This window comes from Triturus cristatus, chromosome 7, assembly GCF_964204655.1.
Source record: "Triturus cristatus chromosome 7, aTriCri1.1, whole genome shotgun sequence".
Taxonomy (NCBI): domain Eukaryota; kingdom Metazoa; phylum Chordata; class Amphibia; order Caudata; family Salamandridae; genus Triturus; species Triturus cristatus.
The window spans coordinates 1,643,247,911-1,643,536,268 of record NC_140590.1 but is presented as its reverse complement, the minus strand read 5'-3'; the positions used below and the strand labels follow the sequence as shown (position 1 = coordinate 1,643,536,268).

At 47.2% G+C, this 288,358-nt stretch overlaps 1 protein-coding gene across 1 annotated transcript; it reads right to left on the bottom strand.

The window, feature by feature from the left end:
• Window positions 1-78,309: 78,309 nt before the first annotated feature.
• On the bottom strand, window positions 78,310-266,845 carry PTK6 (protein tyrosine kinase 6). Its single transcript, XM_085619682.1, has 8 exons — window positions 266,193-266,845; window positions 210,507-210,628; window positions 209,718-209,881; window positions 152,635-152,809; window positions 147,730-147,888; window positions 101,795-101,976; window positions 93,456-93,609; window positions 78,310-80,586 (listed from the first exon to the last, which is right to left on the bottom strand). Exons 1-8 carry the CDS (start codon window positions 266,606-266,608, stop codon window positions 80,390-80,392), a joined length of 1,569 nt encoding a protein of 522 aa, XP_085475808.1. The 5' UTR covers window positions 266,609-266,845; the 3' UTR covers window positions 78,310-80,389.
• Window positions 266,846-288,358: the final 21,513 nt, after the last annotated feature.

Here is a 288,358-nt window from a genome sequence, read left to right as displayed (position 1 = left end):
ACTTTATTCATCTTTGCTTCCTCCGCCATGTCGACTATTCTTGCAACAGGCCCCAAAATATCTAGTAGCCTGTCTTGGCATTGTTTTAATGCCTTTTCAATCCCTTTCCGTGGGTCTCTACCCATCTTAAACAAAAAACTAATTAAGTCTGGATCCAATTCCGGTGTCAAACAACACTTCCCCTCAATCACTGGGCGAGAGCACTCAGCCTTCAGCACTGCTCTTGTTTCTTTCTCTAGGGGTCTCCTTACCCAAAACGTTATGAACTCAGCAACATGTGGCAAAGGCCACCAATCTGCGCTCCTCGGATGTCTTATAAGGTCGGGACTAAACATATCCTCCCCCTGAGGATCCTTCACCAAATCTTTCTCTTTCCTCTCCTTCTCTATCTTGTCTCTATCCATGTCCCAACCATTGTCATAATAATCATCCAGGACAAACTCGTCCTCTTCATCTTCACTATCTCTGTCCGTGCTCTCATCAAATGTTAAATTTATTTCTTTTGTGCCGCCATGGACACCCTCTTTTGTGCCGCGGTGGACACCTTCATCCTTTGTGGCGCTTGGCTCACCATCTCCTTTTTTTATCATTCTAATGCCCACTTCTACATTCTTTACCTTCTTCGTTCTCTTTTTACCTTTCTTTTTTTCACCTTCCTCTTCTTCCTCCATGCTCCAAAATTCCTCCCCTGAATTTTCCTCTGCTCTTCTCTTTCTTTTCAACACTTCCTTTAAAACATCCTTCATTGAGCTCTTAATCTCCTCCTGTACCATCTTTCTTAGATTCACTTCACCTGCTACATTCTTTTCCACTACCTCTGGATCCATTATCCCTTTATTTTTTCTCTCCTTTCCTTTTTAATTCTACTTTCCTCCTTAATTATGCCTCTTGAGCTAAGTACCTCGCTCCTATCCCCAAAGAAACTCAACCGCCTGCAGCGCGAGCGCTAACTTGATCTTCCGTCAGCGCTCGCGAGCGCTAATTTAAAAACACCTTCTTCGCTCTAGACTTCTCCTAAGATGGCCGCTCTGCGTCCCCACGCTTTATGCGTGATGACGCAAACGCAGCCACTCGACTCCTCACCTTACCGGAGCCCCGCTCCTTCCTCCTCGCGCGCCGCGAATCCCGCGAGTGCCTCTTTCAAATCAAACTACCGGTAAATCTTTAAAACTTACCTTTTTTAAACATCGACTCGATTCTTTTTTTTTTTTTTTTAAATGCTCCCAAAATATACATCTTTCTTCTACCCCCTGTTTACCAAACCCATAAATTGGGTTTACAATTAAAATCAAACGAATCTCTTATTCAACACGCACACTCTCATACGAATTTACATAACATAAAACACATTTCCTTCTCTTTAAACCTCCTTTCAATCCATTTCTCACTAGCAAATTCACCAACTGTCACTCCGATCATAAACAGCATACTTATCTGCAAGGAGCAGCGAATAAAAGAGGAAGATGGCTGCTGTGTGTTAGAATATATGTTATTGGATGTTCTAAGTTCTAGAGTTTTGAGTTCTGAGATGTACTACTTTGAAGTGCTGCAAGGAGTAGTGCAATAAAAGTATTTATGCATAATGCTAGCCTCCGGTCTTGCCATGAAATCAAAGGTTGTGGGTTGTGCCAGCACCCACCCTAAGCAGCTTTATATAGTACCCCTATTGAGTACATCATAATGGCCCTTGGATACGCAGTAAACTGTGGGGAAATTGCATATGTGGGCTGCATTCTGTGCCACTCCTTCTTGGGGCGCGATATCACTAGATCGCGGAATTGATGAAGTTGTTACAGTCCGCAAAGAGGGAGAATATTTGATAGTGGTAACCCCTTGAAGATCTGAACAAAAGTGTTCTAAGCAAGATTGTCAAAAATCAGGAACAGGAAAGGAGGGCCGGCTCACGGGATCAGGCACTGCCAGTAAAATAGTTGCGGACTCTGCTAGTAATCCAGGCCGAGCAGATTTCATACCTTCCCTCCTTATGAGCTATGTAATAAGGCTGGCAGTGGGAGGGCTGGAATTGATAGTATAAAGAATGCCTGTGGGTGAAACAGGTGCGCCTAGAAGAGGCGCCGACACTGCAGCCATGTGAGTCTGGGGGGAAGCTGAGACTCCCCCCGCCTCAGCAGTACCCTCTTGCTGACCTGTCTCCATTACGCACCAGCTCAACCATAGGGTGCAACGATGGAGCTGCCACCACACCTCACCATGCTCACCTTGTCTTGCCATCTGCATGATAATAAGGCTCCTAACCAGTGTGCTGAGGGGGTATATGCTCATAGGCCCTAAGTTTTCTGTGTGTAGCTGCTGTCAAGCCTCACTACCTCACTGTCTCACAGCCTCACTGCTGGGACTGTCTCACTGTGGGTAGATGCAAAAAAGGGGGACCTCGTCTAGAGAATATAATTTTAGGTCAGGGAGAAGAGGGGAAAACCAAGACGAACATTCAATAAAGAGCTCCCTCGTGACCTATATTTCTTTCATCAAATGAAATTAAATTCAGTATGGGCTAAACAATGATATCATCATACCAACACGAATATTAGAATGGAATTAATTTTAACATGATTATTTATTAAGCTTCTTTTTATCATTGAAAGCATGTATATCAAAATTCACATTAATTTGTCTCATGTTTTGTATAAAACCAAATACATATGTGTAATAGATTGATTTTTTCTCCTTTTAAAAAAATTTTTTTTTAGACATCAATATATACAAAATTACTACATAAAACTATAGAATATGTAAAGTGCACTATAGACTCACTGTGGGTAGAGTCAGCAGCCAACCTCCCAGATAACAATGTGCTCCCCCTTAGCCCCACTCCTTGGCCTCGCTTCTTGCTGCTACTGGCCTACCTGCACAGAGGCCTACACAGGGGCCAAGGGGCCATGTGGGGCCAAGGAGAAGATACGTGGGGCACCAAGCAGCAACATACAGGTGGAGCGGGAGCAGTAGGTCTGCTATAAGGCCGTCTCACTGGGCTCACACTAGAAGACTACCAACTGGCAACAAACAAGGAAACAGGAGCGGGAGTTATAGGCCGCCTCACGGGACTCGCTGGACCCAAAGCAGGCTGAGCCACACTGGACGCGGGCAGCCTAGGACAACAGATGGCACAGGTGCGAGGAACTTCCAGGGGTCCAGGAGCGACCGGGTACGTCTGAAACGCCAAGCTGATGTGCAGCAAATACGTGGCTCCTCCTTCTCCAAATGTACAATGCACTGCATCTGCACCTAAATAATCTGTGCATGGCTCTTTGGCAGCAGAAAACCAAAACCAAATTGGAGGGCATATGCTTGTATGCTCCCTCTTGTGTGAGAAATTACGTAAGGAACTTTGAATTGCCATGCAATTCTATTTGATGATATGCTGATGACAAATCAAGTGTAGATTACAATTGCACTCTTGCATGTTATCAGAATGTTACCAATGTTTTGTGCAGGTAACAAACCACCCAAAGGTTGTCATTTAAATATCTTGAATCAACACAAAACCTGGTACATGCATCAGACCTGTGAGCTAAAACCATAGGCGCAAGCCATTCTCAGGCTATCAGTGCACAACCTGCCCAGTCCTTTTCTGAGATCCTGCCTTACAGAAACCATTACAATGCAGGCATAATGCACCCTTTGTACTCCAGCACCTATTGTAGGCTAAAATCATACCTCATTGTCACTCCTTATCTCTCTTCATGTTTTGCATCTCATTTCACATCCTACACTTCTCCTCACCCCTCATCCATCATTCCTCATCCATCATTCTTCCTTGATCATTCATCATCTTTTATGCTTCAGACGTCATCTCTAATCCTTCATTTCTCATCTATCATCAATCAATTCTCATTCCTCAACCATCATCACTCGTCCATCATTCATCTTCCCTCAAACCTCACCCAACTTTTTTTGTCCTTCACTCCTCATCAATCACTCCACATCCCTCCTTTCTCACCCACTACTGATCAGCCATCCTCCTCAATTTAAGAGTGAAAATTGAAATGGACAAATGAGGATGTCCTAAAATGGACACATTGATGCCTATTTTGGGACATCGTCTTCTTAATTTTATCATCCCACACTCCTCATCCATCACTACCAATCCACATACCTCCTCTTCATTCCTAACTTCATTAGGGTTGCATGTGTAGAGGTAGGAATTGCAGTCTTGTTTTAAAAAAAAAAAATGTTTATTAGGTTTTTCCATCACACACAGCGCACATAACAGAACAGATTGTTGCAGTACAAAATGGAAGTGAAGCGATATACCAGAAAGGAATATAATATTATAATCAAGAATACAAATTAAGTCTTATGTAGTCGTTAGTTAATCTATTGGTGGGAGGAACCGAGTGGAAGTTAGTGAAGGAGACAGGATGCTGCTGCGTGTATTCCATCGTATAATTAACAGAGGCAGCGAGAATTGCCGTATTACACTGCAAACCAGGGTACCTGGGGGGCATATCATCAAGGACCGGCGATAATTATCGCTAAGCGCACTTAGCGCTAGGATAATTATCGCCGGGTAACGTGGAATTTTATTGCTGAGATAGCATGCTATTAGCAACGCTTATCTCAAAAGTGATAAAATTCCAAGCGCTAACTGCCAAATGTGAGATTATCGCTGGAATTCCAACGATAATCTCACAAAGTTTGGCGATAGCTTGCTGATAGGGCAAGGCATACTTAGCCATGATATCCACCTTACATAGGATATCATGGCTAAGTCAGTCTTGAAGCAGGCGTAAGGAAAGTAGCGATAACAGAGGTTATCGCTACTTTACTTGTCACTCTGCAGGTTAGCGTGCCCATTGATAATTGGAGAAATGTCGCTTAGCGACATTTCTCCAGTTATGTCAGGGCAGGAACGCCTCTTTTGCATCTCATTAGAGATGCCAAGCTGGGCGTTCAGAAAACAGGCGCTAATGCAAGGTTTTCACGCGATAGTGTGACCTTGCTGTTTAGGCGATAAAATGATTGCCGCTTTTCATCCGAAAACGGACGCAAAAGCGGCGATAATTTTTTATCGCCTCGTTGATGATATGCCCCTTGGTTCGCAAAGTGACACTAAAGAGACATAGCAGCAGTGGAATGACGCATGATGAAAATGACAGGCAAAAACGCACTAAGGTAACATTGCATGGATGGTACAACGTACTATCACAATAAAATGATGCCGCGAGCAGGCCCAGAGGCTGTGGTGTGCCGGACCCCACACCGTAGTACTGCTAATACTGAGTGCCACTCTCCATACTGTGATGTAGGGTCCGAGATCTATACTTGTTTCTCTGTATGCCTCTCCCTGACGGTCATTAATGATCCTTCCCTTCCAAGTTTTGAGTTATTTGCCCCTGTGTCTTGTGGTCCCAACCGAGAAGCAGGAGTCATGGCACCGGTAAAGCTCATCTATCATTTCATTTTGGACCGAACTGTGAAATGCTCGGCTCTCCCAACAAACTGGTAAAATAGATGAAGTTACAGCTCTACTATAGAAAGGAAAAGAGGCACAGCTCATGACGGCATGAACTTCAGATCTTTATTCTACTTACCCTTCCTGACAAAAGCCTGTGTAAGTTGCGGAGAGAGCCAATTGAACCAATACATTAATGAGAATATTCGCCCTACCCTAAGCATCTTAGATAACGTGGCCTCCTGCCTTCTTATCCCACTAGATATGTCTGATGCATATGGCACGGTAATCTGTTAAATTGTTTTTTAAACGCTCAATTAAAGAATGGGCATGAATGATGCGATCTTACAGTGGTTCCCATCAGACCTGGACAACCAACGTCAAGCAAGTTTAAAAATAAAAAATAGGATGCGTCATGCGTGGCCTGGCACTGGTGCGGCTAAAAGGGTTTACATATTAACCGGAGTTAGTTTAAAATGGAAACGTCCAGGCCTGGGCAAACATGGAAAAATAAATGTCTTAAATGAAGAGTCAACACTGGCCAGGTGCTCGGCGCGGAGGGGGGGGGGGGGGGGAGTAAAACCCTGACACAAGCGGAAAGAAAGGGGAGGCTGCTTATGTAAGCACCGGCTCTGAGAGCTGTTACATAAGCCCGCAGCCCCGGCTGCCCCCTCCGGCGTCTGCCTGCTTCTGCTGAGCTGGCCTTTCTAGGGTAGCCGCTGGCTCCCTCGGCTCTCACAGAGAGTTCATTGTCGGCGGAACCCGGGCGGGGCCTGCGCTTTGTTCACTAACGTGTGAGCTTGGGCAGGGATCACGTGAGGGGCAGAGGAGGAAAGAGCGCGGGGAGGGCGCGCGTGCCCGCAGCTGAGTGTAGGCGCGTGGAGGGGCGCGGACATACCTCACACCGTTACTAGATGGCGAAAAGGACCTTTGGGCCAGACATTAGCGCGCCATGCAGTCTCCCAGTACCCTACTGAAATGTAGTATTAAGAACGTGGGCAAAATGCAAGGAAGTTTATTTGAGTGTTTTTCTATTCACTGGTTCACTTCAATCAGCAGAACACATTATTTCGCTGTCTCCAAATATAGCTTTGGAAAACGATGCCCGGCGCATGCTGAGATACTGGAGACAGGAGGAGATAGGCCTGCATCACGGCTGTGCAACCAGAAAACGAAGCGTAAAACCCAGCTTTCTCACTTGGGCATACTGTGTGATCCTGGGCAAACCCTTTTACCTCACTGTTTTAATTAACCTCAGATTTTGGGATCCGTTAGAATGCATTCAGTTCCGAGTATACAGCATGGGTACTCACAAACATTTTTCCAGGGGCCAGAAAGTTCGGTTTGTGGTGTTAATGAGAGCAGAGGCGCAACTAGAGCCACATTTCGGAGGAAGGGGGAGGGGGGCTACTTAAAAATTTGCGCGCCTGACTGAGAGCCCTACTGATGCTTGCAGGGTGACGGTAGGGGCTGGGTAGGTGGTCGTAAAGGTAGCAACACATGTACATATAGTGGCTGATTTGCACCTGGTATCAATGTCAGCATTCACACTTGACCAAATTGTGTGATCCTAGGCAATTGTTTTATTTCACTTTGCTTCCTTTTTTTGGTCTCGCCTGACCCAGCGCATGCGCTGGCCTGGCGAGACATTTAGTGGGTGCGTTTGGAAAGTGCTACCCACATTTTTGTGCTGGCTACAAGCGTCAGTGCACCATGGCCATGCACGCGCACAGCTGCTCCCCGCATTTCCACCTCCCTTCTCGCCCAGCCATCCTGCGCCAGCCTGCAGCACCATACCCTTCCCCCCACTGCTGCGCGCGCATCCCATCGCGATCACTTTCGCTTTCCGAGTGTTCTCGATCGCAATGACTTTCGCTTTTACGGCCGCGCGGCGTTACTATTACTGCCGCGCGGCCAATGCTGTTTAATAGCGTATTTATTTTCTGAACACTCCGGATAGCATTTTATTTGACACACGCCAGCTCTTTTCCTAAAACAATGCATCTCCTTTCAGAATACACTATCTTTATGTCTGCTGTAGCCACGGTTCCCCCATGCAAAGTCTAAATGTTTTAATTAAATGTTAAAAAATCGGTGAAACTTGACTCTGTGCCTTGCTGTGTCGGTGTAATGTGTCCACTCCAGGGCTAATTTCTATTTATTGCTTCAAAACGTCCCTTTCAAGGCTCCGAGCAGAGTCTCCCTCCCTGGGCTCCGCCGCGGGCTTGTAATGCCCGTGCCTGTACTGAGTGATGGCTCTTGGTACCACTCTGTTGACATTCAGGTTAACTATTGCCCTGCTTGTGGGGTGGGGGTCTGTGCTACCCTCCCTTCCCCCCGCTCCCCATTTCTTTAAGTACATTTTTATGGTTTTCCACAGCATGCGCGGGGCCTCAAAGGCATCAGAGCACTGTACAACAATTAGCATTTTTTTTTTACCGAAACAGTTCATTGTTAAAGGGAGCAAGATCACAGTAATCTATATATATGCAGTGTTTCTTTATGGCAAAACGCATATAGCAGTCTTTTGGCCAACATACCTCCAGCAAAGAACTGTGCAGTGTGCACATTAGTGCACAGGCCAGGACTGTTTCTTATGTATAGTCCTATGCTGTAAAGTGTGCCTGTAAGACACCCACAAGCAGGTGGGTTGGTAACCTGGACAGTATATGTGCGAGTGCACCGTGTAGTAATATCACATTTATTTCGGCAGTGGCGCGTCAGTGAGTCACGCAGCTCCTTCTTTACACCAAGAAGTGAAATGAGTGCAATATCGTGATTCCCGCACGTGCTCATCTTTTTAAATAGATCTATGTCACTGTTAGGTTTGTCTGACCCATGGATATTTGGGGTCCTTGTTGTAGCGCTGCATTCCACAATGAGGTTGCTTCAGAGCGCTGTGGGGTGCATGCTTACAGTGCAGGGTTACAGTCTTACGGCTATTGCCTACAGATGAACCATGAGATAAAACACAGTACAACGGGCTACGCTCAAACGTTCTTTGTATTAACTGTGGTATCGGGTCCCTCACTCAGGGTCATTGCTTTTAAAGTAAATATAATATAAGACGCACATTATTTAATGTTAAGGATCTTCCATTCTTTGTGGAATTCTTTTATTCCATGTTGGTATATTTAATGTGATAGACCTATACATGGATGTGCATGACCTCACATGCCTTGGAATATGTAATGTTTTGGGGTATATTAAATATGACGTACTTAACAATTACAGTGCCTGACGTCATATACTTTAAAAGATTGTATTTAAGTTGTCCAGCTGTGGAAAAGCAAACGTTAATGGTCTGTGTCAAACATTTTATCGTTCCTTTCAGATTTGTTGGAAGTGATGCATCTCCTTGGCCTTACTTTGACTAGGGTCCCTGGCTCTATATGTGCCACTCAGCACTTGTTTTCTCCTGTCCCCTTCGCTGCCCCCACGATTCTGTGCCTGTTTCTCCTTCTGTCCCCTTCGCTGCCCGCGTGATTCTGTGCCTTTCTCCTTCTGTCCCCTTCGCTGCCCGGTGACACAACCACACACACAAGCACACACACAAGCACACACAACCACACACACACACAACCACACCCAATCACACAAAAACAACGACAAGCACACACACAAGCACACACACACAACCACACACACAACCACAACACACACAACCACAACCACAACCACACACACAACCACACACACAACCACAACACACACAACCACACACACAACCACACACACAACCACAACCACACACACAACCACACACACACCCACAACCACACACACACACAACCACACACACAACAACCACACACACAACCACAACTACATACACACAACCACATACACACAACCACACATACAACCACACGCACAACCACACACACAACCACACACACAACCACACCGTCAGTGCACACTTTCACCAGGCACAGACACCATCAGTCGTCAGTGCACGCTTTCACCAGGCACACACACCACCAGCCATCAGTGCACAATTTCTACAGGCACAAACACCACCAGCCGTCAGTGCACGCTTCCACCAGGCACACTCCACCGGACGTCAGTGCACGCTTTTACCAGGCACACATACACCACCAGCTGTCCGTGCACGCTTTCACCAGGCACACACACACCACCAGCCGTCAGTGCACGCTTTCACCAGGCACACACCACCAGCCATCAGTGCACGCTTTCACCAGGCACACACACCACCAGCCGTCAGTGCACGCTTCCACCAGGCACACACACCACCAGCCACCAGTGCACACTTCCACCAGACACACACACCACCAGCCATGAGTGCACAATTTCTACAGGCACACACACCACCAGCCATCAGTGCACACATCAATTGTTAACGCATCCACAATTAACTATTGTAGCAATCGCAATATGGCGCACTTTACTTTTACACATATTCATCTAAAGCGCAGCATGCCACCATTGCTACAAAAATAAATACACATTTTTTTGATCTACAATTTATAGACTTTTGTTGCAATTGGTGTTGCAATATTTAGCAATGCCAATGGCTCAAACGTAATTAATGCGAGACCTATTGCATTGCAAATGCTTGTCTTCATTAACACATATAGGAAGGAGGACCTCGAAATACATGACTTCAGGATGTGCCTAATCCAAATCCTTCTCTTGTGATTGATTTAAAAAACTATAATGTTGCCCATGTATAATAGCAACCCCGGGCTGACCAGAGGGTGCACATAACAACTGACTTGCTTCATAGTTCACCATTGGCATCGTAGTCAGGTTGGGAGGAGGCAGGGATGTTTCTAAATTCATGTTTGAACACTGTCACTTAAAAAAAAAACTCCTTAATGCACTGATTTTCATCTGATGTACGAAGGTGAAACGCTCTTGCATATTAATGAAAAACACTTTTTTTGAAATTTGAAGGGACTTAACATATTTTTATAGGTTTGTAGCATGTTATCTTTAAAAATGAAGGTGTTCTTAAAGTTGAGTGGTACAGGACACCTTCTGTACTTTTTTTTTAACATCAGTTCACCTCTAAATAAATGCTTGACATGTATTTAATATCTTTATGAATGTTAGTGCTTTGCAAAGTAAACAGCAGCCTAGTGTTGCTATTCAACCGGGGGCCGTATGCGGGCCACGGTCCGTACTTTGAGTGTCACTGGTAAACTCTGTGCAAAAAAAATAATAAACAAATGGTCTCATAGACTATGGTGGACAATTTATATACAGCACATCACAAATGCAATCATAGATTGGCTCGCTCAGTGCAACAGAGAACTCTCAAGTTTCTCAGAGCCATGCCAGTAGCTCGTCCAGTCCAGTTTTTGCTCTGCTTTTTAGGATTTGCGGTCCTGACTTTGTAATGGATAAAAGGGGACTAGAAGTCCCAGAATATAAACTAAAAAACTTGAGCTAGTCACACATGGATCTGGGAACCATGAGAGCTCAGGGCAGGCCCACCAGGGCATTGTTTAATAAATCTTTCCAAGATAATGCATAGAAAATATCATCTTAAAGAATTACGGATACCTGGTAGACTCCATTTCACCAAGAATGCAGGGCCCTAGTCCTAGATTATTTTAACAACCCAAATCATTCTGAGGGTCACACTGCAGGGTGGCTTATTTCAGTAGATCCAGTTGCACCAACACACCTGAAAACAATGATTTGTTAAAAAAAAAAAAAATTTTACGTTCAGGATTGGAGCATTGTGATTTTTCTAACATGGTGTCTTCTGGTAGCTTAAGTAAATATGCCTTGCTAGAAAGAGAGTGGAACACATCCACTTCCAGCGGGGCCGCTGCAAGGCAGTGTTGAAAAGTAGGCAGACCCTGCCGAACCCCAGTTTTGGCAGTTATTTCTGGGCTGGATCTGGCGTCTGTCAGACCCAGGGAAACCGGTTTATGTTTTGTCCTGGTATCATTTTCCGGCACCTTTCAGCAGCACCTGCATGTTATCTGCATTCCATTCGGAGCAGCAACCTGTAGGCGGGGAGGGGAATTGCTTGAAGAGTGTGGCTCACTGAGGAGCTAAGACATTATTGTAGTGATCTTGGCTCAATACTAGCACTATGCACTTCTAAGAAGTTTCCTTGGCTTGTCTATATCAAGGAAATGTGCTTTAAGATTGGCTTGTCTGAACTTTGGACTAATCCTGGTGTATTTTCTTCGACCCTTCCTCGTGTAAAACTGGTCCAGGCATATAGACAGTATAGGCTAAGTGTACTACAGGGAAGTAAAACACTCGGTAGTCTTTCAAGGCAATTTTTATCTATTAAAGACCAGTATATCTTTGAGCCTTTCCTGAATGAATTGTGTCCACCTTTGGCGAGGAAATTATACATTCAATTCAGGTTGGGCACCTTACCACTCAGGGATTTTACCAAGAACTGGTCAAAAACGCAGAAACAACTTGCCCAGCCTGTGGAAGGTCGACTGAGTCCTTAATACATGTATTATTTCTCTGTGTCGCATATAGAGCTCCTAGGAAATACTGGCTTATTCCTTTATGTAAAAGTCTAGGATTCACAAGATGTATTGAAGCCCATCGCATCTTAGCTAGTGATACAAGAACTGTTGTAGTTTTTGCTGTTTCACGTTTTTTACAAGCAATGTGGATCAAGCGTCTTAGTTTCAAATAATGTCTTGCTCTTATTTATACTCTGTCTTGGTCCATTTTAAATTATTTTTTTTTAAATGTTTTTATTACCTGTCTAAATGTATTTTATGCGACTTTTATGATCTTTTGATCGAAATAAAGTTTACAAATGGAATGGAATGGCTTATGTTAACATCCAGTTGGACCCAAAACAAAGGCCTGAATCAAAGGGCCGTCAGCCCTTCCCTTGTTCAAGTATCATCATGGCTGGGAGCCATCTGGAGCCTAATACCTAGGTGCCAATGCAATCGAAGGCAGCAAAGGCGCATAGCTTGTTATCACTTCACTTTTAAGTTTGTTCAACTCCCTATTTAAGAGATGTGCTTGCTCTGTGAGAATGCAAGATTTATCTGTCTGTATCAGTAAATAAACAAATATTGGATTAAATGGCACCTTTTTAATAATGTATTTAACTATATTATAGCGATTCTCATCCGAGTGTGGGGTAGGGTGTCAGAGCTCTTTAGATCACACACAGCAGCACAATAAATCATTCACATGTATAAATAAATGTACAGAAAATGTTCCATAAGACAATGAGGGTTATAAGGTGTAGGAATCACATTTTATCCATACTTGAGCAAATTATATGTTGAGAATGAATGGTTTGGAGAAACACAAAGTCAGGATATAAAATGTAACAAAACGAATGTGGTTGTCTGTACTAACACGTCTTTAGTACTTTCCCAAAGGAACCTTTCTTTGCAATATTAAGAGTAAAAAAGAGATTGAGAAGAAAACAATAAGGATATAAACCCATGACTTACAGCTTGAATGCAGCTCCTTGATGCTGGTAAATAGATTACTGTACTATAATAAAAAGCTTGCAATTTATGAATTGGAAGTAAAAATCTGATTTCATTGTCAAAAGCAGTAGCCCACTTACCGATCTAAATAAAATCCAAATATGTGAGTTGCATGGTACACAACGTGCTCTGCAGCAGGCTCTGTACCCCTCTATGCTACTTTGAGTCAAAACTGTGATTGGACAAAACAAAGAACTTTCCCAGATCTATGTTAACTAATGGAGTTAGCTCACCTCTTTTATAATCCCCTCAAATTTACTGGGCACACAATGATCTTTGCAGTCTCTTTGTGACCAATTGAGTAATCTAGAATAGTTTTACTTTCAGACATGTCCTTGGTCCATACTGAGGTGGTATGGTGTGCAAAATAACGAAGGATTTGGATGCGACCAGGGTAATTACTAGTGGGTGAGATTAATTCAAGCATTCCAACCATCCCTTTTTTGTATACTTCACATTTCTTTGCAGCAGATTTTTATAAAAATGAATGTATAAGTTGGCTGTGAGACTATGCTTTTATAAACTCTGCCTTTCGTGACTCAATCCCTTTTCCTCTGCCACACCTTGACCCACAATTTATGGGTTCCAACAGTATTTTTTTCCTAATTCCGGCACTGTTGAGAAGAGTGCCCTGTTAAAGAGGGGTACACAGGTGAAGAGTAATGCCACCCCAAGACGGGCATTAGGAAGGTAAGCCCTTACAGAGATGCCTCAGATTTACCTCCCTAAATGCAGGGGGCGCGGTTTTGAGCTGTGCACCCGTGCAGTGAGACAGCCGACCAAAAGCTGTGCCCTCATAAAAAAAAATAATAATAATTGGTAGGTCACTTGAGGGGTTGTTAATGTTTTCCTTAAAAGGGTGGTGGGGGGGGGGGGCTCATAATGGTAAAGAATCTGTTTACTTATCATTTCTGCAGCCAAAACTCCAAACATTAAGCATAAGGGTGCAAGCACTGCTTTTATGTGCACAGTTTGTCAGCGTGACCTTCAGCCACATACTTCTGTTAGGTAAAACAGGATTAATTAGGGTGGTGCTACCTCCTAACAACATGAAATACAATCTACAAACGCGAACGATTCTGTTCTGTTAGAGTATAATAGGTCCAATGCGCCATCTAGTGGTAAATTGTGAAAACACTCTCAGGAGAGAGGTAACATTTCCAAGCACACTTTAACAAGCAATGGCAAAGCCAATAGGTCTCTCCTATGCAAGAGCTATGGCTTTGTTATATGTGTTAGCCATGTTGTACACCATCTGCTGTTCAGCATGGCTAAAAGTTAGTAGGGTAAAGGAGAATCACGTTGAGTGGAGTGTTGTAAAGTGAGGTACACTGAAGTGTTATGGAGTGGCATAGGCTAGAGTTGAGTAGAGTGAATTGGAGTAGCGTGGTGTAGAGTGGTGTGGAGTGTCATGGAGGGAGTAGAGTGTCAGAGTGGAAGCCGCAGGGTGGAGTAGAATGTTAGAATGGAGTAGTGTTGTAGAGTGGAGTGGCATTGAGTGTTGTGGAGTGGCGTAGAACAGAGTGGAGTTGCATAGAGGGTGAGATTCATTTTTATCTTATCATGGTCCTGAGGAAGGTGGTCTAATTGCAGATCCACCGAACGCGCGTAGAACAGTAATTATTTGAGGAGAGGTCCTTGGGAATCAGAAACACCAGAGGCATCTGATGGGTGTGATTAACATCACCAAACAACTACAGAACCTGTCCTTATATGATTGACTATGGACCTCCCCTATGTTTGAATCTCTCTTTTTTTAATGTGTGTGTGTAGGCTCGTATGAATAGGTTTGAATGGTGAGAGTGAATTGTTGATGGCTTATGTGGGGTTATGTATTTATCTATTCATTGATTTGTACTGCATTGCATCTAATATATGGCTACATGTATAAGTAAACAATGATGAGTATGTTTCTTAAATTGTGTGTATAATGAAAATATAAACATATATAAAAAAAAATGTTTTGTACAAAGGAATTTAAATTAAAATATATATATATCTGTGACTATTTATCCTGTACAACAGCGATGTTGGGTTTGTGACTACTTTGAGGCAAATTTGGCCGTGCCAAAAGAGATATAGGTCAGTTTAGAGTTTTATTTTTTGCTACATGATGCAGTGTTGCAAAACAGAGTAGCAAAGAGTGGAGTGGTGAAGAGTGCATTGGTGCATAGTAGAGTAGTGTGGGGTAGAGTGCATTGGCATGGAGTAGATTGGTGTAGCGAAGAGAGGCATACAGTGAAGTGGCGTATAGTGTAGTGGTGCAGAGCAGAGTGCAGTGACTCAGTGTGGAGTGGAGTGGCGTAGTGCTGAGTGATGCAGAGTAGAGTGGAGTGGTTTAGAGTGGAATATGCATGGCGTGGTAGCACACATCCACTACAGAAAACGCATCTTCACTTGAAAGCACCATTACATTTGCACAGACATACAGTTTTACTGCTAAAAGTATATAGCGTACAAACAATAATATGTGCAAATGTCATCACCTAATGTATTGATTTGTTTTGATCATTTTAAAATATTTGTTTCAACCACATTTCAGAGTTACAAAAATGTTCTTTATTTGGGTTTTCTAATTCTGAAATATCTGCACAGTTTATTTACAGTCATTTAAATTCTGTTGTGTGCTAGAAAAAAAAGAACATTGTGCAGCCTTCCTCACGCACTTATATGGTCGCCAGCATGATTGTCATGTAAATCCTCTCACTTTGAAGTCAGAGGAATAAAAATAAACACCAAGCTCCCTGGAAGACTGAGCCTGACATTTGACCCCCGTCTTTAAAATGCACAGCAAAGGTGACAAGATAAGAACAAGATTTAAAGGCCTGTTTATAGAAATCAAGCACTGGTGAACAAATACAGTAAATAGGGCTTGGACAAGGGAAGGGACGAACTCGAGCTGGATAGCCTAAAACAAATAGAGCCAGCAAATAAAAAGCAAGACATTTGTAAGTTACAATGGGCGGCTTGCATTCTCAGGGAAACGTTCCGAATGTCCCCAAGATGTCATTAGCAAACCATACAGCTGTGCAGTCTGGTAGGCTTGGACCTAAAAATGAAATTGTGTCTGCCTCATACAGCGTGTCAGGGAACTTTAGTTAGAGTCATTGGGTGGAACAATAAGCAAGAAGGTTCACCTCATAAAACACCATCTTGAGGACAGATTAACCTCTTCAGTGTAAAGCCCTTTCCCCGCCCTGTGCCGGGCGTTGCATTAGCGGGCGGGGTTCATGACGAGATAGTCTCGTCAAGTCAAGTCAAGTCACAAAACTTATATAGCGCACTACATACCCATAGGGTTTCAAGGCGCTTAGGAAGGGGAGGAGGATTACCTTTCAAATATCCAGGTTTTAAGTTGCTTTCTGAATGCTAGGTGGTTCTGGGTGAGGCGAAGGTATGCGGGGAGAGAGTTCCATGTTTTAGCAGCCAGGTAAGAAAAGGATCTGCCTCCCATGGTGGTCTTGTTGATGCGAGGGATAGTGGCGAGGGCTTGGCTGGAAGAGCGTAGTTGGCGGGAGGGGGTGTAAAAGGACAGACGTGAGTTGAGGCATTCTGGTCCGATGTCGTAGAGTGATTTGTGTGCGTGGGTAAGCAGTCTGAAAGTGATCCTCTTATTGACGGGTAGCCAGTGGAGGTCTTTGAGGTGACCAGAGATGTGTTCGTTGCGTGGGATGTCTAATATGATTCTGGCTGAGGCGTTTTGGATTCGTTGGAGTTTCTTCTGGAGTTTTGCGGTAGTACCTGCGTAGAGGGTGTTTCCGTAGTCCAGTCGGCTCGTGACCAGAGCGTGGGTGACAGTTTTCCTTGTTTCGGTGGGGATCCAGCGAAATGTTTTTCTGAGCATGCGAAGAATGTTGAAGCAGGAAGAGGATACGGCGCTGACTTGTCTGTTCATTGAGAGTGAGGAATCCAGGATGACGCCTAGGTTCCGTGCGTGGTCCGTCGGGATGGGTGCTTTTCCGAGGGCTTCCGGCCACCAGGAGTCGTCCCATGAAGAGGGGGACGTACCTAGAATGAGTACTTCAGTTTTGTCTGAGTTCAGTTTCAGACGGCTGTGTTTCATCCATTCGGCAACTTCTTTCATTCCTTCGTGTAGGTTAGTTTTGGCGGTGCTGGGGTCATTGGTGAGAGAAAGGATAAGTTGGGTGTCATCCGCGTAAGAGATGATGTTGAGGTTGTGATGGCGTGCGATGGCCGCGAGGGGGCTCATGTATACGTTGAAGAGGGTGGGACTGAGTGAGGATCCTTGTGGTACGCCGCAGATGACTTCATAGGCCTCGGACTTGAATGGTGGAAGGCGGACTCTCTGGGTTCTTCCGGTGAGGAACGAGGTGATCCAATCAAGTGCTTTTCCTTGGATCCCGATGTTTCTGAGGCGCTGTAAAAGGGTGCTGTGGCAGACTGTGTCGAATGCTGCAGAGAGGTCAAGGAGGATGAGGGCGACTGTGTCTCCATTGTCCAGTAGAGTTCGAATGTCGTCTGTTGCTGCGATGAGGGCGGTCTCAGTGCTGTGTTTTGCTCGGAAGCCAGATTGTGAGGGGTCGAGGGATTTGTTGGCTTCGAGGAAGGCGGCGAGCTGGTTGTTGACAGCTTTCTCGATGACTTTGGCCGGAAATGGAAGAAGCGAGATGGGGCGGTAATTTTTGAGTTCGGTGGGGTCTGCTGTGGGTTTTTTCAGGAGGGCAGTGAGTTCAGCGTGTTTCCAGTCTTCTGGGAAGGTAGCGGAGTTGAAGGAGCAGTTGATGACGTCTCGGAGGTGCGGTGCTATGACGGAGACTGCTTTGTTGAAGACGTGGTGAGGGCATGGGTCTGTGGGGGATCCTGAGTGGATGGAATTCATCAGGCGGATGGTGTCCTCAGTGGAGATTGGGTTCCAGGCGTTAAGGGTGTTCACGGGGGGAAGGTGTACAGCAGATGGTGGGGTGGGTTGGTTTCCGGGTTGGTTGTCAAAGCTGTTGTGGATGTCTGCAATCTTGTTGTGGAAAAATGAGGCTAGGGAGTCGCAGAGGGTTTGAGAGGGGGTGATGTCGTTGGAGTTGGCCGAGGGATTGGAGAATTCCTTGACGATGTTGAAAAGTTCCTTGCTGTTGTGGGCGTTGTTGTCAAGTCGATCCTTGAATGCTGTTTTCTTGGCTTTTCGGATTAGTTGGTGGTGAGTACGGGTGGCGTTTTTGAAGGCGTCCTTGGTGCTGGTGGTAGGGTCTTTTTTCCAGGCCTTTTCGAGGGAGCGGCAGAGTTTCTTGGATTTCTTAAGCTCATCGTTGAACCATGAGGCCTTCTTGTTGCCGGGTTTGTTTTGACGTTTTTTCAGTGGAGCTAAGGTATCAGCGGTGTTGGATAGCCATAGGGTGAGGTTGGCGGCGGCTTCGTTAACGTTAGAAGAGAGGGCTGGGGTGTTTTGAAGGAGTAATGCGGAGATTTGGTCCGTGGTGATTTTGTTCCAGTTTCTTTGCAGAATTGGTTGGAGGTGGTTGGTGGGTTTGGGCTTGTTGTAGGTGAAGTGGACGCAGCTGTGGTCAGTCCAGATGAGATCCGTAGTGTGGCTGAAGGAGACATGATTGCTGGAGGTGAAGATGGGGTCGAGTGTGTGACCTGCGATGTGGGTGGGGGAAGTGACCAGTTGTTTAAGTCCGAGGTTGGCGAGGTTGTCCACGAGGGTGGCGGTGTTGTGGTCGTTGATCTTTTCGAGGTGAAAGTTTAGGTCTCCCAGAAGGATGTATTCTTTGGAGGGGAGCGCGTGTGGGGTGATGAAGTCCGTGATGTCTTCACTGAATTTTGCGCGGGGTCCTGGTGGCCTGTAGAGGAGTGTGCCTCTGAGTGTGGTCTTGGGGTCGGTGTGGATCTGGAAGTGAAGGTGTTCGGAGTTGGCGAGGTTGGCGTCGGAGCTGGTTGAGATGCGGATGGATTTCTTATGGACGATGGCGATTCCTCCTCCTGTGTGGCTGGTACGGTCTTTGCGAGTGATCTTATAGTCTTCAGGGATGGCAATGGTGATGTCTGGTGCGGAGGAAGCGTTCATCCATGTTTCCGTAAGGAAGGCGATGTCCGGAGAAGTGGTGTCTAGTAGATTCCATAGGTCGATGGCGTGCCTGTGGACCGATCGGGTGTTGAGCAAGATGCATTGTAGGTGGTTGGGGTCGGGTATCTGTGGTGTGGTCGTAGTGGAGATGTTGTTGGTGCCGCTGAATTTGCAGGAGAAGCAGGAGAAAGGACCGTGAGTTTGTCCAGGGGCGGCTTGGACGCAGTTGGGGGCGCGACCGGGGTTAAGGGCTAGGAGGGAGGCGGCATCGTAGGTAATGCGGGGGGGCTGGGCAGCGCGAGGGGCAGGGGGTCTGGCGCTGGGCACCTTCGGCGCGGGTTGGGCGCGGGCGCTGCGCGTGAACGCTGCGCGCGGGAACAACTGTCATATATGGATAGTGGAGGGGGAGGGGCGAGGGCGGCTCAGCTGGGAGGCGTGGCGGGCTCAAGGGAACAACAACAACAGTAACAGAGCCAAAATGGAGGGGAGGGCAGAGCAGGGCGCCGATAGCACACGATGTCAATTACACAATGCAGGAAAGTAATGGAGCGACCAAGCAAGCATCCGGTGAAGCAGTGACCAGGCGGTGGGAAATGATAATGATTCCTGGCGCTGTTTAAATAAATAATTAAATGCTCACACGCTCTAAAATCTTTTCGCTATGCAAATATAAAGTACCGCAACTCTGAAACGCTGAAACGCTATGGCGCTATTACAATCAATGAATCACTCAGCTTTGTAGCACAATACCGCCTTTCAGCAGCAAGCAGGCAGGGGAGCGACCACTCGAGGCAGGAGCAAGGAGTGGATCACGGAGCACAAAGGTCAGAGGGCGCTCTATATTGTTAGTGGGAGGGCGGCTCAGCTGGGAGGCGTGGCGGGCTCAAGGGAACAACAACAACAGTAACAGAGCCAAAATGGAGGGGAGGGCAGAGCAGGGCGCCGATAGCACACGATGTCAATTACACAATGCAGGAAAGTAATGGAGCGACCAAGCAAGCATCCGGTGAAGCAGTGACCAGGCGGTGGGAAATGATAATGATTCCTGGCGCTGTTTAAATAAATAATTAAATGCTCACACGCTCTAAAATCTTTTCGCTATGCAAATATAAAGTACCGCAACTCTGAAACGCTGAAACGCTATGGCGCTATTACAATCAATGAATCACTCAGCTTTGTAGCACAATACCGCCTTTCAGCAGCAAGCAGGCAGGGGAGCGACCACTCGAGGCAGGAGCAAGGAGTGGATCACGGAGCACAAAGGTCAGAGGGCGCTCTATATTGTTAGTGGGAGGGCGGCTCAGCTGGGAGGCGTGGCGGGCTCAAGGGAACAACAACAACAGTAACAGAGCCAAAATGGAGGGGAGGGCAGAGCAGGGCGCCGATAGCACACGATGTCAATTACACAATGCAGGAAAGTAATGGAGCGACCAAGCAAGCATCCGGTGAAGCAGTGACCAGGCGGTGGGAAATGATAATGATTCCTGGCGCTGTTTAAATAAATAATTAAATGCTCACACGCTCTAAAATCTTTTCGCTATGCAAATATAAAGTACCGCAACTCTGAAACGCTGAAACGCTATGGCGCTATTACAATCAATGAATCACTCAGCTTTGTAGCACAATACCGCCTTTCAGCAGCAAGCAGGCAGGGGAGCGACCACTCGAGGCAGGAGCAAGGAGTGGATCACGGAGCACAAAGGTCAGAGGGCGCTCTATATTGTTAGTGGGAGGGCGGCTCAGCTGGGAGGCGTGGCGGGCTCAAGGGAACAACAACAACAGTAACAGAGCCAAAATGGAGGGGAGGGCAGAGCAGGGCGCCGATAGCACACGATGTCAATTACACAATGCAGGAAAGTAATGGAGCGACCAAGCAAGCATCCGGTGAAGCAGTGACCAGGCGGTGGGAAATGATAATGATTCCTGGCGCTGTTTAAATAAATAATTAAATGCTCACACGCTCTAAAATCTTTTCGCTATGCAAATATAAAGTACCGCAACTCTGAAACGCTGAAACGCTATGGCGCTATTACAATCAATGAATCACTCAGCTTTGTAGCACAATACCGCCTTTCAGCAGCAAGCAGGCAGGGGAGCGACCACTCGAGGCAGGAGCAAGGAGTGGATCACGGAGCACAAAGGTCAGAGGGCGCTCTATATTGTTAGTGGGAGGGCGGCTCAGCTGGGAGGCGTGGCGGGCTCAAGGGAACAACAACAACAGTAACAGAGCCAAAATGGAGGGGAGGGCAGAGCAGGGCGCCGATAGCACACGATGTCAATTACACAATGCAGGAAAGTAATGGAGCGACCAAGCAAGCATCCGGTGAAGCAGTGACCAGGCGGTGGGAAATGATAATGATTCCTGGCGCTGTTTAAATAAATAATTAAATGCTCACACGCTCTAAAATCTTTTCGCTATGCAAATATAAAGTACCGCAACTCTGAAACGCTGAAACGCTATGGCGCTATTACAATCAATGAATCACTCAGCTTTGTAGCACAATACCGCCTTTCAGCAGCAAGCAGGCAGGGGAGCGACCACTCGAGGCAGGAGCAAGGAGTGTCATGGGCACAGCGCAACCGCGCTCCATGACAAGACTATCTCGTCATGGGCACTGAAGGGGTTAACATTCACTGGCACCCTACAGAAGCTTGAGCCAAGGCTTCTGGGCACATGAGATTGTTTCTTTTAGTTTGCTTTACAAGTCAAAGGAATGAACCTAAATAAAATGCACCATGTCTTATGTCTTGCCTTTCTTTGTCTTTTGCCTATGCCTGAGTTGGCGATGTCAGTGTTGAAATGTGCAACACTTGTGGAATGTTTGATGTGACGGTGTCCCACATAGGTCATTTGGGAAAGCTCATTACAGGATGGGTTGAGCAAGAGTCATCATGCTCCTGGTGGGGTGAAACCTGGACCCTACTCGAAGGTTCGGCCTGTACCTACCAGTTGGCATTAGCTGTGACATGTAACCATATCTTGAACTAATGTTAATAAATGTACATGTTACCTGCAACTGTGTAGATCAGAACCTAAATATATAGCTAAATAACACAGCACATTAAGCAGTACCCATGCAGCCCTGCCACATTTCCTAGATCCATGGGAGACTAGCTGCTCTAGTCCATGTTTTGTCTTTGTATTCTGAGATCTCTAGTCTTGTTTATCAAATCGTAAAATTAGGACTGGAGGCTCACAAATGAGGTCTTGGTATGCCTTTTAGAAAGAAAGGATGTGTGCATTCATCAAACTGTACAGAGGAAGGACATAAGCCCTTGAGGGTAAGCAGTACTGCACACACGAGGTAGTAGCTAGAGCTGCTGAAAGGCAGTCAAATAGCACTCAAGCCGTCCCAGGTCACACAGGAGAAGGCCACTCACTTTAGGTTTTTAGATCTCGCCTAGGTAGCGCTTGCGGTGTCTCTTCGTGACATGCTGTATTCAGGGAATGGGCATAAAGCTCCGCCCACTTTCCACCCATTTTTTTTAATTGGCTCCTGTCACTGTCCTTTGTAAATGGTGACTTTTCATTTGTCAATAGTCTTAGTAGTACCTCCTTAGTACCGCCTTGTCTCTTCTTGTAACCTCCCATGAGGACACCCCCTGTTACATGTGTTGTTACTCTGCACGTTTTAATTACAGCTTCGGAGCACTATTTTCTTATACAGCTTTCTAAGGCAGGACATGCTTTCCTGTGAGGCTTTTTTTTGCGCGTCGAATCCGATGGCCTGTTCCATGCACTTACCCATACCATCTGCATGTTTTTTGTAAAGCCGGAATTCACCCGATCCTGGCATTTGCATGTCTTTGATTTTTGCTCATCAGGTGCCGATGGTGCCTGCTCCATGCTTTTACCCCTTCCATCCGTATGCTTTTTGTATAGCCGTAATTCAACGATCCTGTAACTATATTTATATTTTTATTATATTTATTATGCTTTTAAATTTAATTGATACCGCCTCCATGTGTTTTGTAGAGCCGACGCTGAGCCTCGAACCCGTTTGACCAGGCACAAAGTCTGCAGCTCTCCTTGTTAGGTCAAATAGCTAACGTGTTTACATGCTAGGGGGCTAAGGTAAAATGGAAGCACTGTTTTTTTTCTAATTGAAAGGCTCGTTTTATGTGTCGCCAAGCACTACCAGCACGTCAAACCGCACTTTGGAGGCTCCATTTTGCCACCCACTTTCATATTTATAATGCAGGCGCCACACTTTATTTTTGAGCACTGCACCCGCTTTGGCGGCTGCCATGTGCATAAGCTGTATGTGCCTAGGTGCCATGCTTTATTTGGGCATGGCACCTGTTTTTATATGTATAAAAGTGTAGTGTTCCGAACTTGTTTCCACGTGAAGTAATTGCTCTAAGTTTGGTTTTCCCCTGTCAGCAGGTTGGGGAGTGGCTGAGTAGCATGCAGGCAGGGGGTTACAGCTTGTGGCTAAGGGAGTGGGATGTGGTCCGTCGGCTACGCTGCCGCCTCTGGTGCAGAAAACCAGGGTTCGAGCCTCGAGGTCGCGTCCACATCCTGTGATGATTCTGGGCAAATCACTTAATCTCCCCGTGCCTGAATGTGTAATGCGCCTGCCCTGGTGCCCGCAGGGTGCCCTAGAGTGGTGGGCCTCTAGTGCCAGCAAAGCACCAGCCCACCCCCCTTCCTCTGATTATGGGGACCCCTCGAGGAGGAGTCCCCCTACTCAGGCAACCTGTGTCGGCGGCACGCAGGGCGTGTCATTTCCGGGGTGCGAGGAATGGGGGGGAGGTATATAGGCCTCCCCCACCCTCTGTCCTTCCTCTTTTGCGCCCCGGACACGCCGTCTCCCACCCTACCGCTTACCCGGCGTGGAAGCAGCGGGGGAGGCATAGAATGTTGTAATGTTGTTCTTTTTCATTGCAGGCGGAGTTACAGGGCGATCTGGAAGCAAATGGGGACCAAAGGATACCTCTGCGCGGCACCATAGGGAGTGCCAGAGCCCAGGAGCCTCATGGGAGGTTCCTGGAAAACCGTGTCGGCGCCCCGTTAGTCCTTCGGGCGGTTGTGGGCCTGAACAACCGGGGGCTTGCCTTGCTACGCTCCGCCCTGAAAGGGGCGTGAGTAATAAGGGACCGTGATCCGGGAAGAGGATCACCGAAGGGGCAGCACAGTTGGGGTTCGCCCCAGTGCTGCTTGGCTCCTCAGGCAGGCAGGCGGCCCTGTTGGTTGCCTGCCCTTGGATCGCCCGTAAGATAACCCACCATATTACATAACGGTGTATGTAATAACCCTGCAGCAGTTTCTTACCCAAACAAAATTTGTGTGGTGTGTTTTATTTATGCGTAGACATGCATGCTACCTTGGGGGGGTGGGGAGTGTTGCCTGCTGCTGGCGCAATGCGCCTGCCCTGGCGCCCGCACGGTGCCCTAGAAGGGCGAGCCTCTAGTGCCAGCAAGGCACCAGCCCACCCCCTACTCAGGCAACCTGTGGCGGCGGCGCGCAGGGCGCGTCATTTCCGGGGCGCGAGGAATGGGGGGAGGTATATAGGCCTCCCCCACCCTCTGTCCTTCCTCTTTTGCGCCCCGGACACGCCGTCTCCCATCCTACCACTTACCCGGCGTGGAAGCAGAGGGGGAGGCATAGAATGTTGTAATGTTGTTCTTTTTCATTGCAGGCGGAGTTACAGGGCGATTTGGAAGCAAATGGGTACCAAAGGGTACCTCTGCGCGGCACCATAGGGGGTGCCAGAGCCCAGGAGCCTCATGGGAGGGTCCTGGAAAACCGTGTCGGCGCCCCGTTAGTCCTTTGGGCGGTTGTGGGCCTGAACAACCGGGGGCTTGCCTTGCTACGCTCCGCCCTGAAAGGGGCGTGAGTAATAAGGGACCGTGATCCGGGAAGAGGATCACCGAAGGGGCAGCACAGATGGGGTTCGCCCCAGTGCTGCTTGGCTCATCAGGCGGACAGGCGGCCCAGTTGGTTGCCTGCCCTTGGATCGGCCGTAAGATAACCCACCATATTACATAACGGTGTATGTAATAAACCTGCAGCCGTTTCTTACCCAAACAAAATTTGTGTGGTGTGTTTTATTTATGCGTAGACATGCATGCTACTGTGGGGGGTGGGGAGTGTTGCCTCCTGCTGGCGCTATGTAAATACGGTGCTGTGTAAAGCGCTCCAATACCTTTGGGTCGAGTTCGCGCTATGTAAATATGCAGCAAAAAAAAGGTAGGTGTGGGCTGTCAGCCCACCATAATCACAGAGTTAAGGCTTCCTCCCGTCGCCGCGCAACTCTCGTCACGGACACTTCACGTACTCGCTATTACAGGGGACGTCAGGTATATTGAATGTAGTAGCTTTCGGTGTGCTGATTCATTAAACGGTAGCCTTACGCCACATGAGGGCACACCAAAGTGCATGCTTTAAAATCAGTGCACTGTTGAGGGCGTAAAAATGGAAAGAATATAACTCTTCCCATACTTGGGATGTTATATCTGTCCATTGCGCCCTCTCTGTTATGCCCCCTCTCTGTTAGTTCACTGCTCTCTGCTGCTAGTCGTCTTTCACCTTACACTCGTGTCTAACGTCTGCAGCACCTCAATCGCATTCGTTGTAATCATGTGCTCTCTCCAATTTCCTCATCTCCCCCGAAGCTATTTATCCTCCCTCTGACGTCTTTTCCGTCGCTAGCCTCTTCTGAGTTTCTCTCTCTTTTACTCTCCATGTAGGGTTTGCAGCAGGGCGATACCACAGGGAGCCTTTTCCTCACACCTCCACTTTGCTGTTTTTTTGCTTACCATATGCATGTGTCACAAAGTGCCGACTGAAGCCAGGCAGCTGCTCCTGTTCTTCATCATGATCTGACTCTGTCATGGGGCACATTGCCCCGCTTCCTCGTTCCACATCTGTGTCGCCAGACTCTCTTTCTCTGATTCCAGGGTGTGTAAATGACCTGGGGCCTCCATGTTTTGTGAAACCTTCCCAAAGGTCCTGCCTCACAGCAATATTCTCTCTCCAATGGAAACTAAAATAATATTTTCTCTTTCCCCACACCGCAGCAGGCACTATTAACGGGTGTTTTTGTTAGTCAAATCGGAAGGATGAAAGACAGCTACGGCCCCATGGGCATCTAGTTATGCACATGCATCCTCAAATTTACTTCTTACATTAAATGTTCTCAAGCAGAGGTCTTCTAACGTTTTTTTTTGGATGAGCCCCCATCTAAACCTTTTTACACGTTGAGTACCACCCCCCCCACCCCCCCACCACCACCTGACATAAAAGTCCTGGAAGCTGGTACTCTGCATCATTGATGGCCATTCCCTCCTACAGAGCCCAGGTCGAATAGGGAAAATAATATTAAATAAAGTAAAAGTGTTTAGTAAACTGAAGTTTTTGTAGTGCTTGTGCTTATTATAAAGTTCAAATGAAATGTCTCCAAGAAAAAAATAGAGCAAAAAAATACATTAGTGTTTTTTTTCACATAAAATACAAAATTTAGGATAGATTAGTAAAAACACTCCCAAAACACAGGTGTGGGGTGTGCCTGTTTTTCTCTACAGAGACAGTCAATGTGTGGATGGATTCTTCCTTCTGCCATCCTTAGGTTTTCCTCCACTTCCAGTCTTGAGCAGTACCTGGAAACTGCAGTGCTCACAAAATTTAGTAATATATGTTTTGCAGTTTTATATAGCACGAACATGACCCAAAGGTATTGGAGCGCTTTACAGGAGCATCTTTTACATTACACAAGCACACATTCAGTATAGAGAGACTAAGTGATTTGCTCAGAATCACAGGATGTTGAGCAGGCACCAACAATTGAACATGGTTCACCAGTTCCACAGTCATCAGCTCTGGCTGTTGCGCCACATCCTTGTCCCTAGACAAGATATCAGAAAAAGGGGTTCCACAAACATGCCTTCTGACACAATTGAAAAATTCGTGATTATGTGGAGTATGTCCAGTTGTTGCCATGCCAGTAGGAGGCCAGCCACAGTTTTGCAAGAAGGCCGAGGGGACATTTACATCATACACATGTGATATAAGTGATTCAACAGGATATATACATCTTTATTCTCAAGCAGCATCAAGAGTCAATTTGTTAGCATAGTTGGCTTATAAAGAAGATGCCTTCCAAAGCTTTAGAAATAGCTGCACAAGAAAGCATTCAAATTTGGTCTACGAAAGTAGGGAGGACATATGGTAGGCATACTTCACAATATCTGTTATATTAGGCTTGTGGGATTGGAAAACCAGCGACTTTAATCAAGGTCAAATTCATTTTTCGTAAGTCACTGGTAAATTAAGTGATTATGCCCAGAATTACAAGATGTTGAGCTGATGCCAGGACTCGAACCCAGGTTCCCACATCCAAAGTCAGCACCTATGGCATTAATGTCAAATCCCCTCCTCCTTGAAACATCCAATGTTCCCACTAGTAGTGGGACGAAGGGGAAAGGAGCAAGGCTTTAAAAAAATAAAGCAAAAAGCTCTTCACTCTTACCTGCCAGAGAATGGAATCTTCAGGAGGGATACAACCGTTGTAAATTCCTTGCAGTGAAATGCAGTAGCTGCGAGGGTACAACCAGGATAACCTTAAGGGGGAAGGGTTCAAGAGCGAGGCTAACGGCAGCAACCAGATGTTAAATTCAGCAACCACAAGGCAAAAGGCAACAGTGAAAAAGTGCTGTTTCATCAGCAAAGTTGAAGTATTTTGCAGCTTAATGTATACAAAATTCGCGGCACTCCCTGGCATCTCTCCTGCTGTCCTGTTCATTGGAGCAACGTCAGTGCTGACGTCAAAGCAGTGCTCTGCTACAGGAATTACATGCTGATACGCGGTTCTGTATGACTACTCCAATCGGAGAGCCCTAACTCAAGATGGGGGTATGAAAAACAGGCAGCAAACGTACTTCTGACGTGGGAAGCAACCAGAGGCGCAAGTAGACCCGAAGTTTGTGATCCCTGTGAGTGCAGGATGAGTGTGAAAGTGAAGGGCAAGAATGAGGAGTGAGTTGTCTGAAGGCAGGGTGCATTCCCAGACACAGTTGAAGTTACTCAGCATGTTATTAACGGCTGGCATAGGGTTTCAGATACAAGTTTAATTATTGCTTTTATGGCATTATTCAGGGTCCAGGGATCGAGGGTGGAGGAAATAAATGTTGTGCTCATCCTGCAACAAACTTCCACTCTTGTGATTAGGGTTGCCAACTCATAATATTGATGTCCCAGACGGTACAAAAATAAGCAGTCCCCTAAAGCCTATTTTCAGCTCTTATCTGTGCATACTTGGAACAGCAAAAATAAATAGAAAGCCTTTTTAAGTGTGTTCTAGGGCTGCCTGAATGATCCATGACTGATAGTTAAAGGGAACAAAGATTGAAAAGTCACATTACAAATGAATACATACTATTTTATTTATAACCTTATTTAATGTCAAGACAAGGCCTTTGCAGTCTCTTTAAACAACACATGGCTGGCATTTTTCTTTTGGTAACCATACTTTATATTCCTTTTCATAAAATGCATTCTCACACTAAGGCAGTAAAAAGTAAAATCCAAATGTAAGGCATAGGCAGAGTGGGGGCCCGGGGGGTACTGGAACCAGAAAACAAAGATCCTCTGTAACCAGTTTGCAAAGGTATGTAAATATGCACATGGTCTTCAAAGACCTGTGAAAAACTCGGGCTTGCCAGAGATAAGACTCCAGACACTGCCCAGCCGAGCCCACAGCAGCTCGCGCTGCAGCTGCAGCAGCCCGGGCTGACACACACGATGGCGGGGGCTGAAGCCCTTTCAGCCTAATGGGCGTTGCGTGCCTGGAAGCAACAATGGAAGGTGAAGTGGGTGGAGTGCGCCCCCCCAGGGGATGCTGCGCCCCCCGCAGGGGGTGCGCCCCACAGTTTGAAGACCTATGTTCTAAAGAATACCTGTTAGTATTTTGTTGATTTAGGGACCCTTGTTCCTTTCCTAAGCTTTATATCCCTAGGTCCATGGTTATTTCAGGATAAACCCTTGTTAACTACTAAACTCTCACTTTCTATTTTGTTCACTGAAACCTGATGGCTAGGGTGGGATTTAAGGTGGACGTGGTGGTGGACATGGTGGACGTGGATGTGGTGGTGGTGGACATGGACATGGTGGTGGACATGGTGGTGGTGGTGGATGTGGTGGTGGTGATGGACATGGTGGTGGTGGACGTGGTGGTGGTGGACATGGTGGTGCTGGATGTGGAGGACATGGTGGATGTGGTGGTGGACGTGGAGGTGGATGTGGTGGTGGTGGATGTGGTGGTGGACAGAGTGGTGGTGGTGAACGTCATGGTGGTGGATGTGGTGGTGGGTGTGGTGGTGGTGGAATTGGTGGTGGTGGATATGGTGGTGGCCTTGTTGGTGGTGGATGTGGTGGTGGTGGATGTGGTGGTGGTGGAGGACATGGTGGTGGTGGTGGACGTGGTGGTGTTGGAAATGGTGGTGGTGGATGTGGTGGTGGTGGTGGACACGGTGGTGATGGACGTGGTGGTGGTAGTGGTAGACCTGGTGGTGGACCTGGTGGTGGTGATGGTGGACGTGATGGTGGACTTGGTGGATGTGGTGGTGGTGGTGGATGTGGTGGTGGATGTGGTGGATGTGCTGGTGGTTGTGGATGTGCTGGTGGTGGTGGACATGGTGGTGTTGGACCTGGTGGAGGTGGACCTGGTGGTGAAGGACAATGTGGTGGTGGACATGGTGGTGGTGTTGCACGTGGTGGTGGTGGACATGGTGGTGGGTGTGGTGGATGTGGTGGTGGTGGACGTGGTGGTCGTGGATGTGGTGGTGGTGGATGTGGAGGTGGTGGACATGGCAGTGGTGGATGACATGGTGGTGGAGGAGGATGTGGTGGTAGATGTGGTGGTGGATGTGGTGGTGGTGGATATGGTGGTGGATGTTATAGTGGTGGTGGACGTGGTGGTGATGGACGTGGTGGTGGATGTGGTGATGGACGTGGTGGTGGACATGGTGGTGGATGTGGTGGTAGAAGTGGTGGTGGTGGTGGATGTGGTGGTGGGTGTGGTGGTGGTGGATGTGGTAGTGGACATGGTGGTGGACATGGTGGTGGAGGAGGATGTGGTGGTGGATGTGGTGGTGGATGTGGTGGTGGTGGACATGGTGGTGGATGTTGTAGTGGTGGTGGACGTGGTGGTGATGGACGTGGTTGTGGATGTGGTGATGGACATGGTGGTGGTGGTGGACGTGGTGGTGGTGGATGTGGTGGTGGTGGTGGATGTGGTGGTGGGTGTGGTGGTGGTGGACGTGGTAGTGGACGTGGTGGTGGACATGGTGGTGGTTGTGGATGTGGTGGTGGTGGATGTGGTGGTGGTGCGCATGGTGGTGGACATGATGGTGGACCTGGTGGTGGATGTGGTGGTGGTGATGGATGTGGTGGTGGTGGATGCGGTAGTGATGGACGTGGTGGTGAATGTGGTGGTGGTGGACATGGTGGTGGTGGATATGGTGGTGGCCTTGTTGGTGGTGGACGTGGTGGTGGTGGGTGTGGTGGTAGACGTGGTGGTTGTGGATGTGGTGGTGGGTGTGGTGGTGGGGGATGTGGTGGTTGTGGATATGGTGGTGGTGGAGGACGTGGTGGTGGTGGTGGCCGTGGTGGTGGACAGTGTGGTGGTGGTGGATCTTGTGGTGGACGTGGTGGTGGTCGACATGGTGGATGTGGTGGTGGTGGACTTGATGGTGGTGATGGATGTAGGGGTGGTGGATGTGGTGGATGTTGATGTGGTGGATGTGGTGGTGGTGGACATGGTGGTGGTGGTGGACATGGTGGTGGTGGATGTGGTGGATGTGGTCAACATGGATGTGGTGGTGGTGGACATGGACAGGGTGGTGGTGGACATGGTGGTGGTGGTGGATGTGGTGGTGGTGGTGGACATGGTGGTGGTGGTGCTGGATGTGGTGGTGGTGGACATGGTGGTGGTGGAGGTGGTAGAGGATGTGGTGGTGGTGGACATGGTGGACATGGTGGTAGACGTGGTGGTGGGCATTTTGTTGATTTAGGGACCCTTGTTCCTTTCCTAAGCTTTATATCCCTAGGTCCATGGTTATTTCAGGATAAACCCTTGTTAACTACTACACTCTCACTTTCTATTTTGTTCACTGAAACCTGATGGCTAGGGTGGGATTTAAGGTGGACGTGGTGGTGGACATGGTGGACGTGGATGTGGTGGTGGTGGACATGGACATGGTGGTGGACATGGTGGTGGTGGTGGATGTGGTGGTGGTGATGGACATGGTGGTGGTGGACGTGGTGGTGGTGGACATGGTGGTGCTGGATGTGGTGGACGTGGTGGACATGGTGGTGGACGTGGAGGTGGATTTGGTGGTGGTGGATGTGGTGGTGGTAAACGTCATGGTGGTGGATGTGGTGGTGGGTGTGGTGGTGGTGGAATTGGTGGTGGTGGATATGGTGGTGGCCTTGTTGGTGGTGGATGTGGTGGTGGTGGTGGAGGATGTGGTGGAGGACATGGTGGATGTGGTGGTGGAGGTGGTGGTGGACATGGTGATGGTGGTGGACGTGGTGGTGGTGGACATGGTAGTGGTGGTGGACGTGGTGGTGGTGGATGTGGCGATGGTGAATGTGGTGGACGTGGAGTTGGACGTGGTGGTGGACATGGTGGTGGATGTGGTGGTGGTGGATGTGGTGGTGGTGGATGTGGTGGTGGTGGTGGACGTGGTGGTGGTGGAAATGGTGGTGGTGGATGTGGTGGTGGTGGTGGACATGGTGGTGATGGACGTGGTGGTGGTAGTGGTAGACCTGGTGGTGGACCTGGTGGTGGTGATGGTGGACGTGATGGTGGACTTGGTGGATGTGGTGGTGGACGTGGTGGTTGATGTGGTGGATGTGCTGGTGGTTGTGGATGTGCTGGTGGTGTTGGACCTGGTGGTGTTGGACCTGGTGGACGTGGACCTGGTGGTGGAGGACAATGTGGTGGTGGACATGGTGGTGGTGTTGCACGTGGTGGTGGTGGACATGGTGGTGGGTGTGGTGGATGTGGTGGTGGTGGACGTGGTGGTCGTGGATGTGGTGGTGGTGGATGTGGTGGTGGTGGACATGGCAGTGGTGGAGGACATGGTGGTGGAGGAGGATGTGGTGGTGGATGTGGTGGTGGATGTGGTGGTGGTGGATATGGTGGTGGATGTTGTGGTGGTGGTGGATGTGGTGGTGATGGACGTGGTGGTGGATGTGGTGATGGACATGGTGGTGGTGGTGGACATGGTGGTGGATGTGGTGGTGGTGGTGGTGGTGGAAGTGGTGGTGGATGTGGTGGTGGGTGTGGTGGTGGTGGATGTGGTAGTGGACGTGGTGGTGGACATGGTAGTGGAGGAGGATGTGGTGGTGGATGTGGTGGTGGATGTGGTGGTGGATGTGGTGGTGGTGGACATGGTGATGGATGTTGTAGTGGTGGTGGACGTGGTGGTGATGGACATGGTGGTGGATGTGGTGATGGACATGGTGGTGGTGGTGGATGTGGTGGTGGTGGATGTGGTGGTGGTGGTGGATGTGGTGGTGGGTGTGGTGGTGGTGGACGTGGTAGTGGACGTGGTGGTGGACATGGTGGTGGTTGTGGATGTGGTGGTGGTGGATGTGGTGGTGGTGCGCATGGTGGTGGACATGATGGTGGACCTGGTGGTGGATGTGATGGTGGTGATGGATGTGGTGGTGGTAGATGCGGTGGTGATGTATATGGTGGTGAATGTGGTGGTGGTGGACATGGTGGTGGTGGATATGGTGGTGGTGGTGGCCTCGTTGGTGGTGGACGTGGTGGTGGTGGATGTGGTGGTGGTGGTAGACGTGGTGGTTGTGGATGTGGTGGTGGGTGTGGTGGTGGGGGATGTGGTGGTTGTGGATATGGTTGTGGTGGAGGACGTGGTGCTGGTGGTGGCCGTGGTGGTGGACAGTGTGGTGGTGGTGGATGTTGTGGTGGACGTTGTGGTGGTGGACATGGTGGAAGTGGTGGTGGTGGACCTGATGGTGGTGATGGATGTAGGGGTGGTGGATGTGGTGGATGTTGATGTGGTGGATGTGGTGGTGGTGGACATGGTGGTGGTGATGGACATGGTGGTGGACATGGTGGTGGTGGATGTGGTCAACATGGATGTGGTGGTGGTGGACATGGTGGTGGTGGTGGATGTGGTGGTGGTGGTGGACATGGTGGTGGTGGTGCTGGATGTGGTGGTGGTGGACATGGTGGACATGGTGGTAGATGTGGTGGTGGGCATGGTGTTGGGCATAGTGGTGGACAGTGTGGTGGTGGATGTGGTGGTGGATGTGGTGGTGGTGGACATGGTGGACGTGGTGGTGGACGTGGTGGTGGGCATGGTGTTGGGCATAGTGGTGGACAGTGTGGTGGTGGATGTGGTGGTGGTGGACATGGTGGTGGTGGACATGGTGGTGGACAGTATGGTGGTGGACATGGTGGTGGATGTGGTGGTGGTGGATGTGGTGATGGATGTGGCAGTGGTGGACGTGGTGGATGTGGTGGTGGTGGACTTGGTGGTGGTGGGAGTGGTGGTGATGGATGTGGTGGATGTGGTGGTGGTGGATGTGGTGGTGGTGGTGGATGTCGTGGTGGTGGATGTGGTGGACATGGTGGTGGATGTGGTAGACATGGACTTGGTGGTGGTGGACATGGTGGTGGTGGATGTGGTGGTGGTGATGGACATGGTGGTGCTGGACGTGGTGGTGGTAGTGGTAGACCTGGTGGTGGACCTGGTGGCGGTGATGGTGGACATGGTGGTGGAGATGGTGGTGGTGGACGTGGTGGTGGTGGATGTGGTGGTGGACATGGTGGTGGTGGACGTGGGGGTGGACATGGTGGTGGACGTGGTGGTGGTGGATGTGGTGTTGGTGGATGTGGTGGTGGACATGGTGGTGGTAGACGTGGTGGTGGACATGGTGGTGGTGGACGTGGTGGTGGTGGATGTGGTGTTGGTGGATGTGGTGTTGGTGGATGTGGTGGTGAATCTGGTGGAGGTGGTGTTGGTGGTGGAGGTGGTGTTGGTGGTGGATGTGGTGGTGGGCATGGTGGACGTGATGGTGGACGTGGTGGATGTGGTTGTGGTGGTGGATGTGGTGGACGTGCTGGTGGTTGTGGATGTGTTGGTGGTGGTGGACATAGTGGTGTTGGACCTGGTGGAGGTGGACCTGGTGGTGGAGGACAATGTGGCGGTGGACATGGTGGTGGTGGTGGACGTGGTGGTGGTGGACATGGTGTTGGGCGTGGTGGATGTTGTGGTGGTGGACATGGTGGTGGTGTATGTGGTGGTGGTGGACGTGGCTGTGGTGGAGGACATGGTGGTTGAGGAGGACGTGGTGGTGGATGTAGTGGTGGATGTGGTGGTGGTGGACATGGTGGTGGATGTTGTAGTGGTGGTGGATGTGGTGGTGGATGTGGTGGTGGGTATGGTGGTGGTGGACATGATGGTGGACATGGTGGTGGTTGTGGATGTGGTGGTGGTGGATGTGGTGGTGGTTCGGATGGTGGTGGACATGATGGTGGACCTGGTGGTGGATGTGGTGGTGGTGGGGGATGTGGTGGATGTGGTCAACATGGATGTGGTGGTGGTGGACATGAACAGGGTGGTGGTGGACATGGTGGTGGTGGTGGATGTGGTGGTGGTGTTGGACATGGTGGTGGTGGTGCTGGATGTGGTGGTGGTGGACATGGTGGTGGTGGATGTGGTAGAGGATGTGGTGGTGGTGGACATGGTGGACCTGGTGGTAGACGTGGTGGTGGGCATGGTGTTGGGCATAGTGGTGGACAGTGTGGTGGTGGATGTGGTGGTGGATGTGGTGGTGGTGGACATGGTGGACGTGGTGGTGGACGTGGTGGTGGGCATGGTGTTGGGCATAGTGGTGGACAGTGTGGTGGTGGATGTGGTGGTGGTGGACATGGTGGTGGTGGACATGGTGGTGGACAGTATGGTGGTTGACATGGTGGTGGATGTGGTGGTGGTGGATGTGGTGGTGGATGTGGCGGTGGTGGACGTGGTGGATGTGGTGGTGGTGGACTTGGTGGTGGTGGAAGTGGTGGTGATGGATGTGGTGGATGTGGATGTGGTAGTGGTGGATGTGGTGGTGGTGGTGGACGTGGTGGTGGATGTGGTAGTGGTGGATGTGGTGGACATGGTGGTGGACGTGGTGAACAAGGACTTGGTGATGGTGGACATGGTGGTGGTGGTGGTGGATGTGGTGGACATGGTGGTGGACGTGGTGGACATGGACTTGGTGGTGGTGGACATGGTGGTGGTGGATGTGGTGGTGGTGATGGACATGGTGGTGCTGGACGTGGTGGTGGTAGTGGTAGACCTGGTGGTGGACCTGGTGGCGGTGATGGTGGACATGGTGGTGGAGATGGTGGTGGTGGACGTGGTGGTGGTGGATGTGGTGGTGGACATGGTGGTGGTGGACGTGGGGGTGGACATGGTGGTGGTGGACGTGGTGGTGGTGGATGTGGTGTTGGTGGATGTGGTGGTGGACATGGTGGTGGTGGATGTGGTGGTGGACATGGTGGTGGTGGACGTGGTGGATGTGGTGTTGGTGGATGTGGTGGTGGTGGATGTGGTGGTGGATCTGGTGAAGGTGGTGTTGGTGGTGGAGGTGGTGTTGGTGGTGGATGTGGTGGTGGGCATGGTGGACGTGATGGTGGACGTGGTGGATGTGGTTGTGGTGGTGGATGTGGTGGACGTGCTGGTGGTTGTGGATGTGTTGGTGGTGGTGGACATAGTGGTGTTGGACCTGGTGGAGGTGGACCTGGTGGTGGAGGACAATGTGGCGGTGGACATGGTGGTGGTGGTGGACGTGGTGGTGGTGGACATGGTGTTGGGCGTGGTGGATGTTGTGGTGGTGGACATGGTGGTGGTGGATGTGGTGGTGGTGGACGTGGCAGTGGTAGAGGACATGGTGGTCGAGGAGGACGTGGTGGTGGATGTAGTGGTGGATGTGGTGGTGGTGGACATGGTGGTGGATGTTGTAGTGGTGGTGGATGTGGTGGTGGATGTGGTGATGGACGTGGTGGTGGTGGACATGGTGGTGGACGTGGTGGTGGTGGTGGATGTAGACGTGGTGGTGGTGGTGGTGGATGTGGTGGTGGGTATGGTGGTGGACATGATGGTGGACATGGTGGTGGTTGTGGATGTGGTGGTGGTGGATGTGGTGGTGGTTCGGATGGTGGTGGACATGATGGTGGACCTGGTGGTGGATGTGGTGGTGGTGGGGGATGTGGTGGATGTGGTCAACATGGATGTGGTGGTGGTGGACATGAACAGGGTGGTGGTGGACATGGTGGTGGTGGTGGATGTGGTGGTGGTGGTGGACGTGGTGGTGGTGGTGCTGGATGTGGTGGTGGTGGACATGGTGGTGGTGGATGTGATAGAGGATGTGGTGGTGGTGGACATGGTGGACATGGTGGTAGACGTGGTGGTGGGCATGGTGTTGGGCATAGTGGTGGACAGTGTGGTGGTGGATGTAGTGGTGGATGTGGTGGTGGTGGACAAGGTGGACGTGGTGGTGGACGTGGTGGTAGACGTGGTGGTGGGCATGGTGTTGGGCATAGTGGTGGACAGTGTGGTGGTGGATGTGGTGGTGGTGGACATGGTGGTGGTGGACATGGTGGTGGACAGTATGGTGGTGGACATGGTGGTGGATGTGGTGGTGGTGGATGTGGTGGTGGATGTGGCGGGGGTGGACGTGGTGGATGTGGTGGTGGTGGACTTGGTGGTCTTGGAAGTGGTGGTGATGGATGTGGTGGATGTGGATGTGGTGGTGGTGGATGTGGTGGTGGTGGTGGACGTGGTGGTGGATGTGGTGGTCGTGGATGTGGTGGACCTGGTGGTGGACGTGGTGAACAAGGACTTGGTGATGGTGGACATGGTGGTGGTGGATGTGGTGGTGGTGATGGACATGGTGGTGGTAGACCTGGTGGTGGACCTGGTGGCGGTGATGGTGGACATGGTGGTGGAGATGGTGGTGGTGGATGTGGTGGTGGTGGATGTGGTGGTGGACATGGTGGTGGTGGATGTGGTGGTGGACATGGTGGTGGTGGACGTGGTGGTGGTGGATGTGGTGTTGGTGGATGTGGTGGTGGACATGGTGGTGGTGGACGTGGTGGTGGACATGGTGGTGGTGGATGTGGTGTTGGTGGATGTGGTGGTGGTGGATGTGGTGGTGGATCTGGTGGAGGTGGTGTTGGTGGTGGAGGTGGTGTTGGTGGTGGATGTGGTGGTGGGCATGGTGGACGTGATGGTGGACGTGGTGGATGTGGTTGTGGTGGTGGATGTGGTGGACGTGCTTGTGGTTGTGGATGTGTTGGTGGTGGTGGACATAGTGGTGTTGGACCTGGTGGAGGTGGACCTGGTGGTGGAGGACAATGTGGCGGTGGACATGGTGGTGGTGGTGGATGTGGTGATGGTGGACATGGTGGTGGGCGTGGTGGATGTTGTGGTGGTGGACATGGTGGTGGTGGATGTGGTGGTGGTGGACGTGGCAGTGGTGGAGGACATGGTGGTCAAGGAGGACGTGGTGGATGTAGTGGTGGATGTGGTGGTGGTGGACATGGTGGTGGATGTTGTAGTGGTGGTGGACGTGGTGGTGGATGTGGTGATGGACGTGGTGGTGGTGGTGGACATGGTGGTGGACGTGGTGGTGGTGGTGGATGTGGACGTGGTGGTAGTGGTGGATGTGGTGGTGGGTATGGTGGTGGTGGACGTGGTGGTGGACATAGTGGTGGTTGTGGATGTGGTGGTGGTGGATGTGGTGGTGGTTCGGATGGTGGTGGACATGATGGTGGACCTGGTGGTGGATGTGGTGGTGGTGGTGGATGTGGACGTGGTGGTGCTGATGGATGTGGACATGGTGGTGGTGGTGGATGTGGTGGTGGTGGATGCGGTGGTGGTGGACATGGTGGTGAGTGTGGTGGTGGTGGACATGGTGGTGGTGGATGTGGTGGTGGTGGAAATGGTGGTGGTGGATGTGGTGGTGGTGGTGGACATGGTGGTGATGGACATGGTGGTGGTAGTGGTAGACCTGGTGGTGGACCTGGTGGTGATGATGGTGGACGTGATGGTGGACTTGGTGGATGTGGTGGTGGACGTGGTGGTAGATGTGGTGGATGTGCTGGTGGTTGTGGATGTGCTGGTGGTGGTGGACATGGTGGTGTTGGACCTGGTGGACGTGGACCTGGTGGTGGAGGACAATATGGTGGTGGACATGGTGGTGGTGTTGCACGTGGTGGTGGTGGACATGGTGGTGGGTGTGGTGGATGTGGTGGTGGTGGACGTGGTGGTCGTGGATGTGGTGGTGGTGGATGTGGTGGTGGTGGACATTGCAGTGGTGGAGGACATGGTGGTGGAGGAGGATGTGGTGGTAGATGTGGTGGTGGATGTGGTGGTGGTGGATGTGGTGGTGGTGGATATGGTGGTGGATGTTGTAGTGGTGGTGGACGTGGTGGTGATGGACGTGGTGGTGGATGTGGTGATGGACGTGGTGGTGGTGGTGGACATGGTGGTGGATGTGGTGGTGGTGGTGGTGGTGGAAATGGTGGTGGATGTGGTGGTGGGTGTGGTGGTGGTGGATGTGGTAGTGGACGTGGTGGTGGACATGGTGGTGGAGGAGGATGTGGTGGTGGATGTGGTGGTGGATGTGGTGGTGGATGTGGTGGTGGATGTGGTGGTGGTGGACATGGTGATGGATGTTGTAGTGGTGGTGGACGTGGTGGTGATGGACATGGTGGTGGATGTGGTGATGGACATGGTGGTGGTGGTGGATGTGGTGGTGGTGGATGTGGTGGTGGTGGTGGATGTGGTGGTGGGTGTGGTGGTGGTGGATGTGGTAGTGGACGTGGTGGTGGACATGGTGGTGGTTGTGGATGTGGTGGTGGTGGATGTGGTGGTGGTGCGCATGGTGGTGGACATGATGGTGGACCTGGTGGTGGATGTGGTGGTGGTGATGGATGTGGTGGTGGTGGATGCGGTGGTGATGGATATGGTGGTGAATGTGGTGGTGGTGGACATGGTGGTGGTGGATATGGTGGTGGTGGTGGCCTCGTTGGTGGTGGACGTGGTGGTGGTGGATGTGGTGGTGGTGGTAGACGTGGTGGTTGTGGATGTGGTAGTGGGTGTGGTGGTGGGGGATGTGGTGGTTGTGGATATGGTGGTGGTGGAGGACGTGGTGGTGGTGGTGGCTGTGGTGGTGGACAGTGTGGTGGTGGTGGATGTTGTGGTGGACGTTGTGGTGGTGGACATGGTGGAAGTGGTGGTGGTGGACTTGATGGTGGTGATGGATGTAGGGGTGGTGGATGTGGTGGATGTTGATGTGGTGGATGTGGTGGTGGTGGTGGACATGGTGGTGGTGGTGGACATGGTGGTGGTGGATGTGGTCAACATGGATGTGGTGGTGGTGGACATGGACAGGGTGGTGGTGGACATGGTGGTGGTGGTGGATGTGGTGGTGGTGGTGGACATGGTGGTGGTGGTGCTGGATGTGGTGGTGGTGGACATGGTGGTAGATGTGGTGGTGGGCATGGTGTTGGGCATAGTGGTGGACAGTGTGGTGGTGGATGTGGTGGTGGATGTGGTGGTGGTGGACATGGTGGACGTGGTGGTGGACGTGGTGGTGGGCATGGTGTTGGGCATAGTGGTGGAGAGTGTGGTGGTGGATGTGGTGGTGGTGGACATGGTGGTGGTGGACATGGTGGTGGACAGTATGGTGGTGGACATGGTGGTGGATGTGGTGGTGGTGGATGTGGTGGTGGATGTGGCAGTGGTGGACGTGGTGGATGTGGTGGTGGTGGACTTGGTGGTGGTGGGAGTGGTGGTGATGGATGTGGTGGATGTGGATGTGGTGGTGGTGGATGTGGTGGTGGTGGTGGATGTGGTGGTGGTGGGTGATGTGGTGGACATGGTGGTGGACGTGGTGGACATGGACTTGGTGGTGGTGGACATGGTGGTGGTGGATGTGGTGGTGGTGATGGACATGGTGGTGCTGGACGTGGTGGTGGTAGTGGTAGACCTGGTGGTGGACCTGGTGGCGGTGATGGTGGACATGGTGGTGGAGATGGTGGTGGTGGACGTGGTGGTGGTGGATGTGGTGGTGGACATGGTGGTGGTGGACGTGGAGGTGGACATGGTGGTGGACGTGGTGGTGGTGGATGTGGTGTTGGTGGATGTGGTGGTGGACATGGTGGTGGTGGACGTGGTGGTAGACATGGTGGTGGTGGACGTGGTGGTGGTGGATGTGGTGTTGGTGGATGTGGTGGTGGTGGATGTGGTGGTGGATCTGGTGGAGGTGGTGTTGGTGGTGGAGGTGGTGTTGGTGGTGGATGTGGTGGTGGGCATGGTGGACGTGATGGTGGACATGGTGGATGTGGTTGTGGTGGTGGATGTGGTGGACGTGCTGGTGGTTGTGGATGTGTTAGTGGTGGTGGACATAGTGGTGTTGGACCTGGTGGAGGTGGACCTGGTGGTGGAGGACAATGTGGCGGTGGACATGGTGGTGGTGGTGGACGTGGTGGTGGTGGACATGGTGTTGGGCGTGGTGGATGTTGTGGTGGTGGACATGGTGGTGGTGGATGTGGTGGTGGACGTGGCTGTGGTGGAGGACATGGTGGTAGAGGAGGACGTGGTGGTGGATGTAGTGGTGGATGTGGTGGTGGTGGACATGGTGGTGGATGTTGTAGTGGTGGTGGATGTGGTGGTGGATGTGGTGATGGACGTGGTGGTGGTGGTGGACATGGTGGTGGACGTGGTGGTGGTGGTGGATGTAGACGTGGTGGTGGTGGTGGATGTGGTGGTGGGTATGGTGGTGGTGGACATGATGGTGGACATGGTGGTGGTTGTGGATGTGGTGGTGGTGGATGTGGTGGTGGTTTGGATGGTGGTGGACATGATGGTGGACCTGGTGGTGGATGTGGTGGTGGTGGGGGATGTGGTGGATGTGGTCAACATGGATGTGGTGGTGGTGGACATGAACAGGGTGGTGGTGGACATGGTGGTGGTGGTGGATGTGGTGGTGGTGTTGGACATGGTGGTGGTGGTGCTGGATGTGGTGGTGGTGGACATGGTGGTGGTGGATGTGGTAGAGGATGTGGTGGTGGTGGACATGGTGGACATGGTGGTAGACGTGGTGGTGGGCATGGTGTTGGGCATAGTGGTGGACAGTGTGGTGGTGGATGTGGTGGTGGATGTGGTGGTGGTGGACATGGTGGACGTGGTGGTGGACGTGGTGGTGGGCATGGTGATGGGCATAGTGGTGGACAGTGTGGTGGTGGATGTGGTGGTGGTGGACATGGTGGTGGTGGACATGGTGGTGGACAGTATGGTGGTGGACATGGTGGTGGATGTGGTGGTGGTGGATGTGGTGGTGGATGTGGCGGTGGTGGACGTGGTGGATGTGGTGGTGGTGGACTTGGTGGTGGTGGAAGTGGTGGTGATGGATGTGGTGGATGTGGATATGGTGGTGGTGGATATGGTGGTGGTGGTGGACGTGGTGGTGGATGTGGTGGTGGTGGATGTGGTGGATATGGTGGTGGACGTGGTGAACAAGGACTTGGTGATGGTGGACATGGTGGTGGTGGTGGTGGATGTGGTGGACATGGTGGTGGACGTGGTGGACATGGACTTGGTGGTGGTGGACATGGTGGTGGTGGATGTGGTGGTGGTGATGGACATGGTGGTGCTGGATGTGGTGGTGGTAGTGGTATACCTGGTGGTGGACCTGGTGGCGGTGATGGTGGACATGGTGGTGGAGATGGTGGTGGTGGACGTGGTGGTGGTGGATGTGGTGGTGGACATGGTGGTGGTGGACGTGGGGGTGGACATGGTGGTGGTGGACGTGGTGGTGGTGGATGTGGTGTTGGTGGATGTCGTGGTGGACATGGTGGTGGTGGACGTGGTGGTGGACATGGTGGTGGTGGACGTGGTGGTGGTGGATGTGGTGTTGGTGGATGTGGTGGTGGTGGATGTGGTGGTGGATCTGGTGGAGGTGGTGTTGGTGGTGGAGGTGGTGTTGGTGGTGGATGTGGTGGTGGGCATGGTGGACGTGGTGGATGTGGTTGTGGTGGTGGATGTGGTGGACGTGCTGGTGGTTGTGGATGTGTTGGTGGTGGTGGACATAGTGGTGTTGGACCTGGTGGAGGTGGACCTGGTGGTGGAGGACAATGTGGCGGTGGACATGGTGGTGGTGGTGGACGTGGTGGTGGTGGACATGGTGTTGGGCGTGGTGGATGTTGTGGTGGTGGACATGGTGGTGGTGGATGTGGTGGTGGTGGACGTGGCAGTGGTAGAGGACATGGTGGTCGAGGAGGACGTGGTGGTGGATGTAGTGGTGGATGTGGTGGTGGTGGACATGGTGGTGGATGTTGTAGTGGTGGTGGATGTGGTGGTGGATGTGGTGATGGACGTGGTGGTGGTGGACATGGTGGTGGACGTGGTGGTGGTGGTGGATGTAGACGTGGTGGTGGTGGTGGTGGATGTGGTGGTGGGTATGGTGGTGGACATGATGGTGGACATGGTGGTGGTTGTGGATGTGGTGGTGGTGGATGTGGTGGTGGTTCGGATGGTGGTGGACATGATGGTGGACCTGGTGGTGGATGTGGTGGTGGTGGGGGATGTGGTGGATGTGGTCAACATGGATGTGGTGGTGGTGGACATGAACAGGGTGGTGGTGGACATGGTGGTGGTGGTGGATGTGGTGGTGGTGGTGGACATGGTGGTGGTGGTGCTGGATGTGGTGGTGGTGGACATGGTGGTGGTGGATGTGGTAGAGGATGTGGTGGTGGTGGACATGGTGGACATGGTGGTAGATGTGGTGGTGGGCATGGTGTTGGGCATAGTGGTGGACAGTGTGGGGGTGGATGTGGTGGTGGATGTGGTGGTGGTGGACATGGTGGACGTGGTGGTGGACGTGGTGGTGGGCATGGTGTTGGGCATAGTGGTGGACAGTGTGGTGGTGGATGTGGTGGTGGTGGACATGGTGGTGGTGGACATGGTGGTGGACAGTATGGTGGTGGACATGGTGGTGGATGTCAGTGGTGGTGGATGTGGTGGTGGATGTGGTGGTGGTGGACGTGGTGGATGTGGTGGTGGTGGACTTGGTGGTGGTGGAAGTGGTAGTGATGGATGTGGTGGATGTGGATGTGGTGGACATGGTGGTGGACGTGGTGAACAAGGACTTGGTGATGGTGGACATGGTGGTGGTGGTGGTGGATGTGGTGGACATGGTGGTGGACGTGGTGGACATGGACTTGGTGGTGGTGGACATGGTGGTGGTGGATGTGGTGGTGGTGATGGACATGGTGGTGCTGGATGTGGTGGTGGTAGTGGTAGACCTGGTGGTGGACCTGGTGGCAGTGATGGTGGACATGGTGGTGGAGATGGTGGTGGTGGACGTGGTGGTGGTGGATGTGGTGGTGGACATGGTGGTGGTGGACGTGGGGGTGGACATGGTGGTGGTGGACATGGTGGTGGTGGATGTGGTGTTGGTGGATGTCGTGGTGGACATGGTGGTGGTGGACGTGGTGGTGGACATGGTGGTGGTGGACGTGGTGGTGGTGGATGTGGTGTTGGTGGATGTGGTGGTGGTGGATGTGGTGGTGGATCTGGTGGAGGTGGTGTTGGTGGTGGAGGTGGTGTTGGTGGTGGATGTGGTGGTGGGCATGGTGGACGTGGTGGATGTGGTTGTGGTGGTGGATGTGGTGGACGTGCTGGTGGTTGTGGATGTGTTGGTGGTGGTGGACATAGTGGTGTTGGACCTGGTGGAGGTGGACCTGGTGGTGGAGGACAATGTGGCGGTGGACATGGTGGTGGTGGTGGACGTGGTGGTGGTGGACATGGTGTTGGGCGTGGTGGATGTTGTGGTGGTGGACATGGTGGTGGTGGATGTGGTGGTGGTGGACGTGGCAGTGGTAGAGGACATGGTGGTCGAGGAGGACGTGGTGGTGGATGTAGTGGTGGATGTGGTGGTGGTGGACATGGTGGTGGATGTTGTAGTGGTGGTGGATGTGGTGGTGGATGTGGTGATGGACCTGGTGGTGGTGGACATGGTGGTGGACGTGGTGGTGGTGGTGGATGTAGACGTGGTGGTGGTGGTGGTGGATGTGGTGGTGGGTATGGTGGTGGACATGATGGTGGACATGGTGGTGGTTGTGGATGTGGTGGTGGTGGATGTGGTGGTGGTTCGGATGGTGGTGGACATGATGGTGGACCTGGTGGTGGATGTGGTGGTGGTGGGGGATGTGGTGGATGTGGTCAACATGGATGTGGTGGTGGTGGACATGAACAGGGTGGTGGTGGACATGGTGGTGGTGGTGGATGTGGTGGTGGTGGTGGACATGGTGGTGGTGGTGCTGGATGTGGTGGTGGTGGACATGGTGGTGGTGGATGTGGTAGAGGATGTGGTGGTGGTGGACATGGTGGACATGGTGGTAGACGTGGTGGTGGGCATGGTGTTGGGCATAGTGGTGGACAGTGTGGGGGTGGATGTGGTGGTGGATGTGGTGGTGGTGGACATGGTGGACGTGGTGGTGGACGTGGTGGTGGGCATGGTGTTGGGCATAGTGGTGGACAGTGTGGTGGTGGATGTGGTGGTGGTGGACATGGTGGTGGTGGACATGGTGGTGGACAGTATGGTGGTGGACATGGTGGTGGATGTCAGTGGTGGTGGATGTGGTGGTGGATGTGGTGGTGGTGGACGTGGTGGATGTGGTGGTGGTGGACTTGGTGGTGGTGGAAGTGGTAGTGATGGATGTGGTGGATGTGGATGTGGTGGTGGTGGATGTGGTGGTGGTGGTTGACGTGGTGGTGGATGTGGTGGTGGTGGATGTGGTGGACATGGTGGTGGACGTGGTGAACAAGGACTTGGTGATGGTGGACATGGTGGTGGTGGATGTGGTGGTGGTGATGGACATGGTGGTGGTAGACCTGGTGGTGGACCTGGTGGCGGTGATGGTGGACATGGTGGTGGAGATGGTGGTGGTGGATGTGGTGGTGGTGGATGTGGTGGTGGACATGGTGGTGGTAGACGTGGTGGTGGTGGATGTGGTGTTGGTGGATGTGGTGGTGGACATGGTGGTGGTGGACGTGGTGGTGGACATGGTGGTGGTGGACGTGGTGGTGGTGGATGTGGTGTTGGTGGATGTGGTGGTGGTGGATGTGGTGGTGGATCTGGTGGAGGTGGTGTTGGTGGTGGAGGTGGTGTTGGTGGTGGATGTGGTGGTGGGCATGGTGGACGTGATGGTGGACGTGGTGGATGTGGTTGTGGTGGTGGATGTGGTGGACGTGCTGGTGGTTGTGGATGTGTTGGTGGTGGTGGACATAGTGGTGTTGGACCTGGTGGAGGTGGACCTGGTGGTGGAGGACAATGTGGCGGTGGACATGGTGGTGGTGGTGGACGTGGTGATGGTGGACATGGTGGTGGGCGTGGTGGATGTTGTGGTGTTGGACATGGTGGTGGTGGATGTGGTGGTGGTGGACGTGGCAGTGGTGGAGGACATGGTGGTCGAGGAGGACGTGGTGGATGTAGTGGTGGATGTGGTGGTGGTGGACATGGTGGTGGATGTTGTAGTGGTGGTGGACGTGGTGGTGGATGTGGTGATGGACGTGGTGGTGGTGGTGGACATGGTGGTGGACGTGGTGGTGGTGATGGATGTGGACGTGGTGGTAGTGGTGGATGTGGTGGTGGGTATGGTGGTGGTGGACTTGGTGGTGGACATGGTGGTGGTTGTGGATGTGGTGGTGGTGGATGTGGTGGTGGTTCGGATGGTGGTGGACATGATGGTGGACCTGGTGGTGGATGTGGTGGTGGTGGTGGATGTGGACGTGGTGGTGCTGATGGATGTGGACATGGTGGTGGTGGTGGATGTGGTGGTGGTGGATGCGGTGGTGGTGGACATGGTGGTGAGTGTGGTGGTGGTGGACATGGTGGTGGTGGATATGGTGGTGGTGGTGGTGGCCTTGGTGGTGGACGTGGTGGTGGTGGATGTGGTGGTAGACGTGGTGGTTGTAGATGTGGTGGTGGTGGGTTTGTAATATCTTCATGTAATGTTATCACTGTTCTCCTTTATCTTGTAACTAGCTGCTCAGCCAGTGTGAGAGTTCCGTGTGGAATGTTGACTTGACTGGAATGCTTGGGTGCTGGGGTGGTGTGAGACAGTTGGGAAAATGGGCTGAGCAGCTAGCAGGCTGCTCCTGGTGGGGCTGTTCTATGGATCTTAATAACTTAATAAATATCATAAAGACATATCTCGGCTACGTCTGCTGTGTCACCTCTACTTCATGGAACCAGCCTACTACATTTGGTGACGATTTGTAGACTTATCCACGTTTACAAGGTACCTCAAGGAAGTTTTAATATGTCAAACCTTAAAGGAAGTTAGAAAATGATTAGCCATGGGCTTAGTCAAGTTGGAAGGATGTTACTGAAACTTGAAGCGCTGATTTCACATGGAGAGCTTCATGATTCACTAATGAGCTCACGGACAGCACATGTTTATTTCCAGGAGGAAATGGTACACATGAAACATTGGAGGAAGTGTGGACAGAGAAGGCTAGAGTTCCACAAGAAACTATTGAAATGGAGCATGAAGAAACAAGAGAAACTGAAACAAACAAGAGAAACTGGAGTATCACGCCCTGCAGCCCCACCAGTGTCCCTCACACCGGACAGCCCCAGCCAAGGCGTGCTATGCTCTACTTCTCCACTACTGATGAACTGTAAGGTAACGAAAAATGTGTTTGTGTTCTGGCTCCACAGAAACTACAAGTGTGGACTAGTTTGTTCAGATAATCAATGACTCTGACACTAGTGAACTCAAGAGCATCTATCTGCAGCTGTTGGATTTAAATCTGTGAAAGTATGCCTATTTCAACACACGCAGAGTTGTTTGGTGTTTTATGATTTGTTCTGGCAACACGTGCAGGACAATTGTGTTGTGAATTTCTATATGACAGCTGTTTCTGCAAGTCCTTTTGGTCATTGGAGTACAGTAAAATTGACTGCCACACTAGGGGTATTAATTTTCCTGCACTGTGTTATGGATTAATAATTATGTATACCCAGCATCAGTTGGCCTTTTCCTGCAAAAGTGTATTTTAATTGTGTGAAGTCAGTCTTCACATTGGTGCTGCAACGAGTCATTTGCGGTGAGGTAATTTAGTTTTTTTGTAAAAATATATTTTTGTCAATTGTTGCCCCCACTTTTCAGTAATAGCAGTTTAACGGTTCATGTGCAGTTTAAAACGGTTGCGCGTTTCGAGAGTAGCGTGCACACCCACCTGTTCATTTCTGTTGCGCGGAGACATGTTTCGTTGTCTTCGTTGCTAGGCAGTCTTTAATGCTGTTGCTGAACGCTTTGAAGCATGGACGTGCCTGCAGCCACCCGGCTCTACGTCGATCTGCGTATCGCCATATTGGCAATGGATGCTTCTCTCTTCAAGCTCGGCAGCACTCATCTGTATGCCTACAGTGTGCCTGGCGGGAGCCGAGATGTGCCCCTGCGTGTGAGGGTGCCCGAACCCAAATTTGGAGGAACTGTGTTGAGGGCACTATCGGAGCGGCAGTGTCTTTTTGCCAGCAGTTCTGTCCCAAAGCTGAACGTTTACCGGAGAACTTGCACAGATATATCAGAGGTATTTGGTGCTGTCTAAACATCAAGCTAGGATGGAAAATTTCAACTAGAGCTGTTTACTTTGGCCAACAATTTTCACTCTTCTGAAAAGTTAAAAAATTAAACAAGAAACTCAAAGTGGGTACTTATGGTGTTATTTTCGATGTCCTTATTGACGTTTTTTACAGCTATCTACTGTGGTACTAAGATCTTTACATCAATCTTGGTACATTGTTCAAGCATATACGGTTAGTTCTCTACAATGATTTCATCTATGTGACTGTCTAGGGGACCCAGTATCCTGTGCAGCATTGGACTTTTCTTTCTTAGGTTTTGAGGAGCGGCAGTTTCCCAACGTAGTGCTGTCTGTTTGTTTTATAAAGCTAACAGTAATTATATTTTCAGGTGCATATTTATACAATATGCTTAATATGTTTTTCTGAAAAGTGATATTTTTCCTGACCAAATTGTTATAGTTGTATGCAGGAGCACGTATGACGATGATTACTGAAGAGTTGTTTGGATCTGTGTGGGGTGATAAGCACCTTGAACCTCCTGATAGAAGTACATACAGGGGTGAGGTCCACCCATAGTGTATTTGTTCTGGGAGTGCTTCTCCCCGTATGACTCATCAATCTGTAGAGTACCTGTAGTCCTTTTCTACTATGATTCTCTGCGTTTTGTTTCACATGTACCTCATGTGGTGTTTTCTCACTTTCTGTTAGTGAGTTAAACGTTCTTTTTGTGTCTTATTAAAAAGAGGAGGTTGGTAATAGTTTGTTTTTATCTTTTCATCCTTCTTCTTCCTTTTTATAGTCTGGTTCCCTCTCGTCGTATGGTTTATTCATCTTACACTTGGGTTTTAGACTATTTATTTCTTGTGTACATTTTGTGTATAGTTGTTTTGAATTTTTAGTATTGTTTGTTTTATTTTCAATTGTGAAGAAGGAAGATATTGTAGTATCTTCATGTAATGTTATCACTGTTCCCCTTTATCTTGTAACTAGCTGCTCAGCCAGTGTGAGAGTTCCGTGTGGAATGTTGACTTGACTGGAATGCTTGGGTGCTGGGGTGGTGTGAGACATTTGGGAAGATGGGCTGAGCAGCTAGCAGGCTGCTCCTGGTGGGGCTGTTCTATGGATCTTAATAACTTAATAAATATCATAAAGACATATCTCGGCTACGTCTGCTGTGTCACCTCTACGTCATGGAACCAGCCTACTACAGTGTGGTGGTGGGGGATGTGGTGGTGGTGGATATGGTGGTGGTGGAGGACGTGGTGGTGGTGGTGGACGTGGTTGTGGTGATGGACGTGGTGGTGGTGGACGTGGTTGTGGTGGGCATGGTGGTGGACAGTGTGGTGGTGGATGTTGTGGTGGACGTGGTGGTGGTGGAAGTGGTGGATGTGGTGGTGATGGATGTGGGGGTGGTGGATGTTGATGTGGTGGACATAGTGGTGGTGGACATGGTGGTGGTGTGGACGTGGTGGTGGTGGATGTGGTCGACGTGGTCGACGTGGATGTGGTGGTGGTGGACATGGTGGTGGTGGTGGATGTGGTGGTGGTGGTGGACATGGTGGTGGTGGTGCTGGACGTGGTGGTGGTGGACATGGTGTTGGTGGATGTGGTGGAGGATGTGGTGGTGGTGGACATGGTGGACATGGTGGTGGACGTGGTGGTAGACGTGGTGGTGGATGTGGTGGACATGGTGGTGGTGGTGGACATGGTGGTGGTGAACATGGTGGTGGTGGACGTGGTGGTGGGTGGGGTGGTGGTGGCCCTGGTGGTGCTGGATATGTTGGTGGTGGTGGCCTTGTTGGTGGTGGACGTGGTGGTGGTGGATGTGGTGGTGGATGTGGTGATGGTGGTGGACATGGTAGTGGTGGACGTGGTGGACATGGTGGTGGTGGACATGGTGGTGGTGGACGTGGTGGTGGTGAATGTGGTGGACGTGGAGTTGGACGTGGTGGTGGACATGGTGGTGGATGTGGTGGTGGATGTGGTGGTGGTGGATGTGGTGGTGGTGGAGGACATGGTGGTGGTGGACATGGTGGTGGTGGATGTGGTGGTGGTGGACATGGTGGTGGACATGGTGGTGGTGGACATGGTGGTGGAAGTGGTGGTGGTGGACGTGGTGGTGGTGGATGTGGTGGTGGAGGTCATGTTGGTGGTGTATGTGGTGATGGTGGATGTGGTGGTGGTGGATGTGGTGGTGGTGGTGGAGGTGGTGGTGGATGTGCTGGTGGTGGTGGACATGGTGGTGGTGGACTTGGTGGTGGAGGACATAGTGGTGGTGGTGGATATGGTGGTGCTGGTGGACATGGAGGTGGTGGTGAATGTGGTGGTGGACATGGTGGTGGGCATGGTGGTGGAGGGCGTGGTGGTGGTGGACGTGGTGGTGGTGGATGTGGTGGTGGTGGGCGTGGTGGTGGACAGTGTGGTGGTGGACATGGTGGTGGACATGGTGGTGGTGGACGTGGTGGTGGATGTGGTGGTGGATGTGGTGGTGGACATGGTGGTAGACTTGGTGGTGGTGGACATGGTGATGGTGGATGTGGTGGACGTGGTGGTGGTGGACCTGATGGTGGATGCGGTGGTGGTAGTGGATGAGGTGGTGGTGGACGTGGTGGTGGTGGACATGGTAGTGGTGGATGTGGCAGTGGTAGTGGTGGACCTGCTGGTGGTGGACGTGGTGGTGGTGGTGGAGGACATGGTGGTGGTGGACATGGTGGTGGTGGACGTGGTTGGTGGTGGATGTGGTGGTGGTGAGTGTGGTGGATGTGGTGGTGGTGGAGGTGGTGTTGGTGGTAGACGTGATGGTGGACGTGGTGGTGGACATGGTGGATGTGGTGGTGGATGTGGTGGATGTGATGGTGGACGTGGTGGTGATGGACGGGGAGGTGGATGTGGTGGTGGATGTGGTGCACGTGCTGGTGGTTGTGGATGTGCTGGTGGTGGTGGGCGTGGTGGTGGACATGGTGGTGGTGGACCTGGTGGTGGTGGATGTGGTGGTGGAGGACATGGTGGTGGTGGTGGATGTTGTGGTGGTGGACATGGTGGTGGTGGACGTGGTGCTGGTTGTGGTGGTGGTGGACATGGTGGTGGAGGACACGGTTGTGGTGGATATGGTGGTGGACATGGTGGTGAACGTGGTGGTGGACGTGGTGGTGGTGGTTGTGGTGGTGGGCATGGTGTTGGGCATATTGTTGGACAGTGTAGTGGTGGACATGGTGGTGGACGTGGTGGTGGTGGACGTGGTGGTGGTGGATGTGGAGGTGGTGGATGTGGTGATGGGGGATGTGGTGGACATGGTGGTGGTGCACCTGGTGGTGGATGTGGTGGTATTAGTGAACGTGGTGGTCGTGGATGTGGTGGTGGTGGTGGACGTGGTGGTGGTGGATGTGGTAGTGGTGGACCAGGTGGTGGAACTGGTGGTGGACCTGGTGGTGGTGAACATGGTGGTTGACATTGTGGTGGTGGACGTGGTGGTGGTGGATGTGGTGGTGGACATGGTGGTGGTGGACGTGGTGGTGGTGGTGGTGGTGGACGTGGTGGTGTGGTGGTCGATGTGGTGGAGGTTGTGGTGGTGGTGGAGGTGGTGTTGGTGGTGGACGTGGTGGTGGGTGTGGTGGACGTGATGGTGGATGTGGTGGTGGTGGTGGATGTGGTGGTGGTGGAGGACGTGGTGGTGGAGGTGGTGGATGTGCTGGTGGTTGTGGATGTGCTGGTGGTGGTGGACATGGCGGAGGTGGACCAGGTGGTGGAGGACATGGTGGTGGTGGACATGGTGGTGGGGGTGGACATGGTGGTGGTTGTGGTGGTGGTGAACATGGTAGTGGGTGTGGTGGATGTGGTGGTGGTGGACGTGGTGGTGGTGGACGTGGTGGTGGTGGATGTGGTGGTGGTGGACGTGGCGGTGGTGGAGGACATGGTGGTGGAGGATGTGGTGGTGGTGGTGGGCATGGTGGTGGGCATGGTGGTGGACAGTGTGGTGGTGGACATGGTGGTGGACGTGGTGGTCATGGTGGACATGGTGTATGTGGTGGTGGTGGATGTGGTGGTGGTGGACGTAGTGGTGGTGGATGTGGTGGTGGTGGATGTGGTGGACATGGTGGTGGTGGACATGATGGTGGTGGAGGACATGGTGGTGGTGAAGGACATGGTGGTGGTGGATGTGCTGGTGGTGGTGGACGTGGTGGTGGTGGACATGGTAGTGGTGGACATGGTGGTGGAGGACGTGGTGTTGGTGTATATGGTGGTGGTGGTGGTGGACATGGTGGTGGATGTGGTGGTGGATGTGGTGGTGGATGTCGTGGTGGTGGACGATGTGGTGGTGGAGGACATGGTGGTGGTGGTGGACATAGTGGTGGTGGTGGACATGGTGGTGGTGGACGTAGTGGTGGACATGGTAGTAGACGTGGTGGTGGACATGGTGATGGTGGATGTGGTGGTGGATGTGGTGGTGGGCGTGGTGGTGGACATGGTGGTGGACATGGTGGTGGTGGTGGACGTGGTGGTGGACATGGTGGTGGGTGACATGGTGGTGGTGGACTTGGTGGTGGTGGACGTGGTGGTGAACGTGGTGATGGTTGACATGGTGGTGGTTGACGTGGTTGACGTGGTGGAGGACATGGTGATGGTAGAGGATGTGGTGTTGATGAATGTGGTGGATGTGGTGGTGGATGTGGTGGTGGACATGGTGGTGGTGGACATGGTGGTGGTGGTGGACTTGGTGGTGGTGGTGGACATGGTGGTGGTGGACTTGGTGGTGGACGCATGGATGTGGTGGAAGTGGTGGTGGTGGATGTGGTGGTGGTGGACATGGTGGTGGTGGACATGGTGGTGGTGGATGTGGTGGTGGTGGTGGACGTGGTGGTGGTGGTGGATGTGGTGGTGGTGGATGTGATTGTGGTGGACGTGGTGATGGTGGTGGTGGACATGGTGGTAGTGGACCTGGTGGTGGTGGTGGTAGACCTGGTGGTGGTGGTGGACATGGTGGTGGTGGACGTGGTGGTGAACATGGTGGTGGACGTGGTGGTGGACGTGGTGGTGGATGTGGTGGTGGTGGACGTGGTGGGGGGGACATGGTGGTGGACATGGTGGTGGTGGTGGACGTGGTGGTGGTATTGGTGGGCGTGGTGGTGGTGGACGTGGCGGTGGTGGACGTGGCGGTGGTGGAGGTGGTGAACATGGTGGTGGTGGTAGGTGTGGTGGTGGTAGGCATGGTGGACATGGTGGACATGGTGGTGGACATGGGGGTGGACGTGGTGGTGGTTGTGGACGTGGTGGTGGTGGTGAATGTGGTGGTGGTGGACGTGGTAACAAATAGTGAGAAAAGGTAACAGCAAAACACAGAGTGAATGATAAAAAAAGAAAGCAAGATAGAGCACGAGGGAAGAAGTGATGAGAAAGCTGTCACAGTAAAAGCAAAACACAAAGTAAATGATAGCCGTGCACGAGTGAATAACTAATGCTGCTATTTTGAAGCACACGCGTGCTTGTCACAGTAAAAGCAAAACACAGAGTAAATGATAGCCGTGCACGAGTGAATAACTAATGCTGCTATTTTAAAGCACACGCGTGCTTGTCACAGTAAAAGCAAAACACACTGCTGGCACTGCAATCGTGTGTTTGCTGGCCCGGGAATGGTGCAAGCGTGCGCGCGCAGTCGGCTCTTTTTGGAAACACATACTCGTGCTTGTGGGCGCGCCCCTGCTCGCTCCCGCAAGGTGGATGCCGCCACAAGCACGAGTATGTGCTTCCAAAAAGAGCAGAGCGACGGCTACAGGTCCTCCTATGCAGGGCATGCGCGCTGCGTAGGCGAGACCTAAAAACCTCTAGACTGACCTATATCTCTTTTGGCATGGCCAAAATTGGCTCAAAATAGTCACGAACCCAACATCGCTGTTGTACAGGACAAATAGTCACAGAGATATATATATATAATTATTTTAATTACTTTACTATTCCATTGTACAATAATGTTTTTGTATATATGTTTATATTTTCATTATACACACAGTTTAAGAAACATACTCATCATTATTTACATATACATGTGGCCATAAATTAGATGCAATGCAGTACAAATCAATTAATAGATAAATACATGACCCCACATAAGCCATCAACAATTCACTCTCACCATTCGAACCTACTCATACGAGCCTACGCACACACACAAAAAAGAGAGATTCCAAGATAGGGGAGGTCCATAGTCAATCATAGAGGGACAGATTCTGTAGTTGTTTGGGGATGTTAATCACACCCATCTGATGCCTCTGGTGTTTCTGACTCCCAAGGACCTCTCCCCAAATAATTACTGGTCTACGCGCGTTTCGGTGGACCTGCAATTAGACCACATTCCTCGGGACCATGATGAGATAAGAATGAATCTCAATTGGAATGGCCGGGGGTTATCTGTGAAAAAATGATGATCCAAGTCAGCAACAGCTTTTCCCCCTCCCATCCGTATGCTTTTTGTATAGCCGTAATTCAACGATCCTGTAACTATATTTATATTTTTATTATGCTTTTAAATTTAATTGATACTGTCCCCATGTGTTTTGTAGAGCCGGCGCGGAGACTCGAACCCGTTTGCCCAGGCACAAAGTCTGCGGCTCTCCTTGTTAGGTCATATAGCTAACGTGTTTACATCCCAGGAGGCTAAGGTAAAATGGAAGCACTGTTTTTTTTCTAATTGAAAGGCTTGTTTTATGTGCCGCCAAGCACTACCTGCACGTCAAACCGCACTTTGGAGGCTCCATTTTGCTGCCCACTTCCATATTTATAATACAGGCGCCACGCTTTATTTTTGAGCACTGCACCCGCTTTGGCGGCTGCCATGTGCATAAACTGTATGTGCCCAGGTGCCATGCTTTATTTGGGCATGGCACCTGCTTTTATATGTATAAAAGTGTGGTATTCCAAACTCGTTTCCACGTGAAGTAATTGCTCGAAGTTTCGTTTTCCCCTGTCAGCAAGTTGGGCAGTGGCTGAGTAGCGTGCAGGCAGGGGGTTACAGCTCGTGGCTAAGGGTAGGTGTGGGCTCTCAGCCCACCGAAATCACAGAGTTAAGGCTTCCTCCCATCGCCGCGCAGCTCTCTTCACGGACAATTCACGTACTCGGCGCTATTACAGGGGACGTCAGGTATATTTAATGTAGCTGTGTGTAGCTTTCGGTGTGCTGATTCATTAAACGGTAGTCTCACGCCACAAGAGGGCTCACCAAAGGGCATGCTTTAAAATCAGTGCACTGTTGAGGGCGTAAAAATGGAAAGAATTTGACTCTTCCAATACTTGGGACGTTATATCTCCCCTCGCTTGTCTCTGTCCATTGCCCTCTCTGTTAGTTCACTGCTCTCTGCTGCTAGTCGTCTTTCACCTTACACTCGTGTCTAACGTCTGCAGCACCTCAATTGCATTCGTTGTAATCATGTGCTCTCTCTGGTGTCTCTCCAATTTCCTCATCTCCCCCGAAGCTATTTACATACGTGCCAACATTTCAGAAGCGCAAAGTGGGAGATTTTATCAAAAAAATCGGGAGAATGGGTCCTTGAATCGGGTTACTGTCATGTATGGGCTTTGGAAGTGTGCTGCTGCAGGATCCGACATTTGAAACGCAAATGCACGTTCGTTTTTTTTTCTTACCTTTTAGAAGCATGTAGGGCAATGGCAGGCAGAGAGAGGGTGATGCAAGTGCTGTACACTGGCCTGGCAGTGCATACACCCCCGTGTGTGGCAGCCCAGGCTGAAACAGCTTCCTCGGCACCCACACAGCCGCACCCCAGTACTTCGCAGGACTTTAAAAGACCATTTGCATGTGAATGATGCTTTGTTGGTTTTTCACCCCTTCTAGAGCCCCTGCATCGCCACTCTGACTATTGCTGGAAGAATTAGCACGTTACACATTACCAAGCCCTGTCAGCTGAAACCCCGAGGAATCGGGTTATTGCTTGCAGGAATCGGGAGGCGGGAGACTAGCCTTGAAATCGGTAGTCTCCCGCCTGAATCGGGAGGGTTGGCATGTCTGTATTTATCCTCCCTCTGACGTCTTTACCGTCGCTAGCCTCTTCTGCGTTTCTCTCTCTTTTACTCTCCATGTAGGGTTTGCAGCAGGGCGATACAACAGGGAGCCTTTTCCTCACACCTCCACTTTGCTGTTTTTTTGCTTACCATATGCATGTGCCACAAAGTGCCGACTGAAGCCAGGCAGCTGCTCCTGTTCTTCATCATGATCTAACTGACAATGCCTGACTCTGTCATGGGGCACATTGCCCAGCTTCCTCGTTCCATATCTGTGTCGCCAGACTCTCTTTCTCTGATTCCAGGGTGAGTAAATGACCTGGGGCCTCCATGTTTTGTGAAACCTTCCTAAAGGTCCTGCCTCACAGCAATATTTTCTCTCCAATGGAAACCAAAACAATATTTTTGATTTCCCCACACCGCAGCAGGCATTTTTAATAACAGGTGTTTTGGTTAGTCAAATCGGAAGTATGAAAGACAGCTACGGCCCCATGGGCATCTAGTTATGCATATTGTTAGAATTGGGAATCTCTGGTTGGCACAGGTATGCACTTGTGACAAGCAGGGACTCTTACTTCTAAGTCAGAGTAAGGGGATCACCCTTTCAAATAACCCCTGCTCACCCTTTAGGTAGTGTGGCGCAAGCAGTCAAGACTATTCTCAGGGCGTCATAGGTTAAGCATTTGTGAACGCATACAGTAATACAATGACACACCACAAATGGACACCAGTCAAGGTTGTATCAAAAATAGTTTTCTTTATATAAGGCTTAGCACAAGACCAGAATAACGAATAAAATGACCACAGTATTATTTTAAAGTTCAATGTTCTTGTAAAAAGGCTTAAAATACAAAAATAGGCTTCTTTTAGGTAATTACGCTTCGTTCAAGGTTCTGTACGATTCGTACCTGGATGTGCGACTCGTTGGCATTAAAAACAAAGAAAGTACGAGTCTAACAATCGTTGCGGACTCCGGGCTCCGTGGCGTGCACGCTGCGGTGCGAACAGAACAAAGTACCTTAGTTTTTGTAGGGTCCTTGACGGACAGTGCGGGACAAGTCGATGGGTCCGGGTCGTAGCTCGGCAGTGTATTCGGATGCTAGTCGGGTCGCGGCGTCGGTACGCGGCGTTGGTACGGCACCTTCAGGGATACGTGCGGATGGCCCGGATCGGCTTGCAGAGTCCGTGGCGTTTGGCGTTCGAGCCGTACCTTCGGTGCGGATAGGCGGCGACACTTCTCGGCGAGCCGTACCGCGTAAGGGGAGGATCAGTGTGATGCGGCTTCTCGGCTCTGAGTTCGGCACGGTGCAGTACGTTAGCAGCGTACGGACCGTACCTGCGGGACAATGAAGCTTGGGTCCGGCGTACAGGATTAGGCAGCCAGGGGTGTACGACTCGAATCGGCGGGGAAGGTTAGGTGCGATGCGGCTGGGAGGGATACGGTGCGTACTAACGCTCTTAAATTAGCGTAGACACACGGTGCTGGGCGGCAAAGACACGGCTTTGCGGCGGATGGGGTACGAGTCGTACTGGGGCCAAATCCAGCGGGAAACAAGCAAGAACTGTCCAGGCAACTCAATTTTGGAAGGCAGATGAGTCCAATGGTCCTGGGACTCAGTTCAGGGGGCAAGCTCTTCTTCCAAGCCCTTGGAGATTGTTGAAAAAAAGTGCAAAGTCTCTTTTAGTCCTTTCCTCTCCTTTCTCAGCAAGGCACCCACTGCAGGCCAATCCCCCAGGTTAGGGAAAGTTACTCCTCCTTCAGCTTCTTCCAGGTCCTTCCAGTCAGGCAGAGTTTCTTCGTGGTTCAAGCAGGATCTGATTTCTTAGGAGCAGGGCTCCTACATTTATACCAAGTTTCTTTTGTCTTTACAGACCAGGGGGGCCTTTGCCTAATCCCAGTCCAGTTCTTTTCAGTGAGGAGAACTTTGTTGTTGGGACTCTGGCTTCTTCTTTCAGCAGGCAGGGCAGAGACATCAGACGCTCCCCAGGGGGTGGAGCCAGAATTGTGGTGGCAGAGCACAGCCCTATTCAGAGTCAAGGTGCACTCCTCCCACCCATAATCTCTCTATTCACCACCTGGCAGCCCCAGCCTGTCTCCTGGAACTTCCCAGCCCTGTCACCCAAGATACACACAAAGAAGACAGCTCCTCCCAGCAGAGGCGGACTGAAATGGTTAGGCACGCAAAGGCTAACCTTCTAAAAGTAGCATTTGCAAACCCAGGATATTAAAATAACCTTTGCTAAAAGATGTATTTTATTATTCTGAGTTCAGGCATACTAAACATGAATTTCTACCATGCTTCCTGAGCCTGCTAGGATTATAGAGTGTTATAATCTAGCAGCCCATTCTGGCCTATGGAGAGCAGGTAGCCTTACAATAGTGAAAAACGAAAATGGCTGTAATTCACTATTAGGACATGCCACACACTTCAGGGCATGTCCTACCTTATCCTTACAATGCACCCTGCCCTAGGGCCTACCTTAGGGGTGACTAACATGAAGGTAAGGGAAGGTTTAGGGACTGGCAAGTGGGGACACTTGCTCAGTCAGCATGACAGTACCAGACTGCATGCAGGTTCTGCAATGGCAGACCTTAGACACATTTCACCAGGCTGCTTCTGTGGGTGGCACAACCAGTGCTGCAAGCCCACTAGTAGCATTTGGATATACAAGCCCTTGGCACCCCTGGTGCACTCTACTAGGGACTGATAGTAAACCAAATAAGCCAAACATGGAAGTCAATTCACATAATACATTTTCCATAGGGAGCACTTGCCCTGTGGCACTGGATGGCAGTGGAACAGGGCCCTGAGCAGCTAACACCAGCACAAAAATACATTGAGGCACAGACAAAAATGGAAGGGTGACCTACGCCAATGGTGCCAGGTCTAACACGTGTCCCCTCCAGCTGAAATGTGGGGAGAACTACCCTACCCCAGGGAGTTCTCATCACTAAGGCGGAAAAATCTGGAAGGACCATCAGCGTTGGCGTGGTCTATACCGGGGCGATGTTCCACCGTGAAATCCATCCCCTGTAGGGAAATGGACCACCTCAACAACTTAGGATTCTCACCCCTCATCTGTATCAACCACCTGAGGGGCCTGTGGTCTGTTTGAACCCGGAAGTGAGACCCAAACAAGTAGGGTCTTAGCTTCTTCAATGCCCAGACCACAGCGAATGCTTCTCGCTCAATCGCACTCCACGTTTGTTCCCGGGGAAGTAACCTCCTACTTATGAAGGCTACAGGTTGGTCCCAGCCCTCCTCAGTCATCTGTGAGAGAACAGCCCCTACACCATGCTCTGATGCATCTGTCTGCACAGGGAATTCTTTGGAGAAGTCGGAAGCCAAGAGCACGGGCGCCGTGCACATGGCAGTTTTCAGGGTGTCAAAAGCCTTCTGACAGGTGTCAGTCCATATCACTTTTCTGGGCTGCTTCTTCGAAGTCAGCTCTGTCAAGGGGGCAACAATGCTGCCATACCCCTTGACCAACCTCCTGTAGTACCCTGTGAGTCCTAGAAAGGCCCTCACCTCTGTCTGGGTCTTTGGGGGCTCCCAAGCCAGGATGGTTTCAATCTTGGGTTGGAGGGGCGCCACCTGGCCGCTCCCCACTTGGTGTCCCAAGTACACCACTGATCCCTGCCCGATCTGACAGTTGCTTACCTTGATCGTGAGGCCTGCCTTGCGCAGTGCCATCAACACTTCCCAGAGATGTTGCAGGTGTTCTTTCCATGTGCCACTGAACACTGCGATGTCATCCAGGTAGGTGGCGCTGAACTCGGTCAGCCCAGCCAACACCTGGTTGACCAACCTCTGGAAGGTGGCAGGGGCATTCTTCATCCCAAATGGCATAACCCGGAACTGGAAATGCCCATTTGGTGTGGAGAATGCGGACCTCTCTTTGGCCCCATCAGTCAAGGCGATCTGCCAGTACCCAGACGTTAAATCAAACGTGCTGAGGTACCGTGCAGCCCCTAACCGATCGATGATCTCGTCAGCTCTGGGGATGGGGTGCGCGTCAGTCTTCGTGACTGAGTTGAGTCCTCTGTAGTCCACACAGAACCGGAGTACGGGTGTGGCACCCGGCGCGGCAGCCTTTGGGACCAAGACCACTGGGCTGGCCCAAGGACTGCTGGAGGACTCAACCACCCCTAGAGCAAGCATCTTTGAGACCTCCTCTTTGATGCAGGCTCTGACCCTGTCAGTTACCCTGTAAGCTTTGTGCTTCAGAGGTAAGCTGTCTCCTGTATCCACATCATGGACGCACCAATCTGTGATACCAGGAACCAGGGAGAACAGGTCAGGAAACTGCCCCAGCAGCTGGCGGCAGTCATCCTGTTGCTCAGGGGTCAGGGTGGGTGAGAGGTTAACTCCATCCACTGACCCATCTTGCTCTGAGGCTACCAGGAGGTCAGGAAGAGGCTCAGACTCCTCCTCCGTCCCATCATCTGTAGCCAAGAGCATGCCCACTTTGGACATCTCCAAGTGGGGCTTTAGTCGATTGACATGTAGGACCCTTAAGGGGTTCCTAGGAGACTGCAAGTCCACCAAGTAGGTGACAGAACTCTTGCGCTCCACAATCTCAAATGGTCCTGTCCACTTGTCTTGGAGTGCACAGGGCTCCACCGGGGCCAGGACCCATACCTTTTGACCAGGTTGAAGCTCAACCAGAGTGGCATTCTGGTCGTACCACCGCTTCATTTCCTCCTGGCTGGCTTCCAGATTTGCCTCACCAAGTTGCCTGAAACGCCTAGTCTGGTTCCGAAAGGCCAGCATGTAACTATATACATTCTGGGGAGGTTTCCTGGGAGATTGCTCCCAGCCTTTCTTGACCAGACTAAGAGGTCCTCGTACTGGGTGGCCATACAGAAGCTCAAAGGGACTGAACCCCAGAGACTTCTGTGGCACCTCACGGTACGCGAAGAGAAGGCATGGTAAGAGGACGTCCCACTTACGCTTCATGGGCTCCTCAAGGCCCATAATCATGCCCTTTAGGGTTCGGTTGAATCTCTCAACCAACCTGTTTCCTTGGGGATGGTAAGGGGTGGTGAACTTGTAGGTCACACCACACTCTTGCCAAAGAGATTTCATATATTTCGATATGAAATTGGTCCCCCTGTCAGACACCACCTCTAGAGGGAATCCCACTCGTGAGAAAATTCCCATCAGTGCCCGTCCCACCACGGGGGCCGTCACTGTCCTTAGAGGGATGGCTTCAGGGTACCGGGTGGCATGGTCCACCAAGACCAAGATAAACCTGTTGCCCATGGCTGTCTTGGGGTCTAGTGGCCCCACAATGTCAATCCCCACTCGCTGGAATGGGGTACTGACCACAGGGAAAGGTTGGAGTGGAGCCCTCAGCTTCCTTCCACTCTTACCACTTGCCTGGCAAGTCTGGCATGTCCTGCAGTGAGTGTCAGAACTCCTGCGCATTTGAGGCCAATAAAAGTGGGTGACAAGCCTTTCGAAGGTCTTGTCCTGCCCCAAATGCCCTGCTAACGGAACGTCATGAGCCAGCCCCATTAGGAAGGCTCTGAACTTCTGGGGTACCACCAGCGCACGGGCTGACCCAGGTTCAGCAACCTTAGGCTCTGAGTACAGGAGGTCGTTCTCCCAGTAGATTAAGTGAGTACCGGACTGATCACCATTGGCCTGGGCTGCAGCCTGCTGCCGCATACCCACTAGAGAGGGGCACTCTTTCTGCTCCCTGCAGAATTCCTCCCTGGTGGGGCCTCCTTCTTGCTGCCAATGGGTCAGCTCAGGCAGGTCCCCCAGTTCGGCTATCTATTCCCCGGTAGGCTCCAGGGCATCCCCCTCAAGGTCTGCTTCCTCCTGGGCCGTGGGAACGTTAGGAGCCGGTTTCCCGTGCCTCCTGCGCCCTCTCCCTAAGGCCGGTTCCTGGGCCTCTCCCTCAGGCTCCAGGGTCCCTTCAACACCCCTACTGGCTGCCATCGACCGGGTGGTCACGCACGCCCAATCAGGTAAACCCACCATCCGCAGGTGAGTTGTCTTCTCCACCTTTTCCCAAGGGGAGCGCTCCAAATCATTCCCTAGGAGACAGTCTACAGGCATGGCAGTTCTCACAGCGACTTGCAGAGTACCAGAGACCCCCCCCACTCAAAGGGAACTTGAGGCATTGGACAATGACTCTCTGTGTTGTCAGCGTTGACAACACGGCAGAATGCGTGTGGAACCACCTGCTCTTGAGACACCAGGTGTTGCTTGACAGCAGTCACACTGTCTCCTGTATCTCTAAGAGCCCCCACCCTTTTGCCATTTATGGTCACCCACTGCCCATACTTTTGAGTATTGGGGAGCAGTTGGGCCTCAGCGACCATCTCACCGTCTCCTAATGAGACTAGGGTCATCTGTACGGGATCCCCCTCCCCTTGGACATCTACCTCCCTCCCAAAGGCTACACTAGCCACCTGCTTGGGGGGTGGAGCACCAGGGGGAGCTGGTTTACCAAACATGGGGCACTTGGGATCCATGGAATAGTGCCCCAGGTTGTTACACTTGTAACATCTGGGGGGCCCTCTTTGAACAGGGTTACCTGTCGGGGCCCCAGTCTGCTTCGGGGTGGGGGTGGCTGAGAAACTTTCCCTTGGTTCCCCTGGGAATTACTTTGGGGCCCTCTGTAGAACTCAGTCTGTTTACCCTTGTCCCCCCCACTCTTCTGCTGGGGACCCTGACCACCTTTGGCGGGGCCTCCCACGGGACCCTTGTGGACCCTGGTGCTGATCCAGCGGTCCGCCTCCTCAGGAAGCTTCATAGGGTTAGTTAGCTTGCTATCGATCAGGTGCTGGCGTAGCTCAGGAAAACAATTATCAGACAAGTGCTCCCATGCAATTAGATCAAACAGCCCTTGGTAATCATTTACTTTGCTACCCTTCACCCAACCATCTAGCGCTCTGGGAAAAAAAGTCACATATTCTACATAAGTGGTACCAGGCTTCTTGGTGCATTCCCTAAATCTCTGCCTGTACAATTCAGGAGTTAACCCATACCTTGTCATCAGAGCTTCCTTCATGTGTGGATAGGATGTGGTAACATCAGAGGGGAGATCTAGCAGTGTGTCCCGCCCCTCACTCAGGAACCTTCCCCACAACCCCGCTCCCCAATCTCTCTCAGGGACCCGGTGGGAGGACATGGCTACTTCATAGGCCCTGAACCACTGCCCAATATCATCCTGCTTGTAATACTGTTTCACCACATCTTTAGGAATGTGCACCCTTGACTCTGTTAAATTGCTGCCACCAGAGGGAGAGTGGTCTAAACTCTTGGCCTTGAGATCCAACTCCCTCATTTTTCCCTCATGCTCCATGGCCAGCCTTTGTCTTTTCATTTCCATTTGAAGTTTTGCCATCTCCACTTCATGTGCTCTTGCGGCCATCTCCTCTGGCGACAGGCCTCTGCCAGGCTTAGAAGCACCTTCTGGGGGTATCACCTCCAGCACATTCTCTGGGAACTTGGATTCGTACCAGGCCCTCAGCGCCTTTGTGTACTGCTCCTTGTTTTTCAATCCAGTTTGGTTAATTCTGTACTTGGAGAGGTATCCTTTCAAGACTTCACTTGTGCACCTCATCAGTGCCTTCTCCTCCCAATCTATGTCATCAACCCCAGAGAATATAGAGGACGCCCTGCCTCCATTGACTGAGCTAGGCATGGTTTCTTAAAGTGGAGATTCTTCAGCAAAAACAAAAATCAATACTGTGTGGCTGCGTTATCGGTCTGAACTCAGTACGTGGTGTTCACTCAATTACTGTACATGAATCACAAATGCAAATTCAAATCCTCACCGCTGACCACCAATGTTAGAATTGGGAATCTCTGGTTGGCACAGGTATGCACTTGTGACAAGCAGGGACTCTTACTTCTAAGTCAAAGTAAGGGGATCACCCTTTCAAATAACCCCTGCTCACCCTTTAGGTAGTGTGGCGCAAGCAGTCAAGACTATTCTCAGGGCGTCATAGGTTAAGCATTTGTGAACGCATACAGTAATACGATGACACACCACATATGGACACCAGTCAAGGTTGTATCAAAAATAGTTTTCTTTATATAAGGCTTAGCACAAGACCAGAATAACGAATAAAATGACCACAGTATTATTTTAAAGTTCAATGTTCTTGTAAAAAGGCTTAAAATACAAAAATAGGCTTCTTTTAGGTAATTACGCTTCGTTCAAGGTTCTGTACGGTTCGTACCTGGATGTGCGACTCGTTGGCATTAAAAACAAAGAAAGTACGAGTCTAACAATCGTTGCGGACTCCGGGGTCCGTGGCGTGCACGCTGCGGTGCGAACAGAACAAAGTACCTTAGTTTTTGTAGGGTCCGCGACGGACAGTACGGGACAAGTCGATGGGTCCGGGTCGTAGCTCGGCAGCGTATTCGGATGCTGGTCGGGTCGCAGCGTCGGTACGCGGCGTTGGTACGGGACCTTCAGGGATACGTGCGAATGGCCCGGATCGGCTTGCAGAGTCCGTGGCGTTCGGCATTCGAGCCGTACCTTCGGTGCGGATAGGCGGCGACACTTCTCGGCGAGCCGTACAGCGTACGGGGAGGATCAGTGTGATGCGGCTTCTCGGCTCTGAGTACGGCACGGTGCAGTACATTAGCAGCGTACGGACCGTACCTGCGGGACAATGAAGCTTGGGTCCGGCGTACAGGATTAGGCAGCCAGGGGTGTACGACTCGAATCGGCGGGGAAGGTTAGGTGCGATGCGGCTGGGAGGGATACGGTGCGTACTAACGCTCTTAAATCAGCGTAGACACACGGTGCCGGGCGGCAAAGACACGGCTTCGCGGTGGATGGGGTACGAGTCGTACTGGGGCCAAATCCAGCGGGAAACAAGCAAGAATTGTCCAGGCAACTCAATTTTGGAAGGCAGATGAGTCCAATGGTCCTGAGACTCAGTTCAGGGGGCAAGCTCTTCTTCCAAGCCCTTGGAGATTGTTGAAACAAAGTGCAAAGTCTCTTTTAGTCCTTTCCTCTCCTTTCTCAGCAAGGCACCCACTGCAGGCCAATCCCCCAGGTTAGGGAAAGTTACTCCTCCTTCAGCTTCTTCCAGGTCCTTCCAGTCAGGCAGAGTTTCTTCGTGGTTCAAGTAGGATCTGATTTTTTAGGAGCAGGGCTCCTACATTTATACCAAGTTTCTTTTGTCTTTACAGACCAGGGGGGCCTTTGCCTAATCCCAGTCCAGTTCTTTTCAGTGAGGAGCACTTTGTTGTTGGGACTCTGGCTTCTTCTTTCAGCAGGCAGGGCAGAGACATCAGACGCTCCCCAGGGGGTGGAGCCAGAATTGTGGTGGCCGAGCACAGCCCTATTCAGAGTCAAGGTGCACTCCTCCCACCCATAATCTCTCTATTCATCCTGGTATAATCTCTCTATTCATCCTGGTGTAATCTCTCTATTCACCACCTGGCAGCCCCAGCCTGTCTCCTGGAACTTCCCAGCCCTGTCACTCAAGATACACACAAAGAAGACAGCTCCTCCAAGCAGAGGCGGACTGAAATGGTTAGGCACGCAAAGGCTAACCTTCTAAAAGTAGCATTTGCAAACCCAGGATATTAAAATAACCTTTGCTAAAAGATGTATTTTATTATTCTGAGTTCAGGCATACTAAACATGAATTTCTACCATGCTTCCTGAGCCTGCTAGGATTATAGAGTGTTATAATCTAGCAGCCCATTCTGGCCTATGGAGAGCAGGTAGCTTTACAATAGTGAAAAACGAAAATGGCTGTAATTCACTATTAGGACATGTCACACACTTCAGGGCATGTCCTACCTTATCCTTACAATGCACCCTGCCCTAGGGCCTACCTTAGGGGTGACTAACATGAAGGTAAGGGAAGGTTTAGGGACTGGCAAGTGGGGACACTTGCCCAGTCAGCATGACAGTACTAGACTGCATGCAGGTTCTGCAATGGCAGACCTTAGACACATTTTACCAGGCTGCTTCTCTGGGTGGCACAACCAGTGCTGCAAGCCCACTAGCAGCATTTGGATATACAAGCCCTTGGCACCCCTGGTGCACTCTACTAGGGACTGATAGTAAACCAAATAAGCCAAACATGGAAGTCAATTCACATAATACATTTTCCATAGGGAGCACTTGCCCTGTGGCACTGGATGGCAGTGGCACAGGGCCCTGAGCAGCTAACACCAGCACAAAAATACATTGAGGCACAGACAAAAATGGAAGGGTGACCCACGCCAATGGTGCCAGGTCTAACACATATGCATCCTCAAATTTACTTCTTACATTAAATGTTTTAAAGCAGAGGTCTTCAAACGTTTTTGTTGGATGAGCCCCCATCTAAACCTTTTTACACGTTGAGTACCCCCCCCCCCCCCCCCACCACCACCTGACAAAAAAGTTCTGGAAGCTGGTACTCTGCATCATTGATGACCATTCCCTCCTGCAGAGCCCAGGTCATATAGGGCAAATATTATTAAAAAAGTAAGAGCGTTTAGTAAACTGAAGTTTTTGTAGTGCTTGAACTTATTATAAAGTTCAAATAAAAAGTCTCCAAGAAAAAACTAGAACAAAAAAATACATTGGTGTTTCTTTTTCACATAAAATACAAAATTTAGGATAGATTAGTAAAAACACTCCCAAAACACAGGTGTGGGGTGTGCCTGTTTTTCTCTACAGAGACAGCCAATGTGTGGATGGATTCTTGCTACTGCCATCCTTAGGTTGTGCTACTCTTTCAGTCTTGAGCAGTACCTGAAAACGGGAGTGCTCACAAAATTGTGTAATATGTTTACAGTTTTATATAGCACGAACATGACCCAAAGGTATTGGAGCGCTTTACAGGAGCATCTTTTACATTACACAAGCACACATTCATGTTTTGTAAGTATAGGGAGACTAAGTAATTTGCCCAGAATCATAGGATGTTGAGCAGACACCAATAATTGAACATGGTTCCCCAGCTCCACAGTCATCAGCTCTGGCTGTTGCGCCACATGCTTGTCCCTAGACAAGATATCAGAAAAAAGGGTTCCACAAAACATGCTTTCTGACACAATTGAAAAATCCGTGATTATCTGGAGTATGGCCAGTTGTTGCCATGCCAGTAGGAGGCCAGCCACAGTTTTGCAAGAAGGCCGAGGGGACATTTACATCATACACATGTGATATAAGTGATTCAACAGGATATATACATCTTTATTCTCTAGCAGCATCAAGAGTTAATTAGTTAGCATAGTTGGCTTATAAAGAAGATGCCTTCCAAAGCTTCAGAAATAGCTGCACAAGAAAGCATTCAAATTTGGTCTACGAAAGTAGGGAGGACATATGGTAGGCATACTTCACAATATCTGTTATATTAGGTTTGTGGGATTGGAAAACCAGCGACTTTAATCAAGGTCAAATTCATTTTTCTTAAGTCACTGGTAAATTAAGTGATTATGCCCAGGATGACAAGATGTTGAGCTGATGCCAGGACTCGAACCCAGGTTCCCACATCCAAAGTCAGCACCTATGGCATTAATGCCAAATCCCCTCCTCCTTGAAACATCCAACGTTCCCACTAGTAGTGAGACGAAGGGGAAAGGAGCAAGGCTTTAAAAAATAAAGCAAAAAGCTCTTCACTCTTACCTGCCAGAGAATGGAATCTTCAGGAAGGACACAACCGTTGTAAACGCCTTGCAGTGAAATGCAGTAGCTGCGAGGGTACAACCAGGATAACCTTAAGGGGGAAGGGTTCAAGAGCGAGGCTAACGGCAGCAACCAGATGTTAAATTCAGCAACCACAAGGCAAAAGGCAACAGTGAAAAAGTGCTGTTTCATCAGCAAAGTTGAAGTATTTTGCAGCTTAATGTATACAAAATTCGCGGCACTCCCTGGCATCTCTCCTGCTGTCCTGTTCATTGGAGCAACGTCAGTGCTGACGTCAAAGCAGTGCTCTGCTGCAGGAACTACATGCTGAAACGCGGTTCTGAATGACTACTCCAATCAGAGAGCCCTAACTCAAGATGGGGGTATGAAAAACAGGCAGCAAGCGTACTTCTGGCGTGGGAAGCAACCAGGGGCGCAAGTAGACCCGAAGTTTGTGATCCCTGTGAGTGCAGGATGAGTGTGAAAGTGAAGGGCAAGAATGAGGAGTGAGTTGTCTGAAGGCAGGGTGCATTCCCAGACACAGTTGAAGTTACTCAGCATGTTATTAACGGCTGGCATAGGGTTTCAGATAGAAGTTTAATTATTGCTTTTATGGCATTATTCAGGGTCCAGGGATCGAGGGTGGAGGAAATAAATATTGTGCTCATCCGGCAACAAACTTCCACTCTTGTGATTAGGGTTGCCAGCTCATAATATTGATGTCCCAGACGGTACAAAAATAAGCAGTCCCCTAAAGCCTGTTTTCAGCTCTTATCTGTGCATACTTGGAACAGCAAAAATAAATAGAAAGCCTTTTTAACCCCTTCACTGCGGCGCAAATTCCGCCGCGGTGCTGGGGGGGGTGCAGGGTGAGCGCAGCGTCGCCATGCTCGTGACGGAACCACGCCGTCATGAGTCACGGGCGAGCTGTACTCATGACGGCGTGGTTCCGTCACGACTCCGCCCACTCTTTATTTCGCCCGCACAGGCGGGGAATCAGTGCCGCGTGGGAGGAGCGGCCGCAGCATGACGGAACCACGCCGTCATGAGCACACGCCACCCGTGGCTCATGACGGCGTGGTTCCGTCATGCGCACGCAAGGGGTTAAGTGTGTTCTAGGGCTGCCTGAATGATCCATGACTGATAGTTAAAGGGAACAAAGATTGAAAAGTCACATTACAAATAAATACATACTATTTTATTTATAACCTTATTTAATGTCAAGACAAGGCCTTTGCAGTCTCTTTAAACAACACATGGCTGGCATTTGTCTTTTGGTAACCATACTTTATATTCCTTTTCATAAAATGCATTCTCACACTAAGGCAGTAAAAAGTAAAATCCAAATGAAAGGACTAGGCAGAGTGGGGGCCCAGGGGGTACTGGAACAAGAAAACAAACAGCCTCTGTAACCAGTTTACAAAGGTATGTAAATATGCACATGGTCTTCAAAGACCTGTAAAAAACTCGGGCTTGCCGGAGATAAGACTCCAGACACTGCCCAGCCGAGCCCACACCAGCTCGAGCTGCAGCAGCAGCAGCCCGGGCTGACACACACGATGGCGGGGGCTGAAGCCCTTTCAGCCTAATGTAAATGTAAATGTGCAGGAATTTATATAGCGCAAATCACCAAGCGCTTGCTTAGGGAACCCGTCCTGGTATTCCCCTGTGAGATAACCCGGCAGGGCATCCGCAAAGTGAAAGCCAGGCATCCCGCCGCGAGGGGCCCATGTGGAGATTAAGCAAGCTATTGCCCAGAGTCACAGAGTGTGAACCCATGAATCAAGTATGCACTGGAGCGAGAATTATCGAGTCCATGGACATTTATGGACTCAAGACCCAGCCGAGCCGGGAATTGAACCCTGGTCCCGGGCTGACCTCTGCTTCCAGGTCTGCCACCTCTAACCAGTGAGCCACACTTCTCCACATGGGCCTAATGGGCGTTGCGTGCCTGGAAGCAACAATGGAAGGTGAAGTGGGTGGAGTGCGCCCCCCCCCCCCAGGGGATGCTGCGGCCCCCCGCAGGGGGTGCGCCCCACAGTTTGAAGACCTATGTTCTAAAGAATACCTGTTAGTATTTTGTTGATTTATGGACCCTTGTTCCTTTCCTAAGCTTTAAATCCCTAGGTCCATGCTTATTTCAGGATAAACCCTTGTTAACTACTACACTCTCACTTTCTATTTTGTTCACTCAAACCTGATGGCTGGGGTGGGATTTAAGGCTGTGTTGACACCTGAACTGGACAACTTCTAATCTGTTTTTTAAAGTTTTGGGTCATGGATTTTATATCCCTGTAATTAGGATGCTTTAATTACCTCCCGCCAACCTAAACTAAAGTTTAACTAAATTATTTTCACTAATTAACCATTCATTTTAAAACAAAACTATGGTTCAGTCACACACTTACCGTTTCACAAGAACCACGGGTAAATCTATCCCCCGGTGGTAGTAGTAGTTCATTACCGGGTCCATTTTATATCGCGACTGAAATCATTTTCACATGGTAAAAATCTGTGTGAAATAATAACTCTGTATCCGAAGAATTCCTTCACTAGATACAAGTGCAAGCAAACTGTTGGCTTTGCAAACTGTGCGGATATCAAATCAGGGCGTTGATTTTCTTTATCAGGCTTAAGTGCAGCCTAAAAATGAAGTGCTTTCAATTTCACATGAGTAGGCAGTCCGCCACTTGAAGTTAAATTGATGGATTAATACTGTTAAAGTATGCTCAGGAAAGCGAGTATTAGTGTACTAATCGTTCATTTTTAGTTGCACTGTGTTATCTTTTTCCAATTCTTTGTTAGGAAGCTCGCTTTCAGTAATTAACAAATGCATGAGGATCCCAAAATATTTAAGTTTTAAGTCCAGAGCTGATGAAATACAGACATTGTTTTGGTGAACATTACATGTTCTTTGAAAGCATTCTATGTGATTGACCATGTGGCTGTCTCTAATTTCCATTGGTGTACATGTGGTGAAGCACAATTCTTAAATTATGGGTGCATTGTCTGTAGGTTTTTGGGTCTAATGATAAGGAGTATATTGCCCGTGATTGTGTGTTAGAAAATCTTCAGGTGCACTAATTAGGTAGGGCTGATTTTTGTTAAAAATGTGTTTAATCCTTTATGTAAACATGTACATGTCTAGGATGGAGGTGCTTGTCTTCAGAGCATTCCTTAATCTTAGGAACTATAGTTCACAGCTGAATAGAAATGTGGGTTTCCATTCTAGACCTTTATATTTTGATTGTGCAGTCACCTCATTGAGCTGGTTATCCCTAATCTGTTGAAAACAGGATTTTGTGCACACATTGGGGTCCCAACATGTCCTCCATTACCACTCTGTATCTCACCATTTTTGCTAGGTAAAACATGGTGAAATTAGTTCTGGTAAAAAACTGCATATTTCGATTTTTGAAACCCTGAAGGTAGAAAACATTTACATTATCCCTGATTGTTTGCACGGAAATTAAAAATTTGGAGGTGATAATGTACCTTGGAACGAATGCACTTGATGGTATAACTGCTTACCAGGTGCAGTGTTGCCTCCTATTCAACTAGTAGCCAAATCTTAAGTGTGTCAGAAGATGGAGACTAGAATTCAGAGAACAATAATTACTACGCTGTATGACCCAAGTGTGCAGGGGTAGTCCCCCGTGCTGACTTTGCATGGACAGAAATCTTGACAATAAGTACAGAAACCATGTCTGTGCTTGAAATCCTGTTGATGGCCAGTAATCTCACAAAACTGTCTCTCTTAGAAAATGGAAGGCCCTTCAGTAGATGGGAGACTCAGGGAGAGGTGGGAAACGTATCTGGACCAGTAAATACCCGTCAAAGCCTAGTGATATTGTTGTGAGCAGACCGACCCAGTCGCACTCCTTTAAAAGCATAGGTTCGCTCTTTATAAGTTTCTCACCAGGGCCTATTATACCCCAAGCAATCCCAGCTGATAGACAGCGGTCAACCCTCAGGATGCCCCTGTTGCATAATGAATCCAAAATAATTTCCAGACCTGGTCTGGCACTGTCCACCCATACAGGCATTTTGGTCTGATTTGGTCTCTGTAATCAATGACATATCCAGCGTATTTTTGCAATACGAACCCTTGCGCCTACTAAGATTCAGAGCGGACGTCCACAGGAGCCGGCTCGAGCTGGTAGACGTTGCTATTTACAAAACCAATAGCTCTAACTCAAAAAAATGGTAGACCTATTCCATTTCTAATGCTTGTTTCTAAGTACGGTGGAACTTGTAGTCCTGCAAGTGCATTGTTGGACTATCATGAGGAGGACTTTCAGCCAGCCCAATTTCCTTAGCTAATAGCATGCTGGGAATTGTAGTTTCACTTTACCATTATAAAGCGAGGTTACACGTTACTTCATGCTAGGTCCTGTCAACAGAAAACAAGGACTGGCTGAAATGTATCCCCACGAGTTGGCTACAAGTTGGTAAAATATTTCTTCAAGAACCACCATTGAAAGAAACTAGGAGCAGATAAACTAATCGCTCATACTGTTTGATTTTGAGCGGAGAAAGCGTTTTTTCAGTTCAGTATCCCCTCATGCCTCTGTACACACAATAGGTTCTGCATTATTCCACTCAACATGGCGGTGCCTCTGTCCCCTCACTGTAGAATGAGCGCGCAGCAGCTGAGCCAATGCTCTATCCATGCTGCTGCAACTGCTACAACTCGCCTTTATCCTCGTGTCTGTTCTATTAATACGTAAATCATCTATGCACGGTGCACACGGTATGTATAAACCGCTTTCTCTCCCCGTCTTCTCAACAGAGAAGTCTCCCGTGCAACATTTTAAAGTTTGTCTACAATAAGTACTCTGCTAGCTGCAATGAAATTGCAAATTTAGAAACAAACACATGTAAGTGAACAAAGCCATTATGTTGTCCATAAGCCATGGGGTATTTGTGAGTTTAAAGTAACAAGTTGACACTAATGAATGCACCCAGCTCCAGAAACATTGTTTTTAAACTTTGGACGTGTTTTAAGCACCATGTGCCCTTGTGGTCATTCATTCAATATTGATCAATAGGACTAACTACCTTGTCAATAAATAAAGTAACATGCAATTAAGTTCTAATAATTCTCTGAGCTGCACCTTCCCTTTCATGGCATCAGACTTAGTACAATGTATCCCAGCGAGCCAAGGTAGTTCCTTTTCCTGCATCTCGAGACAGCCAGAGGTATGACCAAAGCAATGGAGCCCCCGCCTCCTTTTCCGAACCACCAATACCAGGAGCGGGGATGTGTAAAGAATGTCAAAAGTAGGGAGTCTACGTGCCATTCAACTTTCCATTTGTTTAGTCCATAGGATGGCTCACAGAGTAAGTTACATGCTCCTAACAAAATGCAGTGCATGCGGTGAAGAGTTCACATCTCAAAACGCCTGGTAGGGTATACAAAAAGCTATATGGGGGTAGGGAAAGCAACGGATCAGATGGGGGATGGTGGAGCAATACAGAGAGAATGTTAGGAGTAGGGATGGCAAGGTGGCAGTAGCACAGGGGAGGAGGAGAAATCAAAAAACACATGCACTCCCATGGAGTGCTGAAAGTAAATCAGAGAGTAGTTCCCTGGATGTAAGCAGTGGACGGATTCTAGTCATCCAGTCAAAAGGATGGGAGCAAAGATATAGTCCCAGGATAGTGACAAACACAAGAAGAGGAAGGAAATCTATTGAATAAGAAGCTAGCAAAGGAGATTGGCAAGAGAGGCAACACACCTGCTTTTTGAAAGTGAAGTGTAACTACTGGTACACAATAGGTCTAACAACAGATGGCAAAAATGTTCTGTAGGCAAGACCTAAAGATTTATAAAGAAGCTCGGAGATACAAATCATACGGACAAAGGGTCTTAACATGTAATGTATGCAAAATGGGGGGGAAATGATATGTTGTAGGCTGCAAGTTAAATCAGACACTAGCTTGACTTCCTGAGAGAGATTCCGTTTTTGGATCAGATGATGAAGCCGACTACTGTTATACAAGAGTTGGAGAGCCATTGTATTTAGGCACAACACGGAGTACAAGAAGGTCTGGAAAAATTGATGAGTGATCAAGCTACATTGGAGAGTTGTTCCAAGGCATTTGTATGGAACGGTTAAGGGACCCCTAAAATAAATGAACATTCCTACTGAGAACGCAAAATAAACCATTCTGGTATAGGAGATGGGAACTGGATTCCCTAGGGCAACGTGATATGGCAGCTTTATTTAACAATAATAAATGATGAGCTGATAAATGTGTCATCAGGAACTGGATGTTGCGTAGAAACTGCGGTGGGGCTTTCTGGGTGCAGAGTGAAAAGCACAGATAACGCTCTCAGGTTTTTCAGGTCCACGCACGAGTATCTCATCCAGTCCAGTTTTTTCTCTACATTTTAGCACTTGAAGTCCTGTTTCTCCCATTATAAAATGAGAGCCACAAGTGCCACCATGCAAGGACAATAAATGGAGCACGTGAGCTTTTTATTGCATGGACCTGGAAACCTCGATGGCTCTGACCTGATCCAAAAGAAAATGCAAGACGTAAATATAAAAATGATAGTGATATAAGAACTGGAGAGTTACAGCCTTGAGAACAAAAACCTGCGTGCGCCATTCTTAGCGCCACTCAGAATGACAAATTGAAACCCAACCATGGGAGATGCAGTGGGACAAAATGTCTGAGTTTAGGTACCCAGGGATGATGCTGGCCTGGATCAATAGTGGATCAGAGCAAGAGGAGGCTGCACAGGCCGGAGCAGCGCCTGGTGATGGATGGGGCAGGAGAGCATGGTATAAATGAGTGAGATGGAGTGGGTTTGAGTTTGGGTGTCAAGCAGCAGTGGGATTCTCCAAAACACAAAGACATATGTTAGAAGTATTTGTTTAATAGTTTTTAGTCTAGTGCTAGTAACTCCCAAGGAGTGGCAGGGGGATTTACAGCAGAGGTACCTTACTAGGAGATTTAGAGAAATAACATAGAAGAAGAAACTGTAGTTATCATCAATATTCAAAGGTCCATATAAATAATCAGGTGTGTGCATGGATGCCAGAGGGATGGGGGAATACAACCAGGGAGTATATGCCTAGCCACTATTCACAAGGTTGGTGAGGAGAAGAGCAATGAAAGGGGATAGTGTATGATATTGAATATCCTTAAGAGCATTTACTGCCATATGGTAAATTTCTAGAGAAAGTTACCTCAGAAGGGTATGCAAGATGTTAATTCAAGCTTTAGTTTAGATTAAAGCTTTTCAGTTGGGGTGGGTCATATGGGGGGTCTTGAGTAGGTAAGACATTTCAAATTAATGTCAAATACATTTCAGATTGATGGAGGGGCCAGGCGGTCCAACATGGCGGACGCGTCCTAGCCTGGCTCCCGTAGCCTTGTTGTAATCCTACACAATCCTGCCGGTAAATCCTGAGTCCGCGACATCATATCTGCTGTCCCGATCACCGCATACCCTGGGCTGCATTTTGAGACCCCTGGGGCTGCAGTGGACTGAGGAGAAGTGGTGCTCCAGGCACTCAGTTCCAGAGTGGCGTGTGTGGCCTGACTCGTGACAGGCCGTGGTGAGCCAATGCTGGAGTGTGCCGTTGTCTCGGAGTCGTGAAGGGATCCGGCCCCCCCGGCCATGACCTGACAACACCCGCAATCCTGTTGGGCGAGGGGGGGCACCCTGTGCCTGTGCGAGCCGTGGCCCAGCCTCTTTGGTTTTTAATGTACTACGCTGGGACCGCAGTAGAGGGCGGACGCGACGCGTGGACGTGGGTTCTGCTGGGCGTCCGCGGGCCACTCGCGGCCTGTGAGCTGTGTTAGACATCGTGCACCACACGGTGGCAATTACTATCCTCCTTTCGTCCACGGATTGGGACACGATCCGGAGAGCAGACGAAGCAGGTGAGGAGCGGTGGGGACCCAATGCCCAGAGCGGTACATTAAACTGGTGTCTGGTGCAAGCCATCGGGGTACGGGCTGACACCGATCCACCTCAACAGGCCATATCCTGAAGTCCTACTCAGCGGCAGCATAATAAACAGCAGGTATTGGCTACAAAGGGCCCGGATCACTAAACGGATCATAGAGATTCCCTGCTCACTGCCTTGTTCCCATAGGGCCATGCTCAGCTGCTGAATCACGGTGACCAATCAGACTCAACTTGCCTGACTTTAAGATGGCTGCCAAGCTTCAAACCCATTTCTATCCTACCATCCTCACCATCTCCTCCCGCCCGTCTCTGGACTCAAAACCTTTGGTCACTTCCTGATCTTCACTCATCCGGCGGAGCCCAAACCACATGGCCGATTCCCGGTGGAGCTGCAGCGACAGCTATAGGGGAGATTGGCTCTGGCACATCGCTATGGCCGTCACCTACCCAGCCGGATTTCGGACATATGTTCTTGTCGCTTCCTCCGCTGTTGTTTTCTTCCTATTGACCCTTTGGCCCTGGACAAGTATCTCAGTTTTGACACCTATTTGCAGGGAACAAACCGTTCCACCGGCTTTGGAGATCTAGCTTTTTGACCTTTGCCCGGTGGAGCTACCTTGTTAGCTATAGAGGAGATGGGCTGTGGACTTCCCCTCTGCCGTCACCTACCCAGCCGGACATTGGGCAGACTTTCCTTTGTCTCTCCACCGTATCCCCTCCCTGTTACCCTTTTACTTTATCCCTCTCACTCTTCTACGCACCACTAATCAACAGATGTAACTTGTAATCTTATGTATTTTTTTGTAACAATATTTGTTGTTACCGATGTAACTTTTCTCATGGAAAGCACTCTGATACCTCTGGGTCTAGCCAGCGCATATAAAACTCAAGTAAATAAATTCTAGGTGCCGTCCCTGACAGTGTTACAAAAAGTCACATTGAAGGATACCGGCCAGGCTTGTTAGGATTCTGGTTTTCCTGGACAGTTCATGTTTTTATGTGAGATACCTGTGAGTGCGTTAAAGATATTGTAAGCGGCAAGCGCTTTGGGTAGCATCGGGGCTGCACCATTAGATTTCACAGATGCTCTAATAAAACCGCAGAAAATGAATGAAATGAACGCCACATGCAGTGGCGTAACGATAATTGAGGGGGCCCCCCTGCAAGGTACGTGGAGGGGCCCCCTCTGGACTTTATCAGGAGCTCCCCGGCCGAAGTGCAGTGCTGAGGGGGCCCCCTGGAGCTTGGGGGCCCCCCCGCACTGCGGGGGATGCGGGGTCCTGTGTTACGCCCCTGGCCACATGCGATGGATTACCAGGTAAGCAAATATCTGAAGGAGAACTGGACATAATATGTGGAGGAAAAAAGGAGGAACAGATTCTATATGGGCACAGAACTCACTTGTGACTTCCAATCAGTGGTGGTGTGGGGGGGGTGGAGTTAATAATAACATTTAAAAAACAGACTTAGCTGAAGCTGCCGGCCGCCTTGCGCCTCGGTGTTCCTCTGCTTCCTGGTCCCAGCAGACACTGGGACAGCATCAGAGACTCCCTGTGCAATCCCTGAGCTACCCTCATGCTATGAGAGCAGCGGGGGCATTGGCCAGTGCGGTCTGGTTTAACACTTGCTCAGGCACATGGAGTCTGTGCTGTTTCTCCAATGCAATACAGTTGGGTTGGAGAAACCTAACTGCGCATGTCTGGCCTGCCTAAGACGGATGGGCCCACCTCTCAATACACACGCTGGCTCAGCCAGCAGCTGAAAAATAAAACTATAATAGAATATAATTTTATTTTTCAGCTGCTGGCTCTGAGCCAGTGAGGCGACGCTCCTCCGCCTTTGCTGAGGAGCTGCGTCTGCTTGCAATATACTCATATGTACAGCAGGGGACAATTTATCCCACATATAATGTTTACTGATTTGAGGGACATGGATATCAAAGGTTTTTGCGTAGCTACGCGTAACGCTACTACGCGAACTACGCCCAGGGTTAATGTACATGTATGGAAGTGACAGACTACGTTGGGTGCATATTATCCAACCCATGGGGCCTCAACCTTAATAATTGAGGAAGGCAAACAGAAGGTAAATTCGATGTCACCAGAAATAAAACGAGGTCGAAAAGTGCAGAGGAAATGCAAGTGAGAAATAGCAGGCAGCTGCTGAGCAAATTAAGCCATCGTAATAGTAATGAGGAGGGCCCCTCCAGGGATTTCCTATTGTAATATTATGAGAGGAGTGCAATATTTGCATACTTTGTGCAAAATAATGTTAAATTTCACGTAAATAATGTGAAATGATGTGCAATTAAACATCATGCATAAATCATTTACTGTTATATTTCTGTGCAAAATTCATCCTTACATCAATGTTTGATGTGGATGCATATTGCACTATAAAAATTGCGTAAATAACACAATTGCTGCGAGCAACAGCCACTCAGGTTTTGGTTGTATGTGTGGTTCCTGCATCCTGTGCTATAATTTGGAATCAGTTTTGCCATACCTACATAACTTGGTGGAATGGCATCATTTTGGGAATCTCACATTTTAGCCTGGCTTCTTTTCCGCATTTCATTCTTTTATTGCATTTCCCCTCTCATCCCTTGGGTCTATCCCCCTGAGGAGAGGCGAATGTTAGGGAATGTTGATAGTTGGTGATGTGCGCACCGTTCCTGTGGGACACTCTGAGCCCTGTGTTTCTGAGGTACATCAAAGGTGAAATAAAAAAGATTGTGTCACTTCACTTACGATTGCAGTTTGACTGCAGCATTTCCTGCAGCAAGGAACTGGAGATAGATTCCAGTTAGGTTTGTGCTTTATAAATACCACATGCATGCATACATACACTGTTGCTTCTGAAGGGGGTTACCGAAAGGTACTGTCACAGGGAGATCCAAGAACAGCTGTGCAGATACCACACAGCCATTTCATCAGAGTACCAAAATCTTGATTTTGTTTTTTGCTTTGGTCGTTCAGGGGGGTGCGTGACTCTGATTGGAGAGCTGGAACCTTGTCTGATATTCGTCTGTCGTCACCCCTCTTCTGTGTGCAGATGTAAGCATGTTGGAAAAGTTTTGTTTTTAATTGTTGTGTGAGTTGCAACTTACAGGTTTAGATGCAGCAGAGCAGTCTAGGACCGGGGGCCTGGTACCCCCAAGAATCTCTTCCAATCTTTCTGCTGCTTGAAGCTTCCTTGTGTGACTGGGTGTGCAGTCGTGAGCAAAAAAGAATACTGTTTTATGATCGTTCTTACATCATAATTTATTTTTAAATAAAATATATATTTATAATCTCTGTGCAGTTCAATTATTAAAATTCCGCCAAAAGCATGTGGCGCAGAGAGATAGACAAAGAAGGAAAAGAGACAAATCCGGAAGGTCCATACCCTCGCCCAGCTGAAAGCTGCAGTGTGAATAATGCACATAGTATGAAGATGAGGATAGATACAGTACTTCATTTCATCGAACCATTTTTATCAGAATTTCTTCGCACCTAAATATTTCGATTTTCACATTATTTCAGCGTTTTCTCTTTAGCACATCAATGTCCATGTTGCTAGTTGGTGGTGTGGACGTGAACACACACAGACCTTTCCTTTACTGATTTAAATCCAAAATGCTCGCACCCTTCTCGCATGTATCCCTCCATCCTTCCTAGAAGTTCAGCTTCTAGCCGCCATCTTGCCCACCTTCCCCCCCATATGTTGGCATTCCCGATGTTACACCAATGCCAATGATACTGCTTTCTAGTGGCCCAACTCAAGTGCACTGTGTCTTGGAGGATGTTTCCGTGTTCTGCTATTTGCCACAATGTGGCTGAGGGTGCATCTGTGGCCTACTACTGCCGCAATATGGCCGAGGATGCATCGTGTTCTGCTACATGCCGCAGTATGACTGATGATGTATCGGTGTTCCAGTTCTGCTACATGCAGCAGAATGGCTGAGGATGCATCAGTGTTCTGCTGCATGCTCCTGAATGGCTGAGGATGCATCAGTGTTCTGCTATATGCCGCAATATGGATGTGGATGCATCGTGTTCTGCTACATGCCGCAGTATGACTGATGATGTATCGGTGTTCCAGTTCTGCTACATGCAGCAGAATGGCTGAGGATGCATCAGTGTTCTTCTACATGCAGCAGAATGGCTGAGGATGCATCAGTGTTCTGCTACATGCCGCAGAATGGCTGAGAGTGCATCATTGTTCTGCTATATGCCGCAATATGGATGTGGATGCTTCAGTGTTCTGCTACATGCCGCAATCCGGCTGAGAGTGCATCAGTGTTCTGCTACCTGCCGCAGTATGGCTGAGGATGCATCGGTGTCCTGCTACATGGAGCAGAATGGCTGAGGATGTACTGTGTTTTGCTACACGTCGCTTTATGACTGAGGCTGTTTCAGTGTTCTGCTACATGCCGCAGAACGGCTGAGAGTGCATCAGTGTTTTGCTGTAATATGGCTCAGGACGCATCAGTTTTCTCCTACCTGCCACAATGTGGTTGAGCACGCATTAGCGTTGCGCTCCATCTAATGCATCAGTTTTCTTCTTCATTTAGCGGGGTGCATCATATATCCCAAAGTCTACCAATCCTGCGGTGAGTTAAAAACTGTCATTTTTATCCCGCCCCCCCTCCCTCAAGCACATAGAATGAGCAAAGATTATTGAGCAATTCTCTAATACTTTGTTAAAAGTACCGACTCTGGTGCATCCATGTGATTCTACGAACCTATGGTTCCAAAAGTGCAGAGTGCTTGCGTTTGCCTTGTTGGTACCGAGCTGGCATTTACCTGTTTATCGATCCACCATTAGCTGTTCATGGGTATCAGTAGTAAAAGCATCACATGGGGGTACCGGTCTCTGACCAATTTCTAAATTACAGATATTCTAGAGTTTACTTGGGAGTAAAATCACATACACTATTGCAGACAAGACTTCCCCATGACCCAACATGAGTTTTCCTAAGTCAGTATTCTGGTGGTATCTTGATAAAACATTCAAAAGTATGAATATGCCTTTTATGGGGGTCTGAGTTTAAAGACCTGAATGCACACAGAGTTTTATCAAAGTTTCCAAACTGCATCCAAGCGCTAGGAGCTTTGCACCTATGGGAAGATAGGACGAGGCATGGTTTAAAGACCCTTCAACCTTATGGTGTGCAAGCCTCTAGAATCCTTCAAGTGGTATACAACATTCTGTGAAGATGTCCACTGACCCATACCCCAGGAATGACCCAATATCCATATGTAGAAGCACTTGGTCTAGGAGGCAAGACGCGGACCCTTCTCAGAGAAGGCTGTGCAGACCAGAGGCTAGCACCTTACGGGTAGTTTTCTGTTTCCTCGTAGTAAATCAGGTTTTCAAGATTCCCTTTCAGAGATGCGAAATTTGGTCGGTTCAGTGGCTCATATTCCCAGCAGCTGAGCATCACTTTGTAAATCTTGTCAGGGCAATCTTTAGGCTGTGGCATTCGATACCCTCTCTGGATTTCAGTCATGACTTCGGCGTTAGAGATTCCTGAAAACAGAATAAAGCGAGGAAGTGAGAGAAAACCATGCATGCTGATCATCAGTAGCTGCTTTTCTGGGCTGTGTAAACACTAAAATTGATGGAAAAAGGAAAAGTTACTTACATATAATCCAATTTCTCTGTGATTATTCATAAATTTACAGTATCCGCGTACATGCGTGGGACCCCTAGAACACTTTGATAGGATATTTTTTCATATAAAAAACAAAACATGCCTTTAAAAGGCAATATTTTCTAACTTTCATTACAAAAAAAACCCACCTAAATAGCCACATTAATGAAACTGCAGAAAACATCACCTCTAGTGAATGCAATTTGAACAGGCTGTAAATCCGACATTGTTCATGTGGGGAAGAGCAGAAACTAGCATACCTATAGGGCCGGCCAGTGGCAGCTATCTCAATTCTTTTTGTATGAAGTCTTAAGATCCTGCCTAAAATACAGTAAATCCTTCATACTTTCCACCCAGGAGGAGGGGAGGTTGCTTATTACTTCAAATAAGATTCCCTGAATGAGAAACAGGATTACTGTTAAGTCACATTTCCTTCTCCCTAAAAGGTTTCTCTATTGCATTGCAGTGCAAAGATACCCTCGCGAGTGATCGTGCCCTTAACATATACACATACAATTGATGGTCATAAATACTGAACAGAGTAGCTATTCCATCCCTTAAAGAGATGGAATGAAAGAGGAAATATGCTTTACTCAAAAACATTCATGAAATTGGCTTGATCAACATCGTGGGTTGGGTCTGGACTCTGAGCCAGTCAGGCTTGCGAAAGTGTGGACGGATCGCGAGGTGTCTGCTTTGCAGAATCATGCAATAAGGATGTTGCTTCAAGCTTTGCCTCTAATCTAGTAGTTTTTTGATGTACCAGCAAAGTCTTGTTCGCTTTTCTGATGGTGTAGAATAACGCAAAGAGTACTATGTCAAGAGATTGTTTTCATGTTGCTTAACATTTTCGAAATAATGGATCACACATTTTTATTGTTTCTAAGTTTTTTGGTTTTGTCTAGATAAAATGTCAAAAGTCTCCCAAAGTCTGGCATATTAAATCTACTGGAGGATGCTTCTGGAAAAATGCTTGAAATGCAATGGACTGGGTGACATGGAAGCCAGAGATACTATGGGAAGGAACCTTGAATGCATCAACATGGCTACCTTTCTCCAATGGAATACCAGTAGGGTTTGGAGGACGTGAGGCTTGAATTTTGATAACATTGCATGGGTAAGCAACAGCTGAAAGGAAAGCAGCTTTCCACAACAGATGTTAAAAAGAAGTCTTGGGTATCGCTGAAGCAGCCTTGGATTTCAGCTTTCAGGAGACTATTTTTAGTTCCCATGGAGGACAAGGTCTCTTGACCAGGGTAAGTATCCTTTATTCCTTCAACGTTCATGATCACTGGAAAAAAGAGGTTTGTTAAAGGACATTTCTATAAGCAGTAATGGCTAGAAGCGGTACCTAATTAGAAAAGAACTGCAGCCCTGATCAGGCCACGCAGAGAAAATATTGGAATAGCGCTTCTTCTTGACACGTTGGCGAGATTGAAATCTTTCTGCATGAACCAGATGTAGACTCTCTTCCACCGAAAGGTGTAAGTTTCCCGTTGAAAGGGTGCTTGTCTTCTTCAGAATATCCACATGGGAGATTCAGATGCCCATGTTGTTTGAGTTCAGGAGCCCAGTCATCAATTGATGGTTGGGGTGCAGGTTCTGGCCTTCTCACCTCATCCGATAAGCATAGCAGCCTCCAGTTCCTGTGTGACTGTTCTGACTAGAGAAGTAGATCAGGGAACCACCATTGCTGGGGCCAGTCAGGAGCTATGGCGATCACCCTGGCTTTGACGTAGGTCGGTTTAATAGACATAGCTATTTTATTATTCTTTTGATATGCTAACTTGTATCCTTTCAGTGCTCACATTTAGGGAACTAAGCTTTACTTTTCGTTGGGCACTCCATGAGAGTGCATGGGTTTTCCAGATCTCACCCTCGTGTGCTTCTCTTCCCCATACAAACCCTGATGCATGTTCCTCTCTCCTCCCCGCAATTGCTTTATTTTTGGTGCTGCTGATCCAGTTGATAACATGAACTCTTTCCTCTCTTCTCCTCATGTGACTCTATTTTTATTTCTATTTAATCCCCCCTGTCCTCCCACTCGCTTCCCCAAACTGTCCCACCCCCATCTACTTCCCTTTTGTTCCTCCACCCCTCGTAGGTTAAATATTTTTCAAAATAATTTTTTACACTTTTTTGGAGGCCACGGTGACTTTGATTCGCTGTGGGGGCACTTGCAGAAATGGCATTTGCGCATTTGATTTTTTAAATTTATTGATCCAAGGGGCACCCGATATCTTGGGGCAGGATAAATAAAATGGCAACCAGGTCATTGAGTAGTCATGCGCATGTACGTGCATACCTGATTGTACATGAACACATCTACTGAATGGCACACGTGTCAGCAGTGTCATGGCGCATATGCATTCAAGCCTGCATGGTGCCACAACATCTTTCTTTTCTATTTTGTTTTTTTTGCAGATGCTGTGCACCATTAGCAAAAAAAGATGTAGCTTTTTGCAAATTTAGTACCACATCGGCAAAAAGCTCTGGCACAGCCAGTAGGTCACAAAAGTGTGTCCTATTGGCTTTGCTATTGCTTGTTTGAACCAGCGTGTAAAAGGAATATGTTTCCTTTCCTATTGGGAACTTGAGACACAACCCATGGTTGCTTTTATAGCAAGATATTGAACTTCTAGAACCGAGATTCTATCAATTTCCAACAACATTCAATACCCATCTGTCATTTGTGATCTTTCACTGCTCTTTCAGATGTTTAATGTTGATTATCCCTATTGGCGTGGTGCACAGAAGAGGGTAAAATAGAAGTCACTGCATTCCAGCATGAGACTCCCAGCAACAGCAGAGGATAGCTGGCCTCCTCTTCCTAGCGTGTGCTGTTGGTAATGTAGTCTTGGTTGATGCGGATGCCCACGAGGGGACTGAATTATCCATTAGTAGAAGAGTTGGTGGGATTTAGAATGGTGTTTTAGATATTTCTTCTTTCTCTCTAGACCACCAACCTTTAGGTTCTTCATTTTAGGTTTGCCTCTATGCATATCTTTACCTGCGTATGAGACAACACGTTTGTTCCAAGACAAAGGGAGATTTAACATTCTTTGCAAGACCTTTGTTTTTAAACTAATGAGAAGCAGACTCGATTAGCCCCTCATCGGTGGATCTTGGAAACAATCATGGCCCCCCAGATTGGAAGAAAATACTGGGGCAATAACTTGGTTGGACACCATAATCCACACTTTCTGATATGATTTATTTGAAATATTCCCTCACTTATATTTGTAGAGGGTCCTATAGGAATATATTTGATCTCTCTTATAAAGCAGGGGCACTAGATAGGTGTTGTCGATATACCACATCCTTTTCGATAAACCAAGTTTAAACACTTACTCTCTTTGTCTGCAGGAATTGTAAAGATGGGAGCAGTAGCTTGACTCTTCCTTGCAGCTAAAACAATGACAGAATGAGGAGGATCTGATTTGAGAAATAGAGGGTCCTGTTTAGGAAACCTACAGTTTTTTGAAGACGAGACACTACAGTTTTTGCAGAAACTGGATCAAGAAACTGAACAATGACTGGATCAAGGAGGCCTGGAACCAAATGGAGCATAGGATGTGATGAACCCTTTTGAAAGAGGCTTTAATGTATGACAATTGTCAGCCAACAGTATTGGAGTTGGTATATTCATCGTTACTGCCCCCTCGATTAGTGTCTTGTGAAAGGTGTTAATGTCCTTGAAAGTTGGGATTCCTGACGGAGGTTAATCCCCATTCACCTCTTGATAGAAGATGAAGAAGAATGATGAGGAAGTGTTTACTGTTGTTAGGGTATGAATTTCTGGTGGCAGTGCAACCCTGAGGAGATCCGCTTGCTCTGTGTGGAATGCAGTTTCTTCGACAAAAGCAGAATCTTGACTGAAGATAGGATCTTTTATGTGACTGCCATGGCCTAAGGGAACTCGAATGAATAGAACAGTACCAGAGAGGAGTGCAGGCCCCTCTAGGAGCAGACAGAGGCTTTTTGGGATAGCGGTCAAGGTTGTATCTACTGAAGCTATAGCAGCAACTGACACAACTGGAGGTGAGGTAGTGAGAGACACAGGTTTGAGAGACGTTGTAGGAACCAACGTCTGAGGATGCGTAGTGTGTCTTGCAGGAGAGTGATTAGGAGCAATAGGTCGAGATGGTGATGGAGAATCAGAGAGTCTGATCACTGGATGACCTCTCTGGTTTGAGAGCATGCTCTTAAGTATTAAGAGACTGAAGTTTCCTGGAAAAGACTAACTTTTGATAGGTGTGCAGATTCACTCAATGTCAAATGTTTAACAAAGTGTTGAAGGCCTAGCTGTCATTGACATCCCAGATCTTAAGGTCGACTGGGAGCAACAACATTCACAATGTCTCAACCTTTTTTAGGATCATGTTCTGGTGAACAGTCGGACGGAAATGCGATAGAAGAACGTTAGTTGGTATCACACATCTCAAGGACATGGCCTACACACTGATCTGAAATCTTTTTCTATACGGGGTCCAATTTTTATGGGTATTCAAGTACTTTAGTATTAGTATTAATGCCATTTAACTGTTCTGATGACATAATGAATTTCAAGACCAAAACTTTCTATTTGCACGGAGGTACTGCAGGAATTTGTGCATCATTTCTCCTCGCTGTACACCCGGAGGGAACAGGTCTCGGGAGATATCATCGCGGAGTTCCTACGAGAATTTCTCCCTCAGCGGTTGCTTGCCCAGATGAGAGATCATTAGACACCCCCATTACATTGGACGAATTGACTGCCGCAGTCAAAGTGTTGCACCCTGGTCGAGCCACAGGCCTCAATGGGTTCCCTATGGAATTCCTTCGCTCTCAAATGGCCACGCTGGGCCCGCACCTATTGGGTGCGATCCACGAGGCCCTGGAACAGGGACTACTGCCTCAGGACTGGCGTCAGGCCGAAATTGTTCTCTTCTTAAAGCCCGGCCGCACACCAGAGGATCCGTCTTTGTACCGCCCTATCTCCTTAATCAACTTCGAATCTAAATTGTTGGGGAAGGTCCTGGCGTACCACCTGCGGTCGTTCATTCAGGACTTGGTCCACATGGACCAATCCAGATTAATGCCGCGCCGGGCCACCCAACATAACATTCGGTGGGTCCACAACGCTATGGCCTTGGCGCCTAAGTTGGGACGCCCTGCGGCCCTACTCCTGGCCGATATTGACAAGGCCTTTGACTCCCTTAGCTGGGATTACCTCTTCCAACTCCTAGAAGCAATTAACTTCGGTCCACGTTTCCTAGCCTATATGCGCCTACTATAGACTGATCCTATGGCCTCGGTGCGAATAGCCGGCCATCGTTCCCCCTTCTTTCCGATTGGTCGAGGCACACGTCAGGGCTGCCCTTTATCCCCTCTCCTCTTTGCCTTGGCAGTGGAGCTCCTGGTGGCGTGGGTCCGAGGGCTCAGAAGCTTTGACTGGCCGCGATCGCAGTTGGACCGCATTGCACTCTATGCGGATGATGTCCTGTTTTTTATGACCGACCCCTGGATCTCGGGTCCACACATTCTGCAGATCCTACGTGTCTTTGGCCAGAACTCTGGGCGCCACACTAACCCTGCTAAATCGGTGCTGTTCCCTGTATGCGGACATCAGGGCATGGGCACTTGGGCATCCCAGTTAAAGCATGCTACGGACGGATTTCAATACCTGGGAGTATATATGTCCCCCTGTCTGCAGACTTCATGGACGCGCAATATAATACCGCTCCTTGCTGGCCTTCGCGACGACACAGCTGTTTGGTCTTCTTTACCTCTTTTGTTATATGGGCAGCTGCCATCTTTAAAATGCTCTCTGTCCCCAGGGTTCTTTATCGTCTCCAGAACTACCCCGACTACATACTGCGGGTGTGGTTTGCACAGATTAATGCCCTACTCAATAAATTCTTAAGGGGGGGACGAGCAATTAATGTTGCACTTCAGACATGCACACAATCCACATACTGCGGGGGCATTGCTGCTGCAGATGTTTACTCCTATTATGTGGCGGCACATTTGTTAATTATCAATGACTGGTGGTACAACTCACCCGGCGTTCGATCTTGAGCATATGGCCATGGGAAAGACTCCCCTTCTGCATTTACTTTACAGCGCACAGAGTCTTGATTCTTTTCCACACGCCAGTCGAACAACGATCAGGTTGTGGCGGTATACTGTTTGGCGAATGGGATGGCACAGGCGGTTGACACAGGCAACGCCCTTATGGCATGGCACCTATCTGCGTCAGCTGGTCGCTCGGAAGGGGTTCCGCCAATGGGACCTGATTGGTATTTCCACCTTCGGGGAAGTTATGCGGGGTTCTGTTCTTCAATCATTTCAGCGACTCCAGTATGAGTTCCAGTTACACAAAACTCAGTTCTATAGATACCTCTAACTGCGGCATGCCTTGACTCCCTCGCTGGCGAACATGCCCAATCTCCCCGAATTTCATCCGTTAGAAGGTCGATTTCTTATGGGGAACCTGGGAGCACACAAAATAGGACAAATGTATCAGACTCTGACAACGCACTCCCATACGACCTTGCACAAGAAGAGGAGGGCATGGCAGGACGACATTCCAGACCGGACGGACGATGATTGGGCTGAGGCGATAGCTAGTCCCCGTGGTGCTGCGGTAACTTCCAGATGCTGTCTTATACAGTTTAAGTACGTGCACCGCGTGTACTACACCCGGTCACGCCTTTGGAGGATGGGAGTTGTTCCATCACCCCAGTGCTTACGTTGCGACAGGGAGGAGGGGACATTTTTCCATACATTGTGGAGCTATACAGCTCTACAGCCTTTCTGGCATAGGGTTCTGACCTGTCTTAATCAATCAATCAATCAATCATGGAATTTATATCGCGCACTACTCACCCGGAAGGGTCTCAAGGCGCCTGGGGGAGGGGGTCTGCTACTGCTCGAACAGCCAGGTCTTGAGCTGTTTCCTGAAGGCGAGGTGGTCCTGGGTCAGCCGCAGGTGGACGGGCAGGGAGTTCCATGTCTTAGCCGCCAGGTAGGAGAAGGATCTTCCTCTGGCGGTGGCTCTTTGGATGCGAGGGACGACGGCGAGGGCGAGGTTCGCGGATCGTAGCTGGCGGGTGGGCGTGTAGAAGGTCAGGCGGTCGTTGAGGTACCTTGGGCCCAGGTCGTGGAGGGATTTGTGTGCGTGGGTGAGGAGTCTGAACGTGATCCTCTTGTTGACAGGGAGCCAGTGCAGGTCTCTCAGGTGGCTCGAGATGTGGCTGCGTCGGGGGACGTCCAGGATGAGTCGGGCGGAGGCGTTCTGGATGCGCTGAAGTCTTTTCTGAAGCTTGGCTGTTGTACCGGCGTAGAGGGTGTTTCCGTAGTCTAGTCTGCTGGTGACGAGGGCCTGGGTGACCGTCTTCCTGGTCTCGGTCGGGATCCAACGGAAGATCTTGCGGAGCATGCGGAGGTTGTGGAAGCAAGATAAGGAGACGGCGTTGACTTGTCTGGTCATCGATAGGGAGGAGTCCAGGATGACGCCCAAGTTGCGTGCGTGGTCCGTTGGCTTGGTTGCGGTGCCTAGGGCTGGGGGCCACCAGGAGTCGTCCCATGCGGAGGGCGACGGTCCCAGGATGAGGACTTCTGTCTTGTCCGTGTTCAATTTCAGGCGGCTGGTGTTCATCCATTCGGCGACGTCTTTCATCCCTTCATGTAGGCTGGCTTTGGCGGTGTCGGGGTCTCTGGTGAGGGAGAGAATCAACTGGGTGTCATCGACGTAGGAAATGATGTTGAGGTTGTGTTGGCGTGCGATGGCAGCGAGGGGTTTCATGTAGATGTTGAAGAGAGTGGGGCTGAGCGACGATCCTTGCGGGACGCCGCAGATGACTTCGGTGGCCTCAGAGCAGAACGGAGGGAGGTGTACTCTCTGTGTTCTGCCGGAGAGGTATGAGATGATCCATTCCAGAGCCTTCCCTTGGATGCCGGTGTCGTTGAGGCGTTGGACTAGGGTGCGGGGGCAGACAGTGTCAAATGCTGCGGAGAGGTCTAGGAGGATGAGTGCTGTTGTTTCACCGATGTCGAGCAGGGCTCAGATGTCGTCGGTGGCTGCGATGAGGGCGGTCTCAGTGCTGTAGTTGGCTCTGAACCCGGACTGCGATGGGTCGAGGGATCCGTTCGTCTCGAGGAAGGCGGCCAGTTGCTTGTTGACTACCTTCTCGATGACTTTGGCAGGGAAGGGAAGGAGCGAGATGGGGCGGAAGTTCTTGAGGTCGGTCGGGTCTGCTGTTGGTTTCTTCAGCAGAGCACTGAGCTCGGCGTGCTTCCAGCTCTCCGGGAAGGTGGCTGTGTCGAAGGAGGTGTTGATGATGTCTCGGAGGTGGGGTGCGATGGTAGCGGCGGCCTTGTTGAAGACATGGTGGGGGCACGGGTCGGTCGGAGATCCGGAGTGGATGGTGTTCATCATGCGTGTCGTGTCTTCGGGGGTCACCTCGGTCCATGTCTGGAGGATGGTGGCGGGGTGCGTAGGTTCGACCGATGGGTGCGGGGGTGGGACGCCGAAGCTGTTGTGGATGTCGGCGATCTTAAAGAGGTGTTATCCTGGGACCTCCCGCAAGATCCCCGTTTGGTCCTACTCCATAGTACAGAAGATATAGGTGGTAACCAGTATAAGCAGCATTTACTCTTTCTTACCCTTACCATCGCCAAACGGCATATTGCTCAATTATAGAAGGGCACCTCCTCCGACAATAGAAAAGTGGCGAGGAGAACTGGATAAGTGCATGGGTGCTGAAATGGCCGTATTTTAGGCACGGCGTTGCCCCCAAAAGCATAGAAAAATATGATCTCGATGGGCCGCATACAGGGGTATCAATTTTCCTACCCTTCCATCACAATCCCCGTAATGATGACCCAATGGGTGGTCCGCAGATTGCTATATACAATGTGTTATCTTGTCTTTCTGGGTGTATAAAGGTGTTGATATCCGCTTGCCAGTGTGGGTGGGGTGGGGAAGTCTGCGTAAAGTTCTCAGTGTGTCTTTTTTTGTTATCTATAGAAAGTGTGATAACTCCACATTTGGTAATCCTTTAATAATTTGTCAGTATGCGGATTTTGTCGGGCTTTCGCCTATGTGGTACTCTCAAAACTTAATAAAATATGTTATTTTTTTAAAAACTTTGTATTTGTCACCAGAACCGTGAGACAACATTTTAACACTAAGAATATCAGTTACCATTTATGTTTTTTTTTTTAAAGTCAAGGTTTTGCTTCCTAATAGTTTTATGGCCTACAGTTAACGGGACCTGGGGGAAGATCAAATAGTACAATGTGCATTTTATTGTGATAGGGAACAAAATAGCTACACTGGTTTATGTAGGAAAGGGGACACATGGTTCGCACACCAATGGCATGATGAAAACAGGCAGCTGACTGTTGACCACTAAGTGAGAGTTGAGTTCTGGTAACACATAGGACTTCACTCCCTTAAAAGACTTAAATTAACTTATATATCATTAACTTAGATTGGAGGAATATGCCAAAAGTGGGCACACAAATAAACAAGCATTGAAAATGCAATAGGTCTCGCCTTTAATTAAGTTAAAGCCATTTGCTTTGCTAATGGTATTGTATAGCAAAGCAAATGGCCTTAACTTAATGAAAGGCGAGACCTATTGCATTTTTTATGTTTTACCCCACAGACCCGTTCTACTTGCTTGGCACATAGATTTTGTTTGGAAAAAAAAATAAAAGTAGTATATTGGATAAACGTCTGTTGTGAAGTAATTTAAGCCATGTTTTTCAACCAAGATATACCATCAGTTTACACCCAAACGCTAATTGAAGACAATGCTACCAAGCAAAGAGCGGCGGTGCTGTTACCATGAAAAGAGCTGCGGTGCTGTTACTTAAATAAACAAGAAAGTAGTCATGTGAACCCTGTATGAGGTCTAGTATGTTACAGACAAAGCAACTTTATAGCCTATTAAATCTAACAATAGTTTCTTGTACAGTTGGAATTCTGAACTCAAGTGCTTGAAGGTGCTTTCATATGCGATAGTGAAGAAAAAGGAGGATCAGTAAAATATATTTGTCTACGATCACACAATTTGGTTAAGCGGGGAAGCCGCAAATAATCCATGATTTCTGGTTTCACTTTGCACAAATCATCCATTTACGCAGGTATCTAGTTCTCTCTTTTTCACCTCAACTGTTGATGCTTTGCTTTTATCTCTTTTGTGCATGAGGGCAGAAGGTGGCACGCGGAAAGCACGTGAAAGCTTGGCTCGTTATGGGCTCAAGGCTCCAACGGGACCTCGAGCTGAGCCACAGTCAGGATTCAGCCTGGCTCGAGCTTTCAGCGGCTCGACCACCTCTAGTATGCATGAGTGACTGCAATTCCGTATAATGTATATTGGCGATATGGTCTGCTTTACAGGTGTTACTTCTTGAACAGGGGAAATATTATAAGAATAAAAGACAGTCCTCTAAAAGCGGGACTATCCGGGGCAATCCTGGACGTCTGGTCAGTGGTCACCCTGTGTGCTCTCTGTGCCTCAGTCCCCCGGACCTCCACAAACACCTTCTGGGGCCTCCGCGCACACACGCTCATGTGTATTAATTATTATATCTGAGGCCGCTGGCAGCACAGCGCCGTCCTCCATCCCTTGTGCTGGTGCACTATAGCGCTGGCCTCGTGCCTCGCAGCACCTTTGCACCATGGACACTGGTGTGCATCCTGACCTGCATAGGATCTATTCTGGAAACATCCCTTATGTTACAAAACCATTTGTCTAGACCACTCTTGAAACTTCACACGTATTTGCACTGTGCAGGGCAGCGAGTGCGCACCGCGTGGAAGGTTTGCAGAAATAAAATGCCCCTCCTTGTTAGCGCCTGCATCAGGAAGGCGCTAGCTTTTGTACCAAAGTCTGGTCTGGGGTCTTTGCCTCATAAACCATGGGTGTCTGCGGAGCTGCGCCCAAGACTCAACTGGCGTCCCTCTGTGTGTAAAGCGCCGCAGCGCAGCACAAGGTGCTATATGCCCATGGAAAGGGTATTCATTGTGCTGGATTATAACCGCACTTGCAAGAGTTGGCAAAATGAAGATGTGAAGCGCCAAGAGGCCGCTCCCTCCCTGTGCGCAGCAAGTCCAGCGGCATCAGCTCATCCCGCGGGAAGCTCCTGAAAGTGTAGCGCTCGTACTGAGCACCGCTCTCGCCGGCCAGCAGCAAGAAAAGGAGCAGGGGGCCCATGACGGACAGCAGCGTCCGAAGCCTGGTGTGAAGAGAAATGGTGGGTGCACTGAGCTTGCCGGTGCGCTGGGACGACCCGTCCACGTACCCACAATTATGGATACGGAGGAGGCGGGGACTCTCAAAGGTTTCTACCCCACTCCAGTCAGGTTCCCCACAGCTCAGGCGAGAGGAGTGGCAGCCTTAGTCCCGGGCTTTCCCGCACTCATAGGATCAGGGGAGGAGAGAGGGGCGCGACAACTCCTGAAGACAGCTTTCGTGGCTTGGATACAGACAGCATTAATTAAACAAGCAGGACAACATGCGCAGCCGGGACAGGGGCTTTGGCAATGGCGGCACGGTGCGATAAAAAAAAAAAAGGCTGATGGAGCCCCTCCAAAATAACACACCATCTACACCCTCCTCCCCCCACACTGAACACACAGAGCAACGCGGTCCCGAAAGTGAAAGAGGACCGCACTGCAGCCGATCTCTTGTCTTTATGGGGCCATATGTTTGAAACACATGGCCCCATAAAGATAAGAAAAGCCTTTACTACAAACGTAAAGCAACCGAGCCAGTCCAACTGGGACGGCTCTAAAAGAGAAAAGTGTATGTCACTAGACGCTCTTTTCCAATGGCTGGCCACCGTTTAGCATAAACGGTGACGCCGGCCAATGGAAAAGAGGGGCGGTGCTTAAAGCCCACTACAGAAATCTACCCTAATTCATTAAATCTCGCCAGCAAGACTGCGCATGTCAGCGCAGTCTACGCCAGGCGAGACCTAAAAATGGAATACCCTCCCCTAGCTATTCCCTTCTGATTTTTGACACTTTGACCTTGAAAGCATGGGTCTAGTAAACTAAAATGGAAATTATGGGTCAAGTGCTCTGAGAGGGGAAAGAATGGGTCACGCGCAACACAAGCGAGGGAATACGTTTCTGAAATTTTTATATGGTGAAAGATAAGTCTAGAATACAACAGCCCCCTTGGCTAGTAAACGGCATCTTGAATTTCACCTAGGCAACTACCTGGCAGTAGCGAGGGCCCCACTGGCAGCTCCACCAGTCAGCTAGAACACAGCCCCTTATATACTGAACTTAGTGAAGGGGTACATCAGGAGACCTATGTGAAATCCTTCAGCACAGTGCCGTCGTGATATGATGGGTTCAATACTAGTGAAATACAGAGTTGAAACTCTAGGTATTTAAAGATGTGACAAAGAATACTTTCAATAGAACCAGAAAATTGATAGAATTTTCATGAAGGGAGGGAGGAACAGCAAAAGCATATTCAAAAATGCTTTTAGTTGTTAGCTGCAGTAACCTTTGTTCAGTAGGAACATAAAATAGTGGACCATCTTTTTGCTAGCTACAAATTCTTACCATGCAAGGGCTCCTTTGTTGAATTGTTCTCTACAGACAGGTTTTGCATGTTTATTTCATTCAGTACTTCCTAAAGTGAACAATAAAGCCCAGTACTGATTTATTCCGCGATATAATCTAGCCCTCATACCAACCTGTGCGAGCAAGGCAAGGTGTAATGCTAGGACTCACCTGTATAGGGAATCTGACCACGGGTAATAATTTCAAACAGGAGAACCCCAAAAGACCACACATCTGCTTTGGTTGAGAAACGACCATATAAAAGCGCCTCAGGGGCTGTCCATTTATAAGGGATACTCTTCACTTGAGACAAGTAGAATTCATCCTGCAAAGAAGACGGACAAAAGTATGAGAAGGTTATTGGAGAGAGCACCATCACACATCAGCCAGACACAAATACATAAAACCTGACAAGGTTTATACCTTCTTTAACTGAAGAAAAAAAAAAATAGGAAAAGGAAAGACGCTGCTCAGAAGGTGTCTGACAAGGAGTACCTTTGATTAGTCAATATTTGAAGTAGGGCCTTCTATCCATGAAGTGATGTTTTTGAAAATATGTCCCCATTTCATGGAAGGTTTATAAACTATACTATGGCATTGTGCAGCGACCCTGCCCCAAGGTTGGTATACTCCAGACTATATTTAAAAGGGCTGTCCTAGGGTTGGGACATAGCAGGCTAGACTCTTAATGTTTAAGTGATGTATACACTCAAACTTGCATGTTTTAAGCTGTCTACCCCGGGTATGGAGCACTATGCATAATGTTTTCTTTGACCAGCTTACATCCTCAGATGGCTTTCTACAGCTTACATCATTGACTTGCTTGCTATCTCAGAAAGTCACTTTCCACTATACTCCTAAAACCCTGTGTGAAAAAACTGAACAACTTAATTCCACTGGATTCCACAGGCTTGATTCCTCTCCTTTCTTTTTCAAAGTGACCCCCTTTCTGCCTTCCATCCTTTGCATGCTTTCTATTGCTGAGTATAGCCTCCTCTCAGGCTCACGCCTGTCTGTCTGCAAAAGGCTGACACCTCATTTCATAGATCACAACCTCTCCTGCGTTACCACCCTATCCTTGCAACCTAACATTACCTAATCTCCCCCAGCCTATCTAGCTCACCAACCATTCCCCTGAAACTACACAGGCCCCATTAACAATCACCCCTAACTGGTATTAACATATCTTAAAGTAACTGGAATAAATGCATGCAATCTTTTCTCTTTAGTGCCATGACTAATCGCAATGACCAACTTTTAACCACTAGATTGACAAGTAACCTTGGGTTCTGGAGCAGAGTGCGTCAATGCCTCATCAGTTACCAGGGTAGTAAGTGCTGAGTAAATGCAAGTACAATTACAAAGGCGGAGACAGGGGCCTCGCAACAACTGATCTAGTTTGAAGAGGGGTTTAAAGAGATCTGACCTCATGGAAAAGGGGAACATTTTACATAAATGAAGGTTGCTTAGTGGAGAGCTCCCCATCACATTCAATAGGAATTTAAGGTTGTTCGAGAATGTTGGCAGACTTTATAGGTGCTTAGGTCCAGAGTTAAATCTGGCTCAACAAGAAAGCACAAGAGTTTTCAATACATAAATGTGCAGCAATGGAAAAACAACTGAATATTGGTTTTCACTTGGGTTCCAAGATCTCCCATTTTTACCAATCTAAAAACACGGTCACAGGGCAATCAAATGCTTTGCCCAGGATCTTACAATTTAACCAATTGGCAAGCAGATTAAAGACTCTGATCTCCTGGTTTCAAAGCCTTTATCCAGCGAAGAAAAGTACAGTTCTCTTTAACCAGTCCTGAACAACTTGCAAGTGAGCAAAAGCTCATTCCTGGTGATCAGTTCACACATTGCACATTACATTTGCCTAGGACTGGAAGTCAAGACCTGGATTTGGTCTGCTGTGATAATGCGGGGCATGGATGGACACTTTTCAGGAAGCAAAGCTGTTCTGAAACACATCTGCACCCATCAAATTTATTGTTGTGGACCTACCCAAGGTCTTAGCCTGCATCAAGAAAATCTAGGGACACTAAGGCAAAACTAAAACGGATTTTGATTTCTAATTGGGTTACTTTAAGTATAGTCACTTGGGTCCATCAAGAGAACTTCACATGCCCAGTGAGAACACCATCTCTTTCGTCCATCACAAATCTCACAAAGTAACTTTACATTGTTCAATTTAACACTCGTTCCATTGAGTAAAATGCAATCTTCATTAACCCGCTTGACGACGTGTGCCTTGGTTATGACAGTATTACGAAAGAGTTTCCGGGACTTTATGACAATCTTAATATTATCATTGTCGGTCCTGATTTAGAACGATTTTCCTTCGCATTAAAAATTCTTACAAATGTGTTTCCAGACTTCTTACCACAGGCCCTTGTTTCCTGGGTTAAGACAGTGTTCAGACGATCTTTAGCTAAGTGTAATATCACGCCTTATGTCATGTATGTAATATCACAGGCAGCTATGCGCACAGTCTGTTAGCAGAGTGTTTCATGCAGAGGGTGCCGAAGGTAAAAAAAATGTGGCTGTTCTAAAACCGCATAACATTAAAAAAAAAAAGTACATTGCAAACTGCATAGCTCATTGTGCATTTCATATACAGTCCAGAAATTTCAAAATGTATATCCCCTCCCTATAAACGTCATACGGCATAAATATTATCAAGCACGGACTAGATGCAGACACCAACTAGCATTTGCAATGCAATAGGTCTCGCATTAGTGAATGTTTGAGCTATTGATGTTGCAAATGTTAAGGTTTTTTAGGTTTTGTTTTGTCCAAAAAATATACTACCAGTAGCATAAGTAATACATAAAAAGGCATGAAGCAACGAAAGTGTGCAGTACCATAGGCTGTTACTAGGTGTCCCTGTGGAGTTGTAAAGACACCTCTATTAGCCTTATAATGTACTGCACCCTTAATGCTATTATAAAGAGAAAGATTGCATAAAGGCTGCTTTACCTTATATGGCTAATGGAGAAAGTTACATTCCTCTCCTTCAGTTAGATTTATCCCGAAGAACTAATCAACCTTCCCAGACACTTCTAGCAGGCAACGGATATCAACATCTACAACACCACATCAAAAGAACGTAATTATCCTCTGAAAACTTGGGCCTCCAAGCCTGAGCCATCAGCACATTGGTACAACTGAGAACTTACAGAAAACAAGCACACCTTAGGAAGACAGGAAAAAAAGATGGGCAAGATCAAAATGCCAGGAGGAACTTCCCCTTCTGAAAGCATCCAGCTCCATCATTTCAGCACCACCAAAACCAAATCCACTTACTGCAGGACAAATATCAACAGAGCTAGCAACTGAAGAAAATCCCTTTTTAAGGATGTTAAAGAGTGTGCCAACCCCAATCCAGAAACCGCTATCACACCATCAGCTGACAGATGCAATGCTATCAAACTCTTCTTCACAGAGAAAAACAACAAAATCAGATTGAACACCTCTAATTCGTTATCATCAATCACCCCATCACCTTAATCTAGCTGCTATGGTCATCCCTCAACATAATCTTCCACACATACTTCTCAAGCCTTCTGAACTCCTTCAAAGTCAACTCCCACAAAGATAGCGCGCCTCCCTCCTCATCATCAAGTGTCTGCTAGAAGTAGAAGTCCTCATGCCCCATTGTCTCATCAACAGAGGGAACCTTTCTGGACTGCCTCAAGACCAGATAGATGCTTCCCATGTTGAAAAAAACTACACTAGATCCAAGGGAACATGCCATTTTCTGTACCATAAACCAACTTGCATTAGTTGGAAACATTATTTAGAAGGCAATCACCACTCAGCTACAAGATCACATCCACAAAAATATCTTGCCTCCTAACTAACAATAGGGGTTCAAACCACACTGCAGTATTTAAATATCTGCACCCCAAGTAGAGCAGAATGCCCTCTTCCTCAATGACAAAAACAAGCCTTGCCTTCTGGTCCTGCTCAACCTCTCTGCAGCTTTTGACTCAGCCAGCAATCCAGCATTGATCCACACCCTGAAAACCTGCCTGTATGTCCCTGGCAAATCCTAAAGTCGTGCACATCCTACCTCACCAACTGACAGTAACTCGCTCAGATACGAACTACCAGATCCAGATCCTCGTCCTTTGTCACTTAATTGCACCATTTATTCGGAAGCTTTTGTAGCCATCCTTGCACAGAGCAGTATCAAGATCCACCAGTATGAGGACAGCACAAAAACATCTCAAAAACCTCTTTAACCGAGACTCGAAGATTTCTTCAAATGCATCCAGACTTGGATGCCAATGCCCTACCTCATGCTAAACACCACAATGACTGAATTCCTCCTCCTGCTCGTTAGCAATGCCCAAAATTCTGTCATTCAGTAATGGCTCTCCAACAAACCTACTGGGCTTCAGACCCCATCTGACAGAACAGGTCAAAGCAAGACCCCTGTCTACCTAGGTACCAAACAAGCAACATCTGCAGGTCAGGGCCGGACGAGGAGCTCCTATATCGCCAGATTTAAGATTAAAGTATAAGTATAAGTATAACGAAGCTTATTAAGCGCTCGAATGCCAAAGGCGTCTTGGCACTGGAATGTGTAAGCGTCGGCAGAGTGGAGGGCTGATAACTAATAAAGATTAAACAACCGGAATTTCAGGGCTTTCCTAAAAGAGGAAAGATTCTGCTGAAGTCGCAAGGCCACTGGTAGTTTGTTCCATAATTGGATTGCACAGCTGGCAAATGAGCAAACACTACAGAAAAGAGAAAGGAAGCCTATGCCCCCAGGATCTGCTACAACATACCGCCAGTGTTTGCTCTGGGATTAACATCAAGAAGACAGTCACTACATTGAACATTTTCAGCTGATTCCGCCCCTAGAATATTTGACAGAAATGTGGTTGCTTCAGATGTACCTTTGGCATAGGGCGCTGTCACACCTTGTTAATTAGCTGTTAATTTTAAGGTAAACAAATATGATGCAATCTACAAGCCATCTGGTTGTATTAGCTTTTACCAATGAATGTCCCTTCTTGGATGCACCTGCTATTCCAAACAACGTCATAGCCACTAAATAGTCTTTCATTATTTAAACATTGTATCAAAGAGACATTTTGATGTTTATTGCGACAAGGGCCCCTCTCTGGGCCCTTGGAAAAAAATGGCAACAATTTGACTAACATTACATTTGCAAACTATTTTTGGACCGGACATTGGGTGAGTGCTGAGGATTACTGGGTAACTGTGAAACTTAAAGTGGAATTTATCATTTGAGAACAGTTGAATATCATTCACTGTCCCGGCTGAGGGGATTAGCCCACAGGGATCAATGTTACACATAAAGTATTTCTGTTCACACAAATGCATAAGGAGGAGTGTTTAGCAAACGCAAAAGTAGTGCATCAGTATCCCAAACTTGAGGAGGGCTGATGGGAGGAAATTTCCTCAAAAACTCACCCTTGAAGAATTTCGCAATAGAATCAGTTCATGAAACTTCATTCTCAAACGTCTTTCTGTATCTCAAACCTGCTGGTAGATGCACTATATCAACAGTTTGCAGAGCCCAGAAGGCCAGATGTTGAAGGTATGAGATGACTTTACAGTATATGTTTGTGACTGTATTTAAATTATTATCAGATACTTCTGCCTCCTGTATTAGGTCTCCCTTGACAAATCTCTAGAATGAGCCACTAAATCAGTCCCCTCCTGAGGCAGGAGGCATCAACCAATTCCAGGATATAAGAAGCTGTATGATCAGATTCAAAGGCTAAGCGGTCCATTACGATGGCGGGCAGACAAAGGCCGCACGCCACGGCAATGGAGTATCGGACCAACTGCCGAAGTTGCGGCGGTCCCGCAATAAAAATTAGGATGCGCCCATCACACTGGCAGACGCATCCTGGGCATTTGACATTGTGGGTGGATCTGCTGGCTGCAGACCTGCCCGCAATGGAAATGCAGTGCCTACATCATTGCCATGCACTATATGGCAGGTACCACATGGTGCCTGCCACGTAGTGAATGGCAATGTGGGAGGGTACCATGGGTACCACCCATGTGCACCCCCCAACACCTTGGGGGCCCGCAATGGGTCTCCAATGTCAGCCACTGCATGCCTTTTCATGGCAGCGTTGTGACCGCATGCATCCTGATATGGATGGCGGTGTCTTGCAGACACCGCCACCATATCATGTCCCTTTTCCACCCGGTCGACGAGTCGACCGGCGGAAATGCGGCGGACGGTCTTCCCTTCTGCCGCAGTGCCCCCGCCATACTAATATAAACATTCAGTGGGCGGATCGGGGGTGGCGATCCGCCCAACATGCTAATGGGGCCCTAAGGCTCATAGTGGAGAAGTCTGAATGTGTTTCTAGACAACAATTTGCAATGAGGTTTGAGAGATTGATGGCTGCTGTGAACCTCAGTGGCAGACCTATTTGGCATTTCAATCTGGTCCACAAAGAGACTACCAAAATAATCTGGAGACTGGCAAAATAATCTGGCATCATGCCATCTCTATCTGTCTATCAGAGGGGGAATCAGGTCGAATGCTGGGAAAATTCTGGGCAACCATTTTTAATAAATGATTGAAAATGCGTCTATCATTTCTTCCTATGGATATCTGAAGGTGATGTAAATGTGTTCCGTATTTGTCTTTCTTGTAAAGAGATCCAGGGATGACGTGACACAGAGAAGGACTAGAGGTCATTGTTTTGACTTTGTATAATTTTGAGGTTCTGCTTAAGTAAATCATATTGGGGCCGATTCATAGAACTAATTTACAACAAAATCCTAAACTTACTACTTTTGGTATTCACAGAAGGAATTTAGTAGTCTTAAATTAGGATTTTGTCTTAAATTAGGATTTTTTTGTCTTAAGTTAGGATTTTGTCTTAAATTAAACTTAAGACAAACTTAAGTTAAACTTAAGTTTACCTTAAAACAAAATCCTAATTTAAGACAAAATCCTAATTTAAAACAAAATCCTAATTTAAGACAAAATCCTAATTTAAGACAAAATCCTACTTTAGGACAAAATCCTAATTTAAGACAAAATCCTAATTTAAGACAAAATCCTAACGTAAGACTACTAAATGCCTTCTGTGAATATCAAAAGTAGTAAGTTTAGGATTTTGTCGTAAATTAGTTCTGTAAATCGGGCCCCTTGTTTATTTTTAAGGCCTGTAAGGGGTTACACAAATAGGTTGATGTCCTGTTTGGTATTGAGCATCCAGTTTCTGAGCTTCCATGGATAGGGAGGTAGATATTGTTCCACCTTTGCTTCCCGATTCTTAGCTTCATGGTGATATGATCTGTCTTCATCAGGATTGTATTGTAGGCATTTTGTTGGACAACCCCTTCAAGCGCTAACCGGTCTGCTATCAGTTCTAGCAGCTTGATATAAAATCAAAATCCAGGAGTAAGGTCCCCGATTTAGAAAATATCACTATGATGATATTACTCAACAAAATATCTACCAGATAGGTCTGTAGTGATGAATCTGGTGTAAGTGCCAGTCGGAAATTCTGGTAAGAACAACCAGTGAGACTATGCACAAAAATCAACAAACTAAAATAATAATATATAAAAAACTAAAAAAACACACACACAAAAGCCTAAGCAGGAGCCTGTTAAGGGAACTGAATTTCCAACACGGCCAAAAGCCTATTTAGCATTGTAACAGAAAGAGTCACCAGGTATCACAGGGCAGGACTGTACTAGAGTTAAAGGAATAGGTATGCACATATGGCTGCTTCGAGAGAGATGAGAGAGGCAGGAATACGAAAGGTGACAGCCATGCAAGTGTCACGAGCGTTCCAAGATTTTGGTCCCATCGCTCATTGTGCATAGTGAATCAAGCTACAAATCACTGTTGAGATCTTATAAGGCTGAATACACCTGTGAGAAGCAGCCTAGCAGTTTAGGCAGCACTGCTCCTTTTTGTACAGGGCTAAGTCTAATTCCATGCTCCGTCCTTTATTATAATAGCACAGATAAGCAAAAAAAGTTGGAATTGAATGCTATCCAAAATAACAACCACTGAATTTCCTATGCATTGAAGCATTCTTTTTCAAGGTTGTGTACAAGAGAGAACAACTTTGGAACTGTGAGACAGCAAAAGTGCCGGAGCTGAAAATGTTTACAATTTTTGCACTGGGTAAAACTGATCTCCATGGTATGACCTAGAGGTCTTCACATCCCACAAGTCCGGAAAAAGATCAACTGGATGCACCACTACATTGGTTCAATATCACATGATGTGTTAGACAAGTGAACGGAAATAGGTGGCAAGACTCCCAAGCCTGTGTCTTGCTCTTTAGAGGACATGTTTTCTCAGTGGAGTAAACGACAAACATGTCTGAAACAGGTCTTCATCTGGATACTTCTTACCATAAAAGGTTAGACATTTCCCCCACACTTGATAGACGTATGGACATTATGTATTGTTGCAACATTAACTCCAGGGCCACCAGAGTAATCTACACATATGATCCCACCCACTCCACTTCCCGTACCTTGATGATGCGAGCCATTCCAAAGTCAGCCACTTTGCAGAGGTTGTCCTTTCCGACAAGAATATTTCTTGCAGCCAGATCCCGGTGAATGTAATTCCTGGACTCCAGGTACTGCATGCCGTCCACCACCTGATATGCCATGTCCAAGAGATCACTCGGTTGCAGCCACTGGCCCTGGGGACCTGGCAAGGGAAAGCATATCATGGAATGTTTTCATCGTGCAGCTATTTCAAAGATCTGGTATCATTTATGGGAACATATCCAAGATCATAATTTCTTACATATACACCTTAACTTCCTAGACTATCAATATCATTTTAGTTGAATCAGTAAAATTGAACGTAAAACACCCCAGCACAAATCTCATTTGTGTTAGCTGCTCCTTATGCTTCTGTGTCAGATACAGAAATCACTGCTAATAATGGGGAATAGGTTGTAGAAATAGTGTACATTTGCACTTAATATTACCTCTACCTAACTGTTTTGCAGATGCTATTACTTCACGTTGTACCTTTTGGATTACGCTGGGTTTGTCTTAAATAGTGCTCATGCTAAGATGGGAGGGAATTGCATTAGATTTTAGAACTTGGATCCAAGTGCACCTATACACTCTAGATCAGGTTTTGAGTGTGTATATAATTACAGCGAAGACAAATATCTGTTTGCACTTCCTACAAAGTAGAAAGGGAAGCATGCATTGGTTAACGTTGTCTTAGCGGGAATGTTCAGCACCACCAGTGCTTGATTTGTTTTAAATAAAGGTGAGGAGGTCCATAGTTCGACTGAGGAGCCCTCTGCCAGTGCTGCAATACTGCCAGGGTTACCCAATTCCAAGTCTTCCTTTCACCACCCTACAGTTCCTGTTTCTTTGTCCCAGTCTTGAAAATTCTTTTTCATACCTTATTTTTCAACCTTTGCAACAGTTTTGCAAACTGTCTCTTCCTCCTCCTTCTTTCTGCCTTACTCTCTCTAGGCCAAGCTTGGATGATGAACATTAAGTCCCACCAGCAGCAAGGCAGTTATCAGCACAAATCAAGCACTGAGCACCATCAAAAGCAATTAAATAATGCTGCAGACAAAGCCAGCAATGGAAAGTTGAAGAAGATGCTTGTGATGGACGGTGTTGAAGGCTACAGAGAGATACTGCAATATAAAGGAGACACGTGTCTTCGTTATCTGTGATTTGTAGTGTGGTTTCTTTTGACTATGTGGGTGGTGGCAGTCTTGGGGCTGTATTGGGGTCTGAAACCAGAGAGGGTAATTTTAGAGAGGAATGGCCCTACTGGTTTTTCTTTAGGGGTGAGTGGCATTTTGATCATGTTTGGAACAATAGATGTGTGATTGATCAAAAGCTGGCCAGGTTGTCTGTATCCATGTTTGGTGTCTTCTGGAGAAGCAGAATTTGCCCACTTTACAGGAGTTGGAGAGATACACCCTGGCGATGTTACAGAGTGGGTTGAGGGTATCACCAAAGAAAGCTTTCAACTTAAACAATATGCCCACTTGTGGCATGCACAGTGATGAGCTTCCCAGAAAAAAGGGAGCAATAAGTGAATCAAATATTACTGGTACCCAGTTAATTTACTGGGACCCAGAAGGTCCTGAGATTCTTCTGTATTTGTGGGCACATGTTGTCATGCAGGCACGGGAGGAAGGAGTACCCAAAAATGAGAAGACTAAAGCAGCACAACCAGCAGAAGAATACTAAAGTAGGCTGTGATATGAGCCACAGCCCAAGGGAGGCAGCTATGCTCACACCTCTAGGGGCAGAAATGTTTGCTTTTGGCTGGGCATATGCAGATAAGAAGTCCATGTTTCTCACAACAGTGACTCGTCTATGTGTATCGCTGGAGTCTGTCTTCTACCCATAAGATATCCTGAGCAGATGGCAAGGTGCTTGAATGTGTTATGCAGTGCAAGGGTTGACTTTTTTGGCATCAATATGTTCCCTATGTTCTCAACATGTGGCTAGAGGCCCCCACGCATCACCTACTTCCCTGTTTACACGTAAAGCATGCAGTGCAGACAGATAGTGGGATAATGGGTGTGTTTGTCTGGACCCAGGCCTTAGCTGGGATTATCAGTACTAATCTAGTACTGAAATTCCCAGAGAAGGTCCAGTCCTGTTTATTCTAACCAATGGGAAGATTGAACAGTATCCTTGTTAGCATCTACGGTTTAGCCAAACGTCGTCTATTGCAGAATCTGACCAGAGTGCGCATGAGCTTGTGAGCAGGCATTTATGGCATAGTTCAGTAGAATGGATGCGGAGAAGATGACCCGCCAGCCATACAGATGGCACATGAAGTGGCCTGATGTTGGAACCAAGAGATGTGCCTTGGCTCGAACCAACGGGGAGTGAAACCAGCTACTCAGCACCAATCAGATGACAAGGAGTAGAAATTTATATTTTGGGAGGCACAACTGATGAGAAATAATATGATGAGGACCTAGAGATCTTGGTCTTATCCTGGTAAAGTTTCAGAGCCATTGTGAAAGCTATGTAGGCTGAAACCTCTGCATCAGATGATGGGCAGAAGAGGGAAGAGACCATAAACATCTGTTTAAGGAAGAATTCCTAAATTGCCTCCAGAAAGACAAAGGCTGGGTACTAAGATATCTTTATCTCAGTGGAGATAGTATCATGCTTGGAATAAAGGTGGGTAAGCCACTAAAAACTCACTCCAGGCTCGAGCCACAAACTTGTCTCTGGCTCAGCCCAAGGTTCTCTTGGACCCTCAAGCCTAAAATGAGCCAAGCTTTAATTTGGCTTCAGCCTGCCATAATGTTCGAACCTAATGTGCCAAGAATTAAAGAAAAAAACATTAAGCTTTAATTTAAAATAGGAGAGGGAAATATATACCCATCTAGTGCCTGATTTAAATAGACTGTAATGCAGTTCCAAGTAACAATCTACACTGGATACAGGGTGCATACCACAAAGGATTCACCTTTTAATTCACTAATGGAATGGCGGGGGGTTTGAATACATTTAAGTTCACATTTAATAGCTGTCACTTTTAATAAACACCTCTAAATGCAGTGCAATAATCTGATGTACTAAGCTGAAACATTTATGCATGTTAATGAAATGCACATTTTTAATTTTGAAAAGCCTTCATCGTATTTTTAATTGTTGTTTGTTGCACAATTTACATGCTAGATATTATGAGGGCTCGCCTCATGCACGGTCTCTTAGAGCCCACCCCAGTCCTCGACTCGGATTGGTCCTGCTCTCCCTGTTAATTTGTTGGCCCACCCACAATTGGCTGGAAATAAAACAGAGTGAAACTCACTAACTTGGTAAGCGAAAATAACTCAGATTTTAAGAATATCTTTTTAAACTGTAGTTGGCACTGTTGCATCATCTACAGAATTGTGTATTTTTCTATATTTAGATCTAGCGTTAATCATGAAGTTTTGATTTTACTAAACCTATATGTATACTATGCTTACTTTTAGGGACTTTCAATAAGCCCTATTCATCCATTGGTCTGTTGCTGTGTAATTCACACGTTCCTTCCATTCACAATAATACACAGCATAGTGCAAAGGGCAGTGCTTAATTTGTAAAATAATAAGTGCCAGGGCCCTGACCAGAAGGCCACCGCAGCTTGCACCACCCATTGCCCTGTCATTGCTGCCAATGACGGTACCAAAACACCTACTAACCTTCCTCTGCAAGTGCAACAGTTAAGAATATTCCAGTTTTCCAGAGTTAAAGGAATGGCTGGGGAGGCAGGTATTAGTATTTTTTTAATGTATATTGTATTCATAAACAACTGTTGTTCTGCTCTCCTCTAAATTAGATGAGAAGCGCCACCATGTGGCAGACTGCCATAAGTGTGGTGTTGACAATTAAGTGAAGGTGCTGAGCACCGGAAAACAATTATGTGCAGGTGCTGAGCACCGGAAACCACCGGCTCAAATTAAGCCCTGGCAAAGGGTCAGCCTACTTCAGCCATCCGCTAACTTCAGTGTGATTGAAGCGATTCTGCCCTTTCACAAAGAGTGCTTCAAAACAAAGTAGTTCCCTTGACTACCATAATTTAACATAATTTATCACAGCAAAATGTGCCACATGAGGCAAAAAATTATTTTGGCTTTCAGCCCATGTTTATCTTTTATATTGGCAAGGTCCTCACAAAATCCATGCCATACAAAACCACCACTGACAATGGTAAAAGGCTGGCAGTCAACGCCAGACCTGTTGGCTGAGCCAAGTCTTGTTATGCCATGTGGTTCAATCAGTCTATTGAGTTTTATTTAAAACCTGTTTAAAATAAGTTTCATTTGACCTTTTTGCCATATTCTTTTCAGAATTAGCTATGAGCCAATTGTACTACAAACAATTTTGTAATCACCAAGCCTACGATTCACAAACTTACAGGATTTGCAACAGCAAAAAACAGGAAGTCACAATGCAGCAAAGATATTTTGCGACCTAAATATGCCTTGCTACCCTCAAAATACAAACCCTCAAATCGGGAGAGGGTACTAAAGAGACACCCCCTCCTCTTTACTATCGGCAATGCAATGTATCAATGCTTTTGCAACTGTAGTTACAGACAGAAACAATTGACTTGTTATCGACCTCTCAAAGCAGATTATACTGATAGGCGAAGTGGAACCTGTCCACGATGGACCTCATCTACTCTGTGAATCACAGCTGGAGCCACCAAGCAGGGCAGGCACTGACCCAGAAGACGACTACCTTCTCCCAGATACTATCCTTATTATTGTCCTTTCCAAAAATATTTCCTTTGGGATTAACTCGTGGAAAACTATTTAGCCTTTTACAGAAATATAGTAAAAAACATCTAGCAGCGAACGCACATAAGTCAGCTTTTGTATTTAAACTACTACTTTGCGTGCAGATGTGCTCCTTGTGAAAGAGCAGAATGACATCAATCTCAGTGAAGTTAGACAATGACTGGGCAGACCCACTGTACTATGCTGTAGGGGCGGAATAAAATATGAATGACATAACAAGAGACCAATCGATGAAGAGGGCTGGCTGAAATCCCCTATAACTGTATATTATGTATGTATAATTATAGTAAACCCAAAAGTTCTTGACTGACCTCAGACCTGAAAATAACTTCACACATTCAGACATCCGGTCTGCAGGAGGATTCCTGTTCTCCCCTATTTTATAGGGCTGGAATAATAACAGCTACACCCCACTCCCCTGTTATCTCCAGAAAGAGGTGACTGCCCATGACCTCATGCTTTACCTCCTTCCCTTCAGCAGCTCTGTCAGCGACACATACCTCTCAGGAGCTTTAGCAGCTCTGCCAGCGACACATACCTCTCAGCACCTTCAGCAGCTCTATCAGCAAACTTACCTCTCAGCAGCTCTATCAGTGACACATACCACTCATCAGCTTCAGTAGCTCTAACAGCAACACATACCTCTCAGCAGTTTCAGCAGCTCTGTCAGCAAACTTACCTCTCAGCAGCTCTATCAGTGACACATACCACTCATCAGCTTCAGTAGCTCTAACAGCAACACATACCTCTCAGCAGTTTCAGCAGCTCTGTCAGGGACAAATACCTCTCAGATGCTTCAGCACGTTTATCAGCGACACATACCTCTCAGCAGCTTCAGCAGCTCTAGCAGCGAGACATACCTCTCAGCAGCTTCAGCAGCTCTAGCAACGAGACATACCTCTCAGCCGCTTCAGCAGCTATGTCAGGGACATATACATATAAGCAGCTTCAGCAGCTCTATCAGTGACACATACTACTCAGCAGCTTCAGCAGCTCTTTCAGCGACACATACCCCTCAGCAGCTTCGGAACCTCTATCAGTGACACATACATCTCAGCAGCTTCAGCACATCTATCAGTGACATATGCCTCTCAGCCACTTCAGCAGCTCTGTCACAGACAGATGCCTCTCAGCCACCAGCAGCTCTATCAATGAAACATACCTCTCAGCACCTTCAGCAGCTCTTTCAGCGACACATACCTCTCAGCAGCTTCGGAACCTCTACCAGCGACACATACCTGTCAACCACTCTATCAGCAATATATACCTCTAAGACACTTCAGCACATCTATCAGCGACACATACCTCTCAGATGCTTCAGCACATTTATCAGCAGCACATACCTCTCAGAAGCTCCAGCACATGTATCAGCGACACATACCTCTCAGCCGCTTCAGCAGCTCTAACAGCAACACAAACGTCTCAGCAGCTTCAGCAGTTCAAACAGCGACACATACGTCTCAGCAGCTTCAGCAACTCTATGAGCGGCACATACCTCTCTGCAGCTCCAGCAGCTCTATCAGAGCACGTACCTCTCAGCAGGCTTCAGCCGGTCTAGCAGCGGCACATACCTCTCAGCAGCTGACGCAGCTATATCAGTGGCACATATCTCTCAGCTGCTTCAGCAGCTCTGTCAAGGACACATACCTCTCAACAGCTTCAGTAGCTCTATCAGCGGCAAATACCTCTCAGCAGCTTCAGCAGCTCTGCCAGGGACACATACCTCTCAGCAGCTTCAGCATCTCTATCAGCGGTACATACCTTTCAGCAGCTTTAGCAGCTCTATCAGCAGCACATACCTCTCAGCTGCTTAAGTCAGCAGCTCTGTCAGGGACACATACCTCTCAGCAGCTTCAGTAGCTCTATCAGCGACACACACGTCTCAGCTGCTTCAGCAGCTCTATCAGCGGCACATACCTCTCAGCCGCTTCAGCAGCTCTTTCAGCGACACATACCCTTCAGCAGCTTTGGAACTCCTATCAGAGACACATGCCTCTCAGCAGCTTCAGTAGCTCTGTCAGCGTCACATACCTCTCAGCAGCTTCAGCATCTCTGTCAAGGACACGTACCTATCAGCAGCTTCAGCACCTCTATCAGCGATACATATCTCTAAGCAGCTTCAGTATTTCTATCAGCGGCACATACCTCTCAACTGCTTCAGCAGCTCTAACAGCAACACATACCTCTCAGCAGTTTCAGCAGCTCTCTCAGGGACACTTACCTCTCAGATGCTTCAGCACATCTATCAGCGACACAGATGTCTCAGCAGCTCTAGCAGCAAGACATACCTCTCAGCAGCTTCAGCAGCTCTGTCAGGGACACATACCTCTCAGCAGCTTCAGCAGCCCTTTTAGAGACACATACCTCTCAGCAGCTTCAGCAGCTCTATCAGCGGCACATACCTCTCAGCTGCTCCAGCAGCTGTGTCAGGGACACATACCTCTCAGCAGCTTCAGCAGCTCTGTCAGGGACACATACCTCTCAGCAGCTTCAGTAGCTCCATCAGCGGCCCATACCTCTCAGCTGCTTCAACAACTCTGTCAGTGACATATACCTCCCAAATGCTTCAGCAGCTATATCAGCGGCACATACCTCTCAGCTACTTCAGCAGCTGTGTCAGGGACACATACCTCTCAGATGCCTCAGCACGTCTCTCAGCAACACATACATCTCAGCAGCTTCAGCTGCTCTAGCAGCGAGACATACCTATTAGCAGCTTCAGCAGCTCTGTCAACGAGATATACCTCTCAGCAGCTTCAGCACCTCTATCAGCGATACATATCTCGCAACAGCTTCAGTAGTTCTATCAGCGGCACATACCTCCCAACTGCTTCAGCAGCTCTAACAGCAACACATACCTCACAGCAGTTTCAGCAGCTCTGTCAGTGACACATACCTCTCAGCAGCTTCAGCACCTCTTTCAGCGACACATACCCCTCAGCAGCTTCGGAACTCCTATCAGAGACACATGGTTCTCAGCAGCTTCAGTAGCTCTATCAGCGACACATACCTCTCAGCAGCTTCAGCATCTCTGTCAAAGACACATACCTCTTAGCAGCTTCAGCAGCTCTATCAGCGATACATATCTCTCAGCAACTTTAGTAGCTCTATCAGCGGCACATACCTCTCAGCTGCTTCAGCAGGTCTATCAGTGTCACATACCTCTCAGCAGCATCAGCATGTCTGTCAAGGACACCTACCTATCAGCAGCTTCAGCACCTCTATCAGCGATACATATCTCGCAGCAGCTTCAGAAGTTCTATCAGCGGCACATACCTCCCAACTGCTTCAGCAGCTCTAACAGCAACACATACCTCTCAGCAGTTTCAGCAGCTCTGTCAGGGACACTTACCTCTCAGATGCTTCAGCTTGTCTATCAGTGACACAGATGTCTCAGCAGCTTCAGCAGCTCTAGCAGCAAGACATACCTCTCAGCAGCTTCAGCAGCTCTAGCAGCGAGACATACCTCTCAGCAGCTTCGGAACCTCTACCCGCGACACATGCCTCTCAGCAGCTTCAGCACAACTATCAGCGACATATACCTCTCAGCAGCTTCAGCATCTCTTTCAGCAACACATACCTCTCAGCAGCTTCGGAATTTCTACCAGCGACACATGCCTCTCAGCAGCTTCAGCACAACTATCAGCGACATATACCTCTCAGCCACTTCAGCAGCTCTGTCAGAGACACATGCCTCTCATCAGCTTTAGCAGCTCTATCAGAGACACATACCTATCAGAAGCTTCAGAAGCTCTGTCAAAGACACATACCTCTCAACCACTCTATCAGCAAAACATACCTCTAAGACGCTTCAGCACATCTATCAGCGACACATACCTCTCAGATGCTTCAGCACATCTATCAGCAGCACATACCTCTCAGATGCTTCAGCACATCTATCAGCGACACATACCTCTCAGCCGCTTCAGCAGCTCTAACAGCAACACAAACAACTCAGCAGCTTCAGTAGTTCTAACAGCGACACATACGTGTCAGCAGCTTCAGCAGCTCTATCAGTGGAACATACTTCTCAGCTGCTTCAGCAGCTCTGTCAGGGACATATACCTCTCAGCAGCTTCAGTAGCTGTATCAGCGGCACATACCTCTCTGCAGCTCCAGCAGCTCTGTCAGGGACACATACCTCTCAACAGCTTCAGTAGTACTATCTGCAGCACATACCTCTCAGCAGCTTCAGCAGCTCTGTCAGGGACACATCCCTCTCAGCAGCTTCAGTAGCGGTATCAGCGGCACATACCTCTATGCAGCTCCAGCAGCTCTATCAGAGAACATACCTCTCAGCATCCGCAGCAGCTCTGTCAGGGACACTTACCTCTCAGATGCTTCAGCAGCTCTGTCAGGGACACATACCTCTCAGCAGCTTCAGTAGCTCTATCAGCAACACACACGTCTCAGCTGTTTCAGCAGCTCTATCAGTGGCACATACCTCTCAGCCGCTTCAGCAGCTATAGCAGCGAGACATACCTCTCAGCAGCTTCAGTAGCCCTTTTAGGGACACATACCTCTCAGCAGCTTCAGCAGCTCTATCAGTGACACATACCTCTCAGCTGCTTCAGCAGCTGTGTCAGAGACACATACCTCTCAGCAGCTTCAGCAGCTCTGTCAGGGACACATACCTCTCAGCAGCTACAGTAGCTCTATCAGCGGCACATACCTCTCAGCTGCTTCAGCAACTTTGTCAGTGACACATACCTCCCAACTGCTTCAGCAGCCATATCAGCGGCACATACCTCTTAGGTGCTTCAGCACGTCTATCAGCGACACAGATGTCTCAGCAGCTTCAGCAGCTCTAGCAGCAAGACATACCTCTCAGCAGCTTCAGCAGCTCTAGCAGCGAGACATACCTCACAGCCGCTTCAGCAGCTCTGTCAGGGACATACACCTATAAGCAACTTCAGCCGCTCTATCAGTGACACATACCTCTCAGCAGCTTCAGCAGCTCTTTCAGCGACACATACCTCTCAGCAGCTTCGGAACCTCTACCAGCGACACATGCCTCTCAGCAGCTTCAGCACAACTATCAGCGACATATACCTGTCAGCAATTTCAGCAGCTCTGTCAGAGACACATACCTCTCAGCCACCAACAGCTCTATCAGTGAAACATACCTCTCAGCAGCTTCAGCATCTCTTTCAGCGACACATACCTCTCAGCAGCTTCGGAACCTCTACCAGCGACACATGCCTCTCAGCAGCTTCAGCACAACTATCAGCGACATATACCTCTCAGCCACTTCAGCAGCTCTGTCAGAGACACATGCCTCTCATCAGCTTTAGCAGCTCTATCAGAGACACATACCTATCATCAGCTTCAGAAGCTCTGTCAGAGACACATACCTCTCAACCACTCTATCAGCAAAACATACCTCTAAGACGCTTCAGCACATCTATCAGCGACACATACCTCTCAGATGCTTCAGCACATCTATCAGCAGCACATACCTCTCAGATGCTTCAGCACATCTATCAGCGACACATACCTCTCAGCCACTTCAGCAGCTCTAACAGCAACACAAACAACTCAGCAGCTTCAGCAGTTCTAACAGCGACACATACGTGTCAGCAGCTTCAGCAGCTCTATCAGTGGAACATACCTCTCAGCTGCTTCAGCAGCTCTGTCAGGGACATATACCTCTCAGCAGCTTCAGTAGCTGTATCAGCGGCACATACCTCTCTGCAGCTCTATCAGCGGCACATACCTCTCAGCCGCTTCAGCAGCTATAGCAGCGAGACATACCTCTCAACAGCTTCAGCAGCCCTTTTAGGGACACATACCTCTCAGCAGCTTCAGCAGCTCTATCAGTGACACATACCTCTCAGCTGCTTCAGCAGCTGTGTCAGAGAAACATACCTCTCAGCAGCTTCAGCAGCTCTGTCAGGGACACATACCTTACAACAGTTTCAGCAGCTCTGTCAGGGACATATACCTATAAGCAACTTCAACAGCTCTATCAGTGAGACATACCTCTCAGCAGCTCTTTCAGTGACACATACCCTTCAGCAGCTTCGGAACCTCTATCAGAGACACATGCCTCTCAGCAGCTTCATTAGCTCTATCAGTGATACATATCTCTCAGCAGCTTCAGTAGTTCTATCAGCGGCACATACCTCTCACCTGCTTCAGCAGCTCTAGCAGCGAGACATACCTCACAGCAGCTTCAGCAGCTCTGTCTGGGACACATACCTCTCAGCAGCTCCAGACGCTCTATCAGCGACACATACCTCTCAGCAGTTTTAGCAGCTCTAACAGTGACACATACCTCTCAGCAGCTTCAGCAACTCTTTCAGCGACACATACCCCTCAGCAGCTTCGGCACCTCTATCAGAGACACATGCCTCTCAGCAGCTTCAGTAGCTCTATAAGCGACACATACCTCTCAGCAGCTTCAGCATCTCTGTCAAAGACACATACCTCTCAGCAGCTTCAGCAGCTCTATCAGAGATACATATATCTCAGCAGCTTCAGTAGCTCTATCAGCGGCACATACCTCTCAGCAGCTTCAGCATCTCTGTCAAGGACACATACCTCTCAGCAGCTTCAGCACCTCTATCAGCTATACATATCTCTCAGCAGCTTCAGCATCTCTGTCAAGGACACATACCTCTCAGCTGCTTCAGCACATCTCTCAGCGACACATACCTCTCAGCCGCTTCAACAACTCTAACAGCAACACAAACCTCTCAGCAGCTTCAGCAGTTCTAACAGCGGCACATACCTCTCAGCTGCTTCAGCAGCTCTAACAGCAACACATACCTCTCAGCAGTTTCAGCAGCTCTGTCAGCGACATTTACCTCTCAAATGCTTCAGCAGCTCTTTCAGCGACAAATACCTCTCAGCAGCTCTTTCAGCGACACATACCCCTCAGCAGCTTCAGAACCTCTGTCAGCGACACATACATCTCAGCAGCTTCAGCACATCTATCAGCGACATATGCCTCTCAGCCACTTCAGCAGCTCTGTCAGAGACACATGCCTCTCAGCCACCAGCAGCTCTATCAATGAAACATACCTCTCAGCAGCTTCAGCAGCTCTTTCAGCGACACATACCTCTCAGCAGTTTCGGAACCTCTACCAGCGACACATGCCTCTCAGCAGCTTCAGCACAACTATCAGCGACATATACCTCTCAGCCACTTCAGCAGCTCTGTCAGAGACACATGCCTCTCATCAGCTTTAGCAGCTCTATCAGAGACACATACCTCTCATCAGCTTCAGAAGCTCTGTCAAAGACACATACCTCTCAACCACTCTATCAGCAACAAATACCTCTAAGACGCTTCAGCACATCTATCAGCGACACATACCTCTCAGATGCTTCAGAACATCTATCAGCAGCACATACCTCTCAGATGCTTCAGCACATCTATCAGCGACACATACCTCTCAGCCGCTTCAACAGCTCTAACAGCAACACAAACCTCTCAGCAGCTTCAGCAGTTCTAACAGCGACACATACGTCTTAGCAGCTTCAGCAGCTCTATCAGCAGCACATACCTCTCTGCAGCTCCAGCAGCTCTATCAGAGCACATACCTCTCAGCAGGCTTCAGCCGCTCTAGCAGCGGCACATACCTCTCAGCAGCTGAAGCAGCTACATCAGTGGCACATATCTCTCAGCTGCTTCAGCAGCTATATCAGTGGCACATACCTCTCAACAGCTTCAGTAGCTCTATCAGCGGCAAATACCTCTCAGCAGCTTCAGCAACTCTGTTAGGGACACATACCTCTCAGCAGCTTCAGCATCTCTAGCAGCGGCACATACCTTTCATCAGCTTTAGCAGCTCTATCAGCAGCACATACCTCTCAGCTGCTTCAGCAGCTCTGTCAGGGACACATACCTCTCAGCAGCTTCAGTAGCTCTATCAGCGACACACACGTCTCAGGTGCTTCAGCAGCTCTATCAGCGGCACATACCTCTCAGCCGCTTCAGCAGCTATAGGAGCAAGACATACCTCTCAGCAGCTTCAGCAGCTCTGTCAGGGACACATACCTCTCAGCAGCTTCAGAAGCCCTTTTAGAGACACATACCCCTCAGCAGCTTCAGCAGCTCTATCAGCAGCTGTGTCAGGGACACATACCTCTCAGCAGCTTCAGCAGCTCTGTCAGGGACACATACCTCTCAGCAGCGTCAGTAGCTCCATCAGCGGCACATACCTCTCAGCTGCTTCAGCAACTCTGTCAGTGATGCATACCTCCCAACTGCTTTAGCAGCTATATCAGCGGCACATACCTCTCAGCTGCTTCAGCAGCTTTGCCAGGGACACATACCTCACAGCAGTTTCAGCAGCTCTGTCAGAGACACATACCTCTCAGATGCCTCAGCACGTCTATCAGCAACACGTACATCTCAGCAGCTTCAGCTGCTCTAGCAGCGAGACATACCTCTCAGCAGCTCTATCAGCGAGACATACCTCTCAGCCGCTTCAGCAGCTCTGTCAGGGACATATATCTATAAGCAGCTTCAGCAGCTCTATCAGTGACACATACCTCTCAGCGGCTTCAGCAACTCTTTCAGCGACACATACCCCTCAGCAGCTTCGGAACCTCTATCAGAGACACATGCCTCTCAGCAACTTCAGTAGATCAATCAGCAACACATACCTCTCAGCAGCTTCAGCATCTCTGTCAAGGACACATACCTCTCAGCAGCTCTATCAGCGATACATATCTCTCAACAGCTTCAGTAGCTCAATCAGCGGCACATACCTCTCAGCTGCTTCAGCAGCTCTATCAGAGTCACATACCGCTCAGCAGCTTCAGCATCTCTGTCAAGGATACATACCTCTCAGCAGATTCAGCACCTCTATGAGCGATACATATCTCTCAGCAGCTTCAGTAGTTCTATCAGCGGCACATACCTCTCAGCTGCTTCAGCAGCTCTAACAGCAAAACATACCTCTCAGCAGTTTCAGCAGCTCTGTCAGGGACACTTACCTGTCAGATACTTCAGCACATCTATCTGCGACACGTACCTCTCAGCAGCTTCAGCAGCTCTAGCAGCGAGACATACCTCTCAGCAGCTTCAGCTGCTCTAGCAGCAAGACATATCTCACAGCCCCTTCAGCAGCTCTGTCAGGGACATATACCTATAAGCAGCTTTAGCAGCTCTATCAGTGACACATACCTCTCAGCAGCTTCAGCAGCTCTTTCAGCGACACATACCCCTCAGCAGCTTCGGAACTTCTATCAGCGGCACATACCTCTCAGCAGCTTCAGCATCTCTGTCAAGGACACATACCTCTCAGCAGCTTCAGCACCTCTATCAGCTATACATATCTCTCAGCAGCTTCAGCATCTCTGTCAAGGACACATACCTCTCAGCTGCTTCAGCACATCTCTCAGCGACACATACCTCTCAGCCGCTTCAACAACTCTAACAGCAACACAAACCTCTCAGCAGCTTCAGCAGTTCTAACAGCGGCACATACCTCTCAGCTGCTTCAGCAGCTCTAACAGCAACACATACCTCTCAGCAGTTTCAGCAGCTCTGTCAGCGACATTTACCTCTCAAATGCTTCAGCAGCTCTTTCAGCGACAAATACCTCTCAGCAGCTCTTTCAGCGACACATACCCCTCAGCAGCTTCAGAACCTCTGTCAGCGACACATACATCTCAGCAGCTTCAGCACATCTATCAGCGACATATGCCTCTCAGCCACTTCAGCAGCTCTGTCAGAGACACATGCCTCTCAGCCACCAGCAGCTCTATCAATGAAACATACCTCTCAGCAGCTTCAGCAGCTCTTTCAGCGACACATACCTCTCAGCAGTTTCGGAACCTCTACCAGCGACACATGCCTCTCAGCAGCTTCAGCACAACTATCAGCGACATATACCTCTCAGCCACTTCAGCAGCTCTGTCAGAGACACATGCCTCTCATCAGCTTTAGCAGCTCTATCAGAGACACATACCTCTCATCAGCTTCAGAAGCTCTGTCAAAGACACATACCTCTCAACCACTCTATCAGCAACAAATACCTCTAAGACGCTTCAGCACATCTATCAGCGACACATACCTCTCAGATGCTTCAGAACATCTATCAGCAGCACATACCTCTCAGATGCTTCAGCACATCTATCAGCGACACATACCTCTCAGCCGCTTCAACAGCTCTAACAGCAACACAAACCTCTCAGCAGCTTCAGCAGTTCTAACAGCGACACATACGTCTTAGCAGCTTCAGCAGCTCTATCAGCAGCACATACCTCTCTGCAGCTCCAGCAGCTCTATCAGAGCACATACCTCTCAGCAGGCTTCAGCCGCTCTAGCAGCGGCACATACCTCTCAGCAGCTGAAGCAGCTACATCAGTGGCACATATCTCTCAGCTGCTTCAGCAGCTATATCAGTGGCACATACCTCTCAACAGCTTCAGTAGCTCTATCAGCGGCAAATACCTCTCAGCAGCTTCAGCAACTCTGTTAGGGACACATACCTCTCAGCAGCTTCAGCATCTCTAGCAGCGGCACATACCTTTCATCAGCTTTAGCAGCTCTATCAGCAGCACATACCTCTCAGCTGCTTCAGCAGCTCTGTCAGGGACACATACCTCTCAGCAGCTTCAGTAGCTCTATCAGCGACACACACGTCTCAGGTGCTTCAGCAGCTCTATCAGCGGCACATACCTCTCAGCCGCTTCAGCAGCTATAGGAGCAAGACATACCTCTCAGCAGCTTCAGCAGCTCTGTCAGGGACACATACCTCTCAGCAGCTTCAGAAGCCCTTTTAGGGACACATACCCCTCAGCAGCTTCAGCAGCTCTATCAGCAGCTGTGTCAGGGACACATACCTCTCAGCAGCTTCAGCAGCTCTGTCAGGGACACATACCTCTCAGCAGCGTCAGTAGCTCCATCAGCGGCACATACCTCTCAGCTGCTTCAGCAACTCTGTCAGTGATGCATACCTCCCAACTGCTTTAGCAGCTATATCAGCGGCACATACCTCTCAGCTGCTTCAGCAGCTTTGCCAGGGACACATACCTCACAACAGTTTCAGCAGCTCTGTCAGAGACACATACCTCTCAGATGCCTCAGCACGTCTATCAGCAACACGTACATCTCAGCAGCTTCAGCTGCTCTAGCAGCGAGACATACCTCTCAGCAGCTCTATCAGCGAGACATACCTCTCAGCCGCTTCAGCAGCTCTGTCAGGGACATATATCTATAAGCAGCTTCAGCAGCTCTATCAGTGACACATACCTCTCAGCGGCTTCAGCAACTCTTTCAGCGACACATACCCCTCAGCAGCTTCGGAACCTCTATCAGAGACACATGCCTCTCAGCAACTTCAGTAGATCAATCAGCAACACATACCTCTCAGCAGCTTCAGCATCTCTGTCAAGGACACATACCTCTCAGCAGCTCTATCAGCGATACATATCTCTCAACAGCTTCAGTAGCTCAATCAGCGGCACATACCTCTCAGCTGCTTCAGCAGCTCTATCAGAGTCACATACCGCTCAGCAGCTTCAGCATCTCTGTCAAGGACACATACCTCTCAGCAGATTCAGCACCTCTATGAGCGATACATATCTCTCAGCAGCTTCAGTAGTTCTATCAGCGGCACATACCTCTCAGCTGCTTCAGCAGCTCTAACAGCAAAACATACCTCTCAGCAGTTTCAGCAGCTCTGTCAGGGACACTTACCTGTCAGATACTTCAGCACATCTATCTGCGACACGTACCTCTCAGCAGCTTCAGCAGCTCTAGCAGCGAGACATACCTCTCAGCAGCTTCAGCTGCTCTAGCAGCAAGACATATCTCACAGCCCCTTCAGCAGCTCTGTCAGGGACATATACCTATAAGCAGCTTTAGCAGCTCTATCAGTGACACATACCTCTCAGCAGCTTCAGCAGCTCTTTCAGCGACACATACCCCTCAGCAGCTTCGGAACTTCTATCAGCGACACATACATCTCAGCAGCTTTAGCACATCTATCAGCGACATATGCCTCTCAGCCACTTCAGCTGTTCTGTCAGAGACACATGCCTCTCAGCCACCAACAGCTCTATCAGTGAAATATACCTTTCAGCAGCTTCAGCAGCTCTTTCAGCGACACATACCTCTCAGCAGCTTCGGAACCTCTACCAGCGACACATGCCTCTCAGCAGCTTCAGCACAACTATCAGCGACATATACCTCTCAGCCACTTCAGCAGCTCTGTCAGAGACACATGCCTCTCATAGCTTTAGCAGCTCTATCAGAGACACATACCTCTCATCAGCTTCAGAAGCTCTGTCAAAGACACATACCTCTCAACCACTCTATCAGCAACACATACCTCTAAGACGCTTCAGCACATCTATCAGCGACACATACCTCTCAGATGCTTCAGAACATCTATCAGCAGCACATACCTCTCAGATGCTTCAGCACATCTATCAGCGACACATACCTCTCAGCCGCTTCAACAGCTCTAACAGCAACACAAACCTCTCAGCAGCTTCAGCAGTTCTAACAGCGACACATACGTCTTAGCAGCTTCAGCAGCTCTATCAGCAGCACATACCTCTCTGCAGCTCCAGCAGCTCTATCAGAGCACATACCTCTCAGCAGGCTTCAGCCGCTCTAGCAGCGGCACATACCTCTCAGCAGCTGAAGCAGCTACATCAGTGGCACATATCTCTCAGCTGCTTCAGCAGCTATATCAGTTGCACATACCTCTCAACAGCTTCAGTAGCTCTATCAGCGGCAAATACCTCTCAGCAGCTTCAGCAACTCTGTTAGGGACACATACCTCTCAGCAGCTTCAGCATCTCTAGCAGCGGCACATACCCCTCAGCAGCTTCGGAACTTCTATCAACGACACATACATCTCAGCAGCTTTAGCACATCTATCAGCGACATATGCCTCTCAGCCACTTAAGCTGTTCTGTCAGAGACACATGCCTCTCAGCCACCAACAGCTCTATCAGTGATACATATCTCTCAGCAGCTTCAGTAGTTCTATCAGTGGCACATACCTCTCAACTGCTTCAGCAGCTCTATCAGCAGCACATACCTCTCAGCCGCTTCAGCAGCTCTAGCAGCGGTACATACCTCTCAGCAGCTTCAGCAGCTCTGTCTGGGACACATACCTCTCAGCAGCTCCAGCAGCTCTATCAGCGACACATACCTCTCAGCAGTTTTAGCAGCTCTATCAGTGACACATACCTCTCAGCAGCTTCAGCAACTCTTTCAGCGACACATACCCCTCAGCAGCTTCGGAACCTCTATCAGAGACACATGCCTCTCAGCAGCTTCAGTAGCTCTATCAGCGACACATACCTCTCAGCAGTTTCAGCATCTCTGTCAAGGACACATACCTCTCAGCAGCTTCAGCACCTCTATCAGCGATTCATATCTCTCAGCAGCTTCAGCATCTCTGTCAAGGACAAATACCTCTCAGCAGCTTCAGCACATCTATCAGCGACACATACCTCTCAGCCTCTTCAACAGCTCTAACAGCAACACAAACCTCTCAGCAGCTTCAGCAGTTCTAACAGCAGCACATACCTCTCAGCTGCTTCAGCAGCTCTAACAGCAACACATACCTCTCAGTAGTTTCAGCAGCTCTGTCAGGGACATTTACCTCTCAGATGCTTCAGCAGCTCTTTCAGCGACACATACCTCTCAGCAGCTTCACCAGCCCTTTCAGCGACACATACCCCTCAGCAGCTTCAGAACCTCTGTCAGCGACACATACATCTCAGCAGCTTCAGCACATCTATCAGCGACATATGCCTCTCAGCCACTTCAGCAGCTCTGTCAGAGACACATGCCTGTCAGCCACCAGCAGCTCTATCAATAAAACATACCTCTCAGCAGCTTCAGCAGCTCTTTCAGCGACACATACCTCTCAGCAGCTTCGGAACCTCTACCAGCGACACATGCCTCTCAGCAGCTTCAGCACAACTATCAGCGACATATATCTCTCAGCCACTTCAGCAGCTCTGTCAGAGACACATGCCTCTCATCAGCTTTAGCAGCTCTATCAGAGACACATACCTCTCATCAGCTTCAGAAGCTCTGTCAAAGACACATACCTCTCAACCACTCTATCAGCAACACATACCTCTAAGACGCTTCAGCACATCTATCAGTGACACATATCTCTCAGCCACTTCAACAGCTCTAACAGCAACACAAACCTCTCAGCAGCTTCAGCAGTTCTAACAGCGACACATACGTCTTAGCAGCTTCAGCAGCTCTATCAGCAGCACATACCTCGCTGCAGCTCCAGCAGCTCTATCAGAGCACATACCTCTCAGCAGGCTTCAGCCTCTCTAGCAGCAGCACATACCACTCAGCAGCTGAAGCAGCTATATCAGTGGCACATATCTCTCAGCTGCTTCAGCAGCTCTGTCAGGGACACATACCTCTCAACAGCTTCAGTAGCTCTATCAGCAGCAAATACCTCTCAGCAGCTTCAGCAACTCTGTAAGGGACACATACATCTCAGCAGCTTCAGCATCTCTATCAGCGGCACATACCTTTCAGCAGCTTTAGCAGCTCTATCAGCAGCACATACCTCTCAGCTGCTTCAGCAGCTCTGTCAGGGACACATACCTCTCAGCAGCTTCAGTAGCTCTATCAGCGACACACACATCTCAGCTGCTTCAGCAGCTCTATCAGCAGCACATACCTCTGAGCCGCTTCAGCAGCTATAGGAGCAAGACATACCTCTCAGCAGCTTCAGCAGCTCTGTCAGGGACACATACGTCTCAGCAGCTTCAGCAGCCCTTTTAGGGACACATACCTCTCAGCAGCTTCAGCAGCTCTATCAGCGGCACATACCTCTCAGCTGCTTCAGCAGCTGAATCAGGGACACATACCTCTCAGCAGCTTCAGCAGCTCTGTCAGGGACACATACCTCTCAGCAACTTCAGTAGCTCCATCAGCGGCACATACCTCTCAGCTGCTTCAGCAACTCTGTCAGTGATGCATATCTCCCAACTGCTTCAGCAGCTATATCAGTGGCACATACCTCTCAGCTGCTTCAGCATCTTTGTCAGGGACACATACCTTACAGCAGTTTCAGCAGCTCTGTCAGGGACACATACCTCTCAGATGCCTCAGCACGTCTATCAGCAACACATACATCTCAGCAGCTTCAGCTGCTCTAGCAGTGACACATACCTCTCAGCAGCTGCAGCAGCTCTAGCAGTGACACATACCTCTCAGCAGCTGAAGCAGCTATATCAGTGGCACATACCTCTCAGCGGCTTCCACAGCTCTTTCAGCGACACATACCCCTCAGCAGCTTCGGACACTCTATCAGAGACACATGCCTCTCAGCAACTTCAGCAGCTCTATCAGCGACACATACCTCTCAGCAGTTTTAGCAGCTCTATCAGTGACACATACCTCTGAGCAGCTTCAGCAACTCTTTCAGCGACACATACCCCTCAGCAGCTTCGGAACCTCTATCAGAGACACATGCCTCTCAGCAGCTTCAGTAGCTCTATCAGCGACACATACCTCTCAGCAGCTTCAGCATCTCTGTCAAAGACACATACCTCTCAGCAGCTTCAGCAGCTCTATCAGCGAGACATATCTCTCAGCAGCTTCAGTAGCTCTATCAGCGGCACATACCTCTCAGCAGTTTCAGCATCTCTGTCAAGGACACATACCTCTCAGCAGCTTCAGCACCTCTATCAGCGTTTCATATCTCTCAGCAGCTTCAGCATCTCTGTCAAGGACAAATACCTCTCAGCAGCTTCAGCACATCTATCAGCGACACATACCTCTCAGCCTCTTCAACAGCTCTGACAGCAACACAAACCTCTCAGCAGCTTCAGCAGTTCTAACAGCGGCACATACCTCTCAGCTGCTTCAGCAGCTCTAACAGCAACACATACCTCTCAGTAGTTTCAGCAGCTCTGTCAGGGACATTTACCTCTCAGATGCTTCAGCAGCTCTTTTAGCGACACATACCTCTCAGCAGCTTCACCAGCCCTTTCAGCGACACATACCCCTCAGCAGCTTCAGAACCTCTGTCAGCGACACATACATCTCAGCAGCTTCAGCACATCTACCAGCGACATATGCCTCTCAGCCACTTCAGCAGCTCTGTCAGAGACACATGCCTCTCAGCCACCAGCAGCTCTATCAATGAAACATACCTCTCAGCAGCTTCAGCAGCTCTTTCAGCGACACATACCTCTCAGCAGCTTCGGAACCTCTACCAGCGACACATGCCTCTCAGCAGCTTCAGCACAACTATCAGCGACATATATCTCTCAGCCACTTCAGCAGCTCTGTCAGAGACACATGCCTCTGATCAGCTTTAGCAGCTCTATCAGAGATACATACCTCTCATCAGCTTCAGAAGCTCTGTCAAAGACACATGCCTCTCAACCACTCTATCAGCAACACATACCTCTAAGACGCTTCAGCACATCTATCAGTGACACATATCTCTCAGCCACTTCAACAGCTCTAACAGCAACACAAACCTCTCAGCAGCTTCAGCAGTTCTAACAGCGACACATACGTCTTAGCAGCTTCAGCAGCTCTATCAGCAGCACATACCTCTCTGCAGCTCCAGAAGCTCTATCAGAGCACATACCTCTCAGCAGGCTTCAGCCTCTCTAGCAGCAGCACATACCTCTCAGCAGCTGAAGCAGCTATATCAGTGGCACATATCTCTCAGCTGCTTCAGCAGCTCTGTCAGGGACACATACCTCTCAACAGCTTCAGTAGCTCTATCAGCAGCAAATACCTCTCAGCAGCTTCAGCAACTCTGTAAGGGACACATGCATCTCAGCAGCTTCAGCATCTCTATCAGCGGCACATACCTTTCAGCAGCTTTAGCAGCTCTATCAGCAACACATACCTCTCAGCAGCTTCAGTAGCTCTATCAGCGACACACACATCTCAGCTACTTCAGCAGCTCTATCAGCAGCACATACCTCTCAGCCGCTTCAGCAGCTATAGGAGCGAGACATACCTCTCAGCAGCTTCAGCAGCTCTGTCAGGGACACATACCTCTCAGCAGCTTCAGCAGCCCTTTTAGGGACACATACCTCTCAGCAGCTTCAGCAGCCCTATCTGCAGCACATACCTCTCAGCTGCTTCAGTAGCTGAATCAGGGACACATACCTCTCAGCAGCTTCAGCAGCTCTGTCAGGGACACATACCTCTCAGCAACTTCAGTAGCTCCATCAGCGGCACATACCTCTCAGCTGCTTCAGCAACTCTGTCAGTGACGCATACCTCCCAACTGCTTCAGCAGCTATATCAGTGGCACATACCTCTCAGCTGCTTCAGCATCTTTGTCAGGGACACATACCTTACAGCAGTTTCAGCAGCTCTGTCAGGAACACATATCTCTCAGATGCCTCAGCACCTCTATCAGCAACACATACATCTCAGCAGCTTCAGCTGCTCTAGCAGCGAGACATACCTCTCAGCAGCTTCAGCAGCTCTATCAGCGAGACATACCTCTCAACCGCTTCAGCAGCTCTGTCAGGGACATATTTTTTTAAGCAGCTGCAGCAGCTGCAGCAGCTCTATCAGTGACACATACCTCTCAGCGGCTTAGGAACCTCTATCAGAGACACATGCCTCTCAGCAACTTCAGTAGCTCTATCAGTGACACATACCTCTCAGCAGCTTCAGCATCTCTGTCAAGGACACATACCTCTCAGCAGCTCTATCAGCGATACATATCTCTCAGCAGCTTCAGTAGATCTATCAGCGGCACATACCTCTCAGCTGCTTCAGCAGCTCTATCAGCGTCACATACCTCTCAGCAGCTTCAGCACCTCTATCAGCGATGCATATCTCTCAGAAGCTTCAGTAGATCTGTCAGCGGCACATACCTCTCAGCTGCTTCAGCAGCACTAACACCAAAACATACCTCTCAGGAGTTTCAGCAGCTCTGTCAGGGACACTTACCTCTCAGATGCTTCAGCACGTCTATCAGAGACACATACCTCTCAGCAGCTTCAGCAGCTTCAGCAGCTCTAGCAGCGAGACATACCTCTCAGCAGCTTCAGCAGCTCTAGCAGCAAGTCATACCCCACAGCCGCTTCAGCAGCTCTGTCAGGGACATATACCTATAAGCAGCTTCAGCAGCTCTTTTGGCGACACATAACCCTCAGCATCTTCGGAACCTCTATCAGCGACACATACATCTGAGCAGCTTTAGCACATCTATCAGCGACATATGCCTCTCAGCCACTTCAGAAGCTCTGTCAGAGACACATGCCTCTCAGCCACCAACAGCTCTATCAGTGAAACATACCTCTCAGCAGCTTCAGCATCTTTTTCAGTGACACATACCTCTCAGCAGCTTCGGAACCTCTACCAGTGACACATGTCTCTCAGCAGCTTCAGTAGTTCTGTCAGCGGCACATACCTCTCAGCTGCTTCAGCAGCACTAACAGCAAAACATACCTCTCAGCAGTTTCAGCAGCTCTGTCAGGGACACTTACCTCTCAGATGCTTCAGCACGTCTATCAGCGACACGTACCTCTCAGCAGCTTCAGCAGCATCAGCAGCTCAAGCAGCGAGACATACCTCTCAGCAGCTTCAGCAGCTCTAGCAGCAAGTCATACCTCACAGCCGCTTCAGCAGCTCTGTCAGGGACATATACCTATAAGCAGCTTCAGCAGCTCTATCAGTGACACATACCTCTCAGCAGCTTCAGCAGCTCTTTCAGCAACACATACCCCTCAGCATCTTCGGAACCTCTATCAGTGACACATACATCTGAGCAGCTTTAGAACATCTATCAGCGACATATGCCTCTCAGCCTCTTCAGAAGCTCTGACAGAGACACATGCCTCTCAGCCACCAACAGCTCTATCAGTGAAACATACCTCTCAGCAGCTTCAGCATCTCTTTCAGTGACACATACCTCTCAGCAGCTTCAGAACCTCTACCAGTGACACATGTCTCTCAGTAGCTTCAGCACAACTAACAGCAACATATACCTCTCAGCCACTTCAGCAGCTCTGTCAGAGACACATGCCTCTCATTAGCTTTAGCAGCTCTATCAGAGACACATACCTCTCATCAGCTTCAGAAGCTCTGTCAAAGACACATACCTCTCAACCACTCTATCAGCAACACATACCTCTAAGACACTTCAGGACATCTATCAGCGCCACATACCTCTCAGATGCTTCAGCACATCTATCAGCAGCACATACCTCTCAGATGCTTCAGCACATCTATCAGCGACACATAACTTTCAGCCGCTTCAGCAGCTCTAACAGCAACACAAACAACTCAGCAACTTCAGCAATTCAAACAGCGACACATACGTCTCAGCAGCTTCAGCAGCTCTATCAGTGGCACATACCTCTCAGTTGCTTCAGCAGCTCATCAGGGACATATACCTCTCAGCAGCTTCAGTAGCTGTATCAGTGGCACATACCTCTCTGCAGCTCCAGCAGCTCATTCAGAGAACATACCTCTCAGCAGCTGCAGCAGCTCTAGCAGTGACACATACCTCTCAGCAGCTGAAGCAGCTATATCAGTGGCACATACCTCTCAGCGGCTTCAGCAGCACTTTCAGCGACACATACCCCTCAGCAGCTTCGGACCCTCTATCAGAGATACATGCCTCTCAGCAACTTCAGTAGCTCTATCAGTGACACATACCTCTCAGCAGCTTCAGCATCTCTCTCAAGGACACATACCTCTCAGCAGCTCTATCAGAGATACATATCTCTCAGCAGCTTCAGTAGCTCTATCAGCGGCACATACCTCTCAGCTGCTTCAGCAGCTCTGTCAGGGACACTTACTTTTCAGATGCTTCAGCACGTCTATCAGCGACACATACCTCTCAGCAGCTTCAGCAGCTCTAGCAGCGAGACATACCTCTCAGCAGCTTCAGCAGCTCTAGCAGCAAGACATACCTCACAGCTGCTTCAGCAGCTCTGTCAGGGACATATACCTATAAGCAGCTTCAGCAGCTCTATCAGTGACACATACCTCTGAGCAGCTTCAGCAGCTCTTTCAGCGACACATACCCCTCAGCATCTTCGGAACCTCTATCAGCGACACATACATCTCAGCAGCTTTAGCACATCTATCAGCGACATATGCTTCTCAGCCACTTCAGCAGCTCTGTCAGAGACACATGCCTCTCAGCCACCAACAGCTCTATCAGTGAAACATACCTCTCAGCAGCTTCAGCATCTCTTTCAGTGACACATACCTCTCAGCAGCTTCGGAACCTCTACCAGTGACACATGTCTCTCAGCAGCTTCAGTAGTTCTGTCAGCGGCACATACCTCTCAGCTGCTTCAGCAGCACTAACAGCAAAACATACCTCTCAGTAGTTTCAGCAGCTCTGTCAGGGACACTTACCTCTCAGATGCTTCAGCACGTCTATCAGCGACACGTACCTCTCAGCAGCTTCAGCAGCTCTAGCAGCGAGACATACCTCTCAGCAGCTTCAGCAGCTCTAGCAGCAAGTCATACCTCACAGCCGCTTCAGCAGCTCTGTCAGGGACATATACCTATAAGCAGCTTCAGCAGCTCTATCAGTGACACATACCTCTCAGCAGCTTCAGCAGCTCTTTCAGCAACACATACCCCTCAGCATCTTCGGAACCTCTATCAGCGACACATACATCTGAGCACCTTTAGAACATCTATCAGCGACATATGCCTCTCAGCCTCTTCAGAAGCTCTGTCAGAGACACATGCCTCTCAGCCACCAACAGCTCTATCAGTGAAACATACCTCTCAGCAGCTTCAGCATCTCTTTCAGTGACACATACCTCTCAGCAGCTTCGGAACCTCTACCAGTGACACATGTCTCTCAGTAGCTTCAGCACAACTATCAGCAACATATACCTCTCAGCCACTTCAGCAGCTCTGGCAGAGACACATGCCTCTCATTAGCTTTAGCAGCTCTATCAGAGACACATACCTCTCATCAGCTTCAGAAGCTCTGTCAAAGACACATACCTCTCAACCACTCTATCAGCAACACATACCTCTAAGACGCTTCAGGACATCTATCAGCGCCACATACCTCTCAGATGCTTCAGCACATCTATCAGCAGCACATACCTCTCAGATGCTTCAGCACATCTATCAGCGACACATACCTTTCAGCCGCTTCAGCAGCTCTAACAGCAACACAAACAACTCAGCAACTTCAGCAATTCAAACAGCGACACATACGTATCAGCAGCTTCAGCAGCTCTATCAGCGATACATATCTCTCAGCAGCTTCAGTAGCTCTATCAGCGGCACATACCTCTCAGCAGTTTCAGCATCTTTGTCAAGGACACATACCTCTCAGCAGCTTCAGCACCTCTATCAGCGATTCATATCTCTCAGCAGCTTCAGCATCTCTGTCAAGGACAAATACCTCTCAGCAGCTTCAGCACATCTATCAGCGACACATACCTCTCAGCCTCTTCACCAGCTCTAACAGCAACACAAACCTCTCAGCAGCTTCAGCAGTTCTAACAGCAGCACATACCTCTCAGCTGCTTCAGCAGCTCTAACAGCAACACATACCTCTCAGTAGTTTCAGCAGCTCTGTCAGGGACATTTACCTCTCAGATGCTTCAGCAGCTCTTTCAGCGACACATACCTCTCAGCAGCTTCACCAGCCCTTTCAGCGACACATACCCCTCAGCAGCTTCACAACCTCTGTCAGCGACACATACATCTCAGCAGCTTCAGCACATCTATCAGCGACATATGCCTCTCAGCCACTTCAGCAGCTCTGTCAGAGACACATGCCTCTCAGCCACCAGCAGCTCTATCAATGAAACATACCTCTCAGCAGCTTCAGCAGCTCTTTCAGCGACACATACCTCTCAGCAGCTTCAGAACCTCTACCAGCGACACATGCCTCTCAGCAGCTTCAGCACAACTATCAGCGACATATATCTCTCAGCCACTTCAGAAGCTCTGTCAAAGACACATACCTCTCAACCACTCTATCAGCAACACATACCTCTAAGACGCTTCAGCACATCTATCAGTGACACATATCTCTCAGCCACTTCAACAGCTCTAACAGCAACACAGACCTCTCAGCAGCTTCAGCAGTTCTAACAGCGACACATACGTCTTAGCAGCTTCAGCAGCTCTATCAGCAGCACATACCTCGCTGCAGCTCCAGCAGCTCTATCAGAGGACATACCTCTCAGCAGGCTTCAGCCTCTCTAGCAGCAGCACATACCTCTCAGCAGCTGAAGCAGCTATATCAGTGGCACATATCTCTCAGCTGCTTCAGCAAACTCTGTCAGGGACACATACCTCTCAACAGCTTCAGTAGCTCTATCAGCAGCAAATACCTCTCAGCAGCTTCAGCAACTCTGTAAGGGACACATACATCTCAGCAGCTTCAGCATCTCTATCAGCGGCACATACCTTTCAGCAGCTTTAGCAGCTCTATCAGCAGCACATACCTCTCAGCTGCTTCAGCAGCTCTGTCAGGGACACATACCTCTCAGCAGCTTCAGTAGCTCTATCAGCAACACACACATCTCAGCTGCTTCAGCAGCTCTATCAGCAGCACATACCTCTCAGCCGCTTCAGCAGCTATAGGAGCGAGACATACCTCTCAGCAGCTTCAGCAGCTCTGTCAGGGACACATACCTCTCACCAGCTTCAGCAGCCCTTTTAGGGACACATACCTCTCATCAGCTTCAGCAGCTCTATCAGCAGCACATACCTCTCAGCTGCTTCAGCAGCTGAATCAGGGACACATACCTCTCAGCAGCTTCAGCAGCTCTGTCAGGGACACATACCTCTCAGCAACTTCAGTAGCTCCATCAGCGGCACATACCTCTCAGCTGCTTCAGCAACTCTGTCAGTGACGCATATCTCCCAACTGCTTCAGCAGCTATATCAGTGGCACATACCTCTAAGCTGCTTCAGCATCTTTGTCAGGGACACATACCTTACAGCAGTTTCAGCAGCTCTGTCAGGGACACATGTGGAAATTTAGCCTGCAAACTGAACATTATCTGCGCCATCTTGCCTCTCCCCAGCGCCACGCACAGCGAATGCACGGCCGCCATTTTAGGCACCCCACCCTCTCCCCGCTCACTCTCGACCGCCAGCGCTTTCCACTGGCGCTGCAAGCATCCCCCGCGCGCTGGCCACCCCCGCTCTCTCATACAGGCCATAAACCCTCTCCTTCTGCGCGACCCTGCTACGGAACCACTTCCGACCGACAACCCATACATGGTCATGCCTCCCCTTTGATAACCCCCTTCCTCTGCGCCCCATTGTCTGAACTGGTCCCAGGCCATCGCCTAGCCCTGCGGATGCAGTTTATTACCCCTACTGTAAGGGAAACACCCCACATCAAAGGGATTACAGTAGAATCAAAGCCCCTACCCCCTGAGACCCGGCCGGTTGCACACACCCCCGGGAATTAGCGGAATTCCCTGCTGCGCGATAGCCATCTCCCACTGCGGGTAGGGTGGGAACCTCTACTGTAACCATGTGTGGGATCGGATCTGAGCCGGGGCTTCAGGGGATATTTCCCCGCACATCAAGGGAATCTCAAGGATGTACTATGTATAATAAAGCAATAAACCAGTGTATAAGAGACCAGGTCTCAGAGATGCAGTTAGAGCACCTCGTGACGATACCTTGCTGTCAGATCTGATGTGTTCTGCTCCGACGGAATAAAACTTTGTTTCCTGCCTTCCAGTCTCCGGCGCCTGCCTCTTTTATTGGTAAATTATCGAGTGGTATGAGAGGCGATTACCGCCGGGCAAATACTTGAAAGATTATCGACTGAAACTGCCGCTACCATTTAACAATTGGCGCCCAACGTGGGGCCCATCAGCGACACGTGGATCCAGTGGGAGAGGTCCCGACGACAGAGTGAACGACTGCAACGATCGGGAGAGCTCCTGCCCAATAGACCCTCGTCTGGCAGCCGATCATCCGAACTTCACTGGTTCCGAGCAGACCTCTCTCGAGTGATCTACGGTCCTGACTGGGAACCATCAGGAGTGCCGCGGCAAATACGGAGAGTAGAGGACGATCGGGCGCTGGAGGCGGAAGACGAGAAACTGTCCACGCGGTCCGGGTAAGGTCGTGAAATACGACAAAAGTGCGAAATAATTGATTGATTGTTTGAATACTAGTATTGCTCATTGATTGTTCTCTTTGAGATATTCGCTGTCTACAAACGGGGAGGAGTAGAAATACTCTCTCTCTCTCTCTCCCTTTGCAGATAGTGAAGGGTAGGTAACGCAGACTTTTGTCCCCGTTGAAACCCGTCGTGCCTATCTTTATCTCCCCATTGATTGATTGTCCGAACATTGATTGTTTTGAAGAATAGTGCTTTTTGAGATATTCTCTGTTTGCAAATAACGTAGAATAGGAATATTCTGTCTAGTCTTTGCAAATAGTGAAGGGTAGGTAGCGCAGACTTTTGTCCCCGTTGAAACCCGTCGTGCCTATCTTTATCTCCCCATTGATTGATTGATTGATTGTCCGAACACTAGTTGTTCGATATTGGTTCTTTGGAGGTATTCTCTGCTTACAAATAACGAAGAATAGAGATATTCTGTCTAGTCTTTGCAAGCAGTGAAAAGATAGGTAGTGCTGACTTTTGTCCCCGTTGAAACCCGTCATGCCTATCTTCTCCCCACTGATTGGTAGTTGGTTCTGCCCGGACCGCTTATTAGAGGTGAACCACCCGGCTCCACTGGAAGGCACCCCTAATAAGGACATGTTCACTAAATATGGACTAGTCGCCGTAGCTTATAGCAAGCTGTGGCATAAATATACCAAGAAGGACCCCGAAAGTCAGTGGCCACTGATGGGATCCTTCGACGACCGCAAGATAGAAGCGCTAGAAGTAGCTCTGCGTGGCAATAAAACGACGCCTACTATGCTTGACAGTATTGGCATGTGGCGCAAAGAAGCGACGCAACGGAAAAAGAGGGAAGAAGTAAAAGCAGAAAAGGAATTACGAAAGGCAGCTCACCTTGCCGCTAGAAAGTTAGAAGAAGACATAAAGGAGAGAAGGGAAACTAAACTAAGACAGGAGCCCGAAACCTCAGGCCAGTACGCTGTTAGGACCCCTTCTTTGCTCTACCCTGAGTTGTCCTCCAAGCAGCGAACGAATGACGAATTACTGTTAGGTCCCCCGATCATTTACATGCCCCCTCCGTATGCACCCTCCCAATCAGTAGTGCAACACCCACAACCCCCGAACACGAGCGAAAGCAGTACAGGGGCCTCGGCCCTCACGGCCTCCGCGCCGGCTGAGCCTCTTGTACTGAACCCAATGTCGACTACAACGCTAGATGACCATGAGATGGGAAAGAAAGAGTCTACCAGAATGAATCGATTAACTAAGGATGAACGAGCAGGAATCGATAGGATAGTAGGGACGCTGGTGGAGCGAAAAGAAAGTGAGGAGTATATAACAGACGTGTATAGCTCGTATGCCGACAGCCGCAGACGACACTTCGTCGTACGGCTCTGTTATCACGCCCTGAATGCATATGAGGACAGATACCACGATAAAGGTCCCGAAGGCTTAGCGGCCCTATATAGGAAGGTAGACATTGGGGAAGAAGGAGAGGGCGATGTAACGAACCTCTTCACTCGTACACTCGAGGTCTACCGACACCTTAAAGAACATGGGCAGACCACCAAAACAGAAACCCCCATAGCAACTAAGCCCCAGGGAGGAAGGGCCGATGCCATGATGCCCATTAAAGAAGCTGCCCCCTACTGGGTCCCCCCACGGGGTCAGGGAACACACGACGACATCAACCACCAAGATGCGAAGGGAAGGGTTGTATATAACTGGGTCTACCAGCCGTGGGACCGGCAAGATATTTTGACCTTTAGAAAGACTCTACCCGACTTGAGAAAGAACCCGACTGCCTTCTACACTGAATTGGGTACAGCCTTAGGCTCAACGATAATGACGTTAGCAGATATCGACTTGTTCTTTGGGCTATGCCTGCCGGCTGATGTGTGGAAACAAATCCGGAAAGTTGACCACGCTGAGCCGTTCGGATATACCTGGATACAACTCGATACCATAGATAAACAGCGAGAACCAGGACAGAAACCCCCGAAAGCCATCTTAGAGCTCCCAGACAAGATTGTACAAAAGCTGAAGACTCTAATCCCAGAAAGAAAGGTAGACTGGTCGATAGTGACGGCTTGCCGCCAGAAACCCCAGGAGGATGTGTCTGAATACTTCTCCCGATTCGAGACTGTGTTTTCCGATTACAGTGGCCAAGACATGACCACCGCAACCGGACACCACCTCTTTGTCCAGAATTATGTAAAGGGTCTGTCTCAAGAAGTTTCCCAGAAGCTACAGACCAGCGAGAGCAGTTGGGCAGCCTCCAAACCCGCAGCGATTCTCCAGATGGCCCAATACTACGAAAACCAGAAGAACGAGAACGATAGGGCGTCAGAGAAGAAGAAAAAGGAATTAAAGGAGAGGGTGATGATAGCACAGTTGCAAGGGGTGACCATAGGAAGGGAACCTCCAAAAGAGAATTACCAACCAACCGCCCCTAGAAAACTACCCCCTAGAGACCATACACCTACACCCTACAACGGACGGAGAGACTTAGATGGAAATCAATGTGCGTTCTGTAGAGGGTTGGACACTGGAAATCCCAGTGCCCGGTCCTTCTGGAAATGAACAAGAATAGGGACCCCAGAGACACAGCATATGACCCCAGAAATAGAGGACAGGGACGAGGGCACACGAACAACACCATCAACGACAGGCCAGGCAGACCAAACACCTTTGATCGCCCCCGCCAAAACCAGTGTCAGCAGTCAGACTATGAGAACACTCATGACTTCGCATAGGACCGCCAGGGGCAAGGGAGGGATCCAGTCGAACTCCGTGTTGACCAGCAAGGTCCTTACGTCACCGCTAAGGTCTTGGGCACGAAATCTCCATTCCTGGTAGATACTGGGGCGACACGTAGTGCGTTATCTAAACGACTGATTCCTAGGGCACCCTTGTCTGGCTCACACGTAACCTCAATAGGCTTTGATGGAACGCCCTCCACTAACCCCTTATCAGCACCAATCTCCTTTGACTTAGAAGATAACACCACTGACACGACCTTTCTGCTCTCCTCCAACACCCCCGATGCTATTATGGGACTTGATCTGCTAAAACATTTTCGAGCCACCATCAGATGCTCCCCAGACGGAGTTCGAGTCATCCTACACGATAACCCAGACCTGTCCAGACCCTGTCACACACGGCGTATGCTCTCTATAACCGATGCTGATATGTCCCTACTCGACACATTACCTTCACATCTATGGGCTAAAACCGACTCAGATGTAGGGCGCATGGTGGTCGACCCGGTACACATAACCGTCCGACCGGACGCAGTGCTCCCAAAGCTTCCACAGTATCGGATATCACCCGAAGGCGAGAAGGCATTGGTGGAAATCATCGAGTCCCTGGTCGAGGCAGGAGTGGTAGAAGAAGTAGTCAGTAATGTTTGCAACAGCCCTATCCTACCCATTGTAAAGAAGCAAGGCGAGGGAGATGAGAAAGCCTACCGTTTCATTGTTGACTTGCGAGAGGTTAACAAAGTAGTCATACCCCAGTACCCCGTAGTCTCAGACATCACCACCATCCTCACCCTGATTCCATCCACTGCCACCATCTTTACTGTTATTGACCTCAAGAACGCATTCTTTTCCATCCCCATCCACCCAGACAGCCGCTACCTGTTCGGCTTCACTTTAAAAGCCCGCTCGTACAGATTCTGCAGGGCACCCCAAGGCTACACTGAGAGTCCCAGTATTTACAGCCAAGCCCTCAAGAGGCAACTGGATGCAGTCCAACTACCCGATGGAGTGGTGTTGATACAGTACGTCGATGACATTCTTTTGGCGGCCGACACCACTCCTCTTGCCGTCACAGCCACCATTCACCTCCTCCGCTTCCTTGCGGAGAACGGTCACAAGGTCTCCAGAAAGAAATTGCAATTCTGCCAGCCCCAGGTAACGTATCTAGGCCACCTACTATCCAAAGACGGGAGGAAACTTACCCCTGACCGAATTCAAACCATCCTAGAAACCCCTGTTCCCAAAACTCAGAAGCAAGTACGATCCCTAGTGGGCCTCACCTCCTTTTGTCGACAGTGGTTGCCAAACTTCAGTCTTACCATAAAGCCTCTGCTTTCCCTGCTGGCTAAGGATGTCCCCTTCCCCCTCCCCTGGACACCTGAATGTCAATCCTCCTTCAAAGAGTTGCGAAACGCCCTCTGCTCGGCCCCAGTCCTAGGAACCCCAGACTACACTAAACCTTTCTCCCTCTACACCCACGAAAGGGAGGGATGTGCGTTGTCTGTCCTAACCCAGTCCATAGGCCCTAAGCAACGCCCTTGTGCCTACTTCTCTGCCACTCTTGACCCCGTAGCCAGAGCTTTGCCCGCCTGCCTTCGAGCAGTAGCCGCCGCTGCTGTCTCTATCCGACAAAGTGAGGGGATCGTGCTCTCGAACCCCCTCACGGTACTGGTACCCCATGCTGTTGACACCCTCCTGAACCAAACCAAGACTCAACACCTGACTAGCGCACGACTGACTGGTTATGAACTGACTCTGCTTGCACCCCACATCACATTGAAACGATGCACCACTCTGAATCCAGCTACACTACTGCCTCTCCCTGACGCTGACCCCAATGCATCCCCTATACATGATTGCGTGACCCTCACCGACGAACAAACCAAGAGTAGGGTTGACCTCCGGGATACTGCCTTCCCGGACCCTGACGGAGAACTGTGGGTGGATGGCTCATGCATCAAGCTCCCCGATGGCACCACCTCAGCTGCCTATGCAGTCACCACAGCCCGAACAGTTGTTGAGACAGCCCGCATCACACAGCGATCCGCACAGGCGGCGGAACTAATTGCTCTTACACGAGCCTGCATCCTGGCAGCAGGGACAACCGCAAACATTTACACAGACAGTCAGTACGCCTTCGGGGTAGTTCACCACTTTGGGCTCTTATGGAAAGAGAGGGGATTCTTGACTTCTCATGGCACACCCATCCTGCATGGAGATCTAGTCTCTGCCCTGACCGAAGCAGTCCTCCTCCCCACACGGTTAGCTGTGATCAAATGCCAGGCACACAAGAAGGTGACAGACATTATAGGACAGGGAAATGCACTGGCTGACATTACAGCCCGAACCACAGCCGAGAATAGGTCCACGACCCGTATGTACGTGACCAGGTCACAAACTGAGAAATGGAAGGATGCTAGGGAAACAATTAGGGATATCCAACTAGCCAGCACACCACACGAGTTAACTGAATGGGCCCGGGTGGGATTGAAGGACGATGACGGTTGCTGGCGAACCAAAGACTTGAACAAATGGTTGTTACCAGATTCATACTTGATCCCCATGCTGACCATGGCACACTCCCCCGCACACATAGGGTCTGCCCCCATGATCGAACTCATCTCTAAAGTCTGGCACAACGACAAAATACCAGACTCAGCCAAACGTCTAGTCCAACAATGCCTAGTATGCCTCCAACACAACCCTGGGAAAGGAACTGCTGTACCCCGGGGAGGGTTTGGGGTCCCCAATCACCCCTTTGAAGTCCTACAAATGGACTATGTCCAGCTAGAAAGGTGCCAAGGTTTGAAGTATGTACTTGTCATTGTGTGTGCCTTCAGCAAGTGGGTGGAAGCCTACCCAACCCATGACAACACCGCTATGACTACCGCAAAAGTACTACTGAAGGAGTTCTTCCCCCGATACGGCCTTTGTCGAATTTTGTGGAGCGACAATGGCCCCCACTTCGTAGCCGAAGTTATCCAACTCATCTTAAAAGGGTTGGGTGTAAAACAGAAGTTCCATGCGGTCTTCCATCCCCAATCTGCAGGCCTGGTTGAGCGACACAATGCCACATTGAAGCTTAAGATAGCAAAAATAGTCGCCACCACAGGGCTAAGATGGCCAGACGCTCTCCCACTAGCATTGCTATCAATGCGTTCCACCCCCACCAAACACCACTTAACCCCCTACGAGGTCGTCTTCGGGCGGCCCATGAACCTTTGGACTGCACCGAAACCGACATCCATCCACGACGTCCCGGACGTCCTCATGTCTGATTATCTGTACAATCTAACTAAAACGTTGTCTATCATCCATCAGCAGGTGCTGCACGCCATTCCCGATGTTTCCAGGGGCCCCGGACACGACATCCAACCTGGTGACTTCGTCTTAGTGCGTAACTTCCAGCGCACCAAGAGTCTGGAGCCCCGGTGGACGGGCCCCCTGCAAGTCCTGATCACCACCCGAACAGCTCTTCGAGTGGAGGGGAAACGCAATTGGCTGCACGCACACCACTGCAAGAAGATATCACCGACCCTGACAACCACGGACAACGTCACCGCCCAAGAGGAACTTCTGGACAAAGACCGACCATCCCTGAGCCGCTGCCCGGATACAGAGACACTTGACTTGATTGAATATCCCGATCCCACTGTGCCATCCAAAGAAGGGTATAACTTGCGACGAAAGGAGAGGACTTCGGCTAAGCAGACCACAGGCTAAGTGGAAATCTCAGGGCGGTAGCCTAGTCACCTCAAAGGCCGCCAGGAGAGAAACTAAGCAAAGTCTGTGGTTCTGCCCGCTACCGAGTCTCTCGAAGGTGATGGAAGCGCCCGACATGAAGGTGATGGAAGCAACCGGACGTCCGAAGATCCCCTACAAAAACCCAAAGACTGACCGAATGCACAGCTTTAAGACTATAACACTTTTTATTACCCTTCTCTTTTGCCTTCTCCTCATGGTCACCTTCTGGATCATGGAGGAGAACACACCCGCTCATAAGACATTGCTGACCACCGTTCAACCTACCACCACGAAGGAGCACCATCTGATCTCACTTTCACCCCAACTCCGAGAAAGGCGTAAGGAGTTCTGGAATAACTCTTTTGTGCAGTTGCTCCACCAACACAATCTTACCACCAACGCCACTAACTGCTGGATCTGTGGATTGCTACCACATGCCACTGGACACTCAATCCCTTTCATCCCTTCACCTTTTTCTGTCCATGGTTCCTGCCTCGCCTGGCTGATCCTTCTGCAGGGGAGCTACAAGGACAATGCCACTTCCGGCAGAACCATGTCACACTTCTACCATGGGTTCTGGATGAACAAAACTGGTAGAACTTCCGCCCTCTTCTGCCCTCTGAGATCGAACGCTTCCTTTCACATGGACATCCCTGCCAAAGAACGAGTTGAAATGCAAGTGTTCAACAATCCAGCCAGACCCACCTTCTCTTACCTCCGAAAACGGACCGCCGCCACCCTAACAGTGGCCCTGTCCGTCATCAACATCACTGGATCTGTATGCCTCGAAGGCCTGGGGGCACAGCAGGTGGGCCACAGCTCCTGCCTCATCACCCGAACACTGGATTCAGTTGACCCACCCTCCTTTGTTGCCTCCCCGAATATGTACTTCGTCTGTGGTACTAAGGCCTACACCTGGCTCCCGAAAGGTTGGGGAGGCACCTGCTACATCGCCTTTGTCCTTCCTCCGACGTATGTGGCTCCAGCATACCATCACCGACAGAAACGGGCCAAAGACATTGTGCAAGCCGACTCCACTGGAGCACAGTTCATGGATGCAGTAAAGGGTCTTGTTCCGCTCTGGGGTCCGATGGCAAACAGCCGTGCCATCCGCCACTTAACCCAGGCAGTCGAAACAGCAATGAACATTACGGCTGGCGCCCTCGCCAACAACACCGCCGAGCTCCAGGCCGTCCGCTTAGTGGCCCTTCAGAACCGCCTCGTTCTAGATGTGGTCCTGGCTGATCGTGGAGGAGCATGCCGCATCATTGGGTCCAGCTGTTGTACCTACGTACCAGACAACTCACCCTCAGTCTACAAAGCAATTGAACACCTCCACAGACTGTCCACAGAGGTCCATCAAGAGCAAGAAGAATGGTCGCTGGGGAGTTGGTTTTGGGACACTATTAAAAGTTGGGGATGGAGGCTGTTTTCATTTATCCTAATACCGATTGTGATACTATGTGGATGTTGTTTGGGGATTCAGTGTCTGCCACCTTTATGTTCGCTTTTTATGAACTGCATCTGCCCTAAGACTTTGAACTCTGAAACAGAGCGGATGAAAGCCCTCTATGAGGTGGAAGTCCGCAGTATTATGGGGATAAATCCGAACTAGACAAGCTGGCGAGATATGTTAAAAGGGAGGACTGTGGAAATTTAGCCTGCAAACTGAACATTATCTGCGCCATCTTGCCTCTCCCCAGCGCCACGCACAGCGAATGCACGGCCGCCATTTTAGGCACCCCACCCTCTCCCCGCTCACTCTCGACCGCCAGCGCTTTCCCCTGGCGCTGCAAGCATCCCCCGCGCGCTGGCCACCCCCGCTCTCTCATACAGGCCATAAACCCTCTCCTTCTGCGCGACCCTGCTACGGAACCACTTCCGACCGACAACCCATACATGGTCATGCCTCCCCTTTGATAACCCCCTTCCTCTGCGCCCCATTGTCTGAACTGGTCCCAGGCCATCGCCTAGCCCTGCGGATGCAGTTTATTACCCCTACTGTAAGGGAAACACCCCACATCAAAGGGATTACAGTAGAATCAAAGCCCCTACCCCCTGAGACCCGGCCGGTTGCACACACCCCCGGGAATTAGCGGAATTCCCTGCTGCGCGATAGCCATCTCCCACTGCGGGTAGGGTGGGAACCTCTACTGTAACCATGTGTGGGATCGGATCTGAGCCGGGGCTTCAGGGGATATTTCCCCGCACATCAAGGGAATCTCAAGGATGTACTATGTATAATAAAGCAATAAACCAGTGTATAAGAGACCAGGTCTCAGAGATGCAGTTAGAGCACCTCGTGACGATACCTTGCTGTCAGATCTGATGTGTTCTGCTCCGACGGAATAAAACTTTGTTTCCTGCCTTCCAGTCTCCGGCGCCTGCCTCTTTTATTGGTAAATTATCGAGTGGTATGAGAGGCGATTACCGCCGGGCAAATACTTGAAAGATTATCGACTGAAACTGCCGCTACCATTTAACACACATACCTCTCAGATGCCTCAGCACGTCTATCAGCAACACATACATCTCAGCAGCTTCAGCTGCTCTAGCAGTGACACATACCTCTCAGCAGCTGCAGCAGCTCTAGCAGTGACACATACCTCTCAGCAGCTGAAGCAGCTATATCAGTGGCACATACCTCTCAGCGGCTTCAGCAGCTCTTTCAGCGACACATACCCCTCAGCAGCTTCGGACACTCTATCAGAGACACATGCCTCTCAGCAACTTCAGCAGCTCTATCAGCGACACATACCTCTCAGCAGTTTTAGCAGCTCTATCAGTGACACATACCTCTGAGCAGCTTCAGCAACTCTTTCAGCGACACATACCCCTCAGCAGCTTCGGAACCTCTATCAGAGACACATGCCTCTCAGCAGCTTCAGTAGCTCTATCAGCGACACATACCTCTCAGCAGCTTCAGCATATCTGTCAAAGACACATACCTCTCAGCAGCTTCAGCAGCTCTATCAGCGATACATATCTCTCAGCAGCTTCAGTAGCTCTATCAGCGGCACATACCTCTCAGCAGTTTCAGCATCTCTGTCAAGGACACATACCTCTCAGCAGCTTCAGCACCTCTATCAGCGATTCATATCTCTCAGCAGCTTCAGCATCTCTGTCAAGGACAAATACCTCTCAGCAGCTTCAGCACATCTATCAGCGACACATACCTCTCAGCCTCTTCAACAGCTCTGACAGCAACACAAACCTCTCAGCAGCTTCAGCAGTTCTAACAGCGGCACATACCTCTCAGCTGCTTCAGCAGCTCTAACAGCAACACATACCTCTCAGTAGTTTCAGCAGCTCTGTCAGGGACATTTACCTCTCAGATGCTTCAGCAGCTCTTTTAGCGACACATACCTCTCAGCAGCTTCACCAGCCCTTTCAGCGACACATACCCCTCAGCAGCTTCAGAACCTCTGTCAGCGACACATACATCTCAGCAGCTTCAGCACATCTATCAGCGACATATGCCTCTCAGCCACTTCAGCAGCTCTGTCAGAGACACATGCCTCTTAGCCACCAGCAGCTCTATCAATGAAACATACCTCTCAGCAGCTTCAGCAGCTCTTTCAGCGACACATACCTCTCAGCAGCTTCGGAACCTCTACCAGCGACACATGCCTCTCAGCAGCTTCAGCACAACTATCAGCGACATATATCTCTCAGCCACTTCAGCAGCTCTGTCAGAGACACATGCCTCTCATCAGCTTTAGCAGCTCTATCAGAGATACATACCTCTCATCAGCTTCAGAAGCTCTGTCAAAGACACATACCTCTCAACCACTCTATCAGCAACACATACCTCTAAGACGCTTCAGCACATCTATCAGTGACACATATCTCTCAGCCACTTCAACAGCTCTGACAGCAACACAAACCTCTCAGCAGCTTCAGCAGTTCTAACAGCGACACATACGTCTTAGCAGCTTCAGCAGCTCTATCAGCAGCACATACCTCTCTGCAGCTCCAGCAGCTCTATCAGAGCACATACCTCTCAGCAGGCTTCAGCCTCTCTAGCAGCAGCACATACCTCTCAGCAGCTGAAGCAGCTATATCAGTGGCACATATCTCTCAGCTGCTTCAGCAGCTCTGTCAGGGACACATACCTCTCAACAGCTTCAGTAGCTCTATCAGCAGCAAATACCTCTCAGCAGCTTCAGCAACTCTGTAAGGGACACATACATCTCAGCAGCTTCAGCATCTCTATCAGCGGCACATACCTTTCAGCAGCTTTAGCAGCTCTATCAGCAACACATACCTCTCAGCAGCTTCAGTAGCTCTATCAGCGACACACACATCTCAGCTGCTTCAGCAGCTCTATCAGCAGCACATACCTCTCAGCCGCTTCAGCAGCTATAGGAGCGAGACATTCCTCTCAGCAGCTTTAGCAGCTCTGTCAGGGACACATACCTCTCAGCAGCTTCAGCAGCCCTTTTAGGGACACATACCTCTCAGCAGCTTCAGCAGCTCTATCTGCAGCACATACCTCTCAGCTGCTTCAGTAGCTGAATCAGGGACACATACCTCTCAGCAGCTTCAGCAGCTCTGTCAGGGACACATACCTCTCAGCAACTTCAGTAGCTCCATCAGCGGCACATACCTCTCAGCTGCTTCAGCAACTCTGTCAGTGACGCATACCTCCCAACTGCTTCAGCAGCTATATCAGTGGCACATACCTCTCAGCTGCTTCAGCATCTTTGTCAGGGACACATACCTTACAGCAGTTTCAGCAGCTCTGTCAGGAACACATACCTCTCAGATGCCTCAGCACGTCTATCAGCAACACATACATCTCAGAAGCTTCAGCTGCTCTAGCAGCGAGACATACCTCTCAGCAGCTTCAGCAGCTCTATCAGCGAGACATACCTCTCAACCGCTTCAGCAGCTCTGTCAGGGACATATATCTTTAAGCAGCTGCAGCAGCTCCATCAGTGACACATACCTCTCAGCGGCTTAGGAACCTCTATCAGAGACACATGCCTCTCAGCAACTTCAGTAGCTCTATCAGTGACACATACCTCTCAGCAGCTTCAGCATCTCTGTCAAGGACACATACCTCTCAGCAGCTCTATCAGCGATACATATCTCTCAGCAGCTTCAGTAGATCTATCAGCGGCACATACCTCTCAGCTGCTTCAGCAGCTCTATCAGCGTCACATACCTCTCAGCAGCTTCAGCACCTCTATCAGCGATGCATATCTCTCAGAAGCTTCAGTAGATCTGTCAGCGGCACATACCTCTCAGCTGCTTCAGCAGCACTAACACCAAAACATACCTCTCAGGAGTTTCAGCAGCTCTGTCAGGGACACTTACCTCTCAGATGCTTCAGCACGTCTATCAGAGACACATACCTCTCAGCAGCTTCAGCAGCTTCAGCAGCTCTAGCAGCGAGACATACCTCTCAGCAGCTTCAGCAGCTCTAGCAGCAAGTCATACCCCACAGCCGCTTCAGCAGCTCTGTCAGGGACATATACCTATAAGCAGCTTCAGCAGCTCTTTTGGCGACACATAACCCTCAGCATCTTCGGAACCTCTATCAGCGACACATACATCTGAGCAGCTTTAGCACATCTATCAGCGACATATGCCTCTCAGCCACTTCAGAAGCTCTGTCAGAGACACATGCCTCTCAGCCACCAACAGCTCTATCAGTGAAACATACCTCTCAGCAGCTTCAGCATCTTTTTCAGTGACACATACCTCTCAGCAGCTTCGGAACCTCTACCAGTGACACATGTCTCTCAGCAGCTTCAGTAGTTCTGTCAGCGGCACATACCTCTCAGCTGCTTCAGCAGCACTAACAGCAAAACATACCTCTCAGCAGTTTCAGCAGCTCTGTCAGGGACACTTACCTCTCAGATGCTTCAGCACGTCTATCAGCGACACGTACCTCTCAGCAGCTTCAGCAGCTTCAGCAGCTCAAGCAGCGAGACATACCTCTCAGCAGCTTCAGCAGCTCTAGCAGCAAGTCATACCTCACAGCCGCTTCAGCAGCTCTGTCAGGGACATATACCTATAAGCAGCTTCAGCAGCTCTATCAGTGACACATACCTCTCAGCAGCTTCAGCAGCTCTTTCAGCAACACATACCCCTCAGCATCTTCGGAACCTCTATCAGCGACACATACATCTGAGCAGCTTTAGAACATCTATCAGCAACATATGCCTCTCAGCCTCTTCAGAAGCTCTGACAGAGACACATGCCTCTCAGCCACCAACAGCTCTATCAGTGAAACATACCTCTCAGCAGCTTCAGCATCTCTTTCAGTGACACATACCTCTCAGCAGCTTCAGAACCTCTACCAGTGACACATGTCTCTCAGTAGCTTCAGCACAACTAACAGCAACATATACCTCTCAGCCACTTCAGCAGCTCTGTCAGAGACACATGCCTCTCATTAGCTTTAGCAGCTCTATCAGAGACACATACCTCTCATCAGCTTCAGAAGCTCTGTCAAAGACACATACCTCTCAACCACTCTATCAGCAACACATACCTCTAAGACGCTTCAGGACATCTATCAGCGCCACATACCTCTCAGATGCTTCAGCACATCTATCAGCAGCACATACCTCTCAGATGCTTCAGCACATCTATCAGCGACACATACCTTTCAGCCGCTTCAGCGGCTCTAACAGCAACACAAACAACTCAGCAACTTCAGCAATTCAAACAGCGACACATACGTCTCAGCAGCTTCAGCAGCTCTATCAGTGGCACATACCTCTCAGTTGCTTCAGCAGCTCATCAGGGACATATACCTCTCAGCAGCTTCAGTAGCTGTATCAGTGGCACATACCTCTCTGCAGCTCCAGCAGCTCATTCAGAGAACATACCTCTCAGCAGCTGCAGCAGCTCTAGCAGTGACACATACCTCTCAGCAGCTGAAGCAGCTATATCAGTGGCACATACCTCTCAGCGGCTTCAGCAGCACTTTCAGCGACACATACCCCTCAGCAGCTTCGGACCCTCTATCAGAGATACATGCCTCTCAGCAACTTCAGTAGCTCTATCAGTGACACATACCTCTCAGCAGCTTCAGCATCTCTCTCAAGGACACATACCTCTCAGCAGCTCTATCAGAGATACATATCTCTCAGCAGCTTCAGTAGCTCTATCAGCGGCACATACCTCTCAGCTGCTTCAGCAGCTCTGTCAGGGACACTTACCTTTCAGCTGCTTCAGCACGTCTATCAGCGACACATACCTCTCAGCAGCTTCAGCAGCTCTAGCAGCGAGACATACCTCTCAGCAGCTTCAGCAGCTCTAGCAGCAAGACATACCTCACAGCTGCTTCAGCAGCTCTGTCAGGGACATATACCTATAAGCAGCTTCAGCAGCTCTATCAGTGACACATACCTCTGAGCAGCTTCAGCAGCTCTTTCAGCGGCACATACCCCTCAGCATCTTCGGAACCTCTATCAGCGACACATACATCTCAGCAGCTTTAGCACATCTATCAGCGACATATGCTTCTCAGCCACTTCAGCAGCTCTGTCAGAGACACATGCCTCTCAGCCACCAACAGCTCTATCAGTGAAACATACCTCTCAGCAGCTTCAGCATCTCTTTCAGTGACACATACCTCTCAGCAGCTTCGGAACCTCTACCAGGGACACATGTCTCTCAGCAGCTTCAGCACAACTATCAGCGACATATACCTCTCAGCCACTTCAGCAGCTCTGTCAGAGACACATGCCTCTCATTAGCTTTAGCAGCTCTATCAGAGACACATACCTCTCATCAGCTTCAGAAGCTCTGTCAAAGACACATACCTCTCAACCACTCTATCAGCAACACATACCTCTAAGACGCTTCAGCACATCAGTCAGCAGCACATACCTCTCAGATGTTTCAGCACATCTATCAGCGACACATACCTTTCAGCCGCTTCAGCAGCTCTATCAGTGGCACATACCTCTCAGCTGCTTCAGCAGCTCATCAGGGACATATACCTCTCAGCAGCTTCAGTAGCTGTATCAGTGGCACATACCTCTCTGCAGCTCCAGCAGCTCTATCAGAGCACATACCTCTCTGCAGCTCCAGCAGCTCTATCAGAGCACATATCTCTCAGCTGCTTCAGCAGCTCTGTCAGGGACACATACCTCTCAACAGCTTCAGTAGCTCTATCAGCGGTACATACCTCTCAGATGCTTCAGCACATCTATCAGCAGCACATACCTCTCAGATGCTTCAGCACATCTATCAGCGACACATACCTCTCAGCCGCTTCAGCAGCTCTAACAGCAACACAAACCACTTAGCAGCTTCAGCAATTCTAACAGCGACACATACATCTCAGCAGCTACAGCAGCTCTATCAGTGGCACATACCTCTCAGCTGCTTCAGCAGCTCTGTCAGGGACATATACCTCTCAGCAGCTTCAGGAGCTGTATCAGCGACACATACCTTTCTGCAACTCCAGCAGCTCTATCAGTGCACATACCTCTCAGCAGCTGCAGCAGCTCTAGCAGCGGCACATACCTCTCAGCCGCTTCAGCAGTTCTAGCAGCGAGACATACATCTCAGCAGGTTCAGCAGCTCTGTCTGGGACACATACCTCTCAGCAGCTCCAGCACCTCTTTCAGCAACACATACCCCTCAGCAGCATCAGCAGCTCTATCAGTGACACATAGCTCTCAGCAGTTTCAGCAGCTCTATCAGCGACACATACCACTCAGAACCTTCAGCAGCTCTTTCAGCATCACATACCTCTCAGCTGCTTCAGCATCTGTCAGGCACACATACTTGTCAGCAGCTTCGGTAGCACTGTCAGAGGCACATTCCTCTCAACAGCTTCAGCAGCTCTATCAGTGGCACATACCTCTCAGCCGCTTCAGCAGCTCGTTCAGGGACACATACTTCTCAGCCACTTCAGCAGGTCTATCAGCGACACATACCTCTCAGCAGCTTCAGCAACTCTGTCAAAGACACATACCTCTCAGCAGCTCTACCAGTAATACATACCTCTCAGATGCCTCAGCACACCTATTAGCAGCACATACCTCTCAGCCGCTTCAGCAGCTCTATCAGTAACACATACCTCTCAGCTGCTTCAGCAGCTCTAACAGCGACACAAACCTCTCAGCAGCTTCAGCAGCTCTAACAGCAACACATACCTCTCAGCATCTTCAGCAGCTCTTTCAGGGACACACACCTCTCAGCAGCTTCGGAACCTCTATCAGTGACATATACCTCTCAGCCACTTCAGCAGCTCTGTCAGAGACACATGCCTCTCATCAGCTTCAGCAGCTCTATCAAGGCCTCATACCTCTCATCAGCTTCAGCAGCTCTGTCAAAGACACATACCTCTCAGCAGCTCTGTCAGGGACACATACCAGTCATCAGCTTCAGCAGCTCTGTAAGACACATACCTCTCATCAACTTCAGCAGCTCTGTCAAAGACCCATACCTCTCAGCAGCTCTATCAGCAAAACATACATCTCAGATTCTTCCGCACATCTATCAGGGACAAATACCTCTCAAATGCTTCAGCACATCTATCAGCGACACATACCTCTCAGCTGTTTCAGCAGATCTGTCAGGGACACATACCTCTCAACCACTTCAGTAGCTCTATCAGCGACACACACGTCACGCTGCTTCAGCAGCTCTATTACCGGAACATACCTCTCTGCTGCTTCAGCAGATCTAGCAGCGAGACATACCCCTCAGCACCTTCAGCAGCTCTGTCAGGGACACATACCTCTCAGCAGCTTCAGCAGCTCTATCAGCGACACATACCTCTAAGCAGCTCCAGCAGCTCTATCAGCGGCACATACCTCTCAGCAGTTTCAAAAGCTCTATCAGCAACACATCCATCTCAGACACTTCAGCTCATCTATCAGTGACACATACCTCTCAGACGCTTCAGCAGCTCTAATAGCTACACAAACCTTTCTGCCGCTTCAGCAGCTCTAACAGCGACACATACCTCTCAGAAGCTTCGGCAGCTCTTTCAGCAGCACATACCTCTCAGCTGCTTCAGCAGCTCTGTCAGGGACACATACTTCTCAGCAACTGCAGTAGCTCTGTCAGAGGCACATACCTCTCAGACGCTTCAGCAGCTTGTTCAGAGACACATACTTCTCAGCTGCATCAGCAGCTCTATCAGCGACACATACCTCTCAGCAGCTTCAGCAATTCTGTCAAACACACATACCTCTCAGCAGCTCTATCAGCAACACATACATCTTGGGTGCTTCAGCACATCTATCAGTGACACATACCTCTCAGCCGCTTCAGCAGCTCTAACAGCGACACATACCTCTTAGCAGCTTCAGCAGCTCTAACAGCTACACATACCTCTCAGCAGCTTCAGCAGCTCTTCCAGTGGCACATACCTCTCAGCAGCTTCAGCAGCTCTGTGAGGGACACATATCTCTCAGCAGCTTCAGTAGCTAAAACAGCGGCTTATACCTCTCAGCAGCTTCAGCAGCTCTATCGGCATCACATACCTATCAGCTGCTTCCACAGCTGTATCAGCAACACATACCTCTCAGCTGCTTCGGCAGCTCTGTCAGCGACACATACCTCCCAGCTGCTTCAGCAGCTCTATCAGAGAAAAATACCTCTCAGCAGCTTCAGCATCTCTGTCAGCGACACATACCTCTCAGCAGCTTCAGCAGGTCCCCCTTCGGCATGAACTCCGTGACGATGTAGTAAGGATCTGCCTGCGAGCAGACCGCGTACAGCGTCAGGAGATGGCGGTGCTGCAGCCTCTTCATGATCTGTATTTCTGCCTTAAAGTCATTTTGGCACATCATGTCTATGTGAGAGCAGAAGGAGACAGAGGCGGAGAGTCAAAGCCCCAAAGAGACACAGTAACAATGGACGTCGTTCATGAACTGGAGCAAGGACACCGCAAGAAAACAGACAGTGGATAGCAGATTTTGGGCGACAGAGACACAGATATTGGGTTCAGGACTCAGGGGAATATGAGGTCAGCAAATACATCTGATTCTATATCCTTGCTACTGTCCTGTTTTTTTTTTGTTGTTTTGTTTTTTAAAACAACAGGGCTACATTTAGAGTTTGATCTATAAGTAGTGTTCATTGCTCTCTCAGCTTTTTGTTGAAATTGGATAATTATGCAGCAGATGGTAAATTAGGTGGCAATAGGGTGACCAACTGGCATTGGTGCAAATTCAGGACGGTGAGTGTAAACATTCAGGACAAAGGGTCAAAATTCAGGACACAAATTCAGGACAGGAGGTCAAAATTCAGGACAAAACTTCAGGGCAATAGGTAAGTTTTACAGACACATCAGAGGAGGTCGCGCAATAGTATATAAGTAAGCCCAACCATATCCAAACATATTCAACCATTTGCAAACCTATCCATCATGTATCCTTCCATGTATCATTTCACTCATCCATCCCTTCATCCATCCTTTCACTCATCCATCTATTATCCATCCATCCACTCTTTCACCCTATCCATTTGTACACTCATCCATCCACTCTTCTACCCATCCATTCACTCATCCATCCAGCCATTTACCCTTTCACCCATCCAGCCATTCTTTCACTTACTCATCCATCCACCCAGTCACTCATCCATCCACCTATCCACCTATCCACCCTTTCAGTCATCCATCTTGCCTTTCTCTCTCCATCGACCCTTTCACTTAGCCATCCTTCCTTCCATCCATCCACTCATCCATATACTTATCCACTCATGAATCCATCCATTGACCCGATCACTCATCCATCTTTTCTCTCATCCATTTATCCTTTCACTCCTTCACTCATCTATTCATCCTTTTGTCCACCTACCCTCCCTTTCACTCACTCATCCATCCTTACATCCACCCTTTCACTCATCCATCCATCCATTCACCCTTGCACTTATCAATTCATCAATCCATCCATCATTTCACTCATCCATCCACCCACTCACTAATCATCCACCTTTTCACTCATCCATCCTTTCACTCATCCATCCACCCTTTTACCCATCCAGCTACCCTTCTACCCATACATCCAGCTATTTACCTTTTCTCTCATCCATCCTTCCACTCACTCTTCAATCCATCCATCCTCTCTCATTATCCATCTATTCAATCTTTCATTCATCCATTCACCCTTTCACTAATTCATGCAGCCATCCACCCATCCCTTCACTTACTCACTCGCTCACCTTTTCATATTAATTTTGAGATGAGCCTTTTTGAGAAGAGGCCCATCATGAACTTCACCCTCGCTGCAGGAGCCATTCCAGGACTGGGACAGAAGCCACCCAGGGCGGAGACAGAATACACCACAGGGGGTGGACAGGAGCCATCACAGGCGGGGGGAGGGGCGGGGGGAGGGGCCACTACATGGGGGGACAGGAGCCATCACTGGGAGGGGGGGCAGGATCCACCAGGGTGGGCACAGGGGTGTGCATGCAGTATTCTAGTATCATCTTGGTCTCTTCCAGGGTGGGGTAGGGCTCCTCACCCCCTCCTGGACAAGACAACGAGATGACAGCCTTTCTTTCTAAAATGTTAGTTTTGCCATCCTCCACTGTGATGTACAGTACTTAAATGAGATACTCCAAGAGAACTGATTTAACTGATTGTCCTCCATACTTTGTTAATCAGTGTGGGTGCGATTGTGCCATTTCTTTATTTTATTACATTATAGACTGCATGTTTGAAGAACCAAGGTTTGCTTACAATTTAGTAACAGTAATTAAGCTCTGTGAAGAGAACCACTTGCTGCCTCAGTGTAATCAGGACCGGTTCTACGATTTTTGGGGCCCTGGGCAGAAAGGGAATGTGTGAGGCCCCTCTAAATTGCAGAGAGGCATTCAGGGCTGTTTGCATCTGAATAGATGCCCCTACGCCTGAAGCTGCAGCCCCTCCCTCTCAGTCACCTTCAAACACCTCTTAACAGCTCATCAAGGGCTGGAGGTGTGAGAGTAGCCATCCCGCTGTGCCTCTCCAATGCTGCTGGGTATCTGAGCTTTGGTTATCTGAGCTTTGGTGCTGCATCGGAGTTACACCTGTCCCGACCCCAACAGCATCGGAGTCAAGAAGGGAGGTGGGTGGAAGCTCTACCGGCTTTAGGGTGGTGCGATCGGTGCCCGGTTAAAATTACGGACAAATGGCGTCCGTTAAAGAATCCTTCACGGACAACGGACAGACGGCCGAAAGTAGGACTGTCCGTGAAATTTACGGACGGTGGTCACCCTGGGTGGCAAGTCGTGTAAATAAATAATTATGCAGAAAGGCAGAATTCCACTGGCCCTGTCAGAATAGCCATGTAAATACCTTGAAGGGGCTTTAGAAACAGCAGGCCTCCAGTAAACATGAGCGAAAACACGGATTTTGGATGAAAGCAGTGTGCTTGTAGGGCCACCTAGTGGCCATATTCGGGACTTCAAATGTTGGTGCCTCATTGGTTATAATGAACAAGGTACTAATATTATTATTCGCCATTTGTATTGTCATTAACAAAAATAAAATGGTTGCCAACTGTCCTACATTTCGCTAGAATTCATATAATGTTATATTTGATGTATTCATATTTTTCCTGCATGATAAAACTGCTGAGAGGAGGGCATGGTTGTTTATCTAGCCCAATGAAGTTGTCTCTAGAAGTGCTATGGGTAGTTATGGTCTGGCTTGACAAAGAAGCTGTCACCAGGTACTTATGTGTGCACCACTAGAGAGGGACTTTGGCCCCACCCACATGTTGGGAGCCAGGAGTACATGTTTTGATTGAGCAGAAGTTGTGTGCTCCACAAAAAAAGTGCTTGCACTCAAAGCAGCTGTAATCATTTTGTTTAACTATCTAGCTGCCTAAGCTTGAACATGCAATTGGAATGCTATTAATGTGTCTTAGATATATAGAATTTGTCTTAGATATATAGAATTATAGATGGGTAGCAGTGAATTACGGGTATGTTTAACATCAAGGGGTTCTGAGAGACATGAAATAGACGAGAGCGAAGCTAAAGTTGCCTATGATGTCACTCAGAACCCTGAGGTGAAAAACATCCAGTAATTCACTTTTTACCTATCTATAATTGTATGTTATGTAGGGCCCCCAATATCACCTGCCTCCGCCTTCAGCTGCTGTGCTGAGGCAGAGGATAATGGGAGAGCTATACATAACACGCACCTCTCCTCACTGAAGCAAATGTGAAAATAAATGCCTTACATACAATCCTTAATCAAGTCCCACCTCCACTGCCTTCCTTACCCCTCTGCAGCTGTGTTTTCTACTTTTATTCAAAGCAGACAAGCAGAATTGCGCTAAGAGGCTTTCAGATAGCCCCATCACCTGGCCTGGAAGCAGTACTTAATTTGAGCCGGTGATTTTTGGTGCTCAGCACCGGCACTTGATCATCAACACCGCTGCTTTTCATGAGCACCAGGACATATTCATTCATGGTAGGCATGGGGAGATTAAGTGATTTGCCCAGAATCACAATATGTTGAGCTGAAGCCGAGACTCGAACCTGATAGCTGTGGCCTTTACGCCACATCCTCTCCCATCTTTCATAGATAGTAGTTGGCTCTGTTTTAGGTGGCGCTAACAGGAGAAATGGGCTGGTGCAAGCTGCCTCTTGACGAGAGCTCTGACACGTATTATTTTACACATTAACCACTGGCTGGAAGGCTTTTATGATGCAGCAACACTGTGCAATGAGTTTCGTTATCAACTGTTGCTATGTCATAACAGTGAGTTATGACATTCAAAAACTGAAGTAAATGATAAAGGCTCTCTATAAGAGCCATAAATAACAACTAGAACATTTGTGCTGTTTTTCACTAGCAGCAGCACAGATGAGAGGAGGGCCGCCAATAACGTACGTGGATTTTTAGGTCTGGCTTAACAGTGCATCTGTCACTTGACCTTTTAACCAAGTCAATGTTATTCTACAGTTCTTTGCTTCCACACAAATACATATCTATTCCCATGCTATATACTTGTAATGTTTCACATTACCATACCGCATTTTTTCAAAGCCAGACCGAGTGGAATTGTCAATGTTTGTTTGAGTCATGTAAGAATAATCTCACATAGGAGTCCTTGCACAGTTTACCTGTAGTTCACAGAATGATTCCATTAATGGCGCTTATTCAGTCAAAATATTTTGTGTGTGACTGGTGTTTGTGTGGCCTAATCTGGTGTATTTATTTGCAGCACAGTAAAGATAAAATACTTGGGTCGTGGTTAAAACATTTTTCTACCAGTCTTTTAATTGTTGCTCGGGTCCTTTTTTGACAATGACAGTCACAAAACATACTGTGCGACCAAAAATCTGGCAAGCTACAGATTTTTGCACGAAATAAAGCTATGCAACTTTGCAGAGCACTAGCCTCTAGGTACTTGAACAATAGAGAAGGGTTAACAAGGGGTTGGGGACTTAAATGATAATATTTTAAAAAGTCAGTGTGATTTAACTTTGAATGATAGGCCCTGCACCTCTGATCATTTTTAATTACATCGCTTTCTTTAGCTGCATCTTTCTCATCGAAGAAGGGCTTTGGGGGACTCTCGCCCAGCGCTTTACTCACCCTCTTTCATCACCTTGATGGCCACCTTGACAGGGACTCGGCTGCTCTTCCACATCGCCTCGTACACATCCCCGAAGTTGCCTGACCCCAGCTTCGTGCCCAGTTCAAACTCTTCCCTCGGTCTTTCCCAGATATCAGCAGTGTCTTCGGAGAAATCATTGACGTCTGGTTGTTTCTAATGGACAATGAAATAGACAAAAAAGTCAAAACTCTTCTAAGGGTTCAGCATCTTATGGACTGCTACTCAAAAACTGATTTAGGGTTGGGTGGTAACCAGAGTGGATCCTGTCTGTGGATTCTCTTCCAAAGGTTACCATTAGCTCCAGTATTCTGCAACCAGGAAACTGTACATAATTTCTTTAAGGTGTCACAACTGCACCTCAAATGACTACGAAGGAGAGGAATCTTAAAAAATGCAATTATGTATACCCTCACATTTCCACAGCCACAGAAGGTAGTCTATGTATGTGGTCTGTGAGTCCATAATGTGAAATCATGTGGTCTTCTCTATTGCCAACAGGCACAAGATCTTGGGAGCTTCATGTCACTAACCTCAGTTTCTGAGGAAGTAATTTTATAGACAAAAAAGAAAAAGCTTATGCTGGACAATAATGTGTTTTCAAGTAAAAACGTGGGGCAATCCAATCGGTCCTGTCATTTAAAAGCAATGTGTGGCCTACTGGCTTTGTTAATGCTTTCTGGTCCAAGACTTCCAGACGGCACAGTTTCCCGGCTGCAAAGATATGTTGGGGCAATGCTGAAAGCGGACCTAGGAATGTATTCTGCCCACTGCTTACTATTGACCCTTGTCTTTGGTCGCTGGTATTTGCTTTCTTTCTATTTGCTGACTTTATTTGTTTCAAGCCTCATGGGGTCCTCTTATTCTTCCACCAGTGCTTGCTTTTTGGGAGGGAACTTTGGTTTTTTTTTATATAGAGTACTCCATGAGATTGCATTTGTTTTCCAGCTGTCTCCCTGTTACGCTTCTATCCCACCTCCCTTACATGCCCTCCATGTCGCTCTCAAGCCTTGTGTGCTTCTGTAAACACAATGAGCTTCACAAGACAGTCTCCCCATGTGCCTCTGAACACCCCGCCTCATGACTCTCTCATCCCCCACCCCCATGTTGTACACCAGAGTGGCTGCTGATCTGCATAGCTAAAAGTGAGGGGCATAAAAGAGAGTTGAGTGTCGTAGAGGGAAGTTGCAAGGAGTGGAGTGGAGAGGAGTGGAGTGTCGTGGGGTGAGGTGGAGCATCAGAGTGACGTAGAGTGTCATGGATTAAAGTGGCGCAGAGTGTAGTAAAGTGGAGTGGTACAGCGTAGCATAGAGTGGCGTAGGATGGAGGGTTATCGAATTGCATAGAGTGCAGTGGCGTAGACTGGCACAGAGTGTCATAAAGTGGAATGTCAGAGGTTGGTGGTGTGTAGAGTGAAGTAGAGGTGAGTGTCAGAGTCAAGTGGCATAACGTATTATAGAGTGGAGTAGAGTAGAGTAGTGCACAGTGGAGTGGCATAGAATGGCATGGCATAGAGGGGATTTAAGCGGAGTGTTGTAGAGTGGAGTAGAATAGACTGGAGTGTCCTAGAGAGGAGTGTCGTATACTGGCGTGGCAGAGAGTTGAGTGGGGTGTCAGAGTGAAGTGGCATAGAGTGGTGTAAAATAGAGTATCGTAGAGTGGAGTGTTGTAAAGTGGAATACAGTGGAATGGCGTAGAGTGGAGCAGAGTAGTGAGTCATAGCGTAGAGTAAAGTTGAATGGCATCGAGTGGAGAGGCAAATAGTGGAGTAGAGTTAAGTAGAGAGGCATAGAGTGGAGTAGAGTAGATTGCCGTGGAGTAAAGTGGTGTAGAGTGGAGGGGTGTAGAGTGTCATAGAGTGGGATGTTGAAGGGTAGCCTTGTGTGGAGTAGAGTATAGTGTCATAGAAAGGAGTAGAGTGGCCTAGACTGAAGTGGTGTTGAGTGGAGTGGCATAAAGTGGCACAGAGTAGAGTTGCATAGAGTGGAGTGGCAGAGTGGAAGCAGAGTGGAGTGGTGTAGAGTGGAGTAGGCTGTTAAAATGTTGTAGAGTGGATTAGAATAGAGTGGAGCGTCAGAGTTGAGTTTCACAGAGTGCGGTGGCAGAGTGTAGAGTAGAGTGTCGTAGAGTGAAGTGGCATAGAGTGGAGTAGAGAAGTGTGTCATGGAGTGTGGTAGACTGGAGTGTCAGAGTGGAAGAGCGTAGAGCGGAGTAGCATGGAATGGAGTAGAGTGGCATAGAGTAGAGTGGAATGGCGAGGAGTGGAGCAGATAGGCAGAGTGGAGTAGATTAGATTGGCATGGAGTAGAGTGGTGTACAGTGGAGTGCTGCAGAGTGGTGTAGAGTGGAGTAGTGTGTCATACAGTGGAGTGGCGTAGAGTGGAGTCTTCATGGTGTTGTAGAGCACTGCCATTACAGACAACACCATTTTAATTGAAATGAACATTACATTTGCATAGACATACCGTTTTACTGATAAAAGTATACAGCACACAAATGATAATGTGTGGAAATGGCATCACCTAGTGTATTAATTTGCATTGATCGTGTTAAAATATTTGTTCCCAGCACACTTCAGAATTACAAAAAATGTTCATTTGTGGTTTCTGAATTCTGATATTTTCTGAAATATTTGCACAGTTCATTTACAGACATTTAAATTTTGTTGTGTGCTAGAAAAAAAGCCTTTCCTTTCACACCCCCAGATTGTTAGATAAATCCCCTCAATTTGAAGTCAGGCAAAGAAAAGTAAATGACACACTATGTACGTGGGTGGGTGTGAAAAGAAGGATCGGACAGAACAAAACAAGAATGAGCACTGCGCTGTTAAAACAAGAACTTTCACTCACACAAAGGTAACATGCTTTATGTGCCTCCTCCCCCAACCTCGCTTGCTACGCCACTGATCTGTTCACTAATGAGTGTTTAGACAGCAGCGAACATGTGCATAGATCATGGTGCGCACTGGGGTCTCCTCTAAAAAAAGTGCAAAAACACAACGAGCAGAACAACAATGTCGAGCAGATGTGGGGCAGCTCGAGAGGGGAAACAGCATTTACAACGCAGTTCTTACCCTGCAGGTAGGTAACAACGTGGTAGGTAACAACGGTTGGTCTTGCACGCCACCTAGCGCGAGTCGTAGAAACGACTTGCGTTGTAAAGACACGCGTGGTAACAACGCGGTCGTTGTACTGACCGTGTTGTTACCTACCGCGATGTAATATGTGGCGTTGTAACGTCACATGTTCCTCAGAAGCTACCCGCTCTTCTGTGAAATTCCTCAAATCAGCTTTCCAAAAACTGTCTGTTGCACCCTAGAGGCTGAATCATGCATAAATGTGCGCCATTCATGAACTGAGTACCATTGAGCTGGGTCAAGGGAGTAGTCAGAATATTAAAATACTCCCCACTTAGAACCAAATATCCAATGGCGCCAAAGCAAGTGAGCATCAACTGCTCTAGAAAAGCTCCCTTCTCTCTTCCATCCAAGCCTCTATCCATTAATCTTTTCACCCTTCCTTCTACCATTGATATTCACCATCATCTATGCAAACTTCCATACATACATCCATTCACCCATACATACATCATTTGACTTAGCCATCCATCAATTGATCCTTTTGTTCATCCATTCATACATCCATTAATCCATCTTCTCAGATTCCTATTTACTCTGCCGTCCTTTCACCCACTCACCATCCCATCCATACCCTCAGATTTCCATTTACTCTGCTGTCCTTTCACCTACCCACCCATCCATCATCTCAGATTTCTGTTCACTCGGTAATCCTTTCACCTGCCGATCCATCCTTCCTCTGAGATTTCCATGTGCTTTGTCATCCATCTATACCCTCAGATTTCCATTTACTCTGCCATCCTTTCACCCACCCAACCATTGATTCATTGTCTTGTCCTATATACTCTGCTGTACTTCCATCCATCCATCCGCAAGGCCATTCATCCTCTTAGATTCCATTTAATCTGCTATCTTTTCATCCAACCACCCATCCATCCATACTCTCAAATTTCCATTTACTCTGCCATCATTTCACCCATATCCATCCATCCATACCCTGAGTTTTCCATTCAGTCTTCCATACTTTCACTCACCCATCCATCCATCTGTCCTCTTAGATTTCAATTTACTATGCCATCTTTTCACACAACCATCGATCCTCTCAAATGTCCATTTACGCTGCCATCCTTTCACCCATGTCCCTATCCATCTATTCTTCCATCAATCAATCAATCAATCAGGGGTTGGTAAAGCGCGCTACTCACCCGTGAGGGTCTCAAGGCGCTGGGGGAGGGAAAAGGTAGGGCTGCTCCGGTCACTCGAAAAGCCAGGTCTTGAGAGCCCGTCTGAAGGTGTGCAGGGTTGGCGAGCGTCTTATTTCTACTGGGAGAGTGTTCCAAGCTGTGGCTGCGGTGTACGAGAAAGCTCTCCCTCCAGCTCTGCTCCGGTGGATGCGTGGGACCTCTGCTGACGCGAGGTCGGCTGAACGGAGGTTCCGCTTGGGTGCGTGGAAGCTCATTCGGTTGTTGAGGTATTTGGGTCCGATGTTGTTGAGGGATTTGTAGGCGTGCGTGAGTAGTTTGTAGGTGACCCTCTTCTCGACGGGGAGCCAGTGGAGTTCTCGCAGGTGTGGAGTCATGTGTTCATGGCGCGGTGTCCATAGGATGAGCCTGGCGGACGCGTTTTGGATGGTTTGGAGTTTGCATAGTAAGGATTTGTTGATTCCGGCGTAGAGGGCGTTGCCTAAGTTGAGCCTGCTGGTGATGAGTGCGTGGGTGACAGTCTTTCTGCAGTCTGGGGGGGATCCACTTGAAGGTCTTACTTAGGATCCGAAGGCAGTTAAAACTGGTGGAGGAGATAGCGTTGATTTGGCGGTTCATGGAGAGGAGTCGAGGGTTATGCCGAGGTTCCGAGCATGGTCCGTCGGGGTGGGTGGGGTCCCAGGGTGGGAGGCCACCAGGAGTTGCTCCAGGTGGAGGGGCGGGGTCCGAAGATGAGAACCTCGCTCTTTTCGGAGTTGAGTTTGAGGCAGCTGTCCTTCATCCAGTTGGCCACGTTTTTCATTCCTTCCTGGAAGCTGAGTCTAGTGTCTTCTGGGTTGCTGGTGAGGGAGAGGATGAGCTGGGTGTCGTCAGCGTAGGACACGATGCTGAGCCCGTGCTGCCTGACGATTGCAGTGATGGGGGCCATGTAGATGTTGAAGAGAGTCGGGCTCAGAGAAGATCCTTGGGGAACTCTGCAGATGATGTCGGTGGGTTTGGAGAGGAAGGGGGGAGCCTGATCCTCTGTGTTCTATCGGAGAGGAAGGATCGGATCCAGTTGAGGGCGTCTCCCTGAATTCCCGCGTTGTGGAGCCTGGTTGTTAGTGTGTGGTGTGAGACGGTGTCAAAAGCTGCGGAGAGGTCCAGGAGGATGAGGGCTGCGGTGTGGCCCTGGTCGAGCAACATACAGATGTCGTTGGTGGCGGCGATCAGGGTTGTCTCAGTGCTGTGGTTGCTGCGGAAACCGGATTGGGAGGGGTCAAGGATGTAGTTATCTTCCATGAAGGTTGTCAGCTGGGTGTTCACAAGCCTTTCTGTGACTTTGGCATCGAAGGGGAGGAGGGAGATGGGTCGGTAGTTCTTGAGGTCAGTTGGGTCGGCCGATGGTTTTTTGAGGAGGGGCTTCACTTCCGTGGCTAGCTCGGGAGCGATGGCCGTGGAGGCTCTGTGGAAGATGTGCGGGGGGAAGGGGTCTGTGGGGGCTCCTGAGGGAGTTTTCTTCATGGTGGTGGCAATAAGTTCCATCTATTCACCCTCTCATATTTCCATTTACTTTGCCACCTATCCATTCTCTGAGCTTTTCATTCACTCTACGATCCTTTCTCCCAATCACCCATCCATCCTCTCAATTTTCCATTTACCCTGCCATCCTTTCACCCACATCCATCCATCCTCTCAAATTTCCATTCACTCTGCTATCCTTTCATCCACCATTAAACCCATTGTCTCACCCACTCATCATTTCACCCACCCATCCTCTCACCCACTCACCCACCCATCGTTTTACCCACTCATCCCCATCCTTTCACCCACTCCTCCTTTCACCAACCAAATGACCCAACCTTTCTCCCCCACCCATCCTTTCACCCCACATCCTTTCACCCACTCATCCTTCAATCCATTCTTTCACCCACTCATTCATCATTTCACCAACACATCCTTTCACCTACTCATCTATCCATCCCCCATCCTTTCACCCACTCATGCATCCACCTGTTCACCCCTCTTTCCGTTTTCTATAAGTCCATCCTTCTTGTGTTAATTATGAGCTTTTATGTGCCAAGTTGCAGATAAACGAGGCCCATAAAAAACGCACACCCCGCTGTAGCTGCTATAGCGGGGGTTCACGATGCCCCTGAGCTGGGTCAGGAGAACACCTGTCACCCAAGTGCCAAGAAGCAGCCTAGCAGTAGGTGTCTGTGGTGTGGCCTGTTGAGTGAGGCACGAATCCCCCGGACTGCTCGGAAAACTTTAAGAACAAGACCTTTTTTGGGCGATTGATTTACCCTCGAGGGAGTAAAATCTCCTCTATTATTTTGGCAGTCTTGACAATTCAAGATTAAAGGATACCCTGCACTACACCGCAACCATTTTGCGGACTACCCACCACCGGGAGCTGTGGTCTGGCTACCCCACAGACACTTACGTGTAGGTTGTCTCCCTTTCCCTTTGTCCTGAGGAAGACCCGTGAGCTGAGGATATAACTTACCTTCCACGCGCCAAGGTCGAAACGTTGTCATTCTTTCCCAAATGGACCTGTACCCAGTACCACCCTTACCCTGCCCAACCTCCAGATGATATCTCTCTGTTCATTCTCTTTGAAGAATCATAAATGTCAACAAGAATGACACATGAGGGGCAGGCCCTGATTTACTGGTCTTGTTGCTAACTATAACCAGTTTTTCATTGTGTATAATAATTGCAATCAGTTCTCTTGAATGTATCTTTATTTTGTTTCCCCTCTTTTTTCATCTTATCTGTCTCACACATGAGCACTCTTCTTTTTTCTCCCCTTTGGAGCAACCTCTCATCTTGCTATAGAATATGGTAATTTGTTTACCAAAATGTGTCTGTGAAATAAAAACAGTTAACTTTCGAGAAATAATGGGTGCCATCTTTATTTGAGGATGTGCACATTTGAGAACTTAGTATGTACCTGTGGCCTTATGCTGATCATATGCATATCTAATTTGTATTTCGAATCATAAACGTCACTACAACTCGACTGTATGATAAATGAGTCTAGGACGAACTGTTTTCTATATCAATCGATACCCAGGTCCGTGGATAGTATTTGGGTTACCACATTATGTTATAATAGCTACCCTGGCTTACCCCTGGCTTGCCCCCGGCTACCCATGGCACTGGTTTTTGAACCCTGGCATCAGAGGTGGCAAAATCAGTGCCTGGAACACAGGGCAGCTCTTCCTAATGGGCGCTGGTTGGAACTCCACTTGCTTGGTTTTTGTATAAAGTAATTATTATACAAATAGTGAATAATATTATTCCAAATTATTGTCATAAAAAATGGAGTACATAAGCTGGAATATGACCCTGTCTGGAAGCTAAGATAAGTAAAAGATGTTAAATCTATGTTGTATGCATGCTTGCAGGTGAGAGTGTCTTTATGTGCACACGAGTGTGTGAATGTGTTAGTATGTGCAAGCATGAGTGTGTGAGTCAAAGTAAAGGTCAAATGACATGCGATGTCACTTCCCCTACCCTTGGCATTTTAGTGAATTAATGTCCATGCACAAGAGAAATGTCAAAAGTTCCAAACTGTCTGCGGAACCTCATGGTCATCTATCTGATAAGCATACATATCGCTTCTCAAATAATGCATTAAATATCCCACTGGGGTGGCCCTCAGGTGTTATTCTCTCACCAAAAGGTCATTGGACAGAGTCCTTCATTTGTCATTGAAATGTATTCGTGCAGGCACGCCCCTGACTGGTGTTCAGTCTCCTGCTCGGACCTTTAGGAAGTCAACAAGCATTTAAGTCTTTGTTGTATTATGTGGGGCAGATGCAGATCCAAAGCTGCCAAATGCGGACAGATGTTTTGTAATTGTATGTATATAGTGCTTCATACCCCTGACAAAGCTTTGAAGCACTTTGTGGTGAGTAGCACGCTACTTCAAAACCGAATGTTAGCGTTAAATGGGGAGTGTGAAACTTACAGCAGTTCTTGGCTTTTTAGCCAACAGAAAATTGTCTTCTGTAACTTTTGGTTTCGATTTTGCCTTTGTGAGTATGGGTTCCTAAGTCCCAGCTTACCAGTGTTGGCAAAAAAAGCCAGAATCGGTGAAAGAGGTCAGGCTTGCCATGGAGCCACTTGGCAGCTACACTAAAACATTTTAAGAGTGCTAATTTTCGTAAAAAAATAAGGTTTATTGTTCTTAGTTCCACCCAAGATTCCGCAGTTGGCAGCAGCTAAAAAAGGTGCCCTTTTGAAATTAGATTGAGCTTACCAGACAGAGCAAGCTGTTTAGTCGCGGAAGACATAGTGTGGGCTTAGCAAGAAGGAGCTTGGAGCCTGCCCATTTCTTATTGGTTGGATTTCTTCTCCCTTTGATTTGGCTGTTTCTTACTTGATTTTGATTTATGACACTCTTGTGTTTGTCCCTCCCATGGAGCACTGCCTCTTTACACCTCTATTTTATTGGCTGGCTGCTACGCTTCCTCTGCTTGCTTTTAGGGAATTTTGTTGAAGCACTCCATGAGAGTGCATGTGTTTTCCAACTGTCTCCCTTATGAGCTTATCTCCCATCCCTTGCTCTTTGCCCATGTGGTTCTCTCCCCACCTGCACTCTTATCACCTGTCTGATTCTGCCTCGTGCTCCACATTGCAATCTTTAGCCTCTGTCCTCCCCATCATGTTGCTGCTCCCTTGCCCGCCCACTGTGTTGCTCTCTACCGCCCCATGCTAAAAGCATTCCTGCTATCAGCTCATTGATTATTATTTTCAAAAGCACATTCACGCTACATTTTAAAACAGTGCTTTTGGGCTACTTTTTGACTACCAATCCATAGTGAATCGGTAAATAAAAAAAGAAAAACACAAAATTGTTCTTTTGGTGTTTGCACACATGATGAACACATGCATGTGACTTCAAAATGATGTGTTGGGCCGCATCATTGTGTCAGACTTTTTTTTCCTTTGTAGCCATGCTGCACCAGAGCACCAATGCTGTACAGCATGGCTAAAACAATTACAGGCAAACACACTGACTATGCGCCATCCCTTTGTATTCTACAGTCCCTGAACCTCCTAACACCCCCGTGTAAATGAGGGTGCACCCCCTGAAGACAGCACCAGCGCTATATGTGTGCCAGCACTCTCTGTATTACAGAATGGATAGCACAAGCATCTGTGGTCCCTTCTATAGTCTTTAATTGCCTTAGGGGAGCTCAAAGAGGCCATGCATTCTCGTTTTGCCCCTGGGACACTTTACCTGACAGGGCCTTACTTGGTAATATATTAACTCATTATTCAACTAGATTGTCCAGATCATCAATACAGCTAGGCAATTATTGTGCGTCTATGACATTCTCTTAAATTCCGCTTTTTTTTGTTAGGTAGAAAAAGTTTGAAATTTAGCTTTTGCATTGATATAAAAAAAATTGTTTAGAAGTGGACAGTAATTTTCTTCGATACCAAACGAATATCAAGTATGCACTTTTAAAAACATGTCATGTCCCTCACCCTTATGGTATTTATGAAGATTGTAAATTCAGTGTACACTAGCTGAATAATGTTTGTTTCTTGTTAGTAAAAATGGCATTGGTTTCAATGCTACACAGTCCAAAATTGTTTTATGACAGTGCATAAGGTATTTCTTTAGTGGGAATATTCTCTTTTCTCATCCTTTCAATTTGCAAAATGGAGGCTGAATGTGCCCTGGAAATGTTCAATAGATGACCTCTAATCTTGTGAGCCAATTGATAACAGTCCTTATTTTTTGAAGGGCAGGACTCCTTTGTACAAGGTGTCAACGTGTTTCAACCCTCACTGTTTATGAGGTCTCTTCAGGACTTGGATTGGTGGGTGCAATTCCAGATCATCTGATATCTTCTACTGCTGAGATTGTTAACGACCCTCATTTATGGTCTGAAAAAAAATCTTGAATTAACCGGACAGTTGCAATGCCGCTTAATGATGCGTCTCTGTGAATACAGATGCCTGCGGAATGATAAGCTCCTTCAGATACATGTTGTGTAACAGGAAACGTCCAATCACCTATTTGGCTGCCGCCCAACCATCTGGCTTATTCGGCCGGCAGGTGATACAGTTTCATGTATGAAATCCATGCTTTATTAGTGGTGCAGCCGGTGTTCCCCAGCTAGGGTTTCTTCTGTATTTTGCTTCAGTCGGTTGAGCTGCATCGGCAAACATTTTTGAAAATGTTAAAAAAGCGCAATAATGTATATGCACGTCTGCATTATGACGTTATGGCAGTTCAGCATCATAATCCATATGCAGGTATGCACCATAATGCATGCAAGTGTATAAGACATAATGCGGTTCATATTTAAATTTACCATCCAAAGATGGTGGAAGTGCCCAAAAGCCTGCATTAAGAAAAGAGCAGCCAGGCAGCAAACTTCGGCTGCTGAACCCCTCCAAATAAAAAATGAAAAACTAATGCAAGAAAGGGGGCAGGGAGTAACAGAAGATCTGGTGGGGGGAGAAGGTCAGCGTCACAGAGGTCCATGAGCAAGCACACAAGGGAGAAAGCAAGAAAACACATGCACGCCTGAGGAGTATTGAAAGAAAAAGTAGTTGCCTGAATGCAAGTAGTGGAAGGACACAAGTCATCCAATCAGAAAATGTTAAATAATGTTCCAGAGGTGGGACAAAAAAGGATAGGAAGGACAGCCATTGATTAAGAAGCACGGAAAAGAGAAATAGAGGGAAGCCATCCAATCAAGAGCTAGGGGCTGACCCAAAGCCCACTGTATGTATATATATATTCACTGAAAAAACCATAGGTTTCACACATGTTATAGTTAGCTGTACATTTTATTGATAAAAAACCAATGAAATTCCCCCGTTATAGTTAATGTAGGCAACTATAACTCACGCGACCGTAATCCTCTGCTGATGCTAATGCTGTATTTAGACACTTATTTGCCCATGTCTTCTTCCATTAAATTTAAGCTATACATATATTACAAATATTTTTTTTTCATAAAGACACATATGTCATCAGCAGAGGATTACGGTCGCGTGAGTTATAGTTGCCTACAGTAACTATAACGGGGGAATTTCATTGGTTTTTTATCAATAAAATGTACAGCTAACTATAACATGTGTGAAACCTATGGTTTTTTCAGTGAATTTGCAAGGTTTTTTAAATGCTAATTCCTAACTATAACGTGTGTGAAACCTATGGTTTTTTCAGTGAATTTGTACGGTTTTTTAAATGCTAACTTACTTTACGGCATTCGTGGCGTGCGCGCCCAGTTAACGCAGTTCGTTCCGTGCACGCACCGTGCGCGCACAGTGAGCACGCGGTGCACTTCGCGCACCGCGCGCCCACTTTACGCAGTTAGTGCCATGCACGCACGGTGGTCACGCGGTGCGCTGCGCGCACCGCGTGCCCACATTATGCGGGATGGGCCATGTACGCACGATGCGCTTCGCGCACCGTGCGCACATGGGGGACATATTATGCGCATCGTTGTGAAATGTTTTGTTTATTATTTTCATTTATTTGATATGCCATGCACAAATGGAGCCCTTAGGGCACCATTTGCACATGGGGTGTGGAAAGTGTGGATAATTTTTTTTTTTTAAAATTTTTTACCGTACGCGTACGGTAAGCGTAATCGGCGATTTTTCGAAAAAAAAAAAATTTTTTTTTTTGGCTTTGGGGGTTGTTTGGGGGCCCGTATATCACTGCTGGGTGATTATTATCTCAATATACTGCCCCTTTACACATTTTTGGGCTTCCTTTATGCTGCCCCACTCTGAGTGCGAGAGAGAAAATGGCGGCCGCCGCTTCCTGGTTTCGGCCGATTCGAATGTTTACTAAGATCTAAGAGCCAATCAGAATCGCGCTCGCGCACGCCACCGTATGCGTACGGTAAGCGCACCGTAAGCACACCGTAAGCTGGCTCAGATATATATATTGATTTAAAGGCTATTTTCTCAGAATCTACTGAACAGATTTACACCAAACCTACAAAAGGCACTTCCTTGACCTGAGGACTACCTCTCTGCCAAATTTCAAGTAATTCTGTTCAGCCGTTCGGGCTGTAGCTGTGTCTTAAGGTCCTATGGAAAAATGCATGGGAAAAACGCGTTTTGGGACCCCCCTTTTATCTCAGCCCCCGCTTGACGAATCCCCCCGAGACTTTCAGGGTAGGAGCGGAGCGGAGCGCCTCACCTATTTTGAAAAATTCACGAGGATTCGTCGACCGGCGCAAAAGTTATTCAAAGTAGAATGTTGCGGATTTCCTATGGAAACGTGGTCCTAACTATAACTACCTACTGGCGACCGCCAGTAGGTAATATATATATATAAATATATATATATATATATATTTTTTTTTTTTGTCAGATATTACATCACTGTATTTAGACACTTATTTACCCATGTCTTCTTCCATTAATCTTTAGCTATACATATATTACAAATATTTATTTTTCATAAAGACACATATGTCATCAGTGATGTAATATCTGACGTCATCAGCAGAGGACTGCGGTCGCGTGAGTTATAGTTGCCTGCACTAACTATAACGGGGGAATTTCATTGGTTTTTTACGAGTGAAATGTCCAGCTAACTATAACATGTGTGAAACCTATGGTTTTTTAAGTGAATTTGCAAGGTTTTTTAAATGCTAATTCGTAACTATAACGTGTGTGAAACCTATGGTTTTTTCAGTGAATTTGTACGGTTTTTTAAATGCTAAGTTATGTATTTATAAATACTTTTTTTTTCAGGTTTTTCACCGTGCGCGCACCGTGCGCGCAAGGTGCGTGAAGCGCACCTTGCGCGCGCTGTGGGCGCTTGGTGCGCTTCGCGCACCGAGCACCCACTGTTCGCAGTGCATGCCGTGCACGCGCTGTGCGCGCGCCTCGCGATTTAAAAAAAAAAAAAAAAGTTTTTTTTCTCCCTTGTGGGGCCATCTGTGACCCCCTGACCAAGGCTAGGGGGGGTCAGGAACTGTCCACTCTGCCCCCTTTTCACGTTCTCCACCTTTTTTTTTCACCCCCTCAGACTGCGAGAGACAAAATGGCGGCCGACACTTCCTGGTTTCGACCGATTCGAATGTTTACCGACATCTAACAGCCAATCAGAATTGCGCTCGCGCACGGCAGGGTGCGCGCACAGTGCGCGCACGGTGCGCGCGTATAGATATTGATATGCTTTTAAATGCTATTTTCTCAGGAAATACTGAACAGATTTACACCAGACCTGCAAAAGGCACTTCCTTGACCTTATGGCCAAATTTCACGTAATTCTGTTCAGCCGTTCGGGCTGTAGCTGCGACTAAAGGTCCTATGGAAAAATGCATGGGGAAAACGTGTTTTGGGACCCCCCCTTTTTCTCGGCCCCCGCTTGACGAATCACCCCGAGACTTTCAGGGTAGGAGCTGAACGGAGCGCCCCATTTGTTTTGAACATTTCGCGAGGATTCGTCAACCGGCGCCAAAGTTATTCAAAATATAATTTTGAGATTTCCTATGGAAACTAGGTCGTAACTATAACTATCTACTGGCGACCGCCAGTAGATAATATATCTATATATATATATATATATATATTATTAGTAGCAATAGGTCTTTGACAATGGACCGCTAAAGCTGGTCTATACGCGAGATCTAAAAAAAATAAGTTGTATAAAGCTAAATAGCACTCATAGAATGTGGTATTAAAAATCCTGGCCTTTGAAGTATAAGTGATATTCAGAGATAAAAAACAAGGCCCAATCATTTTAACGTTTAGAGGAAAATAGAGAACAAGTTAATACTTTAAATGTTGAGTAAAGTCTAGGCTTGATGTTCACAGTGAGTGAAGTGAAATACTTTTAGACTGAGTGGTCCAACCACTAGCTACATTCAGGCAATGAAGTCCGCTGGTCTAAAACTGATTGCCAAGTCAGCCATGAGATGGCCTTCTAATCACAATCATGATTTTTAACCAAATCCATGGAGGTTGCTGAAACATTTCTCAACGGTGGTACCAATTGCTTCTGGTTTTCAGAAGACAACAGGTGAGTTATACCCAATTTCCATGAATACACATCTCCATCCTTATCAAAACATTCTTCAATAGAATTATCGAGTTTGCCTGAAATGGGAGCACGGGTAGGCCACTTTATTTGCAAAGTGCTTCCAAACTCAAAATGTAATAATTTTCTGTAAAACAGTGTGGCAGTCAGCATTAAAAAGACTTTATATGCACACTCCTTGTAGTAAAGGGTACACCTCCTTTATAATGCACAGTAGACTTCAGAAAAGGAGATTCCGAATTTGTGGGATTCTTCTAAATTTAGAGTAGTCTCCTGAAAGAATTGCAGCTTTGAGATCAGTGTTTACAACGCAAACATTAATTTATCTAAATAATGAATTAAAAATGTTTCATAACAATTAAGGGATCATCCATTCCATATCATTTGAATTACGTTTAATATGTATACGTTTTTTTCACATTCTGGACAGAACCCTTTCCCCTGGACAAAAACAGTTGATATTAACACCTTTTAGACATTTCTTTAGTCCCCGAATGCAGAAAACAAAATCTGAAAGGGGACTAGAGAGCTTTTATAATGTGTCTGGTTGTGCATTGCACTCACTATGTGCACAGCTTCTTCAATCAATCTTTGTTCCGCTTGAGCAAGAAAAACATTTATTTCGAAATATACTAACTATAAAGCTTGTGTATCTTTAAGTGACAAGTGTGACAAATCCATAATTACAGAGAAAGTGCCACAGCTACAAGCTCTCGTACTTCTAGTGGCCCTGCCTGTAATTCACCTGTCATTCAGATCTGGTTACAGGTTTGCTAACTGGTTTTCAGTACACATCCTCAAAACAATCTTTGATGATTTTTAACACTTCAAAGACGTGAAGAAATATAACACTAGTTTCCAATTAGATCTAGTAGGGGAACTTCCCCCCTCCACATCTAGATGGAAGTGTGACTAGCACTGAAAGCCTGCGAGTGTAATGCCCTGTTCTGCTGGCTGTAGTGAGCATCTTTGAGCTGTGACAAGACTAACCTCAGTTCCTTATTTCTCAGACTGTCTGCAAGAGTATTTCATTGAGAGAAGGCTACTGCAAAGCCAAGTTAATCAGCCACCACCATCCCATTTCACATATGGTCTTGCCCGACCCACATCTGAGTGTAAGGGGGAGAAAATCAAGAATGTATCCATGAGGTGGCATATAGATGGGAGGCTTGGGGGAGAGGTCGCGACTCTATTTTCCATAAAAAAAATTGTTAAAAGCAGAGAAATTAAAATATTCAATGTACACATTTTTTTTTACACATGCGTTCCCTTATGAACTCATCTGGGGTATTGCTGGTACATACAGTGGTAATATTGTAAGTCTTCCCAGTAATACCAATCAACTCTAATAATTCTAAGACATATGTCCGCCACCCTTTTTCCACCTGATAAAGCTGGCGGAATTACTGGTGGACACAATATTTTCCAACAGCCATTGGCAAAGTCTTGAGGCTCAGAACTCAATACAGAGGGTAAGGAGTGGTGGTTATTAACATATTTACCATTCATCTTCATAATTGGTCCAGACAAAAGTTTGCAGTGTTTCTACCCAAGCTCTTCTTATGTGGTGTTAGAGAAGTTTACTGAACAACTTATTAATGTACAAAAGCCAAAATGCTTGCCACTGTTGGGGCACGGGGGAAGGAGCATGAGCAAATTGAGGTAGTAATGCCGGTCCATGGGAGACGGGGCAGATGACAAGAGCGGCCTAGATTCTAAGGGGCAAGGGCATAGTGCCACCGGAGCATCACATTTACTGATGCTCCGGTGTCGCTATGCCCTGCTCCATACTTACAAGCAGGGCTAAAACACTTTTAATGGCTTAATGCCACCTTGTAAATACGGCCCCTTTTCACGCATCACTTTGCATGAAAGGGGCGTGCAATGGGTGTTTCCATGAAACACCCATTGTTTTTTTATGCTGCCCCAGACTTACAACAATCTGCAAATCTGAGGACAAGCCAAAACCTAATGCCAGTCAAAAGCGGGCGTTAGAGTGGTGCAACAAGGAGAAATACTTTTATTTCTCCTCTTTGTTGGCTCTTTCTATGTATCGCACTACACCATTTCCTAGTAAATATACCCTTAAGTGTGCGGCACACGGCTGAAGGAGGGGGAACTCGCGAGCAGTGAAATGTCCTAGGATGAGAGTGTAGGAGGCAAGTGCAGGTCCATTAGGGAGGTAGCACAGGGTGCAAATACAGAGTTGCAGAAGTAGTACAGACTTACAGAGGGTGGGTCCTGGGAAGCAGAATAGGGTGCAAAGGCAGGACTGAACCCACTGGGGGTGAAGCACCACCACTGGCCTGGGTAACAGAGCCGGGTCCAGGGCAAAGCACAGGGTGTAGGGTCATGGCAGCAGAGAAAGAGCCTCAGGAGCAGCACAGCATCTGGATGGAGCAGCACAGGGTAAAGGGTGGAACAGTCAAGCGAGAGGCGCAGGGTTCCAGCATGAGTGCAGATGTGAGGAAAAGCGGAATTCACAATGTTCACAAGAGTATGCTAAGAAACCAGCGGCATTTAAATAAACTGTGAAATCACTGCCTGAATTAATGCCATATACATACATTTTAGCTGACCATCACGCTAGTTCTTTAACAAAAGTAATCTTTATCTGTAAAAAGCATGAAGTAGTAATTGTCACATACAGGACCATTGTAAAATTCAAAATTGTTTGTTACAAATACAAAAAAAGTTTGTTTTACTGTAAATGTCAACATCTCTTAGTTGTGGCTTTCTCTTCACTGGGGACATAGTGTACTTTTTTTTTGTTTGTGTGGCAATTACTAGTGCAAAATTTCCTAGCTCTCCCATCTGAAAGTTTTCAATTCTATTAAGGACACGGAGATGAGGATTGTGCCTTCTCCCTTTTATTTTAGAAACCCCACAGACATTTAAACAATATTGAAAAATGGCATCAACAAACTAAACACTACGGGGTCGATTCCAATATCGTTCAGAAAGCGTACGGAATGATTCGTTCCGGAATGCTTGCCATACGACTCGGATTGGGGGAGTCCGACGGAACGAGTACTATGCATCCGTATGCATCCCGATACTATTTGGTCGTCCTCCCATTGAGCCTATGTTCTGAACGTGAACGCAGGCTCCCATTGAAGAATGGGGGGGTTGGGTACAATCATGCACCCTCTGGCGGGCACCCTATGGTGCCTGCCACACTGTGCATGGTTGGGTAGAGGGGACCCATGAGTACCCCACGTGCCCGATTCCGAGGGCCCTGAGGGAAGGGGGGCCTGCTATGGGCCCCCAAAGACAGATTCCGACAGCCTCTTCGTTCCGGGCAAACCTAATCGGAAAGGCTGTCCGTATTGGTCATCATACTTGCTCGCTCGGAAAACAAGTCTATAGAGCTGTTCGAATCGGCTCCGGGAAGGCTCATATCTCTGGATGCCTATCGAAACCGATTTGGTCGGCACTAAGGGTTTTTCAGGCATCATACTTAGTCATTCGGAACTGGGAACGAATCAGTCAGAAACAAGGGCTCCGGATCTGATTCGGAGTCCTTCTGATCGAGATCAGAATCGACCCCTATATGGGGAACAATCAATGATGTCCCACATAGACTTTATACACTTGACCTCCTATTACAGATGGATCGCAGTAAGGGAATCATAACTCAGGCATACCCAGCACTGTGGGCAGATATCCAGAAACCTCCATTGAAAACTAAGACAAAATGGGAGGAGAAATGTAATGTTGCTTTTAGTGATAAGCAATGGGGCGAAACATTAGCACTAATACACACGGCCACCAGCAATACAGGTTCTGGTTATTGGAGTTCAATTTCATACCGAGGACATAAGTGACACCTACAATGCTCCACCAAACAGATCATGCACATGCCCAGTGCTTAATTGGATCCAGTCGGTGGTTTCCAGTGCTCGAAACTGGCATTTGCCAACACCGGCACTTAATGACATTCTGCCACATAGTGGCACTGCTCATATAATTTACAGAGGAGAGCAACAACGGTTATTTATAAATGCAATATTGTCCTTCCCAGCCATTCCTATAGCTTTGAAGACCTGGAATAGTCGGAAATGTCACACTTGCAGGAGAGGGATGGTTAATATTGGTTTTGGTACCATAACTGGCAGTGATGACAGGGGCAAGGGGTGGTGCATGCTGCACCAGCCTACTGGTCACTGCCCTGGCACTTATTATTTTACAAATTAAGCACTGCAAATCCCCAGGCCCATCCCAAGTTTCAGGAGACAGGCACTACGTATTTGCACCATACGTGGGATTGCCCATTGGTACCAGCATATTGCTTACCAGTAGTTGACATTTATCGGGAGAGGTTCCACCAGGAGCTTTGCAGGGACCCACAAACATGTCTGTTAGGGGCAAGAAAATCCAAGAATAAAGTAAGACAGAGATTTGTGCATTTTATGCTCCTGCTGGCACAGGTGCGCTTGGCAATGGGTAAGCCAACAAGCCCCTGGGGTGACTAGCTGGAAAAAGAAGATATAGGAGGATGGTGTGTGGCAAGGGAACTCGGCACGAAACTGACTCGACGAGATGAGAAACCAAAAGAGGATCTGGGCTTATGCCACTCACTTACTTAAAAAATTACGATTTCCACCAGATGAGCTTCCACCTAGAGCTGCGCTGTCTTTAGAATACAAAACAATTAAAGGTAAATGGATAAAGGCTATGCAATGTGACCACATAAGGGGCGTCAGAACTGTCAATTAGAAAAGTGTAGCATAATGTGGATATAAATATTGGCAGTACGAATGTGAACTCTGTTTTCCTGAGGTCATGGATATGTTTATTTTTTATGTCAAATGTATTTTATATTCTGTACCGTTCAAAATGAATAAACAATAAAAAAAATAACCGAGAAAAAAAACACAAACACTACACGTCTCGTGACATGGGTCTTTAGTACATTGCTTTACAACATCCAAACACTGTAACCAATCAGGACGTTATGATGCACATAAAGGGCTCCATATGTGTCAGATGGCCCTCTTTTCTCTGTGAAACAGCCAAACAATGAAGAAAGGATGAGGGCACTCTTGTTTACTGTCCGGTCCTAACTGGTTAAACTTAAAGAACCAGGATCAACATATCATCCATCACCAAGAAGCTTGACCGTAATAAAACAATGTAATTACCATCCCTGACCTAGAGAAAATATACCACCCGCTAAAACCACTCTTGGATGGCAAGGCTTTTCGAGCATAGGAACTCTTGGGAGGGAGAGTGGGGGTGGAAACAAACCTCGCCTTTGTGTCCCTAATAGAATTCATAACTTTCAGACGTGAAACGAACACATTTTGCATTCTATGTCAGGACTGGAGGCGAGGATTATGCCCAGTCAAAGCTTTCAAATTACCAATTCGAACAGTGGTGGTTACGGGATTGCGGCAGAAATGCTTGAAAACAGACGACAAATCCACAAATTTCATTGTCTCCTCTAGACGGACACCATAGATCATTGATTTTGAAACCATGGTGTCCCTAGTTGAGCGCATACAGTGAGGCATAAATATTTGCTTCAGACATGACCCATCTTGCCCACCTGGCTAACATGGCTGCAACAACAGAGTGAAAGGTTTCCTGAAGCCAATCAACAGCTTTTTTCTATGAGACCGTCTGGACTCACTAGTACATGCTTCACTTTCCTTAAGGCATCAAACCACACAGAGATTCCAATCTGGGATGTTCAGATAAGAACTCAATCTAGATGTTTGTCTTCCAAAATTGAAAGTCCCACCTTCAGGACTCAAAATTCTACCCGAAATGTCCAATGCTGTGACATCTGCATTACCAATTTGACTGATTACTGTTTTTTAGACCAATAGTCGTTTGAGGGCCACTTTTACAAGAGCCGTAGCACCACAATAACATCCCAGAGCCTAGTGTACCTTGGTTGAAGTGAGCCAACTCGGCGATGCAGCGAGCGCAAGGTAAATAGTTTTATTTATTTATTTACTTACCTTACTCCATGCCATCGTATGTCTGACTCCACTACACCCCCACCTTGCCCCTCCACCGCCCCACCGACCCGCAGCACTCCCTCTGCGAGCCACCACTGTCACTGCTGCTGTTAGCTCTAGTGCTGGAACAACTTGCATGCATCATACAAACGCACCTGACCCTTACAGGTTTCTGGTTACAGGATGGTAACCTTTGAGAAGAACGAATCTCCCTATACACCGATGACATATTACTGTACATAATGAATCCCTTGCAAACTATCCCTACTCTTTTCCACATATTCGACACACGAAGGCTACAGGATCAACTGGGGTAAGTCTAGCCTAAACACAGCGGATAGACAACTAGAACCCCAGGAAGTCCCGAGAAAATTACTGGAAGATACTAAGGGGTTTCGATACCTCGGGATAAATATGACCTCAAATTGAGAAAGCCTAGACCTTAACATCCAATGAATCCTAAAAGATTTTCATGAAGACGTAAAGAGGTGGCGGTTACTGCCCCTGACGATCGTAGGCAAAGCAGCAATGTTTAAAATGATGACACTGTCGAAACTCCTCTATGCGCTGCAGAATACTCATCATAAAATACCAGAAGAAATATTTCCTAAAATTGAGGGAGAGGTCAGGACGTTCCTTTGGAATGGAAGACACCCCAGAGTGGCATTGCATAGTCTACAAAGGAACCAATATTACGGGTAATAGCATTACCCGATGTAAGGGCATACTACTGGGCAGTCTACTTAATAGTGATCAACGAGTGGGGACACATGCCAAGAAACCACCCAACTATTGCCCTTGATCGGACTCAATTCCATATCCATACGTATATGCAATACCTATATGGCGGGGCGCAACACAGGTAGTAATAGCAGCATGGAAGGGGGCGGAAGGATGGATGAAATGTAACACACGAATAACGCAAGAGCCCCACCTTTAGAAGGGTACTCACCTGAAGGAATTTACTAAACTCCGGGGATTCAAGGCCGAGGATACTTTGGGGAATCTCAAGACAGGAAGGCATTATAGAGAATAGTACTTTAATCCATTTCAACTGCCTGCAGGGAAAATATCAACTTAACAAGACACAACACTACAAATACATACAGCTGCACCATGCCTGGGGGACAGAGAAATTGGATGTTGAAAACATACCTGGGCATGCGCCGCTAGAAGGGAGACTGCTCATTGGAGAAATACCAGAAAAGGCGGAGTCATGGACCTATAAAACGATTACTCATAATAGCCAATAATCTCTGACGAAGCTAAGACAACGATGGGAAACCAAATTGGGAGAATTCGAAGATCTAGATTGGGCTGCCACCTTAATGCACCCTAGTGAAGTCACAATTAAAGCACAACTTCGCCTGATCCAATACAAACTTCTTCATAGGGTCTACTACGATAGGGTCCATCTGCACAGCTTCGGCAGAGCTGATTCACCTAGCTGCGTTCGTTGCGGGCGGAGCATGGGACATATATACACACGATATGGGAATGGCCGAGCTTTCAACGATACTGGTCAGAAATTGTGGATGAGCTCAATGGGATAGTGATACCGATGGATCCAAAATACATATTACTGTGTTTCCCCACGGAAGTAGACCTCCCCAGGGCTTAACCTTTGTTTAGCAATTTAGGCCTTGTGGTAGCTAAATGTGATATAGCTAAACACTGGGGTATACCTAGTCCCCCACAATTCAAGAAAGTAAAGCCAGGATGGACCTATACATGGCAGATGAAAAAGTCACATATAAAGCCAGAGGGTGCCTGAGGAAATTTACCAAGGTGTGGGGTCCCTGGTTGCGACACTATGGAATAGAATTAGGAAGTGGCGCTGCACAGCTCAGACACATACAGCCTCATGTTGAGTGATGACCAATGCATTAATGTACTATGACCATGCTGCTATCAATGTTGAGTTTGCAGCCCCCAAATGGGGTTAACAAACCTTGTGATAAAAAATGTACTAATTTCCCTGTAGTCAACATATCACTGGTGTATCCTCTTGATTGTTTTGTTTCTAACAGAAAATCAAATAAAAATATTCGAAACAAAAAAAAAGAAGAAAATTATAAATTTCATTAACAATCAATACAAAGTTCATTTAACACAATAAAAACCACAAACTCAACAACATAATATGAAATAAAAATTAACTTCACTTTACATGCGGTGCCCAAACTTAACCGACGCACCTCCATGTTAGTTCTTAAAAACCTTTTAAAACCTGATAATAAATGTCAAGTAATCTAATATATTTAAAAGACAAATTCTCCAACACTTTAATTCAATAAAAGCCAAGAGCAAAATTCAAGCCTGTCTAGGCAGAATCTAAGCTGAAGAGCTGCGAGTTTGTGACTCATAGTGTGCCCGCGGCTTAATAACCACTCAAGCAGCATTACCTTTCTCTGCAAGGCACACAGCGCAATAAGTTACCATGGTGATAGAACTCTGTGACGGCACTAACCAGCAGGTCAACTGACTATCGATACCCAGCAGGCACATCAACAATTCAGATCCAATTGTTCATGTGCCCAGTCTGTGAAAACAAGGATGTAGACGTTTTCGACGCATGTGTACCAAATAAGGACACCTACAAATAATGTGCTTTAACTACTCATTACGGAAACCACAATATATCCAATTTTAGAACTGAAATGTGCTCAAACCATATTTCAGGGAGGCGAGTTTAACTAGGAGGAATCTAACCCTCATAAACTTGTTTCTGATCTTATGTTCCAAATGCATCTACATGTACGGCTGGACAGCCAGAGACAAATACGTTAGCAGCAGTAATGTGACATGCGACAGCTTGTGGAGGCCAATCACATTTCTATTTTGGCAATACACAATAGCTGCCATGCTGGCAATAATTGTGAAAGCTTCATATTGAGTATTCCATTGGAGGTATGCACTTTGGCATAAACATTGAATTCCCTCCAAAGGAGATTCTACAAGGACTCCTCCTCTGTACATCTCAACCTTAAGCAACATTTCAGAAACTGGAGATCCATCAAGGAACCAAGATTCAGCAGGACAAACTTGAGTCTTAGTTCCCAAAGGAGCATGTTTTGCACAAAACCCAAAACCTTGTGAATTTCTGCAGAAAATATTGTCAACAATTTCTGAGCTTAGCTTTGCCTCAAATGAAGCTGAGTAGATGATTGTAGGGATCACTTTTCCCCTAATAATGGCTAATATAGATGATTGGGTTGGGCTATGGGACTCATGATAAAGGGTCTCAACTTAAACTGCAACTGCAGCATTCTTGGTCTGTGGTGCGCAGCCATTCAGTGAATGTGATGACGAAGTTTATCATCCTACCACATACCTAGGTATTGATATGATTCTATAGTGGAACTCTTTACTCCTTTTGCCCTCAAAGTTTCCAGTTAGATTATTTTGGTGAAGCACCAAGGGGCAGAGGAGACGCCGAACAGGAGAGCTGAAAAGTCATAAGTACCATTCCCCCACTGAAACTGCAAGAACCTGCAATGGGGATAAAAAGTAGAAATTCTCAGTGAAGTATCCTTCAAGTCGAGAGGAACCATCCAGTTGTCTTGTTGCAAAATGTCTCTTAAGTGTTGAGTGCCCTCCATTTTGAAATGTCTGTACTTCTTCCAGGAGTTAAACTCCTTCCGGTTTATGACCACGCTGTGTAGGTCTACCTTTTAGTTCATGACAAAAATATTGCTGAAGAATCCATATGGATGAGTTGGTGTTTCCTGGATAGCTCCCTTGAGCTGGGGCTGTCTGACCTCTTGAGAGAGAACACTCTCCAGGGGAATAGCAAACCTTATTGGTGTTGGCCGACAGAACTACGGTGGAGAACCCAGAAACTCCAGCAAAAAATACAGCATAGTCTACAAAACCCATGCATCTACTGTCTGCTTTCGATAGCGATGCACAAACCTTACCACACGACCTTCCAGATACACTTGTGAATACAGAATGATACTCACTCATAACTCCTTGAGCGTAGCTTCCATTGATGGGCTCTCGGGAATCAACCTCCCTTGTTCCATCCCCAAAAATGGAACATGTTGCCAAATCTCTGTAGAGGTGGGTGAACCGCTATACGCACAAGCTAACCTCCAGCTTGAAGCTTGGGTCCTCACTAGGTCCCATTAGCACCTCAAACTCATAAAGACCTGAGCTTTTCATGAAATGAATTGACATGAAATGGAATGGAGGTATCTATATGTCACTCAGACCAGAGCATCCTGGCACTGTTTCAGATACAAGACTGATTTCCTAAACCTACAGAGAAAAAAAACAATAAGATTGAAAGACCAAGGATAAAAACAGATAATTAAAATCATTCAGTAAGCCATTTACATAAGTCATCAGCTAAGGCAAAGAACCAGGTTTTCAAACACTTCTTTAAAACAGATTCATTCTCTATGAATCTCAAATATCGGTAAAGCTGGTTCCAGGCTTTAACCCCTTGTGAGCCCATGACGAGCTGGACTCGTCATGGAGCACAGTCGCGCTGTGCCCATGAGGAATCCAGCTCGTCATGAGGCATTCCCTGGGGAATCCCTCTGGTGCGGGCACCAGAGGGATTCCCTTCTAGTGAAAATAGCCTCGGGAGCTGGGGAAGAGCTTCCCCAGCTCCCGAGGCCCCCCCCCCCTTTCACTGTAATGACGATCGGCGGGCACGTCGCGCCGACGTCATTACAGTGAAAGTGAAACTGAAATGAGCCAAGAGGCTCATTTCAGTTTCACTTTCTACGTGCTCAGGGGGCTATCTCAGCCCCCTGAGCACGTAGAAAGACGGGAGAGGTATCGGAAAGGGGAGAATCTGCTTGGGGATCGCCACAGGAGGGCAATCCCCAAGCAGGGATCCACCCACTAGACACCAGGGAGGGGGGAGCGGCCCCTTGGGCAAGGGCCCTTGCTCCCCCCAACTGACGTTGGCACCATTTAGTCTTTTTGTCCCCCCTGGGGGGCAGATGGGGGCATTAGCCCCCAATCTGCCCCCCAGGGGGGTAAAAGGCCCACTAGACACCAGGGAATTAAAAAAAAAAAAAATAGGGGTGGGGGCTGCCCAAAACGGGTAGGCCCATGCTCCCACCCCCCCCCTAATTACTACAGTCAGAAAGCCCACTAAATACCAGGGATTAGTTTTTAGTTTTTTTTTAGGGTGGGGGCTGCCTGCAACGGGCACGCCAATGCCCCCACCCACCCACCACCATTACAGCCTTTCTGCCCCCCCTGGGGGGCAGATGGGGCATCGGCCCCCAATCTGCCACCCCGGGGGGGGCAAACAGCCCACTAGACACCAGGGAATAAAAAAAATAAAAATAAATAGAGGTGGGGGCTGCCCAAAACGGGCAGGCCCATGCCCCCACCCCCCAATTACTACAGCCTTTCTGCCCCCCCGGGGGGCATATGGGACATTGGCCCCTAATCTGCCCCTTCGGGGGGGGGGGCAGAAAGCCCACTAAATACCAGGGATTAGTTTTTAGGTTTTTTTTAGGGTGGGGGCTGCCCGCAACGGGCACGCCAATGCTACCACCCACCCGCCACCATTACAGCCTTTCTGCCCCCCCTGGGGGGCATATGGGGCATCGGCCCCAATCTTCCCCCCCGGGGGCAAAAATCCCACTAGACACCAGGGAATAAAAAAAAATAAAAAAATAGAGGTGGGGGCTGCCCAAAACGGGCAGGCCATGCCCCCACCCCCCAATTACTATAGCCTTTCTGCCCCCCCGGGGGGCAGATGGGGCATTGGCCCCTAATCTGCCCCTTTGGGGGGGCAGAAAGCCCACTAAATACCAGGGATTAGTTTTTAGTTTTTTTTTTAGGTTGGGGGCTGCCCGAAACGGGCACGCCAATGCCCCCACCCACCCGCCACCATTACAGCCTTTCTACCCCCCCTGGGGAGCAGATGGGGCATTGGCCCCTAATCTGCCCCTTCGGGGGGGGGGCGGAAGCCCACTTGACGCCAGGGATTTTTTTAGCGCAATTTTCTTTAGGGTGATGGATTTTATTTGGGGTGGAGGCTGCCCGAAACGGGCACGCCAATGCCCCCACCCCCACCACCATTACAGCCTTTCTGCCCCCCCAGAGGGGCAGAAAGCCCACTATCCACCAGGTATTTTTTTTGCGCAATTGTTTTTAGGGTGTGGGCTGCCCGAAACGGGCACGCCAATGCCCCCACCCTCCCCCCCACAAAAATGACAGTCTTTCTGCCCCCCAGGAGGCAGATGGGAGCTGTAGCCCCCAATCTGGCCCCCCCTGGGCGGCGCAGAAAGCCCACTAGAAACCATGGATTTTTTTGGTTGATTAGTGTAGGGGTAGGGGCTCCCCAAAATGGGCATGACAATACCCCCACCCCACCCCCAGAGAAACTCCAGTCTTTCCGCCCCCCTGGGAGGGTAGTTGGCGGCAGCGACCCCTGATCTGCCCCCTGGGGGGGCAGAAAGCCCACTAGGCGCCAGCGAGTACGCAGGCTTTTTTATGCGTGGGGGCTGCCCAAAATGGTCATACCAATGCCCTCACCCCCACAAAAAATATCCACAGTCTTTCTGCCCCTTTAGGGGCATATCGGGATGAAACCCCCTTCCCCGATTCCCCCCCAGGGCGGCAGAAAGCCCACTGGGCTCTGGCTTTTTTTTAGCAATGTGCATACCTGTGGATTTTGGGCCCTAGCGCAGTTGGCACGTAGGCAAACCTAGCAAACCTGCACATTTTTTAAAACTAGACACCGAGGGGAATCCAGGATGGGCTGACTTGACTGGCACTCACCAGGTTCTGTTACCCAGAATCCATTGCAAACCTAAAAATGTGTCCAAAATAACACATTTTCCTCACATTTCTGTGGTGGAAAGTTCTGGAATCTGCGTGAGTCCACAAAATTCCACCCAGCCCGCGTTCCCCAAAGTCTTCCGAGAAAAATGGTACCTCACTTGCGTGGGTAGGCCTAGTGCCCGCGTCAGGCAAGGGCCCAAAACCAATTGAGGAGACATCAAAATTACCTATCACAAAACAACCTGGTTTTGCAAAGGGGGTCCCATGAGTTTTTGGCACCGGGCTTGGCGGCTATCTAGGGAAACCTACCAAACCCACACGTTTCTGAAAACTAGACACCCGGGGGATTCCAGGGAGGTATGGCTTCCGTGGATCCTCCAACGTTTCCTTACCCAGAATGCCCTACAAACCTCAAATTTAGCTGTAAAAATCACCTTTTTCACAAATTTTTGTGTGGGAAAGTTGTGGCATCACCGGGCTGACACAAATTTCCTACCACCCAGCGTTCCCCCGGGTCTCCCGATAAAAATGGTGCCTCACTCGTGTGGGAGGCCCAAGTACCCGCGACAGGCAAGAGCCCACAACGTAGTGAGGCGACATGAAAATTGCCTATCTCAAAACGACCTGGTTTTGCAAGGGGGGTCACTTGGGTTTTTGGCCCGGTGCTCGCCGGCTACCTAGGGAAACCTACCAAACTCACCCATTTCTGAAAACTAGACACCTGGGGGATTCCAGGGAGGTATGGCTTGCGTGGATCCCCCAACGTTTCATTACCCAGAATGCCCTGCAAACCTCAAATTTAGCAGAAAAAAATAACTTTTTTCACACATTTTTGTGTGGGAAAGTTGTGGCATCACTGGGCTGACACAAATTTCCTACCACCCAGCGTTCCCCCGGGTCTCCCGATAAAAACGGTGCCTCACTCGTGTGGGAGGCCTAAGGACCCGCCATGGGCAAGGGTCCAAAACGTAGTGAGGCGCACTACGTTTAGGACCCTTACCCTTACAGTACGTTGTCTGTTTTCCCTTCCCAGCAGCAACGTGCAGGGCGTGAGAGGGCTTTCATGTTTAAGTATTCCAGCTGGGCCCAAAAGAAGAATGTGAGGGGCCATCAGCTCTACTGTTTCAGTGTGATCCTGGCTAGGAGCTATCTAATCCTCACACACAGGTGCAATTGCAATGGATGGAAACAAATGAACACACCTTATCACTTAAAAATTATGTAAAAGAAACTATGATTTGGAGGCAACCTTTTGACTTTGTTCAACTGCTGTATCTAAGAGATATGCATGCACTATAGGAATGGCGGCTATTTTACTTTGTACAAGTATTTGCACACAAAAAATAAAATGTCATTTTTTCCCCAATTCTTTTATAGTGCTACTCATCCCAGTTAGGGTGTCTGAGTGCTTTAAATCATACGCACACATTTTAAATTGACAATAAATCATACAAGGCTATTGATCAAAGTACAGGATGTGTTACATAAGCAAGGTTACTGGAATTATGCGAAGCCACAGCTTCTTCGCATGATTATGGATTTGCTGCATTTGCCACATAATCCATTATCTGCTGCAAAATTTGAAGATTGCATCCCTCAAAATGTTTGTTTCTAGCTCAAATTGATCAAAAGTTACTAAAAACGTGGTGACATGGGTGGGGGCGCAGTGGAAGGCCCTTTACAAAGGTTAACTGGTCATCTTTTGGTTGCTATTTCCAGTATTTGGTTGTTAAACTGGTACTAATGAAGTCAAAAGTTCGCCTGCCAGTCTTACCTTCATAGATCATTGTGGTATATTAGAAGGATCGCAATTTATGAACTGTGTTAAAATCAGTAACGCACTTACATATTAACACAAAATAAAAATCTGTCATCTGCGCGTTACAAAATGTGCTTTGCAGGAAACACATTAACCCTCTATGCTACTTTGAGTCAAAACTGTGACTAGACAAATCATAGCTCTTTTAAGCAAGTGCATTAACCACTAGAGTTATCTTTCCATTACTATTATTCCCTGAGATTTACTGGGAATCCAAAGATCTCTCCAGTAGGTGCCTTAAACTCATAAGGTATTTTAAAATGCAGTTTTTGCAACCAATTAAGCCAGAGCAGATTTACTGTCCCATTTCTCCTTGTTGCCATTATTTTGAGGCAGATTTAAAAAACAAAACAAATGTATTAGATGACTGCCAGAGCAATTTCCCTTGGCTCTGCCCCTCGTGACTCTACACCCTTTTCATTGTCACACCTTGACCCTCAAATGAAGGTTTTCTCAGAGTAAAGATTTTCCAATTCCAGCATTGCTGTAAGGATCATGCACAGGGCAGTAGCAACGCTGGAAAACGGCTTAAAACCAGCTTCGTGTCTGCCCACAGAGGCGTAGCTTCAAGGGGGCATATGGAATGGAACACCCATTAATCATTTTTTAGTCAGGTGTTGGCTTGGCAGAGAAAGTCAAATCTACCACATGCACCAACCGGGACATCAAATCACTGTTGCTGCAGACTGGGTAGTGATGGTTGAGCCACTATGTTAACAGGATTTGCTGAGCCAAGGGTCTGGCTTGGCTTTAGGAGCCCCACATGAGCAGAGCCATGAAAAAAATTGCCACGTAAGTAAAGCATGCGACAAACATCATGTAAAAATATGATAAGATTGCTTGAAAATGTTTTTGAAAAATGTAGCATGTTGAATGTTTTCACCTTAGTACTTCAGGTTATATCCACTTCTTTTCCTAAAAGTGATAGTTTGAAAACATGAACTTAGAAATATTGATAACCCCCCACCCTCCTGATGATAATGCCACTAGTGAAATCAGACTGAAGTATACAAAAAAACTGATGGATGGAATGCTTGAATTAATCTCAGCCAATGGTAATTTATGGCTGCATCCGAGTCCATCATTAGATTGCGCATCCTGCCACTTTAGTTAAGGCTTACCCATATGCAAATCAGTCTTGACACTGCTCTAATGGGATTAGTCACGCCAGAACTGCCAGGCCTGGTCCTTCCTGAACCGAAACACAAACAACCCAAGACCGATTTTGCCCTTATTAGGACTCATCTGTCCGGTATAGCTTGGTTCTAGTGGCACAGTGTGCATGGGACGCGCCTCTGGGCTTACGCGTCCCACATAGGGCGTCACACTGAGGTATACTAAAAAGTGATGGATGGAATGCTTGAATTAATGTCAGCTATTGGTAATTACTCGGACAGCATCCCAGTCCATTGGTATTTTGCACACCATGGGCCATATGTAGGTAGCCTAATACCGGTCGGTAACGGCCGATTTTCGGTAAATATACCGTTACCGACCGGTATTTAGGCTTTTGCCATGTAGGGGGAAAATTTCAGGATTCAGTAATTTACCGAATCTGTAAAATTACAGATTCGGTAATTTTACCGATTCGGTAAATACCGAATACTGAAATGAGATGTAGGGGGAGTGTGTGGGTGTTGTGTGGATTCGTTATTTACCACCAACTAAAAGTTGGTGGTAAATGACGAATGGCTTTGAAAATGCATTTTTTTGCACTTAGAAGTGTGCAATGTGGCAGACATACATGCCCTTAGGGCATGTATGTGTGCCACATGTGCACACATGCAGGAATCAGGGGTGCAACAGGGTGTCACTGTGACACCCTGCCACCCTTGATTGTGCTCCCCCCATTACCGAATCGGTATTTACCGATTCGGTAATGGTAACTGGCTTCCCATTGATTCCTATGGGCCTCCTGGCCCATAGGAATCAATGGTTAGCCAGTTACCATTACCGAATCGGTAAATACCGATTCTAAAATACCGACCCATTCCGAATCGGTAAATATTACCGATGGATTACCTACATAGCATTTACCACTTCATAAATACCGAATCGGTAAAATTCGGTATTTATGAAGTGGTAAATGTTAGGCCACCTACATATGGCCCCATGCGACCTCATTTTGCACCTAGCCATATGCAAATCAGTCTTGACTCTGCTACAGTGTTAACAGTCCATCCCGTACTTCCAGTCGAACAATGTGTACGGGACCCTAGCGGCCCAGAGTAATTACCAGTGGCTGAGATTATTTTAAGCATTCCTTCCATCGCTTTTTTGTATACTTCATTGCAACGCCCTAAGTGAGACTGATGAGCCCTAATAATTGTGAACCCAGACTTAGTTTGCTTCTGTTCTGGTTCAGGAAGGACCTGGCTTGGCAGTTCCTGGTGAAGCAGGGTCAAGACTGATTTACATATGACTGGGTTCAAACGGGAAACATAATTTACCATGAAGTCTAAACCATGCACTACCTTTACAACGTGATCTGTACAATGGCGTTGGGCGTCAAAGTTCAACACTTTACCTACTGCTGCTCAGAATAGAGTTGGAAAAGTAATTTATACCTCCACAAAGTCCAGCACATTCCCCTAAGACAACGTGGCCGTGCGTTGTTAAAACTTGTGTGGTAAAGGAATGCAGTGACAAAGACAAGTAGTTGTAAAGACCACGCTGTAAAGCCATGGGTTGAAATGGCTTGTGTGGTACCATCATACGTCCGGTTCAAACTGAGGTAGCAAGGTGTAGAAAATAATGATGGACTGGGATGCGGCTCCAAGTAACTATCAGTGGCTGAGATGATGTTAAGCATTCCATCCATCACTTTTTTGTATACATTAGTAAAATCAGAGACAAGTCAGTTGTTATGTGTACCCGATATGTGGCCTAGATTCTTTCTATAGATGGAGCAACATTATAGCCTGTTAAATCAAACACAAGATGTTTTTGTACAGCACACTTCCTAAATTCACACATTTGAAGGTGCTCCCACGTATGGTAATCATGTCTTGGTAAAAATCAAATATTTGTCTTGATTGACATTTTTTTCAAGCGGAAAAGGCAGGATTTATCCCAATGTTTCTGGTTCTGCATTGTGCAATTCAGCTACCAGATGGACATCTCTTTCCCTTGCCTGTTTTGTGTGTGTGTGTAACCCACCCTGTGAAGACTCGATCGGTCCTCATAGCGTGGGTTAACCATGACAGAACCAGACAAACACTATCTTTGTGAGGACTGGTGCACTGTGGAGGACCGGTCCCCGTATTGTGTTTAGGTACTTTGGAGCGAATATATCAAACACAAAAAGTGCAGTTATATTTTCCTCGGTCCGCTTATAACCTTCCATACTAACAAAGCAACCATGGTGTTAGAATAGTAATTGCACACTTTGTGTGTGTGTAAGAGGGGGTGGTGATGTGTGGAGAAGGAGTGGCAAGAAAATGTGAAGAGGAACATCATGATGTGTGAGATATGCAGATAGAAGATTTCTGGAAGATGTGGAGGGAAAAAGAAAGGAAGTGTTTATCCCAGTGACAGAGAGCAGAAGAAAGTGGTGCAAAAAGAACAGAAGGGACTGAGACACTCTGAAGACCACTTCCCCTTCCACAGATAGTAGCAATGTTTAATTCAGTCTCAAATGTTTAGAATCGCAACATTTCAATTCTAATTATTCACAATACAGTTATTGTTGTTACTCATTGATTTGATACTTTTGACAAGCATAGGTAAACCAAAGGGTTTGACATGATCTTTAGGTGTCAGTCTGGTGTTGTGTTATATATATGGATGCACTAACCTAACTCATAGAGAGGCACTCAAATACTGGTCAACAGGCATTCTTTGTAAGGCACAGTATTTTAGTTTTCATGTTTTAAGTTACACCCTTAATTGTGTAGGGCAAGTCTCTTGGAAAGGATTCCTAGTTACACTTTGGGCCCGATTCACAGAACTAACTTAAGACAAAATCCTAAACTTACTACCATTTTGGTATTCACAGAAAGCACTTACTCATTTTGGTATTCACAGAAGGCACTTACTCATCTTGATATTCACAGTAGGCACTTACTCATTGATGAGTAAGTGTCTTCTGTGAATACCAAATGAGTAAGTGCCTTCTGTGAATACCAAAATGGTAGTAAGTTTAGGATTTTGTCTTAAGTTAGTTCTGTGAATCGGCCCCTTCCTTTCCAATGACCTTTTTACTGTCTCCCCGTATTTTTCCTCCCACCTAAAGTACTGGTCACCTGGGATACTGACTAGGAACAAAACTAAACACCAACTTCTCCAAAAACTCAATAGAGAAACAATACGTTTATAATAATAAGGTACCATACGTCAGAGCAGTTCAATTTACAATTTATTAGTAGAGATTTGTTTTTTGTTTTTTACAAAGAAAATAGTAGTTTTATATAAAAAAAATATATACCTAGAATTTGTGAGCTCCACATACATAAAACGACATATGAAACATATAAGAACAGAGAAAAACAAAACAAGACTACATAACAAGTTGAGGAAAAAACAATCACATGCAATGATACTTAAAAGAACGTACATATCAAAAACATCAAATGCAAATTAATCAAGTTGTCCTAGAGATTATTTCATGTTGTAATAAGTGTTATAATATAATATAAAAATTTCTGTAGTTATAGTTTATGAGACAAAGGTATAGGTAGACAGAACTGCGCTGACATGCGTTTCGGAAGTTACAGGTCAGTGGAAAAAGTGGTGCAAACTTCATCAGGGCGCTGTCTGTATTTTGAAATCGGTGACAGCTGGACTTGTTCAAGTATATATTCAGCACAGGGGGCTCACAACAGACTTCAAGTACTGGTTTCTAGTAAATATGGATGTGAGTTTGGTGACAACAATCACAATTCCATGGGAGAAAACTTCTGTAGAGCACCCAGTTCAGAGCAATGTCTGAACTACAAGGGTTCCAACAGAGAACCTAGGCTAATGGACCCGTCTCAAAAAGCAATCCACTGAGAGCTAGAGAGCACAATATAGGTCATAGGCTAAGAGAATTACTCCAGGTGGAATTTCAGATGCCCTGCTACGGATGGCTTAGGGCATGGTCCTAAGGATAGGTAGCCATGAGCATCTGGCAAAATGCAAAGCCGTATTTGCATCGGTGACCGGGATTCGGCCAGTGACCCAGTTCAGACCCAGCTATTTGCAAATCAGTCTTGACTCTCTTCCTTATGGGAACAGTCCAGCCCTTGCTCACTTTGTCACATGATTCAAGCTAGCCTGGCTGATGAGGGATGTTACCCCGAAACCAGTCCCAGGATGCTTGTTTCCAGTCCAGGAAAGAACTGGTTTGGCAGTTCGGGCTGGACTGTTCCCATTAGGCACAGGGTCAAGAGTGATTTGCATACGGCTGGGTCTGAACTGGGGTGGTGAAATGAGCTAAAGAACGATGATGGGTTCACCCCAGATCTGTGACTGTGGGTGAGTGTCTGAAAAGTTGCAGCGCTCCTTCTATCATCTTCTTGTGATTGCTTTGTTTGCCCTAAGTTGGCAGGGTATGCCCAGACGTGGGTCCTTTGCTTACTTTGCCACTGGATTCAAGCTATCCTGGCTGATATGGGGTGTTACCCCAAAACCAGTCCTAGGATATTTAATTCATGTCCAGGGAACACCTGGCTTGGCAGTTCCGGCTGGACTGTTCCCATGAGACACAGGGTCAAGGCTGATTTGTATATGGCTGGATCTGAACTGGGGTGGCGAAGTGAGCCGAAGTAAGCTAAAGAACGATGAGGAATTTAACCCAGATCTGTGACCGGCGTGAGTGTCTGAAATGTTTATCTCTTCTTGTGTTTGCACTGTAAACAGGAAGGCCTTCTTCCTTGCCCCGTGTTGGCAGTGAAACATTTCTATGATGTGCAAACTTCTTACTAGTGAGAGTAGTTTCATGTAGATTCTGATTACTGGCTACAGTTTGCGGTGTCTCTCACTATTCCTACATTTCCACACTAGTGTCGCTTTTCTATGCAAACTAGCAATATTTCTTTGCAAAGGATAATTTTTCTTTAAAGTGCTAGTTGGTACTGGAATTGTTGGTGTTCTTTTATTGTGAGGTAACTATCACCATTTCCTTCTCATCCTTGGACACTAAGCGGCTTACGCTTGTTTTGATGTGGAGCTGATACCTCTTACTGTGTCGGCATTCTTTGTGTGGGTATTCTGGTGGTACAGATTGCAGGGTGAGCACTCTTCGGTAGGACTGGTGAATGTGAGGGTGGTTTAGATATGGTTATGCCGGCAATAACAACGTGAAATATATCTGCTGCTAAATGTGGAGGGGACAACTTTTTTGGGGTAGTGTGTGTGCTTAGCTTGCAGCACTTAGTGGTTTGTCTACTGTAGTTAGTCAGACACCAAACTTCATCTACATTTGGACTGTTGATTCCTTTAGACAGGGAACTCAAATAACAGCCTTAGGTACTGTTCAGGTTTAATTTGTTACATCTCGCAACATGCTCAAATGTACTTATGATAGACCCGCTAAACATATGTGAGAGGTCCTAAGATCTAATGTCACTTCTTATGTCACTTCCTGTGAAATCATGGGTCATGATGCCACTTCTTGTTATATCATGCACAATGACATGTGATACAATTTGACTTGCATATTGCCTTACTTAGTCAGTCCCCCCAGTCCTTTTTTTTTTAGGACTTGTGCCCTGACCAGCAATATATTAAGGAATTAGTTGACACCCCTTAGTTCTACGGGACTCTCTGCCTGAGCCTTCACAGAAGGTTGAGGGAAAAGAGCAGTCTCAGGCATTAGGTGCCGTGAGGCGACAGAAACTCACAGTGGGGTTGCTGAGCCATACAGCCTTCCTCTCTGCAGCATTACATGTCAAGATTTCCCACCCTTCAGAGAGCGTGTCAATGGGCCTAAGTTCAGAGTAGCAAGTCCACCTTGCATATTACTGCTCTTCTGTCCCTGCGACAATTCAAATAAACCTGCATATTAAGGAGGGATACACAGCACGCATCAGTGGGATGGATGCTCTGAGGGGTCACTAAGCCACTGGGTTGGCCCAGCATCCCTGGCGCACCAAAACACATCCAGTTACATATAGGCTGAAAAGTCCCAAGGAAAACGAAAGGGTACTTAGCTGCGACAAAGTGGATGTTGGAGGTGTGAGTGAGCACCTCAAACAAGGTCCACCTGCTTTCAGTGCAATCAATCAATCAAAAGCGCACTACATACCTGTGAGGGTTTCAAGGCGCTGGGTGGGGGGGGGGGGGTGCTGCTGCTATTGGTCGAAGAGCCAGGTCTTGAGTTGTCTCCTGAAGGTCAGCAGGTCTTCGGTTTGTCGTAGGTAGAGGGGGAGGGTGTTCGTGTTGCGGGTCCTGGCAGCGCGATGGGAGAAGGATCTGCCTCCGGAAGTTGTTCTACGGATGCGCAGGACCATGGCCAGGGCGTGGTCAGCAGAGCGGAGTTTCCTGTTGGGTACGTAGAAGGAGAGCCAATTGTGGAGATAGGCTGGTCTGGTCTTGTGGAGTGCCTTGTGTGCGTGGATCAGGAGCTTGAAGGAGATTCTCCTGTCGACGGGGAGCCAGGGCAGGTTCCTCAGGTGGGGGGTGATTTGGTCGCGGCGCGGGACGTCGAGGATCAGGCGTGCAGAAGCGTTCTGGATTCTCTGCAGTCTGTTGATGAGCTTTGACAAGGCTCCGGCGTAGAGGGCGTTTCCGTAGTTGAGTCTGCTGCTGATTAGGGCCTGGGTGACTGTTTTCCTCATGTTTGTCGGGATCCATCTGTAGATCTTGCAGGGCATGTGGAGGGTGTTGAAGCAGGTGGAGGAGACTGCGTTGACTTGTTTGGTCATGGTGAGTTTCGAGTCGAGGATGACTCCCAGGTTGCGTGCGTGGTCGGTGTTGGCCGGGGGGGTCCCCAGAGACGTGGGCCACCATGAGTCGTCCCATGCTGAGGGGTTAGACCCGAGGATGAGGATCTCCGTCTTGTCTGTGTTCAGTTTAAGGCGGCTGTCCTCCATCCAGTCTGCGACAACCTTCATTCCATGGTGGAGGTTGGATTTGGCGGTGAGAGGGTCCTTGGTGAGGGAGAGAATCAGCTGCATGTCATCGGCGTAGGAGATTATGTTGAGGTCGTGCTGTCGGGCGATGCGTGCAAGTGGTGCCATGTAGACGTTGAACAGCGTCGGGCTGAGGGAGGATCCTTGAGGGACGCCGCAGATGATCTCAGAGGCATCGGACCGGAACGGGGGGAGGCGGACTCTCTGAGTTCTGCCGGAGAGGAAGGAGGTGGTCCAGTCCAAGGCCTTCTCCCGGATCCCTGCGTCTTGGAGTTGCGTGCGTAGTGTGCGGTGGCGCTGACAGACAGGGATGGCCTTGGGCATGGGCGAGCTGGGCCCAGACCTAGGACACCAATACTCCGAGGGGCGAAGCAGGGAGGTGCCTGTCTTAAGGTCATGCAAACAGCAGCTCGTCCATCGAACTTGGTCTCAATCAGGTCCAGTTAAAGACTTTGTAATCAGCCTTTTATGCCCCCTGCATATGTGTTAGCACCCCACCAAACCCCTACCCTCCTCCCATCTTCCTCACACCTCCTGCCATCACACTTTAACAACCCCCACCTGCAAAACAAACACCAAATTTTGTTTCTGCCCAGGGCGCTGTCCCGGTCAATCTGATTTAGGGCCAGCCCTGCTGACAGACAAGCGGCCGGCAGAACAGCTGAGGGAAAGTAGTCAGAACAAGAATATGTATGAAAGCACACACCAAGCACGCTAATAAAATACAAAGAAAAAAAGAACAAAAAAACACAACTTAGCTGCAGAGCAGCCAGAAAACAGGACGACTGGGTTTTTGTGGAGTCTCTTATGTGCATCGTCACGCCCTGATTGGTTACACTGTTTGTATGTTGTGACGTAATATACGAAAGACTCATGGAACTTGTGGTCTTTCGTTTCTTGATGGTAGTTTCCATTAATGTTTAAATGGCTGCGGAGCTGCTAAAATAAAGGTAAAGGAGGTCTAATCAGCACCTCGAGGTCCTGACATAGGATCGGGAAGCATACCAGAACAAGGTAATCTCCCCATTTAGGGCGCTCACATCTTATATTTATTGTCCGCTTCTACACTATGCCCCACCAACCTGCTCTAGGAGGGTCCCTCTATCTAATCGGCACCATAATGGAGAGCGTTTTTTAGGTTTGGCGCAGTAACATTATGGTATCCTAGCCCATGTACTCCATATTACATGATGCTAAAAGTAATTTACTATGTAGCATTATTCTGTAGGCCTGACATACCAGGTCTAGTCATGACCTTAATTTTGATATGCACGATATGTGTAGTAGCAGCCATAGAGGGCACACAGATATAGACTTACTATTCACAATCTCACATACCTGCCCTCCAGTGCTGTACATGGAAATATAGACGTGCAGGTGCTCACTATTTAGAGTACCTGTTTGCCCCTGAGTGCCAATCCTCACCCATTAAATGTACTGCAGCAGTGCTGAGAAGTGCAGGCACACTCCCTTTCAAATTAAAGAAGTGCAGGCACTCACTATCTAGAATACCTTTTTGCTCCTGAGAAGTGCTGGTACTCTCCCATTAAATGTATTTCAGCAGTGCTGAGAAGTGCAGGTACTCTCCCTTTCAAATTAAAGAAGTGCAGGCACTCACTATCTAGAATACCTGTTTGCTCCTGAGAAATGCTGGTACTCGCCCATGAAATGTATTTCAGCAGTGCTGAGAAGTGCAGGTGGTCTCCCTTTCAAATAAAAGAAGTGCAGGCACTCACTATCTAGAATACCTGTTTGCTCCTGAGAAGTGCTGGTACTCACCCATGACAGCAACCTCTTCTGTCTGGAAGTGCAAACTTACTGTTTATAGTCCTTACACCTTCATCTCTTGCTCTCTCACATGAGATACTCCCCTAGGAATTGGACCCTCAGACTGGACTCTATACATATATATTTATTGTTGGTTTCTGAAGCATTCCTTCAAAACCAGTTTTCTTAGAGCGTTGTGCTTCTCAAGATCAATACTACAAAATGTATATTATATTTTCGCTATGTAAATTGAAACAATTTGTACTGCATTTTCCATAAATCTCTTTGCATTTAACATTATAAAGCTATCGGACGTTGACATGACGTGGTCCGCACCATTTAAAAAACCTCAAATAAATAAATAAACACAGGTAAGTATTTTCTGCTCAGAGATCCCCCTTTTCCTATCCCCTAACCATGTTCAAACCGCGTCCCTTGGAAAGGGATTTTCTTCCATCCTAGAATTGAATAAATATTCAACCGTTTTCAGGGTTGGAATGGGGAGGGAACAGGTTTGTTGGTATTTCCATTCTTTTGAGTCAATCTTCACCCAAGAAAGCACGCTGGACAGGGAGGCGCAGCCGGACCGATAAGGGGCCCATGGCAAACCCCTACCGGGGCGGAACCCGGGAGCAGGACGCAGCAGAGCCAGGGAAAATGCCGGGCACTGATTGGTCAGCTTGGTTTGAAGGGACCAATCGTGCGCCTCCCCCCTACCCCCCCACCCCGTGCGCCACAGGGTTATAAGGGCGCGGGGTGCCCCAAAAAAAGCCTGTGCCCTTGGAATGAATTAGGGTAAGGGTACGGGGAGCAGGCTATGGGTCAGCTTAGGGTCAGCAGAGAGCAGGCACACCACTTGCAGCCTGGGCTAGGCACAAGGGCCGCCCCCAACACTTGGCAGCAAGCTGCAGCCTAGAGGCCCCAGAAGGTGCTAGCAGCTAGACCCTTGCTGAGAAGGGGCATCGCTCAGGGTGCTGTCACAGGGTGCTGTTATGGACTAATAACTGGACTTGATCGAGAGACAATTTTGCGTTTATGCTTAGTTAATCTTTGATCTGTGTGGTTTGATCACTTGTGTGAATAAAGAAAAGATGCGGCCGTTTTGCACCATTAAAGACTCATCTCATCTGTTACCACAAGGGAATGTTAACGGCCTGGGAGCTCGCGGGCTCGCGCCCATCTGGGAGGGGTTTGCCTGCGCACAACCCATTCATAATACTGCCCCGTGGTAATATTATGAGTTGGTAAATCGATCTTCAAATGAATAGCTGTCTTTTGTGAATTAACTGGGCTCATAATTCCAAATTTTTGCAAATGGCCTTGTAAATCAGTCCTACTGAGAAAACAGAAACTGAGGTAGGAGCGAGATGGAAGAAAAAGAGAGGAGGAAGAATCTGGAAAGAGTACAAGGCAGAGGGAAAGCGCACGCACGTATGCACACGCACAGGAAGAGCGACTGCAGCCTGAGGTGAGCGAGGCCTGGAGGAGCAGGAAGACTAGGACTAACCTTAAACCCTTCCACGCGCTGCAAATTCCACCGCGATGCGAGGGGGGTGTGGCTGGGCGTGGCACTCAGGTACCCAGGACGGCTCTCGGCCATCATAAATCACGGTGGGCGTGTGCTCATGACGGCCGGGAGCCATGCGAACTCCGCCCACCAATTAATTTGCCCGCACAGGCAGGGAATTAGCCGCGCGTGGGTGGAGCAGCAACGGTCAGACAGCTCCCGGCCGTCATGAGCACACGACTACCGTGACTCATGATGGCCAGGAGCCGTCCTGAGCATCGATAAGGTTAAGGAGCTGCCAAAACTCAGAAATAACATGGAAAGAGAGAGTCCAGAGAAGGAATGAGGAAAAGGCAGCGCTATAAACCAGGCACTCGCATTTTGTAAATATTGATTGAAGCATTGCAGCTTTTCACTATTACAACGAGTCGGGGGTACACGCAGGTACATGACGTCCACCCACTATTTTCACAGGGTGGACGCCGTCCCCCCTGCCAAGACGTTAAGGCCCCACAGAAATATGTTGAACTTGTCCCGATGTAACACACCGAGACAAGTTAAACAGCGCCTGCACATTGTCTGCTTTCCATTCCCAGCAAGAACGTGCAGGCAGCCAGGGAGCCTTTTTTCACGTCCAGCTGGGCCGAAGTTAAGGGGCCATCCGGGCTCCATTTGTTTGTATGTGCTGACTGGGGGCCACCTGGAACCTGGCACTTAAATATAAATGCCACAGAGGGAATCAAAGGCACACAGCTTGCCTTCTCTCCATAGGTACTTAAGAGAGGCTTGTCCGTGTATAAAAAATGCAGACACTGTAAGACTGTCAGACAGGTTGGTCTGACCCAGTATTTGCACAAATAATTTAAATAGCACTATTTTATTTCTTTTCTAGAGCTACATTGTGACATCATGATGTCATTTGCATACTGTCTTACTTGGTCAGTCCCCCCACTTCTTTTTATAGGACTCGTGCCCTGATTACAATGGTGTTTTAGGTCAATGAACAAGCAAGCATATCTAATTACATTCACCCAGTTTCTTGGTCTTTCAATTGGAGATGATTGTCCCCACATTATTGTTGCAGACAAAAAACCGTAGGTGAGAAAAAAATATATATGTGTGCCTTGAAAAGTGAGACGTTATGCTGAGGTTAGGAAACAGCAAACTGCATGTGCCACCATGGCAACGGGTAAAAAAACACTGCAAAAAGTCTGGAGATGTAGAAAGGTTTGTAGCAGTTTTTAATTTTTTGTGGCATGCTGAGTAACTCTGGATTCGGTTCCTCCTGAGCCCGGCGGGATGGGGGGGGGGGGGGTGCCCAATGGGAGCACAGCAGAGGTGCCTTGCTTCTGTTGAGGGAGTCCTATGCAGTGCTTTAAATGAGCAGATGCTGTCCGGTACAGAGTACCTGCACTTCTTGGCACTGCTATATTTAATGGGAGAGTACCTGCACTTCTCGGCACTGCTATATTTAATAGGAGAGTACCGGTACTTTTCAGGAGCAAGCAGGTAATTTGATAGAGTGTACCTTCACTCCTAATTTTCCATTTAATGTGATGGCCGTTTGTGAATCCTGAAAATTTGCAGCGTTCGGTGCATGCAGACCGTTCGTTCCCAAAGCACATCACATTCTGATATAAACAGGAAGCAGATAAAAACATCTCAACATGCGGCTTCAAATGGCCCGCATTCACAGAGAGCGAGCCCTGGGCGCCAGATGCTGAAATAGTTACAGCCGCATGGCTAAGACAAGAGGCCGAGCCATCGTTGGAGGAGATGGAGTCTGAGCAGATGAGAGAAGTTGGCCTGATATATGCTGTCCACTAGTTATAGTGGGCACCCTGTATCAGTCCAAACAACCCCTTATGGTGCTAGGTTAAAGACAACCTTTATTGAAAGCTATCCTAGTGGTAGCTATGGAGAGCAGCCTTCAGGCTAAGTATTGAAGGAATGTAAAGCAGCTTGCTTTACCAGTCTATAATCTCTTGAATGACCAAATGAAAGGACAACCACACCAGGTATATATTTAAAATATATGTATTTAAGATAAAACACACCCCTCTAGTCTCTTTATGAGGCTAGAGTTCGAAGTATTTAAGTTACAAGTCAGTATTCAACAGTAAAAGCACAAATACACGTTTGGGCCCTAGGGGCATACCAAACCATATACCAATAAAGTGGTATAAGAACCACGACTGAACTAGACACATGGCCTAGAGCCTGTAGAAGTGCTTGGACCACAAGGAACCACCCAAGGTAGGGACACAGGGGATCCACGGGGGACGCGTGCAGTGTGAGAACACAGCAGCGAATCGCCGTTAACTTCTATGGGAAAAGTCGTGGTTGGAAATTAAGAGTTTAAGGACACTTAGAGGACGACTGCAAGCAAACCCTTTTGGACTTAGAGGTGTCTAGGGCCAACACCCACCGGAGTACTCGAGTTACCTCACCCAGGGAAGCCGGGTGCATAGGTGTCGGGTCGCTGCGTCGTTTTCAATGGAAGCTGCTCACGAAGTGCTGCTGCCATGAAGAGGAGAAGTGTCCGAAGCGATCCAAGCCTGGATCGAGGATGGAAGGAACCTGAAAGCAGAGGGGACAGAGTCTGGGTCACTAGCCAGTGACCAGGGGCACGATAGTCGAATGCCCACAGATGTCGGGTGCTTCAGGTGAGTTGACAGTGTCTTGACTCTTCAGCCACGAGGTCCAGTAGGCGTCGACGACAACCAGGAGCTGGATTCAAGCTGTACCATGAAGTTTGTGGAGTGCTGGGGTGTCGGTGACTGGATTGGACCCAACAAGCCTTGGCAACGGTAAGTCACTTGGAAACAGAGAAAGGACTTTGGTGCAGACCAGCAAAGTCTGGGGGACTCACCCAGCAAGGGTAAGTCAGGGCACGTCTGGAGCAATCAGGCAAGCCCAATCAGAAGAGGAGTTGCCTTCGTGGGTACCCACTAGCCAACTGGCTAGCGATCGTGAAGGAACCTCAAGCAGTCGCACTGAAAACTGGCCCACGGGTCACTTGTGGAGTGGAGGCCAGAGATCTTTGGTGCTGTAGATGCCCAAGGCTGGGGCTACTCGGAGCCCAAAGCACATCTTCAAGGAAGACCGGGAAGATAATGGATCGGCAAAAGATCACGGTGTCTAGGGGTCACAGTTCCACGTCACCCACGATAGCCATGGGCCTCAGCTTTAATGTGGACTCAGGGTAGCCTCGGAGAAGTCTGGAAATCCACCTCTGGTGATGCAAAGATTTCGACATCCGGCGGGAGCTTCAGCGATGCAGACCGGACAGTTGCTTCTTTGGTGATTTCTTCAGTCTTCTAGTCGAAATAGAAAGTCGAAGGTCCAGGATATATGTTGCAGAGTTTCGTCCAGGGTAATCTAAAGTCTCAAGGACTGGGTACCCATACTTATACTAAGTTTGGGGGTTGGACATACTCTAGGGAACCACCTATGGGAGGGTTTGGAAAGAGGGGTGGTTACACCCATTTCCTTTGTCCAGTTTCGCGCCAGAGCAGGGGCAGGTAGCCCCTGCAACCGGTTTGAACTGGACTATGCACAGGGACACCAAGTGTGCCCCCAGTGCAGGACTTCAAAGCACCAGAGAGTGCTCCCGCACAGCCCCAATTATCATTATTATTATTATTATACATTTATAAAGCGCCTGGTTACACCAACGGTGTGTCCCCGCGCTAAAGAGATCACTAGAAGGCAAAAGAAGGGTGTCTTAGGTAGCATGTGACCTCACGAGATTACGATATTTATCATGGCTAAGGTTGTGTGAATAGCCATGTTTTTAATAGTTTGCGAAATCTTGTTTCGCACGTCTCTCTTCTTAGCTTTAATGGAAGATTATTCCAGCACTTTGCCGCTCTATACCTGAAAGATCGCTCCCCCTTTTTAGCTCTAACCACTCTTGCTACAATCACTAGGTCCTTGTCCAGTGATCTTAAACTGCGACCTGGAGTATAGCTTGTGATTAGAGGTCGGAGGTAGCTAGGGCCTTTCCTTCTTAATATGCGGTGGCAGTGACACATAGCTTTGAATTTGATCCTTTTTTCTACTGGAAGCCAGTGTAGAGCAGTCAGGGTTTGTTTTGTATTGGTTCTCCTTGGCAGGCCCAAGACTAGGCGTGCTGCTTCATTTTGCACTTTCTGAAGTTTTTCCAATCCTCTCTTAGTTGTTCCCATGTATAGAACGTTACCGTAGTCCATTTGGGAGGTTACAACTGCGTGAACAATGGTTTTTCTTGCTTTAGGAGGAAGTAGATCCAAGATCTTTCGCAGGATTTTCATTACCGCGTAGCATTTCCCTGCCACCTTCCGGATTTGGCTCTCAAAAGTTAATTCGGAGTCTATCCAAACCCCCAGATTTTTAACTTCTGATTTAGGGGAGGGTATCAGACCCAAACAGTCTGGCCACCAGGCCGTTGACCATATGGACGGGGATTTACCCACTATTAACACCTCTGTTTTGTTGCCATTAAGTTTGAGGCAATGGTTTGACATCCATAGGGCCACTTCCTTTAGGCACTCTGAGAATTGTGCTGCAGCCAGGTCCTTGTTAATTTGGGATAGCATCACGATAAGTTGTGTATCGTCTGCGTATGACACAATTGATACCTTGTGCTTCTCCACACACTCTGCTAAAGGTCCCACATAGATATTAAATAAGGTGGGACTTAAAGTTGAGCCCTGAGGGACTCCTTGGTGTAATGGAGTGCTCTCCGAGGTATGGTCTTTTTGTGCGACTTTGAAACCACTTGCGGAGAGGAATGATGTCAACCAGTGTAGTGCCTGATGTCTCACCCCACACCTCTCTAGTCTACCCAGGAGGTCAAGGAGAATCAGTGCCGCTGTTTGTCCGTTATCTGCATACATTCTTAAGGTTTCTGATGCCATCAGTATTTATTTATTTTATTTATTTATTTATTTTATTTTTTAAATTTATAAGGCGCAACAGCTACCCAAAAAGGGTTTCCCGGCGCCGAGACACAGCATAATGATGGCAGGGGAATACTGGCTGTTCAAGTTATTGTTCGAATAGCCAAGTCTTAACGTGCCTTCTAAACCTGGCATGATTTTCCTCCTTACGAATGAAAGGAGGGAGTGCGTTACAAAGGGATGGTCCAAGGTGGGCGAAAGATCTGCCTCCCATTCTTGCCAGTTTGAATCTTGGAACGCAGAAGTTGGCAGCTGATTGCGAGCGAAGGTTTCGCTTGGGAGTGTAGGGATGAGCCAACGCTAGAAGGTAATTGGGTGCAATGCCAGCTTTAATTCTGAACATGTAGTTCAGGGCTTTGAAACGGATTCTACTATCTACCCTGAGCCAGTGGAGTTCACGGCGGTAGCTCGAGACTCCGGAGTTTTTGGGGATTCTGCACAGTAATCGAACAGCTGCATTTTGGACAATCTGTAGTCTACTGACTACCGCTTTGTTGGAACCAAGGTATAGAATATTGCCGTAGTCAAGCCGTGATGTTATGAGGGCATTGACTACGGTTTTTTGAGTGGAGGAGGGCAGAATCCAAAGGATTTTCCTCAGCCATTTGATAATGGTAAGACATAGGCCGACAACTTTACTGGCCTGTTGATTCATGGAAAGGGAGCTATCCATGATGACTCCCAAATTACGTACTTGAGTAACTGGGGTGGGAAAAGTTCCCATCTGACTGGGCCAGTGAGAGGGATTCCAAAGATCTCGTTGTTTCCCTAGGAGAAGAATCTCTGTTTTGTCTCCGTTAACCTTTAATTGATTTCTTGTCATCCAGTTAAGGATGCTTTGAAACCCTAATTTAAGGAGAGACGGAGATGATGGACAAGATTCAGATAGGGAGAAGATAATTTGGGAATCGTCGGCGTAGGTCATGAGGGTAAGTCCAGATCCTTCCGCTAGGTCGGCCAGGGGTCTGAGGTACAGATTAAAAAACAGGGGGCTCAAAATAGATCCCTGAGGCACTCCGTGAGGGGCTTTAAAAGTGTCGGAGCAGGCCAAGGAGGATGTAATTTGGAATGTCCGTTGAGCCAAAAAGGACCGGATCCATTCGAGCGCTTTCCCATGGACACCGTTTCTGTATAACGCCTTGATGAGTGTTTCGTGGGATATGGTGTCAAAGGCCGCGCTCAGGTCTAACAGCACGAGCGCGACCGTTTGACCATTATCAAGGAGGTTCCGGATGTGTTCAGTAACTCGTAGGACGGTGGTTTCTGTCGAGAAGCCAGCCCGAAAACCCGATTGCGAAGGGTGCAAGAGCGAATTATTTTCAGCAAAGGTGGATAAGACCGAGTGGACGTGTCTCTCCAAGCATTTGGAGAAGGCAGGGAGCAAAGATATAGGTCTATAATTTGCCGGGAGCTCCGGATTTGCTGTGGGCTTCTTTAGCAATGGCTTTATCATGGCGTGTTTCCAAAGGGCCAGAACTGTGGAAAGTTCTAACGAAGAATTGAGTGTATTCACAATGATTTCCAGGGAGCGATCGTCCAGTTGTTTAATTACTTTGATAGGAATCGGGTCCCTGGGGGAGCCGGATTTGATGGTCTTAAAAATGGTCTTCAGTATGTTAACCGTGATGAGAGGCCAAGATTCCAGGGTGTTCTCACAGGAGGGAGCATATTCCATGTCAATAGTAGGGGATGGTTCATTATTATTTGTTTTAATGTCCCTGATGATTTTCTCAATTTTTTCGGTGAAAAAGCAGGCTAGATCTTGACATTGATGAGTGTTAAGAGGGGGAGCCGTAGCTGTGGTTTGTGCACCTGCAAGTTCTTTAACCTTATTGAACAGAGTTTTCGGCTTATTGGTAGCTTCCATGATGGTATTTGAAACAAAGAGAGCTCGCGCTTTCGTGCAAGCAGTGTGGTATACATTTCTGGCTTCATGGTAGGTCTTTTTTACGTGAGGGGCGTAGTCTTTACGCCATTGACGCTCAAGCGCCTTACATTTCGATTTTTCAATCTTCAAAAGGTCATTAAACCATGGGGCAGGGTGACGGTGTCTGTTTCCTTTGATATGAGGGGTGGGTAAGCAATGATCAGCGGCGTCACTAAGCCATTGTTGAGTAGCTGCTGCTAAGCTATCCATGTTATGACCTTTTGTAGGAGGGTTTTCATGGAGTGCAGCGTTAAGTTTTGCCATGTCCAGTAATTTCCAGTTTTTCCTGGATGTAGCTGAAAAAACAGATTGTATACTAGTGGTAGGTGGGAGATTAATGCTAAATTTTACTAGATGGTGGTCAGACCACCAAATGGGGATGGTGTCATGCCATTTTAGCTCGTTGATATTAGAAATAATGGGGTCGAGTAAATGGCCCGCTTTATGGGTAGATCCAAAATTGACTAAAGTCAGGTTAAGGGCCGTCAGATCATCTAACAAATTTGAGCAAAAGGGGATAGAAGGGTCGTCAAGATGTAAATTAATGTCACCAATAAGTGAAACGTTTTTGGAGGCTATATAGTACGGAGTAATATAATTGGCTAGATTTGACGCCCATTGGGATGAATTGCCAGGGGGCCGGTATATCAATAGGCCAGACATCGTAAAGTTCGGGTTCAACGATATTTTAAAAAAGTCAGGAATGTCGACTGGTTCTAACGTACATTTCATGTCTCTGTTGAAAATGATTGCAATTCCACCACCTAGTTGTTTATTTCTATCTATCCTGATGATTGCATAGTTGGCGGGGAGGGCAGTAGCAACGTCTGGGCCAGCACTCTCGTGTAGCCACGTTTCTGTCAGGAAGAGGGCGCTAGATTTATCTTCCAATAGGAGGTTAAAGATGTCTAATTTGTGTTTCGGTAGTGAGCGGCAGTTAGTACTATAGAGTAAATATTCTTGTGCCACAGCGTTACAGGGCTGTTTGCGTTTCCTGTGCCTCCTCGTAGCATCAGAATAAGGTTGATGAATGGTAAAGGCAAGGTTGCAGTTTGGGCAAGAGGTGACTCCGGTTTTGTGGAGTTCGAGCGTTGTACACCTAGTGTTCGTGATCGGGCGTAGCGCTCTTAGTTGACTAGGGCATCTTACCAGTCTTTTAAGAGTGGGTAGAGCATAGTCCTCTGCCCCGTGCCCCGTCCTGGCCCGGACGGACACAGACGGGCTAGTCTTAGGCGTGTCTTCGGCGTGCTGAGGGCACGTCCGCTGCGCTTCCGGGGAGTGAGCATTGTTATGGGGAAGACGAGGGGGCGTGGCTTAGCGTTAGGGGCGTGGCCTAGTGTCTCTTGGGTGGTGATGGCGGTGAAGTTATGGCCCTCCCTACAACAGCGCTGGCTCCACTGCGCAGGAGAGTGTCCCAAAGCCCAGAGACAGCTAGGATCAACTACGTAGCTAGAATAACACAGTTGTTTTTAAAATCTACAATGTGGAAATATGCAACAATTCGTTTTTATATCAACAAAGTGCAAATAGGCAAAGATTAAAAGGATTAAAACTGAGGAACGTCACCCCCGGCTTCCGCCTCAGGAGTAGCTGTCTGTCAGCGCCGGCTCGTACTTCAGCACGGCACTATATTGTTCCGGGAGGGGGCGTGGCTTAGCGTTAGGGGCGTGGCCTAGTGTCTCGTGGGTGGTGATGGCGGCGAAGTTATGGCCCTCCCTACAACAGCGCTGGCTCCGCTGCGCAGGAGAGTGTCCCAAAGCCCAGAGACAGCTAGGATCAACTACGTAGCTAGAATAACAGTTGTTTTTAAAATCAGTAGTGCTGATTCCGTGGAGTGTGCCTTTCTAAAGCCCGACTGTGATGGATGGAGTATATTATTTCTGTCTATATGTTCTACCAGTTGTTTATTTACAACCTTCTCCGCAATTTTCGCAAAAAAAGGTAGTAAAGAGGGGCGTAGATTTTCTAGTGTCATTGAGTCGATTGATGCTATTTTTTTTAGAGGTTTAACAATGGTTTGTTTCCATTTAGCCGGGACCGTACCGCTTACGAATGATCTGGAGATGAGCTATGATATATACGGCATGATTTCTTTGGCGCCTTCCATTATTATATCTGGTCGGGCTGGGTCTAGCGGTGAGCCAGATTTGATATTCTTAGCTATGGCTGTGAGCTCCTCTAATTCTGGGGTCTTAAAAGCCTCTAACATTGTTCCTGAAAAAATGATCTGGCTTTCAGTGACAGGCCCTAGGCCTTGTTTAGCCTCTATCGGAAATGTGCCATAGATTTTGTTCACCTTGTTTGCGAAGAATTCCGCTATCCTGTTGCAACTATCCGCAGATGGCTTCGAATCGTCCACCTCTTCGTGAGTCCTAAGAGATTTTAATATGACAAACATTTCTTTTGGCGAATTCTTAGCCCCCTCAATTCTCTCTGTATAGAACGCACATCTTTGTTTTTTTATTAGTGAGTGATATTGTTTTAATTCCTTTCTGTATGCTTCTTTAGCCTTGTTGCCATAATCCCTCCTCCATATTCTCTCCAACCTTTTACAGGATTTTTTGGCTGCTTTTAGTTCCATATTGAACCAAGGGGCCGTTTCCTTATGTCTCCTAGGCGTCCTAAAGCTCCAAGGTGCTGTCCTATCCAATGCATGAGTAATCCATGTATCAATTTGACTATTAGCTATATTGATATCTAAATCAAGCGTAGGTCTAATTCCTTTTAGTTCATTGGTAAAGGAGGTGGAGTTAAAATTATTCCATTTCCTAGTTGTTATTTCCTCACTCTGTGGTTTTGCTCTCTCTCTCTGGGAGGGTATCGTGAACTGGATCAGGTGGTGGTCTGACCATGGAATTGGCCATGGAGTGTCTACCTCTATATCGGTGATATTTGAGAAAATAGGATCTAGGGTATGTCCCCCTTGGTGCGTAGGTTTCTCTCCTTTTAATACTAGATTATGCATTTGTAGATCACCTCGTATTGCCTTAGCCTCTTGATCTAGCTCATTATCAAAGTGAATATTTAAGTCTCCTAAAACTATTAGGTCCTTATGACGAAGGGCTGGATGTATTAACTCCTCTTCTAGGCTCGTTCTAAATTGTATTAGTGGTCCTGGTGGCCGATATATCAAAAAACCTGAGGTGGTGTAATCTTCTGTGGCTGCTAAAGAGAAAAAAAGAGCCTCACAGTTCTTAATGTCTGCCTTGTTAATTATGCATTTCAATGTAGATTTGTAAATAATAGTGATACCTCCCCCTCTTTGACCGACTCGATCTTGTCGTGCTAGTAAATATTCCCTCGGAATGGCATCCAGGATATCCGGTGTAGAGCTTTCATGTAACCATGTTTCAGTTAGGAGAAGGGCATCTAGATCGCGTTCTCTCAATAAGTCCTGAATTTCAAATTTGTGTTTTGCTAGCGATCTACAATTCAGTAGTGCTAAGTGTATCTTCCCTCCTGTGTTCTTGTTTGGCTGGGGTGTTAGGGTTAACTGGCATTGTTTGCACCTCAGTTCTCTGCTATCAGCGCGTATGGTGTATTTGCATAGAGTGTGGCATGGTCTTTCTAACTTGCGTATCTCGTCTGCTGTGAATATGATCCTCTCGCTAGGACCAGGGGTCTGGGGCTCTGGGCTCGGTCGTGCGCGGACGGGAGCAGACGGGCTTGCCTTTAGGGCGCGTCCACTGCGCGTACGTGTGCACATCGTTCTAATGAGGAGTCCCGGGGAGGAAGTCCCGCCTCCTTCGACCGGAAGTAATTGCTGTTGGGGTTAGCCCTGCCCTCCACACAACGGCACAAGCCGGGTTGGACCGGGGCGGGTGTTTACACAATTGTGACACGTTCAATACAACACAGGTCAGTACATAAACAGTGCAATCTTTCTCTATGTTTTAAAATTGGCAAATAATTCTTTTTAAAAGTATACAGTCCCTGCTTGATTCGCGCCTGAAAATATACGCTAGTAAATTAAACAGGTTTTAGCCTTACACACGCGCTTCCACGATCAAAGTGTTCTCTCGCTGCGCTGTGTGCACATCGTTCTAATGAGGAGTCCCGGGGAGGAAGTCCCGCCTCCTTCGACCGGAAGTAATTGCTGTTGGGGTTAGCCCTGCCCTCCACACAACGGCACAAGCCGGGTTGGACCGGAGCGGGTGTTTACACAATTGTGACACGTTCAATACAACACAGGTCAGTACATAAATAGTGCAATCTTTCTCTATGTTTTAAAATTGTGCACATCGTTCTAATGAGGAGTCCCGGGGAGGAAGTCCCGCCTCCTTCGACCGGAAGTAATTCTGCCTGTCTGGGGAGGTGGTTACACCTCCCTGGGACAGGAACCCTTTTGTCTAGGCCTCCTCTGCCGGAGTTTCGGTCAGCAGCAGGAGGCCAGACCCGTGTCTGTTTCAGTGGCATCCATTTTGTGATGCCAGGGCTTTAGAAAGTCTTAACCGGGTAGACCAGTGTGAACATGTCTCTCCCTCTAGAAGGGTGGAATGCTACCCCCGCCGCCAGAACTGGCGGGGGGGGGGGGTAGTATTCCAAAGCGTTTAACACCAAACACAACATGTTTCCGTGCAGCCAGTCCAAAGTTAGCATTTACCGTGAGGTTATAATGCACTTAAGAGTATATGGTTAGGCTGCACCACAAACAGCATCAGAGGAGGTACTCCGAACGCTGCAGAGGGGCTCTGCTCATGCAGGGGCACCCTCTCACCTAAAAACCAAGCACTCTGCCTTCAGGATTGTTAAGGCCTCCCTTAGGAGTGACTTATAGGTTTTATATGTGTGTGCAATGGTAGTGATATAGGTAGCCTATACACCACAGTAAGGGGTGCATGCACCACCTTACCCAGGCTGCAGTAGCAGACCTGTGGTATCATTTTGGAGTGCTTCCCAGGGGTGGCATAATACATGCTTCAGCCCCTGGTAGGCCTCTGAGGTACCTATACCCTAGGTACATAGTATACCATATATTAGGGACTTATAAGGCACTCCAAAATCCAATTAGAGATCTACCTAATGTACATGGAAACCATTTTACAGAGAAGGCAGATAGACTGGGGCCCTGAATAGCAGGGTCCAAGTCCAACTAAGTCATAAACCAGCCAAACACCAGGAAAAAAATGTGGGCAACCATATAGCCAGATTTCACCTTCCTACGGCAGACATCTAGCCATGTGAATCATTTCACTGTACGTCACATCCGGGCCAGGTGCTGATGGAGCCTGTGAAACACTATAGTCCAAGTGCAGTTGTAAGATGGGCCTCCATTGCAGTGTACGAATCCCTCACCGCCCTGCATTTCAATGGGAAAAGGAGTTGGCCTAACGGCTAGGGCGGTCGACCTTGAATCTGGGGAACTGGGTTCCAGTCTCTGCAATGACGCTGAACATCCTGTGATTCTGGGCAAATCACTTAATCTCCCAGTGCTTAGCAAAAAATGAATTTGACTTCATGTAATCCAACTGGTGCTATGCAAAGCGCTCTGATACCCAATTCGGGTCAAGTTTGCGCCATATAAAACTCTGTAAAAATGCAAGCACTTCCTTGGCAACAAAAGGATATGCAATGGAATGCGGGCAATCAGAAGGGGCATTATTCCCCAGGCCCCAGATTTTTTTCAGCAGGATATGGAAGTATGCCTTTAGCAATGATGGAGTTAATGGTAATGTGATATGTAATGTCACCAGAAATGTCCTTGCTGTTATAATTTCGGATGTCTTCTGTGAATATCGCTAGGATAATGACTCATGAAATTACACACAGATTACCAATTAATTTCCTGCTGGAAGGCTGCAGTACAACTTTTCACAACTAGATGTCCTCTACTGGATACAGCAGAAACAAGGCTTTAGATCTACTGGCAGCAAATTGATGTGGAATAGAACAACTGTTTGGACCGTAAATTGTCACCAATGTGGTGATGGTGACATGTAGTGACACAACTGTTGTCACAGATTATTTAATTTCTGTTGCCATCTTTTTTATAAAATGAAGACTGCTGAAATCAAATGTTTGAGCAATACATATAATTGTAGGCTCTGCCAGTACTTGGTAAGCCTGACTTTTCTACAAATATAGATGTCTTTGTAATGAATGGCTATACAGAGAAGGTTTAGTCCACTGTCAGCAAACACACGCACAAATCTGCAAAAATTTTTCTAATTTCTTGCGAGCGTGTATGCCCTGGAAGAGCTTTTCAAATTTTCTCACTGTATAGGTTGGCCCCTGTGAACAGTTTTTCTTGTTGCTTGGTTTGCATATGTTGGGTGGTCTTCAGGCCCCTCAGACTAGGATGCCTCAGTCAGAATGATCTTCACTAGATTTCCCTGCCAGGGACCACCATGCGAGGCATGGCAGTCCCAGGCAAGGGAATCAACTTTTGGCCTGAACATGCACGGAAAAAACTCACTGCGATTCAGGGCAATTCATTTTTTTGTTTTTCTAAAAGAAAGTCCCACTTTGCGAACTTTGCTGAGTGCACAAAAAAATGGTGTCCACTCAACCAAGTTCTCTGCCTTCGGTGAAACGAATGCACCTGTGGCGGCACTGAAAGCTTTAAAGGTTCTGCTTGAAACTTTTTGACTTGGAAGATTTGTGGTGATTGAGGCCCCATGTTTGTTGAATCTTCCTCCTGGAGACTAAAATGGATACAGTAGGTTGGTTCAATTGGCCACACTTTTTATGCTGCAGTTTTTTTGCAGTGAATTAAAATCTCTGACTGGGATAGATCCGCAACTATGTGCACTTGCACGTCGGTGATAGGGATGTCCATGTCCAGGTCAACTCTTTGAAGACACTGACATTTTCATTATATGACATACCATTATTCATCATTTTTGGTATACTTGTATTGGTAGGTTTGTTGAACAAAACCCCTACATGTTGTTACCTTTTAACTGAAGTCAGGCAACCGAATACAGGCTTAAGTATTAACACATTTAGCAACAGGAACAAAACGTGAAAATTACTTTGATACATCTGGCTTTTGATCCACTGTTCAATTGATCCATTGATAATAGTTTACCACTGTCCAATGGTCTTCTGGTAGTAATCAGGCTCTGTAGTTAAAGATTTGTTTACACTGTGCATGGAACACTCTTTACTACTGCTAGGGAGTGCATCTTAATTGCTCTAGAATCCTGGTTGAGAGTTCATTCCTTGATTAGCACTTAGTTTGAACACAACACAGACCCACCTTGTGGCAAATTTTCAGGTGTGAGTGACTATGCTTACACAATGCAGAATTACGTTCATTAGGCTGCCAGAGCTGGGCCTACCAACAATTGGAAACAAGGTCAGCATCAGAGGCAGAGGCCACAAAAGATATACAGTGCTGCAGAAGAGACAACCCCCGCCCCCCAGTCCTCGTCATTAGAACAATGGCACCATCTTTGGGGTGGACTATTTGGGAAGCTGAGTCAGAATAATCGAAACAAATGCCACCAAGGGCTATACAACATTTGGGTACTTAGTAGTGGGAAGGTGATGCATTATGTGATGCCAGAAAAGTGACAAGTGGTGCTGGGACAATTTTCAGAGAGGGGGCGCTGCCAGCAATGTTACATCACTGAAGTCAAAGGAATTGTGAACGAGCCACACAAAGAACAAGCAATGCAAATGTATGCAGCAGGAGAGTGGTACGGGTGTGGTATGTAGCCGACGGTGTATTTTGGAGCACACTGTCACAAATATATTACTAAAATATGGTGTGGTAGTGCACTGCGATTTGCAGGCAGCACATTTGCCACCAAAATGACAACTACATTGTGCTACCCACAAGCTTTTCCTGGCCTAAAGCTTGCGTGCACGCTCGCGTGCAAGCGCGCCATCTGCCTTTCTTACCTCGTTAAGCCGTCATGGCTCAATGCTTGTCCATTAGAGGCAATCACTGCTGCCTAGCCCCGGCCCAAAAGTCAAACAAATGTCTGCCTTTCCACGTGTACGTGTTTTGGGATGTACCAAGTCATCAAGCAATCCGTTCCTCATTACACAGAATGCCTTTTGCAGCAAACTGAAAACTCGGGAAAAACGTCGGTACGTTCTAATTAAGGTTAATATTGTTGATCAGAGGCCCGCCTGTGTCTGGCTCCTGCTGATCTGACTGTTCAGGCGCAGCAGAAAGTCCACGGTTCTTTTGGGATGCAAAATGTGTACATTAAGATAATGTTTCCTTTCAGTCACTTGCTGCTGCTGGCCTCACGGCTTGCTTTCCTCCGACAGCCAACCGCATCACTAAACATTTCGACTCACGCTATTTCATGGCCTTGGTGGTATGACCCTGCTGCTAGGTGCAAGCGTCTTTTACCACCACATCATGAAAGCAGGTTTGTGTAGGTGGTAATATGTGGCAAGACTATCTCTGCTTATGTGTTCTGTAGTTTTAATTTAGTTTATTTGTGCTGTATTATTGCTATGTTGTACTGTACTTGATAGTATGCGTGATGTTGTGATTGTTTTTTGCATTGTGTCCTGTTAGGATGTGTCATTTTGTTTTTATTGATGTTATTTTGTTTTTATTTATGTTATTGTGTTCTGTTATATCACTGCTCCAGCTCTTTAACTACTTAGGACGCCTGTCAGCCCAAAACTACGCCTTAAATGATCACGATCATTGCTCAGTTACGTGCTACAGCCCAACACATTAGCACCAGTGGCCTTTCTCTGAAGACTTCAAGAGCCCTTCGAGCAACTGACAAGAGGGGTTTAGATTTTTTTCCAGCATAAAAATGCAATAAATGTCAATGGCACATAGAAGTGATGACAATCCTCTTGGGTGGCACTTTATAATATCTCACAGCTGATAGGCAATGCAATTTGAGCTAGCGCCAGCAACTGTGTGGGGGCAGAGAGCGCATGTAACAATCTCTGCAAATACACAGTTACTGCACTATATGTTAAACATCCTTTTTGCTTATAGGCTATCTCTAAACAGGTTACCACCAGAGGCCTAAATGATTAGGAACAGAGCATCATGCAAACAAGTTTATGCATGTACAGTACGAAAAAAGGCAGCTGCTGCAGCACACAGACATCGCAAACTGGGCCTAAGCAAACAAACTAGCATCAGAGAATAAAACTTGCAAAGAACATTCACTCTGATTAAGCACACCTATTGGCAACTTATGAAACAAACAGAATTCAATTGAAGGGACCAAAGGATATGTTAAGCTTCCTTTTTTTCTCACAAAACTCTGTACATTAAAGAAGGGTCTTTAAGCGATTGATTAGTTTGGGGTTCTCTGGAAAATCTATGGAGACCATCATCTTTAATTCTCTGTGATTTCTCCATGGTTTCTTCTCCTGTTTCACAATCTGGTCCAGTTTACTTTTCAGAAAGCATGCTGGCTTGCAGCCATCAGGCTATTTCTAAGACTAGGCAAGGGATTGTTTTATCCAGTAGGATTGTAATTCCTACCCACTGGTTTCTAAATGCTGTCCTCCTAGCTTGGGAGCAACTAAAGCCCCTCCCCCCACGTCAGGACGACGCGTATGTGGCCAGCAATGGCCGCGATCAAGGAGCCCGAGCCTGAGGAACTACAACGCCTTCCTCACCACGGTTGCTAGATTATGTTAAAATTTTTGCTTAATCTTGGGAAATTCGACCGCATCTTCCCAATGGATGTTTGCCTTCACAGCTGAAAGCTGGAAAAACAAGCATTGGCATAGCCAATAGGTCTCGCCTTTGGGACCTTGTAAGTGTTTAGCCAAGCAGCACTTGATGTTGTTGTACCAAGAATATTGTGCTGGATAAATAAACACTTATAAGGTCCCAAAGGCGAGACCTATTGGCTATGCCAATGCTTGTTCTTTTCTACTCCCTGTATGCCAGCAAGATTGCCCCGCAACCCTACTTCTGGAGTCTATGAATGAGAAATAACTGGACATGGTTGGCTGAAGACCAGTGAATCATCTATACAAAGTACAAATACTGAATGAAACTTTTATTCAACTTTTGCTGTTTTTACTAATGTAGTGGTTCCTCTTCAACTACCCCTTCCACCCACCAACCCGTACCTTCATGCATGGCTTCGTAAGCACCAGGCCACCCATCAGGCTTGTTTCACTGTAGTGCTGGAGAAGACTCTCCAGATCCTGAAAAAAGGACATGGAGTTCACATGGAATTGTCCCTGTTTGTTCTTCAAGATTTTAAAATGTCTCACAAAGTTCTGATCACGCACTGTGAAGGAAAGAAGACAAAAGATACCTTAAGACTTTAAAATCAAAGAGATTGCAGGTAATATTGTTGAAGTGAAGAATTGGCAAGGCAAGATAATGTACAGGTCCTACCAATCAAACCACAAATTGTACTACACCTGGGGCTAGAATTTCACTGGCTAATAGGAAGGTCTGGGGAAATAACGTAATGGCTATGCCTTTAAAAGACCAACTGGCCTGGGCTACTCCCAGTCACAGATTCCATTCTGCATAAATGATGGAAACAGAGGGCATTACATTGAGACAGTTAAATGCATGAATGGACTTGAAAGGTGTGAGTTGAGGAAAGGGGTTGTAAAAGGACCAGAGAAAGAAAAGCATGCAAAGCCTACACATTGTGCTTGCCACATGATGGAGGCAGAATTAAGGAAGGCGAGCAGTGGCTGCAGGGTGGTCTTCTGTAGGTCCCCATCTTCCAGAACTCTAAAATGCATCTGTTCAGAATGTACCTCAATGACTAATTCAGTTTCTCCCTTACCTTCTTTCTTGACTTGACCAGGTCTGCACCATACACCTACTTTAAACAAAGAATTACAAATGTTATGTTTTTCTGTGCAGTTTTAAGAGCCAAGCTAAATGTTATTTACCAGAAAGAGCATAGTCAAATCCATGTTTTTCGCTTGCCCGGACCAGAAAAGTTCCCTTCTTGTTTTCTGGAGACATTAGAATGTTAGCGGCTTCTGTACGACTCAGTTCTCCAAAAAGCCATCTGTAGAAAAAATAGACTAATTAATCATACCATCCTACGTGAAACACAGAGCTTATACTATAGTAAATTCTAAGGCAGATTTGCAAAAACAATTTACTGAGCAAAAAAAGTACAACATTACTATTGTGGAAAGAGCAATTTTGAAAGGCAACATAAAGGTTAATATTCATTATTTGGCGATTTTCTAAATTGGTGAATATTAGCAACTTTATACTCTACATATGGGCCGGATTCACAAACTACATTTTGTAATAGGATTTGTAGGAGTAGAGAGGTACTACAAAACTTAATACAAAGTGCTATTCACAAAGTTATACTTTTGAGCAAGTTCACAACTTTTCAGTATTCACAAACTGCACTTTTGTAGTAACTTGCACTTTTGTAACAAGTCCCTACCTCCATTATTTACTATAAGAGGGTGTTGCAGTACCAGTGATTGGCCATGGGTAATGCTGGACTTATTACAAAAGTGTAAGTTCCAACAAAAGTGCAGTTCGTGAAAAATAAAAAGTATTCAACGTATTCAAATGTGTACACTTACTCAAAAGTGCAAGTAACCTCTGTGAATCAGGTCATATGTGTCACCCCTTCAGGTTTATAATTGCGACAGATAATAGTTACACAACGAACAGATGTGAAAGTCCAAATGCTAAAAATAGACAAATGCAATTACATTGCAATTGTATACATCTGCTTCCTGCATAGTATGTGTATGAATGTGTATGAGGGGTCAGGTCAGTCCAATTGACAATTTAAGTGCATTACTGGAGCGATCTTGAAAGAGCGATTGAAGGCATCTGGTTACTGTTCCTTCAAAAGCTCATAATAAGACTTTGGCCCCCATTTGGAGTTGGTAGGACCAGAGCAAAATAGGAGGGAAATATCTTACAACACACTTAATGCATTTTTGCTATTCATGATTCAAATTGATTTTATTGATTTTTAAGAACATTTACATACTCTATTGATGTGTAGGAACATGCATTCCCACACAAACTGTCACCGCCAGAGCTAAAAAGAGCACTGAACAAAGAGAAATCAACATCTCTCCATACCCCCTCACGAATTTCCACCCCAGATCACAACTTTGATCGTCCTATGAGCCTAAAGTGTATGTATGTATATATATATATATATATATATATATATATATATATATATATATATATATATATATATATATATATAACCTACTGGCGGTCGCCAGTAGGTAGTTATAGTTAGGACCTATTTTCCATAGGAAATCCACAACATTCTATTCCCAATAACTTTGGCGCCAGTTGACGAATCTTCGCAAAATTTTAAAAACTTTTAGCCAGCTCCGGACCGCTCCTATCCTGAAACTCTGGGTGATTCGTCAAGCGGGGGCAGAAAAAAAAGGGGGGTCCCAAAACGTCTTTTCCCCTTGCAATTTTCCATAGGAACCTTTAGTCGCAGCTACAGCCTGAACTGCTGAACGGAATTACACCAAATTTGGCAAAAAGGTAGCCCTTGGTTCAGAGTCGTGCCTTTTGGTTAAATGGTGTAAATCCATTCAGTAGTTCCTGAGAAAATCAAAAGTAAAATCACATATATATCTATGGGTGTTGTGAATCCGCGCACCTCCTGATCACGAGCTGTAATTAGCTGTCAACACTCCAAACCAGGAAGTGTTGGCAGCCATCTTGTGCCTCGGTAGAACAGAGGCAGAAAAAACAGAAGGAAAAATGCGCAAAACGCAAAAAGGGGGCAGGGTAGAAACACCCTGACCCCCTAGGCCTGCTCAGGGGGTCCCACAAGGACCCCCAAGGCCCCCCAATTTTTTTTTTTTTTTAAATCGGCAAAATCCACGCTGGGTGCGCGGATCCTGCCGATAAAAAACAAAAACGAAGTGCATCTTTGGTAATTAGCCCCCGGGGGGGGAAATCCCGGGGGCAATGGTCATTATGTAAAGGGGGGCCCAGAGGGGCCCCCCAGCCCTGGGGACCGCCACCCCGGGGCTGTTTTTTAATTATGTGCGGGTGGTCTCTCAGGCCCCCCAGTCCCGGGGACCTCCACCCCGGGGCTTCTTTAAATTAGGTGTGGGGGGGCTCTCAGGCCCCCCAGCCCCGGGGACCGCCACCCCCGGGGCTTCTTTAAATTAGGTGGGGGGGCTCTCAGGCCCCCCAGCCACGGGGACCACCACCCCCGGGGCTTCTTTAAATTAGTTGCGGGGGGGCTCAAGTCCCCCCACACGCCCCAGTACCGCCACCTCCCCGGGGCTCTAAATATTTAAATTGGGGGGTCCGTGACAGACCCCCCAGCCCCGGGGACCACCACCCCCGGGGCTCTGTAGATCGTGATGGCCCTGGGGACCGCCACCCGCCAGGTCTGGTTCCTGCAGTGTCCCGGGATGCCCACCCCTGGGACACTGTAGTTTGCCATAGAAAACTTGGTTTGAATTTTGTAAGAGAAAGCAGGGAAACCTGCTCTCTCTTTCAAAATTCAAACCAAATTGCTTTTCCACACGGGGAGCTGCATCTTAGCAGCTCCCCATGTGGAAAAGCAATGACGGCTCCCGAGGGACGTGGGGAACCGGCAGGGACCGTGGGGGGATTGGGGACCCCCATGGTCCCCAACGGAGAGGGCCAGCCCCGGAGGATGGGGTCCCCGGGGCTACAAGTGGCCTGAGGAGGGGACAACGCAGCCCCCCTCCAAAAGAATATATTTTTTTTAAAAAGGCCATGCCCCGGGGGATGGGGTCCCCGGGGCCGATTAAGGCCTTGGGAGGGGGACCACACGGCCCCCTTCCCAAACTTAAAAAAAAAAAATTGGGGGCAGGCCCTGGGGGATGGGGTCCCCAGGGCTAAGAATATTAGGGAAAGAAGGGGGGCCACACAGCCCCTCTTCTTAAAAAATAAGTTAAAAAAAAGGACCGGCATCGCACCAGAGGCCACGCCCCCTCCTTTGAGCACTCTGCAAACGCGCCCCCTGTCGCATTTGCAGATGGGGAAAGAATTCCGCTTGAATACTGGGGGTCCCTGGGGGCCAACTAGCCCACCAGGTACCTCCAGTAAGCGCCACGGAGCTAGGTTGCAGAGTGTTGTAAAAAGGGGCGTGACCTCTGAACACCTGTCTGCAACGCAGCTCTCTGGCGCATACTGGAGGTACCTGGTGGGCTAGTTGGCCTCCTATGGTGAAGGGAGGGGACGGGGCCTGAGGTGACATGTGCAAACACGCCCTGGGGCGCGTTTTAGGTTGGGGAAATAATTTCCCTTCAATCCTGAGGGACCCTGGGGGCCAACTAACCCACCAGGTGCTTCCAGTAAGCGTCACTGCGCTGCGTTGAAGAGAGGTGGTGCAGGCTGTGCCCCTTTTTACAGCTCTCTGTAATGGTGCTTACTGGACGTACCTAGTGGGCTAATTTGCCCCGAATGACCATCAGGGTTCAAGGGGAGTTAATCTCCCAACTTAAAACAGCCACAGGACGTGTTTACACAGTGGGGAAGGGAGGGGACGGGGCCTGAGGTGACGTGTGCAAACACGCCCTATGGCTCGTTTTAAGTTGGGGAAATAATTCCCATTCAATACTGAGGGCCCATGGGGGCCAACTAGTCCACCAGGTGCTTCCAGTAAGTGCTACTGCGCTGCGTTGCAGAGAGGTGGTCCAGGCCGTTCCCATTTTTTCTGCAACGCAGCTCTGTGGTGCTAACTAGAGATACCTGATGGGCTAGTTGTACCCAAGGGACACTCAGGATTCAAGGGACTTTATCCTCCAAATTAAAACGGTCACAGGGCGTGTTTGCACACGTCAGCTCAGCTCCCCCCTTCCCTTCACCAGTGTGCAAACGCGCCCTGTGGCGTGTTTTAAAGGTAGTTTTAATCCCCCTGCCCTATTATATACTAGAGGCTTACAGAGGAGGTCATGCTAATAACAGGGGTGTCCCAACGCATAGTGTTCCCTAGTGTATGTAGGTGTTTTAACTGTATTCTAAGTGTCTTTTAGCATAGCACTGGCTCTAGGACTGCTTAGTCAGAGTCAGTTACCACCAGTACCCACCCAAGTTTCTTCTTTCTGTGTGTTTTTTCTTCTTTCTTCACATGTCCTACCTCTGTAGGCATAGTTAGAAACTAGCATTTAAAAAAGCTTTGAAATTCACTTAAAAAACCATAGGTTTCAGTTACTTTAAAGTTAGAAATTAGCATTTAAAAAACCTTTGAAATTCACTGAAAAAACCATAGGTTTCAGACACGTTATAGTTAGGAATTAGCATTTAAAAACCTTAGAAATTCACTGAAAAAACCATAGGTTTCAGGCGCGTTATAGTTAGTTGGACATTTCACTCGTACAAAACCATTGAAATTCCCCCGTTATAGTTAGTTCAGCTAACTATAACTCGGCGCCCGCAATGCACTGCTGATGACGTCACATATTACATCACTCATGACATGGTCAGTGACATCACTGATGACATCACTGATGACATCTCAAATGACATCACTGATGACATCACTGATGACATCACTGATGACATCATCCAGGGAATGTGTGTTTTTCTGAAAATTAAATCTGTTTTATATATGTCTAATATAAGAATATTTATTATACCAACTCTAGCAAACCCAAAACCACAGCTACTGAAGGAGTGGTCGGAAAAAACCAACGCGTGTTCCAAATTGATGCTAGAAATATTAATCCGGCATGACCGGGAGGAGAACAAACCAAACCCTGCTGGATGATTTGAAAATGGAAGAAAACCAAGAACAAGTCACGAGCAACTTTAAAATAGTGGATGATAGAATCAAAATCCACGAAAAGGAGGCGATACAAAGAAAACAAAACAAATTTCAATGGGATGAACGTGACTATGCCAATGGAAGAATTCTAACATTTGAGAGGAAATTTGACAAGGCAAGATTGGAACTAGCAAAGGACAGAACAATGGGGGCTCTTGACAGAGGAAGAGGAGACTCCAGCACAGATCTCAGCTCTGAAGTGGGCTCAGTGGAGGCTCTAACAACCAAACTGTCAAATAAGGTTTATTTTTCTGAGGCATACCGGATGATACAGCGGGAACACGAACAATCTATCAGTGGATAATAACATTGGCGGATGAAAAGCGGAAAACCCCAAAACAAAAAATTAAGAGACCTCAGAGAAAGAGAAAACATCTGGCATGGGAACAAGAGGCTAAGGACAGAGTAATGGAAGCACAAACTTCAGAACTTACGGTAATTCATTTATCAAAAAGAGAACTATCAGAAGTAGAATGTCGGACTCCAAAATTAGGACTATCTTTTCGCCTAGCAATGGGAGAAGACTATGTACAAATTAGGGTAGAATTGTATAAGTTTGTACGCAAACTCAAATTGCTCAAAATGCATTGTCTGAGACAAAAACAATCCACAAGACCCAACCCCACACTACTTACACCTACAAGATCTAATCTGCTCATTAATTATAGAGACACTGCATGCATTATATCACCTTGGTAGAACATGTGAGGTACCATGGCAGATAATAGCAGTAGATGTGTTTGACCCCATACATATAAGAGATTTGACACAGACCCATGGTCTAGAAACGGGGGACACAGGTGACACAGATTTTAGAATGCCATCGCAATCCATCCCACGGATACCAAGGGACAAAATTGATGTGTTTTACGAGGTGGTTGCAAATTACATACTTTCCTTGAGCAGTGAACCCAACACGAAATTTAATATGCAAAAGGAACAGTGAGAAGCAGTGATGGTGTTAAAAAGAGACCCTGATGTGATAATCAAACCCTCCAACAAAGGAGGAAATATAGTCCTAATGAATAAGGAGGACTGCATTAAAGAAGCCCAAAGACAGCTGAGAAATATCTCATGTTACTTGAGGGTAGAGATCAATTATGTTAAGAATTTGCAAAGAGAATGCCATGATTTACCGCAGGGCTGGTATGATACCCAGCTACTAAACTGGGATGAACTCCAGTTTTTGAAGAACACTACACCCACCATTCCCACTCTAAACTTACTTCCAAAGGTACATAAAACAGTCCCCCTGGCCGACCCATTCTTTCCTCCAAAAATAGTATTTTTAGGAATACTTCCATCTTCATTGATCACTTTCTGTTTCCCTATGTACTAAATCTCAATTCTTATGTCAAAGACACCAAAAACGTTTTACAGAAAATTTAAGACCTGTCTTGGGTGAAGGAATGTTGGTTAGTGTGTCTAGATGTAGAACGACTCTAAACCAGCATAAGACATCATGATGGGTTGAGAGCATGCAAGTATTTCTTACGCATGAGAAACATAAACATGTTGGAACATACCTATATGCTGTTAGAAATGACTGAAACCTGCTTGCAGGAAAATGTTTTCCTCTTTGAGAAAAATAAGTACAAGCAAACACAGGGAATTGCGATGGGCACCTGCTTCGCCCCCAGCTACGCCAAGCTGCCGATGGGTTGGTGGGAGGAGCAGGAGCTCTGGAGCAGTGACCTTGTGAAATGTACAGAGAACATCGACATATGGTTGAGATGTATAGATGATATTTTCTTTGTGCGGGAAGGCAATGAGAAGGATCTAAATATTTTCATCTCTAATCTAAACATCAACAATATAAATCTCAGATTCACCATGCAGTATAGCCAGGAAACCATTGACTTCCTAGACACCAGAATAAAAATCCGGGATGGGATCCTCCATACAGAACTATTTAGGAAATCCACTGCAGGGAACTCAATACTACATGCAGCTAGTTGCCACCCTCCCAGCTTCCGGTGGAGCATACCATTTAGCGAATTCATCAAAGCGAAAAGAAATTGTATCTCTGAAACCAGCTACCTCAAAACCAAGACAAAAATGACTGAGAGATCTTAGCGAGGGATTATCTACCCAAAACATTAAAAACAGTCAGTAAGAGGGCAGACAGTATATCGAGGGTACAGGCCCTATTCCCCCCCACCAGTCAGTGGTGAAAAAGTGAGTAAACCGATTTGATTCATAACTAAGTACATGGATCAGGCTGGGAGATTGAGAGGTATCCTAAAAAACAGACACGGAATCCTGATACAAGATAACATTCTGAGGGGCAAAATGGTAAAAACATCAAGCATCACATACCATCGTAAACTTTCTTTGAAAGACATGCTGGTGCACAGTTACCTCAAACCATAAAAACGCAACTGGCTAGAGCAAATAAAAGGTTTCAAATACTGCGGTGATGGCAAGGCCTGCAGATACAGCAGCAATATTCAAGAAGTTAGCTTAGGAACAGTCAAGAAGACCTGGCAGATCCCCGAAACATATTTTATTGTCTATGTGATCCCATGCCCATGCGGAAAGTGTAATATTGGATCTACCACCTTTGCTGCACACAGGAGAATCCTTGAACACTGGAGAGCCATAACAAATAACGATTTGACTTATAGTACAGCGAAGCATTTCCAAGAGAAACATCAAAGTGACTGGACGAAAGCCAAATTCTTTGGCATTGATACAGTCCCCAGGCACCGAGAAGAGGAAACAGACTAACTGCCTTACACAGACTAGAATCAAGGTTCATTCTGCAAACTCGTTGCTTGATCCCTCACGGAATGAATAACGATGAGGAACTGCATTCACACCTATAGGGAACTCCTGATGACCTCTTATCCCATTACATAGAGGATTACTTTATGAACTAGCTGTTGTTTTAATACACGGATAATCCAGTATATACACTCCAGTGGCAGCTCCTCCGCTAAGGAGGAGGAGCGTCGCCCCACTGCCTACAGCACTGCAAAAAAAGGAAAAATAAAATGATAATAACGCAATGTTATTAACATTTCACTTTTCCGTGATCAGGCAGCTTTGTGGCTGAGGCGGGGCTGTCCTGCTCACAGATCAGGGCAGGGGAGGAGTAGTTTGCATCTCTCCAAGTGAGAATGAATGTTTGGCCGGCCATCTTGGGCTGACTAAACACTCATGCGCACTTTGCATGTTCTCCATCCAGGCTGCATTACAGCCTGGGTGAAGAACATGACCCAGTCTCCCAGTCCCTGGCTGAGCACCGAAAATTAGTGCTCAGACCAATCACAACGATGCATTGCAGTGTTGTGATTGGTCAAGGGAGCCTGGGTGGGTGCTTCCTGATACTGCCTCCTGTTAAGTAGAAGGAAGGAAGAGAGGACGAAGAGTACTGAGGAGAGGTGGTGGCTGGCCAGCAGGCCTGCCGGCAGATAAATGTTTCTTTCTCTTTTTTTTAAACGACCTCCCCGCCCCACTAATGCCATCGGAAAGCAGCCGCCACTGATTTACTCCTTTCTTCCCCCATGGGACTGTGCTTCTTTTGTTGGTTTGAATGAAATTTTGCCCAATCACTACAGCACAGAGCAGGTTGCAACAATGTTGTTAGAACAATATGGAAAATCCCGCCCCCCGCCTCCCCAGATACTAGATGAGATGAATGGCATGTTCCAATTGCACTTAAATTGGTAGAATGCAGACCATCAAAATGTCTCAATAATCTCAATGTCTTTTTCCTCTAAGAATCCTGTTGGGCATAAACAATTGTGGATTGATTGACACAATGGACAAGGAGTTAAATTGCATGAAGGAGTGACACCACTGTGGAACCTATTCATTTGGGTCAGAGATACAAGCTAAGGTTTAAATAGATGGGTTACTTTAACATTAATTTCTTTTGATTGCACCCCCTGCTGACTAGACACACCCTGCTGTGAAGAGAATCCCAGACAAGGTGTCACATTAACTGAAGGACAGTTTATCTAGGCTACTTTAGCCTTCTCCCTGTCACCGCTTGCGGGATATACCTACATCTGGGTACTCAACCCACATAAAGCCCCACTTGGGATGTCCCCCCCGTACCGCCCAGGAATGACTCACCTATTGCAGAAACAGGGAGAACCCATAAGTTCACTCTCTGAAATATGGAGTGGAGTCATAACGGATGTTCGTGAATAGCATATCAAGCATCCACCCGGTATAGAGAAGGTATACATGGGTAATATAGTTCCAGGCCAAGGGAGCTACCGATAACCTAAAATGAGGCTGTTAAAGATTTCGCTTTGTTTCCCGCTCACTCTGTAAATTGATTACTATAATGTTCACACGTAATTGTGAGGCTGCTTTTAAGCCAAAATATAAATACATTAATTGTGGAGTGTATGTACGACGGAACGCTCGTCAGGTTGTAGAGCGGAAGTCTTTTGTCTGTTCCTGTTAATGTTGTCACGCCGGGTTGACGCAGTATTTATGTTCCAATAATGCCAAATGGGTTTATGTTCGAATAATGCCAACTGTAGTCAGGTGACCAAGACTCCTTTGAGTCTAAACGCGTTATCCTTGTGTGGCAATAAAATTGTACCACTAATCTGCAGTACTGTACTGGAGTGGTTGGACATATCTTTCCATGAATTGGGGAGGTACAATTATTATCTACTGGCGGTCGCCAGTAGATAGTTATAGTTAGGACCTTGTTTCCATGGGAAATCTGAAAATTCTATTTTGAATAACTTTGGCGCCGGTTGACGAATCCTCGTGAAATTTTCAAAATAGGTGGGGCGCTCCGCTCCGCTTGTACCCTAAAAGTCTCGGGGGGATTCGTCAAGCGGGGGCCGAGAAAAAAGGGGGGTCCCAAAACACGTTTTCCCCATGCATTTTTCCATAGGGACCGGTAGTCCAAGGTACAGCCCGAACGGCTGAACAGAATTACTTGAAATTTGGCAGAGAGGTAGTCCTCAGCTCATGGATGTGCCTTTTGCATATATGGAGTCAATCTGTTCAGTAGTTCCTGAGAAAATTGCAGTTAAAAGCACATATATATCTATAGGCACGCACCGTGCGCGCACCGTGCGCGCACGGTGCGCGCACCCTAACGAGCGCGAGCGTAATTCTGATTGGTGGATTCATGGCAGTCAACATTCCAATCGGTCGAAATCAGGAAGTGTCGGCCGCCATTTTGTTTGTTGTTGGTGTGAGAGTGAAAAAGAGAGGTGGCGAACGTGAAAAGGGGGCAGGGTAGAGAGTTCCTGACCCCCTAGCCTTTGTCAGGGGGTCCCTGAAGGACCCCGAAGGCAGAAAAAAACATTTTAAATATTTTTAAAAAAAGTCGCGGGGGTGCGCGCGCCGTGCGCGCACGGTGTGCGCACGGTGAAAAATCCCCCCCAAAAAAAAATTGTAAATTTTTTTTTTAATACGTAGTTTATTGTAAAATAAATATATACAAAAAATAATAATACGTACATAACTTAGCATTTAAAAAAACGTACAAATTCACTGAAAAAACCATAGGTTTCACACACATTATAGTTAGGAATTAGCATTTTAAAAACCTTGTAAATTCACTTAAAAAACCATAGGTTTCACACATGTTATAGTTAGGTGCATATTTCTCTCATAAAAAACCAATGAAATTCCCCCGTTATAGTTAGTTCAGATAACTATAACTCGCGCGACCGCCACTCTATCACAAGGATGATGTCATCAGTGATGTCATGAGTGATGCCACTGACCATGTCATGAGTGATGAAATATGTGACGTCATGAGCACTGGATTGCGGGCGCGCGAGTTATAGTTATCTCAACTAACTATAACGGGGGAATTTCATTGGTTTTTTACGAGAGAAATATGCACCTAACTATAACATGTGTGAAACCTATGGTTTTTTAAGTGAATTTTATATATATATATATATATATATATATATATCCTTCCAACTCATTGCTCCTTCCGATAGCCTGGGACCCGTGAGGTAGTGGCGCACGCACCGGCGGAGAGCGCCGGCAATTTAATCAACAAAATCCTCAGCATGTGTGCGCTCTCAGTAATCGCGAACTCCGACACCATAAAATATCCACAAGATGTTTTATTCCACCAGACGCGTTTCGGCTTACTGCCAAGCCTTGATCACGTGGAAAAAGTGCACAAGTTGTCAGGCACAACATAAAGCATACAGTGTGTCATGAACAAAAACAAGGGACTTCACAAAATAGGAATACGCTACATGGCGGCCATCTTGTATTGGTAAAATCCACAATACAAATAATATTGTATTTGCCAGTGCTGCCTGTCAATATATCCTGAATACATAGATAGTTCTCATCATGATATAACACCATAGACTGGCCGTAACAGCGTTGGATACAATATTATTTGTATTGTGGATTTTACCATTACAAGATGGCCGCCATGTATCGTATTCCTATTTTGTGAAGTCCCTTGTTTTTGTTCAACAAAGTTTGCCCTTCATTAAAAGCGCACTCTCGAGGCAGTTTAACTCAGCAGAGTCCTTTGTTTACGGCAAACAGCATTCAGCATTAAAGATAGATTTTCTCGCCTTACGCGTTTCAAGCATCATCGCTCTTGATCACAGGCATTTATGCAAGGTTCTGGCAGCACGTCAGGACTTCACTCTCGACTGCATGCTAATTAGATAATTGTCCTCCGGTGGGCCTCTCCAGTGTGTCATTCTGCCAAAGCATGCTGGGATTAGTAGTCCGTTAAGAAAAACTTTTTTACCCTCCAGTGGGTTGTGTGCCAAAAAATTGCAGTAATATATTTAAAAGCCCTCCAGTGGGCCTCTCAATGGCAAATGCGGTTTGCATATTTGTAATCCTGCCGTACCGTAGTGAAGCTGTGAAGAGTTCAAAACCTCCGGTCCCACATGATTCTCTGGTGGTGGTGCTGGCTTTCACGGCTGGGCTGCCGTTAAACATCAAACAAAGTTTGCCCTTCATTAAAAGCGCACTCTCGAGGCAGTTTAACTCAGCAGAGTCCTTTGTTTACGGCAAACAGCATTCAGCATTAAAGATAGATTTTCTCGCCTTACGCGTTTCAAGCATCATCGCTCTTGATCACAGGCATTTATGCAAGGTTCTGGCAGCACGTCAGGACTTCACTCTCGACTGCATGCTAATTAGATAATTGTCCTCCGGTGGGCCTCTCCAGTGTGTCATTCTGCCAAAGCATGCTGGGATTAGTAGTCCGTTAAGAAAAACTTTTTTACCCTCCAGTGGGTTGTGTGCCAAAAAATTGCAGTAATATATTTAAAAGCCCTCCAGTGGGCCTCTCAATGGCAAATGCGGTTTGCATATTTGTAATCCTGCCGTACCGTAGTGAAGCTGTGAAGAGTTCAAAACCTCCGGTCCCACATGATTCTCTGGTGGTGGTGCTGGCTTTCACGGCTGGGCTGCCGTTAAACATCAAACAAAGTTTGCCCTTCATTAAAAGCGCACTCTCGAGGCAGTTTAACTCAGCAGAGTCCTTTGTTTACGGCAAACAGCATTCAGCATTAAAGATAGATTTTCTCGCCTTACGCGTTTCAAGCATCATCGCTCTTGATCACAGGCATTTATGCAAGGTTCTGGCAGCACGTCAGGACTTCACTCTCGACTGCATGCCAATTAGATAATTGTCCTCCGGTGGGCCTCTCCAGTGTGTCATTCTGCCAAAGCATGCTGGGATTAGTAGTCCGTTAAGAAAAACTTTTTTACCCTCCAGTGGGTTGTGTGCCAAAAAATTGCAGTAATATATTTAAAAGCCCTCCAGTGGGCCTCTCAATGGCAAATGCGGTTTGCATATTTGTAATCCTGCCGTACCGTAGTGAAGCTGTGAAGAGTTCAAAACCTCCGGTCCCACATGATTCTCTGGTGGTGGTGCTGGCTTTCACGGCTGGGCTGCCGTTAAACATCAAACAAAGTTTGCCCTTCATTAAAAGCGCACTCTCGAGGCAGTTTAACTCAGCAGAGTCCTTTGTTTACGGCAAACAGCATTCAGCATTAAAGATAGATTTTCTCGCCTTACGCGTTTCAAGCATCATCGCTCTTGATCACAGGCATTTATGCAAGGTTCTGGCAGCACGTCAGGACTTCACTCTCGACTGCATGCTAATTAGATAATTGTCCTCCGGTGGGCCTCTCCAGTGTGTCATTCTGCCAAAGCATGCTGGGATTAGTAGTCCGTTAAGAAAAACTTTTTTACCCTCCAGTGGGTTGTGTGCCAAAAAATTGCAGTAATATATTTAAAAGCCCTCCAGTGGGCCTCTCAATGGCAAATGCGGTTTGCATATTTGTAATCCTGCCGTACCGTAGTGAAGCTGTGAAGAGTTCAAAACCTCCGGTCCCACATGATTCTCTGGTGGTGGTGCTGGCTTTCACGGCTGGGCTGCCGTTAAACATCAAACAAAGTTTGCCCTTCATTAAAAGCGCACTCTCGAGGCAGTTTAACTCAGCAGAGTCCTTTGTTTACGGCAAACAGCATTCAGCATTAAAGATAGATTTTCTCGCCTTACGCGTTTCAAGCATCATCGCTCTTGATCACAGGCATTTATGCAAGGTTCTGGCAGCACGTCAGGACTTCACTCTCGACTGCATGCTAATTAGATAATTGTCCTCCGGTGGGCCTCTCCAGTGTGTCATTCTGCCAAAGCATGCTGGGATTAGTAGTCCGTTAAGAAAAACTTTTTTACCCTCCAGTGGGTTGTGTGCCAAAAAATTGCAGTAATATATTTAAAAGCCCTCCAGTGGGCCTCTCAATGGCAAATGCGGTTTGCATATTTGTAATCCTGCCGTACCGTAGTGAAGCTGTGAAGAGTTCAAAACCTCCGGTCCCACATGATTCTCTGGTGGTGGTGCTGGCTTTCACGGCTGGGCTGCCGTTAAACATCAAACAAAGTTTGCCCTTCATTAAAAGCGCACTCTCGCGGCAGTTTAACTCAGCAGAGTCCTTTGTTTACGGCAAACAGCATTCAGCATTAAAGATAGATTTTCTCGCCTTACGCGTTTCAAGCATCATCGCTCTTGATCACAGGCATTTATGCAAGGTTCTGGCAGCACGTCAGGACTTCACTCTCGACTGCATGCTAATTAGATAATTGTCCTCCGGTGGGCCTCTCCAGTGTGTCATTCTGCCAAAGCATGCTGGGATTAGTAGTCTGTTAAGAAAAACTTTTTTACCCTCCAGTGGGTTGTGTGCCAAAAAATTGCAGTAATATATTTAAAAGCCCTCCAGTGGGCCTCTCAATGGCAAATGCGGTTTGCATATTTGTAATCCTGCCGTACCGTAGTGAAGCTGTGAAGAGTTCAAAACCTCCGGTCCCACATGATTCTCTGGTGGTGGTGCTGGCTTTCACGGCTGGGCTGCCGTTAAACATCAAACAAAGTTTGCCCTTCATTAAAAGCGCACTCTCGCGGCAGTTTAACTCAGCAGAGTCCTTTGTTTACGGCAAACAGCATTCAGCATTAAAGATAGATTTTCTCGCCTTACGCGTTTCAAGCATCATCGCTCTTGATCACAGGCATTTATGCAAGGTTCTGGCAGCACGTCAGGACTTCACTCTCGACTGCATGCCAATTAGATAATTGTCCTCCGGTGGGCCTCTCCAGTGTGTCATTCTGCCAAAGCATGCTGGGATTAGTAGTCCGTTAAGAAAAACTTTTTTACCCTCCAGTGGGTTGTGTGCCAAACAATTGCAGTAATATATTTAAAAGCCCTCCAGTGGGCCTCTCAATGGCAAATGCGGTTTGCATATTTGTAATCCTGCCGTACCGAGTGCGCTTTTAATGAAGGGCAAACTTTGTTTGATATATATATATATATATATATATATAAAGCGATACTACCAGTAGGTATCTATATATATATATATATATTGAACCTCCCCAATTCATGAAAATATAAGTCTATATATATCCATATATCCAAAACACAGTTCTCCCATTACTGGAGCCCCCGACCCTTCAGGGCGGCCTCTTACCAATGGGCACAGAGCAGCCCATCAACTTAAACCACACAAAACCAAGAGGCCCATTGTTGGTAGGACGGCATTTATTTCAACATCTGGCATCGCAGATTCCTTCCCATCACCTAACTTTTCGGCCCCCAATCGGCCTTGCTCACAGGTGGAAGGTAAAATTCAAACTGCTCAGTACGCTCCTGCGTGCTTTCAAAGTTCCTGGTACATCACGTGACTACATGCAAAAATACAAGTCCCACAGTGCTCCGCTTTTATGATGTAATGTACAAACTGGAAGTCCTCGTTTAAATACAGGTGGAATACACAGTGTAATTTTAATACCTTCATAGCGGTGATACTGTGTCAGTGTGGAATTCAAATGGTAGCAAGGTGAGTTGATGTTCCTCGCACATTGCTGTAAATATTCCAATGACGTGAGCAAAACAGCATCCAGCCTGCACGATCGTAGATAAAAGTACTTTATCTCGAATCCCTTTCAAAATGAGCACCATTTCACCACAGTAGGCTGGGGTGTGTTGAGTGGGTCATGCTCCTCATAAAGTTCCAAAACACAGTTCTCCTGTTACTGGAGCCCCCGACCCTTCAGGGCGGCCTCTTACCAATGGGCACGGAGCAGCCCATCAACTTTAACCACACAAAACCAAGAGGCCCATTGCTGGTAGGACGGCATTTATTTCAACGTCTGGCATTGCAGATTCCTTCCCATCACCTAACGTTTCGGCCCCCAATTGGCCTTGCTCACAGGTGGAAGGTAAAATTCCAACTGTTCAGTTTGATCGTGCAGGCTGGATGCTGTTTTGCTCACGTCATTGGAATATTTACAGCAATGTGCGAGGAACATCAACTCACCTGGCTACCATTTGAATTCCACACTGACACAGTATCACCGCTATGAAGATATTAAAATTACACTGTGTATTCCACCTGTATTTAAACGAGGACTTCCAGTTTGTACAGTACTGTGAGAAGTTGGCCTGGCATATGCTGGTCACTAGTTATAGTGGCCACCTTGCACCAGTCCAATTCGACTCTTATGGTAGATAGGTTTAAGACAACCTTTTAAAAAAAGCTATCCTAGTGGTAGCTGTGGAGAGCAGCCTTCAGGCTAAGTCTCTGAGGAATGTAAAGCAGCTTGTTTTACCTTATAATCTCTTGAATTACCAAATGAAAAGGACACCACACAGGCATATATCTCAAATATATATGTATTTATTCTTAGATACACTCTACTAATCTCTTTATGAGATTAGAACCCAGATACACATTCAAATGTCAACACTTCTCAATAAATTAAGCACAAATATGGCTGTAGCCCTAGGGGCGTACCAGACCATATACTAAAAAAATGGGTTAACAAACTCGACTTGCAAAATGAAAAGGCCTAGGGCCTTGGGAATCGCTGGGGCTTCACTTCTGCAGTGTTAGCAGGTAAGTAATCAGCCCACGGGAGACGCGTGCAGTGTCTAAACACAGCCGCGGTTTTCCTATTGGTTTCAATGGCACAAGTCGCGGTTTGTAATTTAAAGTTTTAGGGCACTTCGGAGAAGTCAACAAGCAAGGCACTTACAGGGTAAGTATTTCGAGGGCCAACACACACTTGGGCACCGGAGTACATGAGTTAGCTCACCCAGGGAAGCCGGGTGCATAGGTGTCTTTTGGTGTCGGGTCGCGATGCTGTTTTCAATGGAGAACACTGAAGACTTGCTGCTTGTGACGACTGGAGAGGTGTCCGCTGGAATCCGAAGATGGATTGGAGTTGAAGAGGACCTGAAAATTGAGGGGACAGAGTTCAAAGTCACTTGCCAGTGACCGGTGGCCAGCAGGATGGATGACCACTGATGTCGCGTCGCTTCAGGTCGTCAATGGTGATTTGTCTCTTTGCTCACGAGGTCCAGGGGAGATCGACGATAACCAGCAGCTGGATTCGGAGGGTCCCATAATGTCTGCAGCTGATGACGGTATCGGCAACCGGATTGGAGCCAACAAACCTTGGCAACTGCAAGCCTCGTGTGGAGTAAAGTTTGAAGGTGATGCAGACCAGCAAGGTCTGATGGACTTACCCAGCGAGGGTAAGTGAGGGCAGGTCCGGAGCAACCAGGAGAGCCCTTGAAGTTGATGAGAAAGTCTTCGGGTGAGTCACTAGCCAATGGGCAAGCAACTGCAAAGACGCCTTTGCAAGAAAAGTTCCACAGGAGCCCACGGTCACTCGGGATGGGGTAGGCCGCTGATTTTCGGTACCAGACCTGCTAGGGACTTGGACTACAGATGATCCAAAGCACAAGTTCGTAGAACGTTGTTTAGGGTTTGCACTCGAAATCAGTGCACGGTTCCCTGGTATTGCTGTTCCTCGTCACTCGTGGGGTCCAGATGCCACAGCTTCACTGGGGACTCAGAATGGACTCTGGCGGGAGCAGTGAAGTTTGCAACCGTTGATCAAAGTTACTGGTGCCTGCCAAGCAGGGGAGTCACTCCTTGACTCCAAGGGAGATTCTTCAGTCTTCCAGAGATAGTGGAACGTCGAAGGGCCAGGATTCTTCTTTGTAGAGCGTCGTCCAGGGTTAATCTGAATTGCATTGGCAATGCTTGGCATCTTATGGTGAAGATAGGTGAGGGACTAGCTCTATGACCACTCCTCTAGGAGGGTCAGGGTAGTGGGTGGTTACACCCACTTCCCTTTGTCCAGTTTCGCGCCAGAGCAGGGGCACGTAGCCCCTGAACCGGTTTGAGCTGGCATATGCACAGAGGAGCCTACTGCTCCCCCAGTGCAGGACTTCAAAGCACTCTAAGAGTGCACCCACCCAGCTTCAATAAACTAAATCCTGTCTGGGAGGTGGTGACACCTCCCTGTGACAGGATACCCTTTGTTGGGCTTCCTCCACTGCGAGTTTCGGTCAGCAGCAGGAGGGCAGCCCGGTGTCTGTGCTGGTGGCATCCATTTTGGGATGCCAGGGCTCTAGAAGATTTCTACCGTTTAGTACAGTGGGTACATGTCGTCCCCTCTAGAAGGGTGGGATCATACTCCCACACCAGTTACTGGTGTGGGGGTATGATTCCAAGTTGTTTGACACCAAACACGACATGTTTTGATGCAGTCATTCCAAAGTTAGCATTTACCGCAAGGTTATAATGCACTTAAGAGTATATGGTTTAACCGCATCCACAAACAGCAGCAGAGAATAGACTCTGCCAGCTGCAGAGGGGTCCTGCTCATGCAGAAGCACCCCCTCACATAGTAAACCAAGCACCCTGCCCACAGGATTGATAGGGCCTGCAAGAGGGGTGGCTGATAGGTTTATATGTGTGTGTATGGTGAGACATAGGAACCTATACCTCAGTGAGGAGTGCTAACACTACCTCACACAGGCTGCAGTAGCAGGCTTGTGGTGTCAGATTGTGAATGCTTCCCAGGGGTGGCATAATACATGCTGCAGCCCCTGGTAGGCCTGTGAAGTACCAATGCCCTAGGTACCTAAGGTACCATATACTAGGGGCTCATAAGGTACCACAGAATCCAATCACTAGTGCATCTAATATGCACACCAATCATTTAAGGGAGTAAGCAGATAGGCTGGGGTCCTGGATGGCAGGATCCCAGCCAGACTAGTCAAAAACCATTCAAACACCAGGAAAAAAGTGGGGGCAACCATATAGTCAGATTCCACCTTCCTACAATTACATCATAAAAGCGGTGCACTGTGGGACTTGTATTTTTGCATGTAGTCACGTGATGTACCAGGAACTTTGAAAGCACTCAGGAGCGTACTGAACAGTTTGAATTTCACATTCCACCTGTGAGCAAGGCCGATTGGGGGTCAAAACATTAGGTGATGGGAAGGAATCTGCGATGCCAGACGTTAAAATAAATACCGTCCTACCAGCAATGGGCCTCTTGGTTTTGTGTGATATATACATATATATATATATATATGCAGCGTATTTCGCCAAACAAGTCCAGCTCAACAGAGACAGATGAATACGGACCCAGAAGTCAGTGCAAGGTTTTTAATTTTGGAACACCCAGCACTACCGCCGACACGTTTCGGCCTTCAGGAGGCCTTGATCACATGACGCGCATGAGGAGTTTGCCAACTTTTAAAGTGCAAGTGATTGATCACGTGACAATAACAGGAACTGTAAACATAGAAGAAATTTTAACACAGGAAGCCTACAAAGTTAATGTGTGCAAATACGCAAAAACATTAGAGGCACTGTAATAATTAAAATATCCATTAATTCATGAATATTAAAATTAATTAAAAATGAGAAAACAGAATTCAGAGATAAACAAGAATAAAAAACCCAAAATGTATAAGGTTAGTATTCAAAGTGCAAGGTGCGGAGTGATAAAACCCAAGTGGATTAAGCATTTATGGATATGTATTGCAATCATATTGTCTGACTGTACAAAACATAAAACCACATAAATACATAAATATTCATCAATTCATAAATATTTAAAAAGTATAAAATAAATTCATTGCAGATAAAAGACTTACAAAAAAAGGCAAACTGTCAATTGCAAGTATCCATTTAGTTTTGTAATCCATATCTAGGTTGGTGTACATAGTTAGAAGATAAATTAGGACAGTGGTGTATACTTCATCATCATGTACACTCTCCTATTACATCCCGCGCTTTGGTAAACCTTGCCTTAATGTTTATCCCTGCTCCATCTATATGCTATATCTATATATATAGATATATAGATATAAAAACACCCTAATTTGTGGAAAGATAAGTCCGGCCACTCCAGTACTGCAGATTAGGGGTACAATTTTATTGGCACACAAGGATAATGCGTTTCGAATTCAAGAAGTCTTGGTCACATGACCACAGTTGGCATTATTTGAACATAAATACTGCGTCATCCCGACGCGACAACATTAACAGCTGAAACAACTAAAGTATACGTTTTGAAAATGTTGTGAAGATTCTTCAAGCGGCGCCAACATTTTATACATATATAGAGAGATAGAGTGCGAGAGCAAGTGATGCTGCAGGTAGGTAGGTAGATAGATAGATATATAGATAGATAGATAGATAGATAGATAGATAGATAGATAGATAGATAGATAGATAGATAGATAGATAGATAGATAGATAGATAGATAGATAGATAGATAGATAGATAGATAGATAGACAGACAGACAGACAGACAGACAGACAGACAGACAGACAGACAGACAGACAGACAGACAGACAGACAGACAGACAGACAGACAGACAGACAGACAGATACCTACTGGCAGTCGCTAGTGGGTAGTTTTAGTTAGGGCCTAGTTTCCAGAGGAAGAGCATTACTTGTTTTGCCAAAACTTTGGCGCCGCTTCATGAATCTTCATGAAATTTTCAAAATTTACACTTTAGTTGTTACAGCTGCTGTGTTAAAACTTTCAGGGTAATCAGTCAAGCGGGGGCAGAAAAAAACGAGGAGGGGGGTCAAAAACACGCTTTCTCCATGCTAGATCCCTGAGGGATTCCGAACACGACTACAGCTCGAACTGCTGGACGGAATTACAACACATGTAGCAGAAAGCTAGCCCTAGGCCCAGAAAGCCAACTTTTTGTGATTTGGTGGAAATCTGTTCAGAGATATCAAAGGGCAAAAAATATAGATATCTAGGGATTCAGATCCTCCTTTAGGAATCTGTGTATCTGTGCACCAAAGTAAAGACCTCATTGGTTGGCCGCACGTTCATAGAAAAGTTGCAGCCACCATTTTCTGCTACACCAGTGTGTCCCACACATCGGGATTGCTGGGAATTCATTGGAGGCCCTGCCCCCTTGGTCCCACACTCTTTAAACACGCCTCCTGGCACACTACTAGCTGGAGGATGAAGTCCCCTTGGATGCTGAGGTTTGTTGGGGGCAAAGAACACTTCCTGTTACCAGGAGTAAGTCCAACACAGTGGGATTGCTGACATCTGGTTGGAGGCTCTGCACCTGTTCTTCACCACTCTGCAAATGTGCCTCCTGGAGCACTACTGGTTGGGGTCAAGTCCCCTTGGGTGCTGAGGATCCTTTGGGGCCAAGAACCCCTCCTGTTACCACTAGTAAGTTCCACACAGCGGGATTGCTGAGAGATCTTTGGAAGCCTTGCTCCTTTTGTACAGCACTTTGGAAAACATGCCTCCTGGTGCACTACTAGTTGGGGAATTAAGTCTCCTTGGATGCTGAGGACCGAATGGGCCAAGAACCCCTTGTTACCATCAGTAAGTCCCACACAGCGAGATAGCTGAGAGCTCATCGGAGGCCCTGCCCCCTTTATCCACCCACTTTAGAGACCCCTACAGTCACTCATGCACTCACTCAAACACACGCCCATAAAGCTAATCACAGATCCACTCACACCCACACATCTACTCACACACCCACTCACAGACCCATACAGCCACTCACACACCCACTCACAGACCCACTCAGAAACCCATACAGCCACTCACAAACCCACCCACACAGCTACCTACACACCCACTCAGACACCCACATAACCACTCACACACCCAGTCACAGACCCATACAGCCACTCACACATCGACCTATACAGCCACTCAAATACCCAGTCTGAAAGGTTAGAGATTACAATTAGGAAATACAATTTAAAAATCCTTAGAAATTCACTTAAAAAACCAAAGGTTACAGGGACGATATACTTAGGAAATATAATTTTTTTTAAAACATAGAAATTTACTGAAAAAAACTAAGGCTACAGGGACGTTATAGTTAGGCTCAGATTTCACTTATACAAAACCAGTGAAATTCAGCAGATATAGTTACCTGATCTAACTATAACTTACGCCCCCGAAATGCACTGCTTATGGCCTCACTTATTACATCACTCATAACATGGTCAGTGACATCACTGATGACATCATCCACAAAACCACTCACACACTCACTCGCACACCTATAAAACCTATCATATACCCACTCCCACTCAATCCCTCACATACCCATTTACAAACCCATACCAGTACTCACACAACTAATCACTCATCCATAGAGCCACTCACACATCCACTCACTCATACAGCCACGCACACAGCCACTATCTCACCCATGCAGCCACTCATGAACCCACTCACTCTCCAATACAGTCACTCACACATCCAATGATACAGACATTCAAAAACGTATGTACCCACTCATACACCCTTACAGCTGCTCACACACCCACTTAATCACCCATACAGAAACTCACACCGCCACTCACACACCCATACAACCACTCACACACCCACAGAACCACTTACATACCCATTCACACATCCACACAACCACTCACACCCACCCACTCACTCACCCTTACAGCCACTCACACATTCACTTTCCAATGCATCCACTCACACCCACTCACTTAGCTATACACACACAAACAGCTGCTCACTCACCCATGCAGCCACGCACACACCCAAACAGCCACTCGCACACCCATTGAGTCACCCATACAGCCACTCACACATGCACTCACACACCTATGCAGCCACTCACACAGCCATTAACTCACCCATACAGCCACTCACTCACACACCCACTCACTCTCCAATACAGACACTTACACACCTACTCACTGGCCCATACAACTACTCACATACCCACTAACACAACCATACAGCCACTCACACACCCATACAGCCACTCAGATATCCACTCACACACTGATACAGACAGTCACAGAGCCACTCAAATTAGATATGTTAGAAATAGTATGACTAATTACTAGCACAGAAAGAATAATAATGTAACTTATGCTGTAGCTTAGTGTATATCTTTAAGTCTCAGAAACATATATGAAACACTTACACTTGTGGGATGATGTCATCAGTGATGTCACTGACCATGTCATTAGTGATTTTATATGTGAGGTCATAAGCAGTACATTGTGGGGGCATAAGCTATAGTTAGCGCAGGTAACTATATCTACTGAATTTCACTGTTTTTTTACGAGTGAAATCTGAGCCTTACTATAACGTCCTTGTAAACTTTGGCTTTTTCAGGATAGGTAGATAGATAGATAACATAACATGTGTATTTGTAAAGCACACGTTCACCCAAGGATATCTTGGCCCTGAATAACAGATGTTTGGTGTTACCCAATTCAGTGGTACCCATTTCATCGACCTCAGAAGTCTTAAAGGCTGGACCCGTCAGGATTTAAACCTGTGACCATGTGGTCGAACACAGGCCCCTACAATGAACGCATTTGTCCACTAAGCCACCAGACCTGGGATGAATGGATAGACAGATAGATAGATAGATAGATAGATAGATAGATAGATAGATAGATAGATAGATAGATAGATAGATAGATAGATAGATAGATAGATAGATAGATAGATAGATAGATAGATAGATAGATAGATAGATAGATAGATAGATAGATAGATAGATAGATAGATAGATAGATAGATAGATAGATAGATAGATAGATAGATAGATAGATAAAAACAGTCAGAGTGAAGATGAGATAATGATGCTTAACACTCTAAGAAATTTGGGACAGGTTATTTCCTTGAATTCTGTCACCAATAGTGACAAGCATGGCTTTTACATTGTTTCAAACATAACCCCTTAACTCCAAGACTCCTAGGTATCTTTTCAATACCTTTCAGCTCCTATATTCGGTGTAGCCAAGCCCTGTGATTGTGAGCTTCAGAGGTGCCCCAGTGTAATAACACTTATTTAGTAGCACACAGAAACAGGATGATTAGACACCCCCTCAGATTTCTCAACATAGTAAGTAAGTAATGATTTATTCTTTGGTTAATAAAAACCTTTACAATTTCCATAAAAATGATATAGCAGCAAAAGTTTATGATGAAAAATTGAAAGAGCATATCATAAAACATTAATCGTTAAAAATCCAAAGAACATATAAAACATTTGTTCATTATATAAAAATAATTGGTACAGTAATCGGTGAATTTTTGTCAGATCCTATGAGTTGGCAAAGCCTAATGACCATTCTTTGTACAAACGGCTTTCGAAGAGATCTACTGACAATGTCACTTAAGGTAGCTAGAAAGAATTAAGAAAGGGACATGGATCACGAAGACTAATAAAAGACACTGTTTGGGCCTCTATTAGGGGACAACAATACTATTTTCGGATATTTTGGAAGCATCAACATTGGGGTAATACTGAAGAATGTCCAATGTTCGGATGTTTTAAGAACAGCAGCAGTGATGTAATTCTGATGCAGGTTGTGCTCCAACTCCTATCTTCAGAATGGATTCGAGCTGGATAAATGATGTTCACAGACAGATGGGGCTAGGATAGTCTTTTGGTCGCAGTGATGAGGATTACTGGTCAATTAATTCAAGAGTTCTCAGCATAGAGGAAGTTTGTCAACTCTGTCTAGTATTATGCAGGTCATGAGCCTAATGATTTTAATATATGTTATATCTATAATAGCCCAACACTTCATTCCAATATCGTTTGAGTTTGGGGCAGTTCCTTAGCAAGTGCAGGAGGGAGCCAGACCCATTGCATTTCCTCTAGCAATATTTATTCCTGGATTTGTCCCATGCATAAACCGTTGGGGGTGTATCACCAATATGTTTCTATCTTCGTAAGGGTTTCTTTGTTGGGTGTGCTGTTAATCTCTTTCAACTTTTTGCCTGTTAACAATATGCCTAACTCTGATTTCTAACTTTTTTCGCCCATGATCTTACCTTGTTGGGGGTCTAGTGTTAGAAACTGATCTACCTCAGACAATATATGCCTCTCTTCTGGAACTTTTAAAATGGTGGCAGTGGTCTGCTCTCATGGGTTTTATGTGATTTGTTGTTAACCATTGTCTTATTTGCAGGTACCTCAATCTCAATTCCAGTACTCAATAATCAGCCTTGTTTTGTTCAGAACAGCTTAGACCCTTAATATCAAAGAAATATCCCATCCTCCTGCACCCTTGCCTTCTGCCAAGCTTCTTCCTCTAGTGTAGTGCTGGGGTAAAATCCAGATTGCGGAAAAACTGTATTAACAGGAATGGGTGGGTTGAAAGTCCTTTCTTTAGCATCATTGTGTTCCAGGGCATCATTGTTGTCTGTGTTACCCGGGAAAAGTAGAGATCCCTTGATCTATGTTTTTCATGTGGTTGTCAGAGATAAGTTGGTCTATGAAACACAAGTGTATTTCAGTTTCACCCTACTCTACTCAACTTTATAACACAGCTGGTATGCATCATAGTTGCTCAATATATGTGGCTCCCTCTGTTGTACAGAATATTTCCTTCTTAGCTAGCCTGAACTTTTTCCATTCTCACATGAATCTAGTAGGTATTTGCTGGATTTTCTCTAGCATGCATTTTGGGAGTTGAAGAGCAAGGTCGCAGCTAAATAGAAGCATCTGGGTAACACCGTCATTTTGACTGTGGCAATTCTGCCCAGCCATGACAGTTCACCCATATGCAAACGCTTGGAGGTCTCTCTGTCGAACATTTACTAATTTGCAGTAGTTTACATGTGTGGTCTTCTCCAGGTTGGCAAATAATTTAACCCACAATTAAATTATTTGCAAACTATTCCAGAGGAAATCTCCTCTGTAGCAGGTCCCGCTGATCTGCTGAAGTGAACAGATTGAGAATCTAGGAATTTTGCTAGTTTAGTTGAAATACCTAGGCTAGGCAAAACCTCTTTAACTTCTACAGGAGGGATGACAGCCAGAGAACTTGGTCTGATACAGCCACCAGCAAATCACCAGCATACGTGCAAATTGTGTGCATGAGCTTATCTTGTCGTACCCATTGATCTCTTATTTTGCTCTTAATCTGTTCAATAGGGGTTCCATATGCAAGGCAAAAAAGAAGGGGTGACAGAGGGCAGCCCTGTCTTGGGGACCTTTTGATGTGAAATGTCTGTGAAATCCCCATTAATAAAGATCCTGGCAACTGGCTTACTATAGCTACCGAGCATCCTTGAAGTCAACCTTGAACCGAAGTCAACCGCATCTAGCACTTTCCTGAGAAATGGCCAGTTGTAGAATGCTTTGAGTAAGAGGAGCAGGGTAGTCCTTCTTGTTCTCTTGACCTTAACCAATGCTTACTTTCAGCTGGTGGTTGCAGGTGGTTTCCACCAGCTCTCATTTTTGGGAACTGGCATTTATTTTTCGTCAACAGACTTTGATCCAGCGCAAAAGACAATAAAAAACATAAAAGGGGGAAGAAAGGAGAAAAACAGAAAAACAATAACAAAGGGAGAAAGTGAGGATAAATAAGAACCTACACGAGTGAGATAAAGAGACAGGGAATGTCTGATGGTGGAATGAGGTGGAATCAATACTACAGAGCCTTGGTATTCAGAACCCCAATCTATAATAGACCTGGCAAAAAAAAAGATGATGGACAGAATGCTATGGACAGAATGCTGAACAAATCAAACATTGACCCCAAGTCACAGATCTGGGTTTAAGCCATCATTGTTTTGCTCACCACACCACCCCAGTTTGGACAAATCAGTCAGATCTGTTGACCAGTAATCCATCCATGATCTGCTCTTTTTGCTTCATTAAGAGACACCATTGTTAGTGTGTAGTCTTCCTGTAAGGAAATGCCTCTTTTTGTATGGTCTGCCCCATGTTTGTGGACTGACACTGCTGTGTTTTTGTCTCAGAGTGCACTGCAGCCTGCTAACCACACCTCAGTGCCAGTGCCATGACCCTAAAACATGTACGTCACATTGGCTATACTCAATTGGCTAAAAGCAGGAGAGTCGTCACATTGCAGCAATGTCACTAAGAAGCAGAGTTATCGCCCAGGGAAGGATTTGGTTGTGACTTGTAGCCCAGTGGCGACTGGACTTCTACCATTATTGAGATGACTTTGAATGACATCGACCCCGTGACCAGGAATGTCTCACCCACTTTGCGGACCGAGGGGTAGCCACTGAAGGCCCCTGTCGACCACATTGTATGCTTGTTTGTGGTTAAGTGAAATGCTTTCATATATTATACCTTGCAAATTCTATATCCCTTGAACCCTCTGGTAGATCTTTTTAATTTTGGGGTCTAACAATTCATAAATGTGCAGTCTATATTTATAAATTGGCATTAAATTGCTTGAGTGTCTTGTTGATTTCTTCTTCAATCGTTCTGGTGCTGTTTAAATGCTTAACACTTGTTCCTAGAGGATGAGTATTCACAGCTGAGTGTCCTGTGTGTTTAGCACTGCTTATTGAGTATGTTACTGGTTTAGAAGAGCTAGGGTGTGCAATTATAGCGGATATGTGGGATGTGCTACCCTCCCCTTCACTTTTCGTTCTAACAACTAACAAACATGAACAACAATTAATCTTCTCACCCCCACTGATGGGAATAAGTGGGTAACCTGAGACAGTCCCCATCGTATTCCTATTTAAGTATTTACCATCGCAATTCATACCTACAGTTGACATCGAAGTCCCCCCTTGCCCAGACTCCTGTATATTCTCAGCTTCTCATTTGCCACCCGAACTCCACATCGATCAATACCACCTCTGAACCCATTTTACATATAGGTAACTCAGTTTGCCATTTTTATTCAGCTTGGAATGTTTATAGGGAGCCCGCTTCTCGTAGCTGGGAAAACACTGCTGTCTTTTCCGACGCAATTTTCTCTGCAGAGGGTTTCACTCAGCTCTTTTTAACCCCTTCGCTGCTGCGGACATTCCGCTGCAGCGCTGGGGGGGACAGGGGGGCAGCGCGGCGGGCCTGTGCTCATGACGGAGCCGCTCCGTCATGAGCCACAGTTGAGCTGTGCTCATGACGGAACGGTTCCGTCATGACTCCGCCCATTTGCGTTGTCGCCCCGCACAGGCGGGGAAACAGCGCCGCGCAGGCGGAGCGGCCGCCGGCAGGATTGTCATGACGGAACCGTTCCGTCATGAGCACACGACAACCGTGGCTCATGACGGAACGGTTCCGTCATGAGCAGGGAAGGGGTTAAACTGGATCCTCTTCTATTGGAAAGTCTAGAGACTTTGTGGTTGCTGTGTTGTGCTGGTGACACCAGTGACTAGGAAAATCTGGCAGATCGTCCAGCCATAAGATATGCCGATATTCTGTGAGAGACCGCATTTGATGAAGGGTATCTTCTCAAGAAAATAGGATTCTGAATGGATGCTCCCACCAGTATTTGATTCCCTTGTATTGTAAGAAGTCTGTCACTGGCCGGAACACTTGCCATTTCAGAAATGTAATGGTGAATAGGTCTTGATATATGACCCTCAAATGGGATTGGGCTTGTGGTCCTAGCTGTTTGCATAATTGACTCCTTTTGCTGGAAGTAATCAATGCAGGTCAAAGTGTCCAGTGAGTCTCCTTATGTAGTCCTCTATATCTCCACCTTCTGCATCTCTGGGTACCCCTCTAGTTGTAATGTTCTCCCAGCCTAAGGGGTTCTTGAGATCCTCTAGGCAAGTGTGCAGGTCCAGGTTTAAATCTTTTAGTGAGATACGTTCAGGGCCTTAACATCATCCTTTGTCCCATCCCGAGAATTATGTGTCATAGCGATGTCACATCCTGCTTTCTATCCTGGAAGTCTTTGGAGACGGCTTCTCTTAATCAGGATATGTCTTTGTGGATATCACCTGAACAGTTCTTCCTTTACAAGTGGTTTTGTCTCCAAAATCATATTCTCTCACTCTGATTCATCCAGCTAAGGTGTAGGATTATATCTATTGAGGAACACCACTGTGTGGCCTGAAGTTCTGATTAGCATCTTCTTCAAGGAGCCCTCTTTCTTTTACTTAATATGGCTGTCAGCAACTTTTCCAACCTGCTTAGCATTACCACTTTCTTGGATGTCTTCGCTCATCAAACTAGTATCCTCCTTATCACGACAGCATCCTCCTTCAACTGCCATGCTATAGTCTGTTGGTTTGGGAGTCCAAAGGCGGGCCTTGCGGAAACTGACCTCTTTTAACTGAAGTCTGTGTGCTCTTGGCTGATCACAACTATTCCTAGTGGTAATGTCCTTTGCATTAGCTTCCTAGAATGTTCAAAGAGGATCTCACAAAAACCCTCATCGCCGCCTGTGTCTTCACAACGTCAGTGGCCGTGCCATCTCTTGTGTGGTACCCGGGCTACCCCGGATTGAGTGGTGCATGATGCGCCCTTTAATTTCAGGGATGTGAAATTCCTATAGCCCAACGTCCTTTAATTACGCCCTTTAATTTAATGCAAAATGCTGTTCTAGTGCCAAACACTTGTGGTGGGGTTCTGACATCATTTAAGTTCTGATCTTGTTAGTTCTTGTGGAGGGTTGGGCTTGTATCTTGAGACCTTGAGTGGCCTCTCACCATGGGCATGCAGGTGTTCTGAGGTCTCTCTTTGCTTTGGGGATCTAGATGTCACATGGTTCCTGCCCCCTCTATATCCTCTCAGTGGTAGCCTCAACTCCTATGTTGTTCTTAGGGAAAAACTGTCCACTAGCTGCAGGAGGTGTCACTCAAGTAATCTGTTGCCCTGCCCCGGCATCCTTGCCTACTGCTAATGCCCACACTGCTCCTCTACTACCTTGATCTTTGATACGGTCCACCACGTTCTATTGATGGACCGGCTGCAGGAGATTGGAGTCAAAGACAACGCCTGGAAGCTACTTAAATCTTTCCTATCTAATAGAGTACAGACTGTGTCCCTTGGTGAGTTTACAGCAAAACCTTTCTCGCTGCCCTGTGGTGTCCCTTAGGGGTCTTCCATAAGTCCGACACTTTTTAATATTTATGTTCAAAAGTTTGCCCCCTTGATTGACTCTTTTGGGTTTAATTTAACGTTGTATGCAGATGATACCCAAATTGTGGTGTCTCTGCTACCAGATGGGATGCAGGGACTGGCGTCCCGCTTCCATGACTGCATGACAGCGGTGGGTAACTGGATGGCCCAAAATTGCCTTAAACTAAACTCCAGTAAGACCGAGGTAGTTCTGTTTGGCAATGACCCAATTTCTGGACCCCGGCCTGGTGGCCGGACACACTGGGTCCTCTGCCAACTCCTATTAGGAAAGTAAAGAATCTGGGTGTCTATATAGATAACAAACTTAGCTTTAAGGACCAAGTGAACGCGGTGATCTCTGCTACAACCTACACTCTTAGATCCTGAAAGAAAATAATGCCACTCCCACCCAAAGAATGTCAACGGAGAGTTATTACTGCCCTAGCTATGTCCAGATTAGACTACTGTAATAGTCTATATCTTAACATCCAGGAGAGTCTTATGAAAAAGCTTGAACTCCTGCAGAATGCAGATGCTAGACTACACACCGGTATACCTAAACATGCCTCAATCTCAGTTGAAATTTAAAAAACTCCACTGGTTGCCTGTCAAAAAGCGTGTTATGTTTAAGGCCCTCTGTGTGGTCCATAAATCCCTTCAGGGAATATGACCCCTTCATTTAAAACTTCAATTTCAGCGGTATGTTCCTCATAGACCGTTTCACTCTACTGATGCTAATTTGGTATCAGTGCCCTTTGTAAAGAAGGCCAACTGGGGAGGCAGAAGTTTTGTGGTTGGAGCTGCTAAGGCATGGAATGACCTTCCATTGCATCTTAGATGCTTGACAAACCATCTGGATTTCAGGTAGTCTCTTAAGACTTGGCTTTTTGCTGTTTAATAACTGGCCTTCACAACTGTGTCAGTGACCTCTGTAGGACATCATGCTCAGCGCCAGGACACCTTCGGGTATCAGTTCGCGCTATAGAAATATCAATAACATTAACATTAACATTAACATTGATCGGTTCGAGATGGCTGTCCGCTGTGCCACAGCACTCTTATTTTAGGCACTCACTAGAAATCCTCTGGAGCTCCCTGGTGGACTTTTCAGCTTCACAGATGACTTCTCAGTTCGTGGCTGCCATATTGCGCATCGTTATCCCGGTGCGGTAATCCTCGGAAGCTGCAAATGTTATGGTGTATTCGGGGAAGTTGACAGTGTCATCTTGGAGTTAAGAGGCAAGTCCCCACTGCTCCCATCAACCAAAGCGCCATGGCTGGGTCAGCTTGAGCAGTGCATTTGGCAGGTCCAGGCAGAGGAGAGGCACAAATGTCTCACGTCGTCACCATCTTGGCTCGGTCACCCTTTTTGCTATTTAAAGTCATGTGGTATTTAGTGCTTAAAAAAGCAGTGAACTCGATACTCATTAGCAGCACTGAAACGCTGGACAGAACGAAATTCACAGAAATAGCACAATAACTGGTACGGTACCAGAATATTGGGCCAAAATGTCCTCCAACACAATTATTGTGACATTAATATTGTTTACAAAAATATTGCTCTATTGTAGTTACTAACAGAAAATGTAGGTACTAACAGAAAATCTACACCCAGTGGACATTATTTTTGTACACAATATTTAGGACATGGTTCTTCATTGACATGGCATTTCTGTAAAACAATACTTTTGCTAATGATATTCTGATATACAACTCAATTACTAGGTGTGGTAAGATTATTAACAATTTGCGAGGTGACTGCAAATTTTCTAAAAAATCCAAAAACAATAAAAATGACTGCCTAAACATGAGAGTTACAAAGCACAATCTGCATCTTTAAAATGTGATGACACCTGTACATTAAGTAGCTGCAAACTGGCTCAATATTATACATGACATAACCCAGACTTAGTTCATTTGCCAACAGCATTTAGGCGTTCTCAGCGAAAGTGTGTGTGAAATGTTTACAACTGCACGGCAAAAATACATATACGATGTAAAAGGCTCACAGGTCCAAACCAAATGGGGTAAAAAAAATGTGGTCTCCCCAGTTGTTAAAGACCATTATTGTTGATAGATACAACTGTAAAAGTCCTGGGGCATGTTATTTATCATAGAATTCAGGAGTGGGCCCAAGCAAAGTTAACCTTATACCCCCCCCGTATGGATTTAGAAGTAAGGTTAGGACAACTGAGCAATGTGCCAACTTGAACCTAATAATAGGTAAGTACACAGTTGCTAAAATTGTGCCTTTATACATGGCATTTATGGATTTAAGCGCAGCTTTCGACTATGTGAATCGGACAAAACTATGGTACATGTTGATACTCAAGGGCTTGGATGCCCCCCTTTTCCATTTTCTCGCATTTTTCCATAGGGGCAATAGAGCCAGAGTTAGAATAAATGACAATGGGAATATATCTAGGGGATTGAGATTTTCTGGGGAGTTCGAAAAGTGTGTGTGTTAGCTCTGCTCCTGCTCACACTATACATCAATGATCTGCACTCAGCTTGAGCTCTCATAACCAGTGATGTTCCATCTGTTAAAGGGAAATCCCTACCTACACTCTTATATGCGGATGACACAGTTATTATGGATGGGACCCCCAAGGCACTGCATCTTTTAGTGTCAGCATTCATTGATTTTATCTTTAATCTAGATCTCCGTACTAATTGTGAAAAATCTCATATTATGGCATGTGGGCCACACTGCATTCAATTGTCTACTTTGCAAGCAGGAAATAACTCCCTAACAAGAGTTAAGATTTTCCCCTATTTAGGAGGTATGCTTTCGGCCTCTGGAGCTTGGACACCTAATATTGCACATCGTAGAATGTTATTCTCAAAGGCAACTGGTTCACTATTCTCCTTTCTTCAACCGCGTGGCAGGGGGCAATTGAAAGCTATGTTGCAAATCTATAAATCCCAATGTGTCTCAATTGCCACTTACGGTTCTGCAATCGGGGAGGGCAAACTGCGAAACCTTACAATCAGTGGAAAATAGGCTCTGCAGGCGACTGCTGGGTGTACCATATTCTTCCCCCCTTATTATCTGCCACAAAGAGTTACTTTTTTTTTTATATATAACCGATTTTATCAGAGTGAGGCCATTATAACTTTGGTTATCCATTTGGAGTAATGAGCAGGCATTACTTACAAGAGATATAATAAATGGCTGCATCTACTGCGATAATGGCCTCTGAATTCCGTGGCTGGCATATATTAAATCGGAATTTGGAAAAATTGGCATGGAGAGAGTTTTTATATAGAGAGATTTAGATCCTATTTTTAATAACAAGCATTGGCATAGCCAATAGGTCTCACCTTTGGGACCTTATAAGTATTTATCCAGAGCTAATGGCTTTGCCAATGTCTTTAAGCAATGTTGTAGAGCAATGTGGCTGCTGTGAAGCATGTTGAAAAGTTATAATATAAAAGTGTTCTAAACATTTTTGTTACCATATATATAACCAAGAAGGCATTATGTACAACTAAACGACCCTATTAAAAAAAATGAGCATAAAAAAAATGTCTTCTCGTTATTTTGTCCTTGCAATAGAAGCAACTTCTTTCTGACTGTTCTAATGCTTAATTGATATAGCTTTTTTGTTAGAGTGGGCCATAAACAACGGGAGGGTGGGGGTTGGAAAATTGTATCTGAATTACAACACAAGCAGCGGATGGAGGACGGATTGAGATGGTGGTGAGTGATGTGCAGGTGGTGCGAGGTGGTGTTGTGCTGGTGCAGAGAGGAAGCTGAATGATACTCAAGTGGTGCTGAGTGATGTTGAGGTGGTGGTGTGCTGTTCGGAGGTGATGCTCAGGTGATGCTGAGTGATATTGAGGTGGTGCTGAGCAATACTGAGGTGCGGCTGAACGATTCTGAGGTGGTGCTGAGTCATGCTGAGATGGTGGTGCTGAGCTACTGCTCAGGTGGTGCTGCACCATGCTGAGTTGGTGCTGTAATGAGGTGATGCTGTACTATTGCTGAGGTGGTGCTGAGCTGATATTGAAGTGGTGCTGCGTTGGAGCTGAATTTCTCTGGAGGTTGCGCTGGTGCAAAGATGGGGCTGCGCTGGTGCTGAGTTGAGCTACAACCAGTAGCAGACAGCAGCCGCTTGGGCCCACTAAGCTCGTTATTCCTGTGCTGTAGGATTGTTGGCCAAATTACTCATAACTACACGAATGGGTGCAATCACATAACTTTCAGTACATTTATGTCAAAAGTGTAATGGAAAATGACTCTGATTACTCCAAAATAATTACAATTTCATGCAGGCCTACATTTTAGGACAAGGCGAGCTGTGCAATCAGCCCATCAACTAATTTAAACTTCTGCCCATCACCCACCAACCAACCAACCACCGCCCCCAGCCCTTCCCCCAACCACCACTAGAGGGACACACACTTACCTGCACTTCTCCTTTTAGAGCTGCGGGAACTGTTAAAGTATAACAGGAAAAATGGCCCAAAAACCGTGGCAGTGCCATGGTATTTCCCATTAAGGTGCTTGAGCAGAAAACGCAACCTCACTCAGGGAAAACAAGAAATGTAATTAGACCATATATGCCAAAGGCAGGCCGGAGACTTAAAAATGTTTAAGTCAAAAATGGATGTATTTATTCTAGCTGTCTCCTGCCTAAAACTCCGGCTACCTCAATAGAAGTCACTGGGGAAAATACATCCCCCCGATTTTTCCCCCCAAAATGGTCCGTTCTTTCAGTTCACTATCCTGTTCGAAAACGTTGACGTGAATATTAAATTTGTGGCGCGTGAGTGTATATTTCAAGATGAAAACCGGTGCCAAGGTCAACCATCTTTTACCAAAGGTACTTCGACATGAAAAGACCGCCACAGCAAGCATTACATCATTGTAGCATGTGGTTGGCTAGGAAGGACGATGTCAGCACAGTTATTAGGAATCGGAGCACAAAGGCTGCATTTAAAAAGAGGGGAACGAGATTAAACACTCTGCTGTTGACCAGTTTAATAATACTTTGCGCAGAGGTAGTTTTCAAAGGTTGTTTTTTGGATTGAAATCCCCATGCATTGTTTTAAAAATTCCTAAAGTGGTATTATGCCGCTCGGTGATTTCAATTCGAGCTTTTGTTTTACAGTGTGGTGGTGGTTCCCTCTTGCATCTGAAAATGGAATATCAATCACAATAAAAATCCCATGACATTCTACTTGCGTTTTAAACACACAAAATGGCGTGGGACTGTCCACTGTCCCACGGACACGCGCATACTGTCTGCTTTCGACAGATGGCGAGAGCAGCCATCTTTGTCCATGCAGACGCGTGCATGATCCCACGGCGAGAATCGATTCCAAAAGGTCTCTCTGACGAGTGCAGCGCATGCGCTGCTTTTGCCAGGCGAGACCTAAAAAGGAAGTAGCCTTAGCTTTTTATAATCAAGCATGAAAAAGTCGTTTTAGAAGTGTAGCAGGGAAACCGCTGATAACCGCATATCTGCCTCAGAATACCTCACTGTCATCACCCGTCTATTTAGAGCAGCCTTGCGGGTGATGGGAGCCCTTCCTGTTATTTAGGTTCCGAGCGGGCAAAGTTCCTTTTGGGTACCAACTGGATCTTGCTGCTATTCCTTGCCCGTGTAATAATAAGTCAGGCCAAACCATGATACATTTTTTTATTGTTTTGTCAATTTTATAAACTGTATAGAAGGTTATTTTTTATTCCACTTTTTAAAAGGAGATAGCCCGACATTAGGCAGAGTGGAGTTATGTTGTCATCAATTTTCCAACTGTCTGACAGTGAAACATGTAGGCACATTTTTAAGACATGCTGTGAGGACACGTGCCACTTTATTATTATCACAATCTGCTGCTATTTTGTATTTTTATTCCTCACTTTAATGTACAGTGTTATGTACAGTTATGTTTTTATTTGATATATAATAATTTGTCAATGTACTTATGTTCATAACTGGATGAAATGTTACATATGCATGTACTTTTATGGAAGGGAAAACCTTCCGAATAAAGTGACAAACTGATCTGAACATATATGATGTTAAAAGCTCACAGGTCCAAACCAAATGGGATAAAAAAATACGATTTATTTTTTTAAATTAAGGCACAACAAGCTAGGAAATATAGGTAAAAAAAAAAGTTCAAAAAGTTAAGGGATAAAGCTGCTAAAAGTCACCAAATAACCTAAGAGGCCAAAAACAGCCCATAACCATTTAAATGTTGAAAAAAGAGCAGTTTAAATAAATGTAGTAGGACATATTCACCAAACTCACCCAGTCCAGCAGATCCCTCTTCACTGTAGACTTCTGATCTCATGCACGCCCTGCCCAGTGTACTCTAGTTGTCATCACAAGCTCGATTCTATTTTTCTAGACTATAGTTACTCCATGTTATATGCATCATAGCAGCTATTCCTGACACAGTTCAGCAGGGCTCATGACGCGCATGGCAAGAACTGGAGCAGGAGATCCTCAAGTCTATAGGACAATCAACCCAACAGCATCTCAGAGATGGTCCTCACTTTCTGCATTTAGCTTACAGCAATTTGATTGGTTGATCATGAGACAAACCTTCTACAACAGCACCTCACAGGTATTCGATGAACACAACTGATTGGTCTCTCATGAACTGTAGTCACTAAAGGATATTAGTGTCTCTCTCTCCCTCACAATACGCCATGAGCCATGACTCACCCCGTACATGCAGAACTTCATGTCTTCACTGTGTACGTCTATCTTTACACCCCTCTTTACTCTGCTTGCCTCCATTTTGTACATCAATGGATATGTTATTTTTAAAAGAAGTAGATACTGTGATGTATTGTAATGATGTTTTTATATTGAGCATTCTTTCATGGTTTTTTATACCCGAATAAAGATTATTCTGACTCTTGTACAACAAGTTCACTTATACAACGACTACAAAATGATTGCAGCTGTTGGGGTTCTCAGCAGGCATGGCAAGGAGTTGAGGGCACTAGAGTTTGAACTGCTCCTTTATCTGCTTAAAGGATTTCTGGACTCTAGGAGGCAGTATCTGAAGCCTCCACTGGTCCTTGTTGGGAGCAGCTGGCCCAGGTGGGCAGTGTGACAAGCGGGTAGTGAGGAGGAGATCAAAGAAGGTGATATTAGAAGCCGGCGAAAGGAGCTTGTACTGGTCAGAAGTGTTAAGAGCCGCAGCGAGTGGACAGTGTGAGAAGTTGGGGAGAACACGAATGCCAATGGATGACACCCAACAAAGGTGCCAGTAGGTGTCATCCTTTGCCAGTGTTGCGTGGATGGCAGTGTGAGCAAGTGGCACTAGAAGTGGTGTGAGAAAGTGGAACTGGGGTAGTGATAGACTTGAGAAGTTGGCACTGGCGGCCATTGACAGGAGATTGCCTTTTTAGTTGATGTGAGCGCTTGGCACTTGAGGGCAATGTTAGACATTGGCACCGCAGTGCAGCAGCAATAGGAGACAATGGCTGACACTGCTACCCACAGCAAAAGGCTGGCAAAGGTGGGCAGATTCAGGGTCTGGCATGAGGGCACTGTGAGGCGCTGGCCCTTGTGGCTAGTGTAAGATGCTTGAAACACTCAAAGGGACTTCAAGCCCTAGTTCTATTAGTCCACCAGCTTTCCCCCGCTGCAAAGTTACTCTAGGTTCTGCCACACGCTATGGGGTATTCCAGTTTATAGCTTGCGCTGCACATAGACTCATCTAACTATCTATCAAGTCCAATAGAGAACGCTGGCTACTGCACTGGACAATACTGAAGGAACTCCTTCCCATGTCCTGCACCAACATGACTTGGGACATCGCTGATGTTTCTCCACCACAATTACGTTGTACACAGCAATACAGTAGATGAAACCATAGTTTGTGTCCGCCACTTCCTCACATGGCCTGCCAACCACAAATTTGGAAATTGGATTACAAGAAAAGGGAAATCACAGGGGGCAGTAAACATACATTCTCGTGCACCCAGTCTGATGATTTCAACTTCCTGCACTGGAAATTACCTACTGCATAGCTGATCTGACCCTGACTAAGAGTATACAGAAGTGTTTTCTCTCATTTACTCTTCCTTGAGTTTCGCAGCTTAGCAAAGACATGTTTAAATTGCCAGTCTTTGAACCTCTGTAGACAATAGAAAACAGTTATGTGCTGTAGATTCACCAACTTGCAGGGACAGAAAGCTCCTGCAAAAAGAAGTATACCTGAAAACGCCTGGGTTATGCAGATGCTTCCCGTGATAAGACAGCATTTGTGGTACAGAACCTACTACATTAATGTCATTACATCTGGGTCACTATAATGGTGTAGCAACTACATTGATAAGGATCAAAGAAAGTGGATGGGGTTCACCCCCGAAACAGATTACTTCAAGATTTGATTTCTAATAGGTAAGACAGCATTGGTGGTACACACCCTACTACATCAATGTTACTACATCTTAGTTACCATATTGATGTAGCAACTATATTGATGAAAACAAGGATCGGGGAAGGTGGATGGGGTTTACCGTCTTCCTTGAAACATATTACTTCAAGATATTTTTCTAATAGGTAAGACAGCATTGGTGGTACACACCCTATGTCCAGTGGCGGCTCCTTGAGGGAGACCTGTGGGGCGGGCGGGAGAGGGGCAGGGTGGGGGTAGTAAACTCCGACATACGGCCGAATGGAGTTAAGTAAATAAATAAATAAAAACGAATTACATTGCGCGAGCTGCAATGCCAAATGGCGTTGCAGCGCACACAATGTAATTTGCTTTATTTATTTATTTACTTACTTAACTCCGTTTGGCCGTATGCCGGCGTTTACTACCCCCCACCCTGTCCCTCCCCTGCCCCGCCTCACCGCACTTCCTCGAGAAGCCGCCACTGCCTACTACATCAATGTCTTTGCTAAGCCATGGACTCAACATCATCTCCAACACTGACGACACCCAGGTGATCCTCTCTCTAACCAATGAACCCACAATTGCCAGAATCCAACTTCCACAGCCATCGCCACCTGGGTGAAAGACAGCTTCATCAAGCTCAACTCGGGCATGACGGTTCCCACCCCTTCAGCCTGGGACGACTCCTGGTGACCAGCCAATCTGGGAACCCCTCCCTCCCCTACGAACCACGCAGGCAACCATGGCATCATACTGGACTCATCGCTCTCAATAAACCGCCAATTCAACTCAGTTTCCTCAGCCTGCTTCTACACACTCTGCCTGCTTCAAAAAGACTGTCATCCACGCACTCATCACCAGCAGACTCGACTATGGCAATGCACTCCATGCCGCCGTCAACCAGAAACAACTCAAGAAACTAAGGAATATTCAAGACGCCGCCACTAGACTGGTCCTTGACATCCCCTGCCGCACCCACATCACGCAGCACCTCAGACAACTCCACTGGCTCCCGGTCAACAAGAGAATCACTTTCAAGCTGCTCACACATGCCTACAAAGCTCTCTACAACATAGGACCAGCATACCTGAACCACGCCTCGCATTCCACGTAACCCACTAGACAACTCCGTTTCGTCCATTGCGCCCTAGCCTCTGTCCCTAGGATGCACAAGACCAGAACCAGAGGAAGTTCCTTCTCCTAACTCGCTGCCAAGATTTGGAACACCCTGCCTCTCCACCTCAGGCTATCCCAATTCAAGAAGGACCTCAAGACCTGGCTGTTCGAATGATCCTCCACACCCAGAAGGACCAGCAGCCTCCTCCCCTCCCAGAACCCCCCCCACAGCACCTTAAGACCCTGACGGGTGATTAGTCACTTTACAAACCCCGGATTGAGTGACTGATGGAATGTCACTACATCTGGGTCACTATAACAGTGTAGCAACTACATTAAAAAGACAAGAATCGAGGAAGGTCGATCGGGTTCACCCTCTTCCCCAAACATATTACTTCAAGATTTAGTTTCTAATGGAATCTATATTAAATTACACACCTTAAGGGCTGGTGTAAGGGTTAAGCTAATGCTGCTGTGTCCATTACAAAAGTCAGATACGCAGATGTTTCAGCCTAGCAACGCAGTGATGCAAGAGAACAAAAGGGGAAATAAATAGATAAACTCTCCGCCCCAGTTAATAGGAAATGACCCCCTTCCCGGCAGTAACATCTGGAGGCATGCAGAAATGAAATGTTGGCATATTTATGAGATGGTAAAAATACACCATAAGCCAATGTCTCCCTTGTAGCTGGCACTCCTCGGATCCTTCTCAAGCCTGGTGTATCTGACCTCCTAGTAGACTGCTACCCAATCTGAACTGATAGGGGTCCTGCGCTGTCAATGTATGTCACTGTAATGGCTGACACCCTGCATCGACATTTCTAGCACTTTTACTGATTTGAACTAGAGCATAGAAGGGGATAGCCTTGTAAAGTCAATTCTTTGCGAAACATGTGTCAGCTGGATAGTAATCTGAAACCAATAAAGAAATGGGATTATTTGAAACTTTGTTGGAGACTATTAATTTGGTTTAAGGTAAAAACTGATTTTGACAGACACCTAAAATTTGTAGTGCCTCCAGCCAGTACTCAATCTGTAAAGGAATAAGTGCCAGGGCTCAAAGTATTTTTTAGAATCCTGCTGCCGGAGCTATCGAAGGTCGAGGTGCCGAGCACAAAGGTTGCATAGTCTTGATTCCACCTCATGCCTCTTTAATCCCCCACCAGGCACTCCCTGCCTCTTAGTCTCACTCTTGCAGGCTCTTTTTCATCCCTGCTTTCTCCTTTCGTCAGCGTTTTTCCGTTTTTCTCTTCCTCCTTCTTTCCCCATTTTGTCTTTTTATCCTCTCTTCAAAGTCTCTAGGTCAAAGTCTGATGAGGAAAAATAAGTGTTGTTCTCCTAAAATGAGTGCCGGTGGGCCTCACCTGCAACCACCGGCTCAAATTAAGCGCCGCCTCTCGCGTTCTTTATCATTATTAAAGTACCAAATTTGTTGGGGTTCAGTGTACATCGCGAGAGTACCAGGTAGCACTGGTCATTCACCTCCATTAACCCCAATCTAATGTTTGCTTTAATTGAATAAGCCTCTAACCCAGGTAAAATCCCTTCAAAAAATATCAGAGATCTGAAAAAACAGTTACTGGGCACTCAACATTGAAGATCACAGCACATTCAATACTCATTCGAGACTTCATTGGTGGAATACCAAAACACCAACACAAAAGAAATCCGAGAACAAACCCAGTACAGACGGGTTTGGCCCAAGATCAAAAACAAACTGCAGCAGATAGCGTGATAGCAACTAAAAGTAACACAGGAAGAAAGCTGGTGAAAATATGTGTGAAAAAAAGCACGCTTGAACTTAAACACACCCGAGGAATGGCTAAAAATAAAGCATGAGACGCTCTTAACACTTTGAATACTCCACCGCGTCCTCAATAGTTACCCAACAGGGCGCCTGGTGAAACTATTACCATAGCTCAGGCGGCTGGTGCACCTGCTGCCGAGCCCAGTGTGTCTGCCCCAGTGGCAGGCAGATTTAAACTCACCTCCACCCTGCAAAGACTTGGTGTAGGCCTAGAGTTGGAGGCGTAGAGTGGGAGATGTCAGGGGTAGTCTTGGTGTAAAAATGCTGTATTTTACGGCTACAAGTGGTTTGTTGTTTCAGGTTCTCCTTTTTACCGTGTTACTCTGCTTATCTAGCACTCTGTGTGTCAGTGTATTTCAGCGAGGGCGATGTTCATATTGCCTTCCAGGTTACATACAGATCAAAGCTGCATCTACATTAACCCACCGAGCTTTCTCACTTTCTGAGCTAAGCATGGTCTAATCGATAGCTCTTTACCCATCCCAAGAGAACTAGAACTTAACAAGTGACCTGCAGGTTACCTAGTAATCTCCCGACTTTCAACCACAGCTTTATGACTACAATAGGGTTACAACACTTGTGCTGCAGAGTACATACACACAGATCTCTGCAGCAGGTTATTAACCCCCTGATCTACCCCAATAAGATTATAACTGAAGAGCTCCAATTTGCATATGGTTTCTGTAATTTAAACCAGTGACCTGCGGATTGTAACCCTGGGCATAGTTTGCGTAGTCGCGCTACGCTACGCTACGTAAAGTGCACTTCGCACTACGCAAGCTATGCGTAGCTACGCGAGTTGCGTAGTGCGTTAGGGAAAATGCTGTTCGCACTGATTGCACAGCGCCGGATGCTTGTCCGCACTGTACAATCATTGCAAACGGCATCTTGCACAGTGCAAGCGGTCGTTTTCTGCCGCTGGAGTAGATTTGTACTCGAGCTGCAGTTTTCTCAACGCGGACTGGTAGTATCTCATTGCGAGCGGTCGCGAGCATACGCGACCACTCGCAATGAGAAACCTGACCTCCCCGCATTGAGAATCTCGCCGGGAGGATTATTTTCCACGCTCGCGATTGGCAACTTGATGTTGCTGATCGCGAACAAGGAAAAAGTCTCGCTGGGATGTCATTATGCTCGTTTGCGGTCGCCAACTTGACGTTGAGGACCGCGAGCAAGCAAAAAATGCCCGCTACGCTATGCTACGCATTTTTGCACTGTGCTACGTGCAATTAGCGTAATGCGAAGTAGCGCAAACTACGCAAGCGTAGCATAGTACTACGCCATGGGTTAGCGGATTGTACATTTCAAGCCCCAACCCATCCTACACCACTCTCTACAGAAACTGGGCCCAGAGATGTCAAGTTTCCCGGGTCCACACAAGAGTAACACATCCAGGCCATGTCCTTTCTTTGCATTCTGGTACTTGTTGTTCTGGGTTTATTGTGCAATAAAGAGGACTACGTGATACAGAGTGCAGAAGAAACCTGGACAGAAAGGATTAGGCGTGACATTGTCTTGACATGACAAAGTATATAGCATTCCTATACCACAACCTTCTATGGAGATGGTATACTGACCCTACAATCTTAGAGAGAGTAGGCCGCTTCAGCCCTTGGCTATATAAGTCTCTGAAATTTGACACCACGGATTTTACCAATACTTAACAAACATCAGTCCACCACAGCTGAATCTGCACTCATACAGAGCTCAGTCCGCTGCAGCTGAATCTGCACTCATACAGCGCTCAGTCCGCTGCAGCTGAATCTGCACTCATACAGAGCTCACTCAGTCCGCCGCAGCTGAATCTGCACTCATAAAGAGCTCAGTCCGCCGCAGCTGAACCTGCACTCATACAGAGCTCAGTCCGCAGCAGCTGAATCTGCACTCATACAGAGCTCTGTTTGCCGCAGCTGAATCTGCACTCATACAGAGCTCAAGCTCAGAATTATCTAATAAATAAATAAGTCATACCTCTATATACTGACAGCTGAAAAACACCCTAGGAAATATTTGTCTTGCCGAGTACCAATTAGGGTGACCAATATTCTTTATTTATTAACATCCGACATTAACACCATACACCAGTATGCGTACCATATTTTATTAAATGTGTTTAACGTGGAGGATAATGCTCCCCACCCCTCTTTCTAAAATGCATTAAATACCCTCACTTGTATATCCGGAGGGAAAATTCACTCCGTTGTGATGCACTCAAATTGTACAACATCCAGGGGAGGGTGTGGCCTTCTGATTTTCCAACACTCACGCTTTTATGTGCAGTTCAACTGTTAAGATTGTGGCTTGTTAGGGGTACTGACCAGGAGCGCAGCGAGGATGCATTAGTCCCAGTTACATGCAAGGAAAACGCACCCCCTGGACTTCTGCGGGGTAGCAAATACAGCATCTATCCGGGTTAAATGGGCCCCTAAGGGCCCTAGGCCCCTGTGCCAGTGCACCTGCTTCATCAGTGCCCCAGGCACTAAGAGGCAGGAAACGTAATATTTTGTGAAACAACCAACATTCTCCAAGACCTTCAAAAGATATAAATAGATTATATATAAGAGGGATGAGGATGTTTTTGTCTTTGAATGTGTTTACTAATCCTAGAGAAATCCTATAGAGACCTCACCATATCCAACTGAGAGCGCCTGTACCCAACTATTTACTAAAGAATACATTTATTAGGTGAAACCGCAGTACCGAAACCGCCCTCCTCGCTGCAACAGGCGACATCTGCACCCTACTGGACAAAGGAAAAACAGAAGCCCTCATCCTCCTCGACCTCTCAGCGGCGTTCGACACAGTCTCCCCCCGCACCTTAATACGCAGACTCCACGATGCAGTAATCCAAGACAAGGCCCTCAACTGGATCCACTCCTTCCTCTCAGGCAGAACGCAGCGGGTCTGACTCCCCCCTTCCCTCTCGGACCCTACACCTACCACCTGCGGAGTCCCCCAGGGGTCCTCCCTACGCTCTTCAACGTCTACATGGCTCAGCTCGCCCCCATCGTCAGAACCTACGGACTCAACATTGTGTCATACGCAGACGACTCTCAACTCATTCTCTCCCTATCCAACTAACCCAATACCGCCAGACAACATTTTCGAGAAGGCATGGAAGCCATCGGCAAATGGATGAAAATCAGCTGCCTACAACTAAACACCAACAAAACAGAAGTACTCATCATGGGCCCAATCCCCAATGCCTGGAACGACACCTGGTGCCCCCCCCCTCCGCCCTCAGAAGCCCGCCCACCTCCACAGACCACGCACGCAACCTGGGAATCATCCTGGACTCCGAGCTCAAAATGGACCGCCAGATCAACTCCGTCTCGTCCTCCTGCTTCCACATCCTCTGCCTCCTACGTAAGACCTTCAAATGGATCCCCCTCGAACACAGAAAGACTCACTCACGCCCTTGTCACCAGCAGACTCGACTACGGCAACGCACTCTATGCCGGAATAAACAAAAACCTCACCCGCAAGCTACAGAACATCCAGAACGCCGCCGCAAGACTGGTCCTCGACCTGCCAAAACACTGCCACATCTCCCAGCACCTGCGCACACTCCACTGGCTCCCCATCGAAGCTAGAGTCACCTTCAAGATGCTTACCCAAGCCCACAAGGCCCTCCACGACACCGGACCAGCATACCTGAACAGCCAACTCAAATTCCACGCACCCCAGAGGACCCTACGTTTAGGCCAGCTCTCCTACGCCATGGTTCCCTGCACCAGAAAGACCAGATCGGGAGGCCGTTCCTTCTCCTTCCTTGTGGCCCGAGCCTGGACCGCCCTTCCCCTCCACCTCAGACAGACAACATCGCTCCCCATCTTCGCAAGATACCTCAAAAAACCTGGCTCTTCGACAGACCTCCCCCCGCTTAACAAACGGCTGATTGAAGGTGGGTGCAGTGCTTTGAATGGGTTGATACTCACTAGTACTAAGTGCCGTCACTTTCCAATTTACTCCCCTTGAGTACCGCAGCTTTTCCATCTTCAGTGAGCGTAGGGGTATTCAGGAACATGGGGGCAGGGTAAGTGGCATGAGCTCATGAGTGAGCCACTCTACAACTTTGCATCAGCACAGCTGCCAACTCATACAGAGCCACTGTGTGAAACACGATATCAGCTCTCATCACACGTGAGGGGCCCATATCACACGGTGGAAGGGAAAACAAGCAGAAAACCACAGTAAATCGTGGTTTTCCAGCTCTTTTCCGACGCTTTGAACTGCTAATATCCTCTAAGGGGTTTTAAAACACCCCAGGACATCGGCACCCGCCTCAGCAAGTTTTTTTTAAGGGGGGGGGCAAAGGGGCAGGTTGGAGTTCAAATGTGCCTCCTAGGTTTTTCTCGGCATTAGGCCCCGCCCCTCCTCCCACTGTAAGATTTTTCTTCAGGTTGGAAGGAATGCATCAGGGTCCCTCTAAGCTGAGCCGCTGTGTGAAGGGAGGGTATACTAATACAACCTATGAAATAGAGAAGACACCTAGATAAGAGAGTGATAGATGGAAGAAAGAATGGGGGTGAAGATTAAAGCAATATTAAGCAGAAGAAAGGAGGATTCAGACAGGAAGTTACAGAGATATAACTACAGAAAGGAGGAGGGAATAGACTGATAAGAAAGGTTGAGAGACAAGGAAGAATGAGGAATAAGGAGATGGGAAAAGTACAGTTTTTGATTAAAAGGGAGTTACAAATACATCATTTTTGAGAGGGATCCCCAGGCCGGTTTAGACCTACTTAGATGATCTGTGATGAAGTCCAAGATATCGTGAGCAGGTGATATTCATTCAGCATTCTTTCCACCAACGTGTTGTTTGTTGCAGCTGATGCCCTAAGTGCACGCGGTGTTGGGTCCATGCTCCCAGTGCCACAGGACTAAAAGCTATACCTCAATGATGAGGCCTATGGAGGCCAAAACCAAACTTGGGTGTATATTCCCAACTGGAGGGGACCTGGTGTGGCATTCCAGGCTGGGCGGTTGCTACTGCAGCTGTACTAAGACTATAGTGGGTGCAAAGCGATGGACAGGAATCCTGCCCAGAGTGACTACCAGTGGCTAAGATTCATTCAAGCATTCCAGCCAGCACTGTGCTGATTTTTCCAGTTTTTAAAAAAAATCTATGGCAGGTGAGAGAATAATGTATCTCTATGTTCCAGTGTAAATTAAGCATTACTTGAAGAATTACGACAGGCCAGTTGCAAGTTTCTTCATTTTTTTTTTTATTTCCATCTGTATTTATTTTTTATACACCTCAATGTCATTTTATTAATTTTTAATGGGTGAAAAACTTAATTTGCATTTAACAAATTTTGTTAAAGATAAAGGTACACGTGCACTTTTATGTCTGTAGGATTTTGAAGCGTTGCACATAAATATATAATAAAACAATAAACTCAATAAAGCATTAGCATTGCAGCACACCTGCAGCTATTTAATCTTCCTTCCAAATTCTCATAAATGTGTTGAATGAACTGTTTATGCATTCAATATGCACAGCTTTGTGCATTCGTGTTTTGCCGGCAGTATTTTCTGTGCCAAAATCAGTAACAAAACGGAAACCGGGGCCCTTAACAATGTAGCGCCTTTTGTTATTGGAGAAGGCGGCGCTACACAATATCTCTTTTTGAAGTTATTTGTAACCATAGAGTGATCCTGTTCTCCTATATATGTCATTCTCCTGCCTGACGGTAAAACACTGAAATGCCTTCTATTTATCTCTCTGACAAACTTCTGACCACCTGTCCTTTCGAGAAAGTACGAAAACCTGGCTGTTAACACATGAAGCATTTCATCAGGGCCACACTGGAATTATGCGATTTCGAGATTGCATCATTTTCCACATAACTATGAATTTGCTGCATAATCCATCAATGGCTGCAACATTTGCAGATTTTTACAAAACAAATGTTGCAAGCTCAAACGGATCAAACGTTACTAAAACCTGACAACACTTGTTGCTGCACAGTGAAAGACCCTTTGCAAAGTTTGACTGGCCCCCTTTCGGTTGCTTATTGCTCTATTTAGGTGTCAAATAGGTACTGGTGATGTGAAACCTTTGCCCAGACAGTGCTAACCTGTGTAACAAAATATGGATATAATACTATCACAAAATGTGTCACATTACACCACATAATTTGACTTTCTTGCTGCATAATTTAGTCAACCTGCCTGATAATTAATGTGGTCTTCCCATGCCGCATAATTCCAGGGGCCCTGCATTGGATTAATCTTTCTGGTTGCTTTTATCAACGTCTCTAGCGCCGCAATACCTCGGAGAGGTCTCTGTTGTGCTTCATGTTTATTCATTCATTCATTCATTCCCAGTGCTGAGTACACTCAATCTTACTCAAGCAGTAGTGCTGTCTGATATGGAGCACTAGAAAAAACTTTCTAAAATGAAATGGAACGAAAAAACTACATTTCTCATCGCAGCATCCAAATCTCCCTCTCAAAGTTCTTCTTGGCTCCCTCACCGCCTCATTCCTGGGATTCGGTCAGAAATGTCTCCAGAATTGTTGAGGAAGATACACAGTTAGATAAAAGGCCCTTGGGTCTAGCTTACAACTTCCATCTGCCACTGGGGCAAAGCCTGTCACCAGAACACTGACAAACTGGCCCTGAAACTTAATAGCCCCAAAAATCATCCTTTGAGAGTTAACACAGGGCTCGGGCATTTCCTCAACATCCACGTGGATTCCAGTTGATCCCACCTGCCCCACTCGCGTGGAGGGCCTTCCACTCGTTTCAGGTACAGGCAGGGGTCAGGGCCCTGTGTTATCCGGAAAACAACCTGTGTATCTAAAAATAAACACACATCAAACAGTGCATTCCAAACTGAGAGCAACAGGCAACAAACACCCTCTGCACCTACAGGGCCTTTCGCTTCATTACCGAAAGGCGCCATGCCTGCCCAGCTCTGGTTTCACTTCTACAAGGAACTAATCCTCATTTATTTGTTTCCCTTCGAGGGTGAAAGAGCGCGTGCTATTTACCCAGGTCTCCAGGGACTTCCAGGGCTTCGTAGGTCTCCTGGCATTGGAACTCCCCCCTCTTAGACAATGGTTCTGGAGGACTCAGAGGGCTTTAATGTCAAATGTTACCAAATACTGTGCATGGGGCCCAATCTAGTTACACCCATGCCTCCAATCCAAAAACAAGCTATATACATACGTCATGCCGCCGTTGGACCTTACTGATGTGGTGACAACTCTCCTGGTTGTAAGAAAGGTCTCTCTCCAAAGTGTTGTTCCAGGTGTGGAGGGGCAGAGAATGGCAGTGCCAGAAGCCCGATGGAAGCGATACACCATTTTCCTTCACTGGATTATCTAAGGTTCACCGGCATTCACCTGGGTTGGCTATGATTCACTGGATTCAAGGGAGTAGCCAGAAAATTTAAATACCCCCCACTTTGATCCATCCCTCTGAAGCCATCAAGTGAGTGAAGCAAGCAAACTCTACTCACTCCAGAAGAGATCCCTTCATCCTGCCTTCCGTCCATTTATCGCCCTTTCATCCATCTTTTCATGTTTTCACCCATCCTTTCTCCATTCCTTCCGTCCTCCCTTTCATCATCACAGTCTTGCATCTATCCTTCCAACCCTCCACTCACACGTCCAACCATACATCCGTACTTTTTCCATCCATCCATCAATTCACCGTCCTTTTATCAATCCACCAATCTACCCTTTCATCCTTCCATCCAGCCGTCCATTCATCTACCCATTCATCCAGCCTATCATTCTAGACACTTTCTTTCACCCACCAATGCAAATCTTGCTTTACCCTTCCATCCATCAGTCCTTTTACATTTGCATCCATCCTTTCGTCCACAGATTCTTCCTTATTTTCATGTCCTTCCTTTCGCTCTTTCTTCCAACCCTCTCAAAAATGGCAGCATTCACAGCGAACGTATTTGATTCTATACATACTCCTATGGGCTTTAGTTCCGTGTTTTACAGCCATTGGCTTCTTTGACTCAGGAGCCTTCAAATACTAGCTTGAGACATTGTGAATGACATCTATGATTAGTCAATTGGAGTTTTTATTTTTACTTTCTTTTTATTGACTATTTGGATGTATCCTTCCGCCTCCACTGGAATGCATAGGGGTCTATTTTAGATGCAAAAAGTACATTCTGTCATCACACTTCTATTTCTTTATTGCGCCTCTGCAATGTATGCACTAAGATACCTTTTAAGCCAAGTCCCTTTAATTTTAGTAAAATTAAATATTATACTTAGATATATGGGCTTTCAGCCATGCCACTTCATCCATCAATCTGTTCTGTCAGTCATATTTTTCTTCTACAGCATACACGCTTATATAGTACTGTCTATTGGGGTATCCACTTCAGCAAAAGGTAACTCTTAGAGTGCCGGAGAGTATTGAACCAATAGGTACTTTTTTGAAAAAAGAAAATATTGATCATTTTGCCTATTTTAAACATTTGCGAGGTATCAGCAGCTTCACCTTCGCTGCTAATGTATAATACATTATTTTTTTTAGCAAACAAAACATCTAAAATGCTGCCCATGCGTGACCATATAAAGGTGGCTGCCCATGTGTGTGAATGCCTACTCAAGGGCTTTGCCAATGTTTGTTATTAATATGTGGGAGAGCCATTCTTAATTCGATTATCAGTCACTTATTATTATTCTTGTGATACAAATTCAAACCTGTCAATGTACTACTATTTAACCGTACGATACAAACTCTGGTCTTCGCTTAGCAGGGATCCACCGTTCACAGGTTGTCATTCACTATGCTTAAATTTCTAGGACCCACAATCATTGCTTGGATTGAGATGTACACACATTTCATTGGATCTGCCCGATTCCACAGACTTTTATGAGAAATTGATAGAATTTAAGACCTGTACACTGGATTAGTTGTTATTTACAGATCCAATACTGGTTGAAGTGAATACCTTGATTTAGTTGGCTGGCGCTCAAAGTTCACTTTAAATTGTTTGCAAGTCCTGTCCTCTGCCTCGCGTTGGCTGCAATTCAGGCTCCAAACATTAGATTGGCAGACATTCACGGCTGCTACCTTGGAATGGGTGTTGTTTACGCACGACTTAGAACAGGGTGCTCCGACGAGTAGCGCGGAGGTATCGGTAGCTCTCCGGCTACTCGTGAGTAACTCGGTAAGTGTAGCCCATCCTAGGTTAAAGAAAGGCTTTTGTTTGGATGAATTAGGTAGGTTTCCAAAATTGAAAAAGATGCATTTAAGAGTTAAATGTGTGTCTCTCCAGAACGGATAGCTGATGTTTGCAGAAATATTATCTTTAAGGCTGACATTTAAATGGTAATTCATGCTGCATTGGGGAGTCTTTTTATTGATGTTCTTTTTGGGGGTCATGGGCATTGCGTGTATGACTGCTATGGCACGTAGCGGTATTGAAAATGAAAATTGATAAAGTTTTTTTTTTACATTATTGCTGGTGATCTTGCTTGATGTACTGAGGTGGTGACTGCTAGTAATTCTACATGCAATGGCCGCTAATGGAATCTTGCCTGAAGTGGTCACCTTTGTAACATTGAACATTTGGGTTAGCAGTGGCCCCGGACGAATTCAATTGGACATAAGTAGCTCTTAGTATAGCAAGGGTTGGAGAGCACTGACTTAGAATATATTCAGCTCACTGCTACTCTTGTGAATTCTCAAGAGATTATTCAATCAATCAATAATCAGGGGTTTATAAAGCGTGCTGCTCACCCGTGAGGGTCTCAATTATTGTGTGTATTGTAGATTTCCTGGGGTTTTCAGACTATGCCTTGGTTGAATTAAAGGGAACAGTAACTACCTCGGATTGGTCGGTAGCCATGACCCTTATTTTGGAGCGGTTAGAAGTCACAGGTCCTGCCTTCAATTAATCATTAGTTGCAGACCCTAGTTTACATTGTTTAGGATTTATGACCCCTGCCGTGCACTGGCTGGATTTTGCAACAATTTCCATGGATTTATTGGGATTCACCACCACCAACTATTATTGTTTGGAATTCAGGATCCCTGTGATGGATCGGCTCATGACACCTTCGCAGGATTAAGCCGGACTTCACAAACATTAACGCTGATTCTTTGGAACTCAAGATCCCACTCTATATTGGTTGAAAATGAAATGCCCGTCTTTGATTAGTTGGAATTAATAACTACAAGCTTGGATTTGATGAAATTCGCAGCCCCTTTAATGGATTGGGTCAAATTCATGATAGGTCTGTTCGCCTGCACTGCAACACCTTAGATCGGTGCAAATTTATGGCCACCAGACATTGGTTTCCTGGTATTTCACTAGCACCATCTTGGATTGCTTGGAATTTACAGCCCTTAAAGTGGAATGCTTGGAATTCATAGCCCAGGCGTAGGTCTGAAAATTCTAATCCATCCAAAATGTTGTCTGTAGATTTCTTTTTTAATGCACACGCTTCATTGCATTTTCTTCACATAAGAAATAATGCAACAAAGAGATACTGAAGAGAAAATCCTTACTACTAAGATGAAGCTAACCTTAACGCAGAACATACGTTAACACGTATTACCATAATTGCATATTTCATCTATCAGCATACTTGGAGCACCACAGTATGTTCTTTACATGGGGGAACTGATGTATGTTCTGAGATTTATCTGCTCTCCTTAAACAGCATTCGAGGTCTCGCCCAGCCGTGCCCCATGCAGGTAAGATTGGTAGGGCCGTGGGGCCGTGTGTGGGGGGGGGGGGGTGTTCAACAGACGAGGACAACGAAAGGGAAATTAATTAATTATTTAATTTTCCCTTGCCATCGGTCGAAATGTCCCCCAACCCGGCCTCACCGCCCACCGCTCTTACCTGCACGGGCCGTGGCTGGTCTCGCCTATGCAAGTGCTACTGGCTTTACCAATGTGTTTTAGCCATGTTGTTGCCAGAATGGCTGCTGTTCAGCATGACCAAAAATTAGTGGTGTAGAGGAGAGTGGCACAGAGTGGAGAAGAGTGAGGCAAAATGGTGTGGAGTGTCATGGGGTGTCATGGAGTGGAATGGCATATATAGAACAGAGGGGCGTAGAGTGGAGTAGAGTGTCATACAGTTGAGTGGCATATAGTATTGTAGAGTGGGGTGGCATAAATTAGCTCAGAGTGGAGTGGTGCAGAGTGGACTAAAGTGGTATAGATGGAGTTACATAGAGTAGAGTGTCAGAGTGGAGTGACATAGAGTGGAGTAAGGTATTGTAGAGTGAAGGGGCATTGAGTGTCATAGAGTGAAGTGGCATAGAGTGGCATAGAGTGTTGTAGAGTGGAGTGGCATGAAGTGACATAGAATGTAGTGTTAGCATCAGAGTGGATGGTCATAGAGTGAAGGGTCATAGAGTAGAGGGTCATAGAGTGATGGGTCATAGAGTGAAGGGTCATAGAGTGAAGGGTCATAGAGTGGAGGGTCGTAATTGGAGGGTCGTAGAGGGAAGTAATGTGCCATAGAGTGTAATAGAGTGTAGCAGCATAGAAATGAGGGATGTAGAGTGGAGGGGCTGTATAGTGAAAAAAGTGTTTATAGAGGAGAGGCATGGAGTGGCATGGAGTGGAGTGGCATTGAGGGGAGTGGCAAACAGGGAACTGCATAGACTGGAGTAGAGTTTTTTAGAGTGCAGTGGTACAGAAGGGCATTGATTTCAGGTGCTTAGAGTGGAGTAGAGTGTATGAATGTGGTAGAGTGTCATAGAGTGGATTGGGATGGATGGAGAGTGTAGTAGAGTGGCATGTTGTAGAGTGGAGTTGAGTGTTGTTGAGTAGCCTAGAGTGAAGTGGCGTAGTCTAGAGTGCCGCAGAGTGGAATAGAGTGTTGTAGAGTGAATTGTCATAGAGTAGAGTGTGGTAGAGTGGAGTGGCATAGAGTGGAGGAGTAAAGAGTGGCAAAGAGTGGAGTAGAGTGTCGCAGAGAGAAGTATGCATGGCGTGGTAGTTCACTGCCATTACAGCCAAAACATTTTCAGTTGTATTGACCATTATATGTGCACAGACATACAGTTTTACTGATAAAAGTATACAGTGCACTGACAATAAGGTGTGGAAATGGCTTCACTAGTGTATTGATTTCCTTTAATCGTATTAAAATATTTGTTTCCAGCACATTTCAGAATTACAAAAAAAATGTGCTTCATTTGTACTTTCCTAATTCGAAAATATTCTGAACTATTTGCACAGTTCATTAACAGACATTTAACTTGTATTATGTGCTCGAAAAAAAGCCTTTCCTTTCACACCCCAAATGTATCAGATAAACTCTCTCACTTTGAAGTTAAAGCAAAAAAAGTAAACACTAAGCTCCAACGGAACACAGTCTGACATTTGACCTCTGCTTTTAATGCACAGCAAACGTGACAAGATAAGAACAAAATGTAAAGGCCTGTTTACAGAACACAAGCACTTGTGGAAGGATACAGTTAACAGCTGTGATGCACCGGAGGGACAAAGACATGCTGGACATCCTAAAACAAATAAAGCCAGCAAATAAAAAGCAAGCAAATGTACGTTAGAAACCACAAAGCCAGTGGTAAGCCATGCATTCTTAGCCAGTTTTACAATGTCCCCAAGAAGCCTTTAAAACCAAACAACTGCGCTGTCTGATAGGCTTTGACCTGAAAATGTAAATTAAAAGCCACATCAATCAAAGGTTGTGTGTAAACACGAACCAATCGATAGTAGGTCTTGCAAGTTTCACCCACTTCAAAATAAGAAAACCAGACATGTTTATGTGAAGTCCAGCCTAAGGGAAGGACTGTCAGTTCCAAACAATCAAAGAGGAAAGGTTAAAAGTCACAGCCATGTCTTGGACTGGTTGCTATTGTGAATGTCTGCTTAGATTTGTTGAAGTTCATGCCTCGTGGCTTGGATTGGTTGTAAATCACGTGACATTCCTCGATTCACATTTTTAATATGACTTATTGGTTGGAAACCACAGCCACTACATTGGATTGGTCGATATCCATCGGTGTTGTCTTGGAATGCTAGAAATGGGCCTCACCCAGCTATCACGCACTTGTCCTTCGCAGACTGCTCAGGGTTATGTTAATGCTTATCCAGTCCACACCATTCTCGGTCTGTGAGATATGACTAGAATTGACAACAACTGATCCATGGAAATTTCTGAATTGTACAAAAAGGGCACAAACTTCCATACTATATTGGTAGAAAGAGCTGTATACATGCTGCTAATATAAAATTACATGCTGACTGGTTTATCAATCCTTGTTGATTTTTTCATACATTTTCCAAATCCTTCTAAGAATATCACCGAAGAAGTCCAGGGCCACATTGGTCTCCGTTCACATTGACACAGAAAAGGCCATTCGTAGCCTCAGCAACGTCTCAACTACACCGCCCGCTATAAGTCATAACATTTGGAAGGAAGCCTTAATTGCAACGTTAGATATAGATGACCACTATAGTTTCAATGGACACTACCTCGAACTAATGATGAGACGGAGTCGGTGGTGTCCACTACAGAGGCCCACAGAGGTTGCTCAAGGAGTATGACCAATGTTGCATCCTCCGTGCACAGCCCTGTGTAACAACTACACCACCTCCTAATGCAGATCTGGGACTTCACACCTAGGATAGACCTCCTTAGAGGCTGTGTATATGGGACCGTCAAGTCATGGCCCGTTGGCCAGGGCTAGACACTACTATGAGAGGGCCGCAGAGGTGCTAGTTGTGAGACTATTTACCCATTAGTGTTGGGCAGCTCTAAGGAGGGGAGATCCGAGGAAATTGAAGGGACATGCCCACCAATGCCGGGCGCCTGCTCGAGGGAGAGATCCGAAAAGTCGTTTTTTGAGACTAGGTGTCCACCAATGCTTGTCACCTCAAAGCAAGACAGAGCAGAGGCGGTGGCAGCTGAGACAAGGGGCCCATCCCCCCTTTCTGGGATTGTGCATTTGTACGCACCTCTAGAGATTCTGTAGTTTAGACAACGAGCCCTGGGCTTTTGCCCAGCCCCTGAAAACACTCTAAGTCGACCCCCATGCATAGAGACAGAAAACACACATTCCCCTCACCTTTAAAGCCTGGAATGCTAGGATATGGGGAACATTAAGGGCCCATATGAGGAGGAGCGCACACACTCACCTTCGAAGTAGCCCTGTCAGAAGATGGCCCCGCCACCCCAAAATGGGATCAGACCCCTGGCGGGATGAGTAAGGGGGGCGCTGCCGTCCGGCTGCCAGACCACTACAAGGATGTGTACCTCCCCGTAAGCAAGAATACAGAGATATTGTTTGCCTTGGGTAACTCATATCTTTTCCGCATAATTGTGTGTTGTCAGTCTCGCTCCTTAATCCAACATCTGCCACACAATCTACAGATTACACTAAAAAATGTATTTAGATCAGATCGAAAGTTACTTAAAAGTGCACCCACTTGGCGCTAACACGTGACAGACCCTTTGTAAACGTTAATGTCACCTTTCGGCGGAGTATTTTATTGTATGTAATATGTATGATCGTTGTATTCGAGCGTCAAATCTGTACTAATTAATTGAGACTTTTCCCCAGTCGGTATTAATGAGTGTTAAAACGATGGATAGCGAAATAATACTGTCCGAGAATGTAACCTATAATGTGCCTTTTCTTGTCGCACTAGTTGGTCCTCCATAGGTATATAGCTCCTGGATGGCACGGGGCTGTAGTTTAGCAAGACAGGCTCATCCTTTCACCATTCCAACGGTTGATAAAAGGACTGCAACCGCACTGAGAAATAATGGCAGCTGTTATTCAAGCTACAGGGCGCAGTTTGAGTTTGTTGTGCCTGTCAGAAACTCTAGAGAACATTCGTTTTACCAGTCATAGCGCCTAGAAGCGCGCACAGATTTACATGCACAGACGCTGTACTCACGGCTGGGCATCCCCGGTCTCTCGCTCCGCCAGGAAGTTCCGAGGCACGAAGCCCACTTTGCCCGTGCGCCTGCCGGCTGCGTCCACCACCTCCGCCTTCCACCAGTCGCCGTGCTGCTCCAGCAGGCGCAGGAGGTCCCCGGCCTTGAAGCTGAGCTCTTCCTCCGTCCGCGCCTGGAAGTCCCATTGGCTGACGTAGAGCTGGCCGAGCGCGGCCCTTCTCGTCGCGGGTGAGGGGGTGGGGGGTGTCCTCCACGAGGGTGGAGGGGCCGTGGACACTGTTCTCTCCGGGGGTGTGGGGGTCTCTTTCCCCAGTGGGAACGGGTTCACGATGACCACGTCGAAGGGTTTGTTCGTGTCCCCATCCTTGCAGCACCGGCAGCAGCACCAGGGGCAGCAGGCACAGCGTCTCTGCATGGCGAGGGGCGTCCGGGCGAGGTTACATGGCACGCCAGCGGGAAGGGTCGAGGGATACCCCCCTGCGCTAGGGGGCGTAGGTAGACGAGGCTCTCAGGACGTGCGGGGACAGGGCGCTCCCACACCTGTCCTCATGCCCCGGACCAGGCTCTGCCACCAACACTTCCTCATTCCTGAGGGCCAAGGGCTCCGTGCTCGACAAGTTCCGCCTCTCTGGTCGCACCGCGAGCGCGCGAGGAAGGAGGGAAAGATTTAATCAAGTTATTGACAGTCTGATAAAGAAAGAAGAACTCGCATTCTTGGCCAGAGCCGGTGCGTCAGCCCAGTCAGCACTGGTACCGGAACACACCTGAGAGGGCGGGGAATCCACCCCAGGGCACGCAGCCACCTGGGCCAAGAGGCCCCGCCAGCCAACTTTCATTTTTAGCCGACAGGGCGGGATTACCTTGACTTATTTATTTGTGCGTTTTATACAGCGCGTGTACTTTACCCAGAGGTGTCAGAGCGCTTTACAATAGAGCGAAGTACATTACATAAGAAACTCCAAGTAACATGGTAGAGGTGATAAAGGGTATGGCTGCTACAGTTACTCACGGTGAGGGTTACATATTTACAAGTTACATGTTCACAAAAGAAAAGAAAAGAAATTACAAATTGCATACTAAAGTTGGAGCGATTGGGGTTGCAGAAGTACATTTTTATATATTTACATAGCTGAGGCCGAAGGTCGACCTAGCTCTCCTGTGAGTGTTATGAAGCAGTCAGAGTCACACCAAGGGATGTGACGGCGTGTACCTGGTGGGTAAGTGGGCGAGGGGAAGTATTGATAAAAGTGTCTTTGCAAGGAAAGAGTTTTAAGGTTTGTTTTGAAGATGCGGAAAAAGGTGGTGGTGCCAAGGTTTGAAGGAAGCGAGTTCCAAATTCTGGTCACATTACCTGAGAAAGATTGTGGCATAAGTCTCTCCCTTCTGAAAGTTGGGGGTTCGAGCAGTAGGTTTTCAGTATTATGTGAGGGCCTGAAGCCACCTGAAAGTTTGAGTTTGTTAGCTAGGTAGCAATGGGTAGAAGCCTGGATGGCTTTATGGGTGATACAGGAAGTCTTACATTTTGACCTAGCTTCAATAGCAAGCCAGCAAAGAGTTATCAGCATGGGTCTGATGCGGTTATTTCTTTTGGCTCCGTGGACTAAGCACGCTGCCAAATGGAGGATGGGTTTTAAAGTAGGAATGTGGATCTTTGGGAGGCCTGCAAGGAGAGCATTACAATAGTCCAATCTGGAGGGAACCAAAGATTGAACAATAGTTTTCAGGTCTTGTTCAGGGATAAAAAGTCGGATCCCCCTGAGAAGGCACAGATGGTAGCGTGCATTCTTGGCCATGGTGTTGATTCGGAATTGGAGGTTAAGTCGTTCGTCTTGGATGACGCCTGTGGATTTGGCACTATCAACAATGGTAGGTTTGCAATTAAGAATGCTCAGATTATCCATCCTTGATTGTACCGCAGGTGGAGGGTTTGAGTTTGAGATAAGACGGAATTTGGTTTTAGAGGGATTTAGTTTTAGGCGTTGAGACGTCATCCATTCTTGGATGGAGTTGAGGGTGCTGGCAAGGAGTGAAATGTCATGTGCAGAGGTCACATTGGGGTATAGTTAGGTGTCGTCAGCATAGAGGTGACAGAGGATCCCAGTCTTTTGTTGAAGTTCCCCCAACAGCTCCATGTAAAGATTGATGAGGTTGTGGGAGCAAGGACAGATCCTTGAGGGACGCCATGATCCACAGCCATTGACGTTGAGAGCCTGTTTTCGATTTTGATCATCTGAGATGTGCCCGTAAGGTAAGAATCAAACCATTTAAGAACTACGCCTTCAAAACCCATTCTTTGTTTTAGTGTGTTAAGGAGTGTGTGATGGTTTACAGTATTGAAGGCTGCAGAGAGGTCCAGCAGGATCAGGAGGCAGGAGCTACCAGAGTGAAGGACTCATGGGGTATCGTCAATAGCCTGTAGTAGCGCTGCTTCGGTGCTGCAGCCTTGATTGAAGCCAGATTGAAATGTATCTAGAAGGTTGTTGTCCTTGATGTGTTGGGTAAGTTGCTCCGATACACATCCATCAGTGATTTTGGCAAGGAAAGGGAGGTTGGTGATAGGGCAGTAGTTGTTGAGGTCATTCTCTTCTGCGGATGGTTTCTTCAGTAGTGGTGTCACCTGATCTGTTTTGAGGGCATCAGGAAAGGAACCTTGACTGAGAAAGAGGTAAATCAGATTAGACAAGTAGGAGTCTGTGTAGGTGTAAAGGTCTATTGTGTCATGAGTGCCAGTCCCGCTACGTGGCACACGCAGGGACCAATTAAAAACTCCTCCGATCCAAGACCGAAACGCTTCGTGCTCTAGTGTTTGGGATCAAGCCTTTGTTTCCGAGTTATGTACCTGCAGTTCTTCCGGGTCACAGTTGGGTTTAGGTGTTCCTGTTTGGTGTCTCCTCGAGTCTTCCCTGCTCAGCCGTCAGCGACTTTGAATTCCCTCGGCGGTGCTGGCAGTTCCTTTCAGAAAGCCCTTCGGCACTGCAGCCACGGCTCCATAGTCACATGTAAACAAGTACACAACAAGATACTAAGTCCTGCAATACGCACAGATTTATTCTATCACTAATCCTGATGCTTACCTGTTGGAATCCACGTCCTTGGAGATTCGTTTTTCTTTTTTTTGTGTATTGCTTAATTAACCCAAAGTCTTCCTGAAAAGATATGGAATCCTCTGTTACAATTTTCCTGACTATAAGGAGCTTTTAAGTTGTTTTTAAGTGCATAACTTGTATCCAGATACTAAGGAGAGAATATCCTATTCTAAGATCTATCCCAAATGTCATTAGGTGGGTGTAGAGTGCTCCCCTTCATTGATTATAGTTCTCTACCTATATGTGCACTTTATTGAAATTTATCTTTTCTATTTTACAGACAAGGCTATGCCATCACTTGAACCTTTCTATTTCTTTAGCGAAAGAAGGGAAAAAATTAGGTACTTTAGACTCTCACACGTTTCTCAATATAAATCTTTTACACTTAGTAAATATCTTTTACTGACATACTCTATCTCTTTTTAGGTAGAGATATCTCCTGGCTGTGCGGACCATCCCATATGTGAGGGACGAAGTGGAACACATTATTCGTCCAGTGGTGGGTGGTGAGATTTGAAAGTGGTGGGCGTAAACTTTCCGTGGGAGAGCACCGTGGCGAGCAAGCGTAGCGAGCGAGCCCGAACAATTAAAGGGGGGTTCGGAGGGATTGATCCCCGAGAAAAGTTTGAAAAATAAGTGGGCAAATGGTGCATTTTCAAGTAAATTTGAGAAGCAAGAAAGCTAATAAAGCAGTTGTGAAAGTGCAGTTATTACATTAATAAAGGGATGGCATATAACAACATGGCAGAGCTCTCTGTGCACCTCTGAGAAGCTGAAGTGTACAGGGCCTTGCGTCAGACACCTAGATGTGCAGTCTGCCACCACATTTATCAGCTGCTTCACATATTTCGAACTCAGACACAGATTTGCAAAATGGTTTATGGACGGAAAATTGATTCAATATTAATGAGGCATTGTGTGCTGCCTTCCCCCAGGCCCTATAAAAGAGTATTTAAGGGTCACCTATAATTTAAAATTAGAGCGCATTTAAGGCGCAGAGAATATTTACTTACTGCTCAGGCCTGGTATGATGGATGCATCTCTGAAAAAAAGCATACACACGCAGCGTGCCAGCAGGCAGGGCCTAGGTTCGGAAACATGATTCCTTCTAGATAGAAATGTTTCCGAAGCTACGTCCGGTCAGTGCCACGCTCCTTTGAACTATATACACAGGTTGTGTTGTGTGCCAGCAGGGCCTAGCATCAAAAACATTTCTATTGTTATGTTTTTGAAGCTAGGTCCAGTGCTGGCACTCGGTGTTCAAGCTTGTCAGAGGTGCGAGGGTCACGCGTGGCTGGGCCTGTAGCAAAGTGGCCTTTCTAAATGAACATAAGTGAGGCTGATTGTAATTTGCACCTCACTGTGATGAGCTGAAATTTGCAAACCCAGATATGGTGGTCTGGAAGAGACGGCAACCCCTGTCCCTGCCCTGCTGCCTGCCGCTACATTATGAAAAAGAAGAAACATTTTTTAAGAGCCAGTTTCCATAAAGGGACAGGTTCTGCTTAAGATAATGAGAGCTACTCGCCTTGGATCAGATCATACCACCGCAACTTGCGTGAGTATGGATATCTGAGCAACGGTTATCGACCAGAATTGAGGTTACAAACCACTGATGTGATTGATTGTGCAATGTGCATCACAATTAAGAAGGAACGCCCGTTTCATGCTATTCAAAATTGCGATATGGAATCAGTCTCAAACACATTTTAGTCAATCGAATCTGGAGTGTGAACCCTTAAAAAAGAAAATAAATTGCTGGCATACCCCGTCAGCCGCCGGAAGCATGTTTATTTTCAAAGTATTACCTCCTCGTCCGTCTTCCTCGCCACAGTATTCACTAATGAGCCTTCGGCTCCCACAGAAACTCCAAATGCAATTTTACATTCTAGTCTCCCTCCAATATGGCCCCCAGCTACGACAGCCAATCCCATAAAGGGATACAGAAAGCTCCAAAACGACCTGTTTTTTTGTTTCTGCACTACTCCGAGTGCTGTGTTCCTGCTTGTCAGGTGAGTGTGGGGCGGCGGTCCTGCTATAGCGGACTCTTGGGCCCCGTGTTCGTTTGGATGGGGGGACGTGGTTTGTGTTGCTAATGTTCTTGCCTGCTTATGTCCCCCTGTGCAGCGTGCCTCTCCAGTTTCTGCTTTAGCGGAACCGGCGCGGCGGCGGTCGGGTCGTTTGGTGTCCTGCCTCCTTCCTCTGACAGCGCCTCTGTGTCCTGCTTTAGCGGACTCCTGGGGCGCGTGTTTAGTGCTTGCCAACCGCGCGTCCTGCTTAGCGGACTTATGCGGTTGGCGCTTTGTTGTGGTTTACCGCGCTTCAGTCACGGAGCGCAGTATGCTTCCTCTGTTTGGCCTGAATTCATGGAGATTCCTCGGCGGTTGTCTGGGGCAATCTTGGGTGGCGATTCTGGTGCATTAAGGGGCACAGGCTTCCGGCTCTTTTTTATTTGTGTGCTGGGGGCGTGTCCTGTGTTTTTTTGACGATTACTTGCACCTGGTGGCCATTATAAAGGCTGTTTCTTGTTGATTGCTGCTGGATGGTTCTTCGTTAGCTGCCTTTGCGTTTGCTGTTATAATGGAGGTTACTGATGATGCTGTGGCTCCTGCCCTTGGGGATGTCGCTTCTGGATCTCAGGATGCTTTGCCTTCCTTGTCTGTGATTCAACAGATGATTGATTCAGCTGTGGCTGCTGCTTTGCGTGGCAAGTTGACTGCGCCTCCTTCTAAGAAGCTCAGGTCGGATCCTGCCTCCCAGGTTGGTTCTGACGCTGAGGAAGATGTGGAGGTTCGAGGTCGCTTTGTGCAGGGTGCTGATCTTAAAGACGTGCTGGGGCACATTCGCACCAACTTGCTGTTTCCTGATTCGGTTGTTCCGATGGAGGATGATTTTTTTGCGCAGTATCAGCGTCCGGATCCTGATCATCTTCCTCTGCATTCTTTTGTGGTGAAGGTGTTGGGGACTGAATGGAAGGATGTTGACAAGGGAGCTTTCCCTCGCTACTTGGCTAAACGTTACCCTTTACAGGATTTTTCTTCCAAGTATCCTTCCTCGGTGAAGGTTGATTCCTTGATGGCTGCAATGTCGTCTCAGGGGTTTGTAGTTTCTGAGGATTCCTCTCCGGCGGATCCTGTGGATCGGAAAGGTGGATGGGGCGGTGGAGCGCACTTTTTCTGCTGCCAATTATTCCATCCGGGCTGCCACTTATTATTCTTATACCATTCAATCCTTGCTGAAGGATTTTCAGTCCTTGGCTGAACTGTTGGACCAGGGCAAGGATATCTCCTCTACGTTGGCCATGATGGAACAACAGGTTCGTCTCCTTTCAGACGTCTCTTTTGATGCCTTGGGTGCGGCTGCTTCTGCGGATGGTTCTTCAGTGGCGGCTAGGCGCCAGTTATGGCTGCGCTCGTGGAAGGCTGATGCTGCCCAGAAGTCTTTGCTTATGAAGATTCCTTTTACTGGAGTTAAGCTTTTTGGTCCTCCTTTGGAGGATATGGTGAAGAAGACGGCGGAGGATAGAAAACTGCTGGCTCCGGATCGGGCTGGTCGTTTCCGTTCTTTTGGTACTACCCGTGCCTTTGGGCCTTCTCGTAGGGGCCGTGTTCACCAGCTCTTTCGTGGTAGGGGGCGTGGCCGGGGTGCCCCTTCCGCTGATAAGTCCCGGTTCTCCAATGTTCAATCCTCCGCTTCTGCTCCCTCCAAGTCATGACTCTGTTTCCCCGGGGAAGGGTCCGGTTGGGGGTCGGCTACGATTCTTCCTGGCATCCTGGAGAATGACTGTGTCAGATCAGTGGGTCCTTCGGGTGGTTTCCGAGGGTTTCGCCTTGGGTCCAGCCAGGATCCTCCAGACTATTTCAGGTCCACTCCTTGCCCCAGGTTGGCTCTCAAGGAAGCGACGCTTTTGGCCGGTATAGACTCTCTTCTGGCAAAAGGTGCTGTGATTCCGGTTCCAGAGACTCAGCGGGGGTTGGGGGTTTACTCCATCCTGTTCCTTGTGTCCAAGCGCACGGGGGATCTCAGGCCTGTCCTGGACCTAAAGTGGCTGAATGGGTTCGTTCCTCCTCAGACTTTCAAGATGGTGTCTCTGAAGTTGATCCTCCCTCTGATTTCTCGGGGAGACTTTCTAGCGTCAATCGATCTACAGGACGCCTATCTCCATGTGCCTGTGCAACCCGCCAGTCAGCGTTTTCTGCGGTTCTGTGTCCTGGGTCGGCACTTCCAATTTCAGGTATTGCCTTTTGGTCTCTGCTCTGCACCCAGGGTGTTTACGAAGGTTCTGGCACCTGTCATTGGTCATTTACATGGGGAGGGCATTCAGGTGTTTCCCTACCTGGACGATTTATTGATTTCTGCTTCTTCTCTTTCTAAGGCGGTGAGCCATGTCCAGAGGGTTTGCCAGGTCCTGGAACAGCACGGCTTCCTGGTGAATGTGGGGAAGTCCTCCCTGGTTCCTTCGCAGGATCTGACTTTCATAGGGGCTCGTTTCAGGACTCTGTTGGGGTCGGTGTTCCTGCCACCTGCTCGGACGGAATCCCTACTGTATGCTGTTCAATCCCTGCTGTCGGGTCCTTCCCAGCCTGCAAGACTTTGGTTGAGGGTTCAGGGTCTCATTTCCGCTTCCCTGTCCGTGGTTCCTTGGGCTCGCCTACACATGTATCCCATGGTGTCCCGCATTTTGCTGCATTGGGACCCCTGTTCTCATGATCTCGATCTCTTGATTCCTGTGTCGGTGGGTGTTCGGGTGGCCCTGGAGTGGTGGTTGGACGTACTTCATCTCTCCCGGGGTTGTCCTTTTCTGGTAATTCCTTCTCGGGTCCTCACTACCGATGCCAGTCTCTTGGGCTGGGGTGCTACTCTGGGGGACTCTTCGACTCAGGGTCTTTGGGATCCGACTGTGAGGTCTTGTTCGTCGAATTACAGAGAGCTGAAGGCTGTCTAGTTGGGTCTGCTGGCCTTCTCGGACCTTCTCTTGGGTCATCATGTTCAGGTCAGGACGGACAATCAGGTGGTCATGGCGTATCTCAATCATCAGGGGGGCTGCCGGGTTCCTTCCCTCCGTTCCCTCAGTTACCAGATTTGTTCTTGGGGAGAGTTGCACCTAGAGTCGCTGTCGGCTGTTTACCTTCCAGGTCGGGAGAACGTGGTTGCGGACTGCCTGAGCAGGGTCTTTCCGTCCATGGGGTCCTTGTCCCTGACGCGACGGATGTTCCGGGCTTTGCGGAGGAGGTCTGGGTCTCCGATTGTGGACCTGTTTGCTTCCCGGTCCAATGCGAAAGTACGTTGCTTTTGCCCGATTATGCCATGTCCGGAGGCATGGCGGATAGATGCTCTGTCCTTCCTGTGGCCGAAGGGCCTGTTGTGTGCGTTCGCTCCTGTTCCCCTGATCCCGGTTGTGTTGCAGAAGATCAAGAGGGAGGGTGCCCTTGTTCTTCTGATTGTGCCAGGTTGGCGTTGCCGCCCGTGGTTTCCTCTCTTGTTGGAGTTGGCGGTGGGCACGGGGTGGTTGTTGCCCTTTGATCCTTTTCCTCTGATGGGGCCTCCGCTTCCTCTTCCGGTGTTCCAGTCGTGGGTCTGCGGGCCTGGCTCTTGAGAGGGACTCCCTGATTCGGGGTGGGTGTTCGGTGGTGGTTGCTGATGTTATTCAGCGGTCCAGGCATCCATCTACTTTGTGTTCCTATGCGAAACACTGGGACAACTTTGCTGCTTGGTGCGTTCGGCACGGTTTGTCTCTGTCTGACTTGGATCCTGCCCGCATTCTTGATTTTTTGCATGAGGGTTTTGAATTGGGTTTGGCCATCTCTACTCTTCGTGCACAGTGGGCTGCCATTCGGGCCTTTCATGCTCTTCCTTTGGTTTCTGTGACGCCGTTAGTGTCCAGGCTATTGAAGTCTCTGGCTTTTCAGCGTCCCCGTCTTGTTCTGTCTTCTCCTCCTTGGGATCTGCCGCTGGTTCTGCGTGCGCTGCAGTTGGTTCCTTTTGAGCCTTTGGAGTCGATTGACCTGAAGTTCTTGACTCTTAAGGTCGTCTTTCTTGTGGCTATTGCTTCTGCCAGGAGGATTGGGGAGTTGGGGACTTTCCTGCGGTCGGCTCCTTTTTTGTGTATTCTGGATGATCGTGTTGTTCTGCGCCCTCACCCCACTTTTGTTCCGAAGGTGAATTCCTTTTTTCATCGTTCTGCTGAGGTGATTCTTCCGGTTCTTTGTCCTGATCCTTCCTCTGGGGATGAGTCGTTGCTGCATCTTCTGGATGTTCGGCGCGCCTTGTTGATTTACCTGGATCGGACTTCTTCTTTTTGCAAGGTGGACAATTTGTTTGTGAATTTTGGTTTGTCCCGTAGGGGTTTGTGTCCTTCCCTCTCCACTCTCAGTCATTGGATTAAGGACGTTATTCTGTTGCCTTACGGTTCTTCTTTCTTGCTTCCTTCTCTTCCTGTTCAAGGGCATTCCACTCGTTCGGTTGCTGCCTCCTGGGCCGCTTTCAGTGGGGTGTCCATAGAGGATATTTGCCGTGCTGCCACTTGGTCTTCCCCTCATACCTTCATTTCGCACTACCGTCTTCAGATTGGTGGTGGTGCTTTGGTTGCCTTTGCCTCTTCTGTGCTGGGGTCTGGGGTCCCATAGGTTGGAGATTCTCTGTGTCTCTTTCCTGTTGTTGTATTAAAGTTTTGCTTGCCTGCTGACTTTCCTGGTGGACTCTGTTCTTACATGAAGCTGATGTGCTTTGGTATCGGCTCATTAGTGAATACTGTGGCGAGGAAGACGGACGAGGAGGTAATGCCCCGGTTACTTACCGGTAATCTTCATTACTCCGAGTTCTTGTCTTCCTCGCCACAGTATAGTTTCCCTTTCCCTCCCGGCCCTCTTCTTGGCTTCATGTCTGCGGCTTGGTTTCTCAGGTCGTTTTGGAGCTTTCTGTATCCCTTTATGGGATTGGCTGATGTAGCTGGGGGCCATATTGGAGGGAGAGGGAGACTAGAATGTAAAATTGCATTTGGAGTTTCTGTGGGAGCCGAAGGCTCATTAGTGAATACTGTGGCGAGGAAGACAAGGACTCGGAGTAATGAAGATTACCGGTAAGTAACCGGGGCATTATCGTATCGCACACAATACAGTGCTGGCTGCGGGTCTCCTTGCTGTAACCGGTGTGAGGGAAAAGGCTGTGGCTGTCGTGTCATGAGCTGGAGAATATTAAAGGCTGGTGAGAGTCTGAGAGGTGGGGAAGGGGAGGTAGCGAGAGTGAAAGCAGAGCGGGCGACCTCGAGGGAATGTAAACTTTAGAAAATCATAACATTTTACGGCATCTCATGAATGAAACCCCCAGGGCGACCAGAGCGACACTGCTGAGCTCACAGAGTAAGAGATCGTCCATTCAAACTCTATTTAGTTACAGGTCTCTAAAATTATGAGGGCCCTTTTTAGATTGTTCCAGAAAAATTATACTGATCCCCTTAATCTCCGCCGTGAACTTAATTAGTTTCTTCCGATCGGCGAATAACTCCAGTGCTGCTGTGAGAGCCTCTGGCCTGGCCATTATTATGGCCACCATGACTGTGCCAGCGGCGGCCAGCATGCTCGAGGGAGGGGGGGGCACGGGTGATGAATAAAACAAATAAAATAAAACTTACCTGAGTGCCGGGTACCCCGCCGCCTCCGCTCCTGGCCGGTCACGCTGTACTGGTGCAGCGGCAGCCGGGTCCGAGTGTTCCTGCTGTAGGAAGCAGCCAGCAGGGTGCTTCCCTCTCCTACGCCAGCCAATCACAACGCTGCAAATGGCAGCATTGTGATTGGTAGGCGCAGCAGGAGAGCGCCCCAGCCCGGGACATTTTCTCTGCGTAAAGAAAAGGGGAGAGTGGGCGGTCCTGCTCGAGGGCAGGGGGGGAGTGGCTTACCCACTGTTGTGGGTACTGACTGTTTGGTCGGTTCCAGGGCCGACCAAACAGTCAGTATGCACAACATTGGCCAAGCCACTCCCCCCTGCCTTCGAGCAGACCGCCCACCCGCCCGCCCCCAACCAGGCACGCACAGAGGGACTTCTGCTTTCTCGGAATGCGAGAAGGCAGAAACATAAATGGTAGTTTTTACCGTTTATGTTTCTGCCTTCTCGCACCGCGAGAAAGCAGTAGGGCGACGCCCCCACGCCCCAATGGGGGAGCCGCCACTGTATTCGTCCATCCCTGGTTTTCCCTTCTTCCCCTGGTCCACTCAATTTACTTTAACCTGGTTGGGTATATCGGTGACCAGGCGGAAGTAGGGATCTCACTTCCTTGCATGGCGTTCCTGCAGAAGCGTGAGTAAAGTCTGACATATTGCAGGGTCGCTTGGGATATTGTCTAGAGAGTGGCTCAAAGGATTTGTTTTTAAAATGTCCTTGAGGAGGGTATCACCGGTAATGACATCAAAGCTGTGCCAGGACACTTTGGATTTGCATTCCTCAAGTGGGGTTGGATGTGAGGTATGGCCAAGGAGTGAAATAACTTTTACATCAAAGAATTGAAGAAATCCCGCTACTTTCTTGGTTCGGTTGTCAAAGTTCTCACTTGAAGATAAAGGGGTGTTGGTAGTAGTTTTGACTAGGTCAAAGATTTTTTGTCGTTTATTCTTGGCAGAGTCAAAGGAGGTTCAGAAGTTATTTGATTTTTAGCAAAAGATGTGTTTGCAATAGTGTGATCTAACGTATCGGAGATCAGAGAAATTAAAGGTAGAAGGTGACTGTCTCTATTTCTTCTCTAGATATCTTAGATCTTTTCTTTCATCGTAGAGGGAATAATTGAACCATGGGGCCGATGGTGTGGGCCTTTTCTGCTTTGAAGTGGAGCTACATTGTCTATTAAGGCCGAAAGATTGGTAAAACTTTGGGAAGTCACATCATTGATGTCACATGTTACCGGGACACATACATTCCAATCCTGAGCCATCCTTCCACGTCATTCGTTTAAGGTGTATCACTTTAAGTGATCCAGTAGAATTGAACTAAGACTCCAGCTCCCAGCATGCACTGATTTCATAACAGAAAGCTATGTCTGGAAACAAGGTATACGTTTTTAAGTTGGATGAAAAGGGGAAGGGAGGGCTGGGCCCTAAAAGGGGTGTGGTCTGTAGATTCTGGAGAGAGGCCTCGGATTGGATGAGCATGTAGTCTGAAAAGAGCCCGCCCCACAGGATTCCTGATTTGGAAGTGCTATGACAAAACTTGCATGGACCATGAAGATACATGGGGGAAGCGGACAAAAATCAATGAAGGATTTTTTGAGGACTCCTGTTTGGACCCTGACAACAGCTGTCCAACATGGACATGTCTAAAAAGCTAAAATGACATATCTTTAGTAACAATGGTCAGGGACGGACTGGAAAAAATCAGCCTTGGTAAAAATGTTCACCCCAAGCCTACACTGGAGGAAGTAATCACCAGAATAGGGTAGTAGGGCAGGGTTGTGCCCTAGGACCTCTCCTGGCACAGAAACCATCCCTGTGGCCTGCAGTCCACTGGGAAAATACCAGAAGTGACAGAATAGCCAGCCCAAGCCTGATTCAGATCTAGTAGCAGCGACCTATGGCCATGCCCATTCCCCACATTTCTGCCTTTGACTCCTTACTGCCTCCTAATGGGAGGTTTCTATCTATGTCTTTTGTTTTGTTGGAGTCTCCTGGCACCCCCTGCAGTCCAGCTGTGAATGTGTGACGGGATTGTTAACATCAGCTTTCCTCATTGAACTCTCATATTTCTGCACACCAGGCTGGTCAGAAGGCAGTGCTTAATTTGAGCGGGTGGTTTCCGGTGCTCGGCACCAGCACTTAATTGCCAGTCTGCCTCAAGGTGGTGCTGTTTGTCTAAATTAAAGATGAGCTCACAACAGTTGTTTATTAATTAAAAAAACATTTAAACGGACTAATACCTGTAGCCCAAGCCATTCTCATAGCTTTGGGGGCCTGGTATAGTCTGAATGGCACTCTTGTAGGGTGCTATGGTTAGTAGGTGCATTGGTGCTGTCACTGGCAGGGGCAATGGGTGGTTTAAGCTCGAGTGACCTCCTGAGAAGGGCCCTTCACTTCTTCTTCTTTTTTTTTCTTCAAATTTAGCACTGTCAGAAGGTTTTGTGTGAACCCGGTGAAGAAGTACTTGAGAAGTCCTATTGTTGATCTATTTCAAAATGTTTTTGAGCATTTATGGCAAATCTTTCATGTTAAGGCATGATGCCATGTCACTGGTCAGAAAACCGGAGTAGTTAAAGAAACTTTTAAACATGGATATATTTAAAGCATTCATTAAAGTTCAATTCTCGGGGGTCACAGAAGCCTATCCAGTCACAGTGAGTACACTGAATTAAATGTGTGAACAGTTAAACACAACAATCACACATTTTTCCTCTCATCGAGGCTGACAGAAGAATGTAGCAACTCTGTTGCTTAACACTTTTAAATGTCAAGTGGAAGCAATAGTTATATTTCTAAAAGGGCCAGAAAATGGATGAAAAAGTCATGGAGCTTGAAAAATGCCCAGGCGAGTAGGAGAAATTCAAATTGGAAAGTAGTCGGTGAGCCAGGAAATCACAAACTCCAAACCGGAATAACGTCTGGATCCAGCAACCGTGCAGGATTACAGGAGGAATTCCACAAAAAAGGCAGAGTTTGCTTCGTCTCCCCATTGGTCTGCGGATGATATCTGGAAAAAAGGGCTCATTCAGTTCTTAAGGCCGAGCAATGCACCTTCCAAATCAATAAATGTACCGAAATTCCCAATCAAAAACGATAGTAGTGGGAAAAGAATGGACCCATAAAGACGAAAATATCAGAATGGAAGCTTGGAGCTATTTTTTGTGCATATAGAATTGCTTTAAATGTGGCAAAAAGAGCTAAGAAAAATGGTCAGCTGTTACTGTAATAAGCCCAAACCCATTAGAATCAGAAAGATTAAAACTGATATCTGTGGCAATTATATATCATGGTCCTGTTGGAAATAGAAGAGGTACCAGATATCCAATAGACTCAGTGTGTGGAATCTTCTCGTGAGCATAAACTGGGAATGGGTTGGCATACTGTTGAACTTCTAATTTCACAGATGACCACCAGAAAGATTTAGTGTTGTCTTGATGTCTCCTTGTCCTGCACATCTTAATAGCTTTGCCTTGTAGCTTTTCCATGGGAATCCACAAGGCTCGTGGTTGGGAATAAAGGCTATTCCGCTGAATCGAAGGAGACTTGAATAACTATTACTCCAGCTTAGATTGCTCAGCAGAGATATGGGCATCTTTCACCCAATCTACAAATGTCTGTAAAATTCCAGCAATGCGATGTGATGTGAAGTGATATATTTTTGGTTTAAAGCTGAAGGGGATTCAGGATACCACGTAGAAAGAGCTTCTACTAATGCATCTTTGAACGAGTATATGGATGATAATGAAATCATACCGATAGAAGAAGTAAGCCCAAAATGCCTATCTTCTGTAACGACAATGTAAGTTGTGGAGGCACTTATGGTTTTTGTGGTCAGTTATAATCTCTAAAGGTCCTCCGGCTGCAATAAAAAGATGCACAAAAAACAATTGCTGGACAGAATGCAGAACAATGTCATACATTCACCCACCCCCCCAGATTCTGAACTGGGGTGGCAAAGTGAGCTAAAGAACGATGATCCATCTCCTTCTGTTTGCAATAAAAAGATGTCTCAATTTTGGACAAGCATGTTTGATTTCTATGAGTTCTTTCTCGAAGACAGAGCAGTTGTGTTCACACCGAGACAGAGTGTGAAACAGATAACAAGTTGGTTGTTCTAGGTTGTCATTTTCATGAAGCTGCAACAAGACTGCTCCTACTGATGCTCTGGGGCATCTGCATTGACAGCAAATCATTTAGTTTGATCGGGATGTTGAAGAATTGGAACTGGAGTAAAGATGTTCTTGAAAGGCTAGCTCTACGGAGGTGTCCGAGCAAAATTCTTTCCCTAAAATCTTCATTCTTGAGGATCTAAGTAATGTTAGTGGTAAATCTCACAAAATCAAATAAATTGATGATAAAAATAGTCAATACAGAAAAAACTGGGTTTCTTTCACAATAGTTGCGGTTTTCCAATCAATGGAAATTCCACAAGAGCTAAGTAGGGATTCAAGATGTTCAATTTGTTCTTTCTGAAAGTCACATTTTTCTGGTTTGCAGAACAAAGCTGTTGTCAACTCAACTGAGAAAGAACTGAGTTGACATAATCTCTATGATCATCGGTAGTGTGGGAGTAAAACAGCATATCATCTAGATATAAAAGCATAATATTGGTTCAGATTGTTAGCAAACACGTGGTCCATAAAACTTTGAAATACCACGGGGGCATAACACAAGCTGAAGAGCATAACCCAATATCCAAAATGCCCGAAAGAGCTGTAAAAGGCAGTCTTCTACAGATATCCTGATTTTATCCTCAACATATGATAAGCACCACAAAGATCCAGCTTGGTAAAGATGGTGGCTCCTACAATACTCTAAAGAATGTTCTTATTTAAGAGCAGTGGGCATCTACCTTAGCTTGCCAACTTGTTTGATATTCGGTCGTCAACACAGGGCAATAATTCCTTACATTTTTGTGAAATAAATAACTTCAAAGCTTCAGCTGTAGAATAGGATGAAACCATTTACCAGTTCTGTAAGTTTTCCTGTAGCTAGCCCTTGAGATTTTCTTTTTCCTTTTCCAATAGAGAATACATTCTTTCAAAAAGTATTTGTGCTTCAGGTTTGGTTCGTATTTTGCAATTATATTCTTTGTGAGGAGGTAAAGACATCTCAGTGGGTTTGCAGAAGGTGGTAGAATAATCACAGGGTTTCCTGAAGCATATATATTTGTATTTTTTGGTCTTTCATGGTTCTCCTCAAGAGATGCTCAACAGTATCCAGAAGACAATCAACACTCATGGCAGAATTGAGAAGGCGTTGATTTTTTCCACATGACCCAGTTGACATACATGGTTCAACCTGGCAACCTTTGTAGTCCAAAAATTACAAAATTATTAATAAAAAAAATTAAAAGGCAAAACTCTCATTCTACATACCAAATGGTACCAATACTAACAATAAACAATTATTTATTTTACTGCACCAGACGCCAAAGGTGATACTGTTAACCACCTGAACATATTCTGAAATCTTCTTTAAAACTCAAGGTATCTGACACATCTATGCCCAATCATCATTAACTATCATTCCTATCTTGTGGGAGGAAAAGGTTTGGCTAATAGATTGGACAGAAACTTTAGATTTTGACCTTTCATTCTTGTGTTCCTGAAGGTGATGTTCAATGAGAAGCATAGTCTGCACTAGCTCAGAATGATGTTGGCTGAGCAGAGTGTACCAACTCATCTTTAACTTTGTCCTTACCAATCCACCTAAAAAGCGCCATTCAAGTAATTTCAATCCAGGTAGCCTAAAAGCCCAGCAGACAACAAGAAGTCACATAGGAAAGAGCATCAAGCATTCCATTGTCGGATATCAGATAAAGGTTCTTATGCTGAAAATGTTCTCTTGAACATCATCTTGAAAAAGCTAAAAAAAGAAATTGAATAATCATCGAGACATGGGTTCGACTCTGCTGCAAATGGAAGCCCAAGCTAGAGAATCCCCAGACAACCAATAACCTATCCCACCTTTGAGTGATCAGAGGCAAAGTGAGCAGGATGAAAGGCAAAATGAACTAGAGAGATTCCAGAATTTTTCTATGTGTTTGGATCTCCAGAGAAGCAAAGAGTACTTAGAGTGGTTACAGAAAGATCTCAAGCACCCAATGTCAGTCTAAAAACTGCATTCTCACTTGTCAACTACTGACGTTCTTGAGCCTGCTGTTGAAATGCTTCTACCAGGTCTTGCGGTGGATCCATAGTTGGACCAGAATTAAGCAGTCAGTAGCAATTCAGTCTGTCAGCTGTTGGATGCCTTCATGTCTGAAGTCTGTCAGAAGTAGGAGGGACTCCTTCCTGTGTTCATTGTTTTGCTCAACAACTCTGAATAGTACATTGAGCAACAGGATTCTCGCTGACCGGCTGTAAAATGGGGAAAACACCAAGCAGAATACAATGCCTGCAGGCAGACATGTAAATTTGAGTCAGAATATAGTGGAGGAACCTGGCACTCACAAATTCCAAACAGGAGTAGGTGAGGACCTGACTTAGCAGGAGCAGAATTCAAAGAGATGTTTTTGAAGGTAATGCCTTAGGAGAACCAGAAGTCTAAGAGCAGGAAAAAAATAGAAACCAAGGAGCAAAAATAACCATGAGGGAAAAAACACTACTACTACCCTTACTGGAGCATTTGAGACTTATGGTACTTATGGTTCCCGTGCCCTATCCATAAGAGACACTGGAAATGAAGACAGCAGGAAGTGACATTAAGGAAGTGAAGTTGATTTGTATGATGGATTGGGAAACTCATGGATAAGGTATTATCAAAGGAGTCCGTATTGGATTGGGAAAGACGTATTCTGTTTCATGGACAGAGCAAACAGAAAAAGGGGCCATAGTGTGCACAAGCATAGAACCAAAGCCCCCTATGTTTCCAAGATAAGGGTGTTAGCGGACTTATAGATAGGCGGCAAGCCAGACAGACCAAAACCATTCACTGTAGGAAGAAAATTAGGCACCAAGATCTCCCTGTCTATACAGCTTGTGCACCCTCTAGCAAGACCAGGCCCACAAACATGCTCCCCAACCCTCCACGAGGAGCAAAGCAACATCCAGATGTGGACCAACCATGGGCATGTGACAAATAATCAAGGAGTGAGGAAGAGCCGTATGCAAATCGCACCATTCCTTAGAATCAGAGCTTGGATCTTGTTATGTAAGGGAACAGCTGGTACTTAAAGGTTATCACATTATGAAAAGAGCAGCACAGCAGAATCCTCCACTGACACCACTTCTGGAAAACCCAGATTTGTCTTCACATTTCCAGAATAGGTCTCACTTCTTCACAGTTGATATACTGGGCCACAATTGGAATGTCAAGCTTCTTCCTGGCTCTAGAATCAGGAAGACGAGTAGTCCTACACTTGACTCCCTGCAACATGATGCCATTGGTGTCTGTGATTTGTACTTTAACCTGCCAGCATCTTAGCCACTACTTCTTCAACTATCTGCAGGGGTTTCACTAGCTGAGATAGGTCCAGCTTTTGCAGCACGTATCAAAACTGGAGAAAAGGAGCTCCTGGATTTACTGCTGCTGTCCCCTTCTTTATCAAAGGAACCAACAGAAAACACATGCTTGAGTTTGGATTGTGACTGTCACCACCAGTTCCACTGTGAAATTGGCAAGCAGCATAGTTATTAAACCTATTAGTAAGATACTTTGAAATAAAAAGGAGACGCATCATAAAAGGAGAAGGTCCAGCTCTGGCACTAAGTGACCAACAAAAAATATAATCTCTTCTTTAAAAAAAAATAAAAATAGGCATTTGCCCCAATGTGATCCCTGGCTTCAATTATCTCCATACATGGGCCTCGCACAATGGGATATATAATATTCAGAAGTCTTCGCAACAATAAATCTAGCCCATGTCACTGAGCTTGGTAGCCCCGCTATATGAGCACTTACCTGCAGTTCTGCAGGCTGCCCAGTGCATTGCTTGGCATCTAGCAATCAGGCTAAGATTGAGCTCACTGTGGGGATAGGATATTATACCACAGGAAAAAAACAAAGGCCATCTATGTTTGGGATTTTCAGCCACCAAAGACTGTCAAAACAACCATCTTGAATGGGTACAGATATACAGTTCTATATACCCTTCCCAGTAAATGGTATTTCTGAATACTGGCTTGCATAGAAGCCCACGATTGACACCTCTCATGGCTCCACACCTTACCGACCGTCTCCTGCACTCAGCGCTCCGCTCGGCCCATAAAGCAGACGCGACTGTGGAGACAGTGATATGGGCAATGAGGAGTGAAGAAAGACTTTCCACTGCACACTGAGAACGAGTACCAGAACGCACTGTCTTCACCTTCCAAAAAACAAAGCCAAAGGAACACCCATTGCCAATGAGACCTACTCTAAATCCTGCTCAGACACCTGGGATTCTAGATGAGGAAAATGCAAGAAGCAGTCTCTATTGGAAACTTTGTGATATATTTCATTGACTGACAGTCTCAAACTAAGCATTGCTGTATTACCTTGATGACCCTCACACTTCTCAACACGATAGATAGTTGATACTTTGTTTGCTATGTTATAGTATGTAGGAACTGTTTGAGGTCATATCTTAGCTAGGGGTGGGCGGAATTTGCGTAGTCGTGCTACGCAAAGCTCCGCAAAACGGTAACAAATCTCCACGAGCATGCAGAAATTCCGCGAACACGCATTTTGAGAACGCGAACAAGCAAAAAATTCTGCGAAGCAGGGGAACGCATAATTTCGGGCAATTCTGAGTTCTCCGCGGAACGTGAAATTACCAAAATTCCACAAATTCCGCAAGTGGAACAGAATTTACCGCCCAGGCCTAATCTTAGCAACTGTTAGCGCTAGGCCACTGAAGTTTTTATGTTGTGTTCCATGTTAACCATTCGATTATTCAGATGTTTTTTAAATATCTATTTCCTGTTAAAAAAATATCTTTGCTTAGATAATGATATTGATCTTTATTGAATTTGATTACTTCACAATTATTTTTATCACATAACATATAAAGCGCTCCTATACCTTCGGGTCTAGCTAGTGCTATATAAAACTCGAAATAATACTATTAATTTAATACCCATACGCCTGTTACTGATTCAGAGTAGTGATATAAAATACCCTTCCGTATAGGGAACATCTACACAATTAGATTTGTCACTCTCTAGAGGGCGTGGCTTGGAAGCCCAGGATGGGAGTTACAGCCTCAAACAAGGCTCGTGAATGGACAGAAAGGACCACTGACATTTCGGCCAGCTTACCAGGTCCAAATATAATCATAAAGGCATATGAAACCTGAATGCAATTTTTTATCTTGGTTGCTGAGGCGCTATGCATATTTAGGAGATGAGATGTGTTTATTTTTAGAAGCAGGCCACACTCAGCATTTTCTTAAAGTTGGGTTGAGGAGATTAAGTGCTGAGTCGATTTGTTCACATGCTGCTTTCCACCGAACGTGAAATGGATGCCTTTCTGTGAACTAAAAACATTTTGTTCTGTTTAAAGACAATGACATTCTGACCTTTGAGTAAATATAGTAGCAAGGTAACCAGTTCTCTGATTAAAAGGCAGTGGTTTTGTGATGTGAAGTGAACCTTTCTGCTGTCACTTATATATACTGCATGGGACACGCTGAACTAATTATATTTAAAAAGGAATGCAACCATTTTTATTAGGTAATTTTCTGAAAGTACTTTCACAAACAGAAGGTTTTATATGGATTTCTTGCAGGGTGTTTTTTTTCCTCCTCACAATTTTTTCTGAACTCATTATAAAATCAGGGCCGGCTTTAGCGCTGGTGGCGCCCGGTGCCAGAATCATTTCCAGCGCCCCCATACCCCAGGACCGCCTCCTCGGATTCTCTCACTACCAGCAGGCATACGTTCCCCTCATCCCTCCAAACATAAGTTATTGCTAAACACAGTGCCCCCCACCCTGAGTTTGGCTCCCCTTCCACAGGTCAGCAACCAGTGCAGCCGCACCGTCGCACTGCCCTAAAGCCGGCCCTGTATAAAATACTTTTCAGATTACCATTCGGCCCTTTTTCACACTCTTAACTACTTACTTGTGTCTGGACTGCTGTTCAAGGATATAGTAATATAAAGGCTGCCCTAGGATTTAACAATATCAGAGCTGCAATCAGTGAACTATATAAGCTATGGACAGGGGCAGAAAGCCTACCTTAATTTCCAAATAAAACTACTCCTCCTTCTGGTCTTGAAAAGGCTATCTCAAATTTATCTCATACTATGAACACTTCTGAGAAAGCAGGACAAATGAAATTTTAAGAAACATTAAGAACTTGCAATATGTACATTTCTCCTCTAAAGATGCCTTAGAAAACCAGATTAAAGCCAAGATAGACTTTAATAAGTTCACTAGAGAACAAGCATGAGATACTTTATTCAGAATCAAAGCTAAGTATTATGGAGGTAAAAACAAGATGTGCAAATTATTGAGTAAATAATCTAAACGTTACAAGAGAGAGATCAATTATTGATTCAAATATTCCCTTTCAGCAAGAATTAGGCAACATCATAAAACACGCGGACTAGACTTCTCGGCCAAAGACTTAATTATATCTTTATACGCCAACGACCTCACACTATATCTCAGAGACCCATTAGAAAATCTGAATCCAGTCCTTTGGAAACTTACCAAAGTTCGGTGGCCTCTCAGGCGTACACATCAATTGGGCCAAATCCACCTAACTCCCACTCACAAACACGACGATCCCCTTTGAGTCAGACGATCCTATCCAATGGGCGACTGGACCAGTCCGTTATCTGGGGATATGGCTGAGTATTAATATACAAGATCTTTGGGGCATGAACTTTGGTTGCACACTTACATGGCTGGAGGAAAAGACGGTCATCCGGTCAAAACACCTTATTTCTTTGGCCGGTCGAATTGCGATTGCCAAGATGATAGTATTGCCTAAACTCTTATATTTATTCGTTGACTTGCTGTTGCTACTAACCCAGTCTTTCCCGAAAACACTTAGGCCATTAATGATCTCACTAGTCTGAGCAGGGAAACACACACGTATATCATGGGAAGTGCTAATGCTCCCACTGGCTCAGGGCGGATTGGGCTCACCTGACTTAGCCCTATGTGCCTTCTGCGCACAGGTGCAATTCCTACAACACATCTTCCCATCCCCTTTCAACCCCACTTGGCAGTTGAAGCTGACAGCGAAGGCCCGTTACCACTAACGGTAGCTCTTTATCAATCCTATAAATGACAACACATTACCTTAAACACTGCAGAAACATTACGTTGGGCCTGGGACACTATATGCACCATCCATTGCACTTGCCCAAAATCCACAGCTGCCAATACTGAAAGATAAAGAAAACTCTACACGCGCACACAACACAGGATGGGACACATTCACCGATCCATGCCCGAACGATAACTTCATAAACCCTCCTACAACAG

Coding starts and splice junctions, on each gene's coding strand:
- PTK6 (XM_085619682.1), bottom strand. CDS start 266,608: ATGCAGAGACGCTGTGCCTGCTGCCCCTGGTGCTGCTGCCGGTGCTGC. Junction 152,810..209,717: donor TTACGAAGCCATGCATGAAG/GTACGGGTTGGT, acceptor ATTGTCCATTAG/AAACAACCAGACGTCAATGA. Junction 93,610..101,794: donor GAATGGCTCGCATCATCAAG/GTACGGGAAGTG, acceptor TCTTCTTTGCAG/GATGAATTCTACTTGTCTCA.